Source organism: Hyla sarda, chromosome 4 (assembly GCF_029499605.1).
Source record: "Hyla sarda isolate aHylSar1 chromosome 4, aHylSar1.hap1, whole genome shotgun sequence".
Lineage (NCBI taxonomy): Eukaryota > Metazoa > Chordata > Amphibia > Anura > Hylidae > Hyla > Hyla sarda.
The window spans coordinates 258,377,567-258,665,924 of record NC_079192.1 but is presented as its reverse complement, the minus strand read 5'-3'; the positions used below and the strand labels follow the sequence as shown (position 1 = coordinate 258,665,924).

Genomic DNA, 288,358 nt, shown 5'->3' with positions numbered 1-288,358 from the left:
GGAACTGTCAAGAGCAGGAGAGGTTTGCTATGGGGATTTGCTCCTACTCTGGACAGTTCCTGAGTCAAATAGAGGTGTCAGCAGAGAGCACTGTGGTCAGATGGAAAATACATTTTAAAAGAAAAGAACTTCCTGTGGATTTACAAATCGGTTTAATGTTCTTGCACCAATTGATTTAAAAAAAAAAAATGTCACCGGAGTACCCCTTTAAGGTTATTCACCCCCACCTGTAAGGAGTTTTAAAGTTGTGGCTCATTAGTGTGATATAGTTTTCCAAATTACCATAATTAAAAAAAACTATTGTAATCCTAGGGTATATTAACAGTGGCACAAATGCACCTATGTCACAGGCCGTGTTCGGGCATGGGGGGGGGAGGAGATCCTGAAGTTTCCATTGATGTCAACGGAAGCTTCAGTGCTTAACTGCGCTAAAAAGAAGTCACTTTTTTTCAGAGCATTGCACCCACTCCCATTTCTGATAGTGACACCATGCTGTTTCATTTGCAGAGCGGCTTATGCCCATTTAGGCCATGTTCACAATGTCAAATGAAGCCATAGGTCCTCATTGACCGATAGGCCAAAAATCACCCTTCTGATCTCTATTGGGGTTGTATGTGTTAGCATATCATTTTTTTACTGTATGGGAAATCATACTGTTGGCCACCATATGGCATGCATATTTTTTATTGCGTTGCGGCAATTGTTGTTTGCCACTGGAATATTCCCAATGTATATATTTCTGACGTATAGAAGAAAAGATATGCACATGGCCTAATCCTGTTAATCCTTATAATAGATACATTTGCCACTATGAATTCAGCATGCAAGGACTGTGCATTTAAATGAAAATTCTAAAACACTTTTACTCCATTAAATTACTGAATTAATTGTAGTAATTGTATTTACATTTGCTTTGACCGAATACAGTTTTTCATTATTGTTTAAACAATAACCTTTGTGTTAAGACGGTAAGCACATTTTACCAGGACGTTTTAGATTTAGCCACTGTACGAGAAATAGAGGACTTTGAAAACCATGTTGATATCTTGAAGCAAAATAGGTAATAGAACATAGCAGGTCCATTTATGCAAATATCCTATCATTAAAATGCATGAAACCTAACCTATTTCAATATGACTTTCATTTAGAATAATCAATGAAACAGAGGTCAAAACAATCTCTTTAGTATTCCTACTGAAGTATCACTTCAAACAAAAGATTGTTTTAATGTGTTACATTTCCACATTTGTCGCACAATGTTCTGCATCATGATATTCATTTACACACAGAGATCGGCAAAGGCTTCAAGCAGCAATTTAACAAACCCTTATCGACATAGGTCACCTATGAATCTCCGATTTACATAAACCATTTGGCGGCAGAGAGCACCTTTCATCGGCACTCTGTAGAAATAGCAGTTTCTGAACATCCTTGAAGACATCTTCTCTATCTTCTACCAACCAATGACGTTACTAGTGCATTTCATTATTCTTTATTAGCCATGAATTAATGATGTCTCGTTTCCCTTTATGTTATGTCTTCTTCATGGTGGACACAATTATTCCCATTGGTATGCAGCAAATGTTTTATAGCTGCACATTATAGTTTTCTTAGCATTTTATGTGACATATTAGCCATTGGATCCTTTAACCAGTGGAATTGTTACTTCTCCGTAGAGCAAAACATTTAGCTTACAGGCAACAGCCATGGGGGTAATGATCCACAATACAGTATTGTATTATTACCAGTGTAATCAGATCAGTGACAGAAATATTATTTTTAATATATATACAGGATTACTGTGTTATACATAGCAGTTGTCTCAATATATAATATACCTACTGTAAGGGGTATGTACCACTTTTGCAGGGGGTACACCATAGACTGTGTCTACTTATCATGGTATCATTTGTTTTCTAAAAATTTTGGACAACAGAAGCAAAACCACAGTCTTTTGCCACAATGGAAAAAATTTTAATTTGTGAATTTCTGCTGTGATTTTTTCAGAAAATTGCTGAAGAACTGCAAAATTATAATGATAAAGGGACACAGCTAGGTGCATTAAATAACTTCTGATCTGAAACCCATCCTGGCCCAGAGAAAGATGTTTGTTGCTGTGTAAATATGCATGTGTGTCACGATTCGGCTTCCAGGTAGTGGATCCTCTGTGCCAGAGAGGGATTGGCGTGGACCGTGCTAGTGGACCGGTTCTAAGCCACTACTGGTTTTCACCAGAGCCCGCCGCAAAGCGGGATGGTCTTGCTGCGGCGGTAGTGACCAGGTCGTATCCACTAGCAACGGCTCACCTCTCTGGCTGCTGAAGATAGGCGCGGTACAAGGGAGTAGGCAGAAGCAAGGTCAGACGTAGCAGAAGGTCGGGGGCAGGCGGCAAGGTTCGTAGTCAGGATGGGTAGCAGAAGTTCAGGTACACAGGCTTTGGACACACTAAACGCTTTCACTGGCACAAGGCAACAAGATCCGGCAAGGGAGTGCAAGGGAGGAGACTAGATAAAGGCAGGGAGCAGGTGGGAGCCAATTAAGCTAATTGGGCCAGGCACCAATCATTGGTGCACTGGCCCTTTAAGTCTCAGAGAGCTGGCGCGCGCGCGCCCTAGAGAGCGGAGCCGCGCGCGCCAGCACATGACAGCAGGGGACCGGGACGGGTAAGTGACCTGGGATGCGATTCGCGAGCGGGCGCGTCCCGCTGTGCGAATCGCATCCCCAACGGCCAGAACAGTGCAGCGCTCCCGGTCAGCGGGACTGACCGGGGCGCTGCAGGGAGAAAGACGCCGTGAGCGCTCCGGGGAGGAGCGGGGACCCGGAGCGCTAGGCGTAACAGTACCCCCCCCCTTAGGTCTCCCCTTCTCTTTGTCCGGTAACTGCCTCCCCTGGGATGAGGACACCGGGAAAGAATGGAGGGTTTCCTCAACGGCAGGCAGTACAGCAGGAGTGGGAATGGGGAGGGAGGGCAGAGGGCGAGGCCTGGCACGGGGCAGTGTGACACCAGGACGGGGGCCATGGGGAGGCACAGAGGCTTGCCTGATGGGACTGGGAGGGGGGGAGAGGCACTTCCTGTGGCAGGCAGAGTCCCAGTTCCTGATCTCCCCGGTGGTCCAATCAATGGTGGGGGAATGAAGCCGGAGCCAAGGCAGACCGAGGAGGACCTCAGAGGTACAGTTGGGGAGAATGAAGAACTCAATCCTTTCGTGGTGGGGTCCGATAGACATCAGGAGGGGTTCTGTGCGGTAACGCACGGTGCAGTCCAATCTGGCTCCGTTGACCGCGGAAATGTAGAGCGGTTTGACGAGACGGGTCACCGGGATGCTGAATCTATTAACAAAGGACTCCAACATAAAATTCCCGGAGGCACCAGAGTCCAAGCAGGCCACGGCTGAGATGGAGGAGTTGGCTGTAGGGGAAATCCGCACGGGCACCGTGAGACGTGGAGAAGAAGACTTAGAAGCAAAAGATGCCACACCCACGTGAGCTGGGTGCGAGCGTGCGTTTCCCAGGCGTGGAGGACGGATAGGGCAATCCACCAAGAAATGCTCAGTACTGGCACAGTACAGACAGAGATTTTCTTCTCTACGGCGATTCCTCTCTTCCTGGGTCAGGCGAGACCGATCCACTTGCATGGCCTCCTCGGCGGGAGGCCCAGGCGAAGACTGCAAAGGATGCTGTAACATGGCGGTCAACTGCGACAGCTGCTGTCCTTGTTGGGCAATCTGCTGCGATTGCTGAGCGACCACCGTGGGAAGATCAGCGAGACTTGGCAGCGGCACCTCAGCGGGATCCATGGCCGGATCTACTGTCACGATTCGGCTTCCAGGTAGTGGATCCTCTGTGCCAGAGAGGGATTGGCGTGGACCGTGCTAGTGGACCGGTTCTAAGCCACTACTGGTTTTCACCAGAGCCCGCCGCAAAGCGGGATGGTCTTGCTGCGGCGGTAGTGACCAGGTCGTATCCACTAGCAACGGCTCACCTCTCTGGCTGCTGAAGATAGGCGCGGTACAAGGGAGTAGGCAGAAGCAAGGTCAGACGTAGCAGAAGGTCGGGGGCAGGCGGCAAGGTTCGTAGTCAGGATGGGTAGCAGAAGTTCAGGTACACAGGCTTTGGACACACTAAACGCTTTCACTGGCACAAGGCAACAAGATCCGGCAAGGGAGTGCAAGGGAGGAGACTAGATAAAGGCAGGGAGCAGGTGGGAGCCAATTAAGCTAATTGGGCCAGGCACCAATCATTGGTGCACTGGCCCTTTAAGTCTCAGAGAGCTGGCGCGCGCGCGCCCTAGAGAGCGGAGCCGCGCGCGCCAGCACATGACAGCAGGGGACCGGGACGGGTAAGTGACCTGGGATGCGATTCGCGAGCGGGCGCGTCCCGCTGTGCGAATCGCATCCCCAACGGCCAGAACAGTGCAGCGCTCCCGGTCAGCGGGACTGACCGGGGCGCTGCAGGGAGAAAGACGCCGTGAGCGCTCCGGGGAGGAGCGGGGACCCGGAGCGCTAGGCGTAACAATGTGTGTCTATATGTGCTTGTAAAGGTGCAAGAAAAAGTAAGTGAACCCTTTCATATTTACCTACATTCTGCATTGATTACCAATTAAAATGTGGTCTTTTTGTTATTTAAGTCACAATTATCGACAAAAAAACAAACAAAAAAACCACAATCAAACTTAACTACTGTTCATATTCCGAGCAAATAACATTAGAAGTATACATACCCTATCACTAGGCGTTTGAGCCTTTGCTTTGTATCTTTTTTAGGTATAGGACACAATTAAAAGGATGTAGAGTCACCCTGACCAGTTTGCAGGGCATCCTATAAAATAAAAGACATGGTCAGCCAAGTGGCATTGCCAATATGCCCAATGGATATAGGCATCCTATTCAATTGCACAAGTTGACCTGGCAGCACCTACTTCTCCATTCCATTGACCTGAATGAAGGTGTGTTGCAGTACCTGGTCAAGAGATGCACCTACATTCTAGGCATTATTAAACCCATCCATTGAACTCCACTTATGAGTAAGTGATTCTACTGACAAACAACCACGGGAAAACCTTCTTAAGTAGAGCCCCACTTTGACACCAACACTTTGGATGCATTAGGAATATGCTTGAATAACAATTCCTTAATAAGATGTGGTTATCAGAATTTAATTTCCCCTGTTACCCATGGGAAGATTATCGGCTATATCACAACAATATGTATTCTGAATCAGAATTATCCATCAACTGTTTTATTAAATAGTTTGGCATTTAAGGTGGATCTTTACTTTTAAGGACTGAAAAGTAACATTGCTGAATATGCATTATATACATTAAAAAATAAAAATATTGGGGTAAATATTTCCTTCGCTCTTGGTTTCTTCCCTCCTCTCTTTCCTTGCAGCCAGTCGCAGGAAGAGAACCTCTCCTTTCAACTCTTCTCAATATGCACAGACATGGTTGATCAGTTGAATATATGGTTATGCTGAAGACACAGCATGAAAATATAGCTGATTCATCAATTACCAGCAACCTGTACCATATGATCTACTCTTTATTGTACTTTAGAGAAAACAGCTGGACGGAGGGCAGCCTGGCAGGGCTGACCTCTGGACCAGGGAGGAAAATCTGACTATTGGCTTAATTAGCGCACTCCCGGAGACTTCCGGGTTGAAAGTAAATGCCGTCTTTATTGGTAACTAAAACAAAAGACACACAGCGCTCCATAGTGTGATACCGTTGTTGCTTACCACAATGGGTTACACTCCACCAAGTGCAACAATGGATCAAAGCGTAGAATGAAGATATGGTGTCAGCAGCCACTCCACGTCTCGTTAGGTATAGCAAAAGTAGAACTCCAAGGTGTGGACGGGATACAGGGGCGCTCAACAACCAGGTAGTAAGACAAAAACGTTTATTCACCCATAATGCAAAGCGTTTCACCGCACAGCTGCTTCATCAGGCATGGTTAGATGAGTTCACAACACACTATATATACACTTGTCATATTAACCCTTTCAGGGCCTGTCAGCACCTGAAGGGCAAACAATTATATCAAGATATAAAGGAAAGTTAAAATATAGGACATGAAAAATATACAATATATATATATATATATATATATATATATATATATATATATATATAATATTATCATAATGTGAACAAAGAATTAAATGAGCACAAAAATAAAAATAATAATAATAAAAATATGTTTATATAAGAACACATAACCACTGTGACACCCATCATCTTGAGGATATGCAGTACCATATTTGTACAGTACCGATGTATATATCGGATAAAACCGACTTTATTGGTAAAGAAAGGCAGAATACAGTAGGACAACGCGTTTCAAAGGTTACACCTTCTTCTTCAGGTCCAGTTCATCGGAACATTACATCAAGTGTACATCAGTGTTGTGCCTGCCCGCACAACACGCTAAGGTGAGCAAAATTTACATATACATAACATCCCTCTATCCCTGGGATTCACCGCACTATAGCTGCTTCTATTCTTCTGTTTCTCCCGCTTTATTGTACTTTCAGACATTAAATGTGTATGTAAAGGAAATATAATGACACCTAAAATATTATTATGTTGCAAAAGATCTCAAAGTCTTTAAATCTAAATAAAAAGTTACAGGCATTTATCAGAAAAAAAAATGTGATGGTCTATCCACTCAGCAATCCATGTATTACATGAAGGCAGGTTGCAGAGGAAATGTACAACTAGCTGTAACTTCTGGGGGTCACCAGGTCAGCTGTACTACAAAAAAGGGTTGTCTTGTAAAGAAGTGCTTTAGTGCTTCCCATAAACAGCTCCCAGAGCTAGAGTTTCCGGGCCATGTACAATATAGCATTCAGATGAAAAAAAAAAGCTTTTGAGAGGGGTACCTAAGACAAAATCACCGTCTGACAGATGTTTTATCCAAAAAGTACTACTGAGAGCCCTATATGGTGATGTGGATTGAGAACAAACAGGATGCAGATCCTATCCTTCTTCCTAAATATCCTTTTAAGTTGTATGTCAGGCTTAGAATGCAGCCCCCAAAACTCTTCTTTTTTCAGCTGTGTAGAGGAAGCTCTTAGCACCGTCTCGTTGAATACATTAAGGGCATCCTATAAATGCACTTGTTGGAAGTGTCTCTGTCTTGTGTTTCTTTAACTACATTTTAATAATATTTATTTATCATTAAAATCCATTTATGACAAATAATTAAGAACTGTCTTGAATATTTTAGTATTCTGTTGACAATTGGATAAAGTACACAGGAATCAACAGCAAACAGGAAGGCTATTAGTATGTGCAGCTTATTAAAACGATTCCCTTTGGGTTGGCAGTCCTGTTAGTCGAGTAGGTAGCATTATCCAGCAGTGTACTTATGAAGTGTGGCATGGCTTTCGGCAAAACTGCTTATCTGGATGACACTTTATGTCACTTTTGAACTTCGCCTTGGCATCTATAAAACTACATTTTCATCATATTGAAAGATCAAGCTCTCTGTTGTGACTCACATGGGTCAACATTTTGCAAATGACTGGATTTACCACTTGAACTTTAAACCCTTTGTGAATAATTTTCTGCATTGATGTTTGATAGCCAGGGGCAGAAATGTTAATTTCGAAACAAGGGAAGAAGTGTCAAAGCATAATGAATTTTCTTTATGCATACTAAATATTCCAAGCCTCAGTGCTAGTTCCTATTGTTCTGCTTCAAGAACCGAGAAATCCATTCACGTGTCATAGATTGTTAACACTGGAAATGAAATTTTAAAAGACCTGAATATGTGATTTGTGTTTCTATTATTGTATGGTGGAAATGGCAATGATAGAAGCATTTGTGCACTCACCTGGAAAACACATTACAGTACAAATACAGCTATATGGCATATTTCTGAAGTTTAGTATTCTATTTAAATTGTTTTTATCGTTTTGAACAAAGGGAATTTAATATACAAAGTAGAAGCGTCATCATTATGGTGTAACATGAGTAATGTTAAACAGTTACTGAGTAAACAACAAAGAATGGAGACAGTTTATTAGAACTAAAATGGAATGGAATGGCCAATGCAATAATCTGGCTATGTGGTAATGAAAGGGTCACTAATACCATAGATAATCATTGTTGTATGGGCCAGGCATGTTGAGGGCACAGTTGGAAAGAAGCAAATAGATAAAGATAGCTCTGGTAAAATCTGAACAGTAGTGAAAATGGGTACAAGCAGGAGAAGAATAAAAGGAAAAAGAAAGGGTTATCCTGAACAGGCTAATGAGGCCTAAAGAAGGCATATGTATTTAATATTAAAGGGCAGGAATATGAGAGGAAGATGGGCAAGTATGAGTGCAAACAATTACATTGATGTGATTTAAGGTGATACAAGGTGCTCAACCCCAAGTTCAGTTGTGCACCTACGTTGGAGTGGAGGACCTGCACCTATGGATCACAATGTGGTTTCACTACTGTGGTAGATGTAAACAATGACATTAGCTAACCCTCAAAACTGATGTAAAACTGAGACATTAGACAGTATATCCTTATATGAAGGACACACTTGAGCGCGCACACCACGCCAAGGTTTCTCAGATGGTGCAGGACCTATCCGCTAACCTACCTGGCCAGATAAATAAAACCAGGAACCAAAATACGGCAGCCATAGGTCCGACCTGCAGATTGCTCCTCAGTCACCTCCAGTGTGGACTAGGAACACATACAATGGGAGGGAGTAGACAAGTATGAGTGCAGATTATCTAACACGGTCATGCATTTATGACTTTGCCTAGTGTGGTGTCGGGTGAGGGTAATGTGCAACTAACCTTTTCGTGATGCCAGGGCGTGGTTAACCTATACACCACACAAGGTTGAGCCAGCTTCTCCTGGGCCAGTCATAGGGCAATAAGTACTCTGACGCAAGGTTACACAAAAACTGACTTTACTGAGGCAGGATAGATGATAAAATCCGTTACAGCTCAGATTGGTAGAAAGAGAGGTGCAGGGTGAACAGGGGAAGCTTATTGACTTGCTGGGACTTGCAATTGATTGTGCTGTGTATGATTGACTTACTGTATGGCAACCCACGCTTTACTTTAGTGACTTGTATGACTGGCTTGACTGACGTGAATCCCCGAGACTTAAAGAGGCACTGTCATTGTTAAAAACTTTTCATATATTGCAGGACTCATTATAATATGACATTTCACAATATACACCTGTTAAAAACATTTTTTATTTTAACCTGAAATTGAAGCTCAAAATAGCCACCACTAGGGGTCGCCTGTCTTTTAGCCAGACAGACTAGTCTAGATTTTACAGCATACTGGATACCGGCCTTAAAGCATACCGGTATCCAGTATAGGAGATTTCTATTGTGTGTGCAAAACTACAGATAAAGGATGTGTGGACATGCTGGGAGCTGTAGTTTTATAACAGCTAGAGGCAACACTGCTCTAACACAGTTATTTACAAACATTGCAGCTTCAGTTGTTACTTAACTACAACTCCCAGCATGCTGAAATAGTCAAAGCTTTCTCGGACTCCTGAATGACAAAGAAGTTGATCAGACATTCTGGAGTCTGTGAAAGATGAATGACACACACAGTGACAGCTATGCTGATTAGCATCCAGCTTTACTAGGAGAAGATAAAACAGATGTATTCATAAAAATGCTGTACTTTTATCTAAAAAATCCTTGCACTAATTTTATAAAGATCTATTCTTATATTTATACATTTTATCCTGTAATGAATTCACCATAATGTCTTCTGATTACTGCAGGCAAGCTCCAAGTATCTTCCTCTGACACATGACACAGCATAAAACCAGAGAGGAAAGGGTTACAGAGTAGAGAGTACTGATTGGCTGACTGCCCAGGCTTGCTCCTGTGAGGGAGACAGACTGACACGCCCCCTCCAGCCTGCACAATGAAAAAGTAACTCACCAGCAGATAAATGCTTATATCTCTGGATATATAGGTCTGAGACACATAAAAATTATATGCACATGATCAGGATTGGGTCCTGAGTAATATATAGTAATATATATATTTTTTTTTTGCACTATGACAGGTACGCTTTAAGTGCCTACTGCTAGGCTTGACATTCACCTGGGTGCAGGGGTTATTCTTTAGCAGATGCGTGGTTGTAGGATTAGATTTGAGGCCTCATCAAAACACCTTACACTTACTTCAGACTTTCTCCAAACTCCAAACTGTACCTCAGCTAAGAACTCTCTCCTCTCCTGAACTGAACTCCTACCACACTAAATAATGGGCAGATTTAGAGCATTCCCATTGGGCAGATAAGTCACATGTTTACCTCATACACACTCCCCTAACCACAGGGTTTCTAAGGTTTAACAGCCTTAAAGCAACAGGTACACAGAAAATGACAATAAGTTAAAGGTTGAATGACAACCTGGGTTTATGGGAGGGGCCTGGGTGATATAAATACCAGTACGTGCAGGCTCAGGTGCACATTGGACGTCACGCTGTGAGAGCACTGACGTCACTGCGGCAGATGGCGGGAGATGCGAACTACTGGCGTGACAATCTGGCATCCCGACTAGGAGCAGGTTTGGGGGGGGGTTTCTTGTCACGGCAGTCACGGGCACCGACCGCATTCAAGAGGTTCCAGGTGTCGCCGATTCCAACTGTCCGGCCGCTCCAGGGGGGTGGACAACAACTTAGCATGGTGGCCTCTGTATTAAGTGGCCGGGTCCTGCTGGCCTATTCCGTGGGGCTTGCCGCTCCGATCGTTGGCAGCTCGTCCTCTGTGTGGGAGTGGGGAGGGGGCAGGCCGGGGGGAGGAGCAGGGCGGCAGCTTAGGCGCTCGGCTGCCGAAGCCTTAAGCAATTACAGGTGGCAGGCTACTTACTGTCAGCGTCGGGCTGCTGCATGTGCCCTCTCTGACTCGCCCCATTCCCACTACCAGCTCAGTCCTCGTTCGACTAGGGCAGTCCAGTGGCTGTTGAGATCAGTGATTTCCGGCAGCAGGGACGCGCTGGGTTGGGTTTGTAGCTATATGGGGGATCGCAGAAATAAATGCTGCAATGTAAGATAGGTGACAACGTAATAGCGGGACTTAGGAGTCGCTAGTTTGCTGTAGAGTCATGATAGTGTGGGGATCGCAGGTATACAGTGATAGGTGCAGGGGCAGCAGGCAGGCTCCTGGTGACAACAATCGGGCCAGGCACTAGCAATTATCCTCTTACTGAGAGGTTACTCGGGGGTATTGATCGGCAGCCAGTGATATTTTGTTTTTCCCGGCAGTCCGTACTTCCATCAGCATAGCGCGGAAGTTGGGTGGTTTAGGGGGCGGAGCATACTGCCGCGGGTAGTGCTGCACGGGAACCCTGGGTGTTGTGTGCTGTGTGGAGGAACGTGGACGTGTTATGCTGTCAGGGGCAGGGATGGGCGTGCGCACTGATGCACTAGATGAGAGGGGTTTTCGTACGTATTACGCTTATTTTACAATATTATATAATGCGCTCATGTTTCCCATTCATCATATTGCGCTTATGTTTCCCGGGCGGTATATCACGCTCATGTTGCGGTCCAGCATGTTACAGATATATATTTCTCATACGGGACGGTACACTTATGTTTCTGATTCACTAGAACACGCTTAAGTTTCCTGTACAGCATATCATGCTTAGGTTTTCACACAGAACATTACGCTAAAGTATATCACATTCATGTTTATACAGTAGATTACGTTTGTTTTGAACAGTATTCACGCTCATGTTCATACAGTAGATTACGTTTATGTTTTGTACAGTATTCTCACTGATATAGTCATACAGGACACGCTATAGTATTTTCCATGCAGCATACACGATTGTAGTGTATACAGTATACACGCTAGTATTTCCCATACAGTATACACGCTAGTATTTTCATACAATATACACGATGGTATTTTATACAGCATACACGATTGTATTTTCATACAGTATACATGCTAGTATTTTCAGACAGTATATACACTTGTATTTTCATTCAGTAGACACGCTGGTTTTATATATTATACACGTTTGTATTATCATACAGTAGGCACATCTGTATTTTCATACAAGCGCTTGTATTTTCATACAGAGTTTACGCTTTCATTTCCATACGGGATGCACACTGGTATTTTCATATAGTATACACGCTTGTAGTTCATACGGTGTACACACTTGTAGTTCATACAGTATACACGCTTGTAGTTCAGACAGTATACACGCTTGTAGTTCATACAGTATACACGCTTGTAGTTCATACAGTATACACGCTTGTAGTTCATACGGTATACACGCTTGTAGTTCATACGGTATGCACGCTTGTAGTTCATACAGTATACACGCTTGTAGTTCATACAGTATACATGCCTGTAGTTCATACGGTATACACGCTTGTAGTTCATACGGTATACACGCTTGTAGTTCATACGGTATACACGCTTGTAGTTCATACGGTATACACGCTTGTAGTTCATACGGTATACACGCTTGTAGTTCATACGGTATACACGCCTGTAGTTCATACGGTATACACGCTTGTGTGTCATGCGGTGTACACGCTTGTGTGTCATGCGGTGTACACGCTTGTGTGTCATGCGGTATACACGCTTGTGTGTCATGCGGTGTATGCGCTTGTGTGTCATACAGTATACACGCTTGCGTTTCATACAGTACACATGCTTGTGTTTCATACAGTGTACACGCTTGTTTTTTTAGATGGGATACGCGCTTATGTTTTCATTTGGGATACACGCCTGTGTTCTTATACAGCATACACGCTGGTATTTTCAGGCAGTACGCACGCTGTTGCGTACAGTATACACGCTTTTTCATACAGTAGACATGGGTGTATGTTATACAGCATATACGGCTGTATTTTCATTCAGTATATTCACTTGCTTTTCGTTGAGTACATTCATTTAGTATACACTTGTATTTTCATTCAGGATATTCATTTAGGATACACACTTGCTTTTTCACATACGCTTGTATGTTTTCATTCAGGACACATGCTTGGATGTTCATACAGTAAACGCTTTGTGTTTTCTGCAGGATAGGCGCTTGTAATTTCCAGGTAGTACACATGTTGGTATTGGCATGCAGTACATGCGAGTGTATTTGCATGCAGTACATGCAATTGTATTTTCATACAGTATGCGTGCTTGTATTGTCATATAGTATATACGCTTGTGTTGTCCATATAGCATTCACGCTTGTTTTTACATATATTCATGCTTATGTTTTTATATAGTATATACGATTGTATTTTCCATATAGTTTACATGCTTGGGGTTTCTAACGGTATACACGCTCATCTTTCATATAGTATATACGCTAGTGTTTCGTACGGTATACACGCTTGCTTTTTTGCACAGTATACACGCTTGTATTTCCAGTACAGTATACACGCTTGTATTCCAGTACAGCATACACGCTTGTGTTTCCAGTGCAGTATACACGCTTGTATTTCCAGTACAGTATACACGCTTGTATTTCCAGTACAGTATACACGCTTGTATTCCAGTGCAGTATACATGATTGTATTTTCTGTACAGTATACACGATGGTATTGTCTGTACGGTATACACAATTGCATTTCCATACATTATACACGATTGTATCTTCTGTACAGTAGGCACGATTGTATTGTCCGTACGGTATACATGATTGCATTTTCCGTACAGTATACATGATTGCGTTTCCGTATAGTATACACGATGGCATTTTCCGTGCAGTATACACGAGTGCATTTCCCATGCTGTGTGCATGCTGGTGGTTACCATACAGTATGCATGCCGATGGTTGTCGTGGGTGTGCGCACTGGTGTCTACTATACGGCATGCATGCCTGTATTTTCCGAACGGTGTGCCGCCTGTGGTTGGCATACGGGGTGCACGCTGGTGTTTTACCATTTGGTGTGTATGCTGGTAATTATCATACAGTATGCACATTTGTATGTTCCATTCAGTTTACACACTCAGTTTCCATACAGGATAACACTACTATGTTTTATATGGTGTGACACTTAGGTTTCCAAACGGGTCAAAACGCTCATGTTTCCTTACAATATTTCAGTCATATTTTCCATATGGCATGTCATACTATTGTTCACCATACGGGACAACACGCTTATGTTACATACGTGGTATACGCTTAGGTTTCCACACATTATTATACGCTTATGTGTCTATACGGCATAACACGTGGTGTTCCATACGATCAATTTCCATATAGCTTACACACACACCCGTAGGCTTCCATACGGTATTACACGCTTATCGGGCTATAGTATAGCTGGATCATGTTTTCACACTGTGGTAAGCATAGGTGTCTATGGTAATTGTGTTTAGACATGTGTTACTGAGTCTTGTTGCCATAATACGGGTACGTATACCTACGTCATTTCGCTAATTATCATAGCATTGTCTACGGCACATGCGCTACGTAAGTTTTAGCATTCTACGTATACCTTACTACTTGCATGACGCGATGCTTATCTGCCCATTCGTTTCGGGTACCCAGTAAACGTCTCAGTACACGTACGTTATTTTAAGCAGGTTACCTTAGTCCTGATTCCACGTTTATGAATAGATCAGGTTACGTTACCATACCACCGTTATAGGTTTCTACTCCAAGCTATCTTACTTTGCATACGGTAGTCACGCGCTTACGTCATCAATGCGGGTACGACACTACGTGCTAGGCATAGTACTGATTTTCTCACACATTTAAGGTCATCACAGTGCACAAATCTTACATGTAATGGTCATATGCATCATGCACATAGGCGCATTATTAACAATTTTGGATCATGTCACATTTACAGGTTGTGAATATTCTCAGCCTGCCTGCCACGTCTGCAGGGGAATATATCATTTGGGCTATTGTTTCGAACACGTTTTCCTGAGCAATAGCAGCAGGACACATAGAGTAGTACATACCTGACATGCCTGATAGGTTCTCAGGTGGGATATATTACATAGTTACATAGTTAGTATGGTTGAAAAAAGACATACGTCCATCAAGTCCAACCAGGGGATTGAAGGGAAGGATGTAAGGGGATAAGGGAAAGGGATGTAGTTTTATAATTCTGCATAAGCATTAATGTTATTTTGTTCCAGGAATGTATCTAACCCTGCTTTAAAGCTGTTAATTGTTCCTGCTGTGACCAGTTCCTGAGGTAGACCGTTCCATAAATTCACAGTCCTCACGGTAAAGAAGGCGTGCCGCCCCTTTAGACTAAACCTTTTCTTCTCCAGACGGAGGGAGTGCCCCCTCGTCCTTTGGGGGGGTTTAACCTGGAACAGTTTTTCTCCATATTTTTTGTATGGGCCATTTATATACTTATATACGTTTATCATATCCCCCCTTAAACGTCTCTTCTCAAGACTAAACAATTGTAACTCCTTTAATCGCTCCTCATAGCTAAGATGTTCCATGCCCCATATTAGTTTAGTCGCGCGTCTCTGCACCCTTTCCAACTCCGCAGTGTCCCTTTTATGAACAGGCGACCAAAACTGAACAGCATATTCCAGGTGAGGCCGTACCAATGCTTTATAAAGGGGGAGTATTATGTCCCTGCCCCTCGAGTCCATGCCTCTTTTTATACATGACAATATCCTGCCGGCTTTGGAAGCAGCAGCCTGACATTGCATGCTATTTTGTAGTCTGTGATCTACAAGTACACCCAGATCCTTCTCTACCAGTGACTCTGACAGTTTAATCCCCCCTAAGACATACGATGCATGCAGGTTATTAGTACCCAGATGCATAACTTTACATTTATCCACATTGAACCTCATTTGCCAAGTGGATGCCCAGACACTTAGTCTATCCAAGTCATCTTGTAACTTATGCACATCCTCTATAGACTGTACCGTGCTACAAAGCTTGATGTCATCTGCAAAGATAGAAACAGAGCTGTTAATACCATCCTCTATATCATTGATAAATAAATTAAACAGCAGCGGGCCCAGTACTGAACCTTGGGGTACACCACTAATAACCGGGGACCAATCAGAGTACGAATCATTTACCACCACTCTCTGGGTACGATCCATGAGCCAGTGTTCAATCCAGTTACAAACTAAAGTTTCCAAGCCCAAGGACCTTAACTTACCTGTCAGACGTCTATGAGGGACAGTATCAAACGCTTTGGCAAAATCCAGAAACACTATATCCACAGCCATTCCTCTGTCAAGGCTTCTACTCACCTCTTCATAAAAGCAAATTAGATTGGTTTGACAACTTCTATCCTTAGTAAACCCATGCTGGCTATCACTTATAATACTATTATCCCCTATGTATTCCTGTATGTAATCCCTTATAAGTCCTTCAAACAATTTACCCACAATGCACGTTAGACTTACCGGTCTATAATTGCCTGGCGAAGACCTAGAGCCCTTCTTGAAGATTGGTACCACATTAGCCTTGCGCCAGTCCCTTGGCACAATACCAGACACCAGAGAATCTCTAAATATCATGAACAAGGGTACAGATATTACTGAACTTACCTCTCTAAGAACTCTTGGGTGTAGTCCATCCGGCCCTGGAGATTTGCTTACATTTACTTTACTTAACTTACCTTGTACCATCTCTACATTAAGCCAGTTCAATACATTATATGATGTGTTACCAGCACTGACCTGGCCAATGTCAGCTCCTTCTTCCATAGTGTATACAGAACTAAAGAACCCATTCAGTAGCTCCGCCTTCTCTTGATCGCCTGTGACAACCTCCCCATTATCATTATTAAGGGGTCCTACATGCTCTGTCCTTGGTTTTTTTGTATTTATATATCTAAAAAAATATTTAGGATTAGTTTTGCTTTCTTCGGCCACCTGTCTCTCATTTTGAATTTTTGCTATTTTTATTACATTTTTACAGATTTTATTAAGCTCCTTGTACTGTTTAAATGTTATAGCTGACCCATCAGATTTGTATTTTTTGAAGGCTATTTTTTTGTTGTTTATTGCTCTTTTAACCTCATTTGTCAGCCATGTAGGATTTAGTTTTAATCGTTTATATTTGTTCCCCTTTGGTATATATTTAGCTGTATAGTTATTTAGAGTCGATTTAAAGATGTCCCATTTACCTTCTGCATCAGCATTTGAGAACACCTCCCCCCAGTCTATGTCCTGTAGTGCAGCCCTCAACCCAGGGAAGTTTGCCTTTTTAAAGTTATATGTTTTTGCTTTCCCCGTCTGTCTTTGTTTTCTACATTTTAAGTCAAAAGTAACTATATTGTGGTCGCTATTACCAAGGTTTTCCCGCACAGTTACATTACCAACCAGCTCTGCGTTGTTGGAAATGATCAGATCCAACAAGGCATCACTTCTTGTTGGGTCCTCCACAAACTGGCCCATAAAATTATCCTGCAATAAATTTAGGAATTTACGCCCCTTTGTAGTTTTAGCCAACCCCCGGCCCCAATCTATATCTGGATAGTTAAAATCTCCCATTATTACCACTGTACCTGCCCGGGGCGGCCCTCTCTATTTGTTTATACAGCCGACCTTCTATCTCTTCAGTGATATTAGGGGGTCTGTAGATTACACCAAATATAATTTTTTCAGTATTTCCCTCCTTTTGTAATTCTACCCACAGTGATTCCACCTCCTCAGAATCATCACACACTATGGCATCGTTCACACTGACTTTCATACCACTTCTTACATACAGACAGACTCCACCACCTTTTCTGTTCATTCTATCCTTGCGAAACAATGTAAACCCCTGCAGATTGACAGCCCAGTCATGCGAGGAGTCCAGCCATGTCTCAGTGACCCCAACTATATCAATATGTTCCTCCAGTATCAAGGCCTCAAGCTCCCCCATTTTATTTGCTAGGCTTCTGGCATTTGTGAACATACACTTTACATTTCCATTAAGTTTTACACATATAGTCTCACTAATGGGATTTTCAGAGTTATTGGGGTTAATGTCATTTTTTGAGTTATAAGGGCTAATTGTACTATTTAAGTTATTGGGGCTAATGGGATTTTTTGAGTTATTGGGTCTAACGTTATTTAAGTTATTGGGGCTAATGGGATTTTTTGCGTTATTGCGTCTAACGTTGTTATTTAAGTTATTGGGGCTAACAGTATTTTTTGAGTTAATGGGGCTTATTGTAGTTATTGAGTTATTGGGGCTAATGGAATTTTTTGAATTATTGGGATTACAATTTTTCGGGCTACATTTATTTTTACAGCTGGTTTGTAACGCATGAATCTCCTTATCCACTGTTCTTAACCTCCCCCCACAGGACTCCTCTCCACCCGCCATTATGTCCTGACCCCTCTCTAACCTATCCATCCCCCTGTCTGCTTTCTTTGCTTTATTATCCTCCCCCCACTCACCTAGTTTAAATACTCAGCCACCCATATTACTTGGTTATTGTTGCTGACACGTTTTCAGAGCAATAACATCACTATACACAGGTCACGTTCTCAGGTGGGATGCACTGCATAGTCATATGTTCTGACACGTTTGCAGGATACGACTGCCATACCAGCATTAAGTGATCATTTACGGGTAACATATTCACACATGGTAACATGGTTCAGTTAGTTGTTTTTTCCCATAGTTATGGTCGTTGATTTAGGGAATAGTTCATTGTATCGGCAGTATACGTCTGTAATGTTCTGTGTCTCATGACGCTTGGATTTCTTTCTACGGTTTCCCTATGGTTTGTCAGGTTTGGCCATTAGTCCTGGAAACTGCATACTAGGTTTTACTGAAAGTGGGTCATGAGGTACAGTAGGATAGAGAGCTGTTTGGTCAGTCCATTCAGCAAGTTCAGGTGGCGAATATGCATATTATGTCTAGATGGTAGCTATGGCTTCTGGTGAGGTAAGTGTCATTATAGGGATGTCCGTAGTACTATTGAATACTCGCTGAGGGGGTTGGGACCATGGCCTGAAGGCTGGGTCAGCAGCTCAGGCTCTGGTATAACAAGGGCATATTATATACTACTCCCCTAGGCATGCTGTTTTTGCCCTCTTAAGGTGTACCCCCGACGGCGGCCCGGGCACACCTCTGCCGCAGATTAGGTAAGGTAGGTTATGTCTGGCATTCTTGTTACAGGATAGGAAGTAGTGTTAAAGTTACATCATGGTATGTTAGGTTAGGTAGGCGTACGTTCCATACGCACTGAAAGGCCCTGACCATAAGTTAAAGGGGTATTCCAGGAAAAAACTTTTTTTTTATATATATCAACAGGCTTCAGAAAGTTAAACAGATTTGTAAATTACAATGTAGCCCGGACCTTCTAGATGAGTATAAATGGATATACAAGGATCGTGCTTCAATAATAATTGTCATTTATTTATAAAAATTAAATTTCATCACTTCTCACAGGGCCCTTGTGAGAAGAGCATACATAAAAAAAAAAAAAAAAAAAAAAAAAAAAAAAGGTATTAGGCAATAGTATTAAAATTAAACACTTGGCATAGAGTATAGAATAATAGAATAAAATAGCTGAGTAAGAGCTGTACCATACAGATATATTAGAAAGTTTAGGGTAAATATGTCCCTTTTTTTAGGATACAGTGACAGACAGTCTGTATTGATAGTAATTGTTACCGGTCTGTCGGTTGTGGCTCAGGCGGTGGATGTTGCTCCCGCAATAGATAAGTGTCCGTAGTATATACAGTCCACTGTATGTTGCCTCCAATTGTGAGCCTGATCCAGTAAGGTCTGAGCGTGGTGGCAGTCGCTGTCGGATAAGGCGCTGGCAGGCGCCAAAGATCGTGATGGTGTCCGACGATCTTTGGCGCCTGCCAGCGCCTTATCCGACAGCGACTGCCACCACGCTCAGACATTACAGTGGACTGTATATACTACGGACACTTATCTATTGCGGGAGCAACATCCACCGCCTGAGCCACAACCGACAGACCGGTAACAATTACTATCAATACAGACTGTCTGTCACTGTATCCTAAAAAAAGGGACATATTTACCCTAAACTTTCTAATATATCTGTATGGTACAGCTCTTACTCAGCTATTTTATTCTATTATTCTATACTCTATGCCAAGTGTTTAATTTTAATACTATTGCCTAATACCTTTTTTTTTTTTTTTTTTTTTATGTATGCTCTTCTCACAAGGGCCCTGTGAGAAGTGATGAAATTTTATTTTTATAAATAAATGACAATTATTATTGAAGCACGATCCTTGTATATCCATTTATACTCATCTAGAAGGTCCGGGCTACATTGTATTTTTTTGGTTTCCCTTTTCTTAGCAATTAAGGTATAGTTGCTTGCCCTGTTTGACCTCGGTGCGTAATAGTTGTGAGCTGCACACATCCACATAGTTTTTCAGATTTGTAAATTACTTCTATTAAAAAAACCTTAATCCTTTCAGTACTTATGAGCTTCTGAAGTTAAGGTTGTTCTTTTCTGTCTAAGCAATCTGTGATGACACGTGTCTCAGGAAACGCCCAGTTTAGAAGATGTTTGCTATGGGGATTTGCTTCTAAACTGGGCGTTTCCCGAGACACGTGTTATCAGAGATCACTTAGACAGAAAAAGAACAACCTTAACTTCAGAAGCTCATAAGTACTGAAAGGATTAAGATTTTTTAATAGAAGTAATTTACAAATCTGTTTAACTTTCTGGAGCCAGTTGATATATAAAAAAAAGCTTTTTCCTGGATAACCCCTTTAAAGATTGAATGACAACCTGGGTTTATGGGAGGGGCCTGGGTGGTATAAATACCAGTACGTGCAGGCTCAGATGCACGTTGGACGTCACACTGTCCTACCCATCAGCCCTCCCTCTTTTTTCAAGTCTTCCTTAAGCCTTATTCAGGGTATGCCCTCTTAAGGTGTAAACCAGACGGCAGCCCGGGCACACCTCTGCCGCAGATTAGGTAAGGTAGGTTATGTCTGGTATTCGTGTTACAGGATAGGAAGTAGTGTTAAAGTTTCATCATGGTATGTTAGGTTAGGTAGGCATACATTCTATACGCACTGAAAGGCCCTGACCATAAATTAACCATAGCATAACATTGTTATATATAGAGTCCTGAGTAGTGTGGGCCCAAGACAGACACTGAAGGCAACATCTGCCACACAGAATGGGCAGCATGCTATATTTTGTACTGGGTCACCACACTAGAAGGAAACATCATTCAAGATCTGACCATAAGTGGACAATAGTTCAGATGCTAGTAGAAATCTAGAAAGAGGAAGGAAGGCACCTCATGTGCGGGATCAGCAGATCTTGTTAGTGGGGGTGGGGGACGGTAGTTGGTTGAGCGCCCACACACAACAAGGTAACATGTAGAATGAATATAAGTGAAGGTCCACTGCAGCCCTCCTGGGTAGAAGTAGAATCAAAACAGGATGACCGTGAGTTCAGGAGTTAGTCCGGCGCAGAGAGGAACCATCAGGGAGCCAGATAAAATCAATGGATTTATTAAATGCAACGCGTTTCGCTGCGCATGCGCAGCTTCATCAGGCATAACAAGGGAAGGCTGGTAATAGGTATATATACCCCCAGAAATTAACCATTAGAGTGCTTTTTGAAAAAGTTGTTACATAAAATTACATGTATACATATAAATATGACAATATGTAAAAAAACAAGCAATAGATATAAATGGACAAACAACAATCACAAAGATAAAACAATAATGTAAACATGCAATAAAACCGCATTAAACATATAAATATCGCATGTGGTGTGAATACACATCACATGCGACTCAAGAAGTCACACCACTTGGTCAAAGGTGCGGCATTCAACACCGCACTTTGGATGTTTTTATCAAAATGTATAATATAGAAAAAAGCATATGGACCTTGAAGATACTATATGCATTAATTCAAAAAGCAAAATTTAAAAGGTGAATTATATATGGCTGCACTATCCACATGGGGAGTAACGAAAACGATACAAAGGGATATTACAAAAACAGAATAAAATAAACAGTGTGGTATTAAATACCGCACCTGGCCCGAACGCGAAGTGTGAATACTTCTTAGAATAGCCGAAAAAGAAGGAAAAATAGAATAAAATGACAAGTGCGGTATTAAATACAGCACCTGGCCAAAACGCGAGGTGTGAATACTCTTAGAATAATGACAACTGTTACGCCGAACGCTCCTGGTCCCTGCTCCTCCTCGAAGCGCTCGCGGCGTTTCTCTCCCTGCAGCGCCCCGGTCAGACCCGCTGACCGGGAGCGCTGCACTGACATTGCCGGCGGGGATGCGATTCGCATAGCGGGACGTGCCCGCTCGTGAATCGCATCCCAAGTCACTCACCTGTCCCGGTCCCTGGCTGTCATGTTCTGGCGCGCGCGGCTCCGCTCTCTAGGGCGCGCGCGCGCCAGCTCTCTGAGATTTAAAGGGCCAGTGCACCAATGATTGGTGCCTGGCCCAATCAGCCTAATTAGCTTCCACCTGCTCCCTGGCTATATTACCTCACTTCCCCTGCACTTCCTTGCCGGATCTTGTTGCCTTAGTGCCTAGAGAAAGCTACTACTGTGTTTACCATTACTGTGTTCCTGACCTCCTGCTATTACTATTGACTACGAACCTTGCCGCCTGCCCCGACCTTCTGTAACGTCTGACCTTGCTTCTGCCTAGTCCTTCTGTCCCACGCCTTCTCAGCAGTCAGCGAGGTTGAGCCGTTGCCGGTGGATACGACGTGGTTGCTACCGCCGCAGCAAGACCATCCCGCTTTGCGGCTGGCTCTGGTGAATACCAGTAGCAACCCTAGAACCGGTCCACCGACACAGTCCACGCCAATCCCTCTCTGGCACAGAGGATCCACATCCAGCTAGCCGAATCATAACAGTAGATCCGGCCATGGATCCCGCTGACGTGCCGCTGCCTAGTATCGCTGACATATCCACGCTGGTCGCCCAGCAATCCCGACAGATCGCCCAACAAGATCACCAGCTGTCGTACTTGACCACCATGACACAGCAACTTCAGTCACAGCTACAGCAACTTCAGTCACAGTTACAGCAGCTGCAACAGCAACAACCATCTCCTCCGCCGGCTCCTGCACCTCCTCCGCAGCGAGCGGCCGCTCCTAACCTCCGCTTGTCCCTGCCGGACAAATTTGATGGGGACTCTAGACGCTGCCGTGGTTTCCTGTCACAATGTTCCCTACATTTGGAGATGTTGTCGGACCAATTTCCTACAGAACGGTCTAAGGTGGCTTTCGTGGTTAGTCTCCTGTCTGGGAAGGCCTTTTCATGGGCCACACAACTCTGGGACTGCGATGATCCTGTCACCGCCACTGTACAGTCCTTCTTCTCTGAGGTTCGCAGTGTCTTCGAGGAACCAGCCCGAGCTTCTTCTGCCGAAACTGCCTTGTTAAACCTGGTCCAGGGTAGTTCTTCTGTAGGCGAATACGCCATCCAATTTCGTATCCTCGCCTCTGAATTATCTTGGAACAACAAGGCTCTCTGCGCGACCTTTAAAAAAGGCCTATCCAGTAACATCAAAGATGTGCTGGCCGCACGAGAAATTCCTGCCAACCTGCATGAACTCATCCATTTGGCCACCCGCATTGACATGCTTTTTTCTGAAAGACACCAGGAACTCCGCCAGGAAAAAGACCTTGATCCCTGGGCACCTCTCTCACGGTATCCTTTGCAATCTACCCCTGTGCCTCCCGCCGAGGAGGCTATGCAAGTGGATCGGTCTCGCCTGACCCTTGAAGAGAGGTCTCACCGTAGGGATAAAAATCTATGTCTGTACTGCGCTAGTACCGAACATTTCTTGGTGGATTGCCCTATCCGTCCTCCACGTCTGGAAAACGCACGCTCGCACCCTGCTCACGTGGGTCTGGCGTCTCTTGGTACGAACTCTGCTTCTCCATGTCTCACTGTGCCCGTGCGGATTTCTCCTTCTGCCAACTCCTCCTTCTCAGCCGTGGCCGTCGTGGACTCTGGTTCTTCTGGAAATTTTATTCTGGCCTCTTTGCTTGATAGGTACTTCATCCCGGTGACCCGTCTCGTCAAGCCGCTTTACATTTCCTCGGTCAACGGAGTGAAGTTGCACTGCACTGTGCGTTACCGCACAGAGCCCCTGCTTATGAACATTGGACTGCATCACGAGAAAATAGAATTTTTGGTCCTGCCCAACTGCACCTCTGAAGTCCTCCTCGGTCTGCCATGGCTCCAGCTTCATTCCCCCACCCTTGACTGGACCACCGGGGAGATCAAGAATTGGGGTCCTGCTTGCCGCAAGAAATGCCTCACGTCTGCTCCCAGCCCCGTCTGTCGGGCCTCAGTGTCTCCTCCTGTGCCTGGTCTCCCCAAGGTTAATCAGGACTGTGCCGTGCCTCTTCAAAGCCCCCGTACTGGTAACACTCTGCCCCGTGCCAAGCCTCACCCTCTACTGTTACTGTTACGCCGAGCGCTCCGGGTCCCTGCTCCTCCCCGAAGCGCTCACGGCGTTTCTCTCCCTGCAGCGCCCCGGTCAGACCCGCTGACCGGGAGCGCTGCACTGACATTGCCGGCGGGGATGCGATTCGCATAGCGGGACGCGCCCGCTCGCGAATCGCATCCCAAGTCACTCACCTGTCCCGGTCCCTGGCTGTCATGTTCTGGCGCGCGCGGCTCCGCTCTCTAGGGCGCGCGCGCGCCAGTTCTCTGAGATTTAAAGGGCCAGTGCACCAATGATTGGTGCCTGGCCCAATCAGCCTAATTAGCTTCCACCTGCTCCCTGGCTATATTACCTCACTTCCCCTGCACTTCCTTGCCGGATCTTGTTGCCTTAGTGCCTAGAGAAAGCTACTACTGTGTTTACCATTACTGTGTTCCTAACCTCCTGCTATTACTATTGACTACGAACCTTGCCGCCTGCCCCGACCTTCTGCTACGTCTGACCTTGCTTCTGCCTAGTCCTTCTGTCCCACGCCTTCTCAGCAGTCAGCGAGGTTGAGCCGTTGCCGGTGGATACGACCTGGTTGCTACTGCCGCAGCAAGACCATCCCGCTTTGCGGCGGGCTCTGGTGAATACCAGTAGCAACCCTAGAACCGGTCCACCGACACGGTCCACGCCAATCCCTCGCTGGCACAGAGGATCCACATCCAGCTAGCCGAATCATAACAACAACATATTATAGAATCAGGTAAAAAAAACTGGGGATGTGCAGCTCACAATTAACTAGCCGAGGTAAGAGGGTTGTACACCTACACCTGGTGTTGTGATAAGGGAAACAAAACTAAAAAAGTAGCCAACCCCTCTAGGCTAGCATCAGTTGCCTGATACAGTGATGTAATGGTAAAAATGACTGGATCTATATTATAGAATCAGACTTTGCATACCGCAAACTATAATAAACATATGGAGGTCCTGCATACAAAGAAGAAAAACTGAATGCTGAAGCATAGATATTAATAAATAGACACTTGTAAAAAAGAAGAAGACAAAATAATAAGCGTAAAACGCAACATAAGGCATACATATAAACCAATTTCAGTGGACAAGTAAGAGACAAGAAGACAGTATCCTGAGTAGGACGCTCCAAGATGAACAGCAAAGAAGGAACAACGCAAAACGTGTATTCATGTGATATTGTAGAGATTAATCTATTAAAAAATATGATATTATAGACCCTAATCTATCAAATTATTTAACTGTATCGATACATTCATTGAAACCTTGAGGGTGCAAAGTGTGTACTTTATGGATCCAAAACGATTCATGATTATTTAATCTTTGTATTCTGTTAGGTAAATGGATGGGGATAGTTTCTAAAATGATTAGTTTCAATGTTTCAGTATTTTTTTGATGGTGAAGAGTGAAGTGTCGGGACAGGCTGTGCAACATAAAACCATGTTTTATGTTCCATCTGTGCTTGTTCATCCTGGAGCGTACAGTTTGTGTAGTGCGGCCGACATATTGGCGGTCGCAACCACAAGTTAATAGATAAATAGCAAAAGTAGTGTCACAATTTAATGAATCTTTTATTTTAAATGTTTGTTGTGTGGAATAGGAGGAAAAAGTCTCAGTTTGGATAATCCAATCGCAACCGAGGCAGCGGCTTTTTTTTACAGGGAAAGCAAAGTGGTTTAGAGGTACGAATATTCTGTGGTATCGGATATTCAGAAAATCTACTCGGGGCTAACAAATTACTAAGATTTTTGGAGCGTCTATAGGTGACATTTGGGACTGGGGGAATTATTTGATTTAAAATTTTGTCATTTTGAATAATAGGCCAATTCTTAGTTAATATTTTTCTAATATTAGATGCCTCAATATTGAAATTTGGGACAAAATCTAGCTCCAAAAAATCTAGCTCCAACCAGCCTCATAATCCTTTTAGATATAATTTTGTCACAAATTTCAATATTGAGGCATCTAATATTAGAAAAATATTAACTAAGAATTGGCCTATTATTCAAAATGACAACATTTTAAATCAAATAATTCCCCCAGTCCCAAATGTCACCTATAGACGCTCCAAAAATCTTAGTAATTTGTTAGCCCCAAGTAGATTTTCTGAATATCCGATACCACAGAATATTCGTACCTCTAAACCAGTTTGCTTCCCCTGTAAAAAAAAAAAAGCCTCGGTTGCGAATGGATTATCCAAACTGACACTTTTTCCTCCTATTCCACACAACAAACATTTAAAATAAAAGATTCATTAAATTGTGACACTACTTTTGCTATTTATCTATTAACTTGTGGTTGCGACCGCCAATATGTCGGCCGCACTACACAAACTGTACGCTCCAGGATGAACAAGCACAGATGGAACATAAAACATGGTTTTATGTTGCACAGCCTGTCCCGACACTTCACTCTTCACCATAAAAAAAATACTGAAACATTGAAACTAATCATTTTAGAAACTATCCCCATCCATTTACCTAACAGAATACAAAGATTAAATAATCGTGAATCGTTTTGGATCCATAAAGTACACACTTTGCACCCTCAAGGTTTCAATGAATGTATCGATACAGTTAAATAATTTGATAGATTAGGGTCTATAATATCATATTTTTTAATAGATTAATCTCTACAATGTGACATGAATACCCGTTTTGTGTTGTTCCTTCTTTGCTGTTCATCTTGGAGCGTCCTACTCAAGATACTGTCTTCTTGTCTCTTACTTGTCCACTGAAATGGGTTTATATGTATGCCTTATGTTGCTTTTTATGCTTATTATTTTGTCTTCTTCTTTTTTACAAGTGTCTATTTATTATTATCTATGCTTCAGCATTCAGTTTTTCTTCTTTGTATGCAGGAACCTCCGTATGTTTATTATAGTTTGCGGTATGCAAAGTCTGATTCTATAATATGTTGTCATTATTCTATAAGAGTATTCACACCTCGCCTTTTGGCCAGGTGCTGTATTTAATACCGCACTTGTCATTTTATTCTATTTTTCCTTCTTTTTCGGCTATTCTAAGAAGTATTCACACTTCGCGTTCGGGCCAGGTGCGGTATTTAATACCACACTGTTTATTTTATTCTGTTTTTGTAATATCCCTTTGTATCGTTTCCGTTACTCCCCATGTGGATAGTGCAGCCATATATAATTCACCTTTTAAATTTTGCTTTTTGAATGAATGCATATAGTATCTTCAAGGTCCATATGCTTTTTTCTATATTATACATTTTGATAATAACATCCAAAGTGCGGTGTTGAATGCCGCACCTGTGACCAAGTGGTGTGACTTCTTGAGTCGCATGTGATGTGTATTCACACCACATGCGATATTTATATGTTTAATGCGGTTTTATTGCATGTTTACATTATTGTTTTATCTTTGTGATTGTTGTTTGTCCATTTATATCTATTGCTTGTTTTTTTACATATTGTCATATTTATATGTATACATGTAATTTTATGTAACAACTTTTTCAAAAAGCACTCTAATGGTTAATTTCTGGGGGTATATATACCTGTTACCAGCCTTCCCTTGTTATGCCTGATGAAGCTGCGCATGCGCAGCGAAACGCGTTGCATTTAATAAATCCATTGATTTTATCTGGCTCCCTGATGGTTCCTCTCTGCGCCAGACTAACTCCTGAACTCACGGTAATCCTGTTTTGATGCTAGTAGAAAGAAAGTGATGTGACAAAATTGAATAAGTGTATGTGTCAAAGTTTTATAATATAGTTGTGCCCAAGGGATCATGAAGGATAATAATATTGGCGGTGGCTATTTAAAATACCTTAAATATAGACAAGTCAACCAAATATGTAACAAAAGGAGGGACAGCCAGGCATGTTATGGCCAACATGAGTTGGAAATAGAATAACAATGCAGAGTAAGAATTATTATGGGAAATCTGTAGGGCAGGAAAAGTAAAAAAAAAAAAAAAAAAAGGAAAGAAAAGAAAAGAAAAGAGAAAAAAAAGTACCAATGAAATATAGGGAGTAATGTTAAAGGGGCTGTCCAGGAAGCAAAAAAAAAGCACCTGTTCTGCTCTTCAGCCCTTCCCTTGAAAATCAATCAACTGGCTCCAGAAAATTAAACAGATTTGTAAATTACTTCTATTAAAAAGTCTTAATCCTTTCAGTACTTATGAGCTGCTGAAGTTTAGTTGTTCTTTTCTGTCTGAGTGCTCTCTGATGACACCTGTCCAGAGTAGAAGCAAATCCCCATAGCAAACCTCTTCTGAGACAAGCAGAGATGTCAGCAGAGAGCACTGTTGCCAGACAGAAAAGAACAACTCAACTTCAGCAGCTGATAATTATAGGAAGGATTAAGATTTTTTTATAGAAGAAATCTATAAATATTTTTTAACTTTCTGGAGCCAGTTGAAAATCCTGAAATACCCCTTTAAGGCTACCTCACTCGGTGGGATAGGGACCCCTGCTTTTCAGAAATATGTGGGACCCAGAGACTGTCAGACACTTGTGGCATATTCTGTAGGTAATAAAATATTCTATGGTGTCTTAATATTGCTATTACATTCTTGTTACCAAGCTGTTTGGCACTCGTTTAATTCTTTCCCAGAAGGTCCACCTAATATTTTTTAATGCTGGTGAGCAAAAACATCAACTAATGCTTTGATTCTTAAAGGGGGAGTTAAAAAAAAAAAAATACGACTGGGAGTCCTGTTCAGCCAATCATTGGCTTCGGCAGTGTCCCGCCACAGCCACTGGTGGAACATTTGTGACCACCATCACTGAATACAATAGTGGACTCTTGAGAGGTAATCAAAAGACCACCAGATTGCAATAATTTTTTTTTTTACTGATATTATGGGGTCAGCCATTCAGTTTGAACTACTGCTCTGATTTATGACCAATACCACAGATATTTTCTATACAGCAGCCACAGCCTAAGAAAAAAAAAATACTGAATTGCTTAGGGGAATTTTGTTAGTATTCTCTATAAGAGATCACTTTGGAGGGAAGGAGAAGTTGAACTGTTTCCATTACATATTGTCAATACTGGATCCTGTGTTATTAGCCTCCAACACTATAATAGAGATGCTACCTTTCATTGTAGTCCAGTCAGGGATGGCAATGAGATTACACCTGCAAAGTAAAGTCTACAGAACAGAAAGTGTCAGTCTACTGTGCAAGGTTCAGTGGCTATTATAAACACTTAAAGGGGAACTAACAGCAGGGTTGCTCACACTAACCTAAATATATAGGTAGATAGTGCTGGTCACCCTGCTTCTAATGTTTCTTTAATGGGCGAAAATTGTTGCATTTCTGAAGGGAGAGGAGTTATCAACAGAAGGGGTGGCGGTATCGCTTGAGTGGGCAGGAGAAAGCATTACACATACCCGCCTCCATTGCATATAAGAAGAAATTACCATATTAGCAACAAAATTAATATCTCCTAAATGGCTGCACCGACTTAAACCTGGTAAGAAGCGTTAGAAACAGGGTTCCACGCACTATCTACCTGTATTCAGGATAGCGCATGTAACCCTGCTGTCAGTTGTCCTAATTTATTCCAGGAATTAGTTTTAAAGGGGCTATCCAGGAATAAAAAAAAACAGACCTAAAATGTTTTTTCAAAGACCACTCCCTGTCCGTCTCCACTTTGGGTGTGGTATTACAACTTGGCTCCATTCACTTCAATGGAACTTAGTTGCAGAACCACACCCAACCTGGAGACAGACAGTGAGTGGTCTTTAAATGAAATTATCTCTGTTTTTTGATTCCTGGATAACCCCTTTAATATGGAGAAAGTAATATGAAAATTAAAAAATAAAGACACCGATATTTTTTTCAAATATGCTTAACCTTAAAACCTTGATTTAAGAGCAGTAATTTGTTTTATTTCATCATTAAATAATCAGATGAAATCATAAGAATCATAAACCCTTAATGTACATAAGTAGAAAAGGAATTCCACTAAAACACTAAAAATTATAAAGAGAACACTGCAATGGAGCAAAAATATGGCCAACACAAAAGAAAAACTTAAAATGGGCTTGGGTGACGTGTGCAGCATTTTAAATGTATCCATATGTGCACACACAAGCAGACAGCAGGGTGCTATAGGATTCATATGTTCTAGCTTTCTCTTGTTTGAAAATTACCCATAATTTTTACTTTGTCAGAAACTTTTACAACAAAAAGAGAAATACTTCTTAATATTAAAGATTAGTAAAACAATTTGCCAGGCTAGATAGCTTCTTTGGTCCTGTAAGCCTTCAAAAATCTTATGCTATTATATCAACTGTTATGCACTGACCTTGTGAACGTACTCTTCAATATTTCTGTTTTTTCCAAATTCTGGATTGGAACTAATAGGGCGACCTGGCTGTCTGATCCCATGCTATGCCAATGCTCTCCGGTAGTTTGCAAATAGTTTTTTCAATGTCAACTCGGTGTACTGGTGTTATGGAACAAAACTAATTGCTGTCTGTAGTGGATGCAATTCTATTCACAGCAAGATAAATTGGATTTCTAAACTGCGATTTCCATTGAGTTACCTCTATGCATCATGAGAGTGAACCTGCTCTGCACAGCAGTGGGTGCCTTATTTATACTGCACAGAATATGTTTACTTTTTACCCATTTTTTTTCTTCTATTGCAGACAGAAGGAAAATAGATGAAAAAAGACTATGGGATTAAAATTGCTTAAAATCACAGATAAAAGGCCATATTCAATAACTACTGGTGCAAGGTCAGGTAAAGAAAAACCTATTCCTTGTCACGTACCGGCAGGACTGGTAGTGGATCCTCTTGACCAGAGAGGCGATGGCGCGGGTTGTACCAGAGGACCGGTTCTAAGTGGTTACTGGTTTTCACCAGAGCCCCCCGCAAGGCGGGATGGACTTTCTGCGGCGGTAACCACCAGGTCGTTTCCTCCAGTAACAACTCAACCTCTCTGGCAGCTGATATGGCGTGGTACACAGGGAGCAGGCAAGAGCGTAGTCGGACGCAGCAGAGGTCAGGGCAGGCGGCAAGGGTTCAAAGGTGAGTAGGCGGTAGCAACGGGTTCGGCAACAGGCAAAGCAATAAACACAATATGGAACGCTTTCTCAGAGGCACTAGGGCACAACAATCCCGCAAGGGCAGGAAGGGGCAGGTAACTTTTATGGGGAAGGAGCAGGGAACAATTAGCCACCGCACCAATCAATGGTGCGCTGGCCCTTTAAATTTACTGAAGGCGGCGCGCGCGTGCCCTAGAGAGCGGGGATGCGCGCGCCGAGAAGCAGAGCGGGGCCGCGTATGGAGCGAGGTGCAGGGTGAGTTAGACAGGGACGCGGCGCGTGAGCGGGGACCAGCCACCACGGCAGCTGCGTCCCCGACACAAGGAATCCCATGCTCCCGGTCAGTATGTCCGAGCGGGAGACGCCGGGATCCCGGGGAGAGGAGGAGAGAATGCGGGCGCTCCAGTCCGGAGGCGGGGACCGGAGCGCTCGCTGTGACATTCCTGCTATGATGTAGATCAGCTACAATGCTATATTGAGGTTGCACCAAGTGCAAAATACAGATTTGTTGCTGGTGGCAGCTGTTTAGTATTATGACTGCACATAGATAAGGCATACAACAGTGTGCAGGTTACACGATAGCGTGTAGTGTACCATGCTAGCTCACAGTCCTTTAGTAATCTCCCCCATATAGCATTGTGGCTCATCATGGGGAAAATAATAATTTTTTTTTTACTTGCCCTTGTATCAGTAAGGCTCAGAATGATGCCAATGGATACATCTGATGGAAGCAGGAATGCAGAGTGAACATAGCCTAACTAATAAGGATGACCTTTTCTCTGATTTCAAGAAATTTTGATCCAATTTCTGAGATTGTTTTGCATTGTTAGTAAAGGCACTCACAAGAGACTGAGGACCCTTGATGTGAGTTGTGAATTAGCATATTTTGGCCAAAATATGAAATACCAGCTGATCATTATCATGTTTCGTATTTTTTTTTAGTTTGTAGTCCAGCCTTCTGATGATGTGGAGCCTGGGGTGCCAGTGCTTTGTGGGCTGCACATATAAGATGCTGGGCAACAGTCTGCTCAAGGTATATGGGCATTACTAATAGGCTGTAACCCAGCATGGTGCACTACATGCTGTCATGCAACCTGCACCCTTTCTATGCCTTAATACGAGTGTGAGTAGTTGTTTATTAGTATTTTGCACATGTGCGACCTCCCCAATATACTGTAGCATTGGGGCTGATCATAGTGGGAATAGATAAATAACCTGTCCTTGTACCGGTTACTAGTGAATATGGCTTCTTTTCTGTGATTTTATAATTCCATAAATATGTATGGGATTATCTATATTTCAAACATATCTGATACATTTAGCCAATTATATCTCATAGCTTGCCTTGTGCTCAAGCCATATAAAGGCCCTCTAAATGAGCACCAGGCAGGGCTCCACAAACAATTTCTGGATTATACACATGGTCCTTTCCTGCTATCAGATGTCAGCTGCACTTTCACTATTACACAGTTCCCCAAATCTAAACAACCTGATAAACAAGAATTACATTTTCATAAGCCAATAGCCGACCAATTTACGCAGGGTGATGTTGGCCTGTTTGGCTGAGATTAGCCTGTTCGGCTCTGTTACAGTATGTCACAGTACATGTTGGCATTCGTGGTTCCCTAAATGAACTGTAGCTCCTAGTGCCAGCACTTATGCAGTCCCAGGCCATAACGCTCCCACTATGCTTGACTGTAGACAAGACACACTTGTCTTTATACTCTTTACCTGGTTGCCACCACACATGCTTGACACAATTTGAACCAAATAAGTTTATCTCATCGGATCACAGGCCATGGTTCCAGACTCCATGTCCTTAGTCTGCTGGTTTTCAGCAAACAGTTGGTAGCTTTTTTGTGCATCATCTTTAAAAAAGGCTTTCTACTAGGCAGACAGCAATGTAGCACAGTATAATGCAGTGTGTGGTGAATGGTCTGAGCACTGACAGGCTGACTCCTCACTTATTCAACCTCTGCAGCAATGCTGGCAGCACTCATACATCTTTTTCCCAAAGGCAACATCTAAATATGATGCTGAGCATGGGCACTCAGCGTCATGGTGAGGCCTGTTCTGAGTGGAACATATCTTGTGAAACCACTGTATGGTCTTGCGCACCATGCTGCAGCTCAGTTTCAGGGTATTGGCAATCTTTGTTCAGCATTTGCCATCTTTATGTAAAGCAACATTTTTTTTTTCAGATCTCTGGAGAGTTCTTCGAGTGATCAGTATTAGAGAGTGTGAGAGCGATAACATCAGACTTAAGACACCTTCTCATCATTTACACCTGAGACTTTGTAACAAAAACAAGTCACATGACATTGGGGAGGGAAAATGGCTAATTGGCACCTATTTGGACATTTCCATTTAGGGGTGTACTCACGTTTGTTGCCAAGGTTTAGACATAAAGCTAGCTGTGGAAATGCGGCTGAAAACTTTTAAAATCCCCTTGTGCCCAGGCTGCAAAAACAAAAAATAACTTTAACTGACCTTCCTACGTTCCCCCAATATTGGCTTTCCGTTCCTCCGGCGCTGCTTGGGTCCCTGGTTCTTGGGCTCGGATTGTCTCACTGACATCAGCGTATCATCGGCCGCAGCGATGTCCTGCCTCGGCCGCTAATAGGCTGAGCGCATTGTCATGTAAGGAGCTAGGGCCCCACCTTCTGCTGCCCAGGCTCCTTACATGACAGTGCACTCAGTTTATGGAGCCTCCCAACTCTACCCTGTATACAGGCGGGAGGGAGTGCAAAGGGGAAAACAGTAGGCAGGAAACAGCTATTAAACATGTATGGTCACCATTAGTTGTGATTCATATGAAATATTATACAACTTAACCCAGCCATTGTAATCTTCTGGAAGTAAAGGATTTGTTGGCTAAGGTCAACCTCAATAAGTCTTGGTAAGGTTAACAGATGGTAAAGTAAAATGTGATGATGAAATTAAACATTATCTATCAGGCAGCTCTTGTATAATGAATGTGCAGTGTTATTAATTCTGCGCAAATTAAACTTGTGGAAATAGCATGAATAATTGAAAGCAAGTTTGAGGGAAGAGGCAAGCAATTATGTCTTCTTTATGCCATTTTTTTTAGCATTTAGTCATCTATTTGAAGGAGAAATAAAATTTGAAGGTCCTCAAAAGTCTGTATTTTTTTATATTTGACCTACTTGTTTAATGAAAATATGTAGATAGAGGTGATTATTTAATACTATTTTGTTATATAACCAGGCATATTTTGTACTGAATGTGTAGCTATGCCTTTCCGGTCTGTCATATTCTTCATCTGATTTCTCCCATTAGTCCATGGGTATTTCTATGGAGCTGGGCGCCCTTTTGCAGCCTCAAGAGCATAGAGATTTTTCACAAAATGTTATCATGTGTCAGTGCGATTCTGAGCCCTTTTAACTGAAAGAACATTTGTGAGGCAAAGCACTGTCTTGGATGTCCTGCTGACACAGGTTGGTGTCTTATCCAATGCTTTTTAACCCCCTGCACATATGACATACTTGCTGCATGCTCCTCCACAGTGGAAAAGATGTGCAGATATTCAAGTTGGCGTGAATGTGGGTCCTAGGGGAGTCATGTAACAGCGAACCCCAAGAAAAACCTAGAGCCGAGCACAAAGACACAGCGTGGAGTTGGCAGCAGCATGAGGAGACCATATGGTGGTTGAATTACACAGCATGGAGGTGGTGGCAGCATGAGGAGACCATTTAGTGGCTGAATGACACAGCCTGGAGGTAGCAGCAGCATAAGGGGAGACCATATAGTGGCTGATTGACACAGCGTGAAGGTGGCAGCAGCATGAGGAGACCATATAGTTGCTGAATGACACAGCGTGGAGGTGGCGGCAGCATGAGGAGACCATATAGTGGCTGAATGACACAGCATGGAGTGGTGGCAGCATGAGGAGACCATTTAGTGGCTGAATGACACAGCGTGGAGTTGGCAGCAGTATGAGGAGACCATATAGTGGCTGATTGACACAGTGTGGAGTTGGTGGCATTATGAGGAGACCATATAGTGGCTGAATGACACAGCATGGAGGTGGTGGCAGCATGAGGAGACCATTTAGTGGCTGAATGAAACAGCGTGGAGGTGGCGGCAGCATGAGTAGACCTTATAGTGTCTGAATGACACAGCCTGTAGTTGGTGGCAGCATGAGGAGACTATATAGTGGCTGAATGACACAGCCTGGAGGTAGCAGCAGCATAAGGGGAGACCATATAGTACCTGATTGACACAGCGTGAAGGTGGCAGCAGCATGAGGAGACCATATAGTTGCTGAATGAAACAGCATGGAGGTGGTGGCAGCATGAGGAGACCATTTAGTCGCTAAAAGAAACAGTGTGGAGTTGGTGGCAGCATGAAGAGACCATATAGTGGCTGATTGACACAGCGTGAAGGTGGCAGCAGCGTGAGGAGACCATATAGTTGCTGAATGAAACAGCATGGAGGTGGTGGCAGCATGAGGAGACCATTTAGTTGCTAAAAGACACAGTGTGGAGTTGGTGGCAGCATGAAGAGACCATATAGTGGCTGATTGACACAGCGTGAAGGTGGCAGCAGCATGAGGAGACCATATAGTTGCTGAATGAAACAGCATGGAGGTGGTGGCAGCATGAGGAGACCATTTAGTAGCTAAAAGACTCAGTGTGGAGTTGGTGGCAGCATGAAGAGACCATATAGTAGCTGAATGACACAGCGTGGAGGTGGCGGCAGCATGAGGAGACCATATAGTGGCTGAATCACACAGCCTGTAGCTGGTGGCAGCATGAGGAGACCCTATAGTGGCTGAATGACACAGCATGTAGTTGGTGGCAGCATGAGGAGACCCTATAGTGGCTGAATGACACAGCATGTAGTTGGTGGCGGCAGCATGAGGAGACCATATAGTGGCTGAATGACACAGCCTGGAGTTGGCAGCAGCATGAGGAGACCATATAGTGCCTGAATGACACAGCGTGGAGGTGGCAGCAGCATGAGGAGACCATATAGTGGCTGAATGATACAGCCTGGAGGTGGCGGAAGAATGAGGAGATCATATAGTTGCAGAATGAGACAGCATAGAGCTGGCATCAGCATGCGGAGAACATATGGTGGCAGTATGAGACAGCCTGGAGCTGGCATCAGCATGAGGAGAATATATGGTGGCATTATGAGACAGTCTGGAGCTGGCATCAGCAGCATCAGGAGTCCTGAAAGGGACTGGGCGACATAGTGGGGCAGTGGGTGGCAATACCAGTACCCGATGACTAAGGTGGGTGAAAAAAAGGAGAACTTGGCATCAGATGTGTGGCATCAGGTGGGTGGCAGGATCAGAATAGTAGCTAAGGAAGGTAGGCAGAAGAAAACGGTCTCTTTTGTAAAAGTATTAGTGTACACAAGTAAGTATTGAGGAGATGCATTACGCAAAACTTAACTTTTAATAATATTGTTAGGTTAAAATATATGTACACCAAATTTTTATTGAAATCACACAAAAAGAAAGGTGTGCAAAAAAAAAAAAAACATAATAAAACACCATGTGTCACCGACACCACCAAGTATTGATGTGATGCAAAGACCTCTAAAAGGTGGAAAGGAACAACGTATGTTTCAATGTAGCTGGTGGGGGTAAAAACTTCCCCTGTAAGGCCCTACTCTCGCATTATTAATTCCCTTCTTGACAAGTGTTACTTGCCCTAAAAAGGGCGGCCCCACACAGGAACCTCTCCCTATTTCCACCTGCAAACACTGCCATTTCCCAGGGTTTTTAGGTGGAAAAAGGGATTGGTTCCTGTGTGGGGCCACCCTTTGTAAGACGAGTAACACTTTCCTTGAAAAGGTGGAAGGGAACAACGTATTGTCCATTGTAGCAGGTGGGGGTAAAAAAAATTCCCCTGTAAGGCCCTACTCTCGCCCTTTTAATTCCCCTCTTGGCAAGTGTTACTCGCCCTAAAAAGGGGCGGCCCCACACAGGAAACTCTCCCTATTTCCACCTAAAAACCCTGGGAAATGGCAGTGTTTGCAGGTGGAAATAAGGAAAGGTTCCTGTGTGGGGCCGCCCTTTATAGGGAGAGTAACACTTGCCAAGAAGGGAATTAATAATGCTGGAGTAGGGCCTTAACACGGGAAGTTTTTACCACCACAATGAACCATACGTTGTTCCCTTCCACCTTTTAGAGATCTTTGCATCACACCTTTCCTTTTGTTTGATTTTGGGTACATATATTTTATCCTAAGAAAAGTTAAGCTTTAGCTAACGCGTATCCTCAATACTTACTTGTGGTCTGATGCGGAGGAATGTCTGTAACTGGGGAGCTGCACCTTTAATATGTTTTGCAATATGTATATTTGTGAAGCGTTGGTGTGGCACCATGGTCAATCTACTCTGATGTACCAGGCATTGGTGGGTGGAAATCCTGGCTGATCTATGCCTGATTCATCTTCACAAAGGTCAGTTTCTCCACATTTTTCATGGACAGACGAGTTCTCCTTGGGGTTACTATGGCCCCCACCGCACTAAACACCTGCTCTGAAGGCACACTACTGGCCGGGCAGCTTTTCCAGGGGCAAACTCTGCTAGTTGCGGCCACGAATCAAGTTTGGCTGCTCAGAAGTCCAGCGGATATTCAAGGTGTGTTGACATGGTCATGTTAAGGTATGCCACCACCTACTGGTTAAGGTCCTGCTCCAGGTCTACTTGCTGCTGATGAGTTGCTTCACTATGCCGGTGAAGAGAGGTACTCATCAGCGACTGTAGACTGAGGTTGATGTAGCTGGTACTGCTCCTGCCACCCCTCCCCAGCAGCCATGGCAGTGGAAGGTGAGCGCAGGGGGCCCCCCGATTCAGACCTGCGAGAGGATGGACAATGGCACAGATAGGCATCGGCCAACTGTCTATGTAGGATGTCTCCGTAGTAGGTCAGTTTGTCCTCCCTCTCAGTGGGTGTAAAAAAGGCCCCCATTTTGTGCTGGTAGCGAAGGTCCAAAAAGGTGGAGAGCCAGAAGTCACCCCGCTGCTGAATGGTGACAATTCGGCGGTCGCTACGCAAGCAATTGAGCATGCCTTGTGCCATTTGTGCAAGTGACTCGGAGGGGCTCCCTGCCTCAATCTCCACTGCATACTGCCACGGTGTGTCTGGGTCTTCTGTCTTGCCTTCCACATAACCCTCTAGCTCCTCTGGCTGCTTCTGCTCCTCCTCTCCTGTCAGATGACTAGAAAAACCGCCCATCTTGCGAAACCTAAACTGTGCTCCACCATGCCCCTCCTCCAGTTCAGCCCCCACAGGACTCATGTGGCCGTGAGATGTAGGCGCCACTTCCCCAGTGCCCTGACCAGCCATCATTTCCAACATGTGTTGTAGTAAATGAAGCAGGGGAATGATGTCGTTCATCCTGTAATCCTGGCGACTGACTAATAAGGTGGCTTCCTCAAAGGGCCTGAGCAAATGGCAGGTGTATGAGCTGCCACTGGTTGACATTGAAGTTACACAGGGGAGTCCCCCTATCCGCTTGGATCATCAAGAAATCGGTGAGGGCTTTTCTCTGTTCATATAGTCGGTCCAACATTTGGAGGGTGGAATTCCAATGTGTGGAAACGTTGCAAATCAGACTATGTTGGGGGATACAGTTCTGACGCTGCAGCTCAAGGAGGGTGTGCTTTGCGGTGTACGAGTGGCTAAAGTGCATGCAAAGTTTCCTTCCCATTGTTAGGGTGTCTTGCAGATGGGGGAAACACTTCAGGAACCGCTTGACAACCAGATTGAACATGTGTGCCATGCAGGGCGCATGTCTCAGGCTTCCTTGTTGCAGCACAGACAAGATGTTCTTCCCGTTTTTGGTCACCATGGTTCCCATTTCCAGTTTTCGTGGAGTAAGCTATGATTCGATTTCTTGATGAATGACTTTTAGCAGGAACTAAATGGTACACCACTTAGATGTATCTATGTGGTATGCACTTATGAGGGGAGTTCAAGGAACTCCAGTACACCGCTTAAAACAGTATTAGTCTACAACACCAGCAGATGTTTACTTTTGGCTGGCCTTTCACAGTTTCTCACTTCCTTCAGTGCTTGTAGGCAGGATTTGAGCTTGAGGTGAATCCCTGCTGTAATACACCCAAAAATGCACTCTCACTCTCTCTCTTTTCTATATCAGTGCTTGTAGGCTAGACTTGGGCTTGAGGGGAATCACTGCTGACAGCCTGCTGTAATACACCCACAGGTGCACGCTTTCTCTCCCTTTCCTATCTGTGCTTGTAGGCTGGACTTGAGGTTAATCACTGCTGAAAGTCTGGTGTAATACACCCACAGGTGAACGTTCTCTCTCCATCTCTTTCCCTTCCCTATCAGTGCTTGTAGGCTGGAATGTGGCTTGAGGTGAATCACTGGTGTAAAAATGCTTATCTGTGTCTCTCTCTGTCCCACTCTCTCTGCAATAGAATGTTGGAGTCACTGGCCATAATATGGCTGCTGATTATATAGGGCTGTGACATCACATGGGGTGGCTGGCTGCTGATAGGCTGCATGTGATTCGGGGTCATCCTGCCGACCCTTGTTCTCATAATTCATTGCCCTATGTCCTGAAATGTGGATCCGCCATTTTAGATTCCCTGGAGCCTGGACCACAGTAAATATTGATATCAGTGGCACAGCCTGGCATAAAGCAGTTTTGATCCGGATGAATTATTGAACTGATAACCCTATGATCATTATTGGCTAAGGGATATGGCCTATATGAATCCAGCAAAAGGGATCTTTAATGGGCTTTGTTAAGACCACTGTAAGGGCTTCATTTAGGGAGTCCGGTAATCTGGTCCTTTTTGCAGAGACCAAAAAACATTAACATTCTGGGCACCAATGTTTCGCAATTAAACCTAAACCACTCTGCCACCAACTTATGCAATACTAGCGATTTCCTCGGAAGCATGTCTTGAATGGCCATCTTTATCTCTTGACTTGTTATATGGCCATTCAGGGCAGCTGCTTGCACACTTCCGTTTGAAGAAATAAGAGTACACTGTGTGTTGGGCCACATCCTATAAATTTCAGGAAAGGTATCTAGTAAAAACGCGTTTTGTAATCTGCTGCCTGTTGTAATCATCTGTTTAGGCATCGCACTCCCTATAGACAAAACCCTGTCCAGCAAACTCAGCTATAAAGGCACCTCTGATATTGGCTTTATACGTATACCATCTGATTAGAGGATCTCTGAACTCAGTATTATTATCCCAATAAGCGAACTAAGGGCTTCTAAGACAGCAGAAAAATCAAGCCAACCAGGTGGCATATGTCACAGCTAGGAGGAGGGGCTAAGCTCAGCACAGTATTAAGGGCTGAGTCATCCAAGATACCCCTATGGGTGTAAGCAACATCCTGTACCAGTGGCAAATAATCTGGGGTAACAAAAGCCAAAACTTTTCTTAAGAATGATTTGTGCACTGAGGAAAAACAAAAATACCTAGTAACAGTAGGAAACTTCTAACCCCAGACATCAGTAAGGTTCAGGGCTAAGCACCAAGAGGCCAATTGGGATGAGGCCAGGTCAACCCTGCTGGTACGGTCTACATACTCATCTGGTACAATACTGATATCACCTAAAAGCAGGATAGGATCAGAGCGGAAAGTAGAGAGCTTATCATAAACATTCTCAAGGAGGGATACAGTATTTGGAGGAGGGACATACAAACCCACTACAGTTAAGCTGAAAGAGTAGATAGAATAATGTTAAAATAACATATCGACCAAAGTCGTTGCATACCACATGTGTGACCTCTGGCAGTGCTTACAGATAAGAACAGAGACCCCCCTTCCCCCAGAGAAATTAGAATAGGTGGAGTGATATCTTGTAGCTTTCCACCCCTGTTTAACACCAACACTTTTTGCCCAGAAATGTGGATTTATTGCAAGCAAATGATATGCAGAGAATGCTTCTTAACAAATGAAAAGGCTCACTTAAACTGAGATTTAAGGCACAAGACAATTGAAAAAAAAGGAACTCAGGAAATGAGTGCAGGGCATGGTGATGCACAGCTCTCACACGCTTTAGTGACATTTCGCCTGCTGGGGAACACCCACTTTCCCCTGCCGAGAGCTCACACAATATGAGCAAGGGGAAAGGTATGATACAAAGCTTAAAAGGTTGGAATTTTTTTTTAAGGGCAGTAGGGGTGTTAGGAGTAGTTAGGGAACAAAATCTGAGTCAGTTTAGAAAATATGGATTGATGAGAGGTACACTTTAAGCAGGCAATACACATTGGATAATTTTAGGCCAAATCTGCCGATTTCTACCATCTTCGACCATAATTTGAGGAGGCTTCCCCTATCTCTATTCAGCCAAGCTTCCATGTGTATGGGGCTAGACAAGCTATCTTATTAGCAGCTTTATAGATCAACTCTCCATTATGTCACTCATAGGGTAGTCCTGAGTCTGTACGCCTTTGGAAGACAATTCCTTCAAGCAATAATTTAAACATTATAAAATAACTTATCTTTCTATATCAAATTATTATCTCTATATACTCACCTAATGCCTATATAGATGCAGCTATTAAAAGTAATAAACAGCCAATAAGTTTCACAATCTTTACTAAGCAATGCAGTGACACTGGTGTTTAACAGACTATAAATGTTGTATATCAACCTCTCTCCTGCAGGACCTAAATGATTTTAGTCATTATTTCTCTACAAGCAGTTAGGTTTATATCTTAATGACTTAGCAAATTGCACAGGATCAGTACACTGGCACTTAATAATTCTGAAATAAAATAAAAGGGGTCCATTGCATCTTTATTAAATATGCTAATTATTACGCTCTGTGCTTTTTATGATTTTCTGTATGAGAGAACTAAGTATAATTTACAGTATTGCCTTCAAAAGCATCCATAAAGTTGTGGTAGCTTTTATTTATGTGCTACTAGGACTTAGTTATTGCTGATATACATGGGTAATAGTATGCAAATATTACAGGCCACATAAAGAAAATTGATAGATATTAGAAAATGATGTCAAACAACCACAGTAAAGTGAATTTTACCTCTCCCAAGGTTCTTTTGTATTTTATTGCATTTATATTTTTAAAATAATGCGCATACTCCTGTGTATGTAAAATTAAAAAACTTGTCAGCACTTTTTTTAACCCCTTACAGGGGTACTCTACCAGTAAACATCTTATCCCCTCTCCAAAGCATAGGGGATAAGATGTCTAATCGTGGGGGTCCCGCTGCTGGGGAACCCTGTGATCTCTGCTGCGGCACCCCAGTCATCCAGTGCATAGGTCGAACTCTGCTCCTTGCTGGATGACTGGCGACCACAGCCGTCATGCCCCCTCCATTCATGTCTATGGGAGGAGGCGTGATGGCTCTGTACTAGCCGTCACGCCCCCTCCCATAGACATGAATGGAGGGGATGTGGCATGCTGTCACGAACAACGAAGCTCCAAGCTTCTGTGTTCAGGATGCAGCTGCTGCCGGCCTGGAGATCACAGGGGTCCCCAGCGGCGGTCAGACATCTTATCGCCTATCCTTTGGCTAGGGGATAAGATGTTTACCGGCGGAGTACCCCTTTAAGAACCAAACCTATGTTGGCCCTAAATGGGTTTCACACCCAGGTTTTTGAAGCAATTTCTTTTTATTCCGTTTTTTTTTTTTTGCCAAACCCAGAAGTAGATCCAATAGGAAGGAGAACTGTATGTCCTTTCTTAATATTTCCCATTCCTTTTGAGTACACTTCTGGCTTTCGCTCAAAAGAATAAATAAAAAAAACTGTCACAAGAAGCTTTGTGTGAAACCACCTTTAGATGGCTTACCACGTTTTCATGGGAAAGGTCATGATGTCTCTTTCATTAGAAAACAAACAAAAATAAACTTTTGGCTTTGGCTTCTACCAAATCATTCGTCTGATCAGTGAGGGTCTCAGCACTGTCATAGTTTGAAATGACACTGACACTTTAACTGTTTGTTCGGTGTAGGTACATTCAATAGGAAATCCACCGATGGCAAGTACAGTACAACTTTGGGAGCCATTGATTTAGATTATTGATGAACATTGGTTGATAGACTTTCTGATTGCCTCTATAATACTTTACTATGCTCAGTATATCAAAGCATTAGTCTTTTTATATGTTGTACATCTTGGCAAAACATTAACCTTTCTAATATACTTCATAAATAATGTATCTCCTTTTTATACAAATCATGGCTTATAAAATCATAGCTTTGTACAAGCTGAAGCGCAGGCATGGACAAAGTCCAGTAAGCTCGCTTTTGACAGCTGTCAGTCCCTATTGTTATATATATATATATATATATATATATATATATATATGCATGGGCACACTGCTGCTGTTTTGACTATACCCTGTCCTCACTGCTTACAGCGTCCTGGTGCCTGCAAATATCTGGCTTATGTGGGTGACTGCTGCAACCACTGAGTAGCTAAAATGACAGGGGCAAAGAAGTGGTGGGTAAGGTTGGAATTGGGAACTGTGGGGAAAAAAGCAGAAACAAGGGATGAGTAATGCTTTTTGTTTTTTGTTTATTTTGGAAATACAATTAAAACAACTGTATCCATATAAACACTCATAGTGCAAATCTTAATTCTGCATAACACAATTGTACAGTACATTATGATACAGTCCATTTAAATATTGCTCAGTTCCAGTTAATGTGTTCCATGATTCTTACAAATGTATATGAAGAGTAAATCAGAAAATGGAACCCACCGGGGGACATATTCAAAAACCTGTGTCATTTATGTTACAAAAATATAAATTACATTTTTTTTCTCTACACATTTTCATAGCTCCCTTGTGTTGCTTTGATAGTGTGTGAGGTTTTGGTTTTGCAGACCTTTTTTCTATTTAGTGTCAAAATGTTACATTTTTGTACCAGTTTTAAATCCCTAAAAATTCTGAAGCAAAATGCAAATCACATGGAACAAGATATAAGAGATATTATCATTATTACACTAGAGACTAGAGGCTGTGTTAACATGTAACATTATATTAGCTGTACTGTCATGGTACATTTATGCTGTGTTTTTACATAAAAATACATAAATTGCCATAAAAATGGCTCCAGAAAGTTAAACAGATTTGTAAATTACTTCTTTTAAAAAATCTTAATCCTTTCAGTACTCAGGAGCTGCTGAAGTTGAGTTGTTCTTTTCTGTCTAATTGCTCTATGATGACACCTGTCTCGGGAACTGTCCAGAGTAGAAGCAAATCCCCATAGAAAACCTCTTCTACTCTGTGCAGTTCCCGAGGCAAGCAGAGATGTCAGCAGAGAGCACTTCTGCCAGACAGAAAAGAACAACTCAACTTCAGCAGCTGATAATTATTGGAAGGATTAAGATTTTTTAATTTTTTAAGTAATTTACAAATCTGTTTAACTCTCTGGAGCCAGTTGATATACAAAAAAAAGTTTTTTCCTGGAATACCCCTTTAACTATCACCACTGAAGTCAATCACCTCTTTATCATGCTTGGATGCTGGTATCAGCCTAAGATATAAGTAGACAGACAATTTCTTTCTCATCCCTAAATACAGGCAATGGCAAGCACATAGCAGGGTCCAAATGTCGGTCAACCAATATAGATTGTGAAGGGCAAGAAACAATAATGAAATGTAAAAGTTTCATTTGCTGGTGCAGTAATTCTGTCTGATGCCTCTTCTTACAAACCATATTGTTAGGGGTGCCCAGGATTAGAAAAACACTGCTTCTTTTTGCAAAAAAACAGCATCACTCTCATCACAATTTACATATAGTACTGAAGCTCAAACCCATTCACATCAATGGAGCTAAGCAGCAATACCAGACAAAACCTGTGGACAGGAGTGGTGCTGTTTTTGCAAGAAAGAAGCATTTTTTTTTAAACCTGGGCAACCACTTTAAAGTGTACCTGTTGTTAACAAAAACTTTTGATATAATACTAATAAAAATGCACATAATACTATAATATGTATATTTGTAATATACATCGATTAAACATGTTGCATATTTTTGTGTGAAAAAAGGCAGTCCCTGCAGGTGTCAGGAAGTACAGAAAGTGAAGGCAGGACAAGTAGGGCTCTCTGCAGGCACCAGGCTTGTCAATCAGCCTGCTGTGTGAGCCAGGAGCGTGTCACAGAGCCTCACTGCACAGAGCCCTGCTTTTCCTCAGTGTACAGAGCCCTGCTTACCCACCCACACTTCCTGTATTTGGACTCTTCATAGAGACACACAAACAATGGGGAGATTAAAACCTGTGCAGAGGAAAAGTTGCCTAGTTGCCCATAGCAACCAATCAGATTGTTTCTTTCATTTTGCAAAGGCCTTCTTAAAAATGAAAGAAGCAATCTGATTGGTTGCTATAGGCAACTGGGCAACTTTTCCTCTGCACAGATTATGATAAATCTCCCCCAATATCTGTAGGGACAAAAATATTCACATTTACTAACCAATGTATATTACAAATATACATATAATGGTTTTATCTACACTATATCAAAAGTTTTTGTTAACGACAGGTACACTTTAAGACTAATATTGCCTCTAAGAATATTGGGGAAGATTTATCAAAACCTGCCCAGAGGAAAGATTGTTTTTTTTTTTCATTTCTCAAAAGCCTTGTTATAAATAAAAGAAGCGAGCTGATGCTATGGGCAACTGGGCAACTTTTCCTCTAGACAGGATTTGATAAATCTTCCCCATTATCCTACAAAGCCTACATGCTAAGTGCCAATGCAGAGTGATAACGGATATACATGGACACATTTCACGATTAGCAAGATAAGAAGAGTATAATTTACCACATCCTAGATTTGAATGAATGAACTAATCGTATGAAATACTTTCTCTTTACATAGTTAAATGTGCTGACAACAAAATCACACAAAAATTATCTTTGAAAATCAAATTTATCAACCCATGGAGGTCTGGATATGGAGTCACACTCAAAATCAAAGTGGAAAACCCACACTACAGCCTGATCCAACTTTGATGTAATGTCCTTAAAACAAGTCAAAATGAAGCTCAGTAGTGTGTGTGGCCTCCACGTGCCCGTATGACCTCCCTACAATGACTGGGCATGCTCCTGATGAGGTAGCGGGTGGTCTCCTGAGGGATGTCCTCCCAGACCTGGACTAAAGCATGCGTCAACTCCTAGACAGTCTGTGGCGCAACGTGGCGTTGGTGGATGGAGCTTGACATGATGTCCCAGATGTGCTCAATCGAATTCAAGTTTGGGGAATGGGCGGGCCAGTCCATAGCATCAATGCCTTCCTCTTGCAGAAACTGCTGACACACTCCAGCCACATGAGGTCTAGCATTGTCTTGCATTAGGAGGAACCCAGGGCCAACCGCACCAGCATATGGTCTCACAAGGGTCTGAGGATCTCATCTCGGTACCTAATGGCAGTCAGGCTACGTCTGGCAAGCAAATGGAGGGCTGTGCGGCCCCCAAAGAAATTCCACCCCACACACATTACTGACCCACCGCCAAACCGGTCATGCTGGAGCATGTTGCAGGCAGCAGAACGTTCTCCACGGCATCTCCTGACTCTGTCACGTCTGTCACATGAGCTCAGTGTGAACCTGCTTTCATCTATGAAGAGCACAGCATGCCAGTGTCGATTTTGCCAATCTTGGTGTTCTCCAGCAAATTTCAAATGTCCTGCACGGTGTTGGGGTGTAAGCACAACCCCCACATGTGGACGTCGGTAATCATACCACCCTCATGGAGTCTTTTTCTAACCGTTTGAGTGGACACATGCACATTTGTGAACTGCTGGAGGTCATTTTGCAGGGCTCTGACAGTGCTCCTCCTGCTCCTCCTTGCACAAAGTCGGAGGTAGCAGTCCTGCTGCTGGGTTGTTGCCCTCCTACGGCCTCCTCCACATCTCCTGATGTACAGGCCTGGCTCCTAGCGCCTCCATGCTCTGGACACTACGCTGACAGACACAGCAAACCTTGCCACAGCTCGCATTGATGTGCCATCCTGGATGAGCTGCACTACCAGAGTCTGGATTGTTGTAGACTCCGTCTCATGGGTTGTAGACTCTGTCTCATGCTACCACTAGAGTGAAAGCACCAGCAGCATTCAAAAGCGACCAAAACATCAGCCAGGAAGCATAGGAACTGAGAAGTGGTCTGTGGTCACCACCTGCAAAACCACTCTTTTATTGGGGGTGTCTTGCTAATTTCCACCTGTTGTCTGTTCCATTTGCACAATAGCATGTGAAATTGATTGTCAATCAGTGTTGCTTCCTAAGTGGACAGTGTGATTTCACAGAAGTGTGATTGACTTGGAGTTACGTTGTGTTGTTTAAGTGTTCCCTTTACTTTTTTGAGCAGTGTACAAAAATGTAAACTGTTCAGAGATGCAGCATAATTTTCTGTTCAAACTTTTTTTTTTCTGATAATGTAAACTTTATATTTGATTGGATAATTGATCTCTGATTGTATATTCAGTTTACATAACATAGTAGTTGGGTAATCCAACCTACTTCTAATGCAAGTAGATCTCTTTTTTTTTTTTCAGTCCTTTAGTTTGTCTTCAGTTTTTCCGGTGTAGTAACTGGTGAATTTTGTTCAGATGTCATTCCAGAGATGGGGTGCCTGGATCCCAGAACTACAAGGGAGCAGGAAAAGGTGAGTTAAAGTGTTTGCTATTTTTGTAGGCAGACTCGGACAATAGTGCATTACTTCATTCCACTAGATAAGCCCTTTAATGTTTTGCATGTATAAATGGCAAAAACGTAATCTTATTGTTATTTGACGGTCTCTAATAACACTAGCTGATGGCTGAATCACAATCCAGATTTTGTTTTGATGCAAGCACCTCTTGCAGCAGAGTAAAACCCAGTAAGATAGACATGCTGCAGAATGCACCATATGGAACATTGCACGGGGAATATCATTCAGTCTCATTGTCAGTTATAGGAGTGCAAGACATAAAGAAATAAGCAAGAAGATAAGGAAGAGAAGCGCTACACAAGAAATGCTCTGCAGAAGTGAAGAGCATAGCTGTAGGATGTACTGCAAGATAGGGGCATGTGCTACAATAAGGGTGTCATTCTTCAAAATGTGAGCCACAGGCTGCAATGTGGCCATAACAAAACATAGGGCAGCTGGAGCATCCAGAAGGTCTGGGTCAGATCTCACCCAACAAGCACAAATCACTACAATAAGTCATGGGATTTAATACATTGCAAGAGTGTACTTGTGACTACATATTATAATGTGGATTCTTTACAGTGATCATGGGTAGGGGAACCTCCCTATCTCTGTATGGGGCCCGCAGCATAATTTTTTGTATCCCATCAGTAATGCTGTTGCATTCCGGTGGGGAAGATGCTAACAGAATGCAGAGGCATCTCTTCATAGTTTTTTTTTTCATTGGGGGTGGGGAGTGGGGTCCTATATATGGGGGCAAATTACTTATAGAAGAGTCCTACATACTGTACAAGTGGCAAACCACCTACAAGGGGCAAAGTACGTACGGGGTCCAATATACAGGGGCAATTTACCTACACGGTTTACTACATACAGGGGCAAACACCTTCAGGGGACAATATACATATGGAGAAGGAGATAACTAAATCCAGACTTACGGATGCAAACCTAGAAAAGCAGTTGCGAGTAGCATCAACATCAACAATATAAGCTAACATCAAATGCCTCACCTAAGAGAAGTAGTTCCAGCCATAGCATAAGGGGTCAGTTCATTATATGCTTGACCAAATATAGTGGCTAATTTTTAAAGGGAACCAAGCATTAGATGTTACCATATGTTACACTTGGCAGTGCCTTATGTATGGTAAAATCTTCATCCTCATCATCCACGGGGGACGTTTTTGCCTGCAGGGATGGTGAGGCTATATAGTTTAAAAGTCTCCCAGCCTTCCGTAAGTAGTCCCTTGGGCAGGGATCTGTGCTTGCCTAGTCCAGCTGATCCAGCTGTAGTGATGCCCCCTCGGCATGATTGACAGCCTGCATCATCGTTCTGCTCCTTAAAGAGTACCTTTCACCAAACAAAACGTTTAATATATTGTTCCTTATGTAGTTATAAGACACTTTTCAATTTACTTGCTGTTAAAATTCTCAACCTTTATATGTTTTTTATGTGATTGAAAAAATGGCCACTGGGTGGCTCTGTTCTGTTCCCTGCACAAGTCAAACAGTTAGTTTGGTCTTCTCCCGGCCTGGCAGGAGACCAAACTCAGGAAGTGCATGCGGGGCATGGCAAGGCACAGCTCTCACAGGCTTCAGTGATGTTGTGCCTCCTGGGGAACGCCCACTTTCTCCTTCCGGGAGCTCACACAATGTGAGCAAGGGGAAAGGTATGATACACAGCTTTTTTTAAAGCTCAGAAATTTTTTTTAAGGGCCGGAGGGGTGTTAGGAGTAGTTAGGGAATAAAATCGGAGTTAGTTTAGAAAATATGGTTTGATGACAGGTACTATTTAAGTTGATGGAGCAGGCTGTCAGTCACTCTGAGGGGGGTGTCGCAATGGCCAGAGCAGCAGGACTAGGTAAGCATAGTCACTGACTCAGGGGACTACTTTTCGGACAGCTGGGGAGACTTACAAACTTCATATCCTCACCATCCCTGCAGGCAGAAACATCTCCCCGGGAATGGTGAGGATGAAGATTTTACCATATTTAACATATTGCAAACATATGGTAAAATCTAATGCTTGGTTCCCTTTAAGCTGATGATTTTGTATGGCCACAAATGATCACATAACTATCCAAATGGCAGAGCCATAAAATTTGGCTTTATTTTTATATTCTGTATTAACCCCTTAAGGACCAAGGGCGTACAGGTACGCCCTTGGTCCTGCTCTCCTGATATAACGCGGGGTTACACAGTAACCCCGCGTCATATCGCGGCGGGCCCGGCGTCATAGTGAAGCCGGGACCCGCCTCTAATAGCGCGCAGTGCCGATCGCGGCACCGCGCGCTATTAACCCTTTAGCCGCGCGCTCAAAGCTGAGCCGCGCGGCTAAAAGTGAAACCGAAAGTGGCCGGCTAGCTCAGTCGGGCTGTTCGGGATAGCCGCGGCTAATCGCGGCATCCCGAACAGCTGACAGGACAGCGGGAGGGCCCCTACCTGCCTCCTCGCTGTCCGATCGCCGAATGACTGCTCAGTGCCTGAGATCCAGGCATGAGCAGTCATGCGGCAGAATCGTTGATCACTGGTTTCTTATGAGAAACCAGTGATCAGCATAGAAGATCAGTGTGTGCAGCGTTATAGGTCCCTATGGGACCTATAACACTGCAAAAAAAAAGTGAAAAAAAAAAGTGAATAAATATCATTTAACTCCTCCCCTATTAAAAGTTTGAATCACCCCCCTTTTCCAATAAAAAAAAAAACACAGTGTAAATAAAAAGAAAAATGAACATATATGGTATCACCGCGTGTGGAAATGTCCGAATTATAAAAATATATCATTAATTAAACCGCTCGGTCAATGGCGTGCGCGCAAAAAAATTCCAAAGTCCAAAATAGTGCTTTTTTGGTCACTTTTTATATCATTTAAAAATGAATAAAAAGCGATCAATAAGTCCTATCAATGCAAAAATTGTACCGTTAAAAACTTCAGATCACGGCGCAAAAAATGAGCCCTCATACCGCCCCATACACGGAAAAATAAAAAAGTTATAGGGGTCAGAAGATGACAATTTTAAACGTATTAATTTTCCTGCATGTAGTTATGATTTTTTCCAGAAGTCTTAAAAAATCAAATCTATATAAGTAGGGTATCATTTTAATCGTATGGACCTACAGAATAAAGATAAGGTGTCATTTTTACCGAAAAATGTACTACGTAGAAACGGAAGCCCCCAAAAGTTACAAAACTGCGTTTTTTTTTCAATTTTGTCGCACAATGATTTTTTTTTCCGTTTCACCGTAGATTTTTGGGCAAAATGACTGACGTCATTACAAATTAGAATTGGTGGCGCAAAAAATAAGCCATCATATGGATTTTTAGGTGCAAAATTGAAAGAGTTATGATTTTTTAAAGGCAAGGAGCAAAAAACGAAAATGCAAAAACGGAAAAAACCCCGGTCCTTAAGGGGTTAAAATATGGGTTTCATAGTTATACCTTGTGTTTTGGGAAGTCAGTATCTATAGTGATCTTTAAGGGTTTGTCCAGCCCCATAAAATATTTCTGTCGAAGCTCAGACTGTCATAAAAATGAAAGAAAACTTATCCTTACCTTTCCTTTGGAAGCACAGGAAGTAATCACACTCTGAGGCATGTCACCAATGCACAAGCACTTCCTGCATGTTGGAATGAAAGCATAAAGCACTGCTCAGTTGAGACCAGGGCACAGTCAGGGCAGACATAGTGGGATGTGAGCAGGTAAGTGTAAGGTTTTTATCATTTTTATGACAGCCCAAGTTCAGACATGTATATTTTGTGGGGCTGGTTTAAGGATTATTAAAATATGGTGTATACAAACCAGCTCTGCCTCTGCTTCTCTTCCTCCTCCTTAGAAATGCAATAAGTCCCATTACAACACAAAAAGCGAGAAGTCCAAAAGAGACTTGAACTATTGAACTTTCATTTGTAAATCCATTTTGTTTATCTGAAATGTGATATAAAATACAGTTATTTCAACAGAATGTGTAGTTTCAAAGTGATCAGGGTTTTCTTTGTCATACCTACAAACACTTGGATTATTAACCATCTGTAATAGTGCTCATGTAAAAATTGCTGAAACATGTGTTAAGAGTTTCTTAAGCCCTGTTGCTTATCAGGCAAATGACACTTGCAGGCTAGAATGTATCTGACCCAATCTCTTTCTAATGAATTTCTAGAACATTACTTATAAGTACCTCAAACTATCCATGGAAGTGATATTACATATCATACCATTTTATTGCTATTCTCTAGAACGTGTTGAATTTCAATGGGTTTCCTTCTCCCTTGACTTTAGTACAAGTAACATGTTCAGTGTTGAGAAGGAAAACCATATTAATTTCTTTAGCAGCTTAACCCCTTTCCCTGGCATGCCTTTTGGGCTTAAAGCGTACCCGTTAGATCCAACAAAAACATTTTTTTTTAATATAACACTCAGTACCTAATCCTGACCATGTACACCTAATTTTGATGTGTCTAGCACCTTAACCCCTTAAGGACGCAGGGTTTTTCCGTTTTTTGCACTTTCGTTTTTTCCTCCTCCCCTTTTAAAAATCATAACCCTTTCAATTTTGCACCTAAAAATCCATATAATGGCTTATTTTTTGCGCCAATCAATTCTACTTTGAAGTTAAATCAGTCTTTTTACCCCTATAACGTTTTTAATTTCCTGCATATGGGCCGGTATGAGGGCTCATTTTTTGCGCCGTGATCTGACGTTTTTAGCGGTACCCTTTTTGTATTGATCGGACTTTTTGATCGCTTTTTATTCATTTTTTCATGATATAAAAGCGATGAAAAATACGTTATTTTAGACTTTAGAATTTTTTTGTACGTACGCCATTGACCATGCAGTTTAATTAATGATATATTTTTATAGTTCGGACATTTACACACGGGGCTATACCACATATGTTTATATTAATTTTTATTTACATGGTGTTTTTTTTTTTTTATGGGAAAAGGGAGGTGATTTGAACTTTTATTAAGAAAAGGGTTAAATCACATTTATTAACTTTTTTTTTACACTTTTTTTTGCAGTGTTATAGCTCCCATAGGGGGCTATAACACTGCATACACTGATTGCCAGCACTGTTCACTGCAAAGCCATAGCTTTGCAGTGATCAGTGTTATCGGCGGTCGATTGCTCAAGCCTGCATCTCAGGCTTGGAGCAATCAATCGCCAAAGGGATACGCCGGAGGAAGGTAAGAGGACCTCCGCTCGTGTCCCAGCTGATTGGGACACCGTATTTTCACTGCGGTGGTCCCGATCAGCCCCACTGAGCAGCCGGGCAGCTTTCACTTTCGTTTTAAACGCGGCGTTCAACTTTGAACGCCGTGTCTAAAAGGGTTAATAGCATGCAGCACTGTGATCGCTGCCGAACGCTATTAGCCCTAAGTCCCAGTTTCAGATACATGCCGGGACCAACCCGATATGACGCGGGGTCACCGTTATATCGCGGGAGCCGGCCAAGGACGTAAATATACGTCCTTGGTCGTTAAGGGGTTAATTTATTTTTTATTACACTTTTAATTTAGCTCACTAATCTGAATGCCTATCAAAGGGAGGGGGCGTGGCCTCACTGTGCAGGTCTCCGCCCCCTCCCTCAGTATGCTGTCTGCTCACATCTCCCCTGGCATTAGCAAAACTACATCTCCCAGCTTGTCCTCACTGACAGTAGCGGGACACAAGCTGACAGTGGGAGGGGGGCAGTTGTTTGACTGGCTTTTTCAGTATGAAATACAGAAAATTTTCTAATGAAAGCAATTGCTAAATCTATAGCTTTTGCATGCTTTACAACATATCAAAAGTTTTTGTATCTGACAGTGTCCAGTTAATGTTCAAGCAACACTTTTTTTCATTTTTCCTTTGTCGCCTTTAACCCCTTAAGGACCAAGGACGTACCGGTATGTCCTTGGTCCTGCTCTCCTGATATAACGCGGGGTTACACAGTAACCCCGCGTCATATCACGGCGGGCCCGGCGTCATAGTGAAGCCGGGACCCGCCTCTAATAGCGCGCAGCGCCGATAGCGGCGCCGCACGCTATTAACCCTTTAGCCGCGCGCTCAGAGCTGAGCCGCGCGGCTAAAAGTGAAAGTGAAAGTTGCCGGCTAGCTCTGTCGGGCTGTTAGGGATAGCCGCGGCTAATCGCGGCATCCCGAACAGCTTACAGGACAGCGGGAGGGCCTGCCTCCTCGCTGTCCGATCGCCGAATGACTGCTCAGTGCCTGAGATCATGCGGCAGAATCGTTGATCACTGGTTTCTTATGAGAAACCAGTGATCAATGATGAAGATTAGTGTGTGCAGTGTTATAGGTCCCTATGGGACCTATAACACTGCAAAAAAAAAAGTGAATAAAGATCATTTAACTCCTCCCCTATTAAAAGTTTGAATCACCCCCCTTTTCCAATAAAAAAAAAAAACACAGTGTAAATAAAAATAAAAATAAACATATATGGTATCACCGCGTGCGGAAATGTCCGAATTATAAAAATATATAATTAATTAAACCGCTCGGTCAATGGGGTGCGCGCAAAAAAATTCCAAAGTCCAAAACAGTGCATTTTTGGTCACTGTCCTATAAGTCCTATCAATGCAAAAATGGTACCGTTAAAAACTTCAGATCACGGTGCAAAAAATGTGCCCTCATACCGCCCCATACACGGAAAAATAAAAAAGTTATAGGGGTCAGAAGATGACAATTTTAAACGTATTAATTTTTCTGCATGTAGTTATGATTTTTTCCAGAAGTCCGACAATAAGTAGGGTATCATTTTAATCGTATGGACCTACAGAATAAAGATTTTACCGAAAAATGTACTACGTAGAAACGGAAGCCCCCAAAAGTTACAAAAGTTACAACATTTTGTCGCACAATTATTTTTTTTCCCGTTTCACCGTAGATTTTTGGGCAAAATGAATGACGTCATTACAAAGTAGAATTGGTGACGCAAAAAATAAGCCATCATATGGATTTTTAGGTGCAAAATTGAAAGAGTTATGATTTTTTAAAGGCAAGGAGCAAAAAACGAAAATGCAAAAACAGAAAAACCCAGTCTTTAAGGGGTTAAAGATGGGCGAATTTAAAAAAAATTTGATTCAGCCAATTCACCAAATTTTCAGAAAGAATTCGGTTTGATCCAAATATATTAGCGGCGAATCGCTATTAAAAATGGCTATTTCTGGGCTACAGAGAGCCTCAATAGGGGTGTAGAACACTTTGCCTTGCCTTAACATGCATAAGGAGTGTGCTGGGGTAGTGAAATAATACTGGTATTTTGTATGACATGCAGATTACAGGCGTCGCTATTAGAATCACTGCCGCAGAGCGGCACAATGACAGAGTCTGGATGTGGCAACAAGGTGGGGAGACCATATGGCGTCACAATTGAAGAGATTATAGAGATTTTTTTAACAGTAATACACCCCAGTACGGTTGCAATAAAAAAAAGTGTGCTCTCTCTCTCTCTCTGAACTGTCCCTGCCTGCACTATGGTTGCTTGCAGTCTTTGAATGGGGAGTACTTCCTGTGATGATCTCAATTGACAAACTATGAAACAACTTCTAAACTCTCCCTGCCTGCCTGCAGTGATATGGGCTTGAGGTCAATGGATTTCCCCTGTGCTGATCTGTATTGTCAGTAATGCTAATTGGTGAACACACAGTTTCTGCACTCTCTCTAGCCAGAGCTAATGCTTGAGGTGAATGGATTCCCCCCTGTAAAGATCTGTATTGTTCGCCTTCGGCAATGGCTGACATCACAGGGCTGTCTGGCTGCTGATAGGCTGCATGCCGCCATGTGATTCAGGGTGATCCCACCTACCTGCCTTTCCCGACTTCCTTGCCCCATGTCCTCACACGTATACCCACCATTTTAGTCCCCCGGCCTGCACAAAATGTAGTAAAGGAAGAGATTCGTAACCACGAAGCGCAAGGAAATTCTGATTCGTTCAGAAACAAATTTTTCAAGAAATTAGGAACGAATTCGACTTTGTCAGCTACGATTCGCCTTCTAGTCGCCTTCCAAGTACCGTATGTTTTTCCATAAATAAAGCCATATGAGGGCTTGTATTTTTAGGTTCATATATCTTATTGGATAATTGTTTTTTTTTATGGTTAACTGGAAAAAATTAAATTTTTTGTATTTTTAATTTACACCATTCACCGTATGCTAAAAATAACATTACAGCTTTCTTCTGTGGGTCGGTACCACATTGCCATAATATAAACATTTATCACAATGTACCCGGCCATGCTGCACAGTTCTTTTATCAAAAGTTTCTTCAATTGTTTACATAAACAGAAATAGATGGATATAACAAAGGATAATCACCCAGTGATAAAGTGGGAGCAGCTGGTCAATCAGGCAACTGTAGGATTCATCTGAGGTCTCCTGTTCCAAGTCATGATTTACTGCATCTCCTGCAGGCTGGAAGTCGGACTGCTCAGAGTATCCGAGCACCGATCATACACCTGGTGACGTCTCAGGAGATAGAACTCCCTTTCTCAGACCTATTACATGCACACCCACCACCATGTTAAATATAGCATACTTCTCGCGAGAACATTAGTTCTATAACAAAGTAGAAAAATACATAAAACCATTAGGAGGGGCTACGGTCATATGGGACCGGTCTCTATATGTGGAAGAGGCAATGAAACAGTTACAAGAGCATGAGGTGTATTTAAAATTAAATAAAGATCCTAGAGAGGAAATTAAACGAGATTAAGTATATGCTGGAAGATGCTATGAGTAATGAAATTATATCTCATGAACTAAAGAATATACTGTTAAATGAAACACCTTGTATTCCTGTGCTATATTTACTCCCCAAGGTTCATAAGGACTTGAGTTGCCCCCGGGACATCCTATAGTTTCGGGGGTCAACTCAGTCCTGTGAATGTGGATGGATTTCTACAAAAAGTGGTAAAAAAAAACTTCCTAATTGTTTAGCTGATACCAATGATTTTTTTTTTGATAATTTGGTAGAAACGAATGTAGAAGAAACATGTCTATTGTGTACTATGGAAATTAAAAGTTTGTACACTAATATCCTGGTTGAGGAAGATATGATAGCTATCAGGGAACAGTTGATTAGGGAAGATACTCTCACCAATACTAAGATAAAGTCCCTAATGGATCTGTTGGAACTGATATTCACGAAAAATAATTTTAGGTTCGGTGAGGAGATTTTTCTACAGAGACAAGGAGTTTCTATGGGGTCTCCAGTAGCCCCTAGTATGGTTAAGATATGTGGATGATGTGTTTGTCCTATGGACGGCACACCTCAAGAGTTGGATGAATATGTAGAATATTTAAATCAATGTCTTCCGTTAATGGAATTTACCTGTGAGGCAAGCGCTACCCACATACATTATTTGGACGTGGAGGTGAAAAATGTGAATAATAAATTAGAGACCACACTTTATGTTAAAGAAAGTGATAGAAATAAGGTACTCCATAAAGAAAGTGCGCATGCCCCACAGGTATTGAAAGGGATACCGAAAGGACAAATAATTAGGACTAAGAGGATTTGTAGTTCAGAAGAAGAATATCAGAAAAATAGAAATGACACGATTGAAAAGTTCGTACAGAGGGTGTATGAAAGATCTGAAGTGGAAGAGGTTGTGCAGCAGGTGGATAAAATACTAAGGGAACAACTCAGAAAGAAGGAGGATAAAAAGAGAAAATTTGAGAAAAGGGATAGATTTATGTTTCTACTACTTATCATGGACATGCTAAATTGACTAAAAAAAGTGATTAACAAGTACTGGGAACTGTTAAAAGCTGATGAAAATATGGAATGTTATTCAAGGAACACCCGAGATTCATATATAGAAAAGGGAAGTCAATTGCAAACTATTTGGTGAGATGAGATATGCAACAGAAAATAAAGCCCAAACAGATGTTTTTAAAGGCCAAAAATAGGGGTACATTCCAGTGTAGATGATGTCAGAACTGTAATAGGATCACGAAGGGACATACAGTAACACACTCCACAAAAGGTACACAGATAGCGGTCAAAGGTTTTTTTTACATGTAAGACCAAAAATTTCATTTATTTAATTAAATGCCCATGTGGAATGTGTTACGTTGGACAAACATCTAGGATGGTAAGAATCAGACTAAATAAACATAAAAGTGCGATATGAAATTATAAGAAAAAAGTAGAGGTAATGAAAAAAGATGAAGAAAAGAAAGACAAATTTGGGGAAACTAGTAATTTTTTTTGAAAATGGTCATCAGGTATGTGACTTAAGGTGGATAGTACTTGAAGAGATAGAGTGTACGGGACAGGAAGAGTTAACTAAAAAGAACTTGTTGAGACGAGAAGTATACTGGATCCAGAGGGTAAGAACGCTAACCCCGAAGGGGATTAATGAAAATTGTTTGTTCAGTGTATTTTTGTAACATCACTTTACTCTGCAGGAATGTTTTTAATGTGTATTATATTCACTAATATTTTTATGTATTTTTCTACTTTGTTATAGAACTAATGTTCTCGTGAGAAGTATGCTATATTTAACATGATGGTGGGTGTGCAACGCTAGCACTATGCGAACAACGCAATTTCCGGTCCTCTGTCATGTGATACGTGGCGTGGACTTCCTGGCCGCATTGGAGACAATGGCGGCATGTACACTTGGCACATAGCACACATAGGTGAGACCCAGTTCTGACTACAAAAGCTCTGATTGGTTTAATTAGTTCACACACACGTGTTATTGATGTATTGGTATATTTATTCTCATGCAACATAGCACACATCACTCCTGAGGAAGCTGTCTTGCAGGACAGTGGAACACGTGGAGCTGCTGTGCCCCCCCCCCCCCCCCCTTTTGGTTGGTGAGGTAGCCCCTGGTATGCATTCACACTATTTGATAGGCGGTACAGTATTAGCTGGTGGTGATAGCCATATTTGGGATTTTTACTTGAGTCATTGCATTACTCTATATTCATTACCAGCCCTACTGATGTAGGTGTTTTTTTTTTTTTTTCCTCTCCTTTGGTATTTTAATCCAGGGGCCCTTACCATATGCTGATTGTGAATCCCTAGGGGGGTAAGTGGCTATTTGGGTTATAATCCTCCACCATGTTTTTTGTGTTTTAAGTGGTTTATGTGCTTTAGTTGTGTGATTTAATAAAGACTTATATACTTTTTACACTATTATTGTGGTGTGCATCTATTAATAGTGGCTAGCTTTTCTTTTCTTGGGACATAGTGTGCAGGTAATAGTCTTGAGAAAAGGAGTTCTATCTCCTGAAATGTCGCCAGGTGTAGGATATTCTGAGCAGTCCGACTTCCAGCCTGCATGAGATGCAATAGATCATGGCCAGGAACAGGAGACCTCGGTGAGGCGGATGAATCCTACAGTTGCCTGATCGACCAGCTGCTGCTACTTTATCACTGGGTGATTATCCTTTGTTATATATAAATATATTTATTTCTGTTTATATAAACAGTTGAAGAAACTTTGGATAAACGAATTGGATACATGCAATCCTCGTGTGTTGTGCTTTCATTCATGCTATATTAATTGTTGGACTTATACTGGGGAATAAGGAGCCCCTAGTCTGAAAGCACGGGAGCCACCCAGAAATTAATCAGTAATGCGCTGTGTGACTGTTTGATAAGCGGTCTTAGGGGTCTGCCATGAAAACTGGAGAAGCATAGAAGTCGGGGAATCCTGGAGCTACTACTGCTGGTAAGCGGCACTCTTCACATGCCGCATGTTATAATTTGTCCGCGTCATGTGAAGAGTTAAACTACCTGCAAAGGTTTCTCCTGTCCAGGTAATTCTAGCTGGAGCCTTGCTGTCATATTGATGTTGAAGCTTCCACAATAAATGCACAGGAGAGCTGCGACGCCTTATTCTAGCTTCCATGTCAGGAACTGTCAAGAGCAGGAGAGGTTTGTTGTGGGTATTTGCTTCTACTCTGGATATCTAAGGGCCATTGCTGAGGGTTGCCGGTAATAGCCAACATGCAGTGATCGCCCTGTCCGGCTATTAACCTTTTAGATCCTCCTCGTCCAAAGCTGACAGCGGCATCTAAAGGCCCCTTCAAATGGACCCTGGTGATCTGTGGGGGGGGTCGCCCCCTGCAGCGCGATCGCCAGGGGGCGTGGGTTGTTTGGTATTGGGAAGATGGTTGGTATCGGTGAAATCCACTGCTAAGGTAACCGAAGGGCTTACCTATCCTCCTGTGCTGTCTGTGGGTCTGTGATTAATAGAGGCTGGCTGAACCAGGCTCTATCATTCTAGCGCAGAACACACAAATCAATGCAGTTTTATGGAATCTAATGATTCCTCCTAAAAGTTCCCTAAGGGACCAAAAAGTGTAAAACAAAAACAAAAAAAACATTTATACCTACATTAACCCCTTCCATATTCAAAGTTTTAATCACCCTATTTACCAAATTCCATATAAAAATATCCCATATGGTGAACAGTGTAAACCAAAATTGGCAACATTTTACCTCACAAACAATTTTTTTTTCCATTTTGGAGCATATGTTATGGAAAAATTTATGAAGACATTACAAATTACAATTACAATTGGCCCCGCACAAAATAAGCCTTTATATGGGTCTGTAGATGAAAAAAATAAAAGAGTTATGGCTATTAAAGGGGGAGGAGGAAAAAACTAAAGTGCAACAATGAAAATTGGCTTGGTCTTTGAAGGAGAACTGCGGCTCAAAACTTATACCTTCCCTTGTGCCCGGGCTGTAAAAACTAAAAAACAAACTTTAACACACCTTCCTACATTCCCCCATTGTGCCGATATCGGCATCCCGGTGCTCCAGTACTGCTCGGCTTTGCTTCTTAGGCTTGTCGCACTGCAGTCAGGGTATCGCCAACAGCAGCGATGTCCTGCCTCAGCCGGTGATAGGCTGAGCGCACTGTCATGGAAGGAGCCTGGGCAGCAGGGAGAAGCCTGGTACATCGCTGCAGCTGGCGATACGCTGACTGCAGTGTGACGATCTGAGCCCATGAAGCCGGAGGCAGAGCACCGGAGGAATGGGACGCTGATATCAGCACAACGGGGGAATGTAGGAAGGTGTGTTAAAGTTTTTTTTTTTTAGTTTTTGCAGCCCGGGCACAAGGGAAGGTAAAAGTTTTGCACCGCATTTCTCTTTTAAGGGATTAACATAATTTTTACCGCACAGTGAATGCCGTAAGAATTGCCAGAATGTTTTTAATTTTAACTATTTTGTATGTATCAACAATATTTACCACTAATATAATGTATAATATGTCAGCAAAAAAAAAATTTACTTTTTATTTATGATGTAACAATCAGAATGTATTCTTGTATTTAGCTATATGTAACTGGTATGATACTTACCTCGCACCACAAGCTCGATTTTCTTTGTATAGGTAACTTTTGAGAGAAATGCAAAGCATTCATATATTCCAGCATCAAATTTCTGTGTACCGTTTAGTAATAGGGACAAATTTCCTTTAGGAAACTCTTCAAAAAATAGTTGCGTTCTTCCCTTAAATATTTTATTCTGGTGTTTTTCCTGAAAGTTGCCATAATAAAAATGTTGCACAAAGATATCTTTAGTTTTCCACCTGACAAACAGCAATTTATATGAAAATTCTTCTTTGTATTCAATGGTACAAGGCAGAATCACTTCTTCACCTACATTCCCAAAAACAATTATGTTGCTGTAAGCTGGAAAACAAAACATGTTAAAAGTTATTAAAATAAAGTGTATTGGAAGGGGTAGAAACTTTCTTTTATAATGTTTGCTATTCTCCACACCCCTAGAAGAATCCATACTGTCTCTTACTTTAGAAGGAGGTGTTGCACATAGCAACCAATCAAATTAATATATTTCAAGAGAGTATGTCAACACTTAACCGATTATTTGACATGGTGTGGTCATAGCTGTCAGATAACTGCTTACGTTTTCAAATATTCTCTAGAAAAAAATTGAAAAAAGGTACATAATTTTTCATTTTTATAGATTCTGAAAATATGAATAGAAGTAATTGGTGATTCTATATATTGAGACTTTAACCCCTTAAGGACTCAGCCCATTTTGGCCTTAAGGACTCAGACAATTTAATTTTTACGTTTTCATTTTTTCCTCCTCGCCTTCTAAAAATCATAACTCTTTTATATTTTCATCCACAGACTAGTAACAGGGCTTGTTTTTTGCGTGACCAGATGTCCTTTGTAATGACAGCACTCATTATATCATAAAATGTATGGCACAACCAAAAAACACTATTTTTGTGGGGAAATTAAAACGAAAAACGCAATTTTGCTAATTTTGGAAGGTTTTGTTTTCACGCCGTACAATTTATGGTAAAAATGACATGTGTTCTTTATTCTGAGGGTTAATACGATTAAAATGATACCCATTATAAAAAACTTTTAATAAATTTTTTATAATTTTTTTTTTAATAAAATGTATTAAAAAAGTAGGAATTTTGGACTTTTTTTATTTTTTTTTCGTTCACGCCGTTCACCGTACGGGATCATTAACATTTTATTTTAATAGTTCGGACATTTACGCACGCGGCGATACCAAATATGTCTATAAAAAATGTTTTTTACGCTTTTTGGGGGTAAAATAGGAAAAAACGGACGTTTTACTTTTTTATTGGGGGAGGGGATTTTTCTTTTACTTTTTTTTTACTTTTACTTTTACATTTTTTTTTACACTTGAATAGTCCCCATAGGGGACTATTCATAGCAATACCATGATTGCTAATACTGATCTGTTCTATGTATAGGACATAGAACAGATCAGTGTTTTCGGTCATCTTCTGCTCTGGTCTGCTCGATCACAGACCAGAGCAGGAGACGCCGGGAGCCGCACGGAGGAAGGAGAGGGGACCTCCGTGCGGCGTTATGAATGATCGGATCCCCGCAGCAGCGCTGCGGGCGATCCGATCGTTCATTTAAATCGCGAACTGCCGCAGATGCCGGGATCTGTATTGATCCCGGCACCTGAGGGGTTAATGGCGGACGCCCGCGAGATCGCGGGCGTCGGCCATTGCCGGCGGGTCCCTGGCTGCGATCAGCAGCCGGGATCAGCCGCGCATGACACGGGCATCGCTCCGATGCCCGCGGTTATGCTTAGGACGTAAATGTACGTCCTGGTGCGTTAAGTACCACCTCACCAGGACGTACATTTACGTCCTGCGTCCTTAAGGGGTTAAAGCATACCTGTCTTATAACAGAAAAAAATGCTTATATACAATAGGTTCCTCACTAGGTCATGTAGATGCTTTACATATCTTTTTTTTAGAAGTCTAGCTTCTATGATTGGCTCAAAAATCCCTCTGTTCTGTTGCTCACTAATTCGGACATCCACTGCTCAGGAAGGAGTGTTTCAAGGCAAGCAATGAGCACGCCCTCACTCACCATGGATTCACTTCCTCCCTCTGATTTGGGTCTTTTCATCCAATCACTGCAGGCTGCTCCATAACCCCCTACTCTCTGTTTTCATGCTGCAGTCTGATAGGACAGGAGTGAGCAGAGAGGAGTGCTAGTTCTGTCCTCACTTCCTGGACTTTGTCTCAGCCTGAGCTTGAACTGGGACAAAGATGATGCTGCAGCCAAACATGATTATGTTCTGGATGTCATGGGGTCCCTACTAATCTTTTTTTTTTTTTACAAGATATGATTGCTCTAAAAAGGAGATATCATTTTTTATGAAGGACATTAGAAATGTTTTGTTTTGCCAAAATGTAAAACATATAAAAAGCCTTTGATTCTGACAGTGCCGATCACTGGTATAGCTTATATTTAACCCCTTAAGGACACATGACATACTGGAACGTCATGTGTCCACTCCCGATCTATAACGTGGGGCCACGGCGTGGCCCTGCGTCATAGCGGGTCGGGCCCGGCCTCTAACAACGTCCGGGACCCATGGCATTGATCGCTGTGCTGCGCGCTATTAACCCTTTAGACGCGGCGTTCAAAGTTGAACGCCGCGTCTAAGGTGAAACTGAAACCATGCCGGTTAGCTCAGTGGGCTGTTCGGGATAGCCGCGGCGAAATCGCGGCATCCCGAACAGCTTACAGGACAGCAGGAGGGTCCCTATCGGCCTCCTCGCTGTCCGATCGCCGAATGACTGCTCAGTGCCTGAGATCCAGGCATGAGCAGTCAAGCGGCAGAATCATTGATCACTGGTTTCTTATGAGAAACCAGTGATCAATGTGAAAGATCAATGTGTGCAGTGTTATAGGTCCCTATGGGACCTATAACACTGCAAAAAAAAGGGGAAAAAAAAAAAGTTAATAAATATCATTTAACCCCTTCCCTATTAAAAGTTTGAATCACCCCCCTTTTCCCATAAAAAAAAAACACAGTGTAAATAAAAATAAACATATATGGTATCACCGTGTGCGTAAATGTCCGAATTATAAAAATATATCGTTAATTAAACCGCATGGTCAATGGCGTGCGCGCGAAAAAATTCCAAAGTCCAAAATAGTGCATTTTTGGTAACTTTTTATATCATGAAAAAATTCATAAAAAGCGATCAATAAGTCCTATCAATGCAACAATGGTCCCGTTAAAAACTTCAGAACACGGCGCAAAAAATGAGCCCTCATACCGCCCCATACACGGAAAAATAAAAAAGTTATAGGGGTCAGAAATGACAATTTTAAACATATTAATTTTCCTGCAAGAAGTTATGATTTTTTCCAGAAGTATGACAAAATCAAACCTATATAAGTAGGGTATTATTTTAACCATATGGACCTACAGAATAAATATCAGATGTCATTTTTACCAAAAAATGTACTACGTAGAAACGGAAGCCCCCAAAAGTTACAAAACAGCGGGGGTTTTTTTTCAATTTTGTCTCACAATGATTTTTTTTCCGTTTAACCGTAGATTTTTGGGCACAATGACTGACGTCATTACAAAGTAGAATTGGTGGCGCAAAAAATAAGCCATCATATGGATTTTTAGGTGCAAAATTGAAAGAGTTATGATTTTTTAAAGGCAAGGAGCAAAAAACGAAAATGCAAAAACGGAAAACCCCCCGGTCCTTAAGGGGTTAAAGAAGGAAGACAATTTAGTTATATAGTATAGTGGACAACATTCTGTAATTAACTGAGCTCACCAGGAATAAGGAAAATATAAACGTAGTTATTTATTTAAAAGGTTGTTAAAGGAAAACTGTCAGATTGTTTACCCACACTAAACCTAATACACTGGGGTTATAATGTAGGCGAACAGGAGTCCAACGAGGGGTCACTTACTTAAATATGTCCAGTAGGTCCTGAGATATGTCCCCCAGAAGATCCCCTGCTAAATTCAGTGAGGTTTAGGCGGCTCAATTTACATCTTCATTGCCATTGACTCCACATCCAAGTGAAGTGGAGTCACAGAGAATGGGTATGTAAATTGAGCCGATAAAGCCCCTCCCCCATGCAGGATTCACTGAATTCAGCAGGGGATCTTCTGGGGGACATATCTCAGGACCTACTGGACATATTTACATAAGTAAACCCTCGTTGGACTCCTGTTTGCCTACATTATAAATCCAGTGTATTGGGTTAAGTGTGGGTGAACAGGCTGACAGTTTTCTTTTAAAGGGTCACTCTCAACTCTCACTAAAACTAATTTTTGCTATTGCACTCCTTATGGTAAATAAAAAATATTTCTAATATACTTTGTTTTAAAAAAATGAAGTTTTCTATGTTTTATTTGTGCTTAAAAAAGCTCAAGAGCACATTTTCCCCCAAAGTCCAAACACAGGAAGTGCCACCTGGAGTGCTGAGGGGGGGGGGGGGGGGGTGTCCAGCCTCATCCAATCATAGCTCCTCTCACACATAACTGCCATATGCTGTTGGTTGGACCCCCCCCCCCCCCCCCCCCCCACGCTCAGCACTCCAAGCTGCACTTCCTGTGTTTGGACTTTGGTCCAAAGTCTGTGTATAAAATGGGGGAAAATGTGCTCTTGAGCTTTTTTAAGCACAAATAAAACATAGAAAACTTCATTTTTTAAAACACAGTATATTAGAAATAGTTTTCATTTACCATAAGGAGTGCAATAGCAAAAATTAGTTTTAATGAGAGTGACCATTTAAGGTTAAAACTAGAATGTGAAGCAAAAGATCTTCTGTCCAAGATTCTCATCTTTTGACTTGAGTAAAAATACATTCTTAAGAGAATCTCTCCCTCTCTGGACGACCTATCCAGTCCTGCATTCATGTGAATGGACACTGTGTTATTATTGCTTATTTTCAAGAGACCCTTATAACATCTATAGAGTTTTCAAAGAAATAACTCCTTTTAAATCAAAATACTGCGGTTTTACACAAGCATATTTCGGATGAATTTTTGCATCTGTATTATGGCTGGAAGACCCCGCCTGACCATGCTTCTGATGATCTAAGTATTCTATGCTGAAATATCAAACGTGGCATTTACTAGCACATATGTTACTTTTTGTAGCTAGCATTCGGGATATATACATTTACTACCATAGCATTGCTCTTGCATCTAAGACAAATAATGGATACTGTATTCACACAAACAGTATCCTGTGCATATTTGATGCACAGGATTTGAAGCTGCAGATTTCATTGTAAAGTAAATGACTGAATACAGCTTCAAATCTGCAACTTCAAATCCTGCGCATGAAATATGCACATGGTACTGTACTGTAAGTTTGGTATTGGAATCGGATATTGGTCTGTAAATGAAGCAAAATTTGTTAATTTTAGTTTAGACTATTTGGAGAGTATCTTCATATATTTCCTAATTTAGCATAATAAATGTTAGACTGGTAAGAGTCTGCCAGCTGGACCCCCATTACATTCCAGTTCCTTCCTTAATGTCCATGCTGCCTCCTCCACACAAGGCTATAGGAGATAAGAAGGTCCTATTTAAAGTGTGTTGATGATTTTTGCATTATTTACTATATTATGACTACCAATAAAGGGGTTGTGCGGATTATTGTTATCTCAAACTGGTGCCATTCTCCAGATGCTGTCACAGATATGATGTCACTTTCTGTTCTCTATATTGACATATAGGAAATGTCCGTTTAACTAATCAGTGCCCAAAGCGAGCAATCCCCTGTGTCAGGACAGAGAACATGCACCTTTTAGCAGTGAGGACTGGTTTCATTGGAGTGCACCAGGGAGCCATTGGCCAGAGTTTTCATTTTAAATCTCTTTAAGGTAATACTTTATGGTCAAATTATTAGAGAGTTTCTCGGGACTTTACATCTATCCCTAGAATATCCTATTCCTTTTTTAGTACTATGTAGGGTACAGCAGTGTTGGAGCCATTCATTCTATAGATCAGTAGGTCTTTTTTCCACGGATCCAATATTGATATCCTCACCTAAGAAAAGAATAGGCCATAATTGTAAAATCCTGGAAACCATTCAATGGTTATTGTTTTATCTCTAGCCACCAAAATACAGACATTTTATATCTGTTGAACAACACTAACTTATCAATCTAGATATGTTAATGATCATGATAATTTTATTTTAAGTTCCTATACCTTTTCACTTTCTAGAAAATAAATGTTTTAGTTGACATTTCTTTGCATCTGGTTTTACAGTACCACATTTAGATTAGTGACACAACAGCTTGATTATAGACAAGAATGATCAAGGTCAATGTGCACGAAGTGTTATTCAAACTTGAATAGTTAACATTAAAGTACACAAACTATGTTCACATAATTACATAGTTACATAGTTCATAAGGGTGGAAACAAGACCAGAAGAAGTTAAATCTATATCCCCTACTGTGTTGATCTAAAGGAAGGAAAAAAAACAAAAACCTTATGAGGCTGGTGCCAATTCCCCCATGCCAGGGAAAGAAATCCTTACCAACTCCAAATAGGCAGAATAAATCCCTGGATCAAGGTTCTATCTCCATAAATCTAGTATCCTCCGTTTGGAGAAGAAAGGGTTTAGTCTCAAGGGGCGACACGCTTTCTTTACCATAAGAACTGTGAATTTATGGAACAGTCTACCTCAGGAACTAGTCACAGCAGGAACGATTAATACATTTAAAACAGGGTTAGATACATTCCTGAAACAAAATAACATTAATGCTTATGCAGAAATATAAAATCCCATCCCTTCCCCCAATATCCCACCACACCCTTACCCTCTAATTCCCTTGTTGAACTTGATGGACCTATGTCTTTTTCGACCGTACTAACTATGTAACTATGTAACTATGAAACTTAAATGCAAAGAGTCACAGTCAGCTGCTGAATCTGGCTCTATAATCAGGGACACTTATCTGCCATGTTGTTGCATAGTCAGCCCAGGAGTAACATGAGAGGCCGCACTAACCACAGGCGGTTCTTAAGCACCACCATGTAATACTGCAGTACCATGAAATATTGTAACATCACACTTTAGTTTTATAGTTCGCCAAATGCCAGCATAGAAAAATACATCCCCTATCGAAAGGATAGGGGGTAAGTGTCAGATCACGGGGGGTCCAATTGTTGGAACCGCAATCTCCTGTACAGGGACCTGGCTCTCCTTCTGCACGAAGCGGTGGTCAACAAGCCCCCTCCATGCATCTCTGTGGGAGAGCCGGAGATACCTGAGTAAAGTGCTTTGGCTCTCGCATAGAGATGAATGGAGGGTGCATACTGTCCCCGCTCTGTGGATAAGGAGAGTAGGGGTGCCGGGGGGCCCAGTGATCTGACACTTTTCCCCTATGCTTTGGATAGGGGATAAATATTTCCCTTCAAATATGCTACTACAGCTTCATATAGGATGTGACATCAATAATAGTTTAATTCCCCTTATATTATTCTGGTAATAGACCAAGTTACAGCCTTCAAGTAATTTAAGTGGGTCTTGTTCTGAGTTTTCTTTTTGTAAAGAAAACTGTACCAAATACTGATAAAGTTGTATTACAATAACAAAACAAAAAAAAAAATTATAATTCTAGTCATAGGATTAAAGCTATTTTATTTTAAAAACAAACAAAAACATTTTTAAAATATTGTTTACCTGAAACCCAGAAGGACACAAACAGCAGAAGTTGTTGAAGAGTAATAAACATCCTGGTGCAATATTTGCAGCACTTTACCTGTAAGTATAAAACATATTATTTTTCCCATGAATTACACTTTCCGGTATGTCCAATATGAGAACATATAATTCTGGAATTCTACTGAGGATTTCCTAGCAAAAACGCTGTAAAAAAAAACACCTATTTTGCCACAAGGAGTTTTTTCTGCAAAAAAGCAATACAGCCAGATGTTAGCTGCAAGTCAATAGTAAACTGCAAAATGCCAGATCCACTTGGCATTTCTCAGTTTGGTGTCTTTTTAATCCTTTTAATCCTTTTTTCTTTTCTTTTTGGTACCCAACAAATTTGGAAAAAAAAGGTAAAAACGCCAGAAAAAAACACCAGACTAAAAAAACGCAGTGCAAAAACCTCAGTGGAATCCTAGTCTAAAAGCAGAATACCGAAGTGCAGAATCTCACAAAAAAGTGAATGAGCTGTATTTATCAAGGAGGACAACACCCTCAAGGTATATAAGGAGTGTAGCTGCAGCCATAAACCTCCCCCCCACACACACACACACACACAATGGGACTTCTTCCGGTCAGTATAGATAATCACATGATAAAAGCATATTGGAAAAAACTCAAAACTGTTGGACTTACAGCAAATCTGTTACTCTGAAATTAAATTTTCTTTTTTGACGTAATTTTTGGTTTAAAACTATCCCTTCTTCAGGTATGTGCGTAATGGAATACTGTACAAACAGACAAGCTAATATTTAAAACACCAACATTATCGTCTATAAACAATAATAAAAATGTTATAGGTTATATAATTACAGTTAAAGGAATGTTTTCCAAACAGTGTGTCAAAGCTACAACTTTCAGCATGCCCGGACAGCCCTTGCAACAGCTGGAGACACAATGTTTGAGAAACGTTGAGTTAGAGTGATGTAAAGCATAAACAGCTTGCTTGCTAGTTAGTAGTTATCTGGCATCAATGTTTATTGATTAACAGTGTAATGTGTTTTTATGCCCTTTTTCTACTCAGTTTGCCAACCCAATAAATATAAAAAGCGTAATATATACATTTATTTATTGTTTTTAACAATGAACTACATAAGCATTGCTCGGCTATACAGTGTTGGGAGGTAAATGCTGGGAAATCTACAGTGTATACCAGAAGGCTCAAATGCAGTTAGACTGACTTCTCTTATTACAAGACAGAAAGAAACATACAAAACATACACTGTACTATACTGTATCGCACCATAAACAACCCCTGTCATAGATTATCATTGCATACTCACCCCACCACCGTGCTAGAAGATCACCCTTTTTTCAGGAGGAATCTTCGTGTATTGGTAAAACCTGGAACACTTGGAAGCCCTATGTTTATGTGCCCAGATTCATTTCCCAGGATACTTTGCAAGCAAAAAATTACTTTCAGTTTCAGTTTGAGGCCATAAAGTTTTAGCTGACTTTCTAGTACTGGTGAAGTGAAAAAAACTGTGACCTGTACACTACTATTTTTGGCCATTATAGGACTTGTGTCTTGCTGTTATCAGTTAACCCCTTAAGGACGGACCCATTTTTTACCTCTATGACCAGGCTCTTTGTTTTTATTCGACATGTATCTCTTTAAATGGTAATAACTTTAAAAGGCTTTTTCTGAGCGGAGCGATTCTGAGATTGTTTTTTCGTGACATATTGTACTTTATATAAGTGGTTTGTTGACACATGCAGCATTTTTAGTGAAAAACGCAAAAATATTGTGAAAAACTGGAACATTTGTGGTGTTTTTTTAAACTTAAATTTTTATGGTGTACACTGTGGGGTAAAAGTGATGTTATATTTATTCTGTGGGTCAGTATGATTATGGCAATACCCATTTTATATAGCTTTCTATGTTCTTTTTTAATTTTCTGAGCAAAATTCTTTTTCTGCCATTCATTTTCCAACAGCCGTAACTTTTTTATTTTTCGTCCGACACCATTAAGTAAGGGCTTATTTTTTGCGGGATGAGCTGTACTTGGTATCATTTTTGCAATATGTGCTACCTTTTGATCTTTTTTGTTCCACTATTTGTACCAAAATTGCCAAATTTAGCGATTTTTAAATTTTTTTTTTTTTACGGCGTTCACCGTGCGGGATAATTTACATTATAGTTCTATAGTACCCGTCATTACCGACATGGCAATACAAATTATGTATGTGATTTGTGTTTTTGATCTCTTTTGGTGATAATACAGGGCTTTTATTGGGAAATGGGCAGTTTTTTTTACACTTCATACTTTTATTGAAGAACTTCTTATTACATTTTTTTACACTTTGTACAGGTTATACTATGCTGCAATACATTTGTACTGCAGCACAGTATGACCCGATCAGCTGCACACAGCACAGCCTGTGCGATTGAGCCTGTGGCTGGATCTCACAGGCTTCCATAGCAGGCTGCCATAGCAACAAACGGCGACCCGCGATCGTATCGCAGCGCCATCGTTGGTGAACAGGGGGAGAGCGCACCCCCTGTCAACACCATAGATGTTCCATCAATCCTGATCATGGTGTCTACGGGGTTAATGCTGCCGGGACTGGCGCGATCGCGGCTCCGGCAACTGCAGCGGGTCTCTGTCTGTGATTGACAGCTGGGTCCCACCGCCGACCTCCTGCGCTGCCCGCGGCAGTGCCGGAGAGTGTTATGACGTATCCATACGTCCCATCGCGCAAACGCGTCGGTGCTGGGACGTATGCATACTTCCTATAGCGGGAAGGGGTTAAAGGGGTACTCCGGTGGAAAACTTTTAATCAACTGGTGTAAGAAAGTTAAACAGATTTGTAAATTACTTCTATTAAAAAATCTTAATCCTTCCAGTACTTATTAGCTGCTGAATACTACAGAGGAAATTATTTTCTTTTTGGAACACAGTGTTCTATGCTGAATCACGAGCACAGTGCTCTCTGCTGACATCTCTGTCCATTTTAGGAACTGTCCAGAGCAGCATATGTTTGTTATGGAGATTTTCCCCTACTCTGGACAGTTCTTAAAATGGACAGAGATATCAGCAGAGAGAATTTCCTCTGTAGTAGTCAGCAGCTAATAAGTACTGGAAGGATTAAGATTTTTTAATAGAAGTAATTTACAAACCTGTTTAACTTTCTGGCACCAGTTGATTTAAAAAAAAAAAAAAAAAGTTTTCCACCAGAGTTAAAGGGGTTATCCAGGCAAAAACTTTTTAAGTTTTTGCCTGGAATGCCCCTTTAACCTCTTTTTAGAATGAATGTCTAGCTATCAGTAAGCAAAGTCATGCTGGGAGTGTTCTCTTCAAATGCAGACAGATATACGAGCGCATTATTTAACCCCTTCTTGTCACAGCAGTTTTTGGCAATCATGTATTCTTCCTCAGTAATAGCTTTTTTTTTTTTTTTTCTTTTCATTAATACATACCAAAAAGGGATTATTGTTTGTGGGAAAAGTCGTTTTTTTAAGGTACCATTCATTCATACCATAACATATATTGAAAAACAAAACAAAAAAAATTGGACCTAAATTTAAGGCAGTAATGAAAAATAGCTAGAGACAGTCTAGCCGGGGAGCGGTAAAGGTAGAAGGCTGTCCAGGACGCTTGTTGTTTCCATTTCTCAGCATGGACCCTGTATATCGGATACTTTTCATTAGTGCCAAGAATTTAGGGCCAGCCATTTAGATACAATATCAGTAGTTTTTAGCATTACTGTTATTTACTGCACTGTCTATGCAGATGTATTCGCTGATATGCACAAATGATTTTAATGTGTGTGAATAACACTTTAATTTATTTTCTGGCTGCTCAGCCTACACTGCAGGAAGAATTTACCAAGGGAATTAGTTTTTTTTTTTTTTACACCTTTTTTTACACCATAAAAGGGTATTCCAGGCAAAAACTTTTTTTTATATATATATCAACTAGCTCCGGAAAGTTAAACAGATTTGTAAATTACTTCTATTAAAAAATCTTAATCCTTCCAATAGTTATTAGCTTCTGAAGTTTTCTGTCTAACTCCTCAATGATGATGTCACGTCCCGGGAGCTGTGTATGATGGGAGAATATCCCCATAGGAGCTGCACAGCTCCTGGGACGTGAGTGATCAGAAAGCAGTTAGACAGAAAACAGCAACTCCACTTCAGAAGCTAATAACTATTGGAAGGATTAAGATTTTTTAATAGCAGTAATTTACAAATCTGTTAAACTTTCCGGAGCCAGTTGATATATAAAAAAAAGTTTTTGCCTGGAATACCCTTTAATGATGCACAGGATTTTCTGCTGCAGATTTCGATGTAAACTGAATGACTGAACACAGTTTGAAATCCTGCGCATCAAATCTGTGCAGAATATTGTACGTATGAATAGACCCTAAGGGTACGTTCCCACCTGGCGTATACGCAGCTTTTTTCATGCTGCGTAAAATCTGCAGCAGCAGCGGGAAATACGCTGCGTATCCCTCGCTCACCATACACACAAGGCTTTCAGGCGGCAGCCCTGTGTGTGTAGTGAGTTTTGGAGGCAGAGCCGCTCATCACAGTCATGCCGGCACACGGCCCCGCCTCCAAAACTCACTACACACATAGGGCTGCCGCCGGAAAGCCTTGTGTGTATGGTGAGCGAGGAATACGCACAAATTTCCCGCAGCTTCTTCAGATTTTACACAGCGTAAAATACACTGCGTATACGCCAGGTGGGAACGTACCCTATGGGTACGTTTAGACGAGCGGAACCACGTATTTTACACTCTAAATCTGCTGCCGATGGGTGACTCAGATATGCCTGCTCAGAGCGGCAATACACCGATACAAGTAGACATACTGCGATTTGTGAGTTGCCGCACGCATGCGCAGTATACTCACTGCTGCTCTCGGCCTAGCTCAGGGAGCAGGGGGAGCGGCCGCGATGCATGTGAGTACACCGTGCATACGCGGCCACTCACACATCGCAGCAGTATGTCTGCTTTTAGCGGCACATTGCCACTCTGAGCAGGCACATCTGAGTCACCCTGTAGGGGTCCATTGGCGGCGGATCCGCAGCGTAAAATACGCCGTGGATCCGCTCGTCTGAACATACCCTTAATTTGTGTTGTAGAAAATTGTTGTAGGTCATGGCTCAAAAGAAAAGTAAGAGAAAGAAATCCTGTTACTGATGTTGAGGCATATTACTAATTGTTGCATACCATTGCCTGATGCATTGTGGTCCACATATGGCCTTTATAACAATAAATAATTTATTTCATGACTTTTTCTTCTCTAAGTCCAATTTTCACATGCAACGCATCAGAGCCAAATGGGCTGACCCTGACTAACAGCATACTTTTGTTTTAAAAGTACGATGTAGGAACCCTAAGATAGGTCAGCGCGTTGTGGCATATATGCCCAGGACCTCAAGAAAAGTGAACAAAGCAGTAATCAAATTTAAAATAATATAAAAATTTTAATTTTGCATATTGCTTAGTGCCCAAAGTCCTGCTTTTTAAAGGTGACCATATATTTGATGAACATCAGCCAAATTAGCCAAACATGTAATGCATATGTAGATGTTTGAACTCTTCTGTAATGACACATGTTGGGGGAAACAAGGACTGGGCATGTTGGATTTCAGCATGCCCTATCCTTTGTTCTAAATGGAGATAAGCTGCCATCAGAGATGTCTGGAAGTTAAGTCCCCTTTTCCCACTTAAAGTGTACCTGTCATATGTTACTCATTAGGTCATGTAGAGGCTATACATGTCTTTTTATATGTCTGGCTTATGTATGTGGCTCACAAATCCCTCTGTTCTGCTGCTCACTTATTCTGACATCCACTGCTCAGAAAGGGGCAAGTCTGAGGTAAGCACTGAGCCCACCCTCAATGCATCTGCTGTGCTGGGTCTCTTCATCCAATCACTGCAGGCTTCTCTGTAACACCCTCCCCTCAGCTTTCCTGGTGCACAGAGGAGTGCTAGTCCCGCCCTCACTTACTGGACTTTGTGGACAAAGATGATGCTGCAGCCAGAAAGGATTCTCTTCTGAATGGTATGGGGACACCTAGTGTTTTTTTTTTTCATAAGCCATGATTTCTATAAAAAGGAGACAAAATATTTTATGAAGTATATTAGAAATGTTAATGTTTTCCCAAGATGTACAACATATAAAGTTTTTAATTCTGACAGTGCCCATTTCAATTTAGGCATACCCTTCTCAGTAATATCAAATATTAATAATCTGGAGGCCTTTAAGAGAAACTGACAGCGTGCTCACCCACATTAAACTCAATAAACTTGGTTATAGTGCAGTGTGCAGCTTTAAATAAAGGGGTTATTCAAATTTATCGGTGATGTAGTTGCCGATACAAGATTGCGGGGGTCCCCCACGGTGAGACATCTTATCCCCTATCCTTGGATAGGGGATAAGATGTCTCAGGGCCGGAGTACCCCTTTAAATATCTTTCCACCAGATAGTGGCGAAAATTTGAATATAAATATGTAGACACTAATTTTTGTTGTAAGACTCACGGCAACTGCTGTAGCACACAGGGTATTAGTGGATCCGCTGGACCTGTGTGGCTGATGATGCGGGCCGTGCCAGGGAGTGGAGTGTAAGGTGCCACTGGATTTCACCAGAACCCGCTGCAAAGCGGGATGGTCTTGCTGCGGCAGGCAACACCTAGGTTGCTACCCCTGGCATGACTTGACCAGATAGGCGGCTGAGGAGGTTCAAGGCAAGGAGGGATACAGCTAGTCATGGTCAGAATAGCAGGTCTGGGCTGGCGGCATAGTTGTGTGGAAAGGAACGTGGCAGGAGGTCAAAGGCAGGTGGCACGGGAGCAAGGACAAGTAACGGAACTGAGGGGTCAGGAACAGGCAAGGCAAGACACAGGAAGGCTTTCACTAGGGCACAATGGCAAGAAAGATCAGGCAGAGGTGGCAGGTACTGATACTTATAACAAAGGTGCTGGTGTATGTCATAATTCCGGGCGCACTGGCCCTTTAAATCAGAGAGCTCTTGCGCGTGCGCCCTAGGATGCGGGTGCACGCGTGTCGGTGCTGAGGGAGGACAGACAGGACAGCAAAGGTGAGTGATGGTCTGGGATTCGCATGCGGGTGCATCTCGCGATGCAAATCCCAGCCTCTCTGGGGGGAAGCGCTCACCGCCAGCGTGTCTGGCCAGAGCGCTGGATGTTACACTTGTTTTTTTAATTTATTCTTTTTTCATTATTTGACTATAAAGTTGTTTTTCTAAAATATATATGTTGTACATCACATAAAACCATTAGTGATAAACTTTGATATCAAGGTGACTGTTGAAATCATAACAAGAAATCATTAGTGATTGTTAACCATTCCAATCAACTATAGATATTTGCCCGTAGGGTACATTCACACGTGCAGATTTTTGCAGCGGATTTCGCTGCGTATCCGCTGCTGAAGGAACTCCTATATGCTGTCTTTATATGTGCCTGCTCGGAGCGGCAATACGCCGCTACGAGCAGACACACTGCGATGTGCGAGTCGCCGCGCGCATGCGCTGTATACTTGCACATCGCGGCAGCTCTCGGCCTAGCTCATTGAGCAGGGGAAGTGGCCGCGATGTGTGTGAGTACACCACGCATGCGTGGCAACTCGCACATCGCAGTGTGTCTGCTCGGAGCGGCATATTGCCGCTCCGAGCAGGCACATTTAAGGGCACCATACAGAGGTCCTTCAGCGGCGGATCTGCAGCGTAAATACGCTGTAAATCCGCACGTGTGAATGTACCCTACGATCGCACATATTTTTTTACATTACTAAATAACACAAGTGGCTAGACAATGGTCTGTTGCCTGTGTGTCAAACTTGCTCATTACAAAAGAAGTTGGACCATTTATGAGTGCTGTAGAGATTTTTTTTTTCTTCATTTGTGCTATCTGAATGAACACTTACAGTCATGGCCTTAAATGTTGACACCCCTGAAATTTTTCAAGAAAATGAAGTATTTCTCACAGAAAAGGATTGCAGTAACACATGTTTTGCTATACACATGTTTATTCCCTTTGTGTGTATTGGAACTAAACCAAAAAAGGGAGGAAAAAAGCAAAGTTAAACAGATTTGTAAATTACTTCTATTAAAAAATCTTAATCCTTTTAGTACTTTTTTGCAGCTGTATGCTACAAAAATTTATTTTTTGTGTTGTCCACAGTGCTCTCTGCTGACACTCTTTTTATTATAAAAATACAAAACTTATCCAATACAACAAAAAAAACAAGCTTAACCAGCTATAATATAAATCAAAAACAAAACCCTGCCTAACCGGCCAGCCCAGCTTTACAAAGCAAAAAGAAAACAAACAAACAAAAACACACTGACACACATACCAAAAATGAACATAAAAACAGCACAACTTGGCTTAAACATAAACATAAAATTAGCACTACCTGGATGTAACTCAAACCATCCATACTCGGGGGGGGGGGGGGGGTAAAAAATAAAAAATAAATAAATAAATAAATAATAATTATAAAAATAAAGAAATAAAAAAATAAAAATAAACAGCACAACTTGGCTTAAACATAAACATAAAATTAGCACTACCCGGCTGTGACTCAAAACCATCCATACTCGGGAAACAAAACAAAAGGGGAAAATAAATAAATAAAAAATATAAAAATTAAAAATATAAATAAATAAACAAAAACACATAACACAACAACTGGTCCGACTGCCATAACTATAATATGAGACAACATAAAACGATGTAGATACAAAACCAAATAGATACAAAATCACTAATAGAAATTAATAAATTATAGTATATAAACATAAATATATGCACTCTATTTACAGAAACCTACAAAAAAAAAAAAAAAAAAAATACAGGAAATCCCTACACTAGAACTGTGCCCTCACCCACACCACCCCTCCTGCACATGGGTCAGAGTCCATACCGTTCCTCTACAGTTTACAAAGTTCTGTCCTTAACTGACCCATGTCAGGTCCCCCAAAAACACGAAAACACACCACCACCCACAAATACACCCTCCCCACCTAGCACTCCACCCAACCAACTTATACACAAACTTATACATACTAACTAACAGACACTGAACCACAACCCACTTTAGGCCCAAGTTTGGTCGCCTGTAAGCCCTTCATGCCATATCAGCTTAAAACAAAACAAAAAAGCTAGCGTGCACATGCATTAGCCCTCCACCAGGAAGAAGGATGGCAGACTTGATACACCAAAATAATTTTTAACTCTTTTCCTAACTCCCCCTACAATTCTCCCTAATTCTATCCCTCCATTAAAGCTAACCCTACTCTCACCCTATCTCTATCCCTATCACACTTCCCCTATCCAAAATAAAGGTACTCTACCCAAAAGATCTAGTACCTAGGGCACATCAAAAGAAAACCCTCTCCACAGGAGAGAAGCCCTACTGGTACCAAGACTGCCATACTCCAAAGACCTGTTCTTCCCGAGGTCACCGGTGATATTCCTACAGACCTCCACCTCGGAGAGGATTTTCTGCTGGGTCGACACTAAACACCGTGCATTCCACGTGTAGTACCTAACCACTAAACTAACTAAGAATAAAGTGCCCCGGTCTCGGCCACCCAGTGTCCTGAATGCCCCATAAGCCCACTCCGGATAGGTAAGGCCGGCAAGTTGACTCCAGCCGATGGAAGCGCCCACCCGGTTGTAAACCCCTATATTAAAGGGACAATGAAGCAGGAAATGGTCCATGCTTTCCAGCGTGTCCCCACACTCTTCTCGGGGACATCCCCGGTCATCAGAGTTCCTGCACTTCAGGTTGTCCCTTACATATAGCTTCCCCTGAAAGCAGCGCCAGGCCAAGTCCCAAAACTTCTGGGGGATCCTTTTCATGTTTAAAAGGTACAACCCCACCCTCAGATCCCGACCTGGGCAGTCCCTGAGTGCCAGAGGCTTCTGGAAGTGGGTCAACAGAACCCGTTTGTCAAGGAACTGCCTTGACTGGGTCCTGATCTCCCACACTCCCAGACCCCACCGACGTATCGCCTTCAGAGTCGGGGTAGCGTAAGCCGGAAGATATCCATGGGGCGTACGGAGGTCCTTCACTTGCCCTCCTGTCTCCCATTCCTGGAAGAAAGGCCGAAACCATTCCCTGCAGGAGAGTACCCACGGAGGAGCCCTCTCTGACCAGAGGTTTGAGATGTTAGCTTTTAAAAAGGTGTTTGTTAAGAACACCACAGGGTTTACCATAGATAAACCCCCTAGTCTCCTCGTGCGGTACGTAACCTCCCTCTTGACTAGGTTCATCCTGTTCCCCCATAACAGTTGAAAAAACAGGCTGTAGATCCTAGTGTAGTAAGCCTCTGGCAAGATACATACGCTGCCCAGATAGATAAACAAGGGGAGCAGGTACGATTTGATCAGGTGTACCCTTTCCCTGAGGGTCAAAGACCAACCCTTCCACTGGTCCACCTTCTGAGTGGCATCCTGGAGCTTACCATCCCAGATTTTGGTGGGATAATCATCCTGGCCAAATGTGATGCCTAAGACTTTTGCTGATTCTTGGGGCCCTGGAAGGGTGTCCGGGAGATCAAACGTGGGATCCCCCCCTCCCAGCCAGAGACTCTCACACTTATCCCGGTTGATCTTAGACCCGGATGCCTCCGAGTAGCGTTCCACCTCCGACATCACCACATCAACCCCCTCTCTCGAGGAGACGAAAATAGTGACATCGTCGGCGTACGCCACTACCCCCTGGATGGCCCCCGGCTCCGCCAAACTCATCTCGACTCCCACCAACGGTCCGCAACTCACCCTCCTAAGGAAGGGATCGATCGCGAACACAAATAACAGCGGGCTCAAAGGACAACCCTGACGGACTCCAGACCCCACTCCAAAAGAGTGGCCAGACCACCCGTTCACCAGTGGGAAACTCTCTGCCCCTGCATACAAGATCTTAAGCCAATTAACAAAAGTACTCGGTAAGCCATATCTCAGGAGGACGGACCAGAGGTACTCGTGGTTCACCCGATCAAATGCTTTGGCCTGATCCAAGGACAGCAAGTACCCCTTCCAGAAACCCGCACTACTCCGCTCCACTGCCTCCCTGACACTAAGGACAGCACTTAAGGTGCTTCGGCCTGGAACAGTGCAGTGCTGGGCCTCCGAAAGGAGCCGGGGTGCAAACTTCACCAGCCGATTAAACAGTATCTTGGCCAGAAGCTTCCTGTCCGTATTGAGAAGAGCTATGGGTCTCCAATTCTCAATACGGCTGGGATCTTTACCCTTTGAGAGAAGAATCAGGGCTGACCTCCTCATTGACTTTGGCAGAGTGCCCGAGGAGAGACACTCATTGAATACCTCAATCAAGAGGGGAGCTAAAGACTCCTTAAAGGTCCTGTACCACTCAGATGTTAAGCCATCCGGACCTGGCGACTTCTTGGGGGCAAGCCCCTCGATCGCCAGTCTCACTTCCTCTTCCCTGATCTCTTCTGCCAAAACGCCAAGAGAGGGGTCTACCCCTGGCTCAGGAATGGTTTCAGCCAGGAAACCCGACATCACATCCCGATCCAGATCCTTCCTTCCCAAGAGGTGAGAGTAGAAGGATCTGACGATCTCCAAGATCCCTGATCTGGACCGATTCAGAGATCCTGTACTATCAATCAGTCCTGAAATGACTTTACTACTCACTGACATCTTACAGTTTCTGTAAGGGTCGGGCGAGCGGTACTTCCCGAAATCCCTCTCAAAAACCAAAGATGCGTGCCTATCGTACTGACACCTCATCAGCAAGGACTTCACTCTGGAGATATCCTCTTGGCTACCTCCAGTCGAGACAAGAAGCTCGAGTTTCCTCCTCAGACCCTGATACAGGCGATACCTGTTCAGGGACCTGAGGCTTGAGAGCTGGCGGAAGAACCCCGCAACCCGCTTCTTGAATATCTCCCACCACTCTGACTTACTACTACATAGGCCCAGTAAAGGTACCTGACTCTGAAGAAAATCCTCAAAGGACTGTCTTATCTCCGCTTCCTCCAGGAGGGACGAATTCAGCTTCCAATAACCTTTTCCCATCCGGGGGGTTTCTGAAACATTCAGGGAAAACAAAATCATACAGTGATCGGAGAACTCCACCTCAACCACGGACACTGCAGAAGAGACGGCTTCCTCCTTTAAATAAAACCTATCTATCCTAGACCTGCGACTACCTTGATGATAGGTGAAACCCGCGTGGCCCGAGGGGCTCCGGATGTGGGCATCCTCTAGGCGAGCTTCTCTAGCTATGCTAATCAGCGCCACACTATCGCAAGTCAGCGGACTATTGGAGCCTCTCCTATCTTGGGACCTCGTGACATTATTGAAGTCCCCTCCAAAGATCACCTGCCGACTCGTAAAAAGAAAGGGCTTAATCCTCATAAAGAGATCTTTACGGCCCCGCTTAGTTTGCGGGGCATAGATGTTAATGAGCCGGAGCTCTTGTCCCTTCATGAAGACATCTAAGATCAGGCACCTCCCCATTTCTAATTCAATAACCCGTCGGCATTCAACAGGAGCGGTAAAAAGGACCGCCACCCCACTGTACGGCTCAGCCGCAAGAGACCAGTGGGAGGGACCGCGCCTCCACTCTCTTCTGGCTTTTACCAGAGAGGCTAGATCTGACAACCTGGTCTCCTGTAAAAAGAAAATGTCGGCTTCAACGCGGCCGAGAAAATCAAAGGCTGCGAATCTAGCCGTATCCGACTTTATGCTGGCACAATTAATAGATGCCAGCGTCAATGGGGTGAGTGCCGCCATACAGGGTGATTAAATTAGACGGCCACACCCTTTACTTTTGTTTTCCCTTCTTTTTTGCCCCCTCATCCCCCGAAGAAGACGAGAGGGCAGGACCACTCTTGGATCTTTTTTTCGATTCAGATAGATCCATATTATCCCCGTCTCCGTCCGGCCCCGGTCTAGCCCTGCCCTCTGAGGAAGGTGCCTCAATAGGACAGGGCCCAGTTCCTCCCAGAGGCTCTTTCTCCCTAGGCACCTCGCCCTCACCCTCCCCAGCCAAGGAGGGGAAGGAGATGGTATCGAGGACGAGGTACCGGTTTGACAGGTCAACCAGAGGGGGGGCAGTCAGGCTTCCGTTTTGAACCTGGCCCGTAGTACAAGGAACAGAGGGCTCTGACCTCTTCTTTCTCCCTTTCCTTTTGCCCTTGTCTTTCTTTTTAGGCCTCTCCCCACTCTCCTCATCCACACTTTCATAGTGGGAGGAATCGGAAGGGTCGGCCATATTGCCTTCCTCTCTGTGAAGCCTCCTGATCTCCCCATCCAGCACATCCTCCTCCAGGGCTTCAGCGGTTACAGGGCCAGCTTCAGGAGCAGAGGCCGGAGCTACCCCCGTCACCTGGGCATTCTCCAGCTCCCTACTCCTTCTATGAGCTGGAGGCGGGGCCCTTTTTCCTCCTCACGAGCCCTGTTGCACCCCCATCCCTGCCCATACCCTCCCCGGCCGAGGCAACTTCACAGCTCTCCTCAGCCGGAGCGGCCGCTGCACGGGCGAAGGCGCTAGGACAACGGCTAAATGGGTGCCCAAGGACACCACACAGGTGGCACCGGATCTGCCTACAGGATGCGGCCAGATGTCCCACCCCACCACACAAAGCGCAGACCTGTACAGTACAGGCTGCGCTAAAGTGGGTGGGGCTGCCACACCTGTGACAGACCTTAGGCTGCCCCTGGTAGAAGACCTGGATCCTATCACGTCCAAGGAAGGCGGCAGACGGAATGTGGGCAACCGTACTCCCTGAACGCTTGAGTTTGACGGAAAACGTCCAGGCCCCGGACCAGATCCCGTGCTCATCCAAGTTTTTCTTGGGCATGTCCGTCACATCCCCATACCGTCCGAGCCAGGTCATGATGTCATAACAAGAAAGTGACTCGTTACGGGTCAAAACGGTCACCTTCTTGACAGCATTCTGACGGGAAATCGCCTTTACGGCGAAATCCCGCCAGCCGGGCTCGTTTTTTGCCACTTCGTAATTCGACCAGAAGAGTTCGAGACCCTCTGGCCGAACGAAACTGACGTCAAACTCAGACGATCCGTAGGGGTGAATCAGGGCAAAGATGTCACTCGCCCTGAATTCCATCTGAAGGAGGAGCTCAACCACTTTAGCGCGAGGTGGGCACGCATCCTCGCCCCTCCAAATCAGACGGACCACATTCCTACGGTTATTGTCCTGCCCGGTTGTCGGGAGGGACCAGACCACCTCCCCATTCCGCTCTCGGAAAGCCCCCAAACCGTGCCTCTCTATCCAGAAAGACAGGTCGACCTCACCCCTTCCCTCTACCTGGATCGACCTGTCACCCCTGCGTAGAGCCTCCAGGAGGCGCTGTTGCAAATGGCCCCCAGGGCCGGACGGAGACGGGGACCCCCCTGAACCCCCGGCAGCGACATTAGCATAGCTCCTAGGAGCAGTCACTGCCGGGGGGGCAGCCGGACCAGACCCAGAGCCAGAACCACTTACAACACCATTCACACCACAACTCTCAACCTCTTTATTTCCAGCCATACTACTACCACTCCCATCAACATTCAATCCACTGACACTCCCACATACACTCCTCTCACCCACAACACTACTACACCCATCAATATCACATCCTACATTCTTGTCCTGACTAACAAATTCTGGGCTGGCTGGGACTTGTAGTATGGCTGGCTTTAGTAAAGCCCTTTGTGCTGGCTTAGCCGCTGATGGGGTCGACGCTGATGGCTTCTCCTTCATGGCTCCTATCACATCCTGATTCTGGGACTGCCCCACCGGGCGCACCCCAGCTCCTCCCACAGCGCCAGCACCTGCTTCACCCGACTTCACAGGCTCTGTGGATAATCCCGGCGCCCGGACACTCCCCCCCCCTCACAGGGGAGTGCCTTGCAGTGCCGGTAATGCCCACAGTACTCGGGGAACCGCCCCCCGAGCACCCAGGGGCATAACTCGCGCTGCCCACCATGAGCCCATCCTGCCCCTCCCTACCGGCAGGATGGGTGGGCTTCACATCTATTGCGTCTGCAGCTTTTACTGACGCCATGCTGTATCCCCCATGCTGGCTCCGTTCCACCACAGAAACGGAGTCTGGCAGTTTAGAGGACCCAGCAGCCTGAACCAGCTTTGCAGCTGGCCCAGACTGCTGGAAAGGACGGAACACATAATGCACAGTTTCCTGGGTCTTCTGTTTTTTTGCCTTTCTTTTTACTAATGTGTCATCACACTGGTCATCACCAAATGTAAAATTCTGGAGGTGGGCTGGGGACTCCTGCATCACTATAGCCCTCAGCAATCCCCCAGCCTCACTCTCCACATCATCATCCTCACTATCGCTTAGCGGTAGTGCCACCTGAGCCGGCTCTATGTAGCTGTCCTGAGTCTTAGTGGTCTGGGTGTCACAGGGAGTAGGGTCAGGCAATACATCATCCTCCACAACCTGTACACTTTCCTCCAACTTCTTCTCCTCCACCTCCTCCTCCTTTACACCAACACCACCATCCTCTCTTTCTTCACCGCCACTACTCTCCCCATCATCCACCTCCACCTTACCTGGGGATTTCATGGCGGCAAACCGATCCCGGTTCTCCATCTTCTCCCTGAAGAGACCGCTTCCCTCCAGGATCTCTGCTCTCCTCTCCTCCATCTTTGCAATGTCTTTCTTCAGGGCTGCAATCCTCTTTTTCAGTTCCAGTTTATTCTTTTTGGACCCAGAGCATGCCAGATTCTGGGCTCCACGCAGGTCCTCTCTCATCAACCTAAGCTCCCTACCGCAGCGGTCGTATTCCGCAAACCGTGCGGTCATGCGGGAGCAGTAGGTCTCGCTGGACTCTTCGGGCCCTCTCTCAGCCCACAACTCAATACTTTGCCTCCTCGCCTTCCTTCCACTGGATCTCTGGCTGGCACCCATTGCCGGAGGAGCCGAGCCTGCATTGCTGCAGACTCTGCCAGATCTTCTTCCTCCGGCCGGAAAAATGGCTGTCGCTGTTTTCTCTCCACCCCCCGCCAGCCTGGAAGAACGGGGAGTGGAGGCCAGGGGCTCCATGCAGGGAAAACTCTCCCAAGGAGCCTGCCACACCCCTGGGAAAGGTTGGTGAATCACCTGCTCTGCCTCTGGAACTCTGGAGAAACACAAAAAGGGACACACCCAAAGCTGCTTCACACACAACTGCTCCTGGCTACTGTGTTCCACAGGAAGCGCTCTCTGCTGACACCTCTGTCTGTGTCAGGAACTGTCCAGAGTAGCATAGGTTTACTATGAGGATTTTCTCTTGCTCTGGACAGTTCCTGATTTGGGCGTTAGGTGTCAGCAGAGAGCACTGTGGACAACACAAAAAGAAATTCAAAAAATAAGGATTTTCTTCTGTAGCAAACAGCAGCTAAAAAGTACTGAAAGGTTTAAGATTTTTTAATAGAAGACATTTACAAATCTGTTTAACTTTCTGGCACCAGTTCATTTAAACTATAACCATCAATAAGCTTCTTACACCTCTCAGCTGGAATGTTGGACCACTCTTCCTTTGCAAACTGCTCCAGGTCTCTCTTATTGGAAGGCGCCTGTTCCCAACAGCAATTTTAAGATCTCTCCACAATGGGATTTAGATCTGGACTCATTGCTGGCCACTTTAGAACTCTCCAGCTCTTTGTTGCCATCTATTTCTGGGTGCTTTTTTTACGTATGTTTGGGATCATTGTCCTGCCTGAAGACCGAAGATCTCGGACACAAACCCAGCTTTCTGACACTGGGTTGTACAGTACGACCCAAAATCCGTTGTTAATCCTCAGATTTCATGATGCCTTGCACACATTCAAGGCACCCAGTGCCAGCGGCAGCAAAACAACCCCAAAACATCATTGTACCTCCACCATATTTCACTGTAGGTACTGTCTTCTTTTCTTTGTAGGCCTCATTCCGTTTTCGGTAAACAGTAGAATGATGTGCTTTACCAAAAAGCTCTATCTTGGTCTCATCTGTCCACAAGACATTTTCCCAGAAGGATTTTGGCTTACTCAAGTTCATTTTGGCACAATGTAGTCTTGCTTTTTTATGTCTCTGTGTCAGCAGTGGGATCCTCCTGGGTCTCCTGCCATAGTGTTTCATTAAATTTAAATGTTGATGGATAGTTCTCGCTCACACAGATTCTCCCTGAGCCTGCAGGACAGCTTGAATATCTTTGGAACTTGTTTGGGGCTGCTTATCCACCATCCGGACTATTCTACGTGGACACCTTTCATTAATTTTTCTCTTTGACCCAGGGAGATTAACTACAGTGCCATGGGTTGCAAACTTCTTGATAATGTTGCCCACTGAGGACAAAGGCAAATCTAGATCTCTGGAGATGGACGTGTAACCTTGAGGCTGTTGATATTTTTCCACAATTTTGGCTCTCATGTCCTCAGACAGTTCTCTTCTCCTCTTTCTGTTGTCCATGTTTAGTGTGGCACACACAGACACACAATGCAAAGACTAAGTGAACTTCTCTCCTTTTTATCTGCTTTCAGGTGTGATTTTATATTGCCCACACCTGTTACTTGCCCCAGGTGAGTTTAAAGGAGCATCACATGCTTGAAACAATCTTATTTTTCCACCATTTTGAAAGGGTGCCAATAATTTTATCCAGCCCATTTTTGGAGTTTGGTGTGACATTATGTCCAATTAACGTTTTTTCCTCCTTTTTTGGTTTAGTTCCAATACAGACAAAGGCAATAAACATGTGTATAGCAAAACATGTGTTACTGCAATCCTTTTCTGTGAGAAATACTTCATTTTCTTGAAAAATTTCAGGGGTGCCTACATTTACAGCCATGACTGTATCTTGTGGGGCTGAACCAAACAAGTACACGTATCCGTAAGTCCTACTTTCAACTCTCTTGCCCACTATGTATGTGTGGATCTTGGCTGTGCTGGCGGACTTTTCTTAACATATTAAATGTATGCTCACATATGTATGTACATTTTTGGGTATAACTTTATTTGATAGTAAACATTACTGTTATGAATATGCAGCTATAGTGACAGATGGTCACACGTGTCATATTTTCCATATTTTCTGTAGACAATTTTTCTACCCATTGGCTTCAATGGGTAGAAAAATATGCAGCAGAATACAGCACGTGTGACCCTACCCTTATTGTTTATTTCTGTATAATTTCTTGATTAAAAAAATACTCAATACGGTGGCCATATCTAAAACTGCCCTATAAGTTTGCAGTTTGTCAGATTCAAAGTTATTCCTGGTATGGCAGACATACTAAAATACTAGTAGTTATACTGTTTGTCCTATAGTCTCAGAGATAAATACAGGAAACAGCTATAACAGCTTCCTGAGCACCAAATCTTCTACCTACCATATTAAAAGACCATCTGTCACTATAGCTGCATGATTATCTGTGCAGCCGCTATTTCTACAGGACACGTATATAAGTGATTGCAGTGTTAACCAACTTGATGAATTAAGTCAGCAGGAGGACTGCAAGTGGTTAAATGATAGCCTTACTCAATGACTTAATATTTCATAAATGTAAATAACAGTGCAGACTTCACTCCATGACGTGAAAAGATTAATTACTGTTTATTTACATAAAAAAGCCTCTAAATTGAACCCTTTTATTTTTCCATCAATATAGCCTTATGAGAACTTGTTTTTGTTGTTGTAAAAGTGTCACAATCTGCAGTTTCATCCTGGAGGTTTATGCAAGATGCTGCTCTCTAGTTCTGCTTCTGCTTCACCCTATGCTCTGGCAAGGCAATAGTTTAAGGGTTTTTTCTACCTGCTGTTTTTGGGTTCTTTCAGCATCCTGCTTGCACTCACTTGCTACAGGGTGGGCTTTGATTGACTTTTTCAGGCCCACAGCATTCTGGTGCTGTCGCTTCTGCTGGTCAGAACATACGAACTCTTGCTGCTGCTTTGGAAACCATGCAGAAACATTGGAATCTTCAGACTCCAGGGCTTAAAGGGGTACTCCACTGCCCCAGCGTCTGGAACATTTAGTTCCGAATGCTGTCTGTGGGGGTTCTGACGTCACACCCTCTCAATGCAAGTCTATGGGAGGCCACCACGTCTCTTCCCATAGACATGCTTTGAGGGGGAATGGCATGATGCCACAACCCCCGTAGCGGATTCCCAGCATTCGGAACTAAATGCTTCCGATGCTGGGGCAGTGGAGTACCCCTTCAACCCCTTAAAGGGTACCTTTCATCAAAAAAACTTTTGATATATTATAGATTAATGTATGCAGAATAACTTTCCAATAGCATGTTATTAAGAAATATTCTTCTTTCTATTTAATTTTCCACTTTGAAAAAATGACCACTAGGGGTCTCCCTACCAGTCCTTTTTTTATAGATTTCAGACTCATGCAGGAGTCCTAAATCTCAGACTGCAGCTGGGACACAGACAAGCTCAACACTGCTCCCTGGCAGTGAGCAGTGGTGAGTTTGTCTGTGTTCCGGCTGCAGTCTGAGATTTAGGACTCCTGCATGAGTCTGAAATCTATAAAAAAGGACTGGTAGGGAGACCCCTAGTGGTCATTTTTTCAAAGTGGAAAATTAAATAGAAAGAAGCATATTTTTTAATAACATGCTATTGGAAAGTTATTCTGCATACATTAATCTCTAATATATCAAAAGTTTTTTTGATGAAAGGTACCCTTTAAGTACTCAGACAATTTTATTTTTATGTTTTCGTGTTTTCCTCCTCGCCTTCTAAAAAGCATAACTCTTTTATATTTTCATCCACAGACTAGTATGAGGGCTTGCTTTTGCGCGACCAGTTGTCCTTTGTAATGATATCACTCATTTTACCATGAAATGTATGGCGCAACCAAAAAAACATTATTGACACCAAGCTTTGTAGCACGGTACAGTCTATAGAGGATGTGCATAAGTTACAAGATGACTTGGATAGACTAAGTGTCTGGGCATCCACTTGGCAAATGAGGTTCAATGTGGATAAATGTAAAGTTATGCATCTGGGTACTAATAACCTGCATGCATCGTATGTCTTAGGGGGGATTAAACTGGCAGAGTCACTGGTAGAGAAGGATCTGGGTGTACTTGTAGATCACAGACTACAGAATAGCATGCAATGTCAGGCTGCTGCTTCCAAAGCCGGCAGGATATTGTCATGTATCAAAAGAGGCATGGACTCAAGGGACAGGGACATAATACTCCCCCTTTATAAAGCATTGGTACGGCCTCACCTGGAATATGCTGTTCAGTTTTGGTCACCTGTCCATAAAAGGGACACTGCGGAGTTGGAAAGGGTGCAGAGACGCGCGACTAAACTAATATGGGGCATGGAACATCTTAGCTATGAGGAGCGATTAAAGGAGTTACAATTGTTTAGTCTTGAGAAGAGACGTTTAAGGGGGGATATGATAAACGTATATAAGTATATTAATGGCCCATACAAAAAATATGGAGAAAAACTGTTCCAGGTTAAACCCCCCCCAAAGGACGAGGGGGCACTCCCTCCGTCTGGAGAAAAAAAAGTTTAGTCTCAAGGGGCGACACGCCTTCTTTACCGTGAGGCTGTGAATTTATGGAACGGTCTACCTCAGGAACTGGTCACAGCAGGAACAATTAACAGCTTTAAAACAGGATTAGATACATTCCTGGAACAAAATAAGATTAATGCTTATGAAGAAATATAAAATCTCATCCCTTCCCCAATATCGCGCCACACCCCTACCCCTTAATTCCCTGGTTGAACTTGATGGACATATGTCTTTTTTCGACCGTACTAACTATGTAACTATGTAACTATGTGTGGGAAAATTGATAAGAAAACCAGTTTTGCTAATTTTGTATGGTTTCGTTTTCATGCTGTACACTTTACGGTAAAATTGGCATGTTTTCTTTATTCTGTGGGTCAATACGATGAAAATGATACCTGTGATAACATACTTTTCTATTATTATACCGCTTAAAAAAAATCACAAACTTTTTAACCAAATCAGTGCATTTAAAATCCCTCTATTTTGCTGACCTATAGCTTTTTCATTTTTCCATATGAGCGGTGATATGAGAGCTCATTTTTGGCGCCGTGATCTGTCATTTTTTTGATACCACATTTGCATATTCAAAACTTTTAATACATTTTTAATCAATTTTTTGGGGAATAAAGTGTTATAAAAAAAAAAGCAGCAATTTTGGCCTTTTTTTTTTACGTTCACGCTGTTCACCGTACGAATAACATTATATTTTAATAGCTCGGATATTTATGCGTGCGGTGATACCAAATAGGTTTATTAAAAATTTTTTTTTTTTTTTTTTTTACACTTTTTGGGGGTAAAATGGGGAAAAACTTACATTTTCATTGGAGGAGGCGATTTTTCAAAATTTTTTAACTTTTGTTTTTTACTTTCATTTTTACACTTTATTAGTCCCCATAGGGGACTATTTATAGCAATCTTTTGATTGCTAATACTGTTCAGTGCTACACATAGGGCATAGCACTGATCAGTGTTATCGGCTATCTTCTGCTCTGGTCTGCTCGATCTCCGATCACAGCAGAAGATGCCAGGAGACGGACTGAGGCAGGTGAGGGGACCTCTGTCCGCCATTACAGATGACGGGATTGCCGCGGCAGTGCTGCGGGCGATCCGATCATGCATTTTTCTGACCGCACTCCCGCAGATGCCGTGATCTGTATTGATCATAGCATCTGATGGGTTAATGGCAGAAATCCGCGCGATCGCGGATGTTCGCCATTACCGGAGTGTCCCTGGCTGCTATCAGCAGCCGAGAACTGCGGCGCATGCTCCGATGCTTGCGGTGATGTACGTCCTGGTGCGTTAAGTAACACCTCAAGGGATGTACATTTACAACCTGCATCGGTTTACTACCTGCCGTAAAACTGGCCAGAGCCAGTGAACACTGCATCTAGATGGGACATACATGCTTCAGAGTTCTTATTGCTCCCTACAGAAAAAAGAGGAACATTGCAGCCGCTAGCGTTATGTGTAAGAGCAGCCAAAGAAACATTTTTGCTTATCGTGTTTTGCTAGCTGCCGCACATAAAGTATGATTGTTGATGCATTTTCTCTGCAGTTCACAAACACAGAACAGAGTCTGAGACGTGTTGCAGATTGTGCTGGAGTCTCCATTGAAGGGGTGAAATCCACTGTAAAGGTCTATGGCAAAACAAAGAAGAAGGGGGAAGAAAAAAAAAAAAAAAGCTATACTTACATAACCCGTCCCCCACTTGTCCCGCTGCAGCTCCTCCTGGTCCCTCAATCTTCTGCCTGTTTTCTGCATCCGAGATGAGAGCTCTTGCAGGACCTGCCTATTAGGCCAATCATTGCCCAAGACGACACATTGCAATGTCCAGTGATTGAGTGGGAAGTTCCTGATCTGTGCTCTCATGTCGGAATCAGGAAGTAGACAGGAGAATGGAAGAAGACAAACAGGAGCTACAGCAGGAAAAGCAGTGGTCTGGGGTAGTTAAGTATAGTTTTCGTTATCTATTTTTCCACAGCCCCAGCAACATATTTATTGATTTTTAGCTACAAATTACAACCAAGTCTCAGATCTGAGATGTAATAAATCTGTCAAGTGCATAAGGTCTTTACACCAAGCCCCTGCCACTTCAAAACTGCTATAGCTAGCATGAAATAGCAAAAAGCCACAAATTGTTGTGCACTACATTTATTTGTGTTTTCTACAAAATATAACAAAAAGAAAATTGGATTCACTTACTGAAGATAGCGTATCCAAGTTAATATAAATACTTTATTAAAACACTATAAAGGAGAGAAAGGTGATATCACTGGACCAGCACTAGAGTAAGGAAAGTGGCATAGACAATAATTAGTCAGATTATTATACAAAGTGACAGTGGTAAGATTGGCGCAGGGGACATGTATATTACAATAATCCCACAAAGGACACGCAAACCAAATAATTAAAGTGATGCAAAAGTGCAATGTGCCTAAGTGCATATATTAGACCAACAAGATGGTTAGTGCAAAGCCCGGGATAGCACCACTCCAACATGCGTTTCGGCACATCACACCTTCATCTGGGAGTCAGGTGTAGGTGTGACTTGCTAAATCCTTGGATAGGTTATCTTCAGTATTTGACTTTAATTTGTATTTTTGTTGCAATATTTAGAGTTCAGGAGGTCACCATTACACCATATCACTGCTCAAGGGGTTACTTATCTAAAGGGCACTGTGCATACTGCCCCTGTTGAGCTTGTATAATTTTTTTGTAGCAAAACATAGGAGCAGAGGTTAAATTCCCCACAGAGTCTTTGATAGAGATCTGCATTTTTTTTCTTTTTGTATAACGCATATTTGGTGTCCTTTCTGTGTTAAAACAGGAATGTAAATAATGTTGAATGTTGTCTACAGAATTTCTGATGACATACGTGATACACTAATAAGTCATAGTCTGATTTTATTGTTAGGATAAAGGAAGAGAGGCCTTAGCATTCATCTCAATAGGCGAGAGACAGAAACAGATGGAAGATCGTGTTTGGCATCAGCTTGGAATTCCTAAATGTTGCGAATGGTAATTCCATTAAATATACCAGCTGCACAAGTGACCTGTATGTCATCAAGCTAACAGACACAGAATAAATGTGTTAATATACAACACGTTCTTTAAAAATGTTATTTTAAATTGCTAACTCCAGACAATTCTTCTATAAATCTTGTCTGCTTTGCTTTTACTTATTTATGGATTGAATCAGCAGAGAGAGGGCTCATTGCAATGTAAAGGTTCCATCTGTTAAGATACATACATTTATATATATACCTGTGGTACATATAGTACCCAGAGGATATATGGAGTATGTATATGCAGTTATTATATCAATCAGTTCTTGTAAATCCCCAAAGTACCCAAACATCTGTGGGCCCTTTATATACATTACTGAGCCTCAAATTTTACATTTAGGATTTTTTATGGATTCACATGGAGCATTGCATGCTGTATTATTGAAGGTTGGCAGCATACAGAGCACCTTCTAGTCCTTAAAGGAAATCTGTCACCAGTGTCACCTCTACTAACCTGTCAGTACCAACAGGTAGTGCAGGTGACTCTGATGACAACGGTACTTACCTTGTCCCGATCCGTGCAGTCGTTCTTCGGTAATCTTCTCCAGTTTCTTTAGCTCCGGACTTGGTTTGGGGCAAGGGCGGAGCTTAGTGACATCACCGCTGCTGCTCTCTGCTAGGTCCCGCCGCTAGAGAACAGCAGTGGTGATGTCACTAAGCTCCGTCCATGCCCCTAGCCGGGCTCGGATCTCAAGAAACTGGAGAAGATTACCGAAGAACTACTGCATGGACCGGGACAAGGTAAGTACCGTTGTCATTAGTGTCACGTGCACTGTCAGTATCGACAGGTTAGTGCAGGTGACACTGGTGACAGATTTCCTTTAAGAACTTTAACGGAGTACTCTGGGGAACTAAACCTATAGCCCCTCCTTTCCCTCCTATCAACCTATTTAATTGTCTAAATATCATGCATTACACATACAGAGAAGTTTCCTCTATTGTCACTTACATGCATAAAGCGAGGGAATGACCCAGCCATCCACTGTCTCTAGCCAAAACCATGAGACACAGACCATGTGGTTTCTTCCCTGCACTGATGAGTCATGCTTCCTTTAGTAGTTAAAACTGGGAGGTGTGTGCAGCCTCAGCCAATCAGGCACTGAATCTCCCTCTGCTAAGCAGGGGGGTGTGAGCTGTAGAGCAAAATTAATCCACTGTCTTTTCAATGTTCTGGCATTTAATAGGGAAAATAGGTGCAAACACGAACAAAAATGTATTACATAAATTAATAATTTTGTCAGTGTTGACATTGTAACCTAATGACATTCCCTGCAATCAGTTTAAGCTGATCTGGGAGGTAAAAGAGTGCCACAAGTGGGATTGGTAGAGGTTGTATCTACACCTCTGTGACTGGAAATACCTTACGACAATTGCTGATGGTACCTTATACATGTGTTTATATCTTATACAAATTGTGGCATCACATAGAAGAAATAAACACATGTATAAAGGTAACAGGGGCAGGTATCTAATGAGGTGAAAGGTTACCTTTAAAGCCAGGTTACTTTTAAACAGACTCCCAATTAAGTTTTAAATCCTGTTTTTCTCATTTGGCATGTAAGTGGCATCTGTATATGGGTCTATAGTAGTGAAGTAATATGTATATATATATATATTTTTTTTTTATAGTATATACACACAAAAAGGCAGAAGGTTACAAATTTTATTTTGTAGGATTTGGAGACATCCACATGGCATGGGACAAGGGCATTCTAGCCAAGACACTTATTTTTAATGATTGATGTGTCCCTGCCATGGCATTATAATTTCTTTTATAATATGACTTTTTCTTTTAGAGACTGTTTCTCTTTGTTTGGACATGTTTCCTGCAACACTTACTATGATCCAATAGCTCAATAAAGCTGTTTAATATCCACATCACAATTTTTGGATTATATGGACACTTGATGGATTAATATTTGCCAAATTTCTAGCATCGAACTGGGCAGGAATGCTGGTTTTATAGAGCTACATAATAATTTAGCTGCAAGGATTAATTCCTTTGATTTAGTGCATATGTGATTTTAAGACTGATTAAAGCCTTTCTAATTAGAATTTCAGAACATAGCAAATATTTTATGTCAAATGAGGGATTTTATTATTGCCACTACAGCAGTTACCCGACGTTAGCCTGTTCACTGAATATCAATTGAGGTTAAATGCAGGAAGCACATTGTTTAATTTTGTTCCACAAATGCATTAAAATTATCAACTTAACTTATTAATTCAACAAAAGATATAGGCCCACATTTATCATTCTAGGTGTTAGTGAAGCATTTTTTCACACTTTTTTTGTGTGCTGGTAATGTGTAGGAGCACCAAATTTATTAGATGGTCACAGAGCATCTGATACATTTTGTGCAGGTCACATTCTCTGTAATTTCTCTCTTCACATTCACCAAAAAGCTAAGCTAAGTCTGGGCGGGTGTAGTTTTAGAGACTTTTCAGTGGCTTTGCGCCTTTTTTGCACCTTTTCACAAAAAGGCGCAGTTCATAAAACCCTTCTATATCATGTGTATTGCAAAATCAGTGGATTACAACTCAAATTAAGAAGAAATGTGTAAATCAAAAGGCGCAAATAAACCCTGCTTGCACCTTTTTGCACCTTTTGTAGAAAAAAAAACAGTCTAAAGACAAAGATAAATGTCGGCCATAGGGTCTATATAAAAAAAAAAAACACAAAATGTGTATATATCTGATATTGTATATAAGGCAGAAGCTTATTAAATGCAAAAAAAAAGTTTTCTGTTATTGTAGCTTTGTAGACATACAAGGGCTGTAGTAGAGTTGAATGAGCCGTCTACTGAACCTCCGTATGCTTTTACACCAATCTAATAGATGAAAAACCACGGCATGGTCCACCAGACTGTACTCTCTCCTTAAATCATTGCTTGAAGGAATAATATCATTCAATGCATATGCACTACAACACAGTCTGTACAGCAGATCACAGAGGTGGGTATGAGCCTGTGGTGTCCTGGTACAGGACCTGGTCCTGTACCTTTGTCTAAAGTCCCGTCAGCCAGAGTCCCTCCATGTCAATAGGGCTCTCCTGTAGGACGAACCCCTAGTCACCTCATATAAATGGTATTTAATGTATTTATATATATATTTAATATGTTATATAGAAATACCTCTGTATAGGACCTTAGAGGTCACGTGTCTTTAATTTAATTGTACTATGGATTAAGGACCTTTAGGTCATGTGATACCCAGAGTTCACTGAGTCAGGATTTACAGGTCTGCTGACCAATGAGCTTTGTCCCACCCCCTTAATATATAAGGGGCTGCAGCCACTAAATTCTCTCTCTTAGTTCCTGCTCTTGAGACCTGTACATGAAAGCAAGCACATCTCATCATCTCATCAGCATCAATTCAAATAAAGCTAGGCGTCAAGCCTAAAGTCCAGCAGCCACAAAACCGTGAGTTACTCCAAGCTCAATCCTACAAATCCTGTGTGACTACTGGAAACTCAAATCTCCTAAAAATAGTAGCACAGTGGCTAGCACCAAAGCTCATTGATCCCGGAGTCCCAGCAAACCTGTGAGGAACCTGTAGCGTGGTTCTCACTCGAAAAGACTGTTATGTTCCATGCTGTTGCATAAAATATGCAGTAAAGTTACTTCAAGTTTACTTCATAAAATCTGCTGTGGACATTCCGTTATTTCTCCCTGCCGTTTGTGGGACAGTTGGCGGTAGGATTATTACATTGAGGAAACCGCACCCTGGTGTCACGACAATTGAGGGTTAGTACCAATATACCCTACACTATCACCACAACACCCCAGACACCATTACCCTTCTGGGTACCACAAACCTTTAGCTTTATTTTCTGCAGCCCACTTTAAGGGTCTATTCACGTGTACAGTATCCTGCACATATTTAATACGCAGGATTTGATGCGGTGTTCAGTCATTTAGTTTACATTGAAATCTGCAGCTTTAAATCCTGTATATGTGACTAGACCCTAAGGGTAAGGTCACACACAACGTATTTCACTCTGTGCAAAATCTGCTGCGCGGTGGAAAATCTGCTTTGTTTTCCTCTTCTGCTGACACGCAGGGCTACTCAGTGGCAGCCCTGTGTTTTCAGTGTGGTTTGCCGCGTGTCACATTTACATCGGCATGTGGCCTTGCTTCCAAACCTCATTGAACACAGAGGGCTGTCGTCAGGCTGTGTGTCAGCTAACAGATTGAATAAGCAGTGTATTATACTCTGTGCAGCATGAAATATGATGTGCATACGTTGTGTGTGACCCTACCCTAAAGGGATTTTCTGGGGGAAAAATCCATTTACCTTATACGCCTGTGTATTTAAAAAAGCCTGCATACTTGTCTCCATCACTCCACTGCTGCTGACAGGTGTTTTGTCCCCCCATTGCAGCCCTCTTCTTCCAATAATGTTATGTGCCCCCTTAACCACTGGGCTGAGGAGGCAGCTCCTGCCAGCACAAAGAGGGCCAAAGTGGGGATTAGAAGACCTGACAGTGGCAGCAGTTCAGCAATCTCTGCTGCTGGCTTTAACCATTTAGATGCCACTGTCAAAGCTCCCATCTGCATTTCTACAACTTCTATGTGCATCATTGGTGGTGCATTGGTTCAGATTGCCTCCTCACAACACGATTGCAGGGAGGTGATCATTTGTAATGGCAGCCCAAAGCTTCTGCTAGGTCTGTGAGGCTGCTGGGACTCAGCTATTGGTAAAGCCTTCCTATGACAAGAGAGCACGGGTGTAATGGATCAAACCAGTACCTATGTACTGCATTGATCTGTGTGAGCATTCAAATGATTGTTCATAAAAGTCCCCCAGAAGGGGGAATGTAAGAAAAAATGTGTATATATGTATGTGTGTGTATATATATATATATATATATATATATATATATATATATATATTATTTTTAAAATACAAACTATTAAAATACATTAATGTGATGAACAAAAACAAACAAAAATGCAAAAAAATTCAAAAATTGCACATTTTTTTTACATCACAGAAAAAATTCAATAAAAAGCGATTGAAAAGTCCAATCTACGCCAAAATGCTTGACCTGAAGAATAAAAACGGGTACACTGAAAAGGAGAATTGAAATCTACAACAATTCTTATAATAAAATGAAATAAAACAAGATCCTGGTCTGTGCAGAAGTGTGGATAGTGTTATGCTCTGGGAAATGCTCTGATTAGAAAAATTTACCATGAAGGCAACTTGCGAAATAGCAGAAAGCAAATCTAAAGACTACTCTATATTCAAGCCCTAGAAGCCTGGAAAGTGGTGATCATGTCAGGCCAGGTGAATAGCGATGCTGATGGAAATATGAAATCTGCTAACCTGCACAGAATCATAATCTGAACCTAGCAGAAGTTCAGTGTCCACAGGAGACAAGCAGTGGCATAGGTAACAAAACAGATCTGCTGCAGATAGACACAGATTTGACAGGCTGAGCAAACATTAGGACACAGAATGGTAATTTGGCTTTGTTAAGAGTAAGGCCGGGTTCACACTGCGGAATTTCCGAACGGAATTTCAAATGTAAATCTCGCGAACGGCTCTAGGACCATAAGGACCTAATGGCCGTTCCTATAGACACCAAAGTGTTTCTGAGTGGATGTAGTCTGCTTGGTCCTGACACCGCCTGCGGGATCTCCAACAGAAATTCCATCCAAAGATTCCACAGTGTGAATCCGGCCTAAGGGTCTATTCACACATTTGAATTTCTGCTTGCGGAATTCCACACTTGAAATTTAGCTCTGAGGCCTTTCAATACTTTTGATCATCTCTGAGATGTTTCTACACCTTGACTGGACTCACCTGTGGTCAATTCAGAGCTCGAAGGACAGGGTTGTGTGGATTCACCGAACAGGAGGAGGGTATAACATATTTTCTACTGCACTTAAAGTTCTAAAGAGCACATTGGCCTCCATAATTCCAACATGGAAGACATTTGGAGCAACCAGGACCCTAACGTGAAATGGTCACACACCAAACTAATTGGGCAAAAGGACTTTGGTAAGAGAGTGGGGCCAAGAACCGCACTTATAAGGACTCTTAGACTTTGGGAAACATAATGATCTTGACAAAACCAAGATGTCCTTGAGCGGCTCAGTCAGAACCCTGACTTGAACATCTCTGTAGAGACCCAATAAAAGGTTGTACACTGATGGTCCCCATCCAACCTGATAGAGATTAAGAGGATCTGCAAAGAATGGCAGAATATTCCTAAATTAACGTGTGTAAACCTTGTGGCATCATACCCAAGAAGACTAGAGGCTGTAATTACTGTCAAAAGTGCTTTAACTAAGTACTTCCCAATTGCACTGTATGTGATACAGGTAATATCACACACAAATAGTCTTTTGGGGGGGAGGGGGGGGCTATAAGCTGTCTTAAAGTAACATTCCCTTTACTGCCCAAAGCAACCAATCAACTTTTATTTTACCAAAGAAATGAAAGCTGCGCCATGATTTGTTGCCATGGGAAACAAAGATAATCTTTTGGTAAGACAGCTGGGTAAATCTCCAGCTGGAAGGAAACTATTGTTCAGCATTGCTGTTTGTGTGCAAGGTAGAGGATTTAGGTAGAGGATTTAGATGCACAAAAACAAGGTACAGCAATCCAGATACTGGTAAAAATTATTTATACTTAAATATTACAAAACACAAACTTAACAGGTCTTGGAGGATATTGCTTTTCTAATACTGTATACCATATTTATACTTAATAAGAGTGCTTTTCGACATAATAGTTAAAAAAATAATAATAATTTCCTGTGAATATTGCAGCAGTCCGCACACGTCCCCCTGACAAGTATACATTGCACAAATAGGCTTTTTGCTGCATTAGGAAAAGCCTGTGTGTGCATTGTATGGTGGAGGGAGTGGAGAGTATTATGGACATGTGGTACTGTAATGTAATGTCAACACACAGTGGTGCTTAGACCAGTCAGTAAAGTTAGGGGGAGCATGTTTTTAACACACATAACAATCAAAATCTTCAAGAATAAGAGGCTTTTTTTTTTTTTTTTATACATTAAACAGCTATTTCCAGAAAGCCTGTTTAACCCCTTAAGGACTCAGACCATTTTGGCCTTAAGGACTCAGACAATTAAATTTTTACGTTTTCATTTTTTCCTCCTCGCCTTCTAAAAATCATAACTCTTTTATATTTTCATCCACAGACTAGTATGAGGGCTTGTTTTTTGCGCGACCAGTTGTCCTTTGTAATGACATCACTCATTATATCATAAAATGTATGGCGCAACCAAAAAACACTATTTTTGTGGGGAAATTAAAACGAAAAACGCAATTTTGCTAATTTTGGAAGGTTTTGTTTTCACGCCGTACAATTTATGGTAAAAATGACATGTGTTCTTTATTCTGAGGGTCAATACGATTAAAATGATACCCATTATTATATACTTTTATATTATTGTTGCGCTTAAAAAAAATCACAAACTTTTTAACCAAATTAGTACGTTTATAATCCCTTTATTTTGATGACCTCTAACTTTTTTATTTTTCCGTATAAGTGGCGGTATGGGGGCTCATTTTTTGCGCTATGATCTGTACTTTTTTTTTATACCACATTTGCATATAAAAAACTTTTAATAAATGTTTTCTAATTTTTTTTTTATAAAATGTATTAAAAAAGTAGGAATTTTGGACTTTTTTAAATTTTTTTTCGTTCACGCCGTTCACCGTACGGGATCATTAACATTTTATTTTAATAGTTTGGACATTTACGCACACGGCGATACCAAATATGTCTATAAAAAATGTTTTTTTACGCTTTTTGGGGGTAAAATAGGAAAAAACGGACGTTTTACTTTTTTATTGGGGGAGGGGATTTTTCACTAAAATTTTACTTTTAAATTTTTTTAAATTTTTTTTTACACTTGAACAGTCCCCATAGGGGACTATTCATAGCAATACCATGATTGCTAATACTGATCTGTTCTATGTATAGGACATAGAACAGATCAGTATTATCGGTCATCTCCTGCTCTGGTCTGCTCGATCACAGACCAGAGCAGGAGACGCCGGGAGCCAGACGGAGGAAGGAGAGGGGACCTCCGTGCGGCGTTATGAATGATCAGATCCCCGCAGCAGCGCTGCGGGCGATCCGATCGTTCATTTAAATCGCGAACTGCCGCAGATGCCGGGATCTGTATTGATCCCGGCACCTGAGGGGTTAATGGCGGACGCCCGCGAGATCGCGGGCATCGGCCATTTCCGGCGGGTCCCTGGCTGTGATCAGCAGCCGGGATCAGCCGTGCATGACACGGGCATCGCTCCGATGCCCGCGGTTATGCTTAGGACGTAAATGTACGTCCTGGTGCGTTAAGTACCACCTCACCAGGACGTAAATGTACGTCCTGCGTCCTTAAGGGGTTAAACAATAGTAAGTATATATATTGTGGCTGTTGAGGATTGTAGTACAATTGAGAGAGGGTTGGCTCCCACACCTATTACTGCACTTCTGCTTCATCCTAGCTAGGCTTAGTGGCTGCTACCCAGAAGAGCACTGTAAGTAATACTGAGCCGTTCAGCAGAGGTGGTTATACCTACAGTTCTGCTTTCAAAATAATCTGGTTGCCAGTTCATGGTCTGTACCCATCTTTCCTGGGCAACTAGAGTACTTTGAAAGTGGTTTTAACCAAGATTACTGTTGCTTCACTCACCGCTGTCTAAGATACTGTAAATCTCCCAAACTGGACAATTGACAGCTGGGCAAGTGACAAGTGCCCATAGGAGCCAGTAGAGTACCAAGACTAAAATGAGATGCAAACATGGGTGGGGGTGAGATTCATGAAGCTGCCTAAGAAAAGGGCTGTCTTTGCGGCCCATAGAATGGCTTTCATTTTATATTCTGCTCTTAAAAAATGAATGCTGTGCAATGATTAATTCTATCGGCAACAGGGTCTTTTAGACAGCTTCATAAATCTGAAATAACAACAAAGTCCTTGCAAATTGAGTAAAGCACTAATGGTAGATTATCCTCAGACACCTGTATTGTACCTTCTCCCCAAAATCCACAAGGACCGCGATAGGCCCCCAGGACGCCCGATTATTTCTGGATCGGGCTCCCTGCTGCAGCCTCTCACAGGCCTTGTGGATAATCACCTTCAAACTTTGGTTAAAAACTTCCTAGAAGTCTGGTAGACACCACGGATTTTTTAAGACGTTTAAAAAGCATTCATGCATCTATGGTGGATTTTGTGTGCACTCTGGATATCCAGAGTTTGTACATGAATATACCTCATGATGAGAGAATTACATGTGTGCAAGATTTACAATCTAGCAACCCTTCCCTAGAGAACAGAAAAATCTCATTTCTCATCGCAGCTTTTGAGGATCAACATATTTTTAGGGACCCCCACATGAACACGCCGTCCACGTGGCTTTGCTACGTGGACGACATGTTTATGACATAGAAAGGGAATGAGAAGTCACTCTTGGATTTCGTTGAGCTACTTAATAAAAAGCATAGCACCATTAAATTTACCTTGAATTATAATCGTAATGTCATCCAGTTTTTAGATGTAGAAATCTTGTGCACTACATAAGGATTTGATACAACAATGTATTCCAAACCAATAGATGTGAACAATACGTTACTAAGAAGGAGCTTTCATGCACCAACTACATTTAAAGGTCTGCCGCAAAGTCAAGACGCATCGCCAGTTCAGATGAGCAATATATAGATAAGTAAAACTAAACTCACAAAATTATTTTTACAAAAGGGTTACAACAATAAACAGGTCATACAAGAGGGGGAGAGAGTAAAACAGATGTGTAGAAATTAACTACTATATAAATCTCAAAGTTTTGATAATAAAAATTAAAAAAAAGAGAACAAAACTGCGTTATGTATAAGGGATGTACGACAAGAGAGCAATTATAGTGAAACGTTCCATACTAAAAAAAAAATGGCACATTATGCAATCAGATAAAAATATGGTAAATTATTTAAAGAAAAGGTCCATCTATAGGAGAAAAACTAATTAAAAGTGATGTTGCAAATGCGTGCGTGCGGACTCTCATATGTAGGACAGACTGCTAGAATGACAAAAACATTTCTTACTGAACATAAAACATTTCTCAAATCAAAAAACGTAGAAACTTCAAAATATGGTGAAAGTACTGTAGCTAGACATTTTCGTGAACACAACCATTCTATTACAACATTTAAAGGGTTAATACTGGAAGAGGTAACTGAAGCAGCAAATGTAAGACTTAATAAACTATGTCTGTTACAAAGGGAATGTTATAGGATTACAGAATTAGAAAGTGTATTCCCTATGGGGTTAAACAAGTTTGTAGCTTTAAATCATTTTTATAATTCTACATGACACTATGGTTATTGTTGTATTATAGATAGATGCATGTGTTATATGAATGGTTAATCTGAACTAGTGTCTATTGTTAGGCTATTTAATCCTCTCCCACCTGACATGCATGACTAAGGGGGCATGCCCCCGAAACGCCCTCGCGTCCAAGGTTTTGAGCTGGAAGGACATCTCAACTCATACATGTCTGTATCTGCTATCTAGCTCTACTTTGCATTTTCAATTGCATCAAGATCTCATGAATCCGCAAAGATGAATAAACAAAGATTATGAAGCGAACCATCTGTACCGTGAGTTACTACCCAGTTGGGTCTGTTGTGTGGGATTTAAGTGAGCTTCATAAAAGTATCCATTGTGTCTGTGGTATTACGAGGTAAGACTTGAGAGGTGACAGCTAAATAGTCTCCATGTTACTTTTATTTATTTTGAGTATTTATTTTGTGTTATCAGCTGCTGTATGCTCCAGAGGAAGTTATTTTCTTTTTGAATTTCTTTTCTGTCTGACCACAGTGCTCTCTGCTGACACCTCTGTCCATGTCAGGAACTGTCTGGAGTAGGAGAAAATGCCCATAGCAAACCTATCCTGTTCTGGACAGTTCCTGACATGGACAGAGGTGTCAGACAGAAAGGAAATTCAAAAAGAAATGAACTTCCTGTGGAGCATACAGGAGCTGATAAGTACTGGAAGGATTAAGATTTTTAAATAGAAGTCATTTACAAGTCTGTTTAACTTTGACATCAGCTGATTTAAAAAAATGGTTTTCAAGCAGAGTACCCCTTTAACATTTTTTTCTAGTTTCATAAATAAAAAAAACACTTTTGAAAATCCCACCACTAGGGTTCCCCATACCTCCTGGGACACTGATGAGTTCCACAGCAGCATGAGTGTGTCTAAGAGTCATGGATACGAGATGGCTGATTGACAAGGCTGCAGGAGGAACACAGCCTGCAGCAACACTGCTGTAACACAGATGTGTCAAAGGATGTATGGCAATGCTGGGAGTTGTAGTTTTACAAAAGCTGTAGGCACACAGCTGAAGGCAACACTGCTGTAAAAAGAGAGTTATCCAAACGCAAGTCTCAGCATTACAGGACTGGTAAAGGATGACACACATGAATAACATAGGAAGATGTAAGTTATAAACTCACCATATTGTCTTTGGTGGTACAGTACAGGCAATCTCCAATAACCATTGAGGGTTACACAGAGCAGGGCTGCCAGCAGAGTGAGGGAGGGGGAGGAGTCATTGCAGTGCAGGCACACTGCACCTGCCTTTGGTGAGATTAAAAAAAGACATTAAGCAGTTGTAATATGCTATTTTTTTGTGAAACATGGGTGATACATGTACATGATCAGGATGACATATTGAGTAACATAGAACTGTTTTTGTGTGGGATCAGACAGGTATGCTTTAAGGTTCGCATCCTGTTCTTGTCACTTAAGGAAATTAAAATGAGGAAGTCAAATTGGTATGCCAGACAAGCAGATTTGCTGGTTTTTTTTTTTATTGTTTTGTTCCTGAAGTTCAGCGTGATATCTGTTGGACAATAATTCACTTATTTATTTCCCTGTCACCCTCAGGGGAGAAGTGCACATTCTCCGTTTTCAATCCTTTACTATTGTACGCCATGATGTTAACAACTATTATCATTATTGAAGGAGCAATAGCATGCAAGCACAAAAGTCACAAATCATACAAGCTCATAAAGTAATGTGTATGATCTCCATAAGTAGAAGTCTTAAGATATATTGGAATACTGAATATTAAAATATATAATAAAAGACAATATGCATATTAAAAAGGAAGGAACTAACAGTTATCAGGATATAAAAACAAACATATGGTTGCGCCTTTGCTTAAAAGAATAAAAGGAACACACAGAACAAAAAGCAGATTTACTAGACGTAGTTTCCTTATTCATTCAGTACTATGGCGTTACTTCTTGTCTTGCAGCTCCCTCTGCTGTTTAGAATTGTAAAAGATAACATAAAGGATACTCTAAAGCTTCCATCAAATTAGGGATTATAATGTCACACTGCGAGATTTGAAGGAGCCTTATTGCCCAGTTTTCGTCATCTTTTTCAGTGCCTCATTCTAAGAGCAATAATTTTTTTTCACTGACATAACCATATAAGGGGGCTATATTTTGTTTTTGGAGTGGAGGGATGTAATAATGAAAAGCATATATATATTTTTTTCTTTTAGTAGTTTGGCACAATAGATACACATACTATAAAAAGACCCATCTTTTTTTTCTTGACAGAACTGGGTAGGGTCCTTATTTTTTGTGGAAAGACTTAGGGTACGTTCACACGTGTGGATTTACAGTGTATTTTACGCTGCAAATCTGCTGGTGAAGGCCCCGCTCTATGCTGGCTTTACATGTGCCTGCTGGTAGCGGCAACACGCCGCTACCAGCAGACACACTGCGATGTGCGAGTCGCAGTATACTCGCACATCGCGGGAGCTCTCTGCCTAGCTCAGAGCAGGGAGAGTGGCCGCGATGTGCGAGTATGCCGCGCACATCGTTGCAGTGTGTCTGCTGGTAGCGGCGTATTGCCGCTACCAGCAGGCACATGTAAAGCCAGCATAGAGCGGGGCCTTCACCCTTAGGGTGCATTCACACGTGCGTATTTTCTGCTGCAAATCTGCTTCAGCAGATTATGCTGCCCATTAAAGTCAATGGGCAGCAAAATCTGCAGCAAACATGCGCATGTGTGAACTAGCCCTTAGGGTATTTTCTGCTGCAGATCTGCTTTAGAAGATTTTCCTACCCATTGAAGTCAAGATGCAGCAAAATCACAAAAAAATAAAACACTGTGGATCAGTTCCGTGTGACCCTACCCTAAAGCTAATGCTCTAACCTTATTTTCAGACATTTTTCTATTTATACACATTTTTAGCAATTTGTTTGATTTTAACTTTTTTTTGTTGTCAGTTATACCTCAAAATAAGGACAGTGTGTCGACATAGCCTTACAGTCTCAAAAACAACCTACCTTTACTGATGCCATTTGCTGTGTCCTTCACTGCTGGTCCTCTGTTTAGAACAGCAACAAGGGACTTGACATTTAAGAACTTCTAAAAGACAGTTCACATGAGTCGCCATTGTTCGTCCTTCATAAGATAGCAACTGTTCACACTAAGGGGAATGAACAACTCTCACCATTCACTGCTTTTTAGTTTTTTTTTTCAGTTGTAAAGTAAGGCCTTTTTGGACATTCATTTTTCATTTGCGCCATTTACCGCCCACAATAAAGTCTCATATTATGATTTATTATTGCTTTTAGAGCATTTTTTTGTCTATGTTTAGGCGCAGTTCAGGCGCAAGCAGCATATTTTGAGACCTTTATGCGCCTTTTGATATAGACAGTTTCACTCTTTTTGCCTACCCGTAGAACTTTTTCTTTTTGACCATACAGTGGTCACGTATTTATCATTTGTGACTTTTGTCAAAAGTCGCTATTTTGTGCTCAAAGGTAATTTTTTAGGCGCAAAGCTACACCACCTACTAGTAGGCATCAGAGTCATTTCTACCTTTAACCTCTTGTGGACGACAGCGTCCCACTCTCCTTCTATTATACGCGCTCAGGAGCTAAGCGCGGGTCATAGCTGGGTGGTCCTGGCGGCTATCTGCCACCAGGACCCATCTCTATTGCCAGACCTCGCCGATCACAGTGATGCCCGGCTTTAACCCCTTAGACACTTCCCTCCCTCACAAGCATCTAGAAAGTGTACGTGGTAGAGCTTTTCCCACCACAGCAGAGCTGCACAAAATTCATCATCCTGCTGCACATTCTTGATAAATAAGATGCACACTAGTAAAACCCACCACTCGAATGTGGGAAAATAGCTCTACCGTAGACATTCTTTGATAAATCTGGGCCTATGTGTCAGAATACAGTTGTATTTAGGTACATAAAGGGCAAAAGAAAGGTCCTAAAAGTTAATTTTAAAGTGTGTGTAAACTAAGAGACTTTTTACCAATGAGTTTAAGAGTAACAAAACATAACATTTTTGGGTCTATTTTGGGACATAAAACTTCAGTTTTTGATCCATTTTATGTATCAAAAAAATTGTGTGGAGTTTATTAAAGCTGGTTTTCTGAAGCCAAGCATTTCATGTTATATTTGTGCAGACCTTGAACAGAGTATGTAGGAAATGGTAGCCACTGATGGTGAAGTGCTTGAGGCCTTTACAGGTGTGTGACTATCTTGGGACTCTTTCAGGGAGTCTAAGGAGTTTCTGGCTTGGATAGGTTGATTTGGTTGGTGGACATCGCCCTACACATAGTACCCTCACGACATCTTTTTCTCTCCTGTCCTGTTTCTCTTAGGCTTTCTCTTCTCGCTTTCTCTTTGTTCTCCTGTTTTGTCTTTTCTTTTTGTTTAGACTGGAGCAGTCGGCTTTTATTTGTTCGAGGTCACATACGCTATTGCTCTCCAATTGGGGTCATAGACCTATTTTAGGTTGATATTGGGCTTACCTACATGTGGATGTTGGGTGAGGTGTTATTGCTTTCCATTTAGAGTTTCAGGCCTTCCCTATATTGATGATTTCCATGTTTTTCCTATTATGGCCCTGTGACCATCCATTTCGTGTATTTTGCATATGTGACCCATGCTGCTGTTTATACTATTGTTTATTTTTTCTTTGTAAAATCTTCAATAAACACGGATTTACCTTAAATTCATCCCATTGTGTGCACATAGCCTTATACTCATGACACAATGGACAACATGTCACTATTTTGAAGACTGGAAGGAAGAGGAAGCAGTATTTTTGTAAACAATTTATATTAGAAATAATGGGACACAAGTAAAGGGATTTTTTATAATTTGTCTAAATTTCTGAAAACCCCTGCAGTGTGACCAGTAGGGGGGTCAGGGGTAGGTAAGTAAAGATTTTTTTAGTTCCACTACATTCCCAGGTCAATATAAATTTCTGGCAGGCACTGGTATTCTATAAATGGTACAAAAAGGAGAGAAGTTCACGGGATGTGCTATAAAACATAACTTTTACTATTGATGACTAAAAAGGTATACAAATATTTGTGTCTGAATTATTATATTGCACAATGGCAAAAAATAATAAGGTTGAGTACACGCTGACCCGGTGTGGCTGGGCCCAGCCACACACAGTGCCGTACACTAGCAGTTTAAAAACAGTATCAAAACTTGGTAAATACCACCAACGCATCTCTACCAAAAATATTGGTGGTGTCATCAGGGAGGTATACTATGTACAATGTATAGAGTAGTAGACGTAACTCAACAGCATATAATAGCCCAGAGTAAGTATAAACTAGACTACAGTATATGTAAAGACCTGGGAGGCAAGTATAAGTACCCTCCAGCAGTTGCCAAATATGTATAGCCAATGGACCTGCAACAAAAGACATATCACGCCAATAATTCATAAATGTTTGGCTGGGTTTACACAAGGTATCGGTCCTGTAAGGAGAAAAGCTTTTGTCCCAGGGCTAAATGTTCAGATGCCGCTAGAATCACAATTCACGGTTACTGTAGGTTTAAAGCAGCACGGCGTGAGACACCTGCATCCCGCAGGGAGCCGGGGATTACTGGATCTCTCGCAAGTTCCGGCGAGCGGTATTTGTATACCTTTTAATCATCAATAGTAAAAGTTACGTTTTATAGCACATCCCGAGAACTTCTCTCCTTTTTGTAGGCACTGGTATTCGAATGTCTGCAAAAGAAATTTATATCAACTCCCGACCCCCTTGCTAGGCATGCTGCAAATCCTGTTTCAGAAACTAAGGCTTGGAATCGAACCTGCCCAGAGGGAACACCGCGGAGCCGGGAGGTCCTGTACAAAGCTCTTGTTTTGGAAGCAGGAAGAGATGACAGGAGATTTATGGGGCCTAGAATGAGAACAGTATTTGTAACCAGCTGTAAATCAAGGGTTGGTAAGTATAGCTTTTATTTATTTATATATTGCTACATCCCCAACACTATACTCATTTTTTTTACTCACTGGACCACCGCTTTAAGACCAGGGCTACATAGCAGACTTCTCTTGTAGTGAGTTGGGTGAAGACACAATTCACAACTTTTGTTACTATTGCCACACAATATTTGAGCACTTTGTTTAAGCTGCCAGCTCTATCTTATGGTCAGCAATGCAGACTTGAGAAAGTATCTGATAAATAAAACAAATGTATTATAGCATATGGTGGTTTGTACAGTAAAATAAAATAGTTTTTGGGGTGGGGAGAAGACATGCATGATGCAGCTCAGCACCGTGTTGCCACTACAACTCCTGAACTTGGAAGATAAACATGATTTTATAAAATGTATACATTTTCAGCTTCTGAGCTGACAAATTATGTTCAAATGGGCACTGTCAAATTCAAAAACGTATAATGTTGTATGTCTTGGCAAAATATTAACCTTTCTAAAATACTTAGGAAACACTTTTTTTTTTTTTTTATATCCTTTTTATAGATATCAAGGCTTAAAAAAAAAAAAAAAAAAAAAAAAAAAAGACAAAGAGGTCCTCATACCATCCAGAACATAATTCTGTCCGGCTCCAGCATCATCTTTGTCCCAGCTGAAGCACAGGCTGGGACAAGTTCCAGTAAGTCAGGGCAGAACTAGCATTCCTGTCGTATCAGACTCCTGTCTGAGAACAGAGAGTAGGGGGTTACAAAGCAGCCTGCAATGATTGGATTAAGAAACCCAACACAGCAGATTTATGGAGGAAGTTCATTTGTGCTTGCCTTGGACATGCACCTTTCCGAGCAGTCGCTATAAGAATCTGTGAGCACCAGAGCAGAGGGATTTGTGAGCCAAATACAGACTTATAAAGACATGTAAATCATCTGCATGACCTGGTGCATAACATATATAACCATTTTTTTTCCCTGTGATATGACAAGTACCCTTTAAACTAGCGTTAGTTTACGTTTACATCTGTGATTAGCTGACAAGTACCCTTTAAACTAGTGTTAGTTTACATCTGTGATTACTACAGGTAAAGTTAAGTGCAAGGGACCTCTTTCAGGCTGTTTATCTCTCAACAAACATTCATATTTTGGAACTTAAAAAAATAAAAATAAAATCCCCCGGAAATAAAAACAGCTCAATAGAAAAACAAATGGCAGAAAACCAAAACAAGTTCTGCCTGTAAAACTGAGGTTTTAGAGGTTCAAAATGAGTGTCAAATTATCATTTCTGCATATAGCCTAGGCCGGCAGGGTAGAAAGCTGTGTCCTCATCCTCCAAAAGTGATATCACATTTTGATGGCCTATCGTACCCCAGAGAGAATAGTAGAGATGATAGTCTAGCCATTAAAGGTTCCGCTGAGTAGAGATAGCCTTCTGTACTTTAATATGTTATTTATTTTATATATTTGCATAATATCTTCCACGATTTCGAAACTCTCTGTATGCCATATTTGCCTCAGCAGTGTTACGAGGAATGCGACCAAATGGCTCTCGGTCATTAAAACATGAATCAAACACTTCATCCACAGCCTTTTCTGCAGTCTCTTGACTAAAGTTCCTTGCAGCCATAATGGAGCGAACTGCTCGGTTTCGAACACAAGTCTATTAAAGAAATAAATACAAACAAGGCTTTAGCTGAACATGAAATATTAAAGCAATTACACATGCACCAATAGTATATAAAGTCATAAAAAAAAAAAAGAAATACAAATAAATGTTTCCTTTTATGTTCAATTGGTATCAAGATTTTGCTGCTGTAACACTCTGGCAGATGCGCTATGCATAGCTAATAAAAGCCACAGCGGTCAACAAAATTAGTTTACAGAAAACCCTAAACACATTTCATCCACTACTTTTTCAGGACAGCTTGATATATTACAGTATGTATAACCAAAGTAGAAACATGTATAAAACATGTACAAAGCTAACAGCTGCGGTCCTGTATAGATAAAAAGTTGTCAGCGCAATTCTCAAATTTATATGTATTAGTAAATTAAATAGTTAATATTCATGATACTTCCTCACGTTTAAAGTTCACATGAGCTGGCATCATCTTCAGTATGCCTTCATTCTGGTTGTACGCTCTGCCTATATGCTGGTTTAAATTAGAGCAGAGTATATCTGAACAGTGGCCCCCTGTGAGGTGCCCTTAGGATAGCGGATAAATGTCAGGTGAGGGTTGTTGAGACCACTGGGCCCCGGCTTTTCTCCTGAATGGAGCGCGTGGACCACCGAACGAAGCGACGACCAACACGCTCCCTCAGTGCATCTCTATGAGAGAGAGAGCGCTGCACTCAGGATTCTGCTGCTCTACAATGGAGCAGCATGGAGGGGGCGTGTCGACCACCGCTTCATTCGGTGGTCAACATGCTCCTTTTAGGAGGACAGCCGGGGCACCATGCGGGAGATCACAGGGGTCCCAGCAGTAGGATCCCCCGCAATCTGACACATACCCCCCCCCCCCCCCCCATTCTTAGGATAGGGGATGCATTTTCTATCCAGGAGTACTCCTTTAGTATAACTGCATCCCCAATGCGTGTGTATCCTCCCTCACTGCCACTTACAAACGCCCTGCTGCAGCCCATTAGACTGAACTGTCCATACAGTGGACTTGCCTCTTCTAGTAGTTGGATGGAAGGGTTGATTGTAAGGACAGGGAGGTGAGGGTGGCAGCACTAGGGGCTGACTGAGTGGAGGGACTTTGCAGGGATTGACTTCTGCCATGGACAGTTCTTTTTCTTGGTAGGAGGGTTGTTGAGAATTTGCCATGCACTTGGTACGGTGCAGTATCTAGATCCTACTTGCCTTGTGTGAAGTTTAGAAAGCCCAAGAGTCTGCTTAGTGTAGGTACCTTCTAATATATGGTTGCCTTATTTGAGCAGAAGGGCTCAATTTGATTAAAATGTGCACCAAGAACTACAACTTTACATGTATATTAAACACAGTAGTAATGCAATTCAAAATAATCCATATATTGCACAAATGGTGGAAGTCTCTTTTTACCCACCTGATGATGCTGTTTAATTCCAAATTTAAACTGTAACATTTCATTGGTAAGGGAGCAATCTCCACTAAGACTGGCCGCTCGGATCTACAGCACAATTCAAAGATACGCATTTAAAAACATTACAAATATTATCGGAATCTGCTTTAAAAAAGGGACAGTCCCACAAATTAGGATTCTGTTAGGCAAAACAAAGTAAAGCATATTTTAGAATGATTTAACTCCTTGAGGGTATTTTTTTCATTTTTGCACTTTCGTTTTTTTTCCCCTCCTCCCCTTCTAATAATCATAATGCTTTAAATGTTCTACATACAGAAACATGAGGGCTTGTTTTTTGCTCCACCAATTGTACTTTGAGCTATCCGGCAAGCTAATTTTCTGCATTAAGACACTGTGATTACGTTTGATCGCGGAGTCTAAAGGGTTAATGCAGAACATCGCCGATCGGGCAGATGTCCAATCGCGATGTCCGACTTTAACTGTAAAGTCCTGGCTACTGGCAGGAACCCGCCGCTGGGACCCCCCAAACAGTAAGTTTAGAACAGTGGGCTCCTGCTGTGGGAGACTTCGTGCCTTGCCCTTTCCATTCATGCCTATGGGAGGGGGTGTGACGAGAACATACTGTTTAGAATGCCAACTGCTGCACAGAGATTGTGAGGGGTCCCAGTAGTGGGACCCCGGCGATCAGACATCTTATCCCCTATCCTTTGGATAGGGAATAAGATGTCTAGGGGCAGAGAACCCCTTTAAATGCCACAATGATTGTCCCCTAAACTGATCAGCATGTGTGCGAGGGTCCAATTGGTTTGTTTGGCCGCTGAAGGTCCCCTTAGCTGATCCAGCTCTGATCTAATCAAATAAACTTAAAAAAATTCTACAAATTTGGTATCACCACATCCGAAATTGTCCGAACTATTAAAACGTTGGTCCAAATTTATCAAACTGTGTGAGAGTAAAAATAGAGTGATTTTCCCTCAGCAACCAGTCACAGATCAGTTAACGAGCTCTGGTAAAGTGAAAGCTGAGCTGTGATTGGCTGCTGTGGAAAAAAATAAAATAAAAATAAACTACCACTATTTTTTCTCTCACACAGTTTGATAAGTCTGGGCAATAATGTTTAAGATCCCATAGGGTGAATGACAGACATAAATACTAAAGTCCAAAAATTGCTGATTTTTGTTCACATTCCAGAAAAAAAAAATTAGAAAAATAAAAATAAAAAAGTCTAGAAAAGTCAAAAGTAGTACTAATAAAAACTAAAGATCACGGTGCAAAAAAATAAACCCTCATGCTGCCAAGTATATGGGAAAAAAAATAAAAACGTTATAGGGGTCAGAACACAGCAATTTTAACCCCTTAAGGACCAGGCCAAAATTAGCATGTTCATATTTTAGAAGACACTAAAATATTGAAATATGAAAATGAGCACATACCTCTGTGCAGGCTAAGTGTTGAATGTTGCTTAAAAAATCAACTTGTGCACGGCAGTGATCATAAGCATGAATCAACTCATGTGTCAGCATCCTGTTCATGTTCTTTTGATCGTGAATATTATTCTGACATATTACAATCTGCAACAAAATAAAAAAGACGAGTCTGTTAGACAAAAATATACACTATACTCAAAATACACAAAATGATAAATGTATATCTCAGTGTGTGTGTGCGTGTCACAAGGCCAGGACTGATTTCAATCCCATTGAAGTAGGCAATGAAGGTTCCAATTGAATATTAGCAAGTAGAGAACATAAAAGTATAGAAGCAAAGCACAATATTCCACACAGGTGAGAAAAGTTATACTATTTTGGCTCTATCAGGTCAACAGGAACCTACAATGTGATGAACATATATGCCAGGAGCTTTAGGCTTTGTTCACATGGTGGAATTCCTACTATTCAGCAGAAATTCCATTCAGCAAAGCTTGCTAAACCGAACTGCTGCAGAATTTCCGCGTTCTCTGAACTCCGCCAAAATTATTTTGAATTGATTTAATTGGAATTCCGTTGAGAATAATCTTATATTTTTGCAGTATGTGGAAAGCGGAATTTCTGCTGTCTGACAGGAACTGCTGAATCCCATTAAAGACAATAGACATTAAATAACCACAGAATTTCTGGCGGCATTCCATACAGAAATTCTGCTGTGTGAACATAGTCTTATAAGTCAGTATTTCATTGTGTTGTATGGTGAATATATTTGAAACTGTCCTAAGATGTAAGACCTGATTATCCTCAATATCTTCTGGGGAAACAAACTATACAATTTGGGTTACGTGAAGATACGTGAATATCAGTCACTTATCCCCTACTGAAGGGGTACTCAGTATTTTTAGTGAGGGTCCGCTTATCTAGGTCTGCCACTGGTAAAGGTCTAAGCAAAGCGATGAGGCCTGATTCACACCTAGTGGCCGCAGTGCCATGAAGGAAATATGGAAAATGACTGAAGTCTGGAGGATGTAAATGTACTGTTTCCTGTATTATCTGAATACTGCCAGAGACTGTACCCCTAAAAATAATACTGCCGCTTTGTGTATCCCTGAATAATACTGCCGCATTGTGTATCCCTGAATATATTACTGCCACAAGCTGTGTCTCTGAATATATTACTGCCACATACTGTGCCCCTGAGTATCATACAGGTGCATGCTGTACCCCTGAATATAATACTGCGACACGCTGTGTCCCTGAATATAATACTGCCACATACTGTACCCCTGAATATAATACTGCCACATACTGTACCCCTGAATATATTACTGTCACACACTGTGCCGCTGAATATAATACTGCCACATACTGTACCCCTGAATATAATACTGCCACATGCGGTATCCCTGAATATATTACTGTCACACACTGTGCCCCTGAATACTGGTGCATGCTGTACCCCTGAATATAATACTGCCACATGTTGTACCCCTGAATATATTACTGCCACACGCTGTGCCCCTGGTAAATTACTGCCACATGATATACCCCTGAATATATTACTGCCACATGCTGTGCCCCTGAATACATTACTGCCGCTTGCTATGCCCCTGAATATATTACTGCAGCACACTGTGTCTCTGAATATATTACTGCCACATGCTATACCCCTGAATATATTACTGCCACGTGCTGTGCCCCTGGTATTAATGCCGCACGCTGTGCCCCTGAATATATTACTGCTGCACGCTGTACCTCTGAATATGCTACTGCCACACGCTGTACCCCTGGTATATTACTGCCACATGCTACACCCGTGAATATATTACTGCCACATGCTGTGCCCCTGGTATATTACTGACACATGCTATACCCCTGAATATATTACTGCCACACGCTATGTCCTCAAATATAATTTTGACAAACACTGTACCATAAAACAATGAATGATGCCCCCGTGCCCCCACAATTATTCATGCCCCAGTGCCCCCACAATTATTCATGCCACCGTGCCCCCACAATTATTGATGCCAACATGCCCCCACAATTATTGATGCCACCGTGCCGCCATATAAACTGTGCTACTGTGACTCTTCAGCTGCTGCAAACTACAACTCCCATCATGCACAGACAGTCATGATGGGAGTTGTAGTTCTGTAACAACTGGAGAGTCATAGGAGGGGGAACACAAATATCTTCCTGTCACTTTGCTGCTCCGGCATCTTCTAGTCAGGCCTGGCCAGAGCAGATGAAGCAGGCAGCGCTAATTGCGCAGCCTGCATCACAGAAGCGCCAGACAGCCGGACAGGTAGCAGAGTGTTCCCTTGTTCCAGGCCGCGGCTATTCATTTGTATTGGCATCTTAAAGACACCTATGCAAATGAATGAGAGGCGAAACGGTGGGCGGTCTGGATGACTGGCGGCTGCGATTCGGATCTGGACCGCAGTCCGCCAGTTGAGTACTGCTGCCCTATTGCATAAAATACGGCTATTTTCCTTGTAGAATTGTCGTATGTAATAAGAAGGTTCCCAAAACATATATATCAAACATAGTCCTATTTACCCAACAGAAACCAAAAGTTTTGTTTTCACCTCCACCAGGCCGGTATATGTTGGTATACCTTTAAAAAGAGTGTATTTTTCTGTTCTTATAAAGTGGGCCACCCCAAAAATGCAGATTGTTTGGGGAAAAAAAAACTGAGCTCTGATTGGTTGCTATGGTAAAATATGTTTTTGTTTCAGACAGTTTTGATAAATCTGACTTAGAGCCGGTTCACACTACAATTTGGCAATATGGGAACCAGATACACCTGGGGGTGGGGAGAGAAAACCGGGCGCTTCCGTATCCAAGCCGGACCCAGCCTGTATGTAATGCATTTTAATGAACCGACCGGAGTCAAACGCTGACTCCGGTTGGCTCATTTTTGCCCCGTATACGGTTTTCTGACTGGACCTGAAACCGTGGTATACCATGGCTTTAGGACCGGTTAGAGAACCATATACGGGGTAAAAATGAGCTGACCAGAGTCAGTGGTGGGCTCATTGAAATGCATTACATACGGGCCGGGAGCGTTCCCCAGCCGTATGCAGTTCCTGTAGTGTGAACCCAGCCTTAATGAGTATTTAGGCACCTGCCGATCGGCTGTAGACTTTAAATGTTCGGCATTTAACTCTGCTTGGACATTCCACAACATCTGTGCAGAATATTGCAGTAGCATGGTGATCTTTCTGCTGCAATATTGAAAACAATGGGACTGCTGCAAGCAGAATTCAGCAGTGTGAATGAGCCCTTATAAGACTCAGATTCTCTACAATAAGTGTGAGGGGCTGTGTTTGTCCCGTTACTTGGGGAACAGTATTAACAAAAAGATTTACTTTAGTGTGAAAATACCTGCCACAGGTCTTTTATGATCTTATGTAAAGATGGTTACTGTCACTAGAGAACGCAATTTAAAAAGAATTACTTAAGTGTCACTTTGTGCTAAAAATTAAAAAAAATGTTATTCGAATGACTGGATAGCTTTTAAATCTGCATGTACTTAAAAATTGAAATTGTGTCAGGTCATCAAAGAGAGGGGGGGGGGTTGGAAGGGGTTAAGGGGAAATTGTCAGCTGTTTTTTTTTAAATAAAAGCTGCAGACACCATTGGATAGCTGTTCAAGAATAAAAGCAAAAGCCTGGTGGTTGCCAGACTTATCACTGCCAAATGATAAGGAGGTTGTGCCAAGCTGCTTAAGTGCCACACCTGGAATACCTTCCCACCCCCATTGACTGATGTACAGACCTGGGTTTACAGTCAATAAGAGACTTGGAGGTGGGGGTACATTTGGTAGCCACCATCAACTCCAGAAAAGGTACAGTTTGCTTTTATACCCTAAGGCCATGTACACATGTCCAGAATTCCCATGCAGAATTCTGCAGCAGCAGAGTCCCATTCTATTCAACGAGATTCTGCTGTGCAGTGCACATGGCGGAATTTCCGCACCAAATGTTTCTTGCGCAGAAATTCTGATTACAGTGTCCGCAGAAAGAATGAACCTGTCCATTCTTCCTGCGGTATCCGCATGGAATACATTACTGTCCATGAGACGGCGCATTACTGTGCGGTCCTAGCGCCAGCATGTTATGTGCAAAATGTCCGCACTGAGATTTTCAGCGATCCAATGGTGCCTGCACTTCTCAGCAGTAAATACAGCTGACAGATTCCCACTGAAGTCATCTTTGCAAAAGAAATATCAGATATCTATACTTGAATTACCTCAGAAGTAGATGAATCAAACCCTCCTCCCACTTGTCCGTCGCAGTCTTCACATGTAAAATGTCTATCTCTGTCTGCTGTGCTGGACAACAAAAATATAAGTAAGTGTAAAGTGTCCTTTCATTTCCGGCGATATTAAAGCACAAATAGGAGACACTGGACCGTTTGGGAGAAATAACCATAAGACAAACAAATAAATGCAAGGTTATAATCTAAGGCTACGTTCACATTGCTGCCTTCCGCTGCTTAAAGGGGTACAGGAGCATCGTAACTTCAAGGCTCCGCCCCCTTGTGACGTCACGGTCCACCCCCTCAATACAAGTCTATGGGAGGGGCCATGGCGGCCCCTCCCATAGACTTGCATTAAGGGGACGGGCCGTGACGTCACGAGGGGCGGAGCCGTGACGTAACGATGCTCCGGCTCCTGTAACGCCCGCCATTACGCACAGAGCGAGCTTGCCCTGTGCAGTAATGAAAACGGGGTGCTGCAGCTGAGATCCCGGGGGTCCCCAGCGGCAAGACCCCCGTGATCTGACATTCTTTGGATAGGAGATGTCCTGAGGCAGAGTACCCCTTTAAGGGAGCTTCGTTGCAAAAGGATGGGAGTTAAGCGGTGAAAAATATACAGCATTTGCTATTTTATTTTATAACCGTTCAACTACTCGATTAAACCAGACACCCACCGGACCCCACTCAAATAAGCGGAATCCGCCAGGAGCCAAATGGACCCTAAATGTGCGGAAGCACAACCGCTGTGTGAACCTAGCCTAACAGGCGCCATTAAATTCTTACAAGAACTTTACTTCAATGTTATTTTTGAACATATAAAACTTAATCAAACTTAATAAAAATGTAATAAGTGAAGAAACTTACCAACCCGCCTGACTCATGGCAGCTAACAGTAATTTGATGTGCGGATCTAGTGTGGAAGACAAGATACATAATACATAAATACATTTACAGCTTCATTTATAATCTAGTCTTTCTGGCTTCATGTGCATAAACATTATAGAAGAGTAAGAAAGCACTTTTTACACCCCACCAAAACCGCTGACAGGACTAGAAAGGTGACTTGAAAAGGAATAATTTGGTTCTTATAAGAATAAATAAGAAAATAAGTCAAGGTAAGGCATTGTATACTTTAAATTTCTCTTGTAGCATCTGTAGTATTAGATAGAAGGCCGTTATGTAATAGAAGGATAGCACAATTCTTCCAAGATGGGAGCCATTCATACAGAGCATAAAACTAAGGACTCATTCACACTACTGTTTTTACACGGTAGTGTGACGGCCATCTGGGAAAATACTCCCGCATAAAAACAGCGCCACCCGACGGACCCCATTGACTATAATGGGGTCCATCGGGACCCGCTGTTGCTCGTTGCGCCCCGTCAAAATTACGGCCGTCAAACTTAAATAGAGAGTTTGATGGCTGTTCTTGAGGGGGCACAATGGCAGTGTGAAAGAAGCCTTAAGCAGCGGTTCCCGACCAGGGGGCCTCCAGCTGTTGCAAAACTACAACTCCCAGCATGCCCGGACAGCCTTTGGCTGTCGGGGCATGCTGGGAGTTGTAGTTTTACAACAGCTAAAGGCCCCCTGGTCGGAAAAACTCACGTAAACAATACAGTCGCATTCAAGCACAGATTTCCTCTACTAACTTTACCATCCAAGCAATATGCAAGAATCCCGGAGCTCCAGTTAGTTACATAAAAGCACAGAATACACAATCTGTATACGAATCGTTGGTATATACATGAAATTTGCATGCTTTTATGTAGGGCTGGGCGGTATACCGGTTCATATCGAATACCGAAATTTTTGTCCTGCACAATATGAATTTTAACCCATACCGCAATACTGGTTTGGCCCCTCCCCCTCGGGAATGAATGAACTGTCAGCCCAGAGCTGCGCTGTCCCCACATCAGGGAACTAATCATGGGTGGGTGACCCGCGAGTGCAGTTCTGCCCCCTCCCCCCCCAATTAATTATCAGCACTGCGCTGTCCCCATTGCAGTAAATACTCACATATCACCCGCAAGCGCTGCCCACCTCATCCTCCTGTTTGTTGCGGGGCGCTGCAGCTCAATACTATACGCTGTATCCCTATGTCCGTGCTGCAAAAGATAAACAAAATAAACTTTAACTCACCTCCCGATGGTCCGGTACAGGCCTCACCTGCTTCCTAGGGAATGGAACGTCGGACAGCCGTCAGCCTATCACCGGCCGCAGCGATGTCTCGCCTCGGCCGGTGATAGGTTGAGCGCACTGTCATGTAAGGAGCCAGCTTCTTACATGACAGTGGGCTCAGCCTATCACCGGCCGAGGCGGAACATCGCTGCGGCCGGTGATAGGCTGACGGCTGTCCGACATTCCCGCCCCCAGGAAGAGCGTAAGGCCGATGTCAGAACATGCGTTAAAGTTTATTTTGTTTACCTTTTGCAGCCCGGGCATAGGGATACAGCATGCAGTAAAGAGTGTCAGCGCCGGCGGCCCGCAACTAACAGGACAACGAGGAGGGAAGCGCTTGCTGGTGATATGTGAGTATTTACCCCGATAGGGACAGAGCAGTGCTGGGATGATAATTAATTTTGGGGGGGGGGGGGGGGGAGAGGAGATACCGTTTTATAGCGTGGAACCGCCATAAGTTACAAAAATACCGTGATACACATATTTGGTGATACCACCCAGCCCTACTTTTATGCTAATTTTGAGAGTATTGGAAGGAGAGCCCTGGAAATGTTTTTTTTATTTATCCCTTAATGCCTGGGCTGCCACAACTAAAACAATAAATCGCTGGAATGGCTTTCCATGGCCTTCTTCTTGCTTATGGTGCCTAACATGTCACACTGCACTAATCGCCAGCCGCAGTGATGTTCTGCCTCAGCTGACGATAGGCTGAGTGGCAGTGTGATGTAATGGGCCCAGGTCCAATACATCACCTTGCTGCTCAGCCTATCACAGGCTGAGGTGGGACATCGGTGTGGGGCACCATAGGCAAAAAGGAGACTGGAGCTGGAAGGTCAATTCCAGTGGCAGTGGAGGAGCAGCGGAAGGTCAAGGTTTATTTATTTATTTTTTTAATTATGGCAGCACAGGCCTAATGGCAAAATTAAATTTTTTGTTAGAGTTCTCCTTTAATTAAATATATTATTATTTTTTTTTTTTTTTTTTACAGACTACTATGATTGTAGTTTGTCTTATGCTAAAAAATATTTTAGATAGAAGCTGTACTGAGTGGCAACCTGCGAAAACTTCCTAATGGCATCTGTTTCCAGCGAGCTTTGAGGTAGACACAGCGGCTCCGGTGTAGATGTTTATAGGTTGACAAGACTTACCTTTTACCTGCATGTGGGAATAAAAGGCGACAGATCAGTTTGCCAGTGTAATACCGCAGGGAACATTGGATACAGCAATTGTTTTCGGAGAGATCTGTTCATGAACAGATAGAACCCTGGGTAAGAAAGTATACTCACCTAGTCCAGATTCTCTGGCTGTAATCACGCCCCCTCGCCGTGACTAACAGCCCAGGCACGGTCCGCATCATCGCTCTGCTCAGTCTGCTTAGGGAAAGGAGCGGTAAGGAGGGCTGTAAATCACACTGAGGAGGCTTGATTACAGCTGGAGAAGTCGGGACTAGGTAAGTATAGCTCCCCACCCAGGAGTAACTACTTACAGGGGTGGCAGGAGAGACTTTCTAACTTCATATCCTCACCATCCCGGTGGGTGGAAATGTCTCCCGGGGATGGTGAGGAAGAAGATTTTACCACATATAACGCATTAATAGTTATATATGGTAAAATCAGAAGACTGGTTCCCTTTAAAGCCTGCGCACACTGCTGAATATTCCCGAAAAAGATTATAGTGGGCGCTGCCAAAATACGTCGGCGCTAAGGTTGTGCCGACATGCACCGTCACTATTAAAGGCAATGCAATCTAGGCAAAACTCTGTCAGAAGAATAAACACGTTCTTTATTTTAGCAGGTCCAGAATCCTGAATTCCCACAGTGGAAAACAATGGGACTCTGCTGCAAGCGGAATTCCGAGATGGAATTATTATAGGCAGTGTGTACGGGCCCTTAGGAAGATGTATACTCTGTTTAGCACTTATACTGCAGGTGGACTAGAGTTCTGGGATTCTTGTATACAGAATGGTCCTTCTCCTGTGCAGGGGTTTGTATACTGCACTGTATAAAGTAGTGTTCCCCAACCTGTGGCTCTCCAGCTAGTAAAAAACCACAACTCCCAGCATGCCCTGACAGCTGCTCCCATAAAGCAGTCACCTACTTGTCTCCATGGCGATCTTCACCCTCGCCTTACACCTGATGTTGAGACCGTACAGCTTGGATATAAATGACGGGGGTTTAGGATTCCGGGGGTTCCTCTGAGGGAACAGGTGGTAGCCATGATCATCTTTAGCAGATTTATCTTCCTCCATTGTGAACTAGTACTGTACACTACATAGAAAATCACATGCAGCCCTGACCTTCAGTCGCAGGTAAGTGACGTCAGCCGCTCGGATCGACTGGCGGCCATCTTTGAATTGGACAGAGGGTACAGGATGAGAACAGCAAAACCGTTCAACTGCACTGTGTATCATCAGCTGATACAACAGGGGGCGGGACCGCGCATGCGTATTGCTATGTAATGTGAAGGGACAACACGTCGTGGTCTGTGTGAAAGGTTACAGGTTGTTATGACAACCAGTAGTTGCGCGTTTTCGATCAGCTTTTGTGCGACTTAGTCTATGTCTATGATATGGCCCTATAATGGCATAGTAGTGGAATCGTTCCAATTGTGCAGTGTTTTCCAAACAGTGTGTCTCCAGCTGTTGCAAAACAACAACTTCCAAATGCTAGGAGGTGTAGCTTTGCAACAGCCGAAGACACTGTTTGGAAAACACTAGTGAAATATTAACCCCTTTAGGACTCAGCCCATTTTGGCCTCAAGCACATAGATGCTTATTTTTGCATTTTTGTTTTTCCTCTTCACCTAAGAGCCATAACTTATAATTTTCCATACACAGACCCATATGAGTGCTAGTTTTATGCAGAACCAATGAAACCTTTCATTTTACCGAAAAATCTACGGCACAACAAACAAAATATTTAGGGTAGGGTCACACCAAATGGATCCACTGATGACTGACCCCTATTGTGTGCCTGCTCGTGGCAGCAATCCGCCGTTACGAGTAGACACAAGGGGCCTGCGAGTTGCTGCGCGCACGTGCAGTGTACTCACAAATAGAGATGAGCGAACTTACAGTAAATTCGATTCGTCACAAACTTCTCAGCTCGGCAGTTGATGACTTTTCCTGCATAAATTAGTTCAGCTTTCAGGTGCTCCCGTGGGCTGGAAAAGGTGGATACAGTCCTAGGAGACTCTTATCCTAGGAATGTATCCACCTTTTCCAGCCCACCGGAACACTTGAAAGCTGAACTAATTTAAGCAGGATAAGTCAGCAACTGCCGAGCCGAGAAGTTCGTGACGAATCGAATTTACTGTAAGTTTGCTCATATCTACTCACAAACATCACAGTCGCTCCCCCTGCTCCCTGAGGTAGACCGAGAGCGGCCGCAATGTCCAAGTACACTGCACTCGCAGGGGTGTGTTTGTTTTTACCCAGTGCACATTGCGGTAATACTGACATGTTTACTTTATTCTTTGGGTCAATATGAATAGGATGCCCCTCTTTATATGGTTTTAAAAAAACTCAACCAAAATAAGTATGTGTGTGTGTGTGTATATACACACCGTGGGGGACATGTATCAAAGATTTTACCCCTGTTTTGTGTGTATTTTTTTGCGCACATTTTGGTAGAGCATGTCCTCCAGATGTGGCTGAATCAGGGTACCTTGGAGTGACATCAATAGTACACATGGATTTATTAACTGCGTACTTTTCCTTTACACCAAAAATTTTGCCGCAAGAGCTGTTTTTTTGGCGCAAATATAAGCCATCTTGGACTTAACGTAGCAAGATGCTCTAAATCATCGATTCTATTTTCCAAAGAGTGGATTGAGGAGATTACTACATTTACCCGCAATTTATGAAGCTCATTGCACTTGATTGATAAATTTAGGGCTTCTGCGCATAATTTAGAATTCGGGAAAAGGGGTAAAATGCTTCTACCATACACAAATAATGATACATGTCCCCCAATGTGTGTGTGTGTATATATATATATATATATATATATATATATATATATATAACACCGCCTATAACTTTCATTATTTTTGTATATGACAATGTATGAGGGCTAATTTTTTTTGTGCAGTGATTTGCAGTTTTTATCTGTACCACTTTTGCACATGTGTATTTTTTTTTTTATCACTTTTAATTTTTTTTCCTGGGATGTCACCGAATATCAGCAATTTTGGATTTTTTTTTAATGTTTATGCAGTTCACCTATGGGGATGGCAATGCAGTCTGGGTAGCCCTAGCGCCACCGGCAGGATGAGTACAAACCAACCCCACCGCCAGACTGGAGCCTACAGGAATAACCTCTTTGCAAGACTCACAGGGACAGAAGGAGAAAAAAAAAAATATAGGAAAACTGTTTTCTACAGTGTGCGTCCCTTCTAGATTTTGGTGTTCTAAAGCTCCCCTTGCACGGGGATACCCGGCCAGCATCTTCCCATTAATGCCTCCTCCCCTGTGCAGAGCCTTTGCAGGGTCGGCCTTCATTCTACAGCAGAGGATGCTCAGCACAGGAGGCAGCATTGACAGGACGATGTCAGCCATCCTGGACATTACCTTGCACAGCGTGCTTGGAAAAACACAGTGGACTCTAGACATGCATCAAAAATTCAGTTCTGCAGCATGCAGTTACAAAAATGTTGTGTATTATCCCTGCAGATCAGCAGCTATATTCATACCAAAATCTGAATGTCACACATCCAGATTCTTTTCATGGATTTTTAGGCTTGATCAACAGAGTAGTAATGTTATGTTTAGGCTGGTCAGCATTTGACCTTATAGTGCAATGATCTCCAACCTGCGGACCTCCAGATGTTGCAAAACTACAACTCCCAGCATGCCCGGACAGCCGTTGGCTGTCCGGGCATGCTGGGAGTTGTAGTTTTGCAACATCTGGAGGTCCACAGGTTGAAGACCACTGTTATAGTGTAATATTTATTTCTTCACCCTTAGACGAGTGTGTTTTATCAATTGCATTTTATAATCTAAAGATACATCCTTGACTTCTCCCCAAAGCCAAGCTACTGCAAGTAGCTCTGGTCATGTCATGTTTGAAAGTAATAGTGTTTGATTTAAAGGTGCATTCTAGACATACAGTGGGCTCTGGATGCTTTCAAATAAAAAAGGAAATATACTCCCATACTCCGGTCCTAGCAAGTGGGGAGCAGCTATAAGGAATGGGGACTGGGGAAAGTCATTAGAGCCACCGCGGGAATGAGTGCAGGAAAGTAGGTTTCCTTTTAAAACTTTGAAAGCACCTAGGGTCTACACTAAGACCATTGTATATTTCCAGTAAACCCATTCAGTGTAATGTGCTCTGTATTCACTAGGGACCATAGGCAGCACATGGATCTTCCGGTATTAGGTGCCCCTGTATTAGGGTGCGTTCACACTACGGAATCTCCGCTCGCTGAATTCCGCAAGCGGACATTCCGCCTGCCGACCACCGCCAAAGATACTTCGGCGCTAGGGCCGCGGGGCACTGAGCCATCACCATTGAAGGCTATGCAGTGCTTGCAGAATCCGCGCAAAGAATGAACATGTTCTTTCTTTGTTCTGAACAATTTTAGCGGCGGAAATTCCGCAGTGTGAACGGGCCTCGTGGAGACCCATTCACACTAATGTTATGTTCACACCGCGGAATTCTGCTCGTGGAATTCCGCAAGAATTCCGTAGTGTGAACGCACCCTTACTATCAAATGAATATACAGACCACAGAGTTTATAAAACCCTATTCATGTTTTCGTAATCCTTTTCCATACGGACACATGCAGGCTTGCTTTCAGGAGGCGAACAAGTAAATTATTTCATATAAACTTTTTATATATTACTCCAAAACAAAATCATTTTTATAAATCACAGAATTAAATATAAAATTAAAAAAAAGACATACAATAAAACACACAAACATAGTATGAGACATAGCTTAAAATGTTCCATTACAACTATTGAGGCTTTGATGTGCTGCAAAAAAAAAAAAAATAATTATAATAATAATAATTAAATCTCCTTGAGAGGTGCAATTCTGTTTCATGATTATTATTTGACAAGAGGCCGTCCGAAACTGGATTTATATGTCATTTTTTGTAGGTCAAAGGTTAGCATAATATTTTTCTCGGTTTTTAATATCTCTGTATGCCAAGTCAGTGTCCCTTTTACAATGAGGGATTCTGCCAAATGGTTCATGGTCATTAAAACACGACTCAAATACATCATCTACGGCCTTTTCTGCTGCCTCTTGACTGATCTGCCTGACAGCCAATATAGAACGGAGAGCGCGATTTCTTACACAGGCCTAGTAGGGAGATAAGGAACAAGTGAATTAGATCAAAAATCATATTTCTTATATACAACACGTTTAATTGTGGATAGCCATTTGCATGGTATCAGGGACTCGTTCAATGTCCCCGATACAAAATCAGATACCTGCTGAGACATGTAGGTCACATGCTGTCTACAAGCGCGGGGAGGGGGTCTGTGGTCTACACGGGGGATGCCTGCTGTCTACAAGCGCGGGGAGGGGGTCTGTGGTCTACAGGGGGGCTGCTACCAATGTCTGCAGGTGGGACGCTGTCTACAAGGGGGGGGGGGGGGGGGGGCTGCTACTAATGTCTGCAACTATCTATACTACCTACAAGGGGATACTACCTACTGTTAAAGTCAATCTTACAGCAGAGTCACCTGCACTAACTTGAATTTATAGGTAGATAGTGTAGGTGACCCGGTTTCTACTGCTGCTCACCATGTGATCATCAGCACAATCACTCTGGAGAAATCGGTCTTGCCGCCAATGCAAATTCCGTGTTCTGCCCAATGGAGAAGAGAGAAATCTTTGCTCATACTACAGCAGCCGCCTCCATTGTACACAACAAGGAACCCACATATCAGCACGGTAAGCAGCGACAGAAACCGTGTCACCCTGCTGTCAGATTACCTTTAAAATAAAAGTACTCCTAATTGGTATCGAGTACTAGAATTAAAGTATCGGTACTATGTTTTTTAAAAAAATGGTATCGGGACATCCCAAATCGTGGAGCATAAAAACATAGAACCCCCGATTCTTTGTTTTTTAGCGCATACAGATTTGAAAGCTATGAAGTTTACTTTCTATTAGTTATCCAAATAATGTTTGCAGCATCTATTTCCATAATACATTGAGCTTTTATTGTCATTTTTATAGTGATTTTTTTTGTTTGTAATACTGGGGATAGCTGTAAAATAGAACAAAATGTGAATGTTTAAAAATATTTTTTTTCTAATAATAGCAAAACGATCTGAATATATTATTTTTTTTTAGGCACTGTCAGATATAAAAACTTTTGATATGTTGTAAAGCATGCAAAACCAATAGGTTTTGCAATTGCTTTCATTAGAAAATTTTCAGTATTTCATACTGAAAAAGCCAGTCAAAGAACTGAACCCCTCCACCCCCCCCCCCCCCACCTTCTGGAATGCATTCAGTCCTTCTGTGAACACTGTTTCGTCCTGGACGTTTTGGAGGGTGGGAGGGGCTCTACACACTGCAGACTCATGTGAAGAGAATGGGAGGGGCAGGAAGACTGCTGCCGGGCTCTCACTGATGTCTGCTGTGTGAGAGAGGCAGAAACACATTGCATTGCAGAAGAAAAAGTAAGTGTCCCTGCATGTATGGGTGTGGATATATGTGTATGTGTGTATATCAGTGTGTCTATCTAATGTGTATGTGTAAGAATATATGAAGCCAGTGTGTGTGTGTGTGTGAACAGCAAAACTAAAACTCTGTGCATGCCTGCACAGCCAAATGATGTGTGGGCATGCTGGGAGCTGTAGTTTTGCAACAGCTGGAGGCACCCTGGTTGGGAAGCACTGGACTGAGGTGAGGGAGGGAGAGGAGGGGGAGTGGCTATCACAGTGAGTACCCGCCCCCTGCTTCTGGTGCACAAAATTAAGGTATTTCAGAAATAAAGCTAATTCTGAGGGAAATGTGGGTCATAGACACATACAAAGTACATGTAAATGATCAGGATGAGATACTGAGCAACATATAACCGTTTTGTTTTTTTTGAGTGATCTGACGGGTACGCTTTAAGAATAGCCAGAAGCGGTCTTTTTTAAATAGACCTTGTGGGGCATTTTAACTCTATAGCAGGATTATTAAATTTATATTACTGGTTTACCATATAACCAAGGTTATTGGCACCAGTTACAGGGGAAATACAGCCTTCTGACATTCACTGCTAAGCTGACCTGGGTGGGCTAAGACCAAGCAGTTTATATGATCCCCAGGATGGTAAGCAGGAAACAATATGGCTCCTGCTGAGCTGTATACACAGATCTCTAGAAGGATTCATTCATATATGGTTTAGGAAGCACTACATAAAGCAACCAAAATTTGAAGACGTACCTGATGATGTTGTTTCAAGCCAAAATTGAACCTGCTAATCTCATTGCTAAGTGAGCAGTCTCCACTGAGATTGGCCGCTCTTATCTACAGCAAAAGAGAAACTGTAAATTGCAATGCTACCGCACAGTAGTAGTTTTAGCACAGACTTACTGTTTAAAGGGGTACTCCGCCCCTAGACATCTTATCCCCTATCCAAAGGATAGGGGATAAGATGTCAGATCGCTGGGGTCCCGCTGCTGGGGACCCCGGGGATCACTGCTGCAGCACCCCGCTATCATTACTGCGTAGAGCGAGAACGCTCTGCACGTAATGACGGGCAATACAGGGGCCGGAGCATCGTTACGTCACGGCTCCGCCCCTCGTGACGTCACGGCCCGCCCCCGTCAATACAAGTCTATGGGAGGGCGCGTGACGACCTGCCATAGACTTGCATTAAGGGGACGGGCCGTGATGTCATGAGGGACGGAGCCATGACGTCACGCTGCTCCGGCCCCTGTATCGCCCATCATTACGCACAGAGCGAACTCGCTCTGTCCAGTAATGATGGCGGGGTGCCGCAGTGGCGATCCCTGGGGTCCCCAGCAGCGGGACCGCGGCGACTTAACATCTTATCCCCTATCCTTTGGATAGGGGATAAGATGCCAGGGGCGGAGTACCCCTTTAAGTAATTTTCATACTTTCCCCAGTTGCAATGTTTACTGGTCACCTCACTACTGAAGTAAACAAGAACTCCTCAAGTGTCCCTGCACCTTTGCTCTTGCTCCCAATTTGACATGGGGTGTTGAGAACTAACGCATGCTGGATGGTACAGCCTCAGCAACCGCTGGATGCCCAAGGAGACTCATGCATAAGTCTTTTTCTAATACACAGGGCCCATCCATGAGGCTTCTCAAACAAACAATGTGTATTAGCATCACAAAGCATCAAACTCAGACATATATTACCTATGATATGCACATCCTTGCACTGTCTGGATTTTTTATACACGTTAATAAGGAAATGATGATCACATGATGATTCTGTATTAATGGAATTATTCTGTTTTGCTGTTGCAAGAATTTTTTCAAAAAGGTGACAACCGAGAGTTTAGCCATGTGTTCTTCAAGTGTGGATATACCCTTTACTACATAATGAGCCAAGAGATAGAACAGATCTTTTATAACAATAAAGGAATCACTATGGGGGAGATTTGTCAAAACCTGTCCAGGGGAAAGTTGCTGAGTTGCTCATAGCAACCAATCAGATGTCTTCTTTCCTTTTTAACAAGGCCTCTACAAAATGAAAGAATCAATCTGATTGGTTTCTATGGGCAACTCAGCAACTGTAAAGGAGTAATCCAGCGCAAAATACCTTATCCCCTATCCAAAGCGCTGGGGCCCCATGGGGTACACGGAGGGGGTGTGTCGGCCGCCGCGTCATGCGGGGACGGAACGCCCCCTTTCCAGCATACTGTTGCGGCCCCGTCCAGGAGATCCCGGGGGGGCCCCAGTGCTCGGACCCCACACGATCTATAACTTATCACCTATCCTTAGGATAGGGGATAAGTTATATTGCACTACAGATGTCCTTTAACTCTGGACAGGTTTTGATAAATCTCCCCTCCCCCCTATTAGTCAGTTTTTTTGTGAATAGGTAGTGACATCAGTCTTGCCCCCTTGGTTAATACAAGAATACCATAGTGAAAATCTACGTAACAGCTCTCAGAGAGCTGAAACACAAGAGTGTTATTGCACTCTCAGGTTGACTGGTTTAATACAAGTGCACATTCAAAATGATCCACTTTGGAGTGTGCAATAAACATTGCATGAACCTTGATCAATATAAATGCATTAAAAGTAGAAACATGTACGATAAACATACCTCAGAGCATGCTAAATGGCGAACGTTATTAAACCAATCCACATGTGCACGGCAGTGGTCAAATGCATGAATCAGCTCATGTGCCACCACGCGATCCATGTGCGACTGACTGTGGATGTTATTCTGACACAGCACAATCTAAAAGCAGAACAAAAAATGTGTTAGTTATTTACACAACGGAATCGCCACCTAAAGATTTACAGCATGATTCTGTTTTATCCGTACTTCAATTTACTTGAAGTCTTTTATGAAGCCCCTGTAGACTATAAATGAACAGTTAATTTTATTTTTCTAAACTGTTCACTTACTTCAGATGTATCGGCATCAAAGCCTCCACTTACTGATCCATCACAATCCTCACAGGAAAAGTGTCTGTCTCTGGAAACTGTGCTGAAAAAAACAAAAGAAAAAAAAAAAAAATATATATATATATATATATATATATATATATATATATATATATATATATAAAAAAAACTTTTACCTAAAGGGGAACTCCGGTCATAGGATATCTTATCCCCTTTACAAAAGGATAGGGGACAAGATGTCAAATCGCGGGGGTCCCGCCGCTGGAGACCCCCGCAATCTCTCATGCAGCACCCACCTGTCTCAGCTGCACGAAGCGATTATCGCTTCGTGCAGCTGAGACAGGTGGGTGCTGCATGACAGATTGCGGGGGACCCCAGCGGCGGGACCCCCGCGATCAGACATCTTGTCTCCTATCCAAAGATGTCTTAGGGCTGGAGTACCCCTTTAAAGGTACTTCTGCTGTGCTTGAATCAATCCATATCTACAACGCAACTCTTTACTGCCATATCCTAACTGTCGGAGAAAGCATGTTATTACAGCCATGAAATTGAACCTGTCACCAAGATATGGAAGCAAAAAAAAAAATCCAGAAAAAAAATCCAATGTTGTTAAATAAATGGCCATGGCACTTCCTTAAAGGGGTACTCCGGTGAAAAACTTTTATTTTTTATTTTTAAATCAACTGATGCCAGAAAGTTAAACAGATTTGTAAATTACTTCTATTAAAAAAATCTTAATCCTTCCTGTACTTATTAGCTGCTGAATACTACAGTGGAAATTCTTTTCCGTTTGAAACACAGAGCTGTCTGCTGACATCATGACCACAGTGCTCTCTGCTGACATCTCTGTCCATTTTAGGAACTGTCCAGAGTAAAAGGAAATCCCCATAGCAAACATATGTTGTTCTGGACAGTTCCTAAAATGGACAGATATGTCAGTAGAGAGCACTGTGCTCGTGATTCAGCAGACAGCTCTGTGTTTCAAAAAGAAAATAATTTCCACTGTAGTATTCAGCAGCTAATAAGTACAGGAAGGATTAAGATTTTTTAATAGAAGTAATTTACAAATCTGTTTAACTTTCTGGCACCACAGTTGATTTAAAAAAAAAAATAAAAATTAAGTTTTTCACCGAAGTACCCCTTTAAGGGACGTACATATAAAAATATACTTTTACTACTCAGCAATCATACAATTGTTAATAGTATAAAAAGAAACTCAGAAATCTTGATCAACTTTGGCTGTTCTTTACCATCAAGTGCCAAGGACTAGAAAGAAAAGATTGGGTGGATGGGACTACCGCCTCTGAGGTAGCACAACTAAGGTTGGATGGTCCACAGCTTCTTGTATAGCTGACTGTCATTCAGAGCTGCACACAAAATCCTCAATCCCTATAAAGGGCACACAAGGATCGGGATCGCTTTTTTCCCATAGGCATCTGCTGTTATTGGTGGCCTCAGCATACTCTTAACAGACCTAAATGATCCAGCTTTCTATAAACCCTCTTAGCCATACAGCAGAGGAGACATTACATGACATATTTCCTTGTGTCACAAATCCTTTGCATACACGACCTTCCCTGTTTCTAAGGAATAAAGGAAGTAAGGAAAGAGTCTTCTTTCTGGACTAGCACTACAATAGAACACTGTACAGACAGGTTCCTCTTAAAGGGATTACTGGGGAGACAAAACTATTGCTCAGTAAATTCAATGTCAAAGCTCACTTTTAGGGCGCGTTCACACGTACAGGATCCTGTGCAGATTTGATGTGCAGGATTTGTAACTGCAGATTAGAAGCTGTGCTCAGTCATTTAAATACATTGAAATCTGCAGCAGAAATTCCTGCGCATCAAATCTGCGTACGTGTGAACGTACCCTAAGGAGTAATATTCTCGCATGAACAAAAATAAACAATATATGATTTAAGCACTTTCCAGTGCCCAAAAGTTGTATATATATTTTTTCTTTCCATGTCGTCCTGGCTCTGCAGTCTCTGCTAGCCCCCCCCCCCCCCCCCTCCCTTTTGGGACAACAGGTCACATATTCTTTCAGCTCAGGGGGCTTGGAACTGATGAAATGTGAGAGGGAGCGAACAAGGACTGTAGGGAAATTATAAGTACAGATAGAAGTGCACAGTTTTCTTGGACTTGCACTGGGAATCAAACAGGGTCTTTATTATTACAGTGGTCCCTCAAGTTACAATATTAATTGGTTCTGGGATGACCATTGTAAGTTGAAACCATAGTATGTGGAGACCAGAACTCTATGGAAACCTGGTAATTGGTTCTAAAGGCACCAAAATGTCATCCAAAAATAGGAAAAAGTGAGTATTAAAGAAAAATAAGTAGATGACTAATACAGATAAAGCAAATCCTTACATATAAAAGAAAGAAAGAGCTGCTGGGAGCTGTAAATCACTTTCTATGTCAGTCTTTCCCAAGCAGGGAGCCTCCAGCTGTTGCAAAACTACAACTCCCAGCATGCCCGGACAGCCTTTGGCTGTCCGGGCATGCTGGGAGTTGTAGTTTTGCAACAGCTGGGGGAACCCTGCTTGGGAAACACTGGTCTATATAGAGGACAGGATCTTCTTTGGGCAATGTCCTAAAAAAGTAACGTGGAGTCGCCCTCACCTGGTGTCCAAAGGAGCAGGTAACCCTGGTACAGGTAAAGTGTACAGAACATGTAATACCTCGCTATACTGTAGGGGGCGCTACCAGATATCAGTCAGTGCATACGCTTCAGTAATACAGGGGTTTTACCAGTAAAATGCCCATTCTGATAGGTCAGTTCTTCCAGCCATTGACACGTTTCACAGATCTGGACTGTCTGTAGCATTGTATGTTGAGTCTGGTTTCAACTTACAATGGTCCAGAAAAGACCATTGTATGTTGAAACTATAGCATGTTGAGGCCATTGTAAGTTGAGGGATCACTGTATTTTTTTATGGAAGTATATTATCCATTACATGGTATGTACTGTGACACGGTGAATATGATTCTATTCCCTATGAATTTTCATGCACATCTGCTACTATTTGTCCACTAAATATTTTAACAACCATTGATTAAAAGTTATGTTTTAAAGGGTTTTCTTGACACTTTCAGTTACCCTAAGTATACTACCCCTAAATGTAAATATTGACATGACATTTATTAAGCAATATTTTTATCTCCTTGGAATACCAAGTTGAAGTGGTACTGTCATTTCATTTTTATTTTTTTTACATGTTATAGACACGTCAAAAGTTTTGATGCAGGAGACAGACTCCATAAGGTTTTAACAGAATTAGTCTCCTGCAGCGATGAGGTGGAAGGGAGATATTGGGGGAGATTTATCAAAACCTGTGTAGAGAAAGAGGGGTGTAGTCAACCATAGCAACCAATCAGATTGCTTCTTTTATTTTTTCAGAGGATTTAAAAAAAAAAAAAAAAAAATGAGGAGCACTTACCAACCAGAGCGCCTCATGGCATCTAGAAGAAGCCTGGCATATGGGCCTGAGGGGCAGGAAAAGGAAAAGTCAGCAGTATATAACCTCCTTATAAATACAATGTATATACTTCTATGTCTGCAGTATATAACCTCCTTATAAATACATTGTATATACTTTTATGTAGTTCTTTATCTGCAGTATATAACCTCCTTATAAATACAATGTATATACTTCTATGTCTGCAGTATATAACCTCCTTATAAATACAATGTATATACTTCTATGTCTGCAGTATATAACCTCCTTATAAATACATTGTATATACTTTTATGTAGTTCTATATCTGCAGTATATAACCTCCTTATAAATACAATGTATATACTTCTATGTCTGCAGTATATAACCTCCTTATAAATACATTGTATATACTTCTATATCTGCAGTATATAACCTCCTTATAAATACAATGTATATACTTCTATGTCTGCAGTATATAACCTCCTTATAAATACAATGTATATACTTCTATGTCTGCAGTATATAACCTCCTTATAAATACAATGTATATACTTCTATGTCTGCAGTATATAACCTCCTTATAAATACAATGTATATACTTCTATGTCTGCAGTATATAACCTCCATATAAATACAATGTATATACATCTATGTCTGCAGTATATAACCTCCTTATAAATACAATGTATATACATCTATGTCTGCAGTATATAACCTCCTTATAAATACAATGTATATACTTCTATGTCTGCAGTATATAACCTCCTTATAAATACAATGTATATACTTCTATGTCTGCAGTATATAACCTCCTTATAAATACAATGTATATACTTCTATGTCTGCAGTATATAACCTCCTTATAAATACAAAGTATATACTTCTATGTCTGCAGTATATAACCTCCTTATAAATACAATGTATATACTTCTATGTCTGCAGTATATAACCTCCATATAAATACAATGTATATACATCTATGTCTGCAGTATATAACCTCCTTATAAATACAATGTATATACATCTATGTCTGCAGTATATAACCTCCTTATAAATACAATGTATATACTTCTATGTCTGCAGTATATAACCTCCTTATAAATACAATGTATATACTTCTATGTCTGCAGTATATAACCTCCTTATAAATACAATGTATATACTTCTATGTCTGCAGTATATAACCTCCTTATAAATACATTGTATATACTTCTATGTCTGCAGTATATAACCTCCTTATAAATACAATGTATATACTTCTATGTCTGCAGTATATAACCTCCATATAAATACATTGTATATACTTCTATGTCTGCAGTATAAGCTCCTTATAAATACAATGTATATACTTGTCTGCAGTATATAACCTCCATATAAATACATTGTATATACTTCTATGTCTGCAGTATAAGCTCCTTATAAATACAATGTATATACTTGTCTGCAGTATATAACCTCCTTATAAATACATTGTATATACTTCTATGTCTGCAGTATAAGCTCCTTATAAATACAATGTATATACTTGTCTGCAGTATATAACCTCCTTATAAATACATTGTATATACTTCTATGTCTGCAGTATAAGCTCCTTATAAATACAATGTATATACTTGTCTGCAGTATATAACCTCCTTATAAATACATTGTATATACTTCTATGTCTGCAGTATAAGCTCCTTATAAATACAATGTATATACTTGTCTGCAGTATATAACCTCCTTATAAATACAATGTATATACTTCTATGTCTGCAGTATATAACCTCCTTATAAATACAATGTATATACTTCTATGTCTGCAGTATATAACCTCCTTATAAATACAATGTATATACTTCTATGTCTGCAGTATATAACCTCCTTATAAATACAATGTATATACTTCTATGTCTGCAGTATATAACCTCCTTATAAATACAATGTATATACTTGTCTGCAGTATATAACCTCCATATAAATACAATGTATATACTTCTATGTCTGCAGTATATAACCTCCATATAAATACATTGTATATACTTCTATGTCTGCAGTATAAGCTCCTTATAAATACAATGTATATACTTGTCTGCAGTATATAACCTCCTTATAAATACATTGTATATACTTCTATGTCTGCAGTATATAACCTCCTTATAAATACAATGTATATACTTCTATGTCTGCAGTATATAACCTCCTTATAAATACAATGTATATACTTCTATGTCTGCAGTATATAACCTCCTTATAAATACAATGTATATACTTCTATGTCTGCAGTATATAACCTCCTTATAAATACAATGTATATACTTCTATGTCTGCAGTATATAACCTCCTTATAAATACAATGTATATACTTCTATGTCTGCAGTATATAACCTCCTTATAAATACAATGTATATACTTCTATGTCTGCAGTATATAACCTCCTTATAAATACAATGTATATACTTGTCTGCAGTATATAACCTCCTTATAAATACAATGTATATACTTCTATGTAGTTATATGTCTGCAGTATATAACCTCCTTATAAATACAATGTATATACTTCTATGTCTGCAGTATATAACCTCCTTATAAATACAATGTATATACTTCTATGTCTGCAGTATATAACCTCCTTATTAATACAATGTATATACTTCTATGTCTGCAGTATATAACCTCCTTATAAATACATTGTATATACTTCTATGTCTGCAGTATATAACCTCCTTATAAATACAATGTATATACTTCTATGTCTGCAGTATATAACCTCCTTATAAATACAATGTATATACTTGTCTGCAGTATATAACCTCCTTATAAATACAATGTATATACTTCTATGTAGTTATATGTCTGCAGTATATAACCTCCTTATAAATACAATGTATATACTTCTATGTCTGCAGTATATAACCTCCTTATAAATACAATGTATATACTTCTATGTCTGCAGTATATAACCTCCTTATTAATACAATGTATATACTTCTATGTCTGCAGTATATAACCTCCTTATAAATACATTGTATATACTTCTATGTCTGCAGTATATAACCTCCTTATAAATACAATGTATATACTTCTATGTCTGCAGTATATAACCTCCTTATAAATACAATGTATATACTTCTATGTCTGCAGTATATAACCTCCTTATTAATACAATGTATATACTTCTATGTCTGCAGTATATAACCTCCTTATAAATACATTGTATATACTTCTATGTCTGCAGTATATAACCTCCTTATAAATACAATGTATATACTTCTATGTCTGCAGTATATAACCTCCTTATAAATACAATGTATATACTTCTATGTCTGCAGTATATAACCTCCTTATAAATACAAAGTATATACTTCTATGTCTGCAGTATATAACCTCCTTATAAATACATTGTATATACTTCTATGTAGTTATATATCTGCAGTATATAACCTCCTTATAAATACAATGTATATACTTCTATGTAGTTATATATCTGCAGTATATAACCTCCTTATAAATACAATGTATATACTTCTATGTCTGCAGTATATAACCTTCTTATAAATACATTGTATATACTTCTATGTCTGCAGTATATAACCTCCTTATAAATACAATGTATATACTTCTATGTCTGCAGTATATAACCTCCTTATAAATACAATGTATATACTTCTATGTCTGCAGTATATAACCTCCTTATAAATACAATGTATATACTTCTATGTCTGCAGTATATAACCTCCATATAGTTGACCATGCTGTGGGTGCAGGCAGCTCACACTCACTCCCTTCCATGGTGGTCCTCAGCATCCTCCAGCACCTCTGGTGGGCTCCACTTCCCCCCTTGTCCCCCCGGCCCTGCCTCTCCGTGTACTCCGGGTAGACATCTTCTCCTCGCTCCGTCCTGTCTTCCTCCATGTCTCCCCCTTGTCACCTTTCCTATCTTACCATCCCACCAGAAGGTGCACAGGAAGCGGCCATCTTGGAACGTCTGCACGTGACGCCGTGACGTTATTACGGACGCTGAACTTTTTTCAGCCATTTTTCTTTGGGGAAAAGCATAACTGTAGATATTCTGCCTCTACATAGGAATTATTCTGTGTTACCTGCCTGTCTATAAGATTAAATACGATACACTCGACATATTGCTGGGATTCACTGTTGTTTAATAACCGAGGCTATGGCGACGTTGGTCTCTATGGTTACTGTGTGAGCGCAAAGCATGCTGGGAGTGAGTGTGTGGGAAGTGCTAGAAGAGAAGCGACCGAGTACGGGGCTGGAGGTAGGTGACAACCATGTGTCCTGGGATGCTGGCTGGAAGCATAGGACTCTAGGTGACTCTATAGAGAGGGGCATTGTCCGGAGCCAGGTAGTGCATTACTGTGTGCATTACTGTGTGCATTACTCCAGTGTTTCTCCTGTCATGTCCCGACAGCTGAAGACTGTGATATTTGTGGGATTATCATTAACTGCATTACTAGGTAAACAGTGTGCCTGTAGCTCAGTGGTCTTCAACTTGTGGACCTCCAGATGTTGCAAAACTACAACTCCCAGCGTTGGCTGTCCGGGCATGCTGGGAATTGTAGTTTTGCAACATCTGGAGGTCCGCAGGTTGAAGATCACTGTAGAAAAACTACAGCTCCCAGGATGCCTAGACAGCCAATGGCTGTCTGGGCATGCTGGGAGTTGTAGTTTTGTAACAGCTGGAGCATGCTGGGAGTTGTAGTTTTGTAACAGCTGGAGACACGCTGTTTGGAAAACACTGCATAGGTAGCTTATCCTAAGTAGAAATGATCAGCTTTTAAATAACTTTCACAAGATCGAACAAACAGCGTCACTCACCACTGAGAGCCCCTGACAGCCGATCAGTACTGCTTGGGGTTGCTGATCAGACCACTAGACACCAGGGTGTGTTTAAATGCCGCCATCACTATTGATCAGGGCATTTAAACAGTTAAATGGCCAGCACTGAAGTGATCTCCTATGTCGGTCATTACCAGCTGGTGTTGGCTGCAGATTTTACACATCCCGAAATAACTGAAAAGTGGGTTTTTCTGTATGCAGCCAACCTGTAGCGAGCAGGTAAATATAGACAGCTCCTCGGAAAGGAGTATACTTCTGGAGATCTCTAACCACGACCTTAAAGGGGTTATCTGCTGAGAGTTTTTTTTTTTTTTTTAAACTATGCTTGATGTATAGTATATAAAAAATCTCTGGTGCCTCTGGTGTCCCCGATGTGACCCTCTCCTGCTTCTGGGGGTTAACACGTCACGCTACAGCTCAGCTAATCATAAGCCATAGGGATGTCTCAGTAAGATGCATTGGGCCCGGGCACCTGGAAGAAGACCAGGGCTTAAAGGGGTATTCCAGGAAAAAACTTTTTTTTATATATCAACTGGCTCCAAATTACTTCTATTAAAAAATCTTAATCCTTTCAGTACTTATGAGCTTCTGAAGTTAAGGTTGTTCTTTTCTGTCTAAGTGCTCTCTCACATTTGTCTCGGGAAACGCCCAGTTTAGAAGAGGTTTGCTATGGGGATTTGCTTCTAAACTGGGTGTTTCCTGAGACAGGTGTCATCAGAGATCACTTAGACAGAAAAGAACAACCTTAACTTCAGAAGCTCATAAGTACTGAAAGGACTAAGATTTTTTAATAGAAGTAATTTACAAATCTGTTTAACTTTCTGGAGCCAGTTGAGATATATATATATATATATATATATATATATATAAGTTTTTTCCTGGAATACCCCTTTAATATGTCACATTGAGCTCAGCCTATCCCTGCCTGAGGGGTGACATTGCTGCAGCCAGCTACATGTGTGTTGTGTCAATGTGAGTTCCGTCATCCCAACTGCCCCTTACATTAATAATAACCTGCCCAGGGTGTGTTGCAGTCAACTTCAAATCCTAGAAGGGAAGACAGGGAAAAGCCGGATATAAAGCGCAAACCACTTCAGACGTCTCTTCAAAGGTAATACAACTTTATTACAGCCACATACAACGCGTTTCGAGGCGCATGCCTCTTCTTCAGGTAACAGGCTTATGTGATAAGCCTGTACCTGAAGAAGAGGCATGCGCCTTGAAACGCGTTGAATGTGGCTGCAATAAAGTTGTATTACCTTTGAAGAGACGTCTGAAGTGGTTTGCGCTTTATACCCGGCTTTTCCTGTCTTCCCTTCTACCATATCCATCGGCTGGAGTTCTATCCACGCTGACACCGGAAGAGCAGCACCACTATCCACCTATACGCTTCAAGTAGTTGTGAATTCCTACACTTAAAACCTGTCAGTGCTTCTCCTGCCTTATTAGATATACTGTCCTATGGGAAGCTCTGCCTTTTTTATCTTATAGAGACAATTGTAACTTCAAATCCTAGACTGTGTTTTTCTTATCACCTCTCTGTGCCGCCCACCTTCTGCCAGCAGATGGCACCGCCTGCGGCTACTAAGCAAGAGGGTCCTCAGTGACTTCTCCCCACCCCAACAGCCTTGATTGATAGATCTCTATCCGGTTTGGTATAGGGAGAGACCTGTCATTCAGGGCGTATATGTTGTACAATAATGCGATTGTACATTGGCCCGTCAGGTGGTAGATATGGATATGTATAACATATGTACATTTTTATTTTCTAGGCGCATCACCACCATGTCTTCTCCAAACAAAGCACTCGAATTGCAGTTACAAATGAAGCAGAACGCAGAAGAGCTGCAAGACTTTATGAGAGAGCTAGAAAGCTGGGAAGAGGATATTAAACAAAAGGATGCCAAGCTGAGTAACCAGACAGGCACGAATGAAGAAGTAGGTGTTTCCATAGTACTATGTGTTATATCAAAAGCCCAATCTACTGAAACTGCACTTTATTTCTAGTACCTAACAATCAGGTGGGCCTGCTAGAAGCAGCAACCTTCTCATCCACATTAGCAGCCGGTATAAATTACTAGAGAAAACTATCAAACTCTCCATGGATAACATCTTCTCTTAAAGGGATCTCTAGTTTTAACTAGGGCTGGGCGGTATACCGGTTCATACCGAAATTTTTGTGCTGCACGATATGAATTTTAACCCATACCAGTTTAGCCCCTCCCCCTCGGGAATGAATGTATTATCAGCCCAGTGCTGCACTATCCCCACATCGGGGAACTAATCCTATGTGACCCGTGAGCGCTGTTCTGCCCCCTCCCCCCAATTAATTATCAGCGCTGCACTGTCCCCATTAGGGTACTATTCACATGTCACCCGCAAGCGCTGTCCTCCTCGTCCTGTTTGTTACGGCCACCGGCGCTGACACTCTATACCAGTGGTCTTCAACCTGCGGCCCTCCAGATGTTGCAAAACTACAACTCCCAGCATGCCGGGCATGCTGGGAGTTGTAGTTTTGCAACATCTGGAGGTCCGCAGGTTGAAGACCACTGCTCTATACTGTGCGGTATCCCTATGTCTGGGCTGCAAAAAATAAACAAAATAAACTTTAACTCACCTCCCGTTGGTCCGGTACCGACCTCATCTGCTTCCTGGGGACGGGAACGTCGGAGAGCCGCCAGCCTATCACCGGCCGCAGCGATGTTCCGCCTCAGCCTGTGATAGGCTGAGCCCACTGTCATGTAAGAAGCCGGCTTCTTACATGACAGTGGGCTCAGCCTATCACCGGCTGAGGCGGAACATCGCTGCGGCCAGTGATAGGCTGGCGGCTCTCCAACGTTCCCGTCCCCAGCGTAAGGCCGACGTTGGAACATGCGTTAAAGTTTACTTTGTTTACCTTTTGCAGCCCGGGCATAGAGATACCACACAGCATAGTGTGTCAGCGCCGGCGGCCGCAACAAACAGAACGAGGAGGGCAGCGCTTGCGGTTGATATTTACCCCGATGGGGATGTGGGCTGATAATTAATATTGGGGGGGGGGGGGGGGGGCGGGGTTGCTAGGAAATACCGTAGAACCGCCAAAAGTTTATAAAATACCGTGATACACCTATTTGGTCATACCGCCCAGCCCTAGTTTTAACTACAATCTACAAGTATGTGACCATGCTGAGGTTTTCACTTGTTCACCTTTGGAAGTATCTGACAATGATTTACTATGTAAATCTGTTTTCATCCAGACACTACCACCAATAAGAAATAAAGACTATAGAAAGAAGAAAAAGACCAAAAGTAAAGTGTCTACGGAAGCAAAGAAAAATGAAGAGAACAAAAACCCCAAAAGAAAATTAAATGACTACAACTACTGGGATAAGCTGGATGTGGTGAGTCAGTCTTTTTTTTTTTCAGTGCGATTCTGTTGCCCTGTGAATGTGGCAGAATTTTTGTGGGATGAAAATTCTGCTGTGGAAATTCAATTCCCGGACACAGCAGAAAGAATATGTTCTTTCAGCGGAGTCCTCTCAAAAATGCATTGCTGTCTATGGAAATGGCGCATTGCTAGCGCTGACTGATCGCACAGAATGTCTGCCATGTAAATGAGTCATAAAGTACTATGGCTTTTCGCCACATAATTTTCTGTTTGCGAATGAATACCTTTGTTGCCTTTTTGTCTTATATTAACAAAGCAATTTCAGAAAGTTGGTAAGTAATAATAATTAGTCATTCATTTTTGTTACTCTGGAATCTGACTCCAATGTTTTCTGGACTCTCCTAATATACAACTATGATCTTCCTCGATGTCCTCTGCTGGTGGCTTCTTGTTCCTCCATTTGTTTTAAAGTAATTCCTGCCCATTTTTATTTTAAAGTGGTTACTAGAGATAAGCAAACTTAGTGATTTTATTTGTCACAAACTTCTCGGCTCGGCGGTTGCTGACTTTAGCCTGCATAAATGAGTTCAGCTTTCAGGTGCTCCATTGCGGTGGAAAAGGTGGATACATTCCTAGGAGAGAGTCTCCAGCCCACCGGAGCACCTGAAAGCTGAACTCATTTATACAGGCTAAAGTCAGCAACCGCTGAGGCGCGAGGTTCATGCAGAATCGAATCACTGTAATTTCACTCATCTCTAGTGGTTACCCATCCTCCAGATAGGCCATCAACCATGCGGTTTTCCTGTTTTTTATTTTTTTCATCACCTTACTTTACAGCAGTGCAGGGAACTGCAGTGTTGATTTTGCAATCCTCTTCAAATAGCTTATTGGTAGGGGTGCCAGGAGTCAGACCCCCACCAACATATAGCCTGAGTATGTAACTGGTCTCTGATCTTTTCTTTATGTTCTATCACTTCCTTTATAGAATGATAGTAATGCATCTTTGCTATGCTGACAGCCTGTGTGCCTCTCTTTACCTTGTTGGATATATTTTGTTGCAGTTGTCCTACTGTTAACGCTTGCATTATCTATGTATTATCTATGTATGTATTATCTATTATATGTATGTATGTTCCAGCATCACGTCCAAACGGATAAAGATATTAACGTGAAACTTGGCACACATGTTACTTATATGTCAACAACAAACATAGGAAAGATGATTTAACCCTTACTCACCCGATTTGCCAGGGGCTTGGTTTTTGTTTAAAGTCCCATACAAGTCTATGGGAAATATATGTTACTGCATAACTTCCAAATGGCTGGAGATATTTCCATAATACTTGGTCACGTTACTTATATGTCCACTTAAAATATAGGATAGTTAATTGAACCCTTAACTACCCCCATTTGTGAGGGTCGGGGTTTTTGTTTAAAGTCCCATGCAAATCAATGGGAAAAGTATGTTCTCACCTAACTTCTGTACGGCTGGAAATATTTCAATACCTGGTACACATATTACGGGGCGGGACAGGAGGCCGGGACAGGAGGACCGGGATATGACTACAATATATGAGGACGGGATATGAATTCAAAAGCTTCCTCCTTTGTTTATTTTCCTCCCTAACAAGGATTAGGAAGGAAAAACCGGGCAACGCCGGGTACTCAGCTAGTTCTCAATAAAATGAGGTATAATAAATAAAATACAAAAACCCTTTCACTCCACCTCAACCCCCAATTATATTGGATTATATTGGATTTTTAATCCGTTGACTCATGCTCTAGTAGACTTAGTGTGGGATACCCCATTTAAGTGGCCACTATGCTATATTTCTCTTTGCAGGGACTGTAATTGCAGACACAGCTTCTTTAGCCCCCAGATCACCATGGACCAAAGACGCTGGGCCTGCAGTGATCCGCTAATCTCAATACATTGACTTCATTTTAAAAAAAGGGGTTGCTCTGGTCAGACAACTCATTTTTAAGGAGTTTTATTACCATAGATATTTATTACCTATCCACAGGATACCGGATAAATCTGATCACTGACTGCTGGTAACGCCTTTTGTTAGGCTGGGTTCACATCACGTTTTTCCCCATACGGGAGTGCATACGGCAGGGGGGAGCTAAAAACTTGCGCTCCCGTATCCCTGCGTATGTGGTCCCGTATGTAATTCATTTCAATGAGCCGACCGGAGTAAACTGGTCAGCTTATTTTTCCCTGTATGCAGTTTTCTACCGGACCTAAAACCATGGTTGACTACGGTTTTAGGTATGGTAGAAAACCGCATACGGGGAAAAATGAGCCGACTGGTTCACTCTGGTCGGCTCATTGAAATGAATTACATACAGGACCGCATGTTTTTAGCTCCCCCCTGCCGTATGCACTCCCTTATGGGGAAAAAAACGTTATGTGAACCCAGCCTTATTGAGCATGGAACTCTGAAAGGAAAGGCAACGCTCAGACTTGAGCATCGCTCAATGCATTGTCTACGGGAGTGCAGAAGAAAGCTGAACACTGTACCTGGCTTACTTCAGTTCCCAATAGACAATGAATGAACACCACTGGGGGCATAACTAGTAAATATGGGGGATGGTAGTAAAGCCCCTTTATTGTACTGAAATGACTTATTTCTGTTATTTTGGTGAATGGCTGTCTGGAATCATGGGGGTTGTAGTTTAGCAACAGCAGGAGGTTCCCTGTTTGGAAATGCTGGTTTATGGGCATTTTCCCTAAGGGAGGGCTCTGTAAAGGTACTAACCAATTTTATGTGTTTTTTTATTTAACTTTTTTACTTATAATTTCAGATCCGTGTATGAATAGTACTTCAGATTTGGTAGACTACGTCGATGACCAGCTTTTAAATTTTTTTTTATATTAATTAAATGGTTAACGAGGGCTTGTGGGGGAGTGTTTTTTGGAATAAGTTTTTAAAAAGTGTGTTTTTTTTTCTATTTACTTTACAGGCTTAGTAGTGGAAGCTTTCTTAGACGGAAACCATTACTAAGCCGGGGCTTAGCGTTAGCCCCAAAAACAGCTAGCACTAACCCCCAATTACTACCCCGATACCCACCACCACAGGGGTGCCAGGAAGAGCCGGTACCAACAGGCCTGAGGCATCAAAAATGGTGCTCCTGGGCCTAGGTGGTAACAGGCTGGTGTTATTTAGGCTGGGGAGGGCCAGTAACAATGGTCCTCGCCTACCTTGTTAACTTCAGGCTGTTGCTGCTAGGTTGTTATCTGGCTGAGAATGAAAATATGGGGAACCCCCACACATATTTTACATATATAATAATAACAAAAAAAAAGCATAGGGTTCCCCGTATTTTTATTCTCAGCCAAATACCAACCAAGCAGTAACATCCTGACGTTAGCAGGGTGGGCAAGGACCATTGTTACTGGCCCTCCCTAGCCTAAATAAGGCCAGCCTATTACCACATAGGCCCAGGAGCGCCATTTTTGACTCTCCCAACTTATTGGTACCAGCTCTTCCTGGCACCCCTGTGGCGGTGGGTATTGGGGTAATAATTGGGGGGTTAGCGCCGGCTGTTTTTGTGGCTAACGCTAAGCTCGGCTTAATAAAGGACTCTACCACTACTAAGCCTGTAAAGTAAAGAAAAAAAAAAACACTTTTAAAAACTTTTATTCCTAAAAACACTCCTCCACAAGCCCTCGTTAACCATGTTATTAATAAAAAACAAAACAAAAAAAAAGCTGGTCATCGAGGTAGTCCACCGATTCTGAAGAAGTCCTCTGCATACATGGATCTGATATGAGAAGAAAAAAAACACGGAAAATTGGTTAGTACATTTATGGTGCCCTCGCTTAGGGAAAATGCCCATAAACCAGCATTTCCAAACAGGGAGCCTCCAGCTGTTGCTAAACCACAACTCCCATCATTTCCAGACAGCCTTTGGTTTCTAAACTACAACGCTCATCATGGGAGTTGTAGTTTAGCAACAGCTGGAGGCACCCCATTCCTAAACTACAACTCCCGTCATGGGAGTTGTAGTTTGGCAACAGCTGGAGGCACCAACCGCTCACCAGCCAACCGCCCACACCTACAACCCGCCTGCTAGTTGTTGCAAGACTACAACTCCCAGCATGCCCTCACAGTGAGGACATGCTGGGAATAGTAGTCGCAATGGCTAGCGGGCCGGTGGTAGTTGCGGGCGGGTGGCTGGGTTGCGGAGCCAGCTGGCTCCCAGGAATATGAAATTACTGTAATTTCAAATTTCTCGGGTGGTGCCGTAATTGGCCGAGACCAAGCGGTCAATCCTGGCACCGCCTAGGAAATATGAAATTACAGTATAGTTTAGTATTTCTGGGATGAGCTCTGCTGCTCCGGACCCTCATCTCTGACCCGACATCCCCCCCCCCCCCCCCCATGCTCATGTCTCCGGCCATGCTCTCTTCCCCCCTCCGCTCTTGCTACCTGAGCTGCTACAACTCCCAGTTTTCAGTGAGGACATGCTGGGAGTTGTAGTTGCAACGGCCAATGGCTGGAAGTTGCGGGCGGGAGAGTGGCCGAGGAGTGGAGCCGGCCGTCTCCCAGATATTTGAAACTACACTGTCATTTTAATATTTCCAGGCCTGGGCTGTGATTGGCTGGTTGATCTCGGCCAATCACAGGTCAGGACAGGAAATATGAAATTACACTGTTGTTTCATATTTCTGGGAGCCTGCTGGCTCTGCTGCCCCGGCCGCTCATCTGTCCCCCGCCACTCATCTGTCCCCCGCCGTCGCTGATAATCTCTTTGCTGCCGCCGCCGCCCATCTTTCCACCTGCACTGCTCATCTCTCCCCCCCGCTGCCGCCATCTCTTCCCCCGCTGCCGCTCATCTCTTCCCCACCAACGCCGCTCATCTCTTCCCCCCCCGCTGCTCATCTCCACCTCCCCACCCCCGCCGCTTTTTCTTAGACTTTTGTAAGCCAAAAAAAGGCTCTAAATACCTTGTTAAATGTACCCCCCATATGTTTATATGGTTTAGGATAAAGCTTTACAAGAGCTTGATAAAGAGGACAACACGAATGAATCAATGTCTGCGGAGTCTGATTCTGGGGATGAAGATGGCATCATAGTTAACACAGAAAAGGCATTGGCAGAAAAAGAAAAGGTATACTTTGCAATTTAATTAGTTTACTTTGACCTAGAAGTGCATTTGCATGCTTCACAATTATTCTATTCAGTTAGGGCCTATTCACCCTACCAAATTTCCATGAAGAACTCTGCAGCAGACTCCCTAAGAGATCTTTTCTTGCTAAAATTCTGCACGAAAATTCAGTAGTGTGAACTGGCACTTAAACATTAGTGCAGTACCTAATCTTTATTTATTGAGGTTTCCTTTTGCTGTAATATTGCTAAATATATCTACTTTTATATATTAAATGAAGAAACTCACAATCCTCAAATTTCAAAATATGTACAGAAATGGTCGTGATGTGGATTATGGATTTTAACTTTTTCTCCATGTTTTTAAGTCAAAGCCGTGTGTATTTAGTTGTGGACATGGGCATAGATGCCATGTCAAAATTTGGTATGTTTGTTGGCTTTGCCAAAATGCCCTAAGACACTGAGACTACTGCTCTGTTCCTTGCCCATACTTTAGAATCAAGTTCATGTTGTTAAGTTAATTTGCTATTTCCAAGGAGATCAGTGTTTAGGGTGTGCACTACTACTCTCTGTATAATGGGAAGTATAGGTGATCAGTATTGTTAGGAGTACAATTCCTTCAAAAGAGTTTTTTTGTAATCCATTTTATATAGGGGTATGAATCGCCAAGAATTTGGTGATACGATTCGAATCGCGATACCAGTGTGGCGATTCGATATATCGCGATACCGTCTAGGTGACGATACATCACGATATATCCCGATACATCACCCACCAGGGAGCATTCATAGATCCCAATAGACGCTGCTGTCAGCTTTGACAGCGGCGATCTAGTAGTCCAACGCGCACTTTTCTCATTTTATCCTGTCCGGGCTGCAAAATAAAAGAAAACGCACTTTCTCTTACCTGCCAACGATCCCCCGGAGCTCCGGTACAGGTGTTCGGTCCCCGGGCTGTATTCTTCTTACTTCCTGTTAGCCCGGCACGTCACACGGAGCTTCAGCCTATCACCAGCCGCAGCGATGTCCCGCCTTGGCCAGTGATAGGCTGAAGCTCCGTGTGACGTGCCGGGCTAACAGGAAGTAAGAAGAATACAGCCCGGGGACCAAACACCTGAACCGGAGTGTACCGGAGCTCCGGGGGCTCGTTGGCAGGTAAGAGAAAGTGCGTTTTCTTTTAATTTGCAGCCCGGACGGGATAAAATGAGAAAAGTGCGCACCGGAGTACTCCTTTAATAGCCAGCCGCATGCTGGCTATTAGCAGCGGCCCCCGGCTACCGAGAACAGCTGGGGGCTGCAGAGTATGGAGCGGGCACGAGTCCGCAGCCCGCTCCATACACAATGCAGAGCACCGTATGCTGGATACTAGCGGCGGTGATGCATCAGCGGCCCCCGGCTACTGAAATCAGCCGGGGGTCGCAGAGTACGGAGCGGGCAGGAGTCAGAGCCCGCTCCATACACCCAGAGCGCCGCCGTGTCAGATCCGGCCTGCCCCACTCGACAAATGTGGAACTTGCATCTCCTGATGCCCGGGACATGCTGTTCCGGGCGTCAGGAGATACAAATTCCACATCCCTAAAAGAATCGATTCAAAAATATTTTGAATCGATTCAGTATCGCCAAATGAAAAAATCGCGATAATCGCGCAAATCGATTTTTTTCTTACATCCCTAATTTTATAGTATTGTACTCGGGCGAATTAAAGGTGTTGTTTATTTGCATAGAAAAATATTTTGTGTCCTTTAACTCAGGATTTTACTAGAATTTTATCTTGGCCAGTTTACTGCTGGAGTGTTGATGCCTTGGTATCTACAGAAAGTTAATATCTTATATAAATTATTTATTTTTACTTCAGGGAAATAATAATTTTAAAGCCGGGAAGTATGATGACGCTATACAGTGCTACACAAGAGGCATGAATGCCGATCCATATAATGCAGTCTTGCCTACAAATCGAGCTTCAGCTTTTTTTAGGTTAAAGAAGTAAGTGTTTTGTCCTGGCGGTATTTTTCCTGGATAAACTTTCTTTATGAATTTACAAGGCTGAAAACCTTTTATGTCCATATTGTTACAGATATGCTGTTGCTGAATCAGACTGCAATCTGGCTATTGCTTTAAACCACAATTACTGGAAAGCATATGCACGCAGAGGAGCCTGTCGTGTGGCATTGAAGAATTTCCAAGGAGCAAAAGAAGGTTCTTATAAAGCTGTTCTTATAGTCTCACATAAAAGAAGTGAAATATCACAGTACACATAGGTTTCTTAGCCATCATCCGCTTCTGTTAGCGGAACAGTGTATTCTTAATTGTATCAAGTGTCATTTGAACCTTTTACATAGTGACACAACTTTCATAAAACTTTGTAGTATTCTTTTTCACTGAAGCCACAATTCTCTGATCCTTCTTGGAGCCCCCTTCTGGGTCCACTGGTCAACGCTATGTTGATGGATAGCTGATTGAGAGCTTGTACTGAGCCCAAAAAACACATCATACTAAAATGCATGACAATTAAAAATCTACATTTCCGTAAGAAGTGGAGTTTCTGCATGTGCTTGTGAGGCAGCCCCAGGAAGAGATCCTACCTTTCTTATTCGCTAACACACTATCCTTTTCTGTCAATCTGTGAAAGCGCAGCTGTCACATCAAATGACCCTATAAAACTGTGCGCACTATGTAAAAGCTGTTTACTTGTGTAAGCCTTTTAATAGCTTATTCCTTGACTGAAAAAAATAATAATAATCACAATCGGGAACAGTCTGAGAGGTGTGACTGTCCGTCTACATCATTGCTTAGCACACTGTGTGATTGACGCACAGATCCCCCGCACGGAGTATGCGAGCAATGGCAGCGAGTGCCCTCCGACACATCTTGCGTGGCACATTATACTGAGCTAATGCACTTGAGAGGTAGACCTGTGTGTCAATCGCACAGTGGGCTAAGCAGTGATGAAGGCAGAGAGAGGCATTGGGACATTGTGGACCCCGAGCCACACCTCTCTGACTGTTCCTGAATGGGGAAAAGTCAGTTTTATCAAGGTAAAGCCACAGAATAAGGAGCCAAATTTATGGTTGCATTACACATGTAGACAGCTTTTACTTAGTGTGCACATTGCTATAGGGTCATTTCATGTGACAGTGCACTTTCAAATATCCCTCTTTTTTTAACTTTATTTATTTATTTTGTTACTGGCCTTGCATGCTTACAGTCAGCAAGCCTGTCATTTTTAAAGCTTAGACAGGTATTTATTACCTTTTTATTTATTAGACTTCTTAATGCCATATCGGCTTGGTCATGAAGTTGGATATTCGGATATTCTTATTGTTCAGGACACTGGGAAGGACATGTGAAAACAATTCTTGAAAGAATAGACCTACCTACTTGTATTTAGAAGTGTTTTTTATTTTATTTATTTTTTATCTTTCAAGGAGAAATAGAGATGCATTTCAAAACACTTGGAATAAATTTCTTATCGAAAAGTTTTCTACTATTTAGGCTATATTCAGATGGTGGAATTTCAGTGAAATTTTCCGTACGGACATTCCACCTACACCGGAGCGCCAGCGAAACATGCCGGCGCTAGGACTGCTCTGAAATGCGCCGTCTCCTAGACGACAGTGCATTTTCATGCGGACTCCGCAGAAAAAATAGATCCCATTGATATCATATACTGCGGAATTTCGCATTGGAATTCTGCACGGAGATTCTTCAGTATATGATATCAATGAGATTCTGTCACGTGGATACCCTTAGAGATGCGCCTTTGGGAGCTGTCCAGCATTAACCACACTGATATATAGCTGGCTTTTAAAAAGTTTGTCTAAAAATGTGCAATGAAAAATGACATTTAAGGGATACTGTTATTTTATTCATGAAGTTGTTCTGTTTTCTGCACAGATTATGAAAAGGTCTTGGAATTAGAGCCGAACAATTTTGAAGCCACCAATGAGCTAAAGAAAATAGCCCTGGTAATTGTTTTTCCTATCCTCAATCAATTTTAGTTTTGGTTTGCTTTTAGTGTAATATATTTAGTTTCCTTGTGCAATATATCGGGACTACTTGCTCCTTATGATCTCAGGGATGCACCGAAATTTCGTCCTCCGAAAATTATCGGACAAAAATGCCCCTTTCAGCATTTTTGATGGATGCGTTTTTGTGGCAAAAATTTTGGGGGACATGGCACAAATGATACAGGGTATTTAGCCCATCAGAATGCACCTGTACGTCCTGAGTCCCGCCCCACTTCTTCCCTTCCCTTTACGATGTCTCCGCCCACTCTACTATCATCTATGCACCCAAACATCCCCAACCCCGCCGGAGTGCGCTCACACTCCACACAGCGCTGCCTAAGTAGCAGCAGTGCAACACCGCCCCTCCTCCGACCCCCCCCCCCCAAAGACTGCTTACTCACCAGCAGGGTACAGTGCAGGGGCTGCCGGGCTAGCAAACGTGCGGGCCACGCACATCTGCAAGTCACATGACCCCTTCAGCAGGATTACCGTGGGGGACTACGAGCCTGTCTGTCCTTCATGAAGTGAGGAGTCTTCATCAGCCACAGTTACTGTCTGTCCTGGTAACTGTTTTTCATTTGTGTGTGACCTCCAGTATACAAAGGTACAAAGCACTAGAACAATTCCAGTGCTTTGTCCCCTTACATACTGGGGGTTGTAGTGCTTTGTCACTTTGCATATTGGAGTCTCTACTACAGATTCTAATATGCAATATGTAACCACCAGTATGTACACCATTATGTACACCAGATACAATGCATTACAAGCTCATAACCTCCAGCACAGAAGACAAAAAGGCTTGTAATGCATTGATTCTCTACATACTGGGAGTTGTAGTGCTTTGTCCCTTTGCATACTGGGAGTTATAGTGCATTGTTGCACTGCATAGTGGAGGTTGTAGTAAAAAGTAGTGAATAACATATTTTAAAAAGTTTTAAAAAAGTGAATAAGCCTGTCCCCCAATGAAAAAAATAAAAATTCCCATCTTTTCCTATTTAAAAAAAAAAAGTGTAAAAAAATGTAAATAAAACATATTTGATATCGCCGAGTGCGTAAATGTCTAGTTCATTAAAACATTATGTTAATGATCTCGTACGGCGAATGGCGTAAACGTAGATGTTTTTTTAAAGTTCAAAAATATGGATTTTTATGAGAAAAAAATGTATAATATAAGTATAAAAAAAGCCCCCTGCCATAGACTTGCATTGAGGGGGGCGGAGCTTGACGTCACAGTGCTCCGGCCCTCTGATCGGCAGTAATCAGACCTGGAGTGAACATGCTCTGGGGACTGATTTTTAACCGGGTGCGGCGTGCAAGATCACGGGGGTCCCCAGCGGCTGGACCCCCGCCATCAGGCATCTTATCCCCTATCCTTTGGATAGGGAATAAGATGTCTAAGCGCCGGAGTACCCCTTTAAGTAATCGTGTGTCTACTAATAATGTCTATAATGTATTCTGTTTTTTTTTTTTTTTTTTTTTTTTTTTTTTTTTTAAGATGCCGCTTCCTAACCCCCTTTACTATAATTAACTATTTTTGTGTACATTTTAGGAACTGCCATCATCCTCAAGTACATCACAGGAAAAAGAAGGCTGTAGAGAAAACGTTCAGGAGAAAAGTTCAGAAGTAGCTGAAGAAGAGCAAGAACGAATAGAAGTCCAACAGCTGAAACAAAAAGCTATTGTACAGAAAGATTTGGTAAGTTTTTATTTCTGGTACCGTTAATATCTTAAAGAGTAGCTCCCACTATCCTTTAGTTTTTTTTTCTGTCCCTGCCTATTGCCCATCTATCCCTAACCCCCTCTCTGCCTTAAATTTTTTTTTTTACAATATTAAAAAAGGCCTTTTTGTCTGCCTGGTAGTGTGCTCACTGGGAGTTGTGGTGGTGAAACACCTGGAGGCACATTGTGTTGAAAACAATAAGAGAGGGGCTATCCTGTCTCTCCCCCCCCCCCCCCCCCCCTGTTGAAAACCCTGAAACCCCGCTCTCCCCAAGACCTGTCCTGAGGCAGCAGAAGAGGCGTGTAAGGCCAGGGAGCCAATGTGCTCTCAGCGCTCGCTCCCGCCTGTCTGATTGACAGGCTGGGAGCGAGCGCAGGCTGAATGAATTCGGACCCATTGCCTGGCCGGCATCAGTCCGAATTCAGGCATGACATCACGCCAGCCTGCAGCCGGCCACTAGGAGGGAGACCCCTAGTGGACGGTTTTCAAACGTAAATTACGACATATTAATAAAAAATAAAAAAATAACATATGTACTTTAACATATCAAAAAAAAAATATAATAAAGTTGATGACAGTGCCCATTTAAGTTACTTAAAATGTGATTTGTATCGTTCAAATGGCCTCTGAAACTTCAAGTGCAGGAAAAAAAGGGTTTCTTGTTACCTACCTGCTAAATTCTTTTCTATCCAGTTGATTTTGGGACACATGAGTAGGGATGTAAGAAAAAATCGATTCTCGCGATAATCGCGATTTTTTTCCATTTGCCGATACTGAATCGATTCAAAATATTTTTGAATCGATTCTTTTAGGGATGTGGAATTTTTATCTCCTGACGCCCGGAACAGCATGTTGTGGAGCATTTGTGGAGCCGGGCAGGCCGGATCTGACACGACGTCGCTCTGGGTGTATGGAGCGGGCTCCGACTCGTGCCCGCTCCGTACTATGCGACCCCCGGCTACTGAAATCAGTGGCTGGCTATTAAAGGAGTACTCCGGTGCACACTTTTCTCATGTTATCCTGTCCGGGCTGCAAAATAAAAGAAAACGCACTTTATCTTACCTGCCAACGAGCCCCCGGAGCTCCGGTACAGGTGTTCGGTCCCCGGGCTGTATTCTTCTTACTTCCGGTTAGCCCGGCACGTCACAGGGAGCTTCAGCCTATCACCGGCCGCAGCGATGTCCCGCCTCTGCTGGTGATAGGCTGAAGCTCTGTGTGACGTGCTGGGCTAACAGGAAGTAAGAAGAGTACAGCCCGGGGACCGAACACCTGTACCGGAGCTCCGGGGGCTCGTTGGCAGGTAAGATAAAGTGCGTTTTCTTTTATTTTGCAGCCCGGACAGGATGAAATGAGAAAAGTGAGCACCCGACTACTAGATCGCCGCTGTCAAAGCTGACAGCGGCGTCTATTGGGATCTATGAATGCTCCCAGGTGGGCGATGTATCGGGATATATCTCGACGTATCGTCACCTAGACGGTATCGCGATATATCAGGATATATCGAATCGCCACACTGGTATCGCGATTCGAATCGAATCGCCAAATTATTGGCGATTCACACCCCTACACATGAGTGTATATACTCTTTCTCTTCCGATTCCACCGCCTCCTCATAGACATGCATGCTTAGCTAGGGTAAGTTCTAAGGGTAAGTTCACACTTAGTGAACCCACTTAGTGAAATCTAATGAGTAAGAAGTTTAGTTGTGATGCATAGTATCGCTGTTAACCTCTGCAATCCATATTTATTTTATAAATAAATAATGAAATAAATTAAAAAGGATGGGGTCCCCCCTTTATTCCACAACAAGCCAAGAAATAAAACAAGCAGCAGCAGCCTGGTACTACCAGGGTGTGAATTGCCATTTATTTTGGCCCTTCCTAGTCTAATAATACTAGCCTTCTGCTGCCCCAGGCATAATTATTTGATGCTCTGGTCCTGATGGTACCAGTCTTCTTAGTACCCCTCTGGGGGAGGTTACTTAGGTAATAATGTGGGACTAGTGTTAGCTGTTTTCTGGCTCATATTATGTCCCAGTTTTTTTAGTGACTTACAAAAAAAAAAAACAAGACACTATTGAAGAAAACAAATAGCTTTTTCCTGCTATACTAGCGGCTGTGGCTGTGTGCATGTGGTTTTAAATTGCAGGAGGGATCTAGTATAAACAGTGGCTAATTCAAGTCTCTCCTGCAGTTTGCAACCGCATATGCTAGCCCTGGCAGCTAGCGCAGTGGGAAAGAGAAAAATACCCGGAAGGCTGTGTTCCTGTATTACGTAAAACAACATAATGCAGTGTGGGAAAACAGCTTTAACTCTCATCCCTCCCTCACCTGGCTGTGGCCTTTTTCAGCACTCTAGGTATCACCTAATGATCTCTAGTAAACACACAACACACATAGTGTAACTGAAGATGACATTTACGACATAGCCAGAAGCGGAAGGGGTAAGTGTTAATCCAGTCCCCATAGAAGAGCAGAACACCCATCATTCTGACTTCTGTTCTGCTCCTCTACAGTATGGAGCAATCTGTATAGTACTTAAATCTGCTGCTGTGCACTGCCACTTTTTTTTTGTTTGTGGGGGAGGAGGGGTTTGTGTTGTGTGTTTACAATTGCTAAAATGTAATAAAAAAATCTGATTTTAAAACTTCACTGTTTACTGTATAGCCTGCGGGGGTAAGTATCGTTGCTATATCCACTTAACTCCTTTCACTCTCTTGGCCAGGGAGAATGTTGGGGGACAGTTTTAGCTCTTCTTGCATAGCCTATACCTCTCCTGCAGACACAGAGCCTATCAATTTAGACTCAAGCTGAAAGAGCAACTAAAAGTGTAACTAATACAGAGGTGTATATAAAACATAAAGCAAAGCAAGAACAAGAATTAATCCAGTAACACCAGTACATGCCTAGGGCTAAACCAAAGAAATGATAACTGGTTAGGAGCTGTGTCCCCCAGTAAACCTACTAAAAGGGATTCTATTTTGTTTCTCATGTCATTGGAGGACACAGATTATTGTTGGATGCCTAAAAGTAGTCCCCAGGGTAGGGAAGAAAAATAACACCAAGGGAAGAAAACTTGCGACCAAGAGAGGAATCTGAAGATGAAAGTGTGCAGTATGTGTAAAATTTGGGAAAGATGTGGATAGAAGACCATGTAGCAGCTCTACACTTCTGAATTTTAGATTCCTGATTTCACATCACTCAAAAGGGCCCCATAAAGCCCAGGTATAGTGAGCCATAGTAGTATGTTACTGAGAGTGCCAAAAAGTGGGCAAAGCCCACAAATCGGGGCAAGGGACATTGGGCTACAAGCATAGTTTCCACATCAGTGGTGGAAAATATTTATCATTAGAGGGTTGTGAGATGACCCTTAAAAGAATTGTATTCTTCCAAGGTCAGAATATTTATAGCCTATCCTTTTCAAGTTGCATCAGACGAGGCTGCAATACAGTGCACATATAGGTTGAGATTTATCAAAACCTGTCCAGAGGAAAAGTTGCTGAGTTGCCGATAACAACCAATTGGATTGGTTTTATTTTCCAGAGAGCTTTTCAAAAATGAAAGAAGTGATCTGATTGGTTGCTATGGCCAACTCAGCAACTTTTTCTCTGAGCAGGTTTTGATAAATCTCCCTCATAGTGTCCAGGCTCACCTGTTCCCCTTTGTAGCTTGTAAAGGGCCCTTAATACCCTCTGAGAGTGGTTTCAAAGCCTCAGCTTAACAAAGTGGTTTTGCTAATTATGTGTTTACCTTAATGGTCACAGTCCATCCATTTTCTAATGGCTACCTTCAAGGGGATAATATTCAGTGTCACAAAGCCCCTATTCTCCAAAGCTGATTTCACAAGCAGGGCTGAGCGTTCAGGGTCTATTAATGCACTCTACACTGACACCATCTCCGTCCAGTATAGCACCTGATATATTTAAATGAGAGAATTGCATTATTAATGTACAGGTAAATTTGTGCAGCAAATATGTAATGTTATGATGATACATTCAACAAAATATGTTTTATTGGTACAGGGAAATGCTTACTTTAAAGAAGGAAAATATGAATTTGCCATTGAATGCTACACGCAAGGAATTGCAGCAGATGGCACAAACGCATTGTTACCAGCAAATCGAGCCATGGCCTACCTGAAAATTCAAAAGTAAGGATCATTCCCCAACTAAATGTCATCTACTCTTTACAACTAAATGTGATATACTATTTGAAATGCATCAAATGAGTAGTTTGGTATGATGTTGCCACTCCATTTAACTTTATAGGACTGAAGGATATAGCCAGGCACTGCACCTGGCTATCACAGTCAGTCCCATTGAGTTGAATAGAGTGACAGTGTGTATGCCTGACTATTACTTCATTCAAATGGGAGGCTGGGGACCCTCATTCTTGTGATTGGTGGTCCCAGCAACGAGGCCAGCAGTGATCATCAGGCTGTGGATTGGTGGTGATAAGTATTGTTTGTAGAAAAAGAAACCTTCAGTGCTTTGGAAGAGATTTACCAAAACATGTCTCAAGTTGCTAAGTTGCCCATAGCAACCAAGCAAATTGCTTTAATTTCTGAAAAGGCCTCTGAAAAATGTGATCTGATTGGTTGCTATGGGCAACTCATTAACTTTTCCTCTGGACAGGTTCAAATTCCTCTATGTGTGTCCAAATGCAAATAAGGACATGCAAGATGGTAATCAGTGGTGTGTGTGTTTAGAGTGGGGAGAGCGGCTGGTGTCCAGGTTCTTGGTGTCTAATCCTGACATACAGAGAAAATAGCCAACAACCATGTGAGCTCCTGGGCCCTACCTACTGGTGACATATCTTTTGCCTATTTTAAGATTTTCAGTTAGCTGGGAAATCATTTTTTTTCCTTTTAAAAGTCTTTGGATGAAAGGCATTCCCTGCTACTTAGCATTTCCTGCCTTTCCATCTACACATCTATCAATGGCCGGCCGAGGTGGATCACTGTTGGGGCCAGTGATAGGTTAAGTGGTCACTGCCTGTATGTTGGGATGAAACCAGTAGGCGCTGAACAGTGGCCAGCACCATCAGAACGGCATCTATGAACACTTTTACAATGGCTTCCTTTTAACTAAGAAATACAGATTAAATTAAAAAACTAAATGAGACTGATGGGTGGAAATTTACTTTAACCCCTTAAGGACGCAGCCCTTTTTCGCAATTCTGACCACTGTCGCTTTACGCATTAATAACTCTAAAACGCTTTTACAGAATATTCTGATTCTGAGATTGTTTTTTTCGTGACATATTCTACTTTATTTTGGTGGTAAATTTTTGTCGTTACTTGCATTACTTTGTATTATTACACTTTTAATTTAGCTCACTAGTCTGAATTCCTCTCAAAGGGAGGGGGAGTGGCCTCACTGTGCAGGTCTCCGCCCCCTCCCTCAGTATGCTGTCTACTCACATCTCCCCTAGCATTAGCAAAACTACAACTCCCAGCTTGTCCTCACTGACAGTAGCGGGACACAAGCTGACAGTGGGATAATTTTTCCTCCAGCTGTGAGCCCTGCACTAACAGCTGTCAATCAAGGAAGTGTGTCCATGACATAGGTGATGATGCATGGACACAGCAGGACTAGTATGTGTCCAAGCAGACAGGGGGAGGGCAGCAATTGTTTGACTGGCTTTTAGTTTTGCATGCCTTAAAACATATCAAAAGATTTTGTATCTGACAGTGCCCTCTTAAGGGAGAATGCTTTTCTGTTGAGGAAAAGTATGCAGTCTTTTTGCATCTGTTTGGTTTCCTTTTTTTTACATGCGAAACAGATCCAGATACTATATTGTGGGTGGAGCTTCTTGTTTAAAAAATCTTGTGATATGTTTATATAATGTCACCTATGGCTGGCCTTCATTATAATGTCTTACGAGCAATAAAATATTATAGGGATTATCAATGTAATAAAATAAATTGTAATGAAGGTGTTAAGATTTGTGATGTGTTCACATACTTTATCTTTAAGTTGTAAATGTTTGTTGTGTATTTCAAAGACAAGGTCCTTTTCATCCACTAACTAGACAGTGTTCTATTGCTGAGCCATCTCTATGTAAATCCTTTAGAGACCTTTGTGCAAACAGAGTGACATTTAAGGATGGGATTGTACAAGAAAAAGGTCAGAGGAAGGTTAATGGTAGTGAATCAATAGTCTTTTCATTTTTGTGCTAAAAATTGTTGGTTTCTGTCCCAGTTTAAAGCAGAATATTCTCATTTCATTTATGAGACTTTTGGTTTTCTGTTGAAGTCTTGACTTAAAATATTGACAATACAGAAAATACTGAATAAATTAATTTGTTTTTGCTTTTAGATACCAAGAAGCAGAAGATGATTGTACTCAAGCAATAGCTTTAGATACTTCATATGGAAAAGCTTTTGCCAGAAGAGGGACTGCTAGAGTGATGCTTAGAAAACTGAAAGAAGCAAAAGAAGGTAAAATTGTGTACAATGTTATACGCCATTACACTACGTGCTCATTTAGGAAGTGGAGTCAATAATGGCACACTTGACCCTCAAGTCTGAATACTCAAGTGGTGCAGAAGATTACCATAAATACAGCAGGGATATATATGGTTGTTTTTTGTATTCTCTATTTTCTCGGTCGGTACCATTGGGGGACACAGAAAGCATGGGTATATGCTCTTGCCTCTAGGAAGTGCTGACACTAGGCATACAATGAAAAGTCGTCCCCTCCTGGCAGGATATACCCTGCCTACTGACCCTGAGCTAATCAGTTTTAGCTTAGTGTCAGTAGGAGGCAGACACAGGTCTGGAGCTCTCCAGACCTGGTCTTCTTTTTTTATTTTATATTTAGGGCCTGTTTTAGGTTCTTTTACTCCTTATTATTATTATTTTTATTTTTTTTATTTAGGTGGGGGTATGCTCCCCCATATGTGGCTAAGGAGCACGGGCATAGAATATGCACCGTTAACCCCTTGCCGCCAACGGCCAGAGCCTGGGGTTACACCTTGGGTCCAGGTCCTCCTATCCTTCCTGCTTGTCCTGCTGTCTTAGCCTGATGCGATGCAGGTGACTATAGCTGGCTGAAGACTCCTTAGATAAGTATGGCGGTGTACAGGGTGAGTATATCCTTCCCCCCTTCCTCTCCACTCTCCCACCGCCGCTCTTTTTCTAGTATCCTTACTGGGTGGGGGGGGGGCTTGGGTCTCCTGTGGGGGGGTATTTTAACCCTTTTCTTCATTGGAGTCTGGGGTCTCCTGTGGGGGGGGGGGGGGGGGGGGGAGTTTCATCTTTATGGTGAGGTGTTTTATTTCAGTGCTGGGGCTCCTGGGATTGCTCCCTCCCCGGCACTGCTTACGGGCGCAGCACCTTCTCTATTAGGGATGCCGGCCGCAGCAGCGTCTTTTTTATTTTTACTCTCACTGTCGCCTGCTCTTGGCAGACGCGTGGGACTAGTTCATTACTATAGGCCACGGCTGGGTCCAGGACTTCTCTTCGCCCGCATTGGAGCACGTGGCGGCGCACCCGCCCACTGGTGCTACTCACCAATACGTTCTTTGTGCGTGCACCAGGGGTCACTGGTTTACCTATCAGCTCGGTGCGCGCGTTTGGGGGTCAGTCTTCACCAATGGAGTCTGTCCTGGGGTGGATACATCCTCTGGGACGGACTGCTAGCTCCTCCTCTCCTCTCCTGCTCCGTCCATATCGTTGCAGCTGCTCCTGGGGGGTGTGTTTCGGGATCTGACTGTCCAAGGTCGCTGGTCTCCTCGGGAGGCTTGCCTTCCTATTAATCTTCTGGAGCTCCGGGCCATCTTTCTTTGCCTCCTCCACTGTGAGATCCTCCTTCAGGATTGGCCAGTCCGTGTTCAGTCGGACAACGCCACGGCTGTGGCATACATCAATCGCCAGGGTGGCATGCGCAGTCGTTCAGCGATGGAGGAGGTCTCCAAGATTCTGATCTGGGCCGAGACTCAAGTTCCCGCTCTCTCGTGATCCACATACTGGGTGTGGAGAATTGGGAAGCGTACTTTCCTAGCCGCTCTTTGGCAGATCCGGGGGAATGGTCCCTCCATTCGGAGGTGTTTGCACAGATCTGCGATCTCTGGGGTACTCCAGACCTGGATCTCTTTGCATCTCGCCACAACAGGCAGGTTCCCCACTTTGTCGCAAAGTTGCGAGACCCTCTGGCTCTGGCAGTGGATGCTCTGGTCATTCTGGTGGATCCAGACTGGCCCAGTTGCGTGTGGTACGCCGACTTAATTCAGCCAGTCACCGACGTACCGCTGTGTCTTCCACTTTGTCCTTATCTGCTCTCCCAGGGTCCTCTCTGCCACCCCAGTTTACTGTCTCTGCATTTGACGGCGTGGTGGTTGAAACCGCAGTTTTGAGAGCTCTGGGGTTTTTGTCCGGGGTGATTCGCACCATGCTTCGCGCACGGAAGCCTTCCTCCGCTAGGATTTACCACCGCACTTGGAAGGCTTATTTTAGGAGGTGCGAGGCTCAGTCCGTTTCCCCGGTCGTGCTTTCCTTTCCACGTCTTCTTTCTTTTCTACAATCCGCTTTAGATCAACAATTGACCCACAGTTCTCTTAAGGGTCAAGTGTCGGCTCTTTCTATTCTGTACATTCATGTGAAGAGATTAAGGCGGCACTGCCCTATTCGGCCATTAACAGGTGACCAGGTGTGGAGTAATAGTAGCTAAGACCAGTCCTCTATCCTATAGTGAGTTGGCAGTGGTGCTAGGACGTAATGAAATAGATATCAACGTATGAGATATGAAGATAAAACTGAAAAATATCCGCACTCACCACTCAGTATGCGACTCGATGCTCCTAGGACCGTGGCTGACCGAGGATACGGGCTGCAGAGATGGACGGCGCTCAGAGGCTAACTACCGGGGTTTTTGCGCAGATCTGCACTTCATCCGGCCGGATGAAGTGCAGATCTGCGCGAAAACACCGGTAGTTAGCCTCTGAGGGCCGTCCATCTCTGCAGCCCGTATCCTCGGTCAGCCCCTGTCCTAGGAGCATCGAGTCGCATACTGAGTGGTGAGTGCGGATATTTTTCAGTTTTATCTTCATATCTTTCTATTCTGTTTCAACGGCAGTTAGCTTCCAATTCTCATGTCCGTACCTTTCTGCAGGGCGTGGCTCATAAGGTGCCGCCTTTCAGATCTCCCACTCCTCCTTGGGACCTCACCTGGTGCTTGGGGTTTTGAGGGAGGCTCAGTTCGAACCTCTTCGGGATGCCTCTCTTCGCTTCGTTTCATGGAAGGTCGCCTTTCTCATCGCAATCACTTCTATTAGGAGGGTCTCTGAGTTGATGTCTCTTTCCTGATGGTCCCCTCTTTTGGTCCTTCATCAGGACAAGGTTGTTTTTTGGCCAGCACCCTCCTTCTTGCCCAAGGTGGTTTCCCCCTTTCACGTGAACGAAGAGATTGTTCTTCCTTCCTTTTGTCTGGTTCCTTCCAATGCTAAGGAGCGTTCCCTTCATAGTCCGGACGTTGTTCGGGCTGTCCGGATATATCTTTCGGTCACCTCCTCTTTCCGGCAGGGTGACTGCTTCTTCGTGATTCCAGAGGGTAGTCACAGGTGTCTTCCGGCTTCCAAGGTGACCATTTCGCGGTGGATCCGTTCTGCCCTATTTTGGAATCGTACCGTCGCAAAGGAAAGGTCCCACCTTTTTCCGGTGACTGCGCATTCCACACGTTCTGTTGGGGCTTCTTGGGCTCTCCGCAATAGGGCTTCGGCCCTGCAAGTCTGTAAGGCGGCCATTTGGTCGTCCTTGCACACTTTCATAAAATTTTACCAAGTGCACACTTTTGCGTCAGCTGACGCCGGTTTGGGTCATAAGGTGTTGCAGGCGGCAGTGGCTCAGTCCTCTGCCTGATTCTGTCCCACGGTTTCTGTGTCCCCCGATAGTACCGACTGAGAAAAGTAGATTTTTTATGCTTACCGTAAAATCTCTTTCTCGGAGGATCCATTGGGGGACACAGCACCCACCCATTGTGGTGACTGAGGTTCGGTTTGTTTTGTACGAGGGGTGTTCTTCGGTTCCTTTATTGTCTGGTTCCCTCAGACACCTGCTGGTTTCTTTCTCTGTCGGTTCCCTCCTACTTCTTTGGGACTAAAATGATTAGCTCAGGGTCAGTAGGTGGGGTATAGCCTGCCAGGAGGGGACAACTTTTCTTTGTATGCTTAGTGTCAGCACCTCCTATTGGCAAGAGCATATACCCACGTTTTTTTGTGTCCCCCAATGGATCCTCCAAGAAAGAGTTTTTTTTATTTTTATTTTTTTAAATTTTTTTTTATTTTTTATGGTAAGCATAAAAAATCTAGGCTTAAAAGCTGTTTTATACAAAATTAATGGCAGAAAGGGTACCTAAAGATGCAAAACATAATAATGTAGCTTGCATCAGCTATTACACCCACTTAGCATAGCTGGACATACTTAATATGCAATGCATATAGAATTGGCATATTGTTAAGAATATAATTATTAAATAGACAATAAAAAGAATATCTAATAAATACAAGAACAGAAAAAACACCTTGTCACTTTGTTAGTAGGGGTGTATTAATTTAGGGTGCAATAGACATAGCTATACATAGGGATTATGGGTAAGACTAATCAAAACCTGTGTACAGAACGTGGTGCAGTTGCCCATAGCAAATAATCAGGTTGTTTCTTTCATTTTTCAGGGGCCTTTATAAAAATAAAAAAGCAATCTGGTTGCTATGAGCAAATGCATTACTCATACTGTACACAGGTTTTGATCGATCTTCCCCCTATGAGTATGGATGTCACAGTGATTTATTTGAACATAGGTGGCAATAGTTGGTGCAAGGCATGATAATTGAAAATGTAACAAAGCTGCCATAAAAAATTGGTGTTAATAACTGAAGAAAATAAGGGGAGGGGGTCGGGGGCACAACTTTTCAGAACTGAAAACTGCTGTCATTGTTTCACCGTGTTGTAACAGTACAATAAATAAATAGTCGTAATAGTGAAAGCAGAATGGGATCTATACACACATTAACTGCATGAGATGGGAAGGATGTAGAATAAATTGCATGAGTGAATATAGGGTGACCACCAAACATAAAGGCCCAGATTTATCAAACTGTGTCAGAGGAAAAAGTGGAGCGATTATTTTCCACAGAAACCAATCACAGCTCAGCTAATGAGCTCTGGTAAAGGTTTTTATAAATTTATTTCAAAATTCTCCTCCAGACCATTCTGTATGCAACTGTTTATAAATTTAATACATATCAGTCTGTAAATTGTTAGACTACAGAATGAAAGATATCACACCTGTGATTTTGTAGGGCATGTAAAGAAGCACCACATTTAATATAACCATTAGTGACTTTCCATCTGTGCCTATATATTCTAAGCACGTAAATGTTTGTACACAGTGTGACCCACATACTGGTGTCTACGTGGGCTTTCAAATATCTAAAATGTGTTAAAGAACAGGTCAAAAGGAGTCAATGTCAAAATGTTCCTCAGTGAAATCACTACTAAAGGTTAGTCTATTATCTTTACACAGCACTTAGAAATTTCTTGTTTCCTGATTTAAAAGAGTGTTTTGTGTGTAAACACAGAACTTTCTAAGTACTTTCTCTTCTGATTTCTTCACTTCTTTAGTTTACTAGGTGCTAAGAGGTTCTTGAGAATTTTTGCTCAGTGGCATGTCAACCTTGGCCTATTTGGAGCTATGCCACTTTATAAAGTGAATTTAAGGCTATGTTCACATGGCAGAATCCGTATGTATTTCCGCATTTTAACCCCTTAAGGACCAGGCCCATTTTGGCCTTAAGGACCAGATCAATTTTATTTTAGCATTTTCATTTTTTTTCCTCCTGGCCTTCTAAAAATCATAACTCTTTTATATTTCCATCCACAGACCCATACGAGGGCTTGTTTTTTTGCGTCACCAATTTTACTTTGTAATTACATCACTTATTTCTCCATTGGCTCCAATGGGGGCCACAGACCATGGGTATATGCTGCTGTCTCTAGGAGGCTTGACACTATGGCAACAAGAAAAGTCGGCTCCTCCCAGCAGGGTATACCCGCCCACAGGCACCTGAGGTAATCAGTTTTAGCTTAGTGTCTAAGGAGGTAGACACTGGTCTGGAGTTCTCTCCAGACCAGGTCTCATATTTTTTATTTTCCTAGGTTTAGGGACGTGTTAGTTTATTATTCCTTTTTCTTTCCTGTTTTCAGGTGGGGACTCAGGAACATAGTATTCTTGTTTCCCCATTTGCGATTGAGGGGGCACAGAAATCGTGCATGTACTGTCAACCCCCTCTCGCCAACGGTCAGCGCCTGGGATTGTACCTCATGGGTCCGGGTCCCCCACTTTTCCCTGCTCGTCTCACTGTTGCAGCCCGGCATGATGCAGGTGACAAATGCTGACTGAAGACTTCATGACTGAAGACTCCATTAGGTTCTTCTGACTGAAGGTGAGTATTTTTCTCCTTTTTCTTGCAGGTCCTAGGATTATTCATCCTCTGGAGACCCCCTACTTCAGCCCACTCCTCTTTATTATCTCCTGAATTGTGGGGAACAGTCTCAGGCAATGGGGGCTTAAAATCAGTGGTGTAGGACTGTGTTCAAGTCTTTCCTTCACTCCGGCGTCTATTCATTCAGACGCTGACACTACTCAGGCAGTTACTTTCATTTCGGCAGCGGAACACTGCCAACTTCTCCTGCGCTCTCAGTGAGCGCGGCCCCTATCTCCGGCCATATCGCTCACTGTTTTTTCTTTATGGGAAGTGAGGACGCCATTATAGCCCGGCCATTTTCCTTCTCTGGCCGCGGGCCCTTGTCGGGCTTTAGCCCCGCCCACTCACGACTGCGGGAATCCTTCTCTCTCTCCTTCTATGCATGCGGCCAGTCCCTTTCTCTGCCAATCAGCGCTAAGCACGCGCAGGGGGTTTCTGAGGGCCAATGAGAGGCGCCCTTTGGCTAGGCCGGCCTCTCTCTTCTCATTGGCTATGCGTTCTTTCTCCCTCGCTCTCTCCCCTCAGCCGTGCAGCGCTCCTCACAGCAGCTACCTTATTGGGGACAGACACATACACTGAGTGAGCTGTTTCTTAGAAAAAATAAATAAATAAAATAAAATAAATTTTAATAAATTAATAAATAATTATATAAAAATGGATGTGTCTAAGCCCGGAACTGTCCCTCCTTCTAGACAGATGCCACGGGCCTGGTCGCCTATTGTTCTTGCAGGGGATAGCAACTCTACCATACTTGGTTCTGCTGAACCCACTTGTTCCACCTGCACCACTGCTTCCCCTGCTATTTCTACCACTCTCCCAGTCTATATCGACTTGGCTTAGGTCTCCCGTTCTGTGGTGACAGCCTTGGAGAGGTCCACCCTACGCCGGCCCTCCAGAGGGACCCGCTCTCCCCCCTATACTAACCGCTCTCGCAAGCGTCATAGAGGTGTTTCATCTGACTCATCCCGCGACTCTTCTGGCAGGCACGGACGCTCCCCTCACAGGTATCGCCCCGTTACTCCAGCTTGTAGCAAGTGTCTCTCCCCTAGTGGACGCTCCCATGGTCGCCGCTCTAGCTTTCCAGATCCGCGTACCAGGTCAGTCTCTCCCTCTTCCAGGGCTGCTTCACCTCGTTCCCATTCACCTGGAGAACTTGTTGATGATGAAGTTTCCGATTGGATACGTCTGACATGGTGCACTCATTGGTTTCGGCCATAAGAGACACCTTCCATCTAGAGGACCCAGGAACTTTGGACATGGCTCCAGAAGTTTCCTTTCACAGAGGACAGCACGGATATGCCTGATGTGGTGTACTCATTGGTTTCGGCCATAAGAGACACCTTCCAGCTAAAGGACCCAGGAACTTCCGACGTGGTCCAGAAGTTTCCTCTCATCGTGCCCTACCTCTTCCAGGGCTGCCTCACCTCGTTCCATTCAACAGGAGAACTTGTGGATGAGGTTTCTGATTCGGCCTCCGACTCAAAGGACTGCACGGATGCCTGATGTGGTGTACTCATTGGTTTTGGCCATAAGAGACACCTTCCATCTAAAGGACCCAGGAACTTCGGACGTGGCTCCAGAAGTCTCCTTTCTACGTGCCCGACCGCCACGCAAGACTTTCAGCTCTCACCCTGACAAGTAGGTTCAAGCGCTGTATCCCTTCGCCAAGGACCACATTGCTCGGTGGACCTCCTCTCCAACTGTGGATCTACCAGTCTCCCGCCTCTCTAAGGCGCCTACCCGGTCGTTGGACCGCTGCCTTTAAGGATCCAGCGGACATGAAGGTGGAGACTTTGGCAAACTTTGCCTTTGAGACAGCAGGTTCTTCCTGCTTATGCTTAGGCCTGGGTGTCAAAGGCCCTTTCAGTATGATCTCCCAAATCCGCCAGGGTAGTCTTCAAGATCCCTCTGGAGGATTTATGTAATCTAGCTCTCCGATGCTCCGCAGCTGGAGATTTTCTGTGTTCTGCTTCCATGCGCAGCCACTGTGCTGCCTTTGCCACAAGCTACCTGGTAGCCACCGTCCCTCCATATGGCTTAAAGCCTGGAATGTGGACGCCGCCTTCAGGAAGTGAGGCGACGGGCGGTAAAGAGTTCTTTATTACCTCTGAATAAGGCTCACAGAACTGCTTTCCATCGTCCTCCTTCTGGTTCTGCGGACCTTTGGTACCAACAAAGGGTACCAACAAAGGGTCCAGCCAGGCGCCTTCACAGGAAGAGGGCTCCCTCCGGACCTATCCTGGAGGTCGCCTATCCGTTCCGGCCGTTTTGCGGCCCCATCAGGCACCAGTAGGCCTTCCTCGGTCTGAAGGGTTGCCCCCACCCGCCGACCTTTCTCGGGTGGTTGGTTGCCTCTTACTTTTCCGTGATGCCTGGACCAAGCACATTCAGGATTCCTAGGTCAGGGATGTGGTAGTCAACGGATACAGGATCTAATTTGCTTCCCTTCCTTGGGATTGCCTTTTTCTTTCCTGGACCCTCCGGTCCCCCTCTCTAGCGAAGGCAGTTCGGGGCGCGCTCCAGCTCCTTTTTTTATCCAGGGAGTAATTGTCCCGGTTCCTTCAGGGGAACGTTTTCGAGGTTTATTCCAACCTCTTTGTGGTCCCCAAGAAAGGTGTTTCTGTTCGTCCACTCTTGGTTCTCGAGTATCTCAGCCAGCATCTTCTGCCTTCCCATCCCGAATGGAGTCTCTCCCTTCGGTGCTGGCATCCATGGTTCACAGGGAGTTTTCATTCCTCGGTGGACATCAAGGATGCCTGCCTCAACATCTCATTGTTTCCCGGTCATCAGCTGTAGCTCTGTTTTGCAGTTCCGGACGGTCATTTTCTATTGTGGCTCTCAATTTCGGTCTGATCACTTCTCAGCGGACCTTTACCAAAGTCCTGGCACCTGTGATAGCCCTTTTACGGACAACAGTTATTTCTGTGATTCCTTACTTGGATGACCTCCTGATCTGAGCTCCAGCCAGGGCCCAGATCCTGGAGAGTCTTAGTCTCAACCTCCAGACCTTGTCTCACTTCGGTTGGATGGTCAATCGGGAGAAGTCAAACCGCTCTCCTGGGGCTCCAGTTCGACGCGGCCTCTATCCGCTTTCGACTCCGCCGACCAATCAGCTGACTCTCTTATCAAGAGTCCGATGACTTCGGCACCCTGCTCCAGTTTCCATTCACTTTTGCATGGATGTCCTGGATCGGTTAGCGGCGGTCATGGAGGCCGTGCCATTTGCCCAGTTTCATCACCGACCTCTTCAACTGGTGATTCTCTTCCGGTAGGACAGGTCTCCATTGTCTCTCGACCACAAGATTGTTCTCTCGACAGTCTTGTCGGTCGCTTCTATGGTGGCTTCGTTTCCCCCCTGCTTTTTCGGGGGCACTCCTTCCTGCACCTCCCTGCCAGTCTGTCAGGCTGGGAAGGTGTTTTCAAGGACCGGCCGGTCTGGGGCCTTGGTCCCCTGAGAAGCCCTTTTCCCCTTCAACATGTTGGGGCCTAGGGCAATTCTTTCTTTGCTTGCTTCTTGGGAAATTCCCTTTTAGCGGAACTCAGGTTTCCAGTATCTCAGCGATCTTCATTCCGGGCGTCTCTGGCATGTGGTCTTTCTCAGCCGGTCCTCAGCCATCCAAGGCGAGTGGTCCCTACATCCGGAGGTGTTTGCAGTGACCTGCAACCTCTTGGGCGCTCCAGGCGTGGACCTCTGCACATCCCACCACAACCAAAGCGTTCCTCTCTCTTGGTCGGGCTTTGCCCTACCTTATCTGTTTGTTGGTCGGGCTTTGCCCTACCTTATCTGTTTCCTCCCCTTCCTCTCTTTTTGGGGTCCTGAGGCAACTCACAGCAGAGGGCGTTCCCGCCATTCTCGTGGCCCAGACTGGCCCCCGGCGGGCGTGGTACGTCGTTGTGGTCAGGCTCCTGAACGACTTACCGCTGCGCCTTCCCTATCGTCCAGACCTCCTGTATCAGGTCTCCTGTGCCACCTCTATTTACCGTCTCTGCTTTTGACGGCATGGCGGTTGAGACACAGGTTCTGAGAACCCGCGGTTTCTCTTCCCAAGTGGTTCGCACCATGCTGAGGGCTCACAAGCCTTCCCCTGCAAACATTTACCACCATACCTGGCGGTTTTATTTCTGTTGGTGTGAAACTCAGCCTTTTTCTTTGGTCGTGGTTGGCTTTCAGCTCCCTTAGGGTTCAAAGGTTCGGCCGTTTCCATTCTTTTTCAACGTCCTCTGGCCTTCAATTATCATGTCCAAACCTAGTTCAGGAAGTGGCCCAAGCTGCCCCTCCTTATCAGTCCCCTTTTTTCCCTTGGGACTTGCACTGGGTCTTAGATGCCATGCAAGGCCCCCCTTTTCAACCTCTCAGGGACATTTCTCTTCGCCTCCTTCCCCGGAAGGTGGCGTTCCTTATTGCTCTTCCCTCTGTTACGAGGGTGTCAGTGCTGGCAGCTCTCTCCTGCAATTCTCCCTTCCTGGTTGTATACCAGGACAAGTTGTTTTGCTTTCCATCCAGGTCCGTCCTTCGTACCTGATATGGTTTTGACTTTTTCATCTCAATGAGGACATCGTCCTACCGTCCTTTTGTCCGGCCCCTTCTCATCCCTGGAAGCGTTTTGTTCCACAACCTTTTGTGGTCGTCGGACAGATCCCACCCTTCAGGTTTTTGGCTCATTCCACCCGTTTTTCGGGGCATCCTGGGCCCTTTGCTACGTGGCTTTGGCCTTGCAGTTCTGTAAGGCGTCCGCGTGTTCGTCTTTGCACTCTTTCTCAAGGTGCTACCAGATTCATACCTTTGCATCAGCTGATGCTACTCTGGGCCGTAAGATGTTGCAGGCGGCGGTGGTCCAGCCGTCCACCTGTCTGATTCCTTACCCACCCAAGGGACGGCTTTGGTACATCCCATGGTCTGTGTCCCCCAATGGAGCCGATAGAGAAAAGGAGATTTTTATGCTTACCGTAAAATCTCTTTCTCAAAGGATCCATTGGGGGACACAGCTCCCACCCTTTTCTGGTGTTTCTATTTCAGTTATCTGTCCGAGGGTGTGTTCAGTTGCCTTTTCTTCTGGTTGCTCGGACAGTTTGTGGGTTTTTCTCTTGACTGTCTGTCTTCTCCTATTGCTCTGGGACTAAAACTGATTACCTCAGGTGCCTGTGGGCGGATATACCCTGCTGGGAGGAGCCGACTTTTCTTGTTGCCATAGTGTCAAGCTTCCTAGAGACAGCAGCATATACCCATGGTCTGTGTCCCCCCAATGGATCCTTCGAGAAAGAGATTTTAAGGTAAGCATAAAAATCTCCTTTTTACCATAAAATGTATGGCACAACCAAACAAATATTAAGTGGGAAAATTGAAAAGGAAACCGCAAATTAGCAAATTTTGGAAGATTTTGTTTTCACGCTGTACACTTTCCGGTAAAAATTACATGTTTTCTTTATTTTGTGGGTCAATACGATTAAAATGATAACCATGGTTAAATGTTTTTCAATAATTGTACCGCATAAAAAAAATCTCAAACCATTTTAGCAAAATTAGTATTTTTGAAATAGCCCTATTTTGACCACCTATAACTTTCAAATTTCTCCGTATATGGGGCGATATGAGGGCTCCTTTTTTGCGCCATGATCTCTAGTTTCTATCAGTACCACTTTTGCTTAGGTTTTAATTTTTAATCATTTTTTATAAAACTTTTTTGGAATAAAATTTGACAAAAAAGCAGCAATTTTTGACTTTTTTTTTTTTCACGCTTACGCCATTCACCGTACGGGATAATGAACAATATATTTTAATAGTTTGTGGGTCTTTTACGCAATGCGGCGATACCAAATATGTGTATTAATAATTTTTTTTACGCTTTTTGGGGGGGTAAAAATGGGGAAAACTAATGTTTTACCTTTTTATTGGGGGAGGGGATTTTTCTAATTTTTTTTTTTTTACTTTTATTTTATTTTTTTTACTATTTTTGTCCCCATAGGGGACTATTTATAGCAATCATTTGATTGCTAAGACTGTTCAGTGCTATACATAGAGCATAGCACTGAACAGTGTTATCGGTGATCTTCTGCTCTGGTCTGCTCGATCTCAGACCAGAGCAGAAGACCCCGGAAGACAGCCAGAGCCAGGTGAGGGGACCTCCAGCTGGCATGCGGCAGCGCTGTGGGCGATCCGATCATCCATTCAAAGTAACGCACTGCCGCAGATGCCGTGATCTGTATTGATCTCGGCATCTGAGGGGTTAATGGCGGACATCCGCGCGATCGTGGATATCCGCCATTACCGGCGGGTACCTGGCAGCTGATAGCAGCCGGGACCTGCCACGCATGACGCGAGCACCGGTTCGATGCTCGCGGTCATGGCAGCACGTAACTGTACCTCATGGTGCGTTAAGTACCATGGCACCATGACATACATTTATGTCCATTGTCGTTAAAGGGGTACTCCGGTGGAAAACTTTTTTAATTTTTTAATTTAATTTTATTTTTTTTATCAACTGGTGCCAGAAAGTTAAACAGATTTGTAAATTACTTCTATTAAAAAATCTCAATCCTTCCAGTACTTATTAGCTGCTGAAAACTACAGAGGAAATTCTTTTAGTTTTGGAACACAGTGCTCTCTGCTGAATCACGAGCACAGTGCTCTCTGCTGACATCTCTGTCCATTTTAGGAACTGTCCAGAGCAGCATATGTTTTCTATGGGGATTTTCTCCTACTCTGGACAGTTCTTAAAATGGACAGAGATGTCAGCAGAGAGCACTGTGCTCGTGATTCAGCAGAGAGCTCTGTGTTCAAAAAAGAAAATAATTTCCTCTGTAGTATTCAGCAGCTAATAAGTACTGGAAGGATTAAGATTTTTATAGAAGTAATTTACAAATCTGTTTAACTTTCTGGCACCAGTTGATTAAAAAAAAAAAAAGTTTTCCACCGGAGTACCCCTTTAATTCTACAGGAATTTGTAGCTAATACACTTCAATGAAATTCTGCAGTCCCATTCACACTGCTGAATTTAGCATTCTGCAAAAATATGTCTTGTCTTATATTTTTGTGGAATCCCATTGCAGTCGATGGAGCTTTAATTTCTGCGCAAAATGCAGAATGTGCGCAGAATGCATGCGGGAATCGTGCAAAAGTCTTGCAGAATTTAACTTTTGAATTAAATAAAGGCCACCTTTTAGGTGTACTGCGGAATCATGTGGAATTCATCAGGAAACTGTGTAGAATTCTTGCACAAAGGCTGGAAAGATGCAGAATTCAAGTCAAATCAATGTGGACGTGGAATTCAAGAATCCATGCAAAAATTCTTGTGTGAATATAGCCTAACAGAGAATTCCTGTTACAGACCTGTTAATCTATTTAATCCAACAATGGGGGAGATTTATCAAACTGTTTAGAAGTCTCTCAGAAAGTCTGTCTATTTAGATGAGACTTTTGCCTTAGAGCTCTTCTCTGCAGAAATAGTATATATATAAGATGCAGTGGTCAGGAATTTATCAACTGAGACTTTGATTGTGAAGTCTCAAAAAAAGTCTCATCAACGGAAAATACGCTGAAATGTCAGACCTGGCGGAATTAATTCTAAATAGTTAGTAGGAAGCCTTTTATCAATTTTTTGGGATGTACCGTACAACACAGTGTAGTTTACATTTCAAATGACATTTAAGCTTGAATCTGAAGAGTACCGTAATCTAATCTAATAATAAATAAAATTCTAAAATAATACAGTTTAATCCCAACGATTCCTAATTTTTTAAATTTTTGGGTCATTTTGTTATCCTTGTAGATATCTGATGCAAATTTTTTTGTTTTCGGTTTTCTATATTTTGGTGCTCCAATTTCACTTTTGCAGCTGATTCGAAGAAGGCATATGAATTCATGCCATGCGCATGGTGCAATTTAGTCTCTGGAGAATTGGTGAAGCATGGGCAGTTTCCCATGGCAAGCAATCCGATTCCTTCTTAAATTTTTCTAAATTGCGAGACCTGAAAAAAAAATTCCAGGTTACTATGCTGCTGAATAACGATTGTGCCTAAGGCTATGTTCTCAAGACGGAATATCCACATGGAGAATCTCTAAGTGCACGTTCCATACAGTGCATGCTCTGGCAGAATATTCCGGCCCTTGGACTGCCCCAGACAGTTATGCATTCCAGGAGGCTTCTGCACAAAGATCTGGCATGTAAATTCCACCAAGTGCACTGAGCAGAAGAGTCACGTTGAATTAAACATGAATCTGCTGCAACTGAATCTCCGTCCCAATTTCCTATCCGGAATTGAATTTCTATTGTGTGAACTGAGCCTATGGTTCTGGCCACATGGATCATCCTCCTTTTGAACTTAGATTAACAGAGTTGAGGTCTAACTTAGAATGCTTTAAAAAAAAAAAAAGAAAAAAAAAAAAGGTATAAACATTAAAGAATAGATAGAAAAATACTTTAAGAAAAACATGGTTTGGAGAGGTTAAATTTATTGTCCAAATATCAGAACCTAAGAACGAAAGCAACTGGAATCAGCTGGCACCTTACAGAAGACATACGAGATGTTCACTTTATAGTATACTTATTGTGTGGCGGGAAGTGCGTGATCATAAATAACTGTACTACGTGCGACTTTTGATATATTTGTCTCAGGCTCTGAGACTTTTGTGTGATTTTTCTCGTCTAAAGTGCTGTGTAGAATAGACAATAATGTCCGTTCACAAGATTTACTAAATGCTGTGCAATGTTTGATAAATTGCATGGACAATAGACCCATGCTCAGAGACTTTTTCCATCGAAAGTACTGCGGAGAATAGATAATAATAGTAAAACTCCCCCAATGAGTTAAAGGGGTACTCTGCCCCTAGACATCTTATCCCCTATCCAAAGGATAGGGGATAAGATGTCAGATCGCCGCGGTCCCGCTATCATTGCTGCACAGAGCGAGTTCGCTCTGTGCGTAATGACGGGCGATACAGGGGACGGAGCAGCGTGACGTCATGGCTCCGCCCCTCGTGACATCACGGCCCGTCCCCTTAATGCAAGTCTATGGCAGGGGGCGTGACGACCGCCACGCCCCCTCCCATAGACTTGTATTGAGGGTACGGGCCGTGACGTCATGAGGGGCGGAGCCATGACGTAACTATGCTCCGGCCCCTGTATGGCCCGTCATTACGTGCAGAGCGAACTCGCTCTGCGCAGTAATGATAGCGGGGTGCTGCAGCCGCGATCCCGGGGGTCCCCAGCAGCGGGACCGCGGCAATCTGACATCTTATCCCCTATCCTTAGGATAGGGGATAAGGTGTCTAGGGGCTGAGTACCCCTTTAATATATTGCCTTGAATGAGTCTTCTCCCTGTAATATGAAGCATGTGAACACTATACAGTGACCCCTCGACTTATGATGGCCTCGACATATGATCATTTCAACATATGATGGCCTCTCAGAGCCCATCGTATGTTGAAGGCAGCCTCGACATATGATGCTGCTGTGTGTCGAGCCATCGTACAAACAGCTATCTGACAGCGCTGACAACTTCAGCAACTGACAGATAGTTGTTTAATGTTCCACGTGTGCCACGTTCTGCCTCCTGTTACTCACATGCTGTCCTGCTAACTCATATAGGCTTCCACTGTGAGCTCCGTGTAAGCCCCGCCCCCAGTGCAGCCATAGCCAATAGCCTGCAGCATCTTGCTGCAGGCATCCAATGAGCTGCTGGCTGCCCTCCCCTTCCTTTCCTATAGAGCTGTAGTCGGCAGGATCGTAATGGAGGACATTCTGTCCCCCCTGAAGGTATTTAAAGAACTGTACAGTACTGTATGCGATGTCACACATCACATACAATACATATACACACAATACACCCCATACATCTGTGTTTCCCTATCAGTGTGCCCCCAGCTGTTGCAAAACTATAACTCCCAGCATGCCCAGACAGTCAATGGCTGTACATGCATGCTGGGAGTTGTAGTTGTGCAACAGCTGGCGGCACGCTGGTTTGTTAAACACTCCCCATACACTCCACATACAATGGTTATCCCAGAACCAATTAGCAGTTTCCCATAGAGATATGTATTCAACATACAATGGTTCCGAGGCCCCAGAACCAATTACCATTTTTACATAGACATATGTACTCGACATATGATGGTTTCAACATATGATGGTTCTCCTGGAAGCAATTAATATCATATGTTGAGGGACCACTGTATAGTATTAGTGGTTTGAGGTTCATGCCTGTGCAAGAGGAAGAAAACCAGAACGGTGAAAAATTGTCATACAGCTTGTTTTAGAGGCTGACATTTTATTTTTGATATGTTTTTCACCTGTATTTGATATAGATTAGATGTCTTGACGCACATTTACAGCATCTATTTGTATTCATAAATACACTTTAGTCAGTAGCATATGAATACATGCTATACATACAAACTACAGTAATTATTTCCTATTTAAAATCGATACGTCACAGTTTCTGGGCATATTTCATGTTCTGAAGAGAGAAATTAGAAAAACACTCCATTTTCCCTCTAAAGCATCAGTCAGTATTAAACCCAGTGAAGGAAATTGATCAACTAAGTACGCCAGTGTTTTGGCATAAAAAAATTTAGAATTTTTGCACAATTTTTGCTCACTAGGTGGAACTTTCCCAGAATGAGGACATCATTTGTGAAATCCCCCTGGATGTACTAAAACTTACACCTGAAAAAAGGCATACGTTTAGCTGAAATCCAAACCAGCTCTTAGCTCCTTATTAAGAGGTGTTAAAGGGTACTTCACTGGCCAGTGTTCTGGCTGCATTCGGAACATTTTAGTTCCATACATTGTGCGCTCGCTGCGGGGGGTGGCTAAGCCCCCTGGTGCGGTGGCCCACGCCCCCTCCCATAGACTTGCATTGAGTGGGCATGGCCTGATGTCACAAGTGGGCGTGGCTGACCCCCACAGCGCGCACGCGCACAGCGTTCGGAACTAAATATTCCGAACGCAGCCGGGACACTGGCCAGAGGAGTACCCCTTTAAGTACACTCTAAGCTCAGTGTGAAACGCCAGTAAATTCCCCCCAGGGTGTATAACTAAAGTGCCAAATGACAAATGCTAAATAAGTCTTAAGGATGGAGTCGCCTGGGTTTCCTGAAAGACTGGACAGCCCTAAGTCTTTAAGAGGACCATGCAGGGTTGCCTGATCACTCTGGGTTATGTTGGGACACATTGAAACAGTCTAAGATCAGGCATATTTAATGTAAGGTACTATAAAGTTAAAAATGAAATACACAGTTATTTTTTTTTTTCTTCTATCATTTTTAATTTTATACTTTTTCTTTCATCCATATAATGTAATGTAATCCCAGTGCTATGCTGTTTATACAGCTCTCATTAAAGTCAATTAAAGTTACAGTAGCAGGCCTGACTTATTTCTGCTTCCTGACCACCTCCAGCCTTGATCCCGAGATATTGTGACATATTCTGTGGCTATCCATTAATGTCGTCATGGGAATACCCCATTTAAAGACCAAGGATAAAAAGTATATTTTAAATATGTCTAACTAAAAAAAAAAAAAAATGGTGGCTCAACCATAACTCCAGTGTCAGAGAACTAATAACATGTTTTCTCTTTTTTATTTTTTTTTTTTTGTAGATTTTGAGATGGTTTTAAAACTTGAGCCTGGAAACAAGCAAGCAATATCTGAACTGGCCAAAATTTCTCAGGTGTGTACAGTGCTGTACTGCAACATGGTTTCTGCAAACTTTTGTTAAGCAACACAACAATAATGTACCGTAACTGGATTTGATTTAAACATATTTCAAAAGTTCCTTTTCAAGCCATAAGGACTTCATGTACCGTATATGTAGGAGAAGAAAAGGGGACTAAATCGAATTTAGACCATAAAATGTCAGACCAAGACAAAGGAGGAAGGCGCTGAACTGGGGCAAGGAAAAAGAGCAAACTTTTAGGAATTGGCAGTGATTAATAAAATAATTATTTATTTTCTTACATATTTATATCCTTCTTTTTGTGTTTGTCAAGGAACTGAATGAAAAAACAGTAAATCCAACTCAACAGACTTCAGATGAAAATAAGGAAATTGCTAAAAGACGTGTTGTAAAGGCAATGGCTAAACCTATACATCTAAGGTCAACTGTAAGTATATACCACCTCTGTAATCTGAAAATGTTTTTGTAATAATTGACTATTAATCTGTGTGGGTTTTTATTTGTCAACAGAATGATACTATTTATATTATAAATACAACAATGGTATAATCTGCTCTACGGATCACATGAGGCTTTGGACCTATGTCTTGTTTCTTATGTTATAAAAGCTGCTTTCTCTGTTCTCTTGATCAAGAAAAAGAAAAATAGTTTTACATAAGAAGGTTCCAGTAATGTATGTTGATGTTCAGTTTAGGTTGTTGATCAGATTAAACAAGAAATGTCTTCTTAGGCTGTGATAAAAGCATATTAAACAATAATTTTTAACACCCTGTTGAAAACTTTTATAGAATGAGCTGCAAAAAACAAAATCACATAGAACTGGGTTTAGATCAGTTGCACAATAAACATTGTTTCCTCTGCAAATATTCAGTACAGCTCTCTCCACCAGAGGTCAGGCATAAGTCATATGGGAAGTCATTTCAGTTTTATTTCCTATACTATGAATTTCTCTTTCTGAAATTCTAAAATACAGTTATATCACACTTGTTTTGTTTGCACACTTGTTTAGGTCTGAATTAGATCATATGTTAATGCTTTAACCCCTTAAAGACGCAGGATGTAAATGTACGTCCTGGTGCGGTGGTACTTGATGCACCAGGATGTACATTTACGTTATGTACATGACCGTGAGCATCGGAGCAATGTTCGGGTCATGCACGGCAGGTCCTGGCTGCTGATAGCAGCCAGGGACCCACCGGTAATGGCCGACATCCGCGATCGCGTGGATGTCTGCCATTAAACCCTCAGATGCTGTGATCAATACGGATCACATCGTCTGCAGCGCTTCGGTCACTAAAATGGATGATCGGATCGCCCGCAGTGCTGCTGCGGAGATCCGATCATCCAGAACAGCAGACAGAGGTCCCCTTCACCTGCCTCTGCTGCCTTCCACGGGTCCTCTCATCTGAGATCGAGCAGACCAGAGCAGAAGATGACCGATAACACTGATCAGTGCTATGCCCTATGCATAGCACTGAACAGTATTAGCAATCGAACAAATACAAATAAAAGTTAAAGAAAAGTGTATTTTTTTTTTTTTAAATAAACATTTTTGGTATTGCTGCGTGCGTAAATATCTGAACTATTACAGTGCGTTCACACGGAGTAAATGAAGAGTAATTCACGCTGAATTTGCGCGGGGACATGGGGGAGAAAGAAGTGAAGGGGTTTTCAGCCATTTCTGCGCAAATTGCGCGCGAATTCCGAAACTATGTCGGGCGGATTTTTTTTTTTACCATTGTCTTCAATTGATTTCTGCTAGCGGATTCTGCTTGAAGAATGAACATGTTCTTTCTTCAAGCGGAACGGAATTCAGCGTCGGAATTCTGCTAGCAGAATTTCCGCAGTCTGAACAGGACAGCAGAAATAACATTAAAGTCAATGGGCAGAGGAGATGTGAATTAATTTGTAGCGGAGAATTCAAGAGGAATTATTCGAGTAAATTCCTCTTGAATTACTCCGTGTGAACGCACCCTTAAAATATAATGTTAATTATCCCGTACAATGAACGGCGTGAACGTAAAAAAAAAAAGGCCAAAATTTATAACATTTTATTCCAAATGAAATTGGTAAAAAATGTATTAAAAGTTTTATAGATGCAAATGTGGTATCAAAAAAAAAAATAATGACAGATCACGGTGCAAAAAATGCGCTCTCATACCACCGCTTATATGGAAAAATGAAAAAGTTATAGGTCAGCAAAATAGAGGGATTTTAAATGCACTAATTTGGTTAAAAAGTTTGTGATTTTTTTTTTTAAGCGGTATAATAATAGAAAAGTATGTAATCATGGGTATCATTTAAATCGCATTGACCCACAGAATAAAGAAAACAGGTCTATTTTACCTTAAAGTGTACAGCATGAAAATGAAACCTTCCAAAATTTGCTTAATTGCGGTTTTCTTATCGATTTCCCCACACAAATAGTATTTTTTTTTTATTGCACCATACATTTTATGGTAAAATGAGTGATGTCATTACAAAGGAAAACTGGTTGCACAAAAAACAAGCCCTCATACTAGTCTGTGGATGAAAGTATAAAATAGTTATGATTTTTAGGCGAGGAGGAAAAAACGAAAAAATAAAAATGGGTTGAGTCCTTAAGTATCAGCCGGTACCATTTTTTGTTGCTGAAGGGAATCTGAGATGTAGCAAATATTATTATTTTTATTTTATTTTTTTTGTCACCAGTGGGCCCGACTGCTTAAAGGGGTACTTCGCTCAGCGTTTGGAACAAACTGTTCTGAACGCTGGAGCCGGCGCAGGGAGCTCGTGAAGTCATAGCCCTGCCCCTTCATGATGTCACACCCCACCCCCTCAATGCAAGTCTTTCGGAGGGAGCAACGCCCCCTCCCATAGACTTGCATTGAGGGGGCGGGGTGTCATGACGGGGCGGGGCTATAACATCACACGCTGCCGGCACCAGCGTTCCGAACAGTTTGTTCCAAATGCTGAGCAGCGGAGTACCCCTTTAATAACACAAAACAAGTTTATACATCCCTCGTAGCCCCTGTGTTGGTGCCTGGTCTCCACTGAACTTCCCCATTGAGGAGCTGCAGAAGTGATGTAACAGTGCTGCGCACGAGTGTGGGCATTGCTGCAGCCAGTTATTGACTAGCCAGCGCTGCTATGTCATGTCTGCAGCTCCAAAGGGGAGGTTTGTCGGAGAGCGGCACTGATACTGCAGGCTATAATGGGAGCGAGGATGGTACATATAAGCTTTTTTTTGTGTTTTTAGGCAGTCTGGACCTATTGTTAAACAAATATATATTTTCACCGGATCACCCTTTTAAATGGCTTTCTGCATATTAAACCATTTTGCTTTCATAGGCATTGGGGGAATGTGTCACACAATTTTGCACAGCCTGCAAACTACACAAATATTTGCAACTTTTTAGAAATGTAAGGGACTTCCGCTAACTTTCACATGTAGAGTATAAGAAAGCTTTTTGACAGGATCTAGGTTACGTGCTGAATGTATTAAATAAGACTTCAAGTTTTACCGCAAAAATGTTTCATTCTGACACCACACTTGTATTAGGGTGCGTTCACACAGAGTAATTCCTCTTGAATTCTCCGCTCCAAATTAATGCACATCTCCTCTGCCCATTGACTTTAATGTTATTTCCGCTGTCCTGTTCACACTGCGGAAATTCTGCTAGCAGAATTCCGGCGCTGAATTCCGTTCCGCTTGAAGAAAGAACATGTTCATTCTTCAGGCGGAATCCGCTAGCAGAAATCAATTAAAGTCAATGGTAAAAAAAAATTCCGCCCGACATCGTTTTCGCACGGAATTCACGGGCAATTTGCACGCAATTTGTGCGGAAATGGCTTAAAAACCCTTCACTTCTTTCTCCCCCATGTCCAAATTGCGCGCAAATTTCCCGCAAATTTCTCGCGAAAAAAAAAAATTCCACAGGTAAATTTTTCAGCCTAAATTACTCTCCATTTACTCCGTGTGAAGGCACCCTTACAGTCATGCTCGTAAATGTTGGCACCCCTGAAATTTTTATAGAAAATTAAAGGGGTTATCCACAATAAGGTGATTTTAGTACGTACCTGGCAGGCAGTAATGGACATGCTTAGGAAGGATCTGCGCTTGTCTTCGGGCTAAATGGCTATGTTGTGAGATTACCATAACACTGTGACTAGCTTTTTGTGAACTGGTATTTCCTGTTTGACTTTTTTTTTTTTTTTTTTTTTACTACAAATCCCACAATTCCATTTTCCTCCCTCCCACACATCAGCCACCCCACCCATTGAAACATAAATGAGCTGCATCTATTCAAAAGACCTGTGGTTTTCAATCAGGGTGCCTACAGCTGTTGCATTAGTTGCAGATTGATCTCTCTCCCACCAAGCGATCGCTCCACCCATTGAAGCAGACAGGCTCCCTGTCATCAGCTGACTAGTGAGTCAGGTCTCGGCTGCATTGCAACCTGGGAAAAATCTGAGACACCAGTCATTTTGTATGCTGTTAAAAATAAATATTGGGGTGAAAATCACTTAAGAATTGTGAGAAAACCATCACACACAGGTACAGACACTATATTATGAAATACACTAACTTTACAGCCCCTGTAGCATAGTCAAATAAAAAAAAAATCCTGGAATACCCCTTTAAGTATTTCTCACAGAAATGGATTGCAGTAGCACATGTTTTGCTATACACATGTTTATTTCTTTTGTGTGTATTGGAACTAAACCAAAAATGGGAGGAAAAAAAGCAGATTGGACATAATGTCACACCAAACTCCAAAAATTGGCTGGACAGAATTATGGGCACCCTTAACTTAATATTTATTTGCATACCATAGTCGCTTCCTATAACCATCAAAAAGCTTCTTACACCTCTCAGCCGGAATGTTGGACCACTTTTCCTTTGCAAACTGCTCCAGGTCTCTCTTATTGGAAGGCGCCTTTTCCCAACAGCAATTTTAAGATCTCTCCACAGGTGTTCAATGGGATTTAGATCTGGACTTATTGCTGACCACTTCAGAACTCTCCAGCGCTTTGTTGCCATCCATTTCTGGGGGCTTTTTGACGTATGTTTGGGGTCATTGTCCTGCTGGAAGACCCAAGATTTCGGACGCAAACCCAGCTTTCTGACACCGGGCTGTACAGTGCGACCCACAATCCATTGGTAATCCTCAGATTTCATGATGCCTTGTACACATTCAAGGCACCCAGTGCCAGAGGCAGCAAAACAACCCCAAAACATCATTGAACCTCCACCATATTTCACTGTAGGTACTGTGTTCTTTTCTTTGTAGGCCTCATTCCATTTTCGGTAAACAGTAGAATGATGTGCTTTACCAAAAAACTCTATCTTGGTCTCATCTGTCCACATGACCTTTTCCAAGAAGGATTTTGGCTTACTCAAGTTCATTTTGGCAAAATGTAGTCTTGCTTTTTTCTGTGTCAGCAGTGGGGTCCTCCTGGATCTTCTGCCATAGCGTTTCATTTCATTTAAATGTCGACAGATAGTTTGCACTGACACTGATGCTCCCTGAGCCTGCAGGACAGCTTATGTATCTTTGAAACTTGTTTGGGGCTGCTTATCCACCATCCGGACTATCTTACGTTGACACCTTTCATAAATTTTTCTCTTCGTCCACACCCAGGGAGATTAGCTACAGTGCCATGGGTTGCAAACTTCTTGGTAATGTTGCGCACTGTGGACAAAGGCAAATCTAGATCTCTGGAGATGGACTTGTAACCTTGAGATTGTTGATATTTTTCCACAATTTTGGCTCTCATGTCCTCAGACAGTTCTCTTCTCCTCTTTCTGTTGTCCATGCTTAGTGTGGCACACAGACACACAATGCAAAGACTAAGTGAACTTCTCTCCTTTTTATCTGCTTTCAGGTGTGATTTGTATATTGTCCACACCTGTTACTTGCCCCAGGTTAGTTTAAAGGAGCATCACATGCTTGAAACAATCTTATTTTTCCATAATTTTGAAAGGGTGCCAATAATTTTGTCCAGCCCATTTTTGGAGTTTGGTGTGACATTATGTCCAATTTGCTTTTTTCCCCTCCTTTTTTTGGTTTAGTTCCAATACACACAAAGGGAATAAACATGTGTATAGCAAAATGTGTTACTGCAATCCTTGTCTGAGAAATACTTCATTTTCTTGAAAGATTTCAGGGGTGCCAACATTTACGGCCATGACTGTATATGGTTTATGTACTATGGGGGAGATTTATTAAAAACCTGTTGCTCCTTTGATTTTTGAGAGGACCTTTTGAAAATAAAAGAAGCAATCTGATTTGCTGCTATGGGCAACTGGTCAACTTTTCCTATGCACACATTTTAATAAATCTCCAATCGGTTCTCAGGCCGTCAAGTAGACGAGGCGTCCAACTAATGATAAATTACACACAGAGAAAACCTATTAATAGCTTTAGCAAAATATATATAGGAGACTGAGAAAATAATGAATTTCCCCCTATGTGTACTATGCTCTTGTTACTGCAGTTCTCAGTTTGGGAAAACGAAATGTCACAGTCTTTAATCTCAGAGTGGTTCCTTTTAGTTCTAAAAGATATATAAAAGGAAGATCCAATAGTTTAATGAATGAAAGACTGTAAAGAACTAAAATCAACTAGAACTTGCTGAACAATCTTTGTTCTATAGATGTGATCATTGTCTGGACTTGGCTGATGAATGTGTCATGCATTTGCTTGTGTAGCCTGTTAGAATGTATTAGTATATGCCATTCTCTATTACTTTTATACGATCAGGGCAAGTTTGTTAATACTGTATAGTGCATTAGTAAAAATTCTAATTGACCGCTATAAAGAGTCTTTTACTGCTGATCTTAAAAGATATAAAAAATGATATTTTTTTTTATAAATCTGTGAACTACTGAACTTTGATGAAAAATTAGGATTGATCCCATAAAACTGATTATGAAAGAATAGATTGACTGACTGTTTTCAAGTCTCGCATTTTTGTTACATTCAGCATATGAACTTAATGTACAGTATATGTAGAACTCCCAGCAAAAGAGTAAGTGCTGTTGTCTTCGCTGCTCATATGCCTGTATTTAATATGACACAGTCTCTTGACCATGGTGATTTAAAGGGAGTCTGTTATTAGATTTATTCCTACTGAACCACGGGCATCCTCAGATCATGACAGGCTACCTCATAACTAAGGTGGGGGAAACTGGGGAGACCACCTCCAGCATGCTGGCCTCTTTGACACTGCTTGGTTTAAAGCTTTGTTGTCAGTTATGAGGCAGCCCATCTGGATTTGATGCTGCAGTATAAATGTGCTGACAGATTTCATTAAGGGCTACATTCCCAGTTGCAGGTTTAAGCAACAGACAATCCATAGCAGATTACATTAGTCAGTGTAATTTGCTTCAGAAAAACCTGCCGCGGCCTTAACTCAGTCAACCCTGCACGTTTGAACGTACCATAAAGCAGACCTTGCACTCTGGTAGACAAATCTATACCTTTTTTTTATACTTTTTCTATTTGCCTGGACTTCTGACTTCTGGGTGCATTCACATCATGATTTTGCTACATGTTTACAATATACGTTTTCAATTTGAAAACCTTATGCAACTGTATAGAAAACTGTATACACTGACCTACCATACAAAAACTTACACAAATAGATGTATCCGGTTGTGTAAGTTTTTGTATGTACGTGTACGGTTTTTGGGTTTTTTCCCGTGCACAAAACTGCAGTCTACAATGGTTTTGTGCATGGTTCTGTTCTGTTTTTTTCTGTGATAGACTCCTGCTACCGGGTAGAAGTACTGTGGAAAGCTGGGGAGACAACAGTAGCGCTTGTATTACTACTCCCATCATGGAATATAGCCTGTTCCATGTTATGGGAAGTAGTACAGCGGCTGAGGGATTGATCGCATCGGGTCTCACTTCTGAGACCCGTTGCGATCATAACTTATTATCCAGGGGAGTGGATGGCATGCCACGCCGCTCCACTCCCCAGAGATGTTTATTTTAAAATCACAACTTCATATTCAAATACTCCCCCCAGGAGCTCTGAAGGGCTGGCACCAAGTGGCCATTCACGACTCTCAGCATTTTTATATATATTTTTTTTTTTTAGAGCCGGCTGGGGAACGCAGTGCAATGCCGCCCACTTCCCCATCAGCAGCCATCCCTCCTTCTACTTCTCCCACCATGGAACAGACATTGTCCATTGCACTGCATTCCCCAGCCGGCGCTACAGAAAACACTGAGCCGCACTATATAATTTTAAAAACCCTGCAGAGAGCCATTCGGGGTTCTGTTGTGGTATTTTAATATGAAGTTGTGATTTTAAAATATACATCGCTGGGGGAGGGGAGCGGCAAGGCATGCCGTCCGCTCCCCTTATTAATGATTTATGATTGCAGCGGGTCTCAAAAGTGAGGCCAGGTGTGATCAATCCCTCAGCCTCTGTACTACTACCCTCAACATGGAACGGAGTCTGTTTCATGACGGGAGTAGTAGTAACAGCGCTACTGTATTCTCCCCAGACAGGGTAACTACTACTCCCATCATGGAAATGAGTTTCATGATGGGAGTAGTAGTACCCTTGGCTGCGGAAGTCTGTGGGGACTGTCGAATGACTTTTTTACAGATAATGCACAATTTTGCAACCTGTGTGAAGTTGGCACCCCATGTTCGCAAAAGCTGAATATAAATACACCATTTGTTTGTGCTGGTTTGTGCCGCAGAAATCAGCGTTTGTGCCGGTTCGGTTCCTGAGTTATTGTACGTTAGATTTTCTGAAACCCTGCCCACTTTCCACCCCATGAAGTCAAAATTCAAAAACGAATACACTATTTGTTTGTGCTGGTTTGTGCCGCAAAAATGAATGTTTGCGTGCTTTGGTTTCCGAGATATTGTGCGCTTAATTTGCTGAAACCCCGCCCACTTTCCACCCCATGTTGTTAAATTTCAAAAACCAAATATTCCATTCGTTATTGCTGCATTTGTGCTGGTTTGTGCCGCAGAAATGAGCATTTGTGCCGGTTCGGTTCCTGAGTTATTGCGCGTTAGATTTTTATGAAACCCCGCCCACTTTCCACCCCATGAAGTCAAAATTCCAAAACAAATACACCATTCGTTTGTGCTGCGTTTGTGCTGGTTTGTGCTGCAAAAATTATGCATATAAAGTGCCAACATTTATTTGTATGTTCCCATACCATGCAAAATTAGGACATCAAAGAAAAAACCAAGGTATTCAGGGACACAAATTTCAAACTTTATTGTTTTAGAAAAAAGGACATACATTTAAAAACATTTTAAAAAAGGGGGTACAAAATACCAAGATGGTCCTACAGATACACAACCGGAGGTCCATAGAACAAGGGGTTAATCCCCAAGGAAATACCTGTATATACAGATGGCTATAAAGAGCCTACTTTGTAATAACAAAAGTGTCCCAGCTAGTGGCTATATTTAGTAAGGTAACAGCCATATACATTTATACACATAGCAAGAGGTTGTTAGTTTCACCTTCTAAGGACACACCAGGACCTCCGTCACCCAACGTTTCGCAATTAGATGCTTCTTCCGGGGCCTGCAAAAATTAGCTTCTGAGGTCAGAGAAGTTAATTTAGCATTATGGGATTAAAGGAGTACTCTGGCGCGCACTTTTTTTCCTTTTATCCCGTCTGGGTTGCAAAATAAAAGAAAACACATTTTCTCTTACCTGCCAACGAGCCCCCGGAGCTCCGGTACACTCCGGTACAGTTGTTCGGTCCCCGGGCTGTATTTTTCTTACTTCCAGTTAGCCCGGCACGTCACACGGAGCTTCAGCCTATCACCGGCCGCAGCGATGTCCCGCCTCAGCCAGTGATAGGCTGAAGCTCCGTGTGACGTGCCGGGCTAACAGGAAGTAAGAAGAATACAGCCCGGGGACCGAACACCTGTACCGGAGCTCCGGGGGCTCGTTGGCAGGTAAGAGAAAGTTTGTTTTCTTTCATTTTGCAGCCCGGACGGGATAAAAGGGCAAAAAAGCGCCGGAGTACTCCTTTAACGTCGCAATATATGATTTATTATGATATACACACAGTTATTACTACATATTACTACAGAGGTGGAAATGTCTGTATGTGCGTCTGTATGATGTAGTGTCAGAGAGGTCATAGGGACGTCATAGGGATGTCATAGAGACGTCATAGGGATCTCATAGTGTCAGATGTCATAGGGATGTCATAGGGATGTCATAGTGTCAGAGATGTCATAGGGAGGTCATAGGGACATCATAGGCATGTCATAGAGACGTCATAGGGATGTCATAGTGTCAGATGTCATAGGGATGTCATAGAAATGTCATAGGGACGTCATAGAGACGTCATAGGGATGTCATAGTGTCAAGGATGTCATAGAGATGTCATAGAGACGTTCTAGGGATGTCATAGGGACGTCGTAGGGAGGTCATAGGGACGTTATAGGGATGTCATAGGGACGAGAATTCTGTAATTGCTAATGTCCACTCTGTACATTTTATTATACACAATGGAGGTTATTGGCTGAGCAGCATTAGTTGATACTCTCAGCTGTTGAATGATTTTATCCTGCTCCCTGACGGTTCCTTTCTGTGCCGGACAAACTCCTGATTCTACGGTCTTTCACCCCCATTCAACAGCTGAGAGTGTCAACTAATGCTGCTCAGCCAATAACCTCCATTGTGTATAATAAAATGTACACAGAGTGGACATTAGCAATTACAGAATGCTCGTCTCTATGACGTCTCTATGACGTCTCTATGACGTCTCTATGACGTCTCTATGACATCTCTGACACTATGACATCCCTATGACGTCCCTATGACATCTCTGACACTATGACATCCCTATGACGTCCCTATGACATCTCTGACATCTGACACTGACATCCCTATGACATCTGACACTATGACATCCCTATGACGTCTCTAGGACATCCCTATGGCATCTCTATGACATTCCTATGACATCATACAGACGCACATACAGACATTTCCACCTCTGTAGTAATATGTAGTAAAAACTGTGTGTATATCATAATAAGTCATATATTGCTATGTTAATCGCAAAATACTAAATTAACTTCTCTGATCTCAGAAACCAAAGCGGCGCAAACACAAATTTTTGCAGCACAAACGCAGCACAAACGAATGGTTTATTTGCTTTGGAATTTTGACTTCATGGGGTGGAAAGTGGGCGGGGCTTCATAAAAATCTAACATGCAATATCTCTGGAACCGAACCGGCACAAACGCTCATTTCTGCGGCACAAACCAGCACAAACGCAGCACTAACGAATGGTGTATTTGTTTTTACATTTTGACAACATGGGGTGGAAAGTGGGCGGGGTTCCCACATATGGAGCGCACAATATCTCGGAAACCAAAGCAGCACAAACGTTCATTTTTGCAGCACAAACGCAGCACAAACAAATTGTATATTTGTTTTTGAATTTTGACTACATGGGGTGGAAAGTGGGCGGGGTTTCAGCAAATCAAGCACACAATATCTCGGAAACCAAACTGGTGCAAACGTTCATTTTTGCAGCACAAACCAGCACAAACGCAGCACAAACGAATGGTGTATTTGTTTTGGAATTTTGACTTCATGGGGTGGAAAGTGGGCGGGGTTTCATAAAAATCAAACGCGCAATAACTCAGGAACCGAACCGGCACAAATGCTCATTTCTGCGGCACAAACCAGCACAAACGCAGCAATAACGAATGGTGTATTTGTTTTTGAAATTTAACAACATGGGGTGGAAAGTGGGCGGGGTTTCATAAAAATCTAACTCGCAGTAACTCAGGAACCGAACCGGCACAAACGCTCATTTCTGCGGCACAAACCAGCACAAACGAATGGTGTGCCAACTTCACACAGGTAATTTTGCATACGGTTTTGTCAGTTTTTTGTTTCCCGTATGGGGGAGGGGGGGGGGACTGATACAAAAATGTAATGCAACATTGTGATGTGAATGTAGCCTTAGCTTTTAAACTTGTCTGTCTGTGTAGATAAATATGTGCTACTATATGTTTTATATATTTGGTCATTTTAGAAGCCTTTAAGGAGGATGGAAATTGAAGAAATTGGAGGCATATTACTAACTCCAGTGGATGTTTTGAATGAATCTAATGATGCTGGTAATGTGAATGACTTGGTCCAACCTGAGGACCCTGACGAAAGTAAAGAAGAATTGAACCCTAAAGAACCAACTTCCATTCACCCAGAAGCTCCCAGTGCTAAGATGTTAAAGATTGAAGAAATCAGTGACTTACCAACATTTCAGTAAGTCATAATAAACCTTCAAGATGCTTTCTTAAAGGTGTATTTCAGTGTTCTCTGAAACTTCATATTATGCAGGAGCAGTAGAGAAAATAAAAAAAGCTATTCTTGCCCTTCTGCTCCCTTAATGCTCATGTCTTTTTGTCTGCTTCCAAGACAATAGGTCAGAGCAGAACCTGACAATCCTTGGCCAAGACAGGACTCCAGTGTGGCCAACAATTGGCTGAGGGGGCAGGTCTTGCTCCAAACTCCTCTCAGAAGCATGCAAAAGAGACAAGCATCAGCACGCAGGCCTGTCAAAAGATTTGATTGGTCAAGAGCTTGGTGCTGAGACCCCCACGATCATTAGGCTGCTTTCACACTATAAAAATACTTCCGTTATGAACGCCCGTTTGGAAATCGGCAGTTATACGGCCGGTACAAAATCACTAACAGCCATTAGAAAATCCCATTATAGTCTATGGGATTTTTCTAATAGCCGTTTTAACCCGTTTATCGCCTGTTATTAATAACGGCCATTAGTGGGATTTTCTAACGGCTGTTAGTGATTTCGTACCCACTGTATAACTGCCGATTTCCTAAAGGGCATTCATAACAGAAGTATTTTTATAGTGTGAAAGCAGCCTTAGATATAGCCAGGTGTAGTGTGCAGCAGTGCGCTTCACTCCCAAGCTTGGTGACCAGCCTGGACCTATAATGGAGCCCATGTTTTGCAGTCAGAAAGACTGAGGGTAAAGCCGGTGAGTGAAGTGCGCTGCTACATTTTACTTACACTGAACCAACTTATCAGAGCAGGATAGAGATATGTGCTGGATATATTACTTGTAGAGGGAGGCCTCCAAGAAATATAGTTGCATCCACCTCTAGAATGAGAGCAGAACTAGATTTACAGGTTTATTGCCTCTGAATATTTTTATTCACTGACCAAACAAGCAGGTCCTCCTGCCCCCATCTTTGGAGACGTGCTATTACTGTGTATAAATATATATATATATATATATATATATATATATATATATATATAACCAAAGGATAAATTGGCCAGCACTATTGATTCAAACGATTGTAAAAACCTGGCTTGCAGGTGCAAGCTGCTGGGCTAAATATACAGCAACAGGAGAATACAGCAGCACACTGCTAGCACAAAGATATAGATGAAACATGAGTATATAGATAGAACATGAAAAGCTATACAGATGTAATGCAATAAATGAAGATATGAAACTATGAAAATATGAGGTACTTAGCTTGCAAATTTGGCGCCAAATGGCTACCTCCATGTTGGCTCCTGCACCCCACTCACCTCTATTAGGTGTATATAAGGTGCCTTGGATGTTTCAGACCTTGCATGCCTGCTGTATTGTTCACACAGAGGCATATACACAGTGTAGGGTCTGTCCCAGAATGAGGTCATCTTACCGTGGTGGGACGGTCCACGCTATTTGGCGCCAAATTTGCAAGCTAAGTACCTCATATTTTCAAAGTTTCATATCTTCATTTATTGCATTACAGCTGTATAGCTTTTCATGTTCTATCTATATACTCATGTTTTATCTATATACTCATGTTTCATCTATATCTTTGTGCTAGCAGTGTGCTGCTGTATTCTCCTGTTGCGGTGTATGTGTGTATGTATATATATATATATATATATAATATATATATATATATATATAAAACTATACATAATAAAATAGATGTCTCATGCTTCATTTGTATTACTTATTTTACAGATTTCCAAGCAAAAGCTATTATAAGGCTATTATAAGCCATTATGCTGGATAGTGGTTTATTTTTGTGGGCAGGTCATAGAGAGAATATTGCTATAATTTGTGTCTGTAATTTTTTTTCTTTATTAAACAGGAATATTTTTAGAACCCATTTTGGCTGGGGATTTGTAGTGTTTTGTGTAATTGCCACAATAGAACAACTTGAAAGTCATTCACATGGATCATCCATTTAATTAAATCCAGTTCTGCCGCTGTGTAGTCTGTCATTTTGCTTTGAAGTTCAGGAATGCCCCTTTTCTAATGAAAAAGCCTGTGCTTTTATTAGACACAATAGCTATAGAAAATGCTACATTTAGATTGTATCGAAGATGCGTATTATGATTTTATATAGAAGACCTTATTATAAATGAATATTTTATTATTGCTTTACATACATTACCAGATGTAGCTCATGACAAGCCTTGCTTGTTTACCAAAGCACAACCCAGAATCCTGACATTATTCTATGGTCTCTATACATTATTCAGCCAACGTACAGGTATTGTGAGGGATTTCTTATTGTAGCTCAACAGCTGTCATTATATTTCATGTATATAATAACTGATTGTTCTTTGTCATTTACATTAACATTGCCATCTGAAGGATGTCAATGAATCCTACTACACAAATGTATTCTGCTTTTTCAAGTGTTTTTATCACCTGCACATTCAGTGGCAGATATTAATTGAAGGCCCCATACACAGGGAGCTCACTTCTACACTGTGCTTTTCCCCACTGTCCACTAATGTCATAAAAATGTTGTAGACGTCAAAATTGATACGGGGGTATTGTAAATATGACATTTTGGCATCATGTTATATTTTCCTGTCCATTAAGATCATAATACCAGGGTAAATTATTTGATAAACTTTCCCAAATGTTATACAGTATATTTTTCAATGACCCGTGACAATATCACGAGTAAGAGAAAAAACAAGTAGTCAAGTAAAAAGGTCAGATTCTGCTATCCATTTGTTTTATTGGTGCTTTCAACATGTAAGGATAGCCAAATACTTCAATATCTAGTCCAAGCAAAGAATGAACTATTTATGGGTTTGTATGAAATTGGACAGGATATCTAAATTCTTGTTCACAGACGGTGACTGGCGTTTCATGTCAGCCCAATTCACTTGCATACAGATGACTGGAAATACCAGTCACAGCACATGAACAGGAATTGTGCTGTTTTTAAGGAAAAAAGACTCCTCTTTTTCTATATATATTACCCTATATAACCTATTAAAAATTAAAAAGGTGTCTACTTAGACTAGATCTGTGCAGAAATAACCTACAGAAATATAAAAGTTTTATATATAGCACATATCAGCACTTGGGTGCTTAAAACTTTTATATGCCTGAAAGACAGTAAAGATTGAATTTTACTTCTGCTCTGGATTACCTTTTTGGATCTATGTTGTAACACAATGGTCACTCTGGGATCCATGTACAGAATGAAGACTACAGGCTAGATGAGTGGGATTTCAATGTTTATTATGTGAGGTTACTTTAAAGGGGTACTACACTGCTCAGCATTTGGAATAGACTGTTCTGAACGCTGGAGTTGGCGACGGAGCTCGTGGCATCATAGCCCTGCCCCCTCATGATGCCCCCCCGCCCCCTCAATGCAAGTCTATGGGAGGGGGGCGTGGTATCCGTCACGCCCCCTCCCATAGACTTGCATTGAGGGGGCGGAGCGTGACAGCATGAGGGGATGGGGCTATGACGTCACGAGCTCCCGGCTCCAGTGTTCGGAGCCGTTTGTTCCAAATGCTGAGTCCCCTTTTTAAGCTTTATGTTCCATCAGAAACAATTGCTATGGAATGGTGGATATCCCATGCATATTCTTTGATCTCTGTTGTGGACCTACAGCTTGAATCCTTCAGGTTTTGCCATAATTTTTGCTATCAATAAGCCCCATTCAATGGATGGAAAACTTCAGGGTGTAAAGGGAACCAGACCAGACAGGAAGAAGAGATCAGAATTTGTATATAAAATGATTGTAGATGTATATTTTATATGTTAACAGTAACATCACATTACTTTGAACAATACAGTATTTTTGGTTTTTATTCAGGGAAAACCCAGATAAGAACATCCAACCTCTGACCAGACCATTAAATACGGAAAAGGATCAGCCTATGTTATCAGTATTAGTAGAGTGTGACGTTCCAGGAGTTCCTGCAAATTCATTTCAACTTGAGTCGGATCTAAGAAGAATGAAAGGGAACATGGATATGTTATATACATACCTAAAAGTAAGAACTGATGAAAAATCTTTGCTGTTTCTTCTATGCTTTTAATCATATGAATGCTTCAACAAAACTCACAAGTGTTGTTATTGTAAAGTTTTGAAGGGCATTAGACATGTTTTCTCAGTTGATACAATTGTTTTTTGTTGTTGTTTATTTATCTTATTGGTTAATTTTTATAAACTTTTTTTTGCTGGTCAAATGAAAATTTTTTATTTTTTATTTTGTCATTCATTTTTTTCATTTTAAATTTATGGTGTTCACTGTATGGTAAAAATAACATTATAGCTTTATACTGTGGATTAGTACAATTGCAGCAACACCAAATTTATATAGTTTTTTTTTTTTTTTAATTAAATTTCCATGATAAAAACATAAAAAAATAAAATAAAAAAAATTGTGTTGCCACATTACAAGATCTATAACTTACTTTATTTTTCACCAGGTGGCGCTATGTTAGGGCTCATTATTTATGGGAAAGCTTGTTGTTTTTATTGGTATTATTTTGGAAAACGTATCACTTTTTGAAAATGTTCTTTTTTTTTTTTACAGTGTTTAACTTGCAGAATAAATAAAATATTTTATTGTTTGGGTCGGTACGGCATACAAAAAAATGTGTATTTTTATTTTATGTTTTATGTAGAAGACTGGATATAAAGGGATTATTTTTATTAGACTTTATTTTATTTACATTTTATTTTTAATTTTTGCTAGTCCAACAAGGGAATTGACAGAGATCATCAGAATGCTGCTGTAATACATTGCACTAGTATATTAGTGTAGCTTATTCTGCCTATAATGCTGAGGAGCAATGTACCCGACCATGCTGCAGAGCAAGGGCTTGATACACAGACAACCATGACAAGCCTGGAGGCCTTTACAAGTCCTGACTGAAGATCTGTGGGCCAGTGATCACCAGGACTGTGATACTGCAGATTAGCTGTGCAGGTTTCTCTGCTCCGGTAGTTAAGTTTGGAAGAACTGCACAAGCTTATTCTAGCCCTGCCATGAAAGCACAATGGGACCCCTCTATGAGAGAAACAAAAATCTTGCATATATTTATAAATTTTTTAGTATATGTGATTTTAAAACCTATAGTTTTTTTGTTATTGGGTAAGGGTGGGTTCATACTGCTTTAGCACTTTCCGTCACAGGTATCTGTTGACATGCCACTGAGAACAGCTTAAAGGGTACCTCTCATCAAAAAAACTTTTGATATATTATAGATTAATGTATGCAGAATAACTTTACAATTGCATGTTATTAAAAAATATGCTTCTTTCTATTTAATTTTCCACTTTGAAGAAATGACCACTAGGGGTCTCCCTACCAGTCCTGGCAGCAAGCATTTCAGACTCATGCTGAAGTCCTAAACACTACGAGCTGCCAGTCTGCTTTGTTCACAAAGGAGAACACGCAGAGCTGCCAGCCTGCTTTGTTCACAGCCTGTTTGGCTGTGAACAAAGCAGGCTGGCAGCTCTGAGTATTTAGGACTCCAGCATGAGTCAGAAATTCTTGCTGACAGGACTGATCGGGAAAAATACAATAGAAAGAAGCATATTTTTCATTAACATGCTATTGGAAAGTTATTCAACATTAATTAATCTTAAAATATATCAAAAGTTTATTTGATGAGAGGTACCCTTTAAAGACTTATACTGTGGCATTGAGCAGCGGGTACTGTTTATTTCAATGCCCCCTACTGAGTCACCTAGTGACTCCATTCGGGCCATATATGCTACGGACTCAAAAGTGTGTTCTGCTGTGCTTTTGGAACCAAAATATATATGGCCTGAACAGAGTCGCTAGATGACTTAGTTCAGGCAATTGAAATGAATGGTACCTGCTGCTCTCAGTTTAAAGGGGTGTTCTAGGATTTTTTTTTATTTGACTAAGCTACAGGGGCTACATAGTTAGTGTAGTTCATAATATAGCGTTTTTACCTGTGTTTCATGGCTGGTCTTGCAATTCTTATGTGATCTTTGCCCCAATATATGTTTTTAACAGCATTCAAAATGAGTGTCTCCAATGTCCTGAGACAGTACATCACTAGTCAAGTGTTCAAAAGGAGCCTGTCCTTGGTTCAATGGGTGGAGTGGCTGCTGGCTGGGGGCAGGGGCTGTGGAGGGAGGAGAACATTCTCCACAGGGCTGCAGCTGTACTGTAATGGGTGGGAGGGAGAAAAGTGACCTCACACTTACAAACAAGGGATCCTGGGACTTGTAATTGGAGGGAGGGAACTCCAACAGGAAATAGTAATTTCACAAAAAGAAATCAGCAGCATTATGGTAATCTTACAACATAGCCATTTAGCCCAAAGACCAGCACAAATCCTTTCTAAGCATGTCCATTACTGTCTGGCAGGTACATAATAAAATCACCTTAAAATGCCCTTTTACGTCTGCATCCCATCCTCTGTGGATATGTGACGGAAAGTGCAAACACAGCATGAACCTACCCTAATTCAAATAACCTTTTTTTCCCCTTTCTTTTGTGGTATAAAGGGCTTTATTTCTATGTAAAGTATATATTGGAATCTGTGATATCAGTGACTGGGGGGGGGGGGGGGGATAAAAAAGTTTCTTTTTTTTATTTTTTATAGGTGGTGGAGCTATTTGTAACTTTATTTATTTATGTATAAATGCTTACTGTCCTTGTAACTAAGGCTTGATGTATTAGCAGAGCTCATCTGGGTCTGCTGAGACCCAACAGTATAGCTGGAAACAGAAGCAGGAAGCATCATGGCTGCTTCCTGTACGGTATAATTGGTGTTCATAGTAAAAGTCTCTGTCTTCTCTCAGGAGAAACTGCTTTCTTCTCAGTAAGGAATTGAGGGGCATCCTTGCAAAGTAGCTGGACATTTGAAGGCATTTGGCAGAGTCATTTACCTCATTGGCATTGAAAACTATAGAATATTGCATAACTTTTTTGCACATTTATAGAGAACTTGTAGGCTATAAGGGGAGCAACAGGCTGCTGGATGATGAAAGCTTACCTATTGTTTCAACTTTACATAGATTGATAGTACAAGCAAATGTAATATATCTTATTAGACAAAAAATCTTTTTTTGTCCTGTTATCAAGTTTCTTCCCTCTCCTGTCAAAATATATTCCACTTTGACAATCGGCTTTGACAGTCCTCTGTCTCAGTCCTAGAACACTCGGGGATCAAAATGCAAGCAATACAAGCCTGTGGAGGGGAGAGATGGGAGGGCAAAGTACCTGTGAACAGCACAGCCTAGAGACAGAAAGAGGTAATACAGACAGCTCTGCATGGAAGAGATCCCACCTCAAGGCTTAGACTGCTTTTATACACAGTTGCTGCTGTTTAGGTTGTGCACAGAGACACAGAAGTGCAGGATCCCCTACTCCATGTGTGCATTATACCGCAGACCCCATAGAAATTAGGCTCTAGGAGAAGTGAATATTATAGCTGAAGCCTGCAAAGCAGAAATCTACCAAAAAATTACATCTAGATATATAATGGCCAGAAACAGTGCTGCTCCTCATATACACACACCGTGCAGCTTTTCCTAAAAAGTCTCCTGAAACATCAGGCATGTTTTGTGTTTACATTGCTATTAAAATATGCAAGAATTAAGCTATTTGTAAGAAAGAGTGGTTTAAATATGTGTATCATACAAGTATAAACTTGCTTTACTTTTCTTTTATACCTACATTTTAGCAAATTGAGCCCAGACTTTACGTCAAGCTGTTTCAGAAAGCTCTAGATCCGGACGTCTTCAATGAAATAATAAAAATTCTACGACGTAAATACATTGAGTAAGTATTAAAGGTAAATGGTTTATGCTAGAATTTCTAGGTTGCTTGGTGTGAGAGTTTCACATTATTAGTGTCTGGCAGGAATTGGATATGGATGCATTTGGTAATCTCCTTATCTGTTTTAAGTCGCGTCCAATAGGTGTATTTAATAGTTTTGATCTTCCAATGATCTCCATGACAACACTGCAGAAGTGGATAAGGGAATGTCTTCTCCTAAGAATATCTAAGGCTATGTTCACATCGGCGATTGTGGAGCTCCGTTAGGGAGCTACGTTACTACAGTTGATAATGGGGCTGGGATGGAGGTTGTGACAGCGGGAATCAACAGAACCCGACAGGTCCTATTTGGGTCCTTTTGGGGTTCTGTGAGATGCCCGTTATCTAACGGAACCAGAGAACAGAGCTCTGAATGCTGATGTGAACCTAGCCTAAGCACCATTACTATTTCCTTAAAAAAAAAATAATAATAATCTTTGTTCTGGTCTGTCTTTCCAACCCTTTACTTGCTGGTACTCAGCTCAGGATATACCCTCAGCTGCTAAATTGCCAACAATGAGCTGTTATAAAATCCTGTGACCCAGGCATTACAGATCCACATAAAACATATCCTAGGTGATACAGAATAATGTATTATATGTCTCCGGTGTTGTACAACATTGTAATACACATTTCTCTAATCATAGTTTAGACATGTCATACTGCCATTGCAGTTCTAGAAACATTTTGCTTTAACTTTTCCTTGTTTAGAAAACTTGCCGCACCATTGGTGTCTCGTGGGTATTCCTTTAATGAGCAACATTCATTGATGTCAATTATACAGACATCAGCAGCTGTAAGAGGTGATGGTATGCACAGTGCTGTGCTGTAGTTGTCATGGTTATTGATCCGCATAGCAGCAAGCAGTTTCCATGTCTAACCCACCACAAATATGAACAAGTGGATTTTCCATTAACTTTGAATGGAGACCAACAACATGCATGGCATTCTCTTTAGCTACTCCACTATTAGGTCCTTATCCACACCAGCATTCCAAGATACAGCACTGGAAAGAATAAAAAAGCTCAGAACTTTTGCAATTACTCAAGGTTTTCAGTACATTTAATGAAAATGGGATTTGGTATCTCTTAAACCTTCTTTTTTTTACTTCCCAGAAATGATGACGCTGATCTGGTGTTTGAGATTTTAAAAACCTTTTCTGAGCTTAAGAGGTTTGATATGGCAGTAATGTTTTTGTCAAATTCAGAAAAAGAAGGTACGTGAATAGATTTCAAATTTATAACTAAATTGAAACAACTCAAGTATAGGGGGGAACTTTTTTTTTTTTTTTGTGAGATGTTATATTATTCAATTTTGCAGCTTTCAGGTACTTGTAGCTTATTAACATCTATTGATTTTGATTGGGGAAAACCTTACTTCCACCATTGTTTGTTTTTTATACCATTTATTGTAGGGTTTGAATAACATTTTTTACTTTATTCTGTGTTTTTATACTTTTATGCCAATACCATGAAATATGGTTTTTAGGGGAGGTTAAAGGGGTTGTCTGGCACCACAACATTTGTGCTCAGGATAGCACTCAATAAAAAAATACTCACTTGATCCCAGCTGCCCCAACAATTCTTTGTCCCCACTGATCAAGGACTTCTCAACTAGCAGGAAATGCCTGCTTAGCCAGTCAGTGGTCATAGCAGTGACCCACCTCAGCCACTGGTGGACTAAAGGTTCATGCATATTGAGGAAATTCCTTGCGGAATGTACTTGCTGAATTTCCTCAGTGGAAAAGCTGAAATCCTTTACTTTTTCCATGAGGAAAGCAGTGCACACTGGGTAATTTGAGGCAGATTCCAGCAGAATTCTCATGTGGATTCTGCCTGCAATCCTCGTGGACTCAAAGCTCCATGTATGTCCTGATGAGGATTTCTGCTTCAAGAATTGACTTGTCCATTCATTTTTTTTTTTTTTTGCCAACTGAGGCCTTAACAAAACAAATTTGTGGCATTAGACAACCCTTTAACCCAGTGTTTCTCAAGCGTGGTACTCAAGACCCCTCAACCGGTCTTGTTTCCAGGATTCTTTGGTCTTTCACAGGTGATATGACTGTGGTGATGCCTGATTTACTGACCAGAATGAAAGACTAAGGAAATCCTGAAAACATGACCTGTAGGGGATCCTGAGGACCACATTTGAGAAACACTGCTTTAACCCCTTCCCACAAAATAATGTATGGGTATGTCCAATTAGGCAGGTATGTACCACATACATCCAGAGGATTATACCAATTCTGGAGCAGTGTCATCCACGGCAGGAGGCGGCTGTGCCATGTTATGACCTCCTGACGGAATTGTCCAGAGCAGAGTTATATACTCATAGTGGGGCCAATAAGTGTGTATGAAGCAGGCCTGGGATCTAAGCTCACCCCATACTCGAGGCCTCCACTAATAGCTGGCACAGAGAAATTTCCTCTGCCTGCTATTTTAACTCTTTAGATGCTGCTGTCAAAACTGACAATGGCATTTAAACAGTTATTTGCTGCATCGGAGGGAAGCTGATCCAGTGTCATGAGAGCCAGAGACCTGCTAAAGACCTTGCAGTCTTCTGTCACTGGTCTGCTACTATACCATGAAATAGTAGAAATTCAAGTTTTCCCATTTTACAAATTAGAAAATGTAAAAATAAAATCATATTTGGTATCACCATGTGGCAAATATTACAATGTAATGAAACCACACTGCCAAACATATACCAAATGCTAGACTTGTGGATTTTTTGGTCACACCACGTCTCAAAAAAATGGAATACAATATTTTTATATTTATTTTACAATTTTAATAATTTTAAAATTAATTGGAAAATATGACAAAAACTATACAAATTGAGTGTAATTGTACCAACCTGAGGAATATAGCTAACATTTCATTTTTTTTCTTTACAGATGTTCATGCCTTATTTGCTTACATAGAAATGGCAAAGAAGACTAATGATTCTTGTGCAGCTCTGAAGAAGAAATACGGCCTCTGAGTATAACATGGACAGGGAAAACCTGAAATATGTGGATATGTATTAAATGGACTGTTGAAACAATCAACTGTTACAAAGAACCTGTGGCAGGATTTGGAATCTACAAGCAGCATGAAATAGAACAGGAGGTGCTGAGCAGACTGATATATATATATATGTCTTGTGGGAAAGGTTTCAGGATAACTTGTCATTTATTCATGTAAACCCCAGCTCTCTCTCTACATGTACACTATGCACAGAGAGCTGTCAATCACTGAGTAGGACCGCCCACTTGACTACTTAGCCCAGAATGAGCAAAAGTTCCTTCTGCTCTATAACATGCTGTCTGCAGACTGGACTTTATTTTTAACCTGACAGGTTCACTTCAAGAGAAAACTCTATACTGGCTACCTGGATAATTATCACTGACATGATGTACAAAATAAATTTTTCATTTCTGATTTAACGATTTTTTTATTTTTATATATAAATTTTTTGTGTCCTAGTATTCATTGGAAATGGTAGTAAAAAAGTTTATCATAAATTATGAAAACCTCTTTGCCCACTATTATAAGACAAACACCTCTGTATTTGTTAACTCCATAGTGCCTTATTTAACCCCTTAACGACGAGCGCCGTAAATGTACGTCCTGGTGAGGTGGTAATTAACGCACCAGGACGTACATTTACGTCCTAAGCATAAGCGCGAGCATCGGAGCGATGCCTGGATCATGCGCGGCAGGTCCCGGCTACTGATCGCAGCCAGGGACCCGGCCTTAATGGCAGACTCCCGCGATGCCGCGGATGGTCGCCATTAACCCCTCAGATGCCGTGATCAATACAGATCACGGCATCTGCAGCATCGCTGTCACTAAAATGGATGATCAGATCTCCTGTAACGCTCCCGTGGCGATCTGATCATCAAGTACAGCAGACGGAGGTCCCCTCACCTGCCTCCGCTGCCTTCCGGAAGTCTTCTGCTCTGATCTGCCTTCCCGCAGACCAGAGCAGAAGATGACTGCTAATCCTGTTCAGTGCTATGTATAGGACACAGCACTGATCAGGGTTATCGATCGAATGATTGCTTTAAATAGTCCCCTATGGGGACTATTAAAGTGTAAAAATAAAAGTAAAAAAATAAAGTAAAAAAAATTTGAAAACCCCCTTCCCCCAATAAAAATGTAAATTGTCCCATTTTCCCCCCAAAAAGTGTTAAATAAATATTTTATATACATATTTGGTATCGCCGCGTGTGTAAATATCTGAACTATTAAAATAAAATGTTAATGATACCGTACGGTGAACAGCGTGAACGTAAAAAAAAAAAAGAGTCCAAAATAGCAGCTTTTTTTATAACATTTTATTCCTAAAATTTTTTATAAAAAATGGATTAAAAGTTCTATATAAGCAAATAGGGTATCAATAAAAAGTACAGATCACGGCGCAAAACATGAGGCCTCATACCGCCGCTTATACGGTAAAATGAAAAAGTTATAGATCTTCAAAATAGGGGGATTTTAAACATACTAATTTAGTTAAAATGTTTGCGATTTTTTTTTTTAAGCGCAACATAATAGAAAAGTATGTTATCATGGGTATAATTTTAATCGTATTGACCCAAAGAATAAATAAAGAACACATGTCACTTTTACCGTAAATTGTACGGCGTGAAAACAAAACCTTCCAAAATTAGCAAAATTGCGGTTTTCTTTTTAATTTCACCACACAAATAGTATTTAAAAAAAAACAAAACATACATTTAATGGTAAAGTGAGTGATTGCATTACAACGGATAACTGGCCGCGCAAAAAACAAGCCCTCATACTAGTCTGTGGATGAAAATATAAAAGAGTTATGATTTTTTGAAGGCGAGGAGGAAAAAAAAAATGTAAAAATGTAATTGTCTGCGTCCTTAAGGCCTAAATGGGCTGCGTCCTTAAGGGGTTAAAAAACTGGCATACTCCAGTTTTCTACACAGATTTCTCCCCCAACATTTAAAGTATCCTCTGTTTGTTTGACTTATCCGTGACAAAACTTGTCATACTGTGGATTTTAACACGTGCAGCATACTCCATTTCCAATCTGAAGAATGTCTGCAGCATGTGGATGAAATCTGTAAAAACGTATCCATTCTACTGCGGCAGGGTTTCGCCAACCAGGGTGCCTCCAGCTGTAGCAAAACTACAACTCCCAGCATGCCCGGACAGCCTTTTGCTGTCCAGGCATGCTGGGAGTTGTAGCTTTGCAACAGCTGGAGGCACCCTGGTTGGGGAAACGCTGTGCTGCAGGTTTTACCTGTGCAGATCTGCTGGTAAAATCCTCAGCATTTGAGCCACGTGTTTAGCCTTAAGGGGTATTCCAGGAAAAACTTAAACATTCAGTTTATAAAGCAATATATGTCTGATTCATAGCAAGCAAGAGGGGGTAGAGGCACACTAACAATTTGGCCTATTCAAATGCTAAAGAGAGCTGTACTCAACAGACATGCCGGAAAGCTTATTAGTTGTATAGGGGGAGATTTATCAAAACCTGTGTAGAGGATAAGTGGTGCAGTTGTCCATAGTAACAAATAAGATTGCTTCTTTCATAATTCAGAAGCCTTTTTAGGGCTCGTTCGCATGAGCGGATCCACAGAGTATTTTATGCTGCGGATCCGCTGACGATGGACCCTTACAGTGTGCCTCAGACATGCCTGCTTGGAGCGGCAATTGACCGCTACCAGCAGACACACTGCGATGTGCGAGTACTTGCACACATCGTGGTTGCTCTCGGCCTAGTTCAGGGAGCAAGGGGAGCGGCCGCCATGTGTGTAAGTACACTGCGCAGGTGCGCTGTGATTTGCACATCACAGCAATGTGTCTGCTCCTAGCAGCAAATTGCTGCTCTGAGCAGGCACATCTGAAGGCACACCTTTGGGGGTCCATCGTTATTGGATCCGCAGCGTAAAATAAGCTGTGGATCTGCCTGTGTGAACGAGCCCTTTAAAGTGGAAAAAAAGCGATCTGATTGGTTGCTATAGACAACTGCACCAATCATCCCCCCTACACTGGTTTTAATAAATCTCCCCCATAATGTATAAAATGTATTAGCGGATTGTGAAGAGCTGTGTCTGGGCTGACGTCATCTTCTCCGTCACTGGCTGAACCAAGGTGCTGCAGCTCTTATTCTGTGTTATTGCATCTCAGAATTTGTCATTCTTTTCACTAGGCGATTGCTAGATATGACCCATGTGCTTGCTGGTAAGGGCCCCCAAAGCTTGGCCCCTGCTCTGTGTGATAAATGATACTGGCTCTTCACATGAGAAAGCATTTTTTTTCCAGTTTTTCCTTCTCATTATTTTTCTTTTTTAGGATTTTTTTTTCATGCTTCTTATCCTCTTTTGACATTTCTTTTTTTGCAGCATTTTTCATATTACAATTCATTTGATTGATCATGTAATTCAAGGATTTTCACAAAAGAACATGGGAAAACTGACACAAAAACACACCAAGAAATGCAAGACACATTTTCCCATGTGTGAAACCACCTTTAGAGTCACAACTTATTTATGGATGTTTTTATCACCTTTCTGTTGTTTTTAGCCTACTCCAGATTCATAGACTAAGTGCATGTTGCACAGAGAAGATTCTGGAGCGCTGATCACTCACTGTGACTTAATAGAGAGAAATAAGTTAAAGTAGTACATTTTCGACTACTTTAGCTCTTTGTCTGTAGACTGTATGGAGAACAATGCAGTGATCATTTAGAGCAGGTCATTGCTGATAGCCTGAACCCAGGCTAAGGCTGGTTTCACACAAACGTATTATGGACTAAAATCCAAGCTTGACTGCGGGTCTGATGACCCAAACTGATGGCTGTCACTTTTAATCATCAGTAACATGGTCAGGCCGACACTTGAGTCTGTAATACAGATGCATAAATCTGCATGTAATAAACTTGTGTGAAACTGGCCTTAGTGTCAATATCGGACACCGTCCCTGGACAAATTCCCTGGCTTTTTTTGGGGGGATGGTCATAAATTTCAATGTGTAAACTGATAACATTGAAACATGTCCCTATCATTTAAAAAAAATATATATAGCAAAAGGGGGGAACACTTTCCTCGAATCTGGTCTTTTATACACTCATAGATGAAAGCGTGTACCGTGGTCCCTCAACATACGATGGTAATCCGTTCCAAACGGACCATCGTTTGTTGAAACCATCACATGTTGAGGGATCCGTGCAATGTAAAGTATAGGACAGTGGTCTACAACCTGCAGACCTCCAGATGTTGCAAAACTACAACACCCAGCATGCCCGGACAGCCGTTGGCTGTCCGGGCATGCTGGGTGTTTGTAGTTTTGCAACATCTGGAGGTCCGCAGGTTGAAGATCACTGTTATAGGAAGTTGTACTCGCCTATCCCCGCCGCTCCGGACCGTCACCGCTGCCCGGGATGTCGCCGTCCATCGCTGTCTCCGCGTCCCCGGGGTGTCCCCGACGCTCCGGCAAGGCCTCTGCTTCCCCGGCATCCGCGCGCTCCGTCGCTGCCATCACGTCGCTACGCATGTCGCTCCTATTGGATGACGGGACGGTGTGCGCAGCGACGTGATGACGTCGATGGAGAGCGCCGACGATGCAGGGGATCCCGAAGAGGACGCGCCGGAGCCCCGAGGACAGGTAAGAGACATCACCGGAGCTCACGGGGGACCGTAAACGGCTATCTGGTGGCAGCTGAAGCAGTCTGCGCTGCCGGATAGCCGTTTATGCGATGGCCCCGACATTAAAAAGCATCGTATGTTGATGCTGCCTTCAACATGCGATGGCCTCTGAGAGGCCATCGCATGTTGAAATTATCGTATGTCGGGGCCATCGTAGGTCGAGGGGTCACTGTATATAAATTGTATATGTTCACAGTTGGGTATATAAAAATTGTAGGATACAATATAGAAAAAAATGATATATTTATTTATATATAATGTCTATGGCAACTACCTGCAGGGCCCTTGAAGCAGTGTCAGTAGATTTATGGTGGATAAAAGTGGTTAAAATATAATAAAATAAAATTTATGTAAAACTTGTATAGATAGGTTATATAATTTATACCAAAGTCCGTATTATGCAATCTTAATTTTAGGCAACCATTGTGAGTGCAAATATATACACACTCTATAGCCCAGTGGGTAAGATTGAGATTTGTCCATTTTAAAAGTAATTGCTGGGAAAATGTACATAGATTGGTGGTTGCAGTACAGTGTAGCTCACCCGTCCTGATGTGGTCCCACGGAGCTCTCGCTACTTACCCTCTGCGGCTTCCGAACCAAATGCCTGGTCGCTTCCTGGGATGGTGAGACGTCCGTGCTGGTGAGCCAGGGGAGGGAGAGGTCTGCTTACTGGTATAGTGATTTTATTGCTCACCACACCAGGAAGGTCGGTGCGTCTTGTAGTCCGGTTTGTGCACTATGCGCACCGAGAGGCTGTAAAGTGCTGCTGCTGACTGTAGATTGCTATTTACAGTGGGTATTGTGGCTAGACACGTTTCGAGATCAGCTGGATCTCTTTTTCAATAAATAGAGTGTGTGTATATTTGCACTCACAATGGCTGCCTAAAATTAAGATTGCATAATATGGACTTTGATAAATAGTTATATAAGCTATCTATACAAGTTTTACATAAGTTTTTTTTATTTTATTGTATTTTAACAACTTTTATCCACCATAAATCTACTGACACTGCTGCAAGGGCCCTTAGACATCATATATAAATAAATATATCCATTTTTTCTATATTCTACTATTTTTATATACCCAACTGTGAACATGCAATTTACATGCTTTCATCTATGAGCATATGAAAGACCAGATTCGAGGAAATTGCTCCCCCCCCCCCCTTTCTATATATTTGCTTTCCAGGTCGCATAGGGTACGCAAATTTTTACATTAGTACTCTGGCACAATAGAGTTTTTCAACTTACTTTTGTGGTTTGAGCTACCTCTCCTTTTAGTATTTAAAAAAAAACTTTTGACATGTCACAGAGATGTGCAAAAGTTTTGATCATGGGCCTCAGTGGAATGAGTGGGGAGAAGTGGAAGGTAGTGTTCTTCACTCCCCGGCTTCAGCAGGCTTATAAGTCTATGGGGCTGCAGGACACAGATTGCTACAAGCCTGAAAGTAAGCATGCTACCGGACTCTTATTCCTGTTTATTATTTTAAATGACAGGGACAAGATAAAGAGTAGAGGGCAACAGCTAAAGCTAAAATGTTTCAATGAATTTACATTCACAAATTCGTGTTCTGCTGCATATTTGATGCTGTGTTCAATCATTTAGATAAATACAGTGGGGCAAAAAACTTAAAAAGATTAGAGAGGCCTGTAATTTTAATCCTAGGTATATCTCAACTATGGGAGGCAAATGAGGAATACAAATCCATAAAATCACATTGTCTGATTTTTAAATAATTTATTTGCAAATTATGGTGGAAAATAAGTATTTGGTCAATAACAAAAGTTCATCTCAATTTGTTGGCAATAACAGAGGTCAAAAGTATTCACAAGGTTTTCACACACTGTTGCTGGTATTTTGGCCCATTCCTCCATGCAGATCTCCTCTAGAGCAGTGATGTTTAGGGGCTGTTGCTGGGCAACACAGACTTTCAACTGCATCCAAAGATTTTCTATGAGGTTGAGATCTGGAGACTGGCTTAGGCCACTCTAGGACCTTGAAATGCTTCTTACAAAGCCACTCCTACATTGCCCGGGCGGTGTGTTTGGGATCATTGTCATGCTGAAAGACCCAGCCACATTTCATCTTCAATGCCCTTGCTGATGGAAGGAGGTTTTCACTCAAAATCTCACAATATATTGCCCCATTCATTCTTTCCTTTTACACGGATCAGTCATCCTGGTCCCTTAGCAGAAAAACAGCCCCAAACCATGATCCCCCATGCTTCACAGTATGTATGGTGTTCTTTGGATACAACTTGGCATCCCTTTCTCCTCCAAACAAGACGAGTTGAGTTTTTACCAAAAAGTTCTACTTTGGTTTCATCTGATCGTATGACATTCTCCCAATACTCTTCTGGATCATCCAAATGCTCTCTAGCAAACTTCAGACGGGCCCGCACATGTACTGGCTTAAGCAGGGGGACACGTCTGGCACTGCATGATTTGAGTCCCCGGCGGTGTAGTGTTTTACTGATGGTAGCCTTTGTTACTTTGGTGCCAGCTCTCTGCAGGTCATTCACTGGGCCCCCCCGTGTGGTTCTGGGATTTGTGCTCGCCGTTCATGTGATCATTTTGACACCATGGAATGCGATCTTGCGTGGGGCTCCATATCGAGGGAGATTATTAGTGGTCTTGTATGTCTTCCATTTTCTAATTATTGCTCCCGCAGTCTATTTCTTCATACCAAGCTGCTTGCCTATTGCAGATTCAGTCTTCCCAGCCTGGTGCAGCTCCACAATTTTGTTTCTGGTGTCCTTCGACAGTTCTTTGGTCTTGACCGTAGTGGAGTTTGGAGTGTGACTGTTTGAAGTTGTGGACAGGTGTCTTTTATACTGATAACAAGTTCAAACAGGTGATATTAATACAGGTAACGAGTGGAGGACAGAGGAGACTCTTAAAGAAGAAGTTACAGGTCTATGAGAGCCAGAAATCTTGCTTGTTAGTAGGTGACCAAATACTTATTTTCCACCATAATTTGCAAATAAATTAAAAAATCAGACTGTGATTTTATGGATTTTTTTTCTCATTATGTCTCTCATAGTTGAGGTATACCTATGATGAAAATTACAGGCCTCTCTCATCTTTTTAAGTAATAGAACTTGCACAATTGGTGGCTGATTAAATACTTTTTTTGCCCCCACTGTATCTGCAGCAGATTCTGTATGTGTGAATATACCCTAAATCATGACAAAATACATTAGTGTTAAATGTCTTGCCCCATCCCAATAGGTCCTCAGGCCAAGACAATAAAAAAAAAAAAAAAAAAAAATCTAAAAAGTATTCATTTTTTTTTTTTACTTATGACCTTGGATCTATGAATAAATATTTTTTTATATAAGGGGTTAAGTATATGAAACCTTAACGACCAAGGACGTATATTTACGTCCTTGGCCGGCTCCCGCAAAATAACGCGGGGTCACGCGGTGACCCCGCGTCATATCGGGTCGGTACCGGCATCTGATGCCGGGGCTAATAGCGCGCGGCAGCGATCGCGGTGCCGCGCGCTATTAACCCTTTAGTTGAACGCCGCGTCTAAATCGAAAGTGAAAGCTGCCCGGCTGCTCAACGGGGCTGATCGGGACTACCGCAGTGAAAATGCGGTGTCCCGATCAGCTGGGACACGAGCGGAGGTCCTCTTACCTGCCTCCGGCCTGTCCCCTCGGCGATTGATTGCTCCAAGCCTGAGATTCAGGCTTGAGCAATCGACCGCCGATAATGCTGATCATTGCAAAGCTATGGCTTTGCAGTGAACAGTTCTAGCAATCAGTGTGTGCAGAGTTATAGGTCCCTATGGGAGCTAAAGCACTGCAAAAAAATAAATGTCATTTAACCCTTTCCTTAATAAAAGTTCAAATCAACCCCATTTTCCCATAAAAAAAAAAACACCATGTAAATAAAAATAAACATATGTGGTATCGCCGCGTGCGTAAATGTCCGAACTATAAAAATATACCATTAATTGAACCGCACGGTCAATGGCGTACACGCAAAAAAATTCCAAAGTCCAAAATAACATATTTTTGGTCGCTTTTTATATCATGAAAAAATGAATAAAAAGCGATGAAAAAGTCTGATCAATACAAAAATGGTACCGATAAAAACTTCAGATCACCGCGCAAAAAATGAGCCCTTATACCGCGCCATATGCGGAAAAATAAAAAAGTTATAGGGGTCAGAAGATGACAATTTTAAACGTATACATTTTTCTGCATGTAGTTAGGATTTTTTCCAGAAGTATGACAAAATCAAACCTACGGTATATATGTAGGGTATCATTATAACCGTATGGACCTACAGAATAAAGATCAGGTGTCATTTTACTGAAAAATGAACTGCGTAGAAACGGAAGCCCCCAAAAGTTACAAAATGGCGTTTTTTCTTCAATTTCGGCGCACAATGATTTTTTTTCCCATTTCGCCATAGATTTTTGGGTAAAAGACTGATGGCACTGCAAAGTAGAATTGGTGGCGCAAAAAATAAGCCATAATATGGATTTTTAGGTCCAAAATTGAAAGGGCTATGATTTTTAAAAGGTGAGGAGGAAAAAACGAAAGTGGAAAAACCGGAAAAACCCGTGGTCCTTAAGGGGGTTAAAGGGGTATTCCAACATTTTCCTAAAACTATACTCACCTGCCCCAATACCATGCTGCTTGCATTACCACTGGTCTTGGCTCCGTACTACTTCCTGATAAGTGTTATCCCTGCAGGAACTGTCTGCTCAGACAATCACTGTCTGTAGTGGTGAACCTAGTGGAGCCTGTGAACTGTCAGTACAGCAGTGCCAAGGGATTAGGGCAGGTGAATGTGGTTTGTATTTTTACAGCACCCAGAGACAAATTGCCATACCTCTTTAACTGTTATGTAGCTTACACCAGTTAATAATTGACGGTATATTTGATATGGCAGGGACTCATTTTATCAGAGTTGCACGGCCTTACATGACTTGTGTGCAGAAGCATGGGTGATAGTGGTGATAGGAAATATCTTTTTTACTGTGTGGTCAGGCTTGGTGTGAATTAAAAATTTGCAAATGATAAATGGATGTCACTGCAAAAAAAAACTTCTATGATACACACAAATGCAATGTGTGTAAAAATTTCACTATGAGAAAAGTTGCAAAACGAAAAGTTACAGTACAGCAAAAAGTAGACACTATGATAAATATTCCCCTAAATTCATAAAGAGTTGGTGTGCTTATTGCCTACAAGAGGTATTGTGGATAGAGTAGATAAATACCCAAATCAGTGTGATAATTGTGCATTCTAGGATTGTGCAGTCTATAGATTAACATAAATAGTGTTATTTTGTAAACTATGCCAAATCTTGTTTCTAGTTTACCTTAGGTTTAAATATTTCTTCCAGGGACAGAAAAGCTTTCATAAAATTATACAGAATCTGAGGACCCTGATAACATTTAAATGACCACCATACTTCGCCATCAAAGATGATAACGTGTCAAAAGACACAATTGTACTATTTGAAAAAAAAGTGAGAAGACACATCATCTTCAAAAGTATGAACAGTTTTTTTTTTCTATATGTGGGATATTAGAAATATTCCAGGATCGAAATGAGCAAAAATAAATTATCAAACTTTGTTTTTTGTTATAGAAACAAGGAAACAGTGGTTATTTTTCCCTATTCCTTCTGACCTGGTTAACCTGATTCTGATACTTAGACATTTTTCATAGTAAACCATCCCCTAAATACCGTAATTGATGGTAGTTACATGAATGAGATGCTGAAGCTAGGAGGTAAAAATAAAACTTAAAGGACATCTGCAGCCTAAATACACTTATCCCCCATGCAAAGGATAGGGGATAAGTGTTTGATCGCGGGGGTCCGACCGCTGGAACCCCCCACTATCTCCCGAACGGGGCCCCTGCATTGCTGCGCTGTGCTGCAGCTAATGCTCGTAGCATCGACCTCACTGAGGTCGACGGTAAGCCCCTCCACATACAGCTCTATGGGAGAGGTGGGGAGACATGAACGCTGCGGCCAGCACGCATCCTGCGCGGGAGAGTCGCGGCAGATAGGGGATAAGTGTATTAAGCCTGCAGATGTCCTTTAAAGCATCCCCAAATGATAGGGGATAAGATGTCAGATTGTCGGTGTCCCGCCGCTGGGGACCCCCAGGATCTCCGCTGCAGCACCCCTCTATCATTACTGTGCATAGCAAACTCGCTCTGTGTGTAATGACCGGCGATACAGGGGCTGGAGCGTCGTGATGTAATGGCCCCGCCCCCTAGTGATGTCACAGCCCACCCCCTTAATGCAAGTCTATGGGAGGGGGCGTTATTGCTGCCACGCCCCCTCCCATAGACTTTTATTGAGGGGGCAGGTCGTGACGTCACAAGGGGGCGAAGCCATGATGTCACGATGCTCAGGCCCCTGTATAGCCGATCATTACAATACACACAGAGCGAGTTTGCTCTGTGCAGTAATGATAGAGGGGCGCTGCAGCGGAGATCCCGGGGGGACCCCAGCGGCGGGACCCCTGCAATCTGACATCTTATCCCCTATCCTTTGGATAGGGGATAAGATGCTAGGGGCGGAGTACCCCTTTAAGCAGTGAATCAAGCACTGGGGTGAGATCTCACAGTATCGTCTTATGTAATCTCTCCAGCTACTTCCCCCTCTCTTCTCTTTAGACTTGAAGAAGAGGGTTGAAACATGAATAGATCCTGATATGGGAAAAATAAGCATTTTTCTCTGATAAGATATATTACAAAGTTTCATAAATTTACTATAGATGAAAGGGAAAGTTATCGAAGGTTTGGAACTTAGTGAAAGAAATGATAAAACTAAATCATTTCATGCTAGTCTTCCTACATTTCACCTCACCACCATGGATCTTGAAAGTCTCCTCGTCAATTCACAAAGGTGTGTTACTTAAAAAAAAAAAAAAAAAAAATATATATATATATATATATATATATATATATATATATACACACACACACAGCAGCAGCACATGTCAGACGATTCAGGACACTTCCCTGTGCTTTTATGTTGGACCTGAGGAAGGCATATGTGAACACCGAAACACGTTGTCCATCATTCTTCAATAATAAATTCAATCCTGTGCAACTGTGGCGGCTAATTTTTCCTGTTAAATCTACAGTAGCACTCAACAAAACCTTTTTGCTCCTTGTTCATTTCAGACTGAACAAATATATAATTTTTGAAAATATGATAATTTTAGTGGCTTAATATTCAGAGCCCCAAATAATTAAAGAGGCTCTAGTATCTACAATAGGAACATCCAAGTGAACCTTTGTCAAGTATGGTCCTATTGAGAGAAGAATAGACAGTGTAATAGTGCTTCACTGCACAGAGCCCTGCTTGTCCTCAGTGTACAGAGCCCTGCTTGCCCTCAGTGCACATAGCTCTGCTTGTCCTCCGTGAACATAGCTCTGCTTGTCCTCAGTGTACAGAGCCCTGCTTGTCCTAGTCCGGCTTGTCCTCAGTGTACAGAGCCCTGCTTGTCCTCAGTGCAGAGCTCTGCTTGTCTTCTGTGTACAGAGCCCTGCTTGTCCTCAATGCACAGAGCCCTGCTTGTCCTCAGTGTACAGAGCCCTGCTTGGTCTCACTGCACATATCCCTGCTTGTCCTCACTGCACAGAGCCCTGCTTGTCCTCAGTGTAAAGAGCCTGCTCATCTTCACTGCACAGAGCCCTGCTTGTCCTCAGTGCATGGAGCCCTGCTTGTCCTCAGTGCACAGAGCCCTGCTTGTCCTCAGTGCAGAGACCTGCTCATCCTCAGTGCACAGAGCCCTGCTTGTCCTCAGTGCACAGAGCCCTGCTCGTTGCGCGGCGGGGAGCGGTATGTGCTCCGGTGTTCACCTATACAGGGTGCCTCCAGTTGTTTCCCCACTACAACTCCCAGCGTGCCCTGACAGCCAATAGATGTCAGGGCAAGCTGAGAGTTGCAGAGGGGAAACAGCTGGAGGCACCCTGTATAGGTGAACTACGGGCGGAAGTGCCGGCCCCAGCAGGGATCAGTGACGTGGTGTCTGCTGGGGAAGTCTGCCTGGTAGTGAGCACGCTACCAGGCAGACAAAAAAGCATTTTTAATATGTAAAAAAAAAATTAAAGGCAGGGAGGGGGTTAGGGATAGATGGGTAATAGGCAGGGACAGGAAAAAAAAAAGTGATGGTGGGAGCTACCCTTTAAGGACCAGGCCCATTTTATTTTTGCAATTTAGTTTTTTCCTTCTCTCCTAAAAATCATAACTCTTTTATATTTCCATCCACACACCCAATTTTACTTTGTAATGACATCACTTGTACTGTTTTAAAAAAATCGCAAACTATTTTAACCCCTTAAGGGTTTTAAAGGGTTTTTGCATTTTCATTTTTTCCTCCTCATCTTCTAAAAATCATAAAGCTTTCAATTTTGCACCTAAAATTCCATATTATGGCTTATTTTTTGCACCACCAACTCTACTTTGCAGTGACATTAGTCATTTTACCAAAATATCCACGGCGAAGCAGAAAAAAAATTCATTGTACAACAAAATTGAAGAAAAAATGCTCTTTTGTAACTTTTGGGGGCTTCTGTTTCTACGCAGTGCATTTTTCTGTAAAAATCACACCTTATCTTTATTCTGTAGGTCCATACGGTTAAAATGATACCCTACTTATATAGGTTTGATTTTGTCTTACTTCTGGAAAAAATCATAACTACATGCAGGAAAATTAATATGTTTAAAATTGTCATACCCCTACAACGTTTTTATTTTTCTGCGTATGGGGCAGTATGAGGGCTCATTTTTTGCGCCGTGATCTGAAGTTTTTAACGGTACCATTTTTATAATGATCTGACTTTTTGATCGCTTTTTATTCATTTTTTCATGATATAAAAAGTGACCAAAAATTTTGGACTTTGGAATTTTTTTTGCGCATACGCCATTGACTATGTGGTTTAAGTAACTATATATTTTTATAGTTCTGACATTTACGTACGTAGTGATACCACATATGTTTATCTTTATTTACAGGTTTTTTTTTTTAATGATCCAAACTTTTATTAGGGGAGGGGTTAAATGATCTTTACTTACTTTTTTTTCACTTTTATATTTTTTGCAATGTTATAGCCCCCATAGGGGACTATAACATGCAGTACATTGATTCAATACACTAATCAATGCCATTGCATTGATCAGTGTTATCGGCGGTTGATTGCTCAAGCCTGGATTTCAGGCTTGGAGCAATCAATCGCCGATCGGACACGCAGAAGGCAGGTAAGGCACCCTTCCGCTGCGTCCTAGCTGATCGGGACATCGCAGTTTCACCGCGATGGCCCTGATCAGCCCGGGAAGCTTTCACTTTGACTTTAGACGCGGCAATCAACTTTGATCGACGCATCTAAAGAGTTAATGCTGGACATCAGCCCTACCGGCGATGTCTGGCATGAGCCAGGCGAATACACACACCTATCGCGGCGGTCCCTGCGGCCATCAACGGCCGGGACCCGCGGCTAATATAGGACATCACCGATCGCTGTGATGCCCTGTATTAATCCTTCAGACGCAGCGATCAAAGCTGACCGCCGCGTCTGAAGCGAAAGTGACACTAACCCGGCTGCTCAGTCGGGCTGTTCGGGACCGCTGCGGTGAAATTGCGGCGTCCCGAACAGCTTACAGGACACCGGGAGGGACCTTACCTGCCTCCTCGGTGTCTGCTCCGTGCCGGAATTCCCCTGCATGGTCGGCGCTCTCCTTCGACGTCATCACGTTGTCGCGCACGCCGTCCCATCATCCAATAGGAGCGGCGTGCGTAGCGACGTGATGACGGCGACGTGATGACAGCGACGGAGAGCGTGAATCCCGTGGAAGAAGACGTCCGGAGCGTCGGGGACACCACGGGGACGCGGCGACAGCGATGGAGCGACATCCAAGGCAGCGGTGACGAGTCCGGAGCGGCGGGGACATGTGAGTATTACCTCCTATACCAGTGGTCTTCAACCTGCGGACCTCCAGATGTTGCAAAACTACAACTCCCAGCATGCCCGGACAGCCGTTGGCTGGGAGTAGTAGTTTTGCAACATCTGGAGGTCCACAGGTTGAAGATCACTGTTGGGTTCAGAATCTTTTTTTTCTAGATTTTGCACCTTTAAAATTGGGTGCGTCTTATATGCCAGTGCGTCCTATAGGGCGAAAAATACGGTATATAAATAGCAAAAAGGTTAAAAATAAAAATGTTGGCCCTTTAAAAAACGATAAAGAAGAAATTATATACGGGGATCAGGAAAAAGCTAATATATTAAACAAATTCTTCTTCACTGTATTCACAGAGGAAAATGAAATGCCAGGTGAAATACAGCGAGATAAGGTAAACTCCCCAGTACAGGTCACCTGTCTAACGCAGGAAGAAGTACAGTGCCACCTACAAAAAATCAAAATAGACAAATCACCAGGTCCAGATGGCATTCACCCCCATGTTCTAAAGGAATTAAGTAATGTAATAGGGTTCAAAATGTGACGCCTGAAATATAGGCCTGTTAGTTTAACATCGGTTGTATGTAAATTGTTTGAGGGTTTTCTAAGAGATGCTATTTTGCAATATCTTGATGAAAATAAATGTATGACTCTATATCAGCATGGATTTATGATGGATTGGTCCTGTCAAACTAACCTGATCAACTTTTATAAGGAGGTGAGCTCCAGACTGGACCAGGGGCAATCGCTGGATGTCGTATATCTGGATTTTTCCAAAGCGTTTGATACGGTACCACATAAAAGGTTGGTGCATAAAATGAGAAGGATTGGGCTTGGGGAGAATGTGTGTAAGTGGGTAAGTAACTGGCTCAGTGATAGGAAACATAGGGTGGTTACTTATTCTGATTGGTGACTGTTACTAGTGGGGTACCACAGGGGTCAGTCTTGGGTCCTGTTCTCTTTAACATATTTATTAATGACCTTGTAGAGGGGTTGAATAGTAAAGTAACAATCTTTGCAGACAATACTAAACTCTGTAGAGGACAGTGCATTGTTACAAATGGATCTGGATAGGTTGGAGGCAGTGGCGGATCAAGGGGGGGGGGCAACGGGGCAATTGCCCCCCCCCGCCCCCTAGAATGGTGGAGCCGAAACTGTAAGCTTCCGCTCCACCATTCACTAACCTTGGCTGTCACACGCCGTGAGTACACAGCGTGTGAGCTGCGGGGTCGCGATCCACTGCAGGCCGGCGCGATGATGTGACGGAAATCCCGTCCCTGTGCCCAGCATACAGTAAGTACTAAGAGTATGCTCAGGGCCCAGGGGATTTGGGGGACAGAATATGTGCCACTGTTAAGGGCACTATATTGTACAGGAGGGGGAGGGGGATTTAAAAACTTAGGGGGGGGGAGAGAAAGGGGAATTTTTAATGTGAGGGGCTGCAGGGCAAAGCACTGGGGGCACTATATGTGAAGAGCACATGACAGGGGGGCCCCCTGTGCTGTGCCCCTCACATATAATGCCCCCTGTGCTGTGCCCACACATATAAATTATATGTGTGGGGGGCACAGCACAGGGGGTATTATATGTGTGGGGCACAGCACAGGGGGCATTATATGTGTGGGGCACAGAACAGGGGGCATTATATGTGAGGGGCACAGCACAGGGGGCATTATATGTGAGGGGCACAGCACATGGGGCATTATATGATATAATTCCCCCTGTGCTGTGCCGCACACATATAATGCCCCCTGTGCTGTGCCCCACACATATAATGCCCCCATCGTGCGCCCCTCATATATAATGCCCCCATCGTGCGCCCCTCATATATAATGCCCCCATCCTGTGCCCCTCATATATAATGCGCCATCATGCGCCCCTCACATATAATTCCCCCTGTACTGTGTCCCACACATATAATGCCCCAATCATGCGCCCCTCATATATAATGGCCCCATCATGCGCCCTTCATATATAATGCCCCCATCCTGTGCCCCTCATATATAATGCGCCATCATGCGCCCCTCACATATAATGCCCCCTGTGCTGTGCCCCTCACATATAATGCTCCTGTCATGTGCCCCAAACATATAATGCCCCCTGTGCTGTGCCCCTCACATATAATGCCCCCTGAGGGGACAGGAAAGGGGGCATTATATGTGAGGGGCAAAGAACGGGGGCATTATATGTGAAGGGCACAGCACAGGGGGCATTATATGTGAGGGGTGCATGATGGGGGCATTATATGTGTGGGACATATAACGAGCATTATATGTGAGGGGCACAGCACGGGGGGCATTATATGTGAGGGGCACAGCACAGAGGGCATTATATGTGAGGGACGCATGATGGGGGCATTATATGTGAGGGGCAAAGAACGGGGGAATTATATGTGAAGGGCACAGCACAGGGGGCAATATATGTTAGGGGCACAGGGCATTATTATGTGGGGGGAACAGGACGGGTCATAATTATTATATGTAGGGGCATAAGATGGGGCATTATTACTATATGTGAAGGCACAGAGTGTTCTGCATTTCAGAAGTATATTGTAGACTATGAGGAATTTCTGGGGTGATACTTTTTTATGGGCAACAATACATTTGGGTATTTTATTCAGAGGGTGCACTGCACAGCAAGTTATATTCAGAGAGTGCAGTGTGTGGTAGTATTAAATTTAGAGGGCACAGTGTGTGGTAGTATTATATTCAGAGAGTGCAGTGTGTGGTAGTATTATATTCAGAGAGTGCAGTGTGTGGTAGTATTATATTCAGAGAGCGCAGTGTGTGGTAGTATTAAATTTAGAGGGCACAGTGTGTGGTAGTATTATATTCAGAGAGTACAGTGTGTGGTAGTATTATATTCAGAGAGTGCAGTGTTTGGTAGTATTAAATTTAGAGGGCACAGTGTGGTAGTATTATATTCAGAGGGCACAGTGTGTGGTAGTATTATATTCAGAGGGTGCAGTGTATGATAGTATTATATTCAGAGGGTACGGTGTGTCGCGGTATTATATTCAGAGGGTACAGTGTGTTGTTTATTCAGAGGATATAGTGTGTCAGAATTATATTCAGAAGGTATGTGCCAGTATTATATTCGAAGAATACAGTGTCTGGCAGGTTTATAATAATTATTGTTTTCATATAGAGGATCAGAATCCGCTGACATAGTGAGGAGCCATCTGGGCGTCAAGTTCTGCAGAGAGAAGATTTAGCTGGAACAAGTCCCGGTGGTATGTACATCTGAATTAGATAAGGAAAGACTATAGAGAAGACGTCACCTGTAGTCACTGATATCATTGTGTATTCTCCTTACTGTGTCCTATCAGAGCTGGAGTCACTGAAGAAGTTCTGCAGTAATGATGGGTGAAACAACAACTCCCAGCATCTCATCACCACTACAATGGTAAAAACTTCTTTAGCACTTTCCCATTCTGTGGCAATTGGTATATTTGATAATTATTCTGACATGTGAACATGGCCTAAGAGTCTTACACAAGGTTAGGACTGTATGATACATTTAATAATATTGTAAGTTCCATAAGCAACATCTTATTTTCTGTCCAACACAAAATACTCTAATAGTGCCCCTCCCGATACTCGACTCCGGATCCGCCCCTGGTTGGAGGTTTGGGCTGGGAAGCTGCAGATTAGGTTCAACACTGATGTAAGGTAATGCACATGGGGAAGAAAACTCTGGGCTGGGATTATGTATTAAATGGGAGAACACTTGGAACGACTGACGTGGAAAAGGACTTAGGGGTCTTAGTTAACAGTAAATTTAGCTGTAGTGACCAGTGTCGGGCAGCTGCTGCCAAGGCAAATAAAATCATGGGGTGCATCAATAGGGGCATAGATGTCCACGACAAGGAAATAATTCTACTGCTGTACAAATTACTAGTCAGACCTCACATAGAATACAGTACTGGGCACCAATATACAAGAAAGATATAGTGGAGCTGGAGAGGGTTCAAAGAAGGGCAACCAGAGTAATATGGGGAATGGGACGACTACAGTACCCAGAAAGATTATCAGAATTAGGGTTATTTAGTTTAGAAAAAAGAAGACTTAGGGGAGACCTAATAACAATGTATAAATATATCAGAGGACCTTACAGAGATCTCTCCCATCATCTATTTGTACCCAGGACTGTATATATAACAAGGGGGCATGCCATACGTCTTGAGGAAAGAAGGTTTCTGCACAGCACAGACGGGGGTTCTTTACTGTAAGAGCAGTGAGACTGTGGAATTCTCTGCCAGAGGAGGTGGTCATGGTGAACTCTGTAAAAGAGTTCAAAAGGGTCTGGATGCATTTTTGGAGAATAATAACATTGCTGGTTATGTATATTAGATTTATAGGGACAGAACGTTGATCCAGGGATTTATTCTGACTGCCATATTTAGAGTCAGGAAGGAATTTTTACCTCTAGTATGAGGGTTTTTTGCCTTCCTCTGTATCAACTCAGTAGGGACTCATTAGGGTTATAGGATGAACTTGATGGACTCTGGTCTTTTTTCAACCTTATGAACTATGTTACTATGTATATGTGAAGAGAGAAGTTTCAGAGATGTGACCTGCACAAAATTTATCAATTGTTCTGTGACCATTTAATAAATTTGGTGATCCTACACATTACCAGCACACACAAAAAGGAGTAGAAAAATGCTTCACTTACACCTACAATGATAAATGCTTCACTTACACCTACAATGATAAATGCCTGCAAGGTCTTTTTGTATCCATGTATTTTTGTATATTTTTTGCTAATAAAGATTAATATTTTATACAGAATATTGTTATTACTGATAGGTGTGCATTTAGTATACACTGCATTTTAGTATATCTGCTTTTTTCTCCCTTTGTTTTGCATATGGCTATTGGGATATACTGCTTTGCACCCTGATATGTACTCTGATATTGAGGTTTAGCCCAGGTGTTTTTGTGTTTGTTTTTATTTTCATGTTTAGAACATTATTAAAGGGCAGCCAACAGCATTTAGAGATATGCTTTACAGCAAGCCCCGTGGACATAGGCAACAATAGACTGGAGCTGTCCAATTGACATAAATGGAAGAGGTTTCTGGGTATGCTCTGTGACCTGTGCAGAATTCATTCTACAGAAATGGAGAGGCTAAAGCTATTGTGAATGGTGTCTTATCTATATAATGGTGTCACCTTTCACTGGAATCCTGTCTGTGCTCAAAGGAGGACATTGCTGGAAAGTGATCTGAAAAGAAGGGGAAGTCTCAACTTAGTTTTAGGTATAGTAGTCAAAATGAAAACTGAAAGATTCTGAGTTTATTTTAAAATATAGATAGTAAAATGAAAAATTAGGAAAAAAACACCAAATATTCTCAAAAATGTGTTTACTATAATATCTTGATTTAAACAATAGGTTATTTTCTGATGACACCTTTCCGTCACCGGTCAGCCATGGTGAAGGGAAGGTGTCATCCTGTCACGCCCCCTCCCACAGGCTTGCATTGAGGGGCGGAGCGCGACGTCACACGGGGGCGGAGGCGTGACGTCACACGCCTGATTATAAACGGGGTGCCGTGTGCAATTTCATGGGGGTCCCCAGCGGCGGGACTCCCGTGATCAGGCATCTTATCCCCTATCCTTTGGATAGTGGATAAGATGTCTAAGCACCGGAGAACCCCTTTAAAGTTAAAGACCAGTTCAGGACTTCCATTTTTTACCGGATTAAGAAATGCAGCATGTTGCACTTTTTTAAAAATAAAAATGTAAATTGAAGCAAGAAGGATCAGAATGAGAAATGTCAACAGACACTCTTGGGTACTAGTGTGGAATAATAGTAAACCATTTGCATTTCATTCTCCCAAAAAGGGCATGGGCATAAGTTTGCTCATTAGTATACCCAATGTTTTTTTATGCATAAAAAACATTTTGACAAATTAAAGTTAGTGTAGCAACCAATCTGTTTACTAGTTTCCTTTTTTAAATGGGTACTCCAGGGGAAAACAATATTTATCATATCAACTGGCTCCAGAAAGTTAAACAGATTTGTAAATTACTTCTATAAAAAAAATAGTAATGCTGCCAGTACTTACCAGCTGCTGTATGCTCCAGAGAAGGTTGTGTACATCTTTTCTGTCTGTCCACAGTGCTCTCTGCTGACACCTCTGTCCATGTCAGGAACTGTCCAGAGCAGGAGCAAATCCCCATAGCAAACCTCTTCTGCTCTGGCCAGTTCCTGACATGGACAGAGGTGTCAGCAGAGCACATGAGGTCAGGCTGGAAAGAACTACACAACTTCCTCTGTAGTATACAACAGCTGATAAGTACTGGAAAGATTTTTTAATAGACTTAATTTACAAATCTGTTTAAAGGAGTACTCTGATACCCAAAAATCTGACACCATAGTGAAGTGTCCTGGAATACCTTTCATTAGAGGTCCTGGTCACCCAAATCGGTCCAGCCGTTCTCCTGTAATTCTCCCCGGTAATTTTGCTTACTTCCGGGTACTGTAAGCATGGCCGTGACGTCAGGAATGACGTTTTCCCATCATGCTTACTACACTTCTTCCGCTCGCAAGACCTCCCTTACTCCTGTTCCCCACCCCTGAAATTATAATGTATAACGCCCCTTGCTGCCTCCCCTTGTTGCTTTACCCACCCCCTGCCACTACGCCATCTCCTCCCACTCTGCCTCCTCCAATCAGCTCCTCCTAATCGCTGCAGCCGGCGCACAAAAGTAGCTAACAGCTCACATAGCTGTAGCTTTTGTGCCGGAGAAGCAGCGTTCCCTGGAGTTGGCTGGCACGCCGCTCGAACAGTGATAGGAGGAACGAATGAGAGGCGCTTACTACACGCAGCGAATCACTGCTGGGGAAACGAGGTGGGTTATGCATATTCAGATATGGGACCGCACCGCAATAGTGGGGGCTGGCATTAGGCGGGGAGTGAACTTAGAGATATGACGTTTCGTTTTAAAGATGGCCGCGGGCAGACAGTGAGTGTTGAACGAAAGTCATAACTCACTATGAGAGGCTGCACTTCCGGTTTTGCCGAAAAACATAGATGCCTGCATGGAACGCTAGTGAGGTAATTGACAATCTTATATATCTTAGGGAAAGCTTTATAATGGTGCTTAATTGTTTTGCCTCAGAGTACTCCTTTAACTTTCTGGCATCAGTTGATTTGAATTTTTTTTTCCATTGGAGTACCCTTTTAAGTCTTGGCTGGAACGCTTTCTCCCACTCAATACAATTTTAAATGTGTACTACTAATATTGATACTTCAAACAAAATCGTATATTAACGATACATTTAAAAAGCCTTCACTTTCACATTTGTTTGCAAACATTACTATCAATTAAAAAAATTTGCGTCAGTGACAATGTCGTTTTTTTTATAATAATAATAATAAACATAAACTTCTAAAGTTCTCCATCATAATATATTTTTTTATAAAAATCTGATTACTATCGCTGTAAGAGATACAGAAAATGCTAAGTATGTGCTGCTTGATAACCCCATATTAAAGACTGGTTGTTTGCAGATACTGTAGGTTTACCTCAAATTAGCTGTTCTGTTCCTGATAGAAGAGAAGAGGAAAGCAACTTAAAGGGGTACTCCCCTGGTAAATATATATATTTTTAAATCAACGGGTGCAAGAAAGTTAAACAGATTTGTAAATTACTTCTAAGAAAAAATCTTAATCCTTCCAGTACTTATCAGTTTCTGTATGCTCCACAGGAAGTTATTTTCTTTTTGAATTTCCTTTCTGTCCGACCACAGTGCTCTCTGCTGACACCCCTGTCCATTTTAGGAAATGTCCAGAGCAGGATAGGTTTGCTATGGGGATTTGCTCCTACTCTGGACAGTTCCTAAAATGAGACCTGACGAAGCAAGGGGATCCTTGCGAAACTGCATATTAACCACCTGCTTGGTTTTACTCCCGCTGCCTTCTGTGCATCTGTGACAGGCAGCCTCCCTGCAAGCGCCAGTTTGCGATCCACACCAGGGAAAGGCTTACACCTCTCCATTCCATTGATCAGTTCCTAAAATGGAATCAGCAGAGAGCACTGTGGTCAGACAGAAAGGAAATTCAAAAAGAAAAGAACTTCCTGTGGAGCATATAGCAGCTGATAAGTACTGGAAGGGTTAAGATTTTTAAATAAAAGAAAATTACCAATCTGTTTGACTTTCTGGCACCAGTTGGTTTAAAAAAAAAAAAATGTTTTCCAGTGGATTACGCCTTTAACAGAAGTCACTAGATCCCTGCATTATTAATCCAATTATTTTATACATTAAGCTGAAGAAACCCTTCACGCTTTACTGAATGTAATATTCAAGGTTCTCCAAAGATTAAAACTTCTTACCTCTCCACAAGATAGTCCAGAGGAAAAGAAGTCAGCCAGCATTCAGGTGTAAACAGAGTGCATTATGTGATACATTTTGGCCATATCAGAGCCTTTTTTAAATCTGCACATTTGAAAAGGCTCTAATATGAGCTGAAGTATATCATACAATGTGACTGTAATACCATGCCTGTCTGAAAATAAAATGTGCAAGCTACAAGTGAGTACCGGTCTATCTATCCACAGGACGGGTGATAGGTCAGTGAGAGTCAGGGATAGATCGGGATCATGTCCTTTGTCCCCCATATGAATGAAGCAGCAGTTGAGCCTTCATGTCGTGTTTCATTCACTGGCCATGGGATTGCCTAAGATAGTCGAGCTTGGAGGGCAAGTGACCCTTGTAGTCATGATGTGTGGTCAGACCCCCACAGATCAGATGAACTCACAATCCTGTGGCTATCTAGGAGTAATCCCTTTAAAGGGGTACTCTACTGGCCAGCGTTCAGAAATAAATGTTCCGAACGCTGTTTTCGCGCTGCAGGGGTCCGTCACGCCCCTTGTGATGTCATAACCAGGCCCTCTCAATGCAAGGCAACGGGAGGGGGCGTGACTGCCGTCACGCCCCCTCCCGTTGCCTTGCATTGAGAGGGAATGGTTATGACGTCACGAGGGGCGTGACCGATCCCCGCCGCACAAAAACAGCATTTGGAACATTTACTCCCGAATGCTGGCCAGTAGAGTACCCCTTTAAGGACATTCAAACTAGTGTTCACAAATAACCCTGTTATCAGTTACGCCCCCTCCCGTTGACTTGCATTGAGAGGGCATGGTTATGACATCACAAGGGGTGCGGCCGACTCCCGCAGCGTGAAAAACAGCGTTCGGAACATTTGCTTCCGAACACTGGCCAGTAGAGTACCCCTTTAAGGACATTCAAACTAGTGTTCACAAACAACCCTGTTATTAATTATGATTATTTTACCCAATACTGTTACATGAATAAAGCTTCTTCATATTCTGTGCAGCTTAATATTTCTGCCTCCACAGGACACCAAGTTTTATGCCTATTACTGGTTAACCCTTTCCAATACCTGTCGGCAATAATCCCCGTGCTGGCAATATATCCCTCTTCTACTTCAGCAAAAAAGAATCAAGGTAACATAACCACATTTCCAGCTCACACTGAAATACATTTTATTGAGTTGCAATTTTTATTGCTGTTTTGTGCTTAATATGTATTCAGGGCTTGCAAAGGAGCATCAGTGCCTATAGGCATTCTACAAACAACCGCACAAAAGTCCTGCAAGTTAAAATGTAAAAAATACATGTCATCATACGGAATGTCAGGGTCAGGAAACAATACCAAACTTGCCATTAAATGCATTTAGAACAAAACTCCACTGGAAACAGACCTATGGCTGCATCCATGGCATATGCCGCCAACCGTCGCTACTTAATACAAAAAAGTGCTTGTGCCTTTACAGTAAACATTGAAGATCTAATTCCGTCATCATCTCGGTGACATTACTTTGCCTACAGGAGTTACAAAAAGACAAGATCATTGAATATTTTACATGATATAAGAATCTAACACGAGGTTTAGTATGGGAGGAATGGTCACTTAGCAGCCCCTATACTGTTCCCCTGTCTGGGGCACATCTGCAGACTCTTAAACCTTTCACTTGAGTCATGTTCCAGCAACTCAGGGGTTTCTTCCAAAATCTGCCCCGGGATTCGGAAACTCAAAGTACTCTGATTGACCAGCAGCCTAGAAGTGGAAGAAGTGGGGAAGCTGTTCCTCCTCTCCACCGCACAGCTTGTCCTTTGGAGAAATTGGAGAAAGTTCTCCTCTACAGACCCCTCATGGCTGGACAGGCCTAGCTGCTCATCCAGGGACTGTTTTAGGAAACATTTTGGGATCCTGGCCAGCTCGCTTCTGATCTGCCTGTTGAGACAACCATAGAAGAATGGGTTCACAGCGAAGGAGGTGTAGGCCAGCCACTTGACTATGTTCTCCCACTTGCTGCCAGCTGACCCTTTATAGGAGCCATTCCCTAGGGCATTGTGAACGTGATAGACAAAGTAAGGGAACCAGCACATGATAAACTGTCCGCTTATGATCATCAGGGTGAAGGCTGCTTTGGCACCCCCTAATGTCCTGTCTGGTGATCCCCGGTGAGACCGGTGCCCTGGCACAATGTTGGTTTGGCTGCCAGTAGAGTTGGATCTCTGGCGAGGACTGGCTGCCCAGGAGGGTAGAGGTCCATGCTGCATGGCAGCTATCCTGGCCACTTTGAATACATTACAGTATACTGTCAATATGATGACAAGGGGCAAGACAAAATAGACCAAGACAAAGAAGGTGACGAAGACTTTCTTGTGCCCTCCAGCATTCCTCTGCAGTGAGCAGCGGGTGGCATTGACCAGGCTGCCATTGCCTACATGGTGGCTGAGGAATGGCACGGTGGAGGTCAGGCATGCCTGGAACCAGATGAAGACCAGCACGGAGATGGCCAGCCCCAAGGTCATCTTCACCTCGTACCTCATGGGGTGCACGATGTAGTAGTAGCGCTCGATGTTGATGGCAGACACGGTGAGGATGGAGGCGCTGCTCAGGCACACCTCCAGGGAGATGTAGGCTTGGCACAGGGACTCACCGAACGCCACCCGTCCCCAGCTGCCCACCATGCCCAGCGGCATCACCGTCACGGCAGCCAGGGTGTCCACGATACACAGGTGCACCACGAAGAGGAATTTGCGGAGCCTCGGCGTCTTCAGGATGACCGCAGTCACCGCCACATTCCCGGCCACGGCCACCACGTCCAGCAGCAGCATGAGCAGGAGCCCCACGTACCGGGGGATGGTGCCCTCTGCGGCGGGGGAGGAGGCGGCCAGAGAGCCGGACGAGCAGTTCCCGCTGCCGTTCCCGCAAGGATCCTCCATCCCCGGCCCTGTCACCAGGGGAGCGATCCAGTAGAGCAGAGATCTGCCGTTACTTGCATCGGTCATCTCTACCTCACTCCCCCGCAGCATCCCTCACCTGGAGGAGGACGCATCCCCTCGGCAGCCGGCTACCAATGCCATACCTGTAACGATCCGCCAGCTGCAGCCTCCCCCCTACAGGCGGGCACGGGGGAGGCATCTCCTGCTGGAGGAGGCTCCTCGTCAGGTGACCCGGGATACTGCTGATGCTGCTGTCCTCACATGGAATGTCTGCTCGGCGCCCTACTGTGTGCAACGGCTCCAATGATCAGCTGCTTTCTGATCGATTATTGTCGTCGCCATGGTGACCACACGCCTTTACTGCTCGCTTTCATTGCACTTAGGCGCCTTGTACCCTGGTGATGTACTCCAAAGGGGAGATTTATCAAAACCTGTGCAGAGGAAGAGTGGTGCAGTTGCCCATAGCAACCAATCAGATTGCTTCTTTCATTTTCCACAGGCCTCTTTAGAGGCCTGTGGAAAATGAAAGAAGCAATCTGATTGGTTGCTATGGGCAACTGCACCACTCTTGCTCTGCACAGGTTTTGATACATCTCCCCCCAAGTGTTTATGGTCTCAGTATTTGTAAGATCCATCGCTCACCCGATTATGAGGAATAAACATAATATTACCTGGTCAATCTATCTGTTCATGATATGAGGCCGATCTGTTGATATATCTTTTAATGATCTATCAATAGGTTGATGATTGATCAAAGATATGTGGCTTGTCTACTAATATGATCAATTAAAGGGGTACTCCGGGGAACTAAACCCACAGCCCATCCTTTCCCTCTCATCAACCTATTTCATTGTCAAAGTATCATTCATTTGCTTTATAAATCAGTTTCCCCTCTTTGGTTGTCACTTTCACTTACATGCATGAAGTAAGGGAATGACATCACCCAGCCATCCACTCTGTCTCTGTACAAATCCCTCTCTGAAAGCAGCCCCCATGCTCCTGAGAGACACATACCATATGGTTTCTACCCTGCACTGATGAGTTATGCTCTCTTTATTGCTGGGAGATGTATGCAGCCTTTGCCAATCAGACACTGAACCTCTCTCTGCTGCTCAGAGCAGGAGAGTGGAGGCTGGCAGAGCACAGCTGCAATTATTGCTGGGAGATGTAGGCAAGGGGAGAGATGGACGGCAAAAAATATTAGGCAGCCAGAGAAGACAGCAGGGGCAACAGACTAAGAGCTTAGTCTCGAAACACACCAGCGTTTCACTCCTGTTATTGGAATACCATTTTTAATATAAGTTAAGTTTTATATATTTTTGTATTTTTTCCTGAGAGCTGGATTTTCCTCTTTTTTCCCATATGTCTGCATAGATCAGGGGATAGCGGTTCCCTGCATCTGTGCTTCCGCATTACATGTTAAAGTGCCTGATGCTACATGAAGATTTGGTGAGCTGATCTGTTTCCTTCATTTTTAGGGGCCACAGATGCCATGCATATCAGACAGGATTGTTTACAGGAAACTTATATAGGTAGTGTGATGGCGTTTTTTAATGTATATATACTTCCCTGGAGTAGTGATATGTTGCTGTTGTGATCTGTTGATATATCTGATTATATGTGGCCTATCTGTTGATAATCTGAAGATATGTAGCTGATCTTTTAATGCATCTGATGATATGTGGCAGATATGCTGATATATCTGATGATCTGTGGATGTATCTGATGATATGTGGCTGATCTGTTGATGTATCTGATGATATGTGGCTGATCTGTTGATGTATCTGATGATATGTGGCTGATCTGTGGATGTATCTGATGATATATGGCTGATCTGTTAATATATCTTATTATATTTGACTGATCTGTTGATATATCTGATGAAATGTAGCTGATCTGTGGATGTATCTGATGATATGTGGAAAATCTGTTGATAAGTCTGATGATATGTGGCCAATCTGTTTATAAATATGATTATATGTGGCTGATCTGTGGATAAATCTGATGATATGTGGCTGATCTGTTGATAAATCTGATGATATGTGGCCGATCTGTGGATATATCTGATGATATGTGGCTGATCTGTGGATGTATCTGATGATAAGTGGCTGATCTGTTGATGTATCCGATGATATGTGGCTGATCTGTTGATGTATCTGATGATATGTGGCTGATCTGTGGATGTATCTGATGATAAGTGGCTGATCTGTTGATGTATCCGATGATATGTGGCTGATCTGTTGATGTATCTGATGATATGTGGCTGATCCGTGGATGTATGTGATAATAAGTGGCTGATCTGTGGATGTATTTGATGATATGTGGCTGATCTGTGGATGTATCTGATGATATGTGGCTGATCTGTTGATGTATCTGATGATATGTGGCTGATCTGTGGATGTATCTGATAATATGTGGCTGATCTGTTAATATATCTTATTATATTTGGCTGGTCTGTTGATATATCTGATGATATGTGGCTGATCTGTGGATGTATCTGATGATATGTGGCTGATCTGTGGATGTATCTGATGATATGTGGCTGATCTGTTAATATATCCTATTATATTTGGCTGATCTGTTGATATATCTGATGATATGTAGCTGATCTGTGGATGTATCTGATGAGATGTGGCCAATCTGTAGATAAGTCTGATGATATGTGGACAATCTGTTTATAAGTCTGATGATATGTGGACAATCTGTTTATAAATCTGATTATATATGGCTGATCTGTGGATGAATCTGATGATATGTGGCTGATCTGTTGATAAATCTGATGATATGTGGCCGATCTGTGGATATATCTGATGATATGTGGCTGATCTGTGGATGTATCTGATGATATGCGGCTGATCTGTGGATGTATCTGATGATAAGTGGCTGATCTGTTCATGTATCCGATGATTTGGGGCTTATCTGTGAATGTATCTGATGATATGTGGCTGATCTGTTGATGTATCCGATGATATGGGGCTTATCTGTGGATGTATCTGATGATATGTGGCTGATCTGTGGATGTATCTGATGATAAGTGGCTGATCTGTTGATGTATCTGATGATATGTGGCTGATCTGTGGATGTATCTGATGATAAGTGGCTGATCTGTTGATATATCTGATGATATGTGGCTGATCTGTTGATGTATCTGATGATATGTGGCTGATCTGTGGATGGTTCTGATATGTGACTGATCTGTTGATATATCTGATGATATGTGGTATATTTGTGGATGTATCTGATGAAATGTGGCTGATCTGTTGATACATCTGATTATATGTGGCTGATCTGTTGAAATATCTGATGATATGTGGCTGATCTGTTGATATATCTGATGATATGTGGCTGATCTGTGGATGTTTCTGATGATATGTGACTGATCTGTTGATATATCTGATGATATGTAGTATATTTGTGGATGTATCTGATGAAATGTGGCTGATCTGTTGATATATCTGATTATATGTGGCTGATCTGTTGATATATCTGATGATATGTGGCTGATCTGTTGATATATCTGATGATATGTGGCTGATCTGTTGATATATCTGATGATATGTGACTGATCTGTTGATGTATCTGATGATATGTGGATGATCTGTTGATGTATCTGATGATATGTGGCTGATATGTGGATGTATCTGATGATAAGTGGCTGATCTGTTGATGCATCTGATGATATGTGGCTGATCTGTTGATATATCTGATGATATGTGGCTGATTTGTTGATGTATCTGATGATATGTGGCTGATCTGTGGATGTTTCTGATGATATGTGACTGATCTGTTGATATATCTGATGATATGTGGCATATTTGTGGATGTATCTGATGAAATGTGGCTGATCTGTTGATATATCTGATGATATGTGGCTGATCTGTTGATATATCTGATGATATGTGGCTGATCTGTTGATATATCTGATGATATGTGGCTGATCTGTGGATAAATCTGATGATATGTGATTGATCTGTTGATATAGCTGATCATATGTGGCTGATCTGTTGATGTATCTGATGATATGTGGCTGATCTGTTGATGTATCTGATGATATGTGGCTGATCTGTTGATGTATCTGATGATATGTGGCTGATCTGTTGATGTATCTGATGATATGTGGCTGATCTGTTGATGTATCTGATGATATGTGGCTGATCTGTGGATGTATCTGATGATATGTGGCTGATCTGTTGATGCATCTGATTATATGTGGCTGATCTGTTGATATATCTGATGATATGTGGCTGATCTGTTGATGTATCTGATCATATGTGGCTGATCTGTGGATGTATCTGATGATATGTGGCTGATCTGTGGATGTATCTGGTCATATGTGGCTGATCTGTGGATGTATCTGATGATATGTGGCTGATCTGTGGATGTATCTGATCATATGTGGCTGATCTGTGGATGTATCTGATGATATGTGGCTGATCTGTGGATGTATCTGATCATATGTTGCTGATCTGTGGATGTATCTGATCATATGTGGCTGATCTGTGGATGTATCTGATCATATGTGGCTGATCTGTGGATGTATCTGATCATATGTGGCTGATCTGTGGATGTATCTGATCATATGTGGCTGATCTGTGGATGTATCTGATCATATGTGGCTGATCTGTGGATGTATCTGATCATACGTGGCAGATCTGTGGATGTATATGATGATATGCAGCTGATCTGTTTATATATCCAATGATATGTGGCTGATCTGTTGCTGATCAATTGTTGACTTGGCCGATCTGTTGCGGCACTGGTCATAGAAGACATCTGTAGGATGTGCAACACCACTGGAGCATATTTCCATCAGACGGAACTGAGGAACATTATATTACTTGGAAGGTCATAGTTACAGCAACATTACATACCACATGCAGGTGATTCCCAGATAAAACCCTGTGTGATGCATGCAGATTGTATTGCAGATTCACTGTGAATCTCATCCCTATACACAGAAAGGGGGAGATTTATCAAAACCTGTGTAGAGGAATAGTGGTGCAATTGCCCATAGCAACCAATCAGATTGCTTCTTTTATTTTTAGAGGCCTGTAAAAAAAAAAAAAAAAAAAAAAAGGAAAAAAGCGATCTAATTGGCTACTATGGGCAATTGTACCACTCTTTCCTTACACAGGTTTTAATAAATCTCCCCCAAAGGGGTGAAATCAATCACAAATCTACAATATAATAAGCAGCTGCAAATCTACAGGTAAAATTTACAGCAGTTCCGACCTATGTGGACTCAACCAACATCAACACTGCTACCCTTGGCACAGATCCATGGGTGCCTACTGGCAAATACAGACTTTATTAACGGCTGCTGTCATTAGCTGACAAGTTATGGGTTTAGGTTTGCTATGTATTATTGTTATGCAATGTTATCTGTGCCCTGTTATACAGGCTGCGGAGGCTGCCTGTGTTTTCAGATGTCACAGAGTCAGTTGAGGGCCTCTGGCCATTTTCTTAACTGATCAGTACCCCACAATTTCACTGCAGAGGTACAGATCAGCCCCCTTAACTGACTAGAAACAGTATTGTAGCCATTTTAAATTCCTAAAAGGTTTTGACGGACAATGGCGTGATTGGCTTTGTATGGCATTAGCAGTGAGTTCTGGGTGCTGATAGCAGCCATTACTCACCGACTTTGAAGTAAGCTCGCTTCAACATTCTGTTGTGGTCATACATTTATGCTTTGTATCCTTAAAGAGGTTATCCAGAAATAGAAAATCAGATATTAAAGTATGCTGCACAGTATTTGGAAAAGCCAATGACATAATGGGCGAATACAGCTGTCGCCCCTAAGTGTGGTGTGATGCCCATTAGGATCCCCCTGCGTACTCGCCTGGATTAGTCAGGAGAATCAAGTAGCCTATTAAGCGGTGAGTATGGGTATGCTTTCTCTCTGCCATGTACAGTATTTGCACTTTTCTCTGCATAAGCTGTAAAGTGTGTCAGATATCCATCTTCACCCTCTAACAATTCACATGATAGTGGCCAGTTTTCTGAGGTATGTGGTGCCACTCTTAGATTTTGGATTTTCTAACAAGTTCCTTACTTGGCGTGGTGGATGCCCATAGGGTGCTGTGTTGTGGCAAATTATTTTGACTATAATAATCAAATATTATAATCACTTAAGAAGTTTTTATCATGTGAAACTGCACTTTCTAGTATGAACTAAGCAGTGGTAAGAGTGTGCTGGGAGTTGTTGCTTCACTAATCACAGCAGCAAAACTTACAAGAGACTACAGCACTTGTGGGCCCAGTCAGGAAAATACACAATGATATCAGTATTTCACAGGTGACATCTTCATTGTAGTCTTTTTTTTCCTCCTACTTCATCTGGTCTAGACAGCTGTGGCATCTTCCAGCTACATCTTCTTTCTGCAGTCTGACACCTGGACATAATTGACACCTCATTTTGTCAGCAGATCTTCATCCAATTATTATTATAACCCTGCAAGACACTGTACCCTCTGAATATTACCCGGCCACACACTTTACCCCCTGAATATAACCCTACCACACACTGTGCTCCCTGAATACAGTATAACCCTGTCACACCCTGTGTCCCCAGAATATAACCCTGCCACATGTTGTGCCCCCTGAATTTAATCCTACAGATACTGTGCCCTCTGACTATATGACTACCTTACAATATAATACTGGCACATACTGTAGCCCCTAAAAACCATGCCACCCCTGAAATTCTTTGCAATATACACCATACCCCTGAAATTCAAAACACATTATGCCCCCCTGAAATCCATTAAAATACACTTTGGCTCATGAATGAATTAATTATATACTGTTTCCCATAAATTCATTAATTATACACTGTGTCCCCATTAATAAATCAATATACTGTGCTCCGTATATAAATTTATTCCATACACTGTATCCCCCATATATGAATTTATTCTATATGCTGTAACTCCCATATATTAATTTATTCCATACACAGTAACCCTGTGTATTTTATATACTGTATCCCAATATATAAAATAATTCCAAACGCTATAACCCTTCTATCCCCTACATATGAGCTTATTCCATAAACTGTATCCCCTACATATGAATTTATTCCATACACTGTAACCCCACATCTGAATTTAAGGATCCCCTACCCCTTTCCCCCCTGTAGCCAGAACAACAAGAGTAAGGGTGCATTCACACCACGTTTTGCAATACAGTTCCCGTATCAGGTTTTTGATGAAAAACCGATTCCTCAAAACCCGACCCATCTGTATCAAAACGTATACGGTTTAAAAATGATGTCAGGATGCATATGTTTTTTATGAAAAAAACGTATACGTTTTTAACTTTTCACTCCATTATAAATAATCTCTTGTTTGATTGAAATTCCAAGAAAACAAAATCTGTGCAAAGTCAAAAACCGTATGGTGAAAACCTGATGGAGCCGTACGCACATACAGTTCTGTACGGTTCCCATTGACTCCCATGTTTTAAAAAAACGTGTACAGTTTAATACAGTTTATCTACCCGGACCAAAAACCGTAGACTACGGTTTTGGGTACGGAAAAAAACCTGACAAAACCTTACAGGATGCAAAACGTAGATAGATTCTCTTACTCTTAAAATGAGATTCATCAAAACCTGTGCAGAGGAAAAGTGGGGCAGTTGCCCATAGCAACCAATCAGATTGCTTCTTTAATTTTTCAGAGGCCTTTAAAAATTAAAGAAGCAATCCCTCCGTCTGGAGAAGAAAAGGCTTAGTCTCAAGGGGCGATACTCCTTCTTTACCATAAGAACTGTGAATTTATGGAACAGTCTACCTCAGGAACTGGTCACAGCAGGAACAGTTGAAAGCTTCAAAACAGGGTTAGATACATTCCTGGAACAAAATAACATTAATGCTTATGCAGAAATATAAAATCACATCCCTTCCCTTCAATTCCTTGGTTGAACTTGATGGACGTATGTCTTTTTTCAACCATACTGACTATGTAACTCTGTAATCTGCTCCACTCTTCCTATATACAGGTTTTGGTAAATATCCTTTCTAGTCTGTAATTTTAGGAGTAATTACTTGACGGGAGTCCCGGCTACCTTACCTCTAGTCCACTCACTTATTTAATCTTGTATAATCTATAGTTTTTAAACTAGATGAGCTGTGGGAAACATAAAACACATGAACCAGGCAACAACATTGCAGGGGATGATTGATGTGCCTCCGCACGTTCTTCAGTGTAATTCTCAGCAATCTATACAAGTGAAAAAGTCACTTATTATTTGTTAGTTGTGTAATGCATTTGGTTTCTAGGCAACATTGCACAACAAATGTAACCCATAGAAGTGGAATGGTATTGGAAGTGTTATAGCTAAGAACCATGTTAAATTCATTTTTTTTTTTTACTGATCTACACATTACACAATAGTCTTGTTTTTAGTAGAATTTAGTGAGATATTAGAAAATATTATAGAAGCTTAGTGGCCTCATGCATACATTTGTTTCTCCACGATGTTCTGTTTTAGAGTATACTTACAAGATGCAGAGCGTGTCTCTATCACAGGACACAGGTGTGTGTGTGTGTGTGCGGCGCTCAGGGAGAGAAGCGCGTGGCAGCTCTTTCTCCTGATTGGTGGAGGTCTCAACACTTAGACACCCATCGATCAAAACTGTTCACATGTCGCTAGGACATGTAAAAGGTTTTTCCAAATCACAGGTACTCTTTAAAGGGGTTATCCAGGAAAAAACTTTTTTATATATATCAACTGGCTCCAGAAAGTTAAACAGATTTGTAAATTACTTCTATTAAAAAATCTTAATCCTTTCAGTACTTATGAGCTTCTGAAGTTAAGGTTGTTCTTTTCTGTCTAAGTGCTCTCTGATGACATATATGTCTTGGGAACCGCCCAGTTTAGAAGCAAATCCCCATAGCAAACCTCTTCTAAACTGGGCGGTTCCCGAGACACGTGTCATCAGAGAGCACCCTTAACTTCAAAAGCTCATAAGTACTGAACAACCTTAACTTCAGAAGCTCATAAGTACTGAAAGGATAAAGATTTTTTAATAGAAGTAATTTACAAATCAGGACATCCACAGTAAAGAAATAACTGCAGGGCACTCACCACAAATATTCAGTGTTCTTTATTCATGCGATCTTTAACATCTCAGTGCGGTAAGACACTTGACAGGGGTGTGATTCGGGGCTACGGTCCGTTTCTTGCGATACTTGCGCTTCAACAGGCCCACGTCATCACGTCTGCTTTCACGTCTTAAATAACCCCTCCCGATGTTGCCATGGGAACGTGACAACAACCGGAACACAGGTAAGTGATTTAATACAAACTAAAAACAAACTTGGACTATAGAGATGTTATTACAATAATGCATTTAGTTCGGTCTTATCGTTAAGACCTACACAGCCCATAGCTTCCAGACGGAGTATCCATTTGGTTTCTTTCCTTATCAGCAGTTCATCTTTATTCCACCCTTCGTCCGCATGTTCAACCCTTTCAAGACCGGTAAATTTAAATGGCTCTGTTTCTCTGCTATGCGCCTCATTAATATGCTCAATGAAGCGCAGAGCTCCTACTCCAGTCCTCAAGGATCGGACATGTTCACGAATGCGGTGGAACAAAGGTCTTTTGGTTTTTCCGATATAAAATCATGTTAGTGCATATACAATGAAAGGCGACCTACATGTTATCAACTGCCTCACTTGCACATTGTAACCATTCAAGTTAATGTATTTTGCTTTAGAATTTAGATTACAAAATGAACAGGAGCCGCAGCGAAAATTTCCCTTTGGCCTCTGTTCAGACAACCAATCACAGTTTTTCACAGTTTTTTTCTGATTATGTTTTCTCAACAACCCTCCAACAGTTTGGTTCCTCTTATATGTCACTAAGGGCTTTTCTTTTGTCACTTTTGCTAAATCTTCATCAGTTTTCAGTAAGGGCCAATTATTAAGGTGCTTTTTATTAGATTATTCAGGGGAGAATTTTCAGAAGAAAATACTATCTTGTCATTTTGTGTTTCTTTTTTTCTTTTTTTGTTGTTTGTTGTTCAACAACTCATGTCTTGTGATTTTATTAGCTTTTCCTCTTGCCCGAATTAGTAAATCCTTAGGATACCCCCTTTTAAGCAACCGTTTTTCTAAATCAATAGCTTGTATGATATAATTATCAAAGTTACTATTTATTTTTCTCAGCCTCAAAAATTGGCTGAACGGAATGCTTTGTTTTACATGGGGGGGATGGGAAGATTTAAAATGGAGCAATGAGTTCCTAGAAATATTTTTTCTGTAACCAGATGTTATAATTTTATCTTCGCGGATGTCAATTTGTACATCTAGAAATGTTTGTTACCATACTGGGAAGTGAAGCGCATATTCATATCATTTTTACTATTGATGAACTTAACGAATTCGTCAAATTCCGCTTCTGAACCTTCCCAGATGATAAACAAATCATCCACAAATCGTAAATAAAGTTTTAATTTTCCTATAAAGTGGTTTTGGGATGAAAAAATATATTTTCTTTTCAGTATGGCGAGGAAGATGTTAGCATAGGCACATGAGGTCGGTGACCCCATGGCCGTACCAAGTATCTGCCTATACCACTCCTTGCCATACTGGAAAGAATTGTTAGTCAAAATAAAGTCACTGAGGATCTTGATTAAATCCCCAGTGTCTTTCAAGAAAGAAGGAATTATAGTTAGCAATGGGGAAATTAACCAATCCACATAACTAGACAGGAATAAGGTAGGAGAGCCAATCCCCGAGATGATAGGGCGTCCCGGGGGTTGGCTCTCCGCCTTGTGGATTTTGGGCAATATATACCAGTGTGGCTTTTTAGTTTTTTTTTGGAAACAAACGCTCAGCTGTTTTCTCTGATATTACCCCTTTACCGGTCTTGAAAGGGTTGAACAGGCGGACGAAGGGTGGAATAAAGATGAACTGCTGATAAGGAAAGAAACCAGATGGATACTCCGTTTGTAAGCCATGGGCTGTGTAGGTCTTAACGATAAGACCGAACTAAATGCATTATTGTAATAACATCTCTATGTTCCAAGTTTGTTTTTAATTTGTTTTAAATCACTTAACTGTGTTCCGGTTGTTGTCACGTTCCCATGGCAACATCGGGAGGGGTTATTTAAGACGTGAAAGCAGACGTGATGACCTGGGCCTGTTGAAGCGCAAGTATCGCGAGAAACGGATCGTAGCCCAGAATCACACCCCTGTCGAGCGTCTTACCGCACTGAGATGTTAAAGATCGCATGAATAAAGAACACTGAATATTTGTGGTGAGTGCCCTGCAGTTATTTCTTTACTGTGGATGTCCTGATTGATTTGCTGGTTATCAGTTGCAGCGAGCACAACCATTAGACTTTATTCTTGATCTATTGGAAGGTGAGCGTCATAGTGAAAAGGTGCTTGAGCCGGGCAGTGCCAGGTGCATTCTATTGTGAGTGAAATGAATTTACAAATCTCAAAGTTTGACGAAGAGGAAAGAAGTCGCACTCACCACTGGAAGCAGTATAAAAAGTATTGTCCTTTATTCACACCGGCAGAGTGGAAAGGTAAAATGCGGTCACACACGCGGGGAGTGAGAGCAGCCGCTCTCAAGATGCGGGGGCACACCACCAACGGCAACTAGTTTCGCGTCACAGACCTGACGCTTCTTCCGGCCAAACAAGGTGTACGCCTACCTATCCAGGTGGGTAAGTATTTAAGCAGCTTACAATAGGGGAGGGAAGGGGGCGGTGTGACCGTAACACATAACAAAAAGGTGAAACAGAAAAAGAAACCACAGACCATTGTAAAAAATATGTAAAACATACATAGTGCTTAAAAACAACTCCACCTAACAGAGGTAGAGGATTCACAAAAAAGCTGACAGATCTTGTTTGTCATTCATCCCCGTGGGTCCCATGGCTTTCAACCTAATAATCCAAAACGCCTCCCGACGTAGGAGGAAGGAATGCTTATCAATACCAACGGGGACAACTTCTATTCTCTCGATTCCGGCAAACCGGAGACCCTCGCTTGTACCGCCATGACACTCATTCATATGAGCGATGAAGCGAGGGGACCCCTTGCCCGATCGCAGAGAATAGAGGTGCTCTCTCACTCGTGCATTTAATTTGCGCTTGGTTTTGCCCACATAATATCTTTTACATGGACAGATAAGGCAATACACGATGTGAGTTGATTGACATGTGATCAACTGGTTCACGAATATATTGACCCCTCCAACAGAAAAATTTCTTTTGGACAGATTAAACTTGCAAAACTTGCAGTTCCTGCACGGAAAATTTCCCTTCGGTGTCATTTTATTCAACCAGTGGCCACTTCCAACCTGAGACTTGTTTTTAGATTTTTTTATTAAATCTCCAATGGTGGTAGATTTCCTAAAAGTTACAATGGGTTTTTCTTTTGCTTCCTCTTCCATTTCTTCGTCGTTATCAAAATAAAACCAATTGTCAAAAATGCTCTTCTTTATAACATGATTGATTGGCGAGTTAGCAAAAGAAAAAACAATGCGTTTATTGTTTTTATTTCTATAGTGCTTGTTTGTTTTCCCTTGTTTTTTTGGGGCCAATAAATCTCCCCTATCCTTCTTCTCTGCTTTTAGGTAAGCTTGTTCTATAATTGCAGGGGGGGGGGGGGGGTAACCCCTTTCTGTAAGCCTTACTTTTAATTCCTCCGCCTGTTGCCTAAAACTAGCATAATTACTATTCACTCTTTTTATCCTTAAAAATTGACTGTATGGAATATTGTCCCTAACGTAACTGGGATGCGAACTTTTATAGTGAAGGAGGGTATTCTTTGAAATGGGCTTCCTAAAACCAGTCGTTGTTAATTCGCCTTCATGGATAGTAAGAGTAATATGCAAGAAATCGATAGAGAAGCCCCCAAAAAGATAGGTAAACAGCATATTGGCTGCATTGTCTTCATTAAGATAGTGGACGAAGCCCTGAAACTCAATTTCTGTGCCTTTCCACACCAAGAGGACATCGTCCACGTATCTAAGAAAGAAGGCAATGTTTTTCAAATAGGGGTTGCTACGGGAGAAAACCAGTCGTTTTTCCAACATAGTAAGAAATACATTAGCATATGTACATGATACAGGCGAGCCCATGGCCGTGCCATGGGCTTGCCTGTACCATTGGTCCTCATAGATAAAATCATTATTCTCCAAGAGGAACCTTAAGGATTCAGAGACAAAATCTCTAAACGCTCTAGATTTTCCTGCCTCACTGAGGAAGATGTCCATGGCCTCTATACCCGCATCGTGTGGGATGCGGGTATAGAGGCTTTCCACATCTAGGGAGACTAATCTGTGGGATTCTTGGAAGGAGAAATTCTTGAAGGCTCCTATTAATTCTCCAGTGTCTTTTAACAAGGTCGGAATATGTTTCAGAAGTGGTGCCACAAGCCATTCTAAATATGCAGATAGAGGTTGTGTGATAGACTCAGTGCTTGCCACAATCGGTCGCCCTGTCGGATTGTTTAGGGTCTTATGTACTTTGGGCAGTATGTACCACCTGGCTGGTTTAGGGTTAGTAGGCAGGAGTTTTTCGGCAGTTTTCTCTGAAATAATTTTTCTTTCTACCTGACGCCTAAGTAGGGAACGAAGGTGGTCGGAGGTTCTTCTAGTAGGATTATCCTTAAGGGGTATATAGACAGAGGTGTCGCCTAACTGGCGTTCAACCTCTTTTTTATGTGCCTGTGTGCCCCAGACCACCACCGCCCCTCCTTTGTCAGCTTTAGTAATGATCAGATCTTTTCTCCTGCTCAACCACTCTAAGGCTCTTTTTTCCTTGAAAGAAAGATTTTTATCTGGTTCTGGGTACATAAGGGCTTGCACATCTTTTTTGACTGCTTTACAAAACAGGTCTACGTTACTCCCCGGCACAATGGGTGGGAAGAACGTAGATCTGTTTCCTCCTTGGAAAAAAACAGGTTCTGGTTCATCCCCTATGGAGGGAGGGTCAGGGACATCCCCTTCCATTAAATCACAAAGCATTTCTGCATTACATTGATCCTGTATGGAGAAATCATGTGACACCCTAAAACCCAGCCTAGAGACCAAACAGGGTTTTTCTCCCTCAAGTGCTGCCCTCTTGTCTGGATTTTTGGCACCACTGATTTTATGCATCCGAAAAAAATATTTATTAAGACAGATCTTCCGTAGTGCTTTGTGTAAGTCAATTTCAAAATGGGCAGGATTAAACCTGTCATGCAGCCCATAATTAAGTCCTTTAGATAGGACGGAGATGCAGTCATTGTCAAGGGCAACGTCCGTTAAATTGACTACATTGTCCACATATTCTACTGTTTCCAAGCTACTTCCTTCCTTTTCCATTGTCTTCCCTGTGTGTGTTTTGGTCTTTTTATTCTCTCTCCCTCTCCTTGTGCGCCTCCTAAAGGGCCCCCTGTGGAGGTGTTTGGTTGCTCCGGGAGATGGGAGCGTACTCCATCATCCTCTTCTGAGGGGCTAGAGTCCGACTCAGATGTCATGAAATCAGATACGGCTTTTGCTTTTCCGTAGTTTTTCTTCTTTTGGCCCTGTTTTTGACCTGGTTTATAGGGCTTATGTTTGTGTCCCATCTTTTTATCTGTGGAAAAATTAGAATGTCTCCATGAGAACACAAAGCCGTTCTCGAAGTCGTGCTTGTCTCTAATGTATTTGTCCCTCTTTTGTTCCTTAATGTCCGCTTGCAGGACCGTAAGTTTTCTCTCCAGGTTTTTCATAGAAACACTAAACTTTTCTTCTGAGAGGCGCGTTTTTAAGGCGTTTTTTGCTTTACATAGTTCTTGTGTAACCCTTTCACATTCCATTTTATTCTTCTGGTAGACTAGTGATTGCAGGTTTAGGAAATGTTGTAAATAAGCTGCTTCCCATGCCTGCACAAATCCAGCATCGGTTTTTACAAATACGGAATTTACAAATCTGTTTAACTTTCTGGAGCCAGTTGATATAAAAAAAAGTTTTTTCCTGGGTAACCCCTTTAAAGGGTTACTCCGCCCCTAGACATCTTATCCCCTAACCCAAGGACAGGGGATAAGATGTCTGATTGCGGGGGTCCCGTCGCTGGAGACCCCCACGATCTCCCTGCTGCACCCGGAGTTCATTTAGTGCATCGGGTGCAGCGCCGGAGGCTCGTAACATCACAGCCATGCCCTATGATGTCACGAGCGGGCGTGACTGTGATGTCACAAGCCTCCGGCGCTCATCGCCAGTCATCTGCATCGGATGTCTGGGGTGCTGTAGCTGAGATCGCGGGAGTCCTGCCACTTTGGATAGGGGATAAGATGTCTGAGGGTGGAGTACCCCTTTAACCTGTTAAGGACCCACGGTGTACCTGTACACCCTGAGTCCGCTCCCGATCTATAACGCGGGGCCACGGCATGGCCCCGCGTCATAGCGGGTCAGGCCCGACCTCTAACAACGGCTGGGACCCGTGGCTAATAGCGCGCGGCATTGATCGCGGTGCCGCGCTATTAGCCCTTTAGACGCGGCGTTCAAAGTTGAACGCCACATCTAAAATGAAAGTGAAACCATGCCGGTTAGCTCAGGGAGCTGTTCGGGATAGCCTCGGGAAATCACGGCATCCCGAACAGCTTACATGACAGCTGGAGGATCCCTACCTGCCTCCTCGCTGTCCGATCGCCAAATGACTGCTCAGTGCCTGAGATCCAGGCATGAGCAGTCAAGCGGCAGAATCATCAATCACTGGTTTCTTATGAGAAACCAGTGATCAATGTAAAAGATCAGTGTGTGCAGTGTTATAGGTCCCTATGGGAGCTATAACACTGCAAAAAAAAAGTTTAAAAAAAGTGAATAAAGATCATGTAACCCCTCCCCTAATAAAAGTTTGAATCACCCCCCTTTTTCCATAAAAAAAAAAAAAAAAACTGTGTAAATAAAAATATACATATGTGGTATCGCCGCGTGCAGAAATGTCCGAATTATAAAAAATATATTGTTAATTAAACCGCACGGTCAATTGCGTGCGTGCAAAAAAATTCCAAAATCTAAAATAGTGCATTTTTGGTCACTTTTTATATCATGAAAAAATGAATAAAAAGTGATCAATAAGTCCTATCAATGCAATGGTACAGCTAAAAACTTCAGATCACGGTGCAAAAAATGAGCCCTCATACCGCCCCATACGTGGAAAAATAAAAAAGTTATAGGGGTCAGAAAATGATAATTTTAAACGTATACATTTTCCTGCATGTAGTTATGATTTTTTTCCAGAAGTATGACAAAATCAAAACTATATAAGTAGGGTATAATTTTAATTGTATGAACCTACAGAATAAAGATAAGGTGTTATTTTTACCGAAAAATGTACTGTGTAGAAACGGAAGCCCCCAAAAGTTACAAAATGGCGTTTTTTTTTCTTCAATTTTGTCTCACATTGATTTTTTTTCCATTTCACCGTAGATTTTTTGGTAAAATGACTGACGTCATTACAAAGTAGAATTGGTGGCGCAAAAAATAAGCCATCATATGGATTTTTCGGTGAAAAATTGAAAGAGTTATGATTTTTGAAAGGTAAGGAGGAATAAACGAAAATGCAAAAACGGAAAAACCCCGGGTCCTTAAGGGGTTAAGGACGCAGGAATTTCTATCAGCTATAACACTTTTAATTTTCCACCTACAGGCTTTGTTCACACCGGCGCCAGGGCCAGATATATGCCATGCATTTCCAAGCAGAATCCACAGAAACAATTAACATATTCATTGTGTCTGCAGACCTCGAAATCGGGATTTCCGTGGCAGAAATTCAGCCATGTGCACTTCAAATCCTGTTGTAATCGATGGGACTTTATTGCAGCGGAATTTCCAAGAAGAATATTTCTGCAGAATTATGCTCTGCAATTCCACTCTGTGAACATAGTCACAGACCCATATGAGGGCTTGGTTTTTGCACCACCAACTGTACTTTGTAATTACATCACTCATGTTACCATCAAATTTACAGAGAAACAAAAAAAAAAAAAAAATTATAATTTGTGTGGCGAAATTGAAAAAAACAAAACATTCATTGCTTAAAATTGTCCTCTTTTGACCTCTATAACACTTTTTTGCAATTCTAATGTTTTGTACCGTGATCTATAGTTTTTATTAGTATTTTTTGTGTTTTTTTCTGGTATATGAAGTGATTCAAGCTATTTTGGAATTCTGGTATTTTTACACACATGGCAATACCACATATATTTATTTTATTTGAAAAAGAGGAAAAGGGGGTGATTCAAATTTTTATTACGGAATGGGCTTATAAAAGTGAATAAAGTTTTTCTTTTATTTTTATCCCAGCCTAAGCATATTAACTTATCAAAAATAGCAGCTGAACTATCCCTTTAATACATTTATATGTGAAATTGGGGTGGGAGCCTTTTCAATCTTCAACCAAGAGATAACTGTGTATTGTCATAGATTATGATGTCATGACTAAAGGTATGTAATTTAAAATCATGCATGTAGTCATCTGTTATGTCACTTTGTTGGACCTCATCACCTGGGTAATCCACAATATAAAATGCAAGTACATTTCAAGGTGTGCCCTTACTGTTTGTACATGCATTAGGGGATCACTCATCGCAGTTATTTATCTAACAGACATTCTTGTACGGTAACCTCACTGATAAACCTGAAATATCCAATAAATACTTTGCATTCAAACGCTAGTGTATATAGAGAAATGTTTCATGTTAGGGTAAAGTCTGGCCATGTGAGAGAACTGAACATTAAGATCTGCAAGATAACAGGCTGGGACCCCCACTGATTCTGATTAAAGGAAATCATCAGATTTTTCCCTATATAACGCCTGGCAAAGCATTATGTAGGGTAAAATCTTTATCCTCTCTCACCATCCCCAGAGGACGCTCCTTCCCCCAGGGATGGTAAGGATATGAACTTATAAGATGCTCCCCACCAGCCCCGTAAGTAGTCCCCTGGGCAGGGTGCTCCTCTCACCTAGTCCCATGTCTTCGCCCAGGGTACTACTTATGGGAGCAGTTTATAAGTTCATATCCTCACCATCCTCACTGGCAGGAACATCCCCCGGGGATGGTGAGGATAAAGATTTTACCCTATATAACGCTTATAAGCGTTATATAGGAAAAAATATGATGATTGGTTCCCTTTAAGGGGTAAAAAATGTCCCTCCAATGAATGAAGTACATTAAGTGTATGAACATTGCTGAGCTCAGCACGTGCCACACACTTTTAATGTGTTCCATTTATTAGGGAAACAATATTCCCTGTTTTTGTGATCAGTGGGGGTCCCAGTGGTTGGATCCACACCCATCAGCTTGTTATCCTACCACCTTGTGGATAGGGATGACCTTTGGAGATGGGAACACTCAATGTTTTCTACAAATAATGGCAGAAATCTAATTTGATCATGATATGTGAACTCACAATTAGAGTAAATATAATTAAGAGAATGACAAGACTAAAAATAAAAACTTCTGCTTGAAAAAAAACCTCATGTTTTAAACTTTGCTTTCCTCCATTCACCATATTTGAAGTTGGGAAGGAATTTTTCATACTGAAGGCAAAACATTATCCAACACACTATATATTGGGTACAGTATTTCACATATGGCCTGAAGTTTTCATAATACATACTGTACTTTTGTCCCATTACTTAGCACTTCTTGCTACAATAAACCACAAATATCTTGTGGCTTAAAGGGTTTGTCCGATGGTTCTTTTTTATAGTTATATGGTACAAATCATTATATTTAGCTCACCAGTTCTGTGCCTGGTTTCTTTTCCTTGTCTGGTGTTCTTTTGTAGTTATTTTAAAATATTTTTGGAAGATACTGTTTGTTACTCGCTTCCTGTGACTGACGCCCACATTTTTCACGCAGTGTTGTCGGCCATGTTGTGAGTGCCACGTCACTTACTCAGCTGTGACACTTTCTGCTGCACCTCCGACCAGCTGCCGCTCTGCCCTGCCTCTCATGAATATGGTAATCACATTCGCACATTTTTATTTTTTACTGATTCATCGGTTGTGGCAGTCATTGGCTAATGATCAGCCAATAGCTGGGCTCCGCAGCACCTATTTTCTTACTTGTGCACATGTCCATTCCTTGCTGTGCACCGTCCTTAGCAACTGACTTACTTCTGAGCAGACTCCTGCAGTGCTGAGGGACTACTACTATTTCCATCATGGAACAGGCTTATTTCCATGATGGGAGTAATAGTTCCCCAGCTGCTGGAGTCTGCTGTCAGCTGGGGAGGCTACATTAGTGTTTGTATTACTACCCCCATCATGGAACAGAGTCTGTTCCATGTTGGGGGTAGTAGTACAGGGGCTGAATGATTGATCACACCAGGTCTCACTTCTGACACCCGATGCGATCAGAAGTTATAAAGCAGGGAGCAAGCGGCATGCTGCGCTACTCTGCGATGTATATACTCTTTAAACATAATTTTTAAATCCCCCGCGGGGAGCCCTGAATGGCCATTCAGGGCTCCTGGCAGGGATTTTAAATTACTACTGTGTTAATCTTAATTGTATGCCCCTGTGCATATGTTTACTAATTTATTGGCCCCAGTGTGCATAAGTTTATTCCCCCATGTTGATATCCCCCCCATGTCCATATCCACCCCAGTGGTCTTATTCTCGGCTGCCTGCTGCTCCTCATCTTCTAGGAGCAGCAGCGGGGACATGTTGGGCTGTATGTCCGTCATATTGGCTCCATTCATTCATTCTCTGCCGCAGCCGCTGCCCGACATGTCCTCGCTGCTGCTCTGCTCCTAGAAGATGAGGAGCAACAGGCAGCCGGGGAATAAGACCACTAGGGTGGATATGGACATGGGGGGATATGGACATGGGGGGGGGGGAATAAACTTATGCACACTGGGGCCAATAAATTATTAAAAATATGCACAGGGACATACATTTAGGGTTAACACAGTAGTAATTTAAAAACCCTGCTGGGAGCCCTGAATGGCTCTTCGGTCCCATCCATTCAGGGCTCCCTGCGGGGGATTTAAAATGAAAGTTTAAACAGTATATACATCGCAGAGTAGCGCTGCATGCCGTTTGCTCCCCTGCTTTATAACTTCTGATCACATCAGGTGTCAGAAGTGAGACCCGGTGCAATCAGTTATTCATCCCCTGTACTACTACCCCCAACATGGAACAGACACTGTTCCATGATGGAAGTAGTAGTAAAAACACTAATGTAGCCTATAAACTCAAAGGAAAAATGTGTCACTGGGTGTTTTTCTTTTTTCAATGCTTTTAAAATTAATTAATTAATACATTTTGGACTTTTTAATATTTTTTTCCCCTTAGATACCCCCCCCCCCCCCCCCTTGTTTCTACCACTAATGTAGCCTCCCCAGCCGACGGCAGACTCCAGCAGCTGGGGAACTATTATTCCCATCATGGAACCAACCTGTTCAATGATGGGAGTAGTAGTAGTCCCTCAGCACTGCAGGAGTCTGCTCAGAAGTAGGTCATTTGCTAAGGACGCTGCACAACAAGTAAGAAGATAGCTGCTGCGGAGTCCGAGTCATAGGTAATGTTGTCTATGATCAGTCATCCACTTTCCGTTTACCTCTTTATTTACCCTAGATTGCCATGATGACTTCTACAGATACAACTTGTGTCTTCAGAATCTGCCAGACAAATATCTTAGGCTCCTCATTTTTCCAGCACCCTCCTCACCTTTATACAATCTTCCCATTTATCCCCAAACAGTAATAATGTCCCCCTTGGGTTCCCATACAGTAAAAGTGGGTAGATAAGTATGCCCCATTTTGAATACATAGGTCCCCCTTAAAGGGGTATTCCAGGAAAAATATTTCTTTATATATATCAACTGGCTCCAGAAAGTTAAACAGATTTGTAAATTACTTCTATTGAAAAAATCTTAATCCTTCCAATAATTATCAGCTGCTGAAGTTGAGTTGTTCTTTTCTGTCTGGCAACAGTGCACTCTGCTGACATCTCTGCAGGGCCGGACTGGGTGTGAAAACCAGCCCTGGAAAAAATTATACACCAGCCCCATAGTGTTGCGTCATTATACCAGCACGTCGTCATTTTCTTGTTCATAAAAGGTAAAATCATGCATTTTAAAGCATATTAGTTTCCCCCACATTAGGTGCAGTATAGTTCCCCCCACATTAGGTGCAGTATAGTTCCCCCCACATTAGGTGCAGTATAGTTCCCCCACATTAGGTGCAGTATAGTTCCCCCACATTAGGTGCAGTATAGTTCCCCCACATTAGGTGCAGTATAGTTCACCCCACATTAGGTGCAGTATAGTTCCCCCACATTAGGTGCAGCATAGTTCCCCCCCATTAGGTGCAGTATAGTTCCCCCACATTAGGTACAGTATAGTTCCCCCCACATTAGGTGCAGTATAGTTCCCCCACATTAGGTGCAGTATAGTTCCCCCACATTAGGTGCAGTATAGCTCCCCACATTAGGTGCAGTATAGTTCCCCCACATTAGGTGCAGTACAGTTCCCCCCACATTAGGTGCAGTACAGTTCCCCCCACATTAGGTGCAGTACAGTTCTCCACATTAGGTTCAGTACAGTCCCCATATTAGGTGCAGTATAGTTCCCCACATTAGGTGCAGTAACTGAGGACAAGCAGGGCTCTGTACACTGAGGACAAGCAGGGCTTTGTACCTGAGGACAAGTGGGGTTCTGTACACTGAGGACAAGCAGGGCTCTGTACACTGAGGACAAGCAGGGTTCTGTACACTGAAGACAAGCAGGGCTCTGTACACTGAGGCCAAGCAGGGCTCTGTACACTGAGGACAAGCAGGGCTCTGTACACTGAGGACAAGCGGAGCTCTGTACACTGAGGACAAGCGGGGCTCCGTACACTGAGGACAAGCGGGGCTCAGTACACTGAGGACAAGCAGGGCTCTGTACAATGAGGACAAGCAGGGCTCTGTACACTGAGAACAAGCAGGGCTCTGTACACTGAGGACAAGCAGGGCTCTGTACACTGAGGACAAGCAGGGCTCTGTACACTGAGGACAAGCAGGGCTCTGTACACTGAGGACAAGCAGGGCTCTGTACACTGAGGACAAGCAGGGCTCTGTACACTGAATATAATACTGCCATACACTGAGCCCTGAATATAATACTGCCATACACTGCGCCCCAAATATAATGCTGCCATACACTGAGCCCTGAATATAATACTGCCACACACTGCACCCCAAATATAATACTGCCATACACTGTACCCTGAATATAATACTGGCATACACTGTGCCCCAAATATAATACTGCCACACACTGAGCCCTGAATATAATACTGGCATACACTGCCCCTGAATACAATACTGCCACACACTGAGCCCTGAATATAATACTGGCATACACTGAGCCCTGAATATAATACTGCCACACACTGTACCCACTGGATATAATACAGCCATACACTGAGCCCTGAATATAATCCTGCCATACACTGCGCCCTGAATATAATACTGCCATACACCGTGCCCTGAATATAATACTGCCATACACTGCACCCCAAATATAATACTGCCATACACTGTACCCTGAATATAATACTGGCATACACTGTGCCCCAAATATAATACTGCCACACACTGAGCCCTGAATATAATACTGGCATACACTGCCCCTGAATATAATACTGCCACACACTGAGCCCTGAATATAATACTGGCATACACTGAGCCCTGAATATAATACTGCCACACACTGTACCCACTGAATATAATACAGCCATACACTGAGCCCTGAATATAATCCTGCCATACACTGCGCCCTGAATATAATACTGCCATACACTGTGCCCTGAATATAATACTGCCACACACTGAGCCCTGAATATAATACTGCCATACACTGCACCCTGAATATAATACTGCCATACACTGTGCCCTGAATATAATAATGCCATGCACTGTGCCCTGAATATAATACTGCCATACACTGCACCCTTAATATAATACTGCCATACACTGCGCCCTGAATATAATACTGCCATACACTGCGCCCTGAATATAATACTGCCATACACTGTGCCCTGAATATAATACTGCCATACACTGCGCCCTGAATATAATACTGCCACACACTGAGCCCTGGATATAATACTGCCATACACTGCACCCTGAATATAATACTGCCATACACTGTGCCCTGAATATAATACTGGCATACACTGCACCCCAAATATAATACTGCCATACATTGAGCCCTGAATATAATACTGGCATACACTGAGCCCTGAATATAATACAGCCATACACTGAGCCCTGAATATAATATTGCCATACACTGTAGCCACTGAATATAATACAAACATACACTGAGCCCTGAATATAATACTGCCATACACTGCGCCCCAAATATAATACTGCCACACACTGTACCCACTGAATATAATACTGCCATACACTGAGCCCTGAATATATAACTGCCATACACTGCGCCCCAAATATAATACTGCCATAAACTGAGCCCTGAATATAATACTGCCATACACTGAGCCCCAAATATAATACTGCCACACACTGTACCCTGAATATAATACTGGCATACACTGTGCCCCAAATATAATACTGCCACACACTGAGCCCTGAATATAATACTGGCATACACTGCCCCTGAATATAATACTGGCATACACTGTGCCCTGAATATAATACTGCCACACACTGAGCCCTGAATATAATACTGGCATACACTGAGCCCTGATTATAATACTGCCACACACTGTACCCACTGAATATAATACAGCCATACACTGAGCCCTGAATATAATCCTGCCATACACTGCGCCCTGAATATAATACTGCCATACACTGTGCCCTGCATATAATACTGCCATACACTGCGCCCCAAATATAATACTGCCATACACTGCACCCTGGATATAATACTGCCATACACTGCGCCCTGAATATAATACTGCCACACACTGAGCCCTGAATATAATACTGCCATACACTGCGCCCTGAATATAATAATGCCATGCACTGTGCCCTGAATATAATACTGCCATACACTGCGCTCTGAATATAATACTGCCATACACTGCGCCCTGAATATAATACTGCCATACATTGCGCCCTGAATATAATAATGCCATGCACTGTGCCCTGAATATAATACTGCCATACACTGCACCCTGAATATAATACTGCCATACACTGCGCCCTGAATATAATACTGCCATACACTGCGCCCTGAATATAATACTGCCATACACTGCGCCCTGAATATAATACTGCCACACACTGAGCGCTGAATATAATACTGCCATACACTGCACCCTGAATATAATACTGCCATACACTGCGCCCTGAATATAATACTGCCACACACTGAGCCCTGAATAGAATACTGCCATACACTGTGCCCTGAATATAATACTGCCATATACTGCGCCCTGAATATAATACTGCCATACACTGCGCCCCTGAATATAATACTGGCATACACTGCACCCCAAATATAATACTGCCATACATTGAGCCCTGAATATAATACTGGCATACACTGAGCCCTGAATATAATACAGCCGTACACTGAGCCCTGAATATAATACTGCCATGCACTGTGTCCTAAACATAATACTGCCATTAGTCTTTGGATTAGCCTTTGGATAGGGGATAAGTTATAGATTGCGGGGGGTCCAAGCATTGAGATCCCCCACGATCTCCTGCACGGGGGCCCAGTCATTATGCCAGAAGCCGACGTCTGACCCCACAGGAAGCCGTGGTCGGCACGCTCCCTCCATGTATCTCTATGGAGTATACGGAGGGGTGTGTCGGCCGGCACTTCATGCGGGGTCGGCATACCTCTTTTCCAGCTGACTGCCCGTACTGAAGGCCCGTACTGGAGATCGCGGGGGTCCCATCGCTTGGACCCCCCACAATCTATAACTTATCCCATATTCTTTGGACCCCGCAGTATAGTTCCCCCACATTAGGTGCAGTATAGTTCCCCCACATTAGGTGCAGTATAGTTCCCCCACATTAGGTACAGTATAGTTCCCCCACATTAGGTACAGTATAGTTCACCCACATTAGGTGCAGTACAGTTCCCCCCACATTAGGTGCAGTACAGTTCCCCACATTAGGTTCAGTACAGTCCCCATATTAGGTGCAGTATTGTTCCCCACATTAGGTGCAGTCACTGAGGACAAGCAGAGCTCTGTACACTGAGGACAAGCAGGGCTCTGTACACTGAGGACAAGCAGGGCTCTGTACACTGAGGACAAGCAGGGCTCTGTACACTGAGGACAAGCAGGGCTATGTACACTGAGGACAAGCAGGGCTCTGTACACTGAGGACAAGCAGGGCTCTGTACACTGAGGACAAGCAGGACTCTGTACACTGAGGACAAGCAGGGCTCTGTACACTGAGAACAAGCAGGGCTCTGTACACTGAGGACAAGCATATACACCTCCCCCTTATCCTTGGTTTCCTCAGCCTCACACCTCCCCAACCCCCCCCCCCCATCCTTGTTATCCTCACCAACACCCCCCCGCCTCCCCCCCTTCAATCATAAATATATACCCCTCCCCTCATCCTTGGTTCTAATCCCCCAGCCTCCCCCCATTAATCATAAATATACACCCCCCCTCATCCTTGGTCCTAAGCCCCCAGCCTCCCCCCTTCAATCATAAATATATACCTCTCCCCTCATCCTTGGTCCTAACCCCCCAGCCTCCCCCCCTTCAATCATAAATATATACCACTCCCCTCATCCTTGGTCCTAACCCCCCAGCCTCCCCCCCATTAATCATAAATATACACCCCCCCTCATCCTTGGTCCTAACCCCCCAGTCTCCCCCCCTTCAATCATAAATATATACCCCTCCCCTCATCCTTGGTCCCAACCCCCCAGCCTCCCCCCCTTCAATCATAAATATATACCCCTCCCCTCATCCTTGGTCCTAGCCCCCCAGCCTCCCCCCCATCAATCATAAATATACACCCCCCCTCATCCTTGGTCCTAACCCCCCAGCCTCCCCCCCATCAATCATGAATATACACCCCCCTCCTCATCCTTGTTCCTAACCCCCCAGCCTCCCCCCATCAATCATAATTATACACCCCCGCTCCTCATTCTTGGTCCTAACCCTCCAACCCCCCCCCATCAATCATAAATATACACCCCCCTCCTCATCCTTGGTCCTAACCCCCCAGCCTCCCCCCATCAATCATAATTATACACCCCCCTCCGCATTCTTGGTCCTAACCCCCCAGCCTCCCCCATCAATCATAATTATACACCCCCCCCTCCTCATCCTTGGTCCTAACCCCCCAGCCTCCCCCCATCAATCATAATTATACACCCCTTCCTCCTTGTTCATCACCCTCAGCCTCCCCCCCATCAATAATACATATACAACACCCCCCCCCCCTCTCCTCAGTCTTACCTTAATCACACGCAGATCCGTCCCGCGCTCGGCAGCAGTTCCGGGCTCCCAGCTTTACGGCGTGAAGACGCAGGGGGGAATGACGCCGCACGTGACGTCGCACGTGATGTCGCACGTGACTCCCCTGCGCTCCCAGGCCTGGACAGGGTGGCAGACAGAGCGGGCGGACACAGACCGGAGCGGGCAGCAAATTTTCAGCCCCCCGGACTGCGGACCCAGTCGCCCCTAAGCGGGCGCTTTGTCCGCCTAGTTATAGAGCCGGGCCTGCAGGCAGCCTATGCGGCTGCCTGTGCAGCCCGCTTGTCCTATTTTCATGTAGGGGCCTGGAGCCCCTATGTTAATCCGGCCCCAGGCCCTGCGGCCCACCTGGATAGATCCCGGTATCCCGGTAGGCCAGTCCGGGCATGCATCTCTGCTTGTCTCGGGAACTGCACAGATGTCATCAGAGAACACTTAGACAGAAAAGAACAACTCAACTTCAGCAGCTCAATAGTACTTAAAGGATTAAGATTTTTTTTATAGAAGTAATTTACAAATGTGTTTAACTTTCTAGAGCCAGTTGATATATAAAAAAAGCTTTTTTTCCTGGATAACCCCTTTAACCCCTTAACGACGCATTACTTATATTTACGTCCTGCGCCGGCTCCCGCGATATGAAGCGGGATCGCGCTGCGATCCCGCATCATATCGCGTCGGTCCCGGCACTCATCAATGGCCGGGACCCGCGGCTAATACCACACATCGCCATCGCGGAAAGCTGACCGCCGCTTCTAAAGCGTAAGTGAAAGTGACCCGGCTGCTCAGTCGGGCTGTTCGGGACCGCCGTGGTGAAATCGCGGCGTCCCGAACAGCTGGCAGGACACTGGGAGGGCCCTTACCTGCCTTCTCAGTGTCCGATCGGCGAATGACTGCTCTGTGCCTGAGATCTAGGCAGGAGCAGTCAATCGCCGATAACACTGATCACAGGCGTGTTAATACACGCCTGTGATCTGCGTAAAAGATCAGTGTGTGCAGTGTTATAGGTCCCTATGGGACCTATAACATGCAAAAAAAAGTTAAAAAAAAGTGTTAATAAAGGTCATTTAACCCCTTCCCTAATAAAAGTTTGAATCACCCCCCTTTTCCCATAAAAAAAATAAACCTGTGTAAAAAAAAATAAATAAAAAAAACATATGTGGTATCGCCGCGTGCGTAAATGTCCGAACTATAAAAGATATATCATTAATTAAACCGTACGGCGTACGCGCAAAAAAATTCCAAAGTCAAAAATATTTGTGGTTACTTTTTATACCATTAAAAAATGAATAAAAAGTGATCAAAAAGTCCGATCAAAACAAAAATCCTACCGATAAAAACTTCAGATCACGGCGCAAAAAATGAGTCTTCATACCGCCCTGTACATGGAAAAATAAAAAAGTTATAGGGGTCAGAAGATGACATTTTTAAACGTATAAATTTTCCTGCATGTAGTTATGATTTTTTCCAGAAGTGCGACAAAATCAAACCTATATAAGTAGGGTATCATTTTAACCGTATGGACCTACAGAATAATGATAAGGTGTAATTTTTACAGAAATATGCACTACGTAGAAACGGAAGCCCCCAAAAGTTACAAAATGGCGTTTTTGCTTCGATTTTGTCGCACAATGATTTTTTTTCCGTTTCTCCGCATTTTTGGGTAAAATGACTAATGTCACTGCAAAGTAGAATTGGCGACGCAAAAAATAAGCCATAATATGGATTTTTAGGTGGAAAATTGAAAGGGTTATGATTTTTAAAAGGTAAGGAGGATAAAACGAAAGTGCAAAAATGGAAAAACCCTGAGTCCTTAAGGGGTTAAGTAGGTTTGTTCCACATAGTAGGCTGGTATTTCCCACTGTATAGGTATGTCTCCTTAGTAGGCAGCAAGTTTCTCCATTAGGTTGGTATATCCCTCACAGTAGTTTCCCCTTATGTTGGTCTGTCTCTCACAATAGGCAGGTTCCCTCAAGTAAGTGGGTAGACCCCCCTCCCCCCTTATGTAGGTATGTTCCTTGCAGTTATTAGATAGTTTTAACAAAGCAGAAAATGGCATATATAATAATCTCATTACCAATGTTGTATGGCCAACATAAGATGTATACACCAAAAAGGGAACCATACAACCACAATCTTAGTAGAAATATAGACAAGCTTTATTAGGGACACAGATATATAAAAACATTGTACATACCTACAACATTTGGCAACTATCTAATAACTACATATATAAAAAAACATATATATGGACAGGTACCACAAAGGCTCAGGCAGAAGAAAAGAGAATGAGAGTACTCATAAAAATATTATAAAGCACATGTAAACATCAGCAAATAGTGCAAACTCAAGCCATTATATGCGAAAACGCTTTTGGGGTTGGAGGTGAGACGTACTATGTGGGTGCTCTGGTTATGTGTTGCTACTATTTGCATTATCCTTATGCTTATTCCTGTATTGTACTTATTGCACTTATTGTACGTGGCCTTTCATGCTGGCGTGGGTGTGTGCTGGAGACAGCTTTCCGTGTCTTCCGTGACACCCACAGCAAATGGTAGCTCATGAGTGATCCATTAACCCTGTAAACTCTACATATATTTATTATACTTGATTTTGCACTATTTGCTGATGTTTACATGTGCTTTATAATATTTTTTATGAGTACTCTCATTCTCTTTTCTTCTGCCTGAGCCTTTGTGGTACCTGTCCATATATATGTTTTTTTTTACATACGTAGTTATTAGATAGTTGCCAAATGTTGTAGGTATGTACTCAGGCAGGTAGTAACCCCTTTAGGCAGGTGTGCCCCCCCAGTAGGCAGGCAGTAACCCCAGGCCAAAGTAAGTATGCTGGAAGGACAATGCTTCTTGGTTATCCCAATGAAGTGTATTTTCAGTAGTGTTTTTACAATATGGTAAGGGAAAAATATCATTTCAGAGACAAGACACTAAACTTTGTACTTAATTGTCAGACGGGCAACAATTTCAGTGCAAAATTGACTGTAAAAGCTAGGCTCAGGGGTAGTCTTTCCCCAGACACAATTCATGCCCCCTTAGCCTCTTCATGCCCTCTGAGTCTAACAGTCATACCCCATTTTGCAAGTTCCAACTCCCAGTTCCAATTTAGTGAAAGGTATAAATAGTCAACCAAATAGTAAAATCTCTATATCTTGGTAATCAGGGTTGTAAACAACAACAAAAAACGTGGTCTCAAATGGCTGGAGGTGCTCAACCCCAAATGGGGTTGTGCATTTATACTCGGGGAGCAGATCCTGCCCTTGTAGTCCGTTGCTAGGGGCGATCCCCAGCATAAAAATGCATACAATAGAGGATGCCTGCAGCGGACTACAAGTGCCACAATAGAATCCTACACCAGAAAGATGGTGTGGATGTGTAACAATTAGAATAATGCAATACAGAAATTTAGGTGCACTACTGTGGTAGATGTATACAATGACATTGGCTATCCCTCAACACTAATGTTAAAATTGAGACATTCGCCAGTATATCCTTATATGAAGGACACACCAGAGCCCGCACACCAACGCCAAGGTTTCTCAAATGGCACGGGACCTAACGCTAACCTACCTGTGCGTAATAAGCAAAAACCAGGGGCCAGTGGGCAATTACAGCAGCATTAGGCCGACATGCAGCCTGCTCCCAGTTCCCTCCAGTGTGACTGAGCACATATACAATGGGAGGAGGGAGAGACAGGCTACAAGCCCCACCTAAGTTGGCTGATATAGGTGTATGGCCTAACAGGCTGCAGGCTGCATGTCGACCTAGTGCTGCTGTAATTGCCCACTGGCCCCTGGTTTTTGCTTATTACGCACAGGTAGGTTAGTGTTAGGTCCCGTGCCATTTGAGAAACCTTGGCATTGGTGTGCAGGCTCTGGTGTGTCCTTCATATAAGGATACACTGGCGAATGTCTCAATTTTAACATCAGTGTTGAGGGATAGCCAATGTCATTGTTTACATCTACTACAGTAGTGCACCTAAATTTCTGTATTGCATTAATCAGGGTTGTAGTAATAAAGTACAAACAAAGTTTGAATCAGGGCACCCAAGGGTACAAGGTTAAACTCATGTTTTGGCCTGACCACAGGTACTCTTTAAAATAAAATCCCACCCCCTGGACATATAATATATGGATATAATTAAAGTTAAAAACTGGTAAAATTTTGTTGGAAAGTTACGTACTAAAGTGAATAGGGATAGGGAGTAGAGGGAGTGGAGGTGAGGACAATGGCAGAGGGTGAGCTTTGGAATAAGGGATCATAAAAAATTGGTGGGTATAAGAAATTAAAGTGGTATGAAAAAGCAGAGGACCTGGTTTAGGGAAACTGACGAGGAAGGTGCCATATCTCTATCTGGATTAAGACAATCTCTTGTGCCCCGGATATATCTTGGATTATGCACTGAAGGGCTGATTGTGAATAGACCAATGAATAGGTCTATTATGGTGAAGACCACTGGGACACAGGACCACTACCTATTCTGTGGCAGCTTGCCTGCACAAGGAATACCCTGTGGGCATTATGCTCAGACCACTGAGCCAAACATTTGGTAGGCTGGATGCCCATTGCTGAATGCCCTGCTTTTTTATGAGCGCTAATGATCTATAATTCACCCAGAGGACAGTCGTGTCTCTCTCTTCATGCTTCTGGTCGAATCTTGATAAGACATTTTTTCCAAATCTAAAATGTAATTGCTATTACCTTCACAAAATCAGATATATGTCATCCATTAGTTTTCTAATGACCTTCTAAGGCTACTTTGCTGACAAGAACCATTGCTTTAAATAACAATTAAAAAACATTACAATTTGCTTTAATCAAGTGAGTGATAGTCTTTTATAATGAGGCCATAGATGACAGTTGACCTTTGTAATACATACTGTATGTGGCATCTGCCATGTATAAAGCTTCACGATTGTATCCATTTCTGTTAAATGTATCGCAGAGGTTATGTAGACATATTGAAATTGAAAAGACTTACCTTACTGTTTGTAGTTCCTGAGTTGTAAGCAATAACTGAAGCTCCTCATAGTAGGTGTATTGGCGAGGAGGAGAGGATCCACTTCATGCAGTTTCATATTGACATTTTTTAGAGTGGTCTCATACCATCTGGCAACAATGTTTAGCATCTGTCACTGATATATAATGTTAAACATAAAATAAAATAGACACAATAGGGGAGATTTATCAAAACCTGTGCAAAGGAAAAGTTGCCCAGTTGCCCATAACAACCAATCAGATCACTACTTTAATTTTTGCAGAGGCCATGTTAAAAATGAAAGAAGCGATCTGATTGGTTGCTATGGGCAACTGGGCAACTTTTCCTCTGGACAGGTTTTGATAAATATCCCCCAATATCCCTGCAAAGTTATAACTTATTTAAAATATACAGCAACAGAAGAATGCAGCAGCACACTGCCAGCACAAGGATATAGGTGAAACATGAACATGCAGATAAAACATGGAGAGCTATACAGCTATGGTGTAATAGATGCAAATGTGAAACTATGAAATAGTGAGGCACTTAGCTCGCAAATTTGTCTCCGCCGGCGGTCAAATAGCTTGGACCGTTGCTACCTCCATGTTGGCCTTGCACCCCACCCACCTCCATTAGGTGTATATAAGGTGTCTTGGATGTTCCAGACCCTGCCATGCTTACTGAACTGTTCACACAGAGGCATATTCACAGTGTAGGGTCCATCCCAATGAGGCCACCTTATCGCGGTGGGACGGTCCAAGCTATTTGACCGCCGGCGGAGACAAATTTGCGAGCTAAGTGCCTCACTATCTCATAGTTTCACATTTGCATCTATTACACCATAGCTGTATAGCTCTCCATGTTTTAACTGCATATTCATGTTTCACCTATATCCTTGTGCTGGCAGTGTGCTGCTGCATTCTTCTGTTGCTGTATATTTAGCCTAGTAGCGTGCACCTGTAGGCCAGGTCCATATAATAGTTTGGTATCAATTAAAGTGCTGGCTGACTTATTCTTTGTCTGTTTATTTAAAATATATATAATTTTTTAATATTTTTTTATTCATATATACATATATATATATATATATATATATATATATATATATATAAATATATATATGTATATATATATACTTTTTTTTTATTAACATTTGTAAACATTACAAATATGAGTTCAAAACTGGTGTGGAAACTTATTTTAAAAATATTTTTGTATAATAGAAAATTACTATTGCATGTTTTCCTGCATGTTTTCTGCAGCTGATTTGGCAACCATTGAAGACAACAGGTAGCCAAATCAGAGGCAGAAAATATGCAGCAGATACTGTACGTGTGAACGTATCCTTAAGCCGTGAAGTGAAATGTACAAATGAAACCACACTTCGGTGGAAAACTTTTTTTTTTTTTAAATCAACTGGTGACAGAAAGTTAAACATATTTGTAAATTACTTCTATTAAAAAAAATCTTAATCCTTTCAGTATTTATTAGCTGCTGAATACTACAGAGGAAATTATTTTCTTTTTGGAACACAGAGCTCTCTGCTGACATCATGACCACAGTGCTCTCTGCTGACATCTCTGTCCATTTTAGGAACTGTCCAGAGCAGCATATGTTTTCTATGGGGATTTTCTCCTACTCTGGACAGTTCTTAAAATGGAAAGAGATGTCAGCAGAGAGCATTGTACTCATGATGTCAACTGTGCTGCAAAAAGAAAATAATTTCCCCTGTAGTATTCAGCAGCTAATAAGTACTGGAAGGATTAATATTTTTTAATAGAAGTAATTTACAAATTTTTTTAACTTTCTGGCACCAGTTGATTTAAAACCGGAGTTTTCCACCGGAGTACCCCTTTAAACTAATCACAAACACAATTGGTTTCAATCTCAAAAAGCTGCCTTGTAACATATACTAGGCATATAATCAGAGGCAATGCTTTATAAGTATATATGGGGGTCTATGGGTTCCTTTTAACATATACGGTGAGACCTGTCCCAGTGTTGGCATTAATTAAAATCAACTGGCCACTGTATGAAACCAGACTAACACCTTAAAGGGGTACTCCTATCTCAAACACAGATCACAATTGAAATGAATGAGCTCTGTTAGGTTATATTATACTCATCACAGTGGTTTCACCATCAGAAAGGGAAGCCTTGATGCAAAAGATTTGCCCATATCTGATTTGGATCATGACTTTTTATTGAATTCATATAACTTTTTTCATTGAATGTTCTGGATGGGGAAAGTGTGCTGAAAACTATGTAGCCGGCTTTCTGTTTTGTGCTCAGTACAATGCTGCCATCTTCTGGACAGAAATCATGTTTTCAGCTGAATGCCATGCAGTTGTGCATCTAGACCAGTGGTCCCCAAACTGTGGCCCTCCAGATGTTGCAAAACTACAATTCCGAGCATGCCTGGACAGCCGTTGGCTGTCCAGGCATGCTGGGAGTTGTAGTTTTGCAACATCTGGAGGGCCACAGTTTGGGGACCACTGATCTAGACTAAAGTCATTTCAGGTGTGAAGTAAACTATATTAACCAATTGTAGTATTTACCGTATTCAGTGTTACACAGTGATGATATATAGAGTTATAAAGTTCTAAGTTCTAAAAAATACTGAAGTTATGAATGATATATACACTCACTGCAGCACCTACCATGAGTCTATGCTCGGCAGCAATGATAGACAGTGCACTACAGAGAACATCGAAAACATCAAAGAGCAATCAGAGCCCAGCTTTACTATCATGGTGAATATACAGTACCAGTACACTGCTGTCAACAAGCAATATGTCTGCAGCTATAGGTCCCCTATGCAATCTTGTCTATTAGGAGGTAGTATCCAATAGGACCTATGGGAGAGATTTATCAAAACCTGTTCAGAGGAAAATTTGCCCAGTTGCATCCAATCAGATCGCTTCTTTCATTTCTATCAAGGCCTCTGCAAAATGAAAGAAGTGATCTGATTGGTTGCTATGGGCAACTGGGCAAATTTTCCTCTGCACAGGTTTTGATAAATCTTTCTCATATATGTGTCTGCAGCTGCAGCAAATTAGAAGGGGTGAAAAGCTTTGGAAGTGTAAAAGGCTGGGTAATGATAGTTAATGGAAGCTTGAAAAATGGCAAGTAAAGGTGAAAGCTTAGCGCTTAAAGGGGTTCTCCGGCCCTAGACATCTTTTCCCCAAAGGATAGGGGATAAGATGTCAGATTGTTAGGATCCCACTGCTGGGACCCCCCGTGATCTCTGCTACGGCACCCCAGTCATCCGGTGCACGGAGCGAACTTCACTCTGTGCCGGATGACTGGGGATGCGGCGCCAGAGGCTCATGACGTCATGGTCATGCCCCATCGTGACATCGCACCCCCTCTCAATGTAAGTATATGGGAGGGGCCACCACGCCCCCTCCCACAGACTTGCATTGATGGGGTGGGACATGATGTCACACGGGGGCAGAGTCGTGACATCACAATACTCCGGCCCAGTGGTCATAATGCTGCACACTCGGAACCTCCAGTGCTGCGGAGAGCTCACAGAGGTGTGTGCTGAATGACAGATTACAGGGTCCCCCAGCGGCAGTACCCCCCGCGATCAGACATCATATCCCTTATCCTTTGGATAGGGGATAAGATGTATTAGGACCAGAGTACCCCTTTAAGGTGAAAATTGGCTTGGTCCTTAAGGGGTTAAGAGGACATCACTATTGAAGAGGGTGCACTATTATTGTGTAAGGGGAATTTACGGTCTACCTGTACTGTGTAAGAGTCCATATTACATAGTTACATAGTTAGTATGGTTGAAAAAAGACATACGTCCATCAAGTCCAACCAGGGAATTGAAGGGAAGGGTGTAAGGGCATAAGGGAAAGGGATGTAGTTTTATAATTCTGCATAAGCATTAATGTTATTTTGTTCCAGGAATGTATCTAACCCTGTTTAAGCTGTTAATTGTTCCTGCTGTGACCAGTTCCTGAGGTAGACTGTTCCATAAATTCACAGTCCTCACGGTAAAGAAGGCGTGTCGCCCCTTTAGACTAAACCTTTTCTTCTCCAGACGGAGGGAGTGCCCCCTCGTCCTTTGGGGGGGGTTTAACCTGGAACAGTTTTTCTCCATATTTTTTGTATGGGCCATTAATATACTTATATACGTTTATCATATCCCCCCTTAAACGTCTCTTCTCAAGACTAAACAATTGTAACTCCTTTAATCGCTCCTCATAGCTAAGATGTTCCATGCCCCATATTAGTTTAGTCGCGCGTCTCTGCACCCTTTCCAACTCCGCAGTGTCCCTTTTATGAACAGGCGACCAAAACTGAACAGCATATTCCAGGTGAGGCCGTACCAATGCTTTATAAAGGGGGAGTATTATGTCCCTGTCCCTTGAGTTCATGCCTCTTTTTATACATGACAATATCCTGCTGGCTTTGGAAGCAGCAGCCTGACATTGCATGCTATTCTGAAGTCTGTGATCTACAAGTACACCCAGATCCTTCTCTACCAGTGACTCTGCAAGTTTAATCCCCCCTAAGACATACAATGCATGTAGGTTATTAGTACCCAGATGCATAACTTTACATTTATCCACATTGAACCTCATTTGCCAAGTGGATGCCCAGACACTTAGTCTATCCAAGTCATCTTGTAACTTATGCACATCCTCTATAGACTGTACCGTGCTACAAAGCTTGGTGTCATCTGCAAAGATAGAAACAGAGCTGTTAATACCATCCTCTATATCATTGATAAATAAATTAAACAGCAGCGGGCCCAGTACTGAACCTTGGGGTACACCACTAATAACCGGGGACCAATCAGAGTACGAATCATTGACCACCACTCTCTGGGTACGATCCATGAGCCAGTGTTCAATCCACTTACAAACTAAAATTTCCAAGCCCAAGGACCTTAACTTACCTGTCAGACGTCTGTGAGGGACAGTATCAAACGCTTTGGCAAAATCCAGAAACGCTATATCCACAGCCATTCCTCTGTCAAGGCTTCTACTCACCTCTTCATAAAAGCAAATTAGATTGGTTTGACAACTTCTATCCTTAGTAAACCCATGCTGGCTATCACTTATAATACAATTATCCCCTATGTATTCCTGTATGTAATCCCTTATAAGTCCTTCAAACAATTTACCCACAATGCACGTTAGACTTACCGGTCTATAATTGCCTGGTGAAGACCTAGAGCCCTTCTTGAAGATTGGTAAAACATTAGCCTTGCGCCAGTCCCTTAGCACAATACCGGACACCAGAGAATCTCTAAATATCATGAACAAGGGTACAGATATTACTGAACTTACCTCTCTAAGAACTCTTGGGTGTAGTCCATCCGGCCCTGGAGATTTGCTTACATTTACTTTATTTAACTTACCTTGTACCATCTCTACATTAAGCCAGTTAAGTACATTACATGATGTGTTACCAGCACTGACCTGGCCAATGTCAGCTCCTTTTTCCATAGTGTATACAGAACTAAAGAACCCATTCAGTAGCTCCGCCTTCTCTTGATCGCCCGTGACAACCTCCCCATTATCATTATTAAGGGGTCCTACATGCTCTGTCCTTGGTTTTTTTGTATTTATATATCTAAAAAAATATTTAGGATTAGTTTTGCTTTCTTTGGCCACCTGTCTCTCATTTAGAATTTTTGCTGTTTTTATTACATTTTTACAGATTTTATTAAACTCCTTGTACTGTTTAAATGTTATCGCTGACCCATCAGATTTGAATTTTTTGAAGGCTATTTTTTTGTTGTTTATTGCTCTTTTAACCTCATTTGTCAGCCATGTAGGATTTAGTTTTAATCGTTTATATTTGTTCCCCTTTGGTATATATTTAGCTGTATAGTTATTTAGAGTTGATTTAAAGATGTCCCATTTACTTCTGTATCAGTATTTGACAACACCTCCCCCCAGTCTATGTCCTGTAGTGCAGCCCTCAGCCCAGGGAAGTTTGCCTTTTTAAAGTTATATGTTTTTGCCTTCCCCGTCTGTCTTTGTTTTCTACATTTTAAGTCAAAAGTAACTATATTGTGGTCGCTATTACCAAGGTTTTCCCGCACAGTTACATTACCAACCAGCTCTGCGTTGTTGGAAATGACCAGATCCAACAAGGCATCACTTCTTGTTGGGTCCTCCACAAACTGGCCCATAAAATGATCCTGCAATAAATTTAGGAATTTTCTCCCCTTTGTAGTTTTAGCCAACCCCGGACCCCAATCTATATCTGGATAGTTAAAATCTCCCATTATTACCACTGTACCTGCCCGGGCGGCCCTCTCTATTTGTTTATACAGTCGACCTTCTATCTCTTCAGTGATATTAGGGGATCTGTAGATTACACCAAATACTATTTTTTCAGTATTTCCCTCCTTTTGTAATTCTACCCACAGTGATTCCACATCCTCAGAATCATCACACACTATGGTATCGTTCACACTGACTTTCATACCACTTCTTACATACAGACAGACTCCACCACCTTTTCTGTTCATTCTATCCTTGCGAAACAATGTAAACCCCTGCAGATTAACGGCCCAGTCATGCGAGGAGTCCAGCCATGTCTCAGTGACCCCAACTATATCAATATGTTCCTCCAGTATCAAGGCCTCAAGCTCCCCCATTTTATTTGCTAGGCTTCTGGCATTTGTGAACATACACTTTACATTTCCATTAAGTTTTACACATATAGTCTCCCTAATGGGATTTTCAGAGTTATTGGGGTTAATGTTATTATTTGAGTTATAAGGGCTAATTGTACTATTTAAGTTATTGGGGCTAACGGTATTTTTTGCGTTAATGGGTCTAACGTTATTATTTAAGTTATTGGGGCTAATGGGATTTTTTGCGTTATTGGGTCTAACATTATTATTTAAGTTATTGGGGCTAATGGGATTTTTTGAGTTAATGGGGCTTATTGTAGTTATTGAGTTATTGGGGCTAATGGAATTTTTTGAATTATTGGGATTACAATTTTTCGGGCTACATTTATTTTTACGGCTGGTTTGTAACGCATGGATCTCCTTATCCACTGCTCTTAACCTCCCCCCACAGGACTCCTCTCCACCCACCATTATGTCCTGACCCCTCTCTAACCTATCCATCCCACTGTCTGCTTTCTTTGCTTTATTATCCTCCCCCCACTCACCTAGTTTAAATACTCAGCCACCCCTTCCAGGATTCTCTCCCCCAGCACAGCGGACCCCCTTCCATTCAGGTGCAAATTATCCGTAGAATAGAGTTTGTACCCCAATTAAAAGTCAGCCCAGTGCTCTAAAAACCCAAACCCTTCCCCCTCACACCACGACTTAAGCCATGCATTTAACTCCCTAAGCTCCCACTGTCTTTCCTGCGATGCGCATGGCACAGGAAGTATTCCAGAGAACACAACCTTAGAGGTCCTTCTCTTCAGCTTGGCACCTAGTTCCTTGTAATTATTCTTCAAGGACCTCCACCTACCATGTATTCTGTCGTTGGTTCCCACAAGGACCACGACAGCTGGGTCATCCCCAGCCCCCCCTAGTAATTTGTCCACCCTTTCCACCACATGCCGAACCCTGGCACCAGGGAAACAGCAAACCATTCGGTTGAGGTGGTCTTGTCGACAAATTATTCTATCCGTCTTCCTGATTATAGAATCCCCTACCACAACTAACAGTCTTGGCCTACCTGCGTTACCATCCCCCACACTACTAGTTGAGCTGTTCCCCCAGCTGTTAGGGAGACCAGTATCCACTAGGGTTGCCATCTTTGATACTGAGGCCCTTGCATCATCGCCCAACTTGGCAATTTTACTTGGGAGATCAGAAGCAGAAGCGACCTTCCTTTTCTTTGCCCCCTTTCCAGTCCCTCTAACTACATTAACCCAGCTCCCTACTTGGGCCTCCTGGCTAGTTTCTCCAACCTCCATTTCTACCCCACTAACTGCTTGCTCTGTAAGATTGTCAATCGCCCTCAATGTTGCATTTTGCTCCTCTAGATCTCTAATACGAGCTTCCAGGTGGGTAACATGCTCACATTTGTCACAGCGGTATTCACCCTGAAGCTGCTGCTCCAGAGATGTATACATGTGGCACAATGTGCACTGAAGAAAACCTCCAATCCTGCTGTCCATATCCTTGGTGACAAACAGCTGTTATTAACTATTAAGAAAAACTACTTTTATCAAGGGAGTGTAATACGTACAGTTACAGTGGGTCCTGCTTACAACTCCTGCTTTTTAAACTTCTGCTTATAAAACTTCTCAAATGTAACACTTAATAATACAACACTTTAGAATACAGACCCAGCTTCAGCTAGACTCAGTCAGAGCAGGGCTCATATTCTTCCGTATATATTTTGTGTTGGTGAGGAAAGGGCAAAACAGGTATTTTGGGGGCTTGTGTCCCTGATCTTTTAACATCCTAGCAATCTCCTTGCTTTCAGCTTTATAGGAAACCTTTGGATAGACCCTTTTCTATTACAGCATGACTCTGCCCCAGTGCACAAAGCATTGTCCATATAGTTATGGTTGGGTGAGTTTGGTGTGAGTTTGACTGACCTGCACATAGCCCTGATCATGAACAATGCAGGCACAAACTAGAACAGATATTGCGAGCCAAGCCTTTCCGCCCAACATCATTGTCTGACCTCACAAATGTTCTTCTTGATAAATTGGCAAAAGCTCTTACAGACACACTCCAAGATCTTATAGAAAGGCTTCCCAGAAGAGTGAAAGCTGTTAGCTGTGGCTCAGGGGGATCTACTCCTTATGGATTTAGAACTGTATTGTCACGATGCCGGCTGGCAGGTGGTGGATCCTCTGTGCCAGAGAGGGATTGGCGTGGACCGTGCTAGAGGATCGGTTCTAAGTCACTACTGGTTTTCACCAGAGCCCGCCGCAAAGCGGGATGGTCTTGCTGCGGCGGTAGTGACCAGGTCGTATCCCCTAGCAACGGCTCAACCTCTCTGGCTGCTGAAGATAGGCGCGGTACAAGGGAGTAGACAGAAGCAAGGTCGGACGTAGCAGAAGGTCGGGGCAGGCAGCAAGGATCGTAGTCAGGGGCAACGGCAGAAGGTCTGGAATCACAGGCAAGGAACACACAAGGAACGCTTTCACTGGCACTAGGGCAACAAGATCCGGCGAGGGAGTGAAGGGGAAGTGAGGTGATATAGGGAAGTGCACAGGTGTAAACACTAATTGGAACCACTGCACCAATCAGCGGTGCAGTGGCCCTTTAAATCGCAAAGACCCGGCGCGCGCGCGCCCTAGGGAGCGGGGCCGCGCGCGCCGGGACAGAACTGACGGGGAGCGAGTAAGGTACGGGAGCCGGGGTGCGCATCGCGAGCGGGCGCTACCCGCATCGCGAATCGCATCCCGGCCGGAGGTGGTAACGCAGCGCCCCGGGTCCGTGGAACCGACCGGGGCGCTGCAGTGAGGGAAGTGTAGCGAGCGCTCCGGGGAGGAGCGGGGACCCGGAGCGCTCGGCGTAACAGTACCCCCCCCCTTGGGTCTCCCCCTCTTCTTGGGGCCTGAGAACCTGAGGATCAGACTTTTGTCCAGGATATTGTCCTCAGGTTCCCAGGACCTCTCTTCTGGACCACAACCCTCCCAATCCACTAAAAAAAAAGTTCTTCCCCTGACCTTTTTAGAGGCCAAAATCTCTTTGACAGAGAAGATGTCCGAGGAGCCGGAAACAGGAGTGGGAGGAACAGATTTAGGAGAAAAACGGTTGAGGATGAGAGGTTTAAGAAGAGAGACGTGAAAGGCATTAGGGATACGAAGAGAAGGAGGAAGAAGAAGTTTGTAAGAGACAGGATTAATTTGACACAAAACTTTAAAAGGACCAAGATAGCGTGGTCCCAACTTATAGCTCGGGACACGGAAACGGACATATTTAGCGGAGAGCCATACCTTGTCTCCAGGGGAAAAAACGGGAGGAGCTCTTCTTTTCTTATCTGCGAATCTCTTCATGCGAGAAGAAGCCTGTAAGAGAGAATTTTGGGTCTCTTTCCATATGGTGGAAAGATCACGAGAAATTTCATCCACAGCGGGCAGACCAGAGGGCAAGGGGGTAGGGAGGGGGGGAAGAGGGTGACGGCCGTACACCACGAAAAACGGAGATTTGGAGGAAGATTCAGAGATTCTGAAATTATACGAGAATTCGGCCCAAGGTAGAAGATCTGCCCAGTCATCCTGGCGGGAGGAAACAAAATGTCGTAAATAGTCACCCAAGATCTGGTTAATTCTCTCTACTTGTCCATTGGATTGAGGATGGTATGCAGAAGAAAAATTTAATTTAATCTTGAGTTGTTTACAGAGAGCCCTCCAGAATTTAGACACAAATTGGACGCCTCTATCCGAGACGATCTGTGTAGGCAACCCGTGAAGACGAAAAATGTGTACAAAAAATTGTTTAGCCAACTGAGGCGCTGAAGGAAGACCAGGAAGAGGGATGAAATGTGCCATTTTGGAGAATCGATCAACGACCACCCAAATAACAGTGTTGCCATGGGATGGGGGTAAGTCAGTAATAAAATCCATACCAATCAGAGACCAAGGTTGTTCGGGGACAGGTAGAGGATGAAGAAAACCAGCGGGCTTCTGGCGAGGAGTCTTATCCCGGGCACAGATAGTGCAGGCTCGCACAAAGTCCACCACATCAGTCTCTAGAGTCGGCCACCAATAGAAGCGAGAGATGAGTTGCACAGATTTCTTGATGCCCGCATGACCTGCGAGATGGGAGGAGTGACCCCATTTGAGGATCCCAAGGCGTTGGCGTGGAGAAACAAAGGTCTTTCCTGGAGGAGTTTGCCTGATGGAGGCTGGAGAAGTGGAAATCAGGCAGTCAGGAGGAATGATGTGTTGAGGAGAGAGTTCAATTTCAGAGGCATCTGAGGAACGAGAGAGAGCATCGGCCCTAATGTTCTTATCAGCAGGCCGAAAGTGAATTTCAAAATTAAATCGGGCAAAGAACAGAGACCACCTGGCCTGACGAGGATTCAGCCGTTGGGCAGACTGGAGGTAGGAGAGGTTCTTGTGATCGGTGTAAATAATAACTGGAAATCTTGATCCCTCCAGCAGATGCCTCCATTCCTCAAGTGCTAATTTAATGGCTAGAAGCTCTCGATCCCCGATGGAGTAGTTCCTCTCCGCCGGAGAGAAGGTCCTGGAAAAAAAAACCACAAGTAACAGCATGCCCGGAAGAGTTTTTTTGTAGAAGGACAGCTCCAGCTCCCACTGAGGAGGCATCAACCTCCAATAGGAAGGGTTTAGATGGGTCAGGTCTGGAGAGCACGGGAGCCGAAGAAAAGGCAGACTTGAGTCGTTTAAAGGCGTCTTCCGCTTGAGGAGGCCAAGACTTGGGATCGGCATTTTTTTTTGTTAAAGCCACAATAGGAGCCACAATGGTAGAAAAATGTGGAATAAATTGCCTGTAATAATTGGCGAACCCCAAAAAACGTTGGATGGCACGGAGTCCGGAGGGGCGTGGCCAATCTAAGACGGCAGAGAGTTTATCTGGGTCCATTTGTAGTCCCTGGCCAGAGACCAAGTATCCTAGAAAAGGAAGAGATTGGCATTCAAACAGACATTTCTCTATTTTGGCATAGAGTTGATTATCACGAAGTCTCTGAAGAACCATACGGACATGCTGGCGGTGTTCTTCAAGATTGGCTGAAAAAATCAGGATATCGTCCAGATATACAACAACACAGGAGTATAGGAGATCACGAAAAATTTCATTAACAAAGTCTTGGAAGACGGCAGGGGCGTTGCATAGACCAAAGGGCATGACCAGATACTCAAAGTGTCCATCTCTGGTGTTAAATGCCGTTTTCCATTCATCCCCCTCTCTGATGCGGATGAGATTATAAGCACCTCTTAAGTCCAGTTTGGTAAAAATATGGGCACCTTGGAGACGATCAAAGAGTTCAGAGATGAGGGGTAGGGGGTAGCGGTTCTTAACCGTGATTTTATTAAGACCGCGGTAGTCAATGCAAGGACGTAGAGAGCCATCTTTTTTGGACACAAAGAAAAATCCGGCTCCGGCAGGAGAGGAGGATTTACGGATAAAGCCCTTTTTTAAATTTTCTTGGACGTATTCAGACATGGCAAGAGTCTCTGGGACGGACAGAGGATAGATTCTGCCCCGGGGTGGAGTAGTGCCCGGGAGGAGGTCAATGGGACAATCATAAGGCCTGTGAGGAGGTAGAGTCTCAGCTTGTTTTTTGCAAAAAACGTCCGCAAAGTCCATATAGGCCTTAGGGAGACCGGTTACATGAGGAAGCACAGGGACACGGCAAGGTTTACTGGGAACCGGTTTTAAGCAGTCCTTGGAACAAGAGGGCCCCCAACTCTTGATCTCCCCAGTGGACCAATCCAGGATTGGGGAATGGAGTTGAAGCCAGGGAAGTCCAAGAAGGATTTCAGAAGTGCAATTGGGGAGGACCAACAGTTCAATCCTCTCGTGATGAGATCCGATGCACATTAGAAGGGGCTCCGTGCGGAAACGTATAGTACAGTCCAATCTTTCATTGTTTACACAATTGATGTAGAGGGGTCTGGCGAGACTGGTCACCGGGATGTTGAACCTGTTGACGAGAGAGGCTAAGATAAAATTTCCTGCAGATCCAGAGTCCAAGAAGGCCACAGCAGAGAAGGAGAAGGCAGAGGCAGACATCCGCACAGGTATAGTAAGACGTGGAGAAGCAGAGTAGACATCAAGGACTGTCTCACTTTTGTGCGGAGTCAGCGGACGTCTTTCCAGGCGGGGAGGACGGATAGGACAATCCTTCAGGAAGTGTTCGGTACTAGCACAGTACAGGCAGAGATTCTCCATGCGGCGTCGTGTCCTCTCTTGGGGTGTCAGGCGAGACCGGTCGACCTGCATAGCCTCCACGGCGGGAGGCACAGGAACAGATTGCAGGGGACCAGAGGAGAGAGGAGCCGGGGAGAAGAAACGCCTCGTGCGAACAGAGTCCATATCCTGGCGGAGCTCCTGACGCCGTTCGGAAAAACGCATGTCAATGCGAGTGGCAAGATGGATGAGTTCATGTAGGTTAGCAGGGATTTCTCGTGCGGCCAGAACATCTTTAATGTTGCTGGATAGGCCTTTTTTAAAGGTCGCGCAGAGTGCCTCATTATTCCAGGATAATTCTGAAGCAAGGGTACGGAACTGTACGGCATACTCGCCAACGGAAGAATTACCCTGGACCAGGTTCAACAGGGCAGTCTCAGCAGAAGAGGCTCGGGCAGGTTCCTCAAAGACACTTCGAATTTCCGAGAAGAAGGAGTGTACAGAGGCAGTGACGGGGTCATTGCGGTCCCAGAGCGGTGTGGCCCAAGCCAGGGCTTTTCCAGACAGCAGGCTGACTACGAAAGCCACCTTAGACCTTTCAGTGGGGAACTGGTCCGACATCATCTCCAAGTGTAATGAACATTGGGAAAGAAAGCCACGGCAAAACTTAGAGTCCCCATCAAATTTATCCGGCAAGGATAGTCGTATTCCAGAAGCGGCCACTCGCTGCGGAGGAGGTGCAGGAGCTGGCGGAGGAGATGGTTGCTGGAGCTGTGGTAGTAACTGTTGTAGCATAACAGTCAGTTGAGACAGCTGTTGGCCTTGTTGCGCAATCTGTTGTGACTGCTGGGCGACCACCGTGGTGAGGTCAGCGACAACTGGCAGAGGAACTTCAGCGGGATCCATGGCCGGATCTACTGTCACGATGCCGGCTGGCAGGTGGTGGATCCTCTGTGCCAGAGAGGGATTGGCGTGGACCGTGCTAGAGGATCGGTTCTAAGTCACTACTGGTTTTCACCAGAGCCCGCCGCAAAGCGGGATGGTCTTGCTGCGGCGGTAGTGACCAGGTCGTATCCCCTAGCAACGGCTCAACCTCTCTGGCTGCTGAAGATAGGCGCGGTACAAGGGAGTAGACAGAAGCAAGGTCGGACGTAGCAGAAGGTCGGGGCAGGCAGCAAGGATCGTAGTCAGGGGCAACGGCAGAAGGTCTGGAATCACAGGCAAGGAACACACAAGGAACGCTTTCACTGGCACTAGGGCAACAAGATCCGGCGAGGGAGTGAAGGGGAAGTGAGGTGATATAGGGAAGTGCACAGGTGTAAACACTAATTGGAACCACTGCACCAATCAGCGGTGCAGTGGCCCTTTAAATCGCAAAGACCCGGCGCGCGCGCGCCCTAGGGAGCGGGGCCGCGCGCGCCGGGACAGAACTGACGGGGAGCGAGTAAGGTACGGGAGCCGGGGTGCGCATCGCGAGCGGGCGCTACCCGCATCGCGAATCGCATCCCGGCCGGAGGTGGTAACGCAGCGCCCCGGGTCCGTGGAACCGACCGGGGCGCTGCAGTGAGGGAAGTGTAGCGAGCGCTCCGGGGAGGAGCGGGGACCCGGAGCGCTCGGCGTAACATGTATGTTCTTAAAAGCTTTAAGCTTAAAATTGTAGATTTAATGTATAGATGTCCTAATACTTTTGTCCATATACTGAACAGTATATACAGCACAGCCATGACCAAAGGTTTTGAGACTGACCGGATTTTTTTTCCCCACAAAGCTTGCTGCTTCAGTTTTTATAGTGATAATTTACATTAACTCTAGACTTTTATGAAGAGTGATCGGACGACTAGCAATAAATTGCAAATTCATTCTTTGCCATGGGAATTAACAGACTGGTCACTTTTAAATGGTGATGGTTCTTGAAATCATTGTCTTCTTCTTTTAACCATGGTTGCCTCCCAAAAACCATGTAGAGTCATCATTGCTTTGCATTAAATGGGCTTTACAGGCAAGGACATTACTGCTTGTAATATTGTCACTAAATTAACCATTTATCACAGCATCAAGAACTTCAAGGGGAGAAGTTCACTACTTGTGATGAAGGCTTCAGGGCTCCCAAAAAAGTCCAGGAAGGGCCAGGACCATCTCTTAAAGAGAAGCAATACCAAGAGTCCTGTGTCATGCCAACAGTAGAAGCATTCTAAGACCATTCATGTGTGGGGTTATTTTTTATCCAATCGAGGGGGTTGATTTACAATGTTCCCTAAAAACACTGCCATGAATAAAGAATGGTATATCAATAACTTCCGAGAGCAGCTTCTCTCAATAAACCATAAGCAATTTGGTAATGAACAATGTTTTTTGTGGCATGATGGAGCACCATGTTAAAAGGCAAAAGTGATAGCTAAGTGGACACAGAGAACAAAACATTTAAATTGTGGGTCCATAGCCAGGAAACTCTGTAGCTCTCAATCCAAAACTTTTGCCCACCACTGTACATCTTTGTAAATATATACATTGATAAAGTGCTACCTAAATAATATATACATCTCACTGTTTTTAGTTCCAGTCATAGAATTTTATGATAGACGACCATCATACTACTTTACACAGTATGCCACTGGACATGATAAGAGCTGTTCTACTGGAAATTATATATATCCAATGTACACTTAAAACAAAGAACAAAACGTTTTACATTGTTTTTCGTAATAGGAGTATTAATTTATCTAGTAAAATCAATACCCATATCCCATGATAGTGTAGATCTTTTTAATATCATACTTATGGACATCTTCTTTTGGTGGATAGCTTATTTTTTTCTTAATAAGAAGAGTCAGGCTGTCTTAAAAGATGGTCCTGGTCAATATTTATTTGCTTTTAATAAAATCTACAATTTCCAAACTATGGATTTAATCACCAAAGTATTTACAGTCTTCTTTTCTTTGGATCAGTCAATCATTTAATTATACAGATAAGCAAAAGTATATATCATTTGAGTCTATGCACATCACACTTAACCCCTTAAGGACGCAGGACGTAAATGTACGTCCTGGTGCGGTGGTACCTAACGCACCATGACGTACATTTACATCCTGTGCATAACCGCGGGCATCGGAGCGATGCCCGTGTCATGCGCGGCTGATCCCGGATGCTGATCGCAGCCAGGGACCCGCCGGCAATGGCCGACATTAACCCCTCAGGTGCCGGGATCAATACAGATCCCGGCATCTGCGGCAGTGCGCGATTTGAATGAATGATCGGATCGCCCGCAGCGCTGCTGCGGGGATCCGATCATTCAGAATGCTGCACAGAGGTCCCCTCACCTGCCTCCGTCTGGCTCCCGGCGTCTCCTGCTCTGGTCTGAGATCGAGCAGACCAGAGCAGAAGATAGCCGATAACACTGATCTGTTCTGTGTCCTATACATAGAACAGATCAGTATTAGCAATCATGGTATTGCTATGAATAGTCCCCTATGGGGACTATTCAAGTGTAAAAAAAAATGTAAAAGTAAAAAAAAAGTGAAAAATCCCCTCCCCCAATAAAAAAGTTAAACGTCCGTTATTCCTATTTTACCCCCAAAAAGCGTAAAAAATAAATTTTATAGACATATTTGGTATCACCGCGTGCGTAAATGTCCGAACTATTAAAATAAAATGTTAATGATCCCGTACGGTGAACGGCGTGAACGAAAAAAAAAAAGTCCAAAATTGCTACTTTTTTAATACATTTTATTAAAAAAAATTATAAAAAATGTATTAAAAGTTTTTTATATGCAAATGTATTATCAAAAAAAAAGTACAGATCATGGCGCAAAAAATGAGCCCTCATACCGCCGCTTATATGGAAAAATAAAAAAGTTAGAGGTCATCAAAATAAAGGGATTATAAACGTACTAATTTGGTTAAAAAGTTTGTGATTTTTTTTAAGCGCAACAATAATAGAAAGTATGTAATAATGGGTATCATTTTAATCGTATTGACCCTCAGAATAAAGAACACATGTCATTTTTACCATAAATTGTACGGCGTGAAAACGAAACCTTCCAAAATTAGCAAAATTGCGTTTTTCGTTTTAATTTCCCCACAAAAAGTGTTTTTTGGTTGCGCCATACATTTTATGATATAATGAGTTATGTCATTACAAAGGACAATTGGTCGCGCAAAAAACAAGCCCTCATACTAGTCTGTGGATGAAAATATAAAAGAGTTATGATTTTTAGAAGGCGAGGAGGAAAAAATGAAAACGTAAAAATTTAATTGTCTGAGTCCTTAAGGCCAAAATGGGCTGAGTCCTTAAGGGGTTAAAGGGGTTAAGCCCAATTGGATGACGTTAGTACTTACCTGCCAGACATTAATGGACATGCTTGTCTTGGGACTAAATGGCTGTGTTGATGGCTGAGATTGCCATAACTTGCTGATTTCTATTTGTAAACTGGCTATTTCCTGTTGGAGTTCCCTCCCTCCAACTTCAAGTCCCACGATTTGAAAGAGTGAGGTTATTTTTTGCCCTCCCACACATGAGCCACCCAACCCATTGCAGTACAGCTGCAGCCCTGTGGAGAATGATTCCCCCCACCCCCACAAAGCAGTCGCTCCACCCATTGAAGCAAAGCCAAGCTCCCTTTATACACCTGACTAGTGATGTAATGTCTCGGCCACACTGCAACCTGGGAAAAGCTGAGACAACACTAATTTTGTATGCTGATAAAAAATAAACCTTCGGGGCAAAGATCACGTAAGAATTGTGAGACCAGCCATCAAACACAGATAACTACACTATATTATGAACTACTCTAATTTTACAGCCCCTGTAGCATATTCAAATAAAAATAATCCTGGAATACCTCTTTAAATTATATATTGTATAGTCTTAGAGAGAGATCCCTGTAATCTTCAGTGTGGTCTGTGTATGCTAGGGTCCACTGTACCATAACAACTGAATGCTGTAAAGAATGAGTACCTCTGTATGATTTTTAATTGACCAAGCATTTATCAAGAGAACATATTTACAGAAGACTTTGATAACACAGTGCAATTTTTGTAGATTTGATAGCTAAATGAAAAAATTAATAAATAAAATAAACAAAATGAATAAAAAATAAAACCAAACTGCTTAATGTGAAGCAATTTAGAAATGCATGTTACCATAAAGTCAGCCAGTAGGTGGCAGTATCTTAACCAATTTCATTGACTTTTTAGGTTTGTATAAGACTTTTTGATGACAGTTACTGCTGCAATTTCCTACTAGAAGAAACCTTGGCAGTCATAGTGAAATATTTTTAATTATTAATCTAAAATCTGTGTTCACAATTTGATTGTTTAACTATGTAAAATATGTAGCAGAGATTAGCCCAGCCTTATGCCAGACAATGTATTTAGAAAGGTTATCGGAAAGGTTATTGGTCACTAAGGAGTCAGTAAGCTTAATGTCAATATGAAATGGCCAGATGACAGAAGTATTAATGCTAACATATGTCCAAATGGCAAGGAGGACTTGGTTCATAGACAAGTATATAATGTATAGAATTGAAAAATAGAATAGAATATTTTGGGTTGGCCCAGTGTTACTGAACTATTATGTCTTAATCACATCAATAACAATTAACACCAGGATAAGAGCCATGTATTATATCTATAATAGACTTTTTTAAATCTCTTCTATAGCAGTATAATAATAATAATAGTAATGCAGCAGAATCCAATTGAAGACAATGGGAGGCTGCTGCATTGGAATTTCCAAGTGGAATTCTGTAGTGTGAATGGGCCTAAATTCTTCTGTTATTGAATGAACAAAAGGAAGAGCGGGGGAAGGAGATCCATGTTACTTAAAGACTTAAAGATAATTTCTTGTCAATGTCAATTTTAACTTTAAAATAATTGGTCAGGTCTTTAGCAGATTAAAGATCAGTGCCTTTACTTTCAGTAGTAAGAAGGAAGTAGAAAGTTTCAAACAGTCATTTTTTGGTTCATAGGGGAAGATTTATGAAAACCTGTCCAGAGGAAAAGTTGCTGAGTTGCCCATAGCAACCAATCAGATCGCTTCTTTCATTTTTGAAAAGGCCTCCGAATAATAAAAGAAGAGATCTGATTGGTTGCTTAGTGTGGAGATAAGGGCAGTGAAATTCAATTGTCTTGCTAAGTGAAAGGCAATGTTGTAAGTTTTTAGCGTAATATTGTTATAAAGGAGGAAATCTAATATTTGATTTTCTCAAAATTGTTCATCACAACCAGAGTCGGTAAAGCAGAAGCAAATTAGTGAGGAGGAGGTTAAAGGGGTTATCCACCATAAGGTGATTTTAGTACGTACCTGGCAGGCATTAATGGACATGCTTAGGAAGGATCTGCGCTTGTCTTGGGGCTAAATTACTATGTTGTGAGATTACCATAACACTGTGGCTAGCTTTCTGTGAACTGGTATTCCCTGTTTAAGTTTTCTTCTTTAACTACAAATCCCATAATTCAATTTATCTCCCTCTCACACATCAGCCACCCCACCCATTGAAACATAAATGAGCTGCATCCATTCAAAAGACCTGTGTTTTTCAATCAGAGTGCCTACAGCTTTTGCATTAGTTGCAGATTGATCTCTCTCCCACCAAGTGATGGCTCCACCCATTGAAGCAGACAGGCTCCCTGTCATCAGCTGACTAGTGAATGTCAGGTCTCGGCCGCATTGCAACCTGGGAAAAATCTGAGACAGCAGTCATTTTGTATGCTGTTAAAAATAAATATTGGGGGGGAAAATCACAGAAAAATTGTGAGAAAACCATCACACACAGGTACAACACTATATTATGAACTACACTAACTTTACAGCCCCTGTAGCATAGCCAAATAAAAAAGATCCAGGAATACCCCTTAATGGTCTATTCACACGTACAGTATTCTGTGCAGATTTGATGTGCAGGATTTTCTGCTGCAGATTTCAATGTAAACTGAACACAGCTTGAAATCCTGCGCATCAAATCTGCGTAGAATACTGTACGTGTGAATAGACCCTTACAGATCAAACCTAGGTGGCAGATGAGAAGATTGGCTCACCCATAACAAGGGTAAGTATATCACAAGATTAGGAGGCAAGGTAGTGTAACATCTCACAATGAGTAGTAGTCCTGGGTGGTGGATAAATGCTTGTGTCTTTATGTCCAAGGAAAATGTCTTTTATCCTTTAAAGGGTTTATCCACCATAAAGTGATTTTAGTACGTACCTCGCAGACAGTAATGGACATGCTTAGGAAGGATCTGCACTTGTCTTGGGCTAAATGGCTATGCTGTGAGATTACCATAACACTGTGGCTAGCTTTCTGTGAACTTGTATTTCCTGTTTCAGTTTTCTTGTTTGCCTACAAGTCCCATGATACCATTTTCCTCCTTCCCACACATCAGCTACCCCACCCATTGAAACATAAATTAGCTGCAGACCTGTGGTTTTCAATCAGGGTGCCTCCAGCTGTTGCATTACTTGCAGATTGCTCTCTCCACCCATTGAAGCAGACAGGGTCCCTGTCATCAGCTGACTAGTGAGTCAGGTCTCGACCGCATTGCAAGCTGGGAAGAGACAGCAGTCATTTTGTATGCTGGTAAAAATAAATATTGGGGTGAAAATCACATAAGAATTGTGAGAAAACCATCACACACAGGTACAGACACTATATTATGAACTACACTAACTTTACAGCCCGTGTAGCATAGTCGAATTTAAAAAAATCCTGGAATACCTTTTTAAGTATGAATCTGTATATTTTGCCCAGTATAGCTAACACTACAAGATGTAGCAATGGTTAAAGCACTACACAACTGCCTTTATGGACCAAAATCAAATGTCAAATGTAGGCCCTGCCCACCTTTATGTTAACCAAGAATGAGAACATGAGCTGAAACAGAGAGCGGCAAGGAAGAAGAACTAGAGAGAGATCAAGTACAAGGGTGTCCACTCCACTAAAAGTCTAGGAGAAAGACAAAGTCAAAGGGCCTGATAGCACCCAGAGAAAACTGGGCATCACATGCCTTACGGTCCTAGTCTGATTAGCAGTACCGATTTTCAAGTCGCCAGTGGGATATTGTCGCAGTAAAGTCAACACTGTTGATATGGGATTCTGTGTAGAAGCTCACAAACTACCTCAGTCACATCTGTGAGAAGACCCTTCTTCAGTGAGTACAGTTTGGGATTGCGTAAAGAGACCACAGTTTATTCAAGTCTTAGTTTCATATCTTCAGGCTATGCTCTAATTAGGGACCAATTCATGTCCTGGGATAGACCCAAATGCTGAGTCCAGAACTCCTAAACAAGAAAGTTTTTATTCCAAGCAAAGTTTTTTTAGACACTGATACACTGCAACAAACACCTCTCCACTTCACAATAAAGAATACCCTTGGAGCGCTTACAGACTGGGACTTTGCTACTGCTGTTTACTAAGATGTAAACAGCAGTAACAAAGTCCCAGTCTGTAAGGTCGGGATGCCTTTGGTGTTAAAGGGCATGCAGATAACCAGACACAGGGAAACGAGAATAACCAATAATCAATTTTATCTGTAAACTATCTTAAGTTTTGGTTTGATTATTGGTTATTCTCGTTTCCCTGTGTCTGGTTATCTGCATGCACTTTAACACCAAAGGCATCCCGACCTTTTTTTTTACAGCATGTTGCCTTGAGCTGAGCAATGGCACAGGAAGAGGAACAGACAGGAAATGAAAGCAGCAGATGCTGCAAATTTAATGACTGTGAGTAATAGTCTGCTGTGTACTGAATTGTTCTACATAAGCTCTGGGTAAAAGGACATGATAGGGAAGTGGATTACATACCCACAAAACAAATGGATTTTTTATCATTCAGAAGTGGGACAGGTAGGTAAGCAATGCTATATGCCTTTGCAGCATATTTTTTACCTGTCATTAAAGTACCCATTTAAAATGTATCATTACCAAAACTTCAAAGCTTACAGTGTGTGACTAGTGATGCTGTAATAAGGCATTTATTTTCATGGTTGTGTCTGGTATTGCGATTAAACTTGGAAATGGATAGATGTGGAGCAAAAGACTGAATCTGTTTTCAAAATCTTGGACTCCCATGTAAGGGAATCTGTTAGCACTAAGAGTTGCAGATGCCATTGAATAGCTGCTAGGGTATTTAAAAAAAACTGTAATTTTCCCGGGGGCGATGGTGGTTATCAAATGTATAGAATTGCCTTTATATTTCTCAGCCAAGTGCCAAGGAGGTAGAGCAAAGCTGCTCAAGTACCACACCTTGCACACTTGTGCTCACCTCCCAGCACCTCCTTGACTTCCATGCATGTCTCTGTACATCAGCCAATGTGGCCAACATGCAGGGCTCTGTACATCAGCCAATGTGGGAGGGGGTTGGGTGGTTAGGACAAGCAAGGAGGCTTGCCAGGCTGTGGCACTTGAGCAGCTCAGCTCCACCTTCTTGACAATCAGAAGAGAAAAAAAGGCAATTTTATAAATTCGGCAACCACTATCCACTCCAGGGAAGGCCCGTTTAGCTTTCTAAGCTCAAAGCTATCCAATAAAGTCTGCAGCTGACAGATTCCCTTTAAAGGGGTACTTCCGTGGAAATTTTTTTTTTTAATATTAACTGGTGCCGGAAAGTTAGACAGATTTGTTAATTATGTATAGAAAAATATTGCCCGGACCTTCCAAGGTAGTGTGATTTGATTGAATAAACAATAGATAACTGGGTCGTACTCCAATAATAATTCAATGGTTATTTATTTAAAATGTATAGTGCATTACTCCTCACAGGGCCCTTGTGAGAAAAAACACATATAATAGATGTACAAAATTAGATGTACAAGATGTACAAGATTAAACGATCTTAAAATGTAAAAATATTAAAAAGTATCACTGGCATATAAGATAGCTCTATGTAGACGAATTCATATAACGTCTTTACAGTATTGTGAAGATACAGTATAAATGTCCTTTTGTGTGGCAATTATAAATCAAAGTGGATACTCTGTTACCGGTCCTGGATGATGTGGCTCTGTCAGCTCCCGTGCCTAGATATCACAGTCAGCGGTCTTAGATGGTGCTGTGGCTTTGACTCTCAAGGTCCAGGTGTTATGCGGTAGTGGTCGTCCCAGGCTGGTGGCACTGGCAGGCGCCGATGGTGAATTTGCCGGGAGGCCGTGCGCTAGCAAGCGCCGATGGAAGATTTGTCAGGAGACCATGCGCTGGCAGGCGCTGATGATATCGATCTCCTCACCGCTGGACTTGGAAGCCGGAGGCTACACGCTGGGTAGATGGAGCTTGCCTCGTGTAGATGGCGTGTGACGTCAGCTTGAGCCGGAGCTGGCCAGGTAAAATCAGGACCGGACACTAGTCTAGATCGACTAATGCGTAGGAGATCCACAATGTGATGAATTTGCTCCGTGAGCAGTAGCTTAAGTTCATGAAGAGCATAAATGCCAGTGAGCAAGATTAATGTGCACATTAATCTTGCTCACTGGCATTTATGCTCTTCATGAACTTAAGCTACTGCTCACAGAGCAAATTCATCACATTGTGGATCTCCTACGCATTAGTCGATCTAGACTAGTGTCCGGTCCTGATTTTACCTGGCCAGCTCCGGCTCAAGCTGACATCACACGCCATCTACACGAGGCAAGCTCCATCTACCCAGCGTGTAGCCTCCGGCTTCCAAGTCCAGCGGTGAGGAGATCGATATCATCAGCGCCTGCCAGCGCATGGTCTCCTGACAAATCTTCCATCGGCGCTTGCTAGCGCACGGCCTCCCGGCGAATTCACCATCGGCGCCTGCCAGTGCCACCAGCCTGGGACGACCACTACCGCATAACACCTGGACCTTGAGAGTCAAAGCCACAGCACCATCTAAGACCGCTGACTGTGATATCTAGGCACGGGAGCTGACAGAGCCACATCATCCAGGACCGGTAACAGAGTATCCACTTTGATTTATAATTGCCACACAAAAGGACATTTATACTGTATCTTCACAATACTGTAAAGACGTTATATGAATTCGTCTACATAGAGCTATCTTATATGCCAGTGATACTTTTTAATATTTTTACATTTTAAGATCGTTTAATCTTGTACATCTTGTACATCTAATTTTGTACATCTATTATTTGTGTTTTTTCTCACAAGGGCCCTGTGAGGAGTAATGCACTATACATTTTAAATAAATAACCATTGAATTATTATTGGAGTACGACCCAGTTATCTATTGTCTATTCAATCAAATCACACTACCTTGGAAGGTCCTTGCAATATTTTTCTATACATATTTTGTTATTTTTTGCAGCTGTGGTATAGTTGCATGCCCTGTTGACCTCAGGTAGGGTTCACACATCAATTGTGAGCTGCACTTGCACCTTTTTTTTTTCCTTTTCTTCAGATTTGTTAATTACTTCTATTAAAAAATCTTAATCATTCCAGTACTTATTATCTGCTGAATACTACAGAGGAAATTATTAACTTTTTGGAACACAGAGCTCTCTGCTGACATCAGGAGCACAGTGCTCTCTGCTGACATCTCTGTCCATTTTAAGAACTGTCCAGAGTAGGAGAAAATCCCCATACCAAACATATGCTGCTCGTGACAGTTCCTAAAATGGACAGAGATGTCAGCAGAGAGCACTGTGGTCATGTTGTCAGCAGAGAGCTTTGTTTTCCAAAAAGAAAACCATTTCCTCTGTGGTATACAGAACCTAAAAAGTACTGGAAGGATTAAGATTTTTTTAATAGAAGTAATTTGCTAATCTGTTTAACTTTCTGGCAACAGTTGATTTAAAAAAATAAAATAAAATAAAAGTTTTCCACGGGAGTACCCCTTTAACCCCTTAAGGACCAAGGGCGTACAGGTACGCCTTTGCTCCCTGGTACTTAAGGACCAAGGGCGCCGGGCGGGGATCGGGCCGGGGTGACTGCTGATATCTATCAGAAGGCACCCCGCGCAAATGCCCAGGGGGGTCATTAGACCCCCCCATGTCGGCGATCGGCGCAAATCGCAAGTGAATTCACACTTGCGATTTGCGTCGATTCCGGGTCATATGGTGACCCGGTGACCCGGAATAGAAGGGGGATCGCGGGTGTCCTAGACACCCATGATCCCCCTGTAGCGATAGGAGTGAGGTCGCAGGGTTGCCACCCCTCCTATCTCTGCTATTGGTGGTCTAGCCGCGACCACCAATAGCAGATGGGGGGCGGAGGGGTTTACTTCCGGTTTCCCCGTCCTGCCCACCCACAATAGGTGGGGCAGGACGGGGAAACCGACAGGAACCGGCGCCGAAGATCCACTTACCCATCGGCGACGGCAGCGGGCGAAGATCAGCGGCGGCAGCGGGCGACGAACGGCGGAAGAAGAGGACCGCGACGCAGCTCCCTGGATCCAACAGAAGCCGGTGAGTTACTTAGCAACATCTGGAGGGCTACAGTCTGAGACCACTATAGTGGTCTCTAAACTGTAACCCTCCAGATGTTGCAAAACTCCAACTCCCAGCATGCCCAGAGAGCTGTTTAGGCTTGCTGGGAGTTGCAGTTTTGCAACAGCTGGAGGTCTACAGTTTGAGACCACTGCAAAGTGATCTCTATACTGTGCACCTCCAGATCTTGCAAAACTACAACTCCCAGCATGCCCAGACAGCAGTTTGCTGTCTGGGCATGCTGGGAGTTGTAGTTTTGCAACATCTGGAGGTCCACAGTTTGGAGACCACTGTGCAGTGGTCTCTAAACTATAGCTCTCCAAATGTTGCAAAACTGCAACTCCAAGCAAGCCTAAACAGCAAACAGCTGTCTCGGCATGCTGGGAGTTGTAGTTGCTATCCCTCCAGCTGTTGCATAACTACATCTCCCAGCATGCCTTTCGGCGATCAGTACATGCTGTACTGATCAGTACACACTGGTTGGAAAATACTGAGTTAGGTAACAGAACCTAACTGAAGGTTTTCCAACCAGTGTGCCTCCAGCTGTTGCAAAAGTACAACTCCCAGCATGCACGGTCTGTCAGTACATGCTGGGAGTTGTAGTTTTGAAACAGCTGGAGGTTTGCCCCCCCCATGTGAACGTACAGGGTACATTCACACTGGCGGGTTTACAGTAAGTTTTCTGCTTCATGTATGAGCTGTGGCAAATTTTTCACCGCAGCGCAAACTCCTAGCGGTAAATTCACTGTAAACCCGCCAGTGTGAACGTACCCTAAAAACACCACACTTACACATAATAAAGAGTAAAACACTACATATACACCCCCTTACACTGTCCCCCTAATAAAAAATAAAAAACGTATTGTACGGCAGTGTTTCCAAAACAGAGCCTCCAGCTGTTGCAAAACAACAACTTCCAGCATTTCCGGACAGCCACTAACTGTCCAGGCATGCTGGGAGTTTAGCAACAGCTGGAGGCACCCTGTTTGGGAATCACTGGCGTAGAATACCCCTATGTCCACCCCTGTGCAATCCCTAATTTAGTCCTTAAATGCGCATGGCGCTCTCTCACTTCAGAGCCCTGTCGTATTTCAAGGAAACAGTTTAGTGCCACATATGGGGTATCTCCGTACTCGGGAGAAATTGCACTACAAATTTTGGGGGCTTTTTTTCCTTTTACCCCTTATAAAAAAGAAAAGTTGGGGTCTACACCAGCCTGTTAGTGTAAAAAAAATAATTTTTTTTACACTAACATGCTGGTGTTGTCCTTTACTTTTTATTTTCACGGGAGGTAAAAGGAAAAAAAGACCCCCAAAATTTGTAACGCAATTTCTCCTGAGTACGGAGATACCCCATATGTGGGCGTAAAATGCTCTGCGGACGCACAACAAAGCTCAGGAGTGAGAGCGCACCATGTACATTTGAGGCCTAAATTGGTGATTTGCACAGGGGTGGCTGATTTTACAGCGGTTCTGACATAAACCCCAAAAAATAAATACCCACATGTGACCCCATTTTGGAAACGACACCCCTCGCGGAACGTAACAAGGGGTATAGTGAGCCTGAACACCCCACAGGTGTTTGACAAATTTTCATTAAAGTTGGATGGGAAAATGAAAAAAAAAATTTTTTTTCACTAAAATGCTGGTGTCACCCTAAATTTTTCATTTTCACAAGGGAAAATAAAAAAAAGCCCCCCAAAATTTGTAACCCCATTTCTTCTGAGTAAGAGCATACCCCATATGTGGATGTAAAGTGCTCTATGGGTGCACTACAATGCTCAGAAGAGAAGGAGCGCCATTGGGATTTTGAAGAGAAAATTTGTCCGGAATTGAAGGCCACTTGTGTTTACAAAGCCCCCATGGTACCAGAACAATGGACCCCCCCCATATGTGACCCCATTTTGGAAACTACACCCCTCATGTAATGTAATAAGGGGTACAGTGAGCATTTACGCCCCACAGGTGTCTGACAGATTTTTGGAACAGTGATCCGTGAAAATGAAAAATTTAATTTTCCATTTGCACAGCTCACTGTTCCAAAGATCTGTCAAACACCAGTGGGGTGTAAATGCTCACTGCACCACTTATTAAATTCTGTGAGGGGTGTAGTTTCCAAAATGGGGTCACATGTGGGGGGGGTCCACTGTTCTGGCACCACGGGGGGCTTTGTAAATGCACATGGCCCCTGACTACCATTCCAAACGAATTCTCTTTCCAAAAGCTCAATGGTGCTCCTCCTCTTCTGAGCATTGTTGTTCACCCGTAGTGCACTTCAGGTCCACTTATGGGGTACCTCCATACTCAGAAGAGATGGGGTTACAAATTTTGGGGGGTATTTTCTGCTATTAACCCTTGCAAAAATGTGAAATTTGGGGGGAAACACACATTTTAGTGAAAAAAAATATATATTTTTTTACATATGCAAAAGTCGTGAAACCCGTGTGGGGTATTAAGGCTCACTTTATTCCTTGTTACGTTCCTCAAGGGGTCTAGTTTCCAAAATGGTATGCCATGTGGGTATTTTTTGCTGTTGTGGCACCATAGGGGCTTCCTAAATGCGACATGTCCCCCGAGCAAAATTTGCTCTCAAAAAGTCAAATATCACTCCTTCTCTTCAGAGCATTGTAGTTCGCCCGTAATGCACTTCATGCCAACTTATGGGGTGCCTCCATACTCAGAAGAGATGGGGTTACAAATTTTGGGGGGTATTTTCTGCTATTAACCCTTGCAAAAATGTGAAATTTGGGGGGAAACACACATTTTAGTGAAAAAAAATATATTTTTTTTACATATGCAAAAGTCGTAAAACACCTGTGGGGTATTAAGGCTCACTTTATTCCTTGTTACGTTCCCCAAGGGGTCTAGTTTCCAAAATGGTATGCCATGTGGGTTATTTTTGCTGTTCTGGCACCAAAGGGGCTTCCTAAATGCAACATGCCCCCCAAAAACCATTTCTGAAAAACGTACTCTCCAAAATCCCCTTGTCGCTCCTTCGCTTCTGAGCCCTCTACTGCGCCCGCCGAAGAATTTACATAGACATATGAGGTATGTGCATACTCGAGAGAAATTGGGCTACAAATGTAAGTATACATTTTCTCCTTTTACCCCTTGTAAAAATTCAAAAATTGGGTTTACAAGAACATGAGAGTGTAAAAAATAAAGATTGTGAATTTTCTCCTTCACTTTGCTGCTATTCCTGTGAAACACTTAAAGGATTAAAACACTTACTGATTGTCATTTTGAATACTTTGGGGGGTGTAGTTTTTATAATGGGGTCATTTGTGGGGTATTTCTAATGGGAAGACCCTTCAAATCCACTTCAAACCTGAACTGGTCTCTGAAAAAAAGCGAGGTTCAAAATTTTGTGAAAAATTGGAAAATTGCTGCTGAACTTTGAAGCCCTCTGGTGTCTTCCAAAAGTAAAAACTCGTCAATTTTATGATGAAAACATAAAGTAGACATATTGGAAATGTGAATAAAAAATATATATATTTTGAATATCCATTTTCCTTACAAGCAGAAAGCTTCAAAGTTAGAAAAATGCTAAATTTTCAAATTTTTCATCAAATTTTGTGATTTTTCACCAAGAAAGGATGCAAGTTACCACAAACTTTTACCACTATGTTAAAGTAGAATATGTCACGAAAAAACTATCTCGGAATCAGATTGATAACTAAAAGCATTCCAGAGTTATTAATGTTTAAAGTGACAGTGGTCAGATGTGCAAAAAACGCGCTGGTCCTAAGGTGTAAAATGGCCTGGTCCTTAAGGGGTTAAAGACCTGAAAATATGTATGTATGTCAAACAGTATTTAGTAGTGATAAATTCTAATATGTCCTTAGTATATGTGACAGAATTGTATCAACATCATTAATTTCTTTAAGATCTATTGCATAAAACTCATGGCCATTATCTTGAATGGCTTCTTAACCAATATTAGATTAGTTTCTCAGGTGGATGATGTGACATTCATGCAGGTGAAAAAAAAAAAGGTCAATAGCTTGTTAGCTAAAAATAGGATTTCCCTATTGTTGACAGGAGAAGACAGGCTGTGCAACAGTAAAAATGTCTAATGACGCTCCTTTCTTTGACAGTTCTGTGAAGACAACAGAGAAAAGAAGAAAGATGGCACATAGATCTTTCATATGTGCCTTATTTATTCAATTGTCAATTTCTTGAGAAAAAACAAACAATTTGTATGAATTTACTGAGTTTTGTGCCCAATAACCACGTACCCTTTAAAACATTTCAAAAACTAGGTAGAGTAATCCCTGCAGTTTATTCTTATAGCAAGACAAGTGACAAGATGTTCAGAGGAAATTTCTGACATTAGTGGTGAAGGGCTTTATGATGGTTATGTAAGAAGTTTTCTATAGGCAGCAAAGGATTTGTTTTTGAACAAAAGAACTGATACTTTCACTAAGACAGAGGAGGCTCAATGAATTCGGTTTTCAAAGATATAATATTAGAGCTGAAAAATGAAAAAACATATTAGGCAATAAATGTACACTGCTGTAAAAAATAAAGAAAATACTTAAGTATCTCAGCGTAGTATAATAGTATAGGTCAATAAAGCTTAGACATAACAATCTATCAACTTATCAAGCATAAAAGATTGTCAATCAATTTTAACTGCTTTGGTGCAAATGGAAGTGACAACAGGTGCACTGAAGGGACAAATACCCCCAAAAGGGAATGGTTTTGTATGCAACTCCCAATTTTTTTCTTCTTATACTTCTTTTTTTCTACTTTTTGTATTACTAGTGTCCTTGTTACTATTGGTAGCATGAGGTAGTACATACAGCTCATTCAGGTAACACAGGTAGTATGGCACGTCTAGGTGTGCTGTCACAAGAAGTTTCACATTACCTCTTAGGCTGCTTTCACACTATAAAAATTCATCCGTTACAATCACCCGTTAGAAAAGCCCTGGTAAACGGCCGTTAAACAATCCCATTAAAGTCTATGGGATTTTTTGATTATCCCTTATGACCCGTTATAGTCCGTCATGAATAACGGCCGTTAGTTGTGATGGAAGAAATAACGGCACATTTTTCTTCCGTCACAAGAAACGGGTACATTAACGGCCGTTATTTTTAACATTGAAGTCTACGGCTAACGGATGAGCCTTTATGTAATCCGTTTGCACACAGTTTATTATATCCATTATTACTTCTGAGCATGCTCAGAAGAGGTGACATCAGCAGACTCCTGCAGTGCTGAGGGAGGACTACTACTCCCATCATGAAACAGACTTGTTTCCGTGATGGGAGTAGTAATTCCCCGGCTGCAGGAGTCTGCAGACAGCTGGGGAGGTTACATTAGAGTTCGTACTACTACCTCCATCATGGAACAGACTTGTTTCCATAATGGGAGTAGTAATTCCCCGGCTGCGGAAGTCTGCAGACAGCTGGGGAGGTTACATTAGAGTTTGTACTACTACCTCCATCATGGAACAGACTTGTTTCCATGATGGGAGTAGTAATTCCCTGGCTGCGGGAGTCTGCAGACAGCTGGGGAGGCTAGATTAGTGTTTGTACTACAACCCCCATTATGGAACAGAGTCTGTTCCATGATGGGGGTTGTAGTACAGGGGCTGAGGGATTGATCGCACCAGGTTTCACTTCTGAGACCCGATGCGATCAAAAGTTATTAAGCAGGAAAGGGGGCGGCATGGTCCGCAACCCTGCGATGTATCAGTGTGTTTGAACTTTCATTTTTGAATCCCCCGCGGGAAGCCCTAAATGGCCGATCAGGGCTCTCAGCGAGAGATTGAAAAATGAACTTTGAGAGTAGCAGGGGCCAAAGAGCACTGTGGGGGGCAAGATATATAGCGCTGCAGAGGG

At 42.5% G+C, this 288,358-nt stretch overlaps 5 protein-coding genes across 13 annotated transcripts; 1 reads left to right on the top strand and 4 right to left on the bottom strand.

Annotated features, from left to right (window-relative positions):
• Nucleotides 1-44,543: 44,543 nt before the first annotated feature.
• On the bottom strand, nt 44,544-70,400 carry LOC130369168 (V-set domain-containing T-cell activation inhibitor 1-like). The gene is made up of 5 exons (XM_056574024.1): nt 70,292-70,400; nt 68,982-69,060; nt 61,345-61,677; nt 51,814-51,939; nt 44,544-47,973 (listed from the first exon to the last, which is right to left on the bottom strand). The coding sequence occupies exons 2-5, from the start codon at nt 69,031-69,033 to the stop codon at nt 47,888-47,890; spliced, it is 597 nt and encodes a 198-aa protein (XP_056429999.1). The 5' UTR covers nt 69,034-69,060; nt 70,292-70,400; the 3' UTR covers nt 44,544-47,887.
• Nucleotides 70,401-108,061: 37,661 nt separating this feature from the next.
• LOC130369166 (mitochondrial inner membrane protease ATP23 homolog) lies at nt 108,062-122,185 on the bottom strand. 3 transcript variants are annotated; one of them, XM_056574016.1, is made up of 6 exons: nt 121,841-121,933; nt 118,430-118,475; nt 117,557-117,633; nt 113,306-113,443; nt 111,876-111,959; nt 108,062-110,470 (listed from the first exon to the last, which is right to left on the bottom strand). In XM_056574016.1, exons 4-6 carry the CDS (start codon nt 113,402-113,404, stop codon nt 110,267-110,269), a joined length of 387 nt encoding a protein of 128 aa, XP_056429991.1. In that variant the 5' UTR covers nt 113,405-113,443; nt 117,557-117,633; nt 118,430-118,475; nt 121,841-121,933; the 3' UTR covers nt 108,062-110,266. The 3 variants fall into 3 exon arrangements, with proteins under 3 accessions (XP_056429991.1, XP_056429990.1, XP_056429989.1); XM_056574015.1 differs by lacking the exon at nt 121,841-121,933 and adding an exon at nt 122,040-122,159 and having other exon boundaries at nt 108,067-110,470; nt 117,557-117,638; XM_056574014.1 differs by having other exon boundaries at nt 108,081-110,470; nt 117,557-117,638; nt 121,841-122,185.
• Nucleotides 122,186-125,575: 3,390 nt separating this feature from the next.
• On the bottom strand, nt 125,576-226,376 carry LOC130369167 (mitochondrial inner membrane protease ATP23 homolog). Of its 6 annotated transcripts, XM_056574020.1 has the most exons (8): nt 226,067-226,376; nt 219,834-219,885; nt 156,548-156,710; nt 133,753-133,798; nt 130,308-130,389; nt 130,000-130,137; nt 128,140-128,223; nt 125,576-126,051 (listed from the first exon to the last, which is right to left on the bottom strand). In XM_056574020.1, exons 4-8 carry the CDS (start codon nt 133,767-133,769, stop codon nt 125,848-125,850), a joined length of 525 nt encoding a protein of 174 aa, XP_056429995.1. In that variant the 5' UTR covers nt 133,770-133,798; nt 156,548-156,710; nt 219,834-219,885; nt 226,067-226,376; the 3' UTR covers nt 125,576-125,847. The 6 variants fall into 6 exon arrangements, with proteins under 6 accessions (XP_056429995.1, XP_056429996.1, XP_056429997.1 ...); XM_056574021.1 differs by lacking the exons at nt 156,548-156,710; nt 219,834-219,885; nt 226,067-226,376 and adding an exon at nt 137,839-137,934; XM_056574022.1 differs by lacking the exons at nt 156,548-156,710; nt 219,834-219,885; nt 226,067-226,376 and adding an exon at nt 137,835-137,933.
• RPAP3 (RNA polymerase II associated protein 3) lies at nt 137,872-200,482 on the top strand. Of its 2 annotated transcripts, none has more exons than XM_056574011.1 (17): nt 137,872-138,010; nt 140,364-140,529; nt 141,828-141,971; nt 146,951-147,076; nt 148,927-149,054; nt 149,146-149,267; nt 150,966-151,036; nt 152,628-152,774; nt 156,820-156,947; nt 159,118-159,239; nt 176,876-176,946; nt 177,266-177,379; nt 188,987-189,216; nt 193,057-193,237; nt 196,917-197,014; nt 198,166-198,266; nt 199,947-200,482. In XM_056574011.1, the coding sequence occupies exons 2-17, from the start codon at nt 140,377-140,379 to the stop codon at nt 200,030-200,032; spliced, it is 2,022 nt and encodes a 673-aa protein (XP_056429986.1). In that variant the 5' UTR covers nt 137,872-138,010; nt 140,364-140,376; the 3' UTR covers nt 200,033-200,482. The 2 variants fall into 2 exon arrangements, with proteins under 2 accessions (XP_056429986.1, XP_056429987.1); XM_056574012.1 differs by having other exon boundaries at nt 137,972-138,097.
• On the bottom strand, nt 224,150-226,068 carry LOC130369165 (G-protein coupled receptor 61-like). The gene has a single exon (XM_056574013.1). The coding sequence runs from the start codon at nt 226,011-226,013 to the stop codon at nt 224,598-224,600; it is 1,416 nt and encodes a 471-aa protein (XP_056429988.1). The 5' UTR covers nt 226,014-226,068; the 3' UTR covers nt 224,150-224,597.
• Nucleotides 226,377-288,358: the final 61,982 nt, after the last annotated feature.

What these genes read in the sequence shown, in the direction of transcription:
- LOC130369168 (XM_056574024.1), bottom strand. Translation starts at nt 69,033, where the DNA reads ATGTTTATTACTCTTCAACAACTTCTGCTGTTTGTGTCCTTCTGGGTT. An exon ending in AATCGAGCTTGTGGTGCGAG is followed by an intron (nt 51,940 to 61,344) that starts GTAAGTATCATA and finishes ATCACATTTCAG; the next exon opens with ATAAACAAAATGGATTTACA. An exon ending in GAGAAGCAGAGGCAGAGCTG is followed by an intron (nt 47,974 to 51,813) that starts GTTTGTATACAC and finishes GCTCCCTTGTAG; the next exon opens with TTCTGGGATCCAGGCACCCC.
- LOC130369166 (XM_056574014.1), bottom strand. Translation starts at nt 121,991, where the DNA reads ATGGAGGAAGATAAATCTGCTAAAGATGATCATGGCTACCACCTGTTC. An exon ending in GCCATGAGTCAGGCGGGTTG is followed by an intron (nt 117,639 to 118,429) that starts GTAAGTTTCTTC and finishes TTTGTTGTCCAG; the next exon opens with CACAGCAGACAGAGATAGAC. An exon ending in GAATTAAACAGCATCATCAG is followed by an intron (nt 110,471 to 111,875) that starts GTGGGTAAAAAG and finishes TTTCTTTAATAG; the next exon opens with ACTTGTGTTCGAAACCGAGC.
- LOC130369167 (XM_056574017.1), bottom strand. Translation starts at nt 137,646, where the DNA reads ATGGAGGAAGACAGGACGGAGCGAGGAGAAGATGTCTACCCGGAGTAC. An exon ending in GAGGACCACCATGGAAGGGA is followed by an intron (nt 133,799 to 137,513) that starts GTGAGTGTGAGC and finishes CCTGCCCCTCAG; the next exon opens with GCCCATATGCCAGGCTTCTT. An exon ending in TTGATGCCGATACATCTGAA is followed by an intron (nt 130,138 to 130,307) that starts GTAAGTGAACAG and finishes TTCTGCTTTTAG; the next exon opens with ATTGTGCTGTGTCAGAATAA.
- RPAP3 (XM_056574011.1), top strand. Translation starts at nt 140,377, where the DNA reads ATGTCTTCTCCAAACAAAGCACTCGAATTGCAGTTACAAATGAAGCAG. An exon ending in ACTGGGATAAGCTGGATGTG is followed by an intron (nt 141,972 to 146,950) that starts GTGAGTCAGTCT and finishes TATATGGTTTAG; the next exon opens with GATAAAGCTTTACAAGAGCT. An exon ending in AGCTAAAGAAAATAGCCCTG is followed by an intron (nt 151,037 to 152,627) that starts GTAATTGTTTTT and finishes TGTACATTTTAG; the next exon opens with GAACTGCCATCATCCTCAAG.
- LOC130369165 (XM_056574013.1), bottom strand. Translation starts at nt 226,013, where the DNA reads ATGCTGCGGGGGAGTGAGGTAGAGATGACCGATGCAAGTAACGGCAGA.